The 288,358-nt window shown below is 45.1% G+C and overlaps 1 protein-coding gene across 14 annotated transcripts; it reads left to right on the forward strand.

Annotated features, from left to right (window-relative positions):
- The first annotated feature begins 108,071 nt into the window (after positions 1-108,071).
- Positions 108,072-235,776, forward strand: SLTM (SAFB like transcription modulator). 14 transcript variants are annotated; one of them, XM_069765900.1, is made up of 21 exons: positions 108,074-108,317; positions 155,842-155,929; positions 160,333-160,394; positions 167,108-167,278; positions 189,391-189,441; positions 200,597-200,627; positions 201,542-202,004; positions 202,546-202,595; positions 207,390-207,499; positions 209,491-209,640; positions 209,721-209,827; positions 209,913-210,070; positions 210,363-210,454; positions 219,889-220,052; positions 220,385-220,565; positions 223,996-224,120; positions 228,201-228,362; positions 228,445-228,753; positions 232,938-233,073; positions 234,627-234,775; positions 234,904-235,776. In XM_069765900.1, the coding sequence occupies exons 1-21, from the start codon at positions 108,183-108,185 to the stop codon at positions 235,004-235,006; spliced, it is 2,997 nt and encodes a 998-aa protein (XP_069622001.1). In that variant the 5' UTR covers positions 108,074-108,182; the 3' UTR covers positions 235,007-235,776. The 14 variants fall into 14 exon arrangements, with proteins under 14 accessions (XP_069622012.1, XP_069622008.1, XP_069622001.1 ...); XM_069765903.1 differs by lacking the exon at positions 108,074-108,317 and adding an exon at positions 150,926-151,133 and having other exon boundaries at positions 234,882-235,776; XM_069765902.1 differs by lacking the exon at positions 108,074-108,317 and adding an exon at positions 150,943-151,181 and having other exon boundaries at positions 234,882-235,776.
- Positions 235,777-288,358: the final 52,582 nt, after the last annotated feature.

The raw sequence follows: 288,358 nt of genomic DNA on the forward strand, positions 1-288,358 counted from the left end.
ACCATTATAATATGAGGGCTCTGTCCACTGCATTGGCCGGGAATAGACCAAACGAGTGTGCTTGTCCAAATCGCCATCTGTACCCTTGTTTACTGCTTCCAATATTAGACGCTCCGCTAGTGTTCTTTGGCTGTCGTCCATTTTGCCCAGTTTGTCAACAACATAGTGTCCAAACCCCTGCAACGCAGGGCTAACATTGTTTGTTAACACCTTTTTTGCAAGGCTCAACAGTTCATGTGAAACGTCTGAGGTGGCTTTCCGTTTCCTTGGACCTTGCCTCGATTGAGTCCTGGCAGGTGCCGCCTCCACTAAATCTGTTGTCGTGCAGTCCTGTGAACAGTCCAGTGTACTGTCCTGCGCACTGTCATCCTGGGGGAAAAAAAAAAAAAAAAACAAGTTACGAACCTGGCAACAAAAAGTTTGACCACCATAACCGCATCCAAACTATATATTCGTAGTAGGTAAAAAAAGGTTGTAATATATTTTAAGCTCAGTAATATTCTTTAACCTTCCCATTTACTTTTAACTACACTGTTCTGACTGCTAGGGGAACCTGATGAATATTTTATAGTCTAAATAGTCTCAACAAGAGTACATCGGCAGCTTGAAGCGATACTATTTTCTATATTGCTTAGATGGTATGGTTTAGAAATATCGCCATTTCATACATATTATGTTCCCCATATAATACTTTACTGCGACAGGGTTACTTATGTGGACATGTTTTTGTAATAACTTCAAACTGATGTGATAATCAGAAGTATAAAACATAAAATGCAGAGAAAAATTATGTAATTATAGGACACATTGGTGAACTTTCGTCCAAAGAGCTACTTACTTGTTGCCCTTGTGACTCCTGCTCGGCGTGGTTCTCCAAAACAATTTGTTCCACAGGTGCCAACAAGCGAAAACACGTGGAAGTCCGTGGCACCTCTTGGTCCCTCAGAAAATTCAGATGTTCAAAATACCAAAGCTTTGGCACATAAACATCTTCGGTGGAAGCCCCGGACTTTGTAGTGTGAAGAACCTTGTTAAGCTCCTTCCTCCACACCGTGCGGAGCGCCTGAATTTTCTTTTTATTAACCGCTTCGTTTGCTGGCTCTTCTGGTGCATGACGATTGTAAAGCTCAATGAGCTTTAAATAACCCTCCTGCCTCTTTTCCCTGTTACAATACTCTGGAGATTTGATTTTCCAGAGGCAGGGAAAAGACTGGTATATTTCGATGAATTCCCTGATGAATTCCACACGATTTGACATCTGAAAAATAATTATAAAAAAAAAAAAATTACACGGTTGACAAAGAGTCCTTTAAACAATACTTTTGCCAGTGTGCCAAACGCTTAACAACAACAGCCACACAAAGAGCTCATGCCTACCATCCATTGTTCCATCTGCCACGCCATAGGCCACCATAACCCAAAACAGTGTACCGCCTGCTTCACTACAGCAGCCACACAAATCGCTCATGGTGACCATACATTGTACCATCTGCCACGCTGTAGCTCACCAGACACAACCAGTCACAACAGCGTACCATCCGCATCGCTTCAGCGGCGGAACGAAGCGGTCATGCCGACCAAACAGCGTTCCATCTACCACGCTCTAGCCCACCAGTCACAACCAGTCACAACCAGTCATAACAGCGTAACATCCGCATCGCTTGTTTCATCTGCCACGCCATAGGCCACCATAACCCAGAACAGTGTACCGCCCGCTTCCCTACAGCAGCCACACAAAGCGCTCATGGTGACCATACATTGTACCATCTGCCACGCTGTAGCTCACCAGTCACAACCAGTCACAACAGCGTACCATCCGCATCGCTTCAGCGACGGAACGAAGCGCTCATGACGACAGTACATCGTTCCATCCACTATGCCCAAGCGGTCTAACATACCTCGAAGCTGCGGTGCAAAGCGTGGAATATTCTGTGAAATACTGAATCCGATGTCCTAGTCCAACAAGTGTCCAAGTACAAAGTGAAGAAAGGAAATTTTGAAACCGGTGAGGTGGCTTGGAAACAATAGCGCTCAGGTGACAAATTTTCCAACCAATTGTGTGCACAGAACCTGTGGCCTATCAGCACATAGCTAGCAGCTCGACACGCCCCCTAGTGAACAACGTCACGCACAGATTATGCAAAATTTGCTCTGAATCGTCTTGTGTGACACGACCGTACGACTGTCCCATACGACTTCTACATCGCAAATACGTCATGAAATTATCGCTCCAGCGCCGTACATCGTGAAGTGTGACCGCAGTGGAGCGATAATTAAGCGACGATGTAACGTCACAAATCGTGCCGTCGTAGCGATCAAAATTGCACTGTGTGACGGTACCCTAACTCCTGATGCAACAAATTCAACAGCAGCAGAGGCACAAGGAACTTTTGGCGGGAGACATCCGCAGCAGAGATATCGCCCCAACCCCAAATCCAGATGATGACTCTTATGTGAGAAAATCAGTAAGAAGAGCATTGTAAAATATGACCCTGGGTAAAGACATCGAGGTGTTCCTGGCAGTGTTTTAAAGGGTGGTGGAGCAGGAGAAATTGTCTCTGGAGTAGTGGGTGGAGGTTCTGGCGCCATATCTAGTGGGTGAACCACAGAAAGCTTACTATGACTTTGTGTTGAAGAACGCAAAAGAGTACGCCAAGTTAAAGGCTGAGATCTTGGCACACTTAGGAGTGACTCTGACTGTTAGGGTGCAATGGGTGCACAAGTGTGCATATCACAGTGACAAGCCTCCCTGATCCCAAATATTCGATCTCCTACACCTGGTCCAAAAATGGTTGAAGCCTGAATCCTTCTCCCCAGCACAGATGGTGGAGAAGGTTAATACACTCCCTACCAAGTGCAATCCTGGGTTGCCCAGGGAGATCCCCATAATGCTGATGACCTAGTGAATTGTATAGTATTAAAACACAGAAGTACCATATGATGACAAGAAATATATTATATATCTATTTATATCCTGACATAAGTCATATATCAATCCCAGGTACTCTGTGCAATTGTGTGATTACCATCACCACGTGGAATGAACAATCCCAAACACCCTGATTACAGACACACCAGAGATTAGCACCACACCAGGAATAATATTTAAAAATCTGCCTTTATTACACAATTCAAATAGCAACAAATAATTCATTAAAATATGTATCATATAAAATCACATATAAGTACGTACCACAGGACATATAAGAATGTTAAAATAACAGCACACCCAATATTACATCAATAGATCCCCACCAAAGTAAGAACTGTGCAATATAACATAAAAAATATGTCCCGACGCGTCAGGACGAAGGAATTGTCCGAAGCACACGTCGGGGTGCGTTACCACTGGACACAGCTACCCAAGGTATTTACCGACATTAATATTATTTTAGGTCCCCTCTGTGCACTTTTTGTACACTTAGTTGTCTGGGTGCATATAAGCACTCCCAGGAGCACATGTTACTCCTAGCACATAGCACTTTGTTGTTGGGCTTATGATTGCTGGCCATATGCATACCACATAGCACTTGCACACTTAGTTTTTTTGGGGCTCAGGTCCGTTGGTGCATACAAGCACTTCCTGGAGCACATGTTATTTATCATTTTTTGCACATAGCACTTTATTGTCAGGCTTATGATTGATGACCATTTGCATAGCATCTAGCACTTTTTTAAGCTCAGTATTTGTGGAACAAGTAAGCACCTTTAGGAGCATATGTACTTTATTTGTGGCACATAGCACCTTGTCATAGGGCCTATGTTTTCCAGTTATATACATGCACTTTTTATATTTATGCAATCTAATCCTAAAAATATTTTGCACCTTATATTGTGTGAATTATGAAAAATATATATATTTTTTTATGTTATATTGCGCAGTTCTTACTTTGGTGGGGATCTATTGATGTAATATTGGGTGTGCTGTTATTTTAACATTCTTATATGTCCTGTGGTACGTACTTATATGTGATTTTATATGATACATATTTTTATGAATTATTTGTTGCTATTTGAATTGTGTAATAAAGGCAGATTTTTAAATATTATTCCTGGTGTGGTGCTAATCTCTGGTGTGTCTGTAATCAGGGTGTTTGGGATTGTTCATTCCACATGATGACCTAGTGAGCTTGGTGGAGACGTACTAGGCGGTCAAGAGGTCCTTGGGGAAGAAAGGGGTTGTAGCATCCCCATTCTGGGGTTCCCAAAGCGGACTGACACCGAAAAGAGGTTTCTTGGAAGTGTCATACCCTTGGCCACCTAGCCGCCCATTGTCTTATGACCACCGAGTCAATGGACTGCAGTACAGGACAGCCCTGTTCGTATTTTGCATATCCGGCCTGCAGTGCTGTTCCCCAAGCAGGAGAGGGCCGCAGGCATGCCCCTTGACAGTAAATGGGGTGCAAGAGACTGGTCTGCTGGAATCAGGAATTTGGTAACCCTAGTGAGGGCTGCAATTCCACAACAGCTAATTCATGGAAAGAGGGTGGGTGTCCGCTGTATCCATGGTGAACCGAAGGACTACACTGTGGCCCAGGTGGTCATAAACACAAACCGTGGCATCAAGGCCCATGAAGTCGGCGTGGTCAAGGACCTAATGCACCCTATTATAATATGATGGGACTTAATGTTATTTTGGAACTTTGGGGAAAAGGGCGGACGTCTGGTTGCCCGGACGACAGCCGAGTTCCTCCCGAAGAAACCTCGTTGCAGGCTATGGATGACAAGCTTCCATTTTGTATGCTTGTTGGTGATGAGGATGAGGCCACTGAGGCCAGCATCCCTGAGCTGGAGGTGTCAAGGGAAAACTTTGGAACAGCCCAACTCAGGTATATAACTCTAAAAGTGGCATTTAATAATGTAACGGTACTTAATGGTGTAGCCCAAGAGCCGGGGGGCTGACACTCGATACCCTCGACACTCGATACCCCTGAAGCCAAGCATGCCACTCACAGCACCAGGAGACGGGGTAAGACTCATCCCACCCATTTCCCCAGGCCCAGGAATGCAAGGGGCACCCAGGAGGTGTCACCTCTGCAACCAACCCAGCTCCCCAAGGCCTCATTCTCATTCCCAAATCCGTCCCCTGTCATGAGTGGGTGGGGGTGGTGGGAGGTCCCGTGACAATTTCCAGCCCGTCACCATAAACCACGCCACTGCTACGGAACTGCAGGATACTGGCGCTGAGATGACCCTCGTGCGGCCTGGGATGGTTTCCCCCCAGGACTTGATACCCGAAAAAACCCTCGCCATCTCTGGGATTGGAGGTGTCATACCGGTACTGCACGTCGCCAAGGTGTAATTGGACTGGGACACCGGGATGGGAATGAGGGAGATGGGAGTATCGGTGAATATTCCCACGAATGTTATACTTGGGACAGATTTGGGGTAGCTAGTGTTGCAGTATGTGGCTACTTAGACCCCAAGTAAAGATCACCCAATGTGTGTTGATTTATCTACTGCAAGTAATGTTGTAAATGTGCTGCCTGTATCTCCTGCATCAAGGGAGGGAGATGGGATCTGAGAGTCACTCCTGTGCTGACAGGACACATGCAGCATGCTCAGATGAGACAAAACCAAAAGACACAGGAAGGTGTGAGAATGCTCCCAGGTGTGATGAGACAGTGTGCTCTGGAGGGAGAGGTAGGGGGCAGGTAGCAGCAAGGCCAGAACCAGAGTTGGTGGGAGGGGCTGCCACAGGAATTGTAGAGCCCCCTAGATGAGTTCAGACTGATGGGTTCTGCACAGCTGCAGGAAGGGGAATATGCCAATAGGGTTGAGGCTGACACAGGAGAGGTGGAGCTTCCAGTTAAGGCCCCAGGGCACAAGGTTCCCACACCCCTGGGATGCCAGGAAACCAGGTTGGTCCACCTGACTCGGTGACTTGTGCGGAAGCTGAGGGCAGGCAGGTACTGCACAGGGTTACAGCGGTCGTGGCCGCTCTCACCAGAAGTGGGAGTGCTGGATCACAGGTAGCCTCAAGGAGGTACATCAGCCTTCCTCCTTCCGACTAAGTGGTGGCTGAGCCAGAGGGAGACCTGGAGATGGGTCCCGGAGAACTGACACAAGACGTGACAGTTTTGTCTATTGTGGCCATGTCTAGTCAGGGGTTTCAAGTGGTGTTGGAAGCCGACAACAGCCTGAAAGCTCTTAAGGAGCAGGTGGCACAGGCTTTCACAGACTCAGACCTCGAGCGAGTAGTCTGGGACCAGAGATGGCTGTACTGGGTGTCTGTTCAGCAAGAGACGCCAGAGGCGTGGCCTAGGGACTGACAGTTAGTGGTAACCTATCTGTTCTGAGCAGAGTTGTTGCAGATCGCTTGTCAGGTTCCGATGGCTGGACACTTAGGGATCGCTAAGACCAAGGCCTGGCTAGCCCAGCATTTGTACTGGCCTAAAATGGGGGCCGATGTGGCTGCCTACTGCCGTTCATGTGACACCTGTCAGAGAGTTGGGAAGGCCCCGCTGGTGCCATTGCCTATCATTGAAGAGGCTTTCGAGAGGGTGGCTGTGGAGCTCATCGGACCACTGTTCGTTTCCAGCCACTCCGGGTAATGCGGCGCCGGCAGTGACAGTCCCGGGACCGGTGGTGGTGAGTATGGTAGTAACACTGTGTATCCACCAGACTTCTGCACAACACAACTGATGGTCCCAACACCATTTATAAGGCAAGAAATTCCACTTATTAAACCTGACAGGGCACACCTGTGAAGTGAAAAGCATTCCCAGTGACTACCTCTTGAAGCTCATCAAGAGAATGCCAAGAGTGTGCAAAGCAGTCATCAAAGCAAAAGGTGGCTACTTTGAGGAACCTAGAATATAAGACATAATTTCAGTTGTTTTGCACTTTTTGTTAAGTATATAATTCCACATGTGTTAATTCATAGTTTTGATGCCTTCAGTGTGAATTTACAATTTTCATAGTCATGAAATTACAGAAAGGTCTTAAAATGGAATGTGGGTCCAAACTTATGGTCTGTACTGTATACCTGTATCTTTCTAGTGCACCTTTCGGCGATTAAATATAAAATTAATCTTGGGCTGCTCTTTTATCTCGATTCACGAATCCCCACATCTGCATGCTTGGTTGGTTATTATACGCTACCCCGCGGTTGGTTTCTGACCGGATATAAGTTTGTTGTCGGACGTGGCTTATATCTAATGAACTGGTGGAAGCATATCATACTGTGTTAATGAGGAACTCTGACAGTGACGGCCGGGAAGTTTACATATATATCCCCAGCCTGGACTGGTGATATGTATCAACCCTCACTGGGAGCGCCTCAATAACTTGTACCTATAAGGGAAGCCTTTCCGTGACTATTTGTACGTTTGAAAACATGTCCTGGGAGGATTTGTCCCTTTAGGTATAGGGTGTTTTTTTTTACCTGGGTGGGGCTTTAGAGCTCCTCAAGTACTCTGCCCTATTTGATCCTTTGGCAGTTGAATCTATAAAAAGAGAGTGTGGCTGATTTTTTAATGTTATTTATTTTTTAACCCTTTTCTGACATATGACGTACTATCCCGTCGAGGTGGGGTGGGCCCATATGATCACCGACGGGATAGTACGTCATAGCGATCGGCCGCACTCACGGGGGAAGCACGGCCGATCGCGGCCGGGTGTCAGCTGCCTATCGCAGCTGACATCCGTCGCTATGTGCCAGGAGCGGTCACGGACCGCTCCCGGCACATTAACCCCCGGCACACTGCAATCAAACATGATTGCGGTGTGCCGGCGGTACAGGGAAGCATCGCGCAGGGAGGGGGCTCCCTGCGTGCTTCCCTGAGCCCCCCAGAACCCCTCGAAGGTCTCTTACCTCCTTCCTTGCTGCAGGCTCCGGATCCAAAATGGCCGCGGCATCCGGGTCCTGCAGGGAGGGAGGTGGCTTCACAGCGCCTGCTCAGAGCAGGCACTTGGAAGCCTGGAGCTGTGCATGTCAGATCGTAGATCTGACACAGTGTACAGCAAAGTGTGAGATCAGCGATCTTACACTATAACATGATGCCCCTGATGCCCATGATGTTCTCTGCATGTTCATTATTGCCCCATAGCTGTGCCATATAGTGCTCTGCACCGTTCATATTTCCCCATAGCTCTGCCATATAGTGCTCTGCACCGTTTATTATTGCCCCATAGCTGTGCCATATAGTGCTCTGCACCGTTCATATTTCCCCATAGCTCTGCCATATAGTGCTCTGCACCGTTCATATTTCCCCATAGCTCTGCCATATAGTGCTCTGTACCGTTCATATTGCCCCATAGCTCTGCCATATAGTGCTCTGCACCGTTCATATTTCCCCATAGCTCTGCCATATAGTGCTCTGCACCGTTCATATTTACCCATAGCTCTGCCATATAGTGCTCTGCACCGTTCATATTGCCCCATAGCACTGCCATATAGTGCTCTGCACCGTTCATATTTCCCCATAGCTGTGCCATATAGTGCTCTGCACCGTTCATATTTCCCCATAGCTCTGCCACATAGTGCTCTGTACCGTTCATATTTCCCCATAGCTCTGCCATATAGTGCTCTGCACCGTTCATATTGCCCCATAGCTGTGCCCTATAGTGCTCTGCACCGTTCATATTTCCCCATAGATGCTCCACATAAAGCTCTGCCATTGCTGCTGCTGCAATAAAAAAAATGCCATACTCACCTTTCTTGCTTGCAGCTCCCAGCGTCCGGTCCTGGCGTCTCTCTGCTCTGACTGATCAGGCAGAGGGCGCCGCGCACACTATGTGCGTCATTGCGCCCTCTGACCTGCACAGTCAGTGCAGATAGACGCCGGGAAGATGGAGCGGCGCCGGGAAGATGGAGCGGCGCCCGGCGGCTGGAACGGGGACAGGTGAATATGACATACTTACCTGGTCCCGGCGTCCGGCTCCTTCTCCCGCACAGCTGGTCTTTGGTGCCGCAGCTTCTTCCTTTATCAGCGGTCACCGTTACCGCTGATTAGAGAAATGAATATGTGGCTCCACCCCTATGGGAGGTGGAGCCGCTTATTCATTTCTCTAATGAGCGGTCCCACGTGACCGCTGAACAGTGGAAGAGCTGCAGCACCGAAGACCGTGGGATGGCAGGGGGAGTGCCAGGATCGCTGGAAGCAGGTGAGTATGCCTCAGCGCCCTCACCCGCCGACCCTGCCACCCACCTTGACTCGAGTATAAGCCGAGAGGGGCACTTTCAGCCCAAAAATTTGGGCTGAAAATCTCGGCTTATACTTGAGTATATACGCATAAGATATCGCTGTAATCGTACTGACCCGAAGAATAAAACTGCTTTATCCATTTTACCAAACGCGGAACGGTATAAATGCTTCCCCCAAAAGAAATTCATGAATAGCTGGTTTTCGGTCATTCTGCCTCACAAAAATCGGAATAAAAAGCGATCAAAAAATGTCACGTACCCGAAAATGTTACCAATAAAAACGTCAACTCGTCCCGCAAAAAACAAGACCTCACATGACTCTGTGGACCAAAATATGGAAAAATTATAGCTCTCAAAATGTGGTAACGCAAAAAATATTTTTTGCAATAAAAAGCGTCTTTCAGTGTGTGACGGCTGCCAATCATAAAAATCCGCTAAAAAAAAACGCTATAAAAGTAAATCAAACCCCCCTTCATCACCCCCTTAGTTAGGGAAAAATTAAAAAAAATTAAAAAATGTATTTATTTCCATTTTCCCAATAGGGTTAGGGTTAGGGCTAGGGTTAGGGCTAGGGTTAGAGTTAGGGCTAGGGTTAGGATTAGGTTTAGGGTTAGGGCTAGGGTTGGGGCTAGGGTTAAGGCTACAGTTAGGGTTGGGGCTAAAGTTAGGGTTAGGGTTGGGGCTAAAGTTAGGGTTAGGGTTTGAATTACATTTACTGTTGGGAATAGGGTTGGAATTAGGGTTAGGGCCAGGGTGTGTCAGGGTTAGGGGTGTGTTTAGGGTTACCGTTAAGATTAGGGTTAGGGGTGTGTTTGGATTAGGGTTTCAGTTAAATTTTGGGGGATTTCCACTGTTTAGGCACATCAGGGGCTCTCCAAACGCGACATGGCGTCCGATCTCAATTCCAGCTAATTCTGCGTTGAATAAGTAAAACACTGCTCCTTCCCTTCCGAGCTCTCCCGTGTGCCCAAACAGTGGTTTACCCAAACATATGGGGTATCAGCGTACTCAGGACACATTGGACAACAACTTTTGGGGTCCAATTTCTCCTGTTAACCTTGGGAAAATACAAAACTGGGGGCTAAAAAAAATTTTGTAGAAAAAAAAGATTTTTTATTTTCACGGCTCTGCGTTATAAACTGTAGTGAAACACTTGGGGGTTCAAAATTCTCACAACACATCTAGATAAGTTCCTTGGGGGGGTCTAGTTTCCAATATGGGGTCACTTGTGGGGGTTTTCTACTGTTTAGGTACATTAGGGGCTCTGCAAAAGCAATGTGACGCCTGCAGACCATTCCATCTAAGTCTGCTTTCCAAATGGCGCTCCTTCCCTTCCGAGCCCTCCCATGCGCCCAAACGGTGGTTCGACCCCACATATGGGGTATCAGCGTACTCAGGACAAATTAAACAACAACTTTTGGGGTCCAATTTCTCATGTTACCCTCGGGAAAATACAAAACTGGGGGCTAAAAAATAATTTTTGTTGGAAAAACTTTTGTTTTATATTTACGGCTCTGCATTATAAACTTCTGTGATGCACACCACACATCTAGATAAGTTCCTTAGGGGGTCTACTTTCCAAAATGGTGTCACTTGTGGGGGGTTTCAATGTTTAGGCACATCAGTGGCTCTCCAAGTGTAACATGGCGTCCCATCTCAATTCCAGTCAATTTTGCATTGAAAAGTGCCGTGCGGCCATGCAAACCTTTTATAGCTGCAGCAAGTACAAGACCTTCCGAGCTCTCCCATGCGCCCAAACAGTGGTTTACCCCCACATATGGGGTATCAGCGTGTTCAGAACAAATTGTACTACAACTTTTGCGGTCCAATTTCTTCTCTTACCCTTGGGAAAATAAAAAATTGGGGGCGAAAAGATAATTTTTGTGAAAAAATGATTTTTTTCTTTTTACGGTTCTAAATTCTAAACTTCTGTGAAGCACTTGGTGGGTCAAAGTGCTCACCACACCTCTAGATAAGTTCCTTAGGGGGTCTACTTTCCAAAATGGTGTCACTTGTGGGGGGTTTCAATGTTTAGGCACATCAGTGGCTCTCCAAGTGTAACATGGCGTCCCATCTCAATTTCAGTCAATTTTGCATTGAAAAGTCAAATGGCGCTCCTTCGCTTCCGAGCTCTGTCATGCGCCCAAACAGTGGTTTACCCCCACATATGGGGTATCAGTGTGTTCAGAACAAATTGTACAACAACTTTTGTGGTCCAATTTCTTCTCTTACCCTTGGGAAAATAAAAAATTGGGGGCAAAAAGATAATTTTTGTGAAAAAATATGATTTTTTTATTTTTACGGTTCTGCATTATAAACTTCTGTGAAGCACTTGGTGGGTCAAAGTGCTCACCACACCTGTTAGGGCTAGCAGAACACAGCAAATAATTAAATAGATATAATAAGGTGCGTTCGCAGCCCGGGATCCACCGTGCAGAGATGGAACCTGCTGCTAAGTAATGACTGACTATATGGCGGTATAATGAGGATACACACATGGGTTAACTTCACCCTGTATGAAGAAAGCGATCCCTGTTAAGTCACAGGGTCGCGGTACCGCACAGAGAGCGCAAGCAAGGAACCACAGAACTCTATCCCAGGACACAGGATTAGAGTTAGTGTAGACCTCTTGCGATCGACACCACAATTGGGGTATCAGAGGTAACTAATATGCACAGAAGTGCATGCTGTGCCACACTAGCGGACGCCACTAACCACCCAGACTTGGGTAAGGTAAGCGCTCTAATAGCGCACGGCGCTGCACTGGCAGTCACAGCAGTTAGACGCTGTTTCATGTGTTAAAGCTGTGAGTTCAGCCGGGCGCTAGATTGCAGCCATACACCTTACGTGAACAGTCATACACAAGGGATGGGTTTTTTAAGGAACGACTTGCACTCATCAACACACACACGATAACAATTGTATATTAGCGCATGGCCGTGCGGCCATGCAAACCTTTTATAGCTGCAGCAAGTACAAGACCTTCCGAGAAGGACCAATGGGAGTCTGCCACAGAAGAAGAACACCTTTACGACCTTCCTAGAGGACCAATGGGATTAGCTGCAGTACCTAAGCATGTGACCCCCGACCTCCAATGGGAGGTCATCCCGTGGGCATGCTCAGAAAGGTAAAATCTGGACTAAGGGTACCGTTACACTATACGATTTACCAACGATCACGACCAGCGATACGACCTGGCCGTGATCGTTGGTAAGTCGTTGTGTGGTCGCTGGAGAGCTGTCACACAGACAGCTCTCCAGCGACCAACGATGCCGAGGTCCCCGGGTAACCAGGGTAAACATCGGGTTACTAAGCGCAGGGCCGCACTTAGTAACCCGATGTTTACCCTGGTTACCAGCGTAAAAAAAAACAAACACTACATACTTACATTCCGGTGTCTGTCCCTTGCCATCTGCTTCCCGCACTGACTGACTGCCGGCCGTAAAGTGAAAGCACAGCACAGCGGTGCTTTCACTTTACGGCCGGCAGTCAGTCAGTGCGGGAAGCAGACGGCAAGGGACCTGACAGACACCGGAATGTAAGTATGTACTGGTTTTTTTTTTACATTTACGATGGTAACCAGGATAAACATCAGGGCCGCGCTTAGTAACCCGATGTTTACCCTGGTTACAAGCGACCGCATCGCTGGATCGGTGTCACACACACCGATCCAGCGATGACAGCGGGACATCCAGCGACGAAAGAAAGTTCCAAACGATCTGCTATGACGTACGATTCTCAACAGGGTCCCTGATCGCTGCTGCATGTCAGACACAGCGATATCGTATGGATATCGCTGGAACGTCACGGATCGTACCGTCGTAGCGACAAAAGTGCCACTGTGAGATGGTACCCTTAGTCCCAGAAAGACCTGCTCGCTGCTGAACAGAGCCTGGAAGGGCAGTAGTAACCAGCCGTCCAGTATTAGCCTGAGCTAGACGCTGGGACCGACGTTTCCGCTGAGCAGACTCCACTGCGGCTGGAGAAGAATGGGAGACCGCAGTGGAGATGGTTTGAGATTCCCCCTGTGCAGAGGCGGGAACTCGACACCTAGCAACACCTCTAGATAAGTTTCTTAGGGGATCTACTTTCCAAAATGGTGTCACCTGTGGGGGGTTTCAATGCTTACGCACATCAGTGGCTCTCCAAACACAACATGCCGTCCCATCTCAATTCCTGTCAATTTTGCATTGAAAAGTCAAATGGCGCTCCTTCGCTTCCGAGCTCTGTCATGCGCCCAAACAGTGGTTTACCCCCACATATGGGGTATCGGTGTACTCAAAACAAATTGTCCAACAACTTTTGGGGTCCATTTTCTCTTGTTACCCTTGGTAAAATAAAGCAAATTGGAGCTCAAATAAATTTTTTGTGAAAAAAAGTCAAATGATCATTTTTATTTAAACATTCCAAAAATTCCTGTGAAACACCTGAAGGGTTAATAAACTTCTTGAATGTGGTTTTGAGCACCTTGAGGGGTGCAGTTTTTAGAATGGTGTCACACTTGAGTATCATATAGACCCCTCAAAATGACTTCAAATGTGATGTGGTCCCTAAAAAAATGGTGTTGTAAAAATGAGAAATTGCTGGTTAACTTTTAACCCTTATAACTCCCTAACAAAAAAAAAATTTTGGTTCTAAAATTGTGCTGATGTAAAGTAGACATGTGGGAAATGTTACTTTAGTATTTTGTGTGACATATCTCTGTGATTTAATTGCATAAAAATTCAAAGTTGGAAACTTGCGAAATTTTCAAAATTTTCGCCACATTTCCGTTTTTTTCACAAATAAATGCAGGTAATATGAAATAAATTTTACCACTGTCATGAAGTACAATATGTCACGAGAAAATAATGTCAGAATCACTGGGATCCGTTGAAGCGTTCCAGAGTTATAACCTCATAAAGGGATAGTAGTCAGAATTGTATAAATTGGCCCGGTCATTAACGTGCAAACCACCCTTGGGGGTAAAGGGGTTAATGACCTGAAGAAGACTCCAGGGTGTAGGAGTCGAAATGCGTTGTCCTGTAATTTTTTATTACCTCAATAAAACAGATATTTATTTAAAGCATCTATGAGAATCTCCATACGGGAGCGCCGGCTACATACTGGGATTTTCCTTGCCGTCCTCCTCCTCTCAAAACTAAAAAGCTCAAACTGCGCTGTTTCAAATTATTGTGCACAACAGAGTTTCCAAATATTTTATTGATTGCAAATTACTAAAAATGGTAATTTGTTGTATTTGCAGAATTAAGAGATAACATTTACTGAAATGAAAAGCTCTTTCAATCAAAAACATCTTAACAGGTCAATCTGCATGTTAAAAGAGGACCCCTTCTTTGATATACTCTTCACAATTCTTACATCCATTAAACTTGTAAGTTTTTGCATAGTTTATGATTGAATTTCTTTGCAGGATGTCAGAATAGCCTCGCAGAACTGCTGTATTGATGTGAACTGTCTCACACCTCCATAGATCTTTTGTTTGAGGAAACTCCAAAGGTTGTCAATTGTATTGACGTTAGGGAAGGATGGCCATTCCTTGAGCTTTCTCCTTGTAAAGGTACCTTCACACTGAACGATATCGCTAGCGATCCGTGACGTTGCAGCGTCCTGGCTAGCGATATCGTTGAGTTTGACAGGCAGCAGCGATCAGGATCCTGCTGTGCCATCGTTGGTCGGAGCAGAAAGTCCAGAACTTTATTTTGTCGCTGGACTCCCGCAGACATCGCTGAATCGGCGTGTGTGACGCCGATTCAGCGATGTCTTCACTGGTAACCAGGGTAAACATCGGGTTACTAAGCACAGGGCCGCGCTTAGTAACCCGATGTTTACCCTGGTTACCAGCGTAAACGTAAAAAAAAAAAAAAAAAACACTACATACTTACATTCCGATGGCTGTCCTCCGGCGCTCTGCTTCTCTGCACTAGCGCCGGCCGGCCGTAAAGCAGTGCACAGCGGTGTCGTCACCGCTGTGCTTTCTGGCTGGTGCTCACAGTCAGTGCAGAGAAGCACAGCGCCGGGGGGCAGACACCGGAATGTAAGTATGTAGTGTTTGTTTTTTTTTACGTTTACGCTGGTAACCAGGGTAAACATCGGGTTACTAAGCGCGGCCCTGCGCTTAGTAACCCGATGTTTACCCTGGTTACCAAGGGAATTCGCATAGTTGGTCGCTGGAGAGCTGTCTGTGTGACAGCTCTCCAGCGACCACACAGCGACGCTGCAGCGATCGGGATCGTTGTCTAGATCGCTGCAGCGTCGCTAAATGTGACGGTACCTTTAGACCATAATAGCCAATGACTCATAGGTATTCTTTGCAGCATAAGATGGTCAGTCAGAAACTCTACTTACTTTGCTAAGGTCATTTTCACACCTTTAGGGATTGTGAGGCAGTGATTGGAGTCATATACCAAGGTTCTTAAAGTGAATCTTTTAACAGGATTGTGCACAGTAAACTACACACAGTATCAGGTTAGGGTCGTTATACTGATTAAAATGATACCTTGTTTAATCATGTATCATGCTATAGTGCATGCGCCGCCTTTCTGATGAATGTGAATTTTTTTTAAACCATATTTTATGATGCATGTAAAATAGGGGGCAGGTTAATGAAGGATCAGTGACCTGTCATAAGCCATAAGGATGAATATGTCATCAGAACACCACATAAAGACCCCCCCACATACAGGCCTACCCCAAAGTGCAAGAATCTCATTAACTGAAAACTACAAATATAAATTAAACAACAACCAAAAGACTACTTTCTTTAGTTCACTGAGCACAATCCTACTGAGAGAACCACAGATGTATGAGGAGGAAAATAGAAAAGTTCGGGACAGATTGGCAGATAGAGGGTATCCTGATTGGGCCCTAAATAGAGCAAAGGCGAGAATGGAGGGCATAGACAGACAATCCCTCCTATCAAAAATTAGGAGGAATACTAGTAGCAATAACAACGATATAAATAATATCACATTTTCAACTAAATATAGCCCGCAATTTAACAACATAACTAGAATTATCAAGAAATACATACCAATATTAAACCAGGACCCTAAATTCACACAGGCTACTTCTAACAACGCAATACGCTTTTTGTAGCAAAAAAATACCCTACTTTGGGATCCATATTATCCCCTAGTCTATTCAACAGCAACAAACAACTGGGCTATAAAAGTAGAAAAAATGATAATTACTTACTGGTAATTTGATTTTCCAGATCCATGACGGCACCTAACGTGAAAGATGGTCCCAGCCCCCCAGTAACAGGAAACCTGTATAGGAGATAAAAGATGAGGGCAGCACCTCTCTCCTCAGTTTGTTGACAGAGTATGTAAGGAAACCGCTTTATTAGTTCAGGTTCAATGTAATTCATCTCTATCGTTGCCCTAGGCGCAGTTATATTTCCCCATCGGTTTTTCATTATCTGTATATATTTTTATCTTATATCATATATACATTTTATATACATATACCCCCTTTTATATATATATATATATATATTTTATTTATTTATTTTTGTGCGACACACAACCATCACCAAGCTAGAGCGGGAATTAATACGGTGCCGTCATGGATCTGGAAAATCAAATTACCAGTAAGTAATTATCATTTTTTCCCTTCCCCATGACGGCACGGCACCTAGAGGAGAAAATAGAAGAAGACTCCTAGGGTGGGACGACAGCCGATAAGACTTTCCTTCCAAAGGCAAGACTTGAAAGCCCCAAGTTTAACCTATAGTGGCGAAAGAAGGTAGAGGGTGAAGACCATACCGCCGCATTACAAATTTGCTCTATTGACGCGTTTGCCCTCTCCACCCAGGATGTGGCGATAGCTCTTGTGGAGTGTGCTGTCACCCCTAGTGGAGGGCATTGCCCTGTAGATGAGTAAGAGAGTGCAATAGCCATGCGGAGCCAGCGTGCAATAGTAGATTTCGTGGCTTTCTTACCCCTGTTTGCTCCCTGAAAGGAAACAAAAAGGGCTGAAGATTGTCGCCATGATTTTGTCACCTCCAGGTATTGGATTAGGCAACGTCTGACATCAGGGCAATGAAAGGTTTGTTCTCCCTGTCATTTTGGATTGGAACAAAATGAGGGTAAAACTATCTCCTGGTCCCTATGGAATTTTGAATTGACCTTTGGTAAGAAGGCCGGGTCAGTTTTGACTATTACTCTGTCCTCCAGAATTGGAGTGTATGGCCCGAGCTGTACAAGTAGCGGCCACTCCTGGCTTAAATGCCCACCTTGATGCTTCCCATGCCGATTTTAAGAAGGTGTCCGCCTTTTTATCAAGAGGATCTTTAAGGGCCCCCATGTCTTTGAAGGGAAGCGCTATGCCCTTGGAAGTGCTTGCAATTGCCGAGTCCAATTTAGGTGCTTTCTCCCATTTTTCACAGATTTCTTCCTCAAACGGATATTTGCGTTTAAGGGCTTGGGGAACTGACATTTTTTTAGTTGTTTTTTTCCACTCTTTTTTAATTAAGTTTAACACATTATCGTGAAAGGGAAAAACTCTGCGTTTTTTCACCTCTAGGTTGCTAAACATAGAATCCTGGGTTGTTTTATGTTCTTTTGGTGTTTCAACCCCCAATGTTGCTCTAACTAGCTTAAGCAGTTTCCCAACATCCTCAGCTAGTACATACGGCCGACCACACTCTTCATCTGAAGAGTCTAAGTCTGAATCACCATCAGGTGGCAATTCCCCTGGTTCGCCTTCTGATTCTACGTCAGAGGTTTGGTCAGGTCTAGGAGGTAGATTCCCGGAGCTATATAGCCCATGCTGTTTCATTTGCTCCTTCACTGTGATTTTTACTTCATCCCTAACGATAGTCTTTATATTTTGGAGTAATGATGAGGACTCCTCGGCCACAGTCTTTTCTATACATAAACGACAGATCCGTTTGTCATAAGTTTTAGGGAGAGCTTTATCACAGAGTGCGCAGACTTTATTTTTCTGTTTGGCCGTAACCTTCCTCCCCTGCACAATATAATACAGAAACACTGTGTTACTGACATGTCATTTTGCCTTACAAAGGCACTCACCCACCGAACCTTTACCACGGGTGTCTGTGGAACGTCCACCGGTAACGGTGATTTCGCAGTCGGGTCCGCCATGTTGAAGAGGCTATTGGCACTGCTGCTTATGCCTTGCCTCTTAAGATAGCACAGGGGAGAGAGCGGTGTGAGCGCCCCTGACTTCCTCCCTCCCGGGAGTGTCAGCACAGCGCTCTCCTCGGCGTGTGACGCTACTTCCGTTTGAACCCGGAAGTACTTCCATTCACCCCGGCGCCAGCCTAGTGATGGGACACGCTTCTGCCCCGGCCCAGCCTCTGGCCAGGAGCGGACATCGGGGAGCCCCCCGCTGGACGGATGCCACCAACGCAGCTCCAGATCACCGTGAGTGATGCAGCCGTACACACCGCCAGCTGCTCCCGCCGTAGGCCTCAGTCTCCAGACTGGCACCTCCAGAGAGAGATCCCTCTGGGACGATGTCGCAGGTTCCCCGCAGGAACAGGAAACCAAACTGAGGAGAGAGGTGCCGCCCCCATCTTTTATCTCCTATGCAGGCTTCCTGTTCCTGGGGGGCTGGGACCATCTCTCACGTTAGGTGCCGTCATGGGGAAGGGAAAAATTTGGTTAGGTTTTAAGGGGTTCTTTAGATGTGGTGCCCAGCTTTGCCTGGCATGTCAGTTTGCGGTCAAGACAGATAAATATTAATCATGATCTAATTTTAAGGAAAATCATATTAAAGACTTAATTAATTGTAATGATGCATATGTTATATACCTGATCGAATGTACTCTGTATAAACTACAGTATGTGGGCTGTACTACCTGCTCACTAAAAACTATTATCAGATGCCATCTGTTGGATGCCAGTATTTCTGCAACTCTATCCATCTCTGTGGTATCGAAACATTTTATCAATACACATAAAGGAGATACCACAGGCTTCAGGTTTTGTGGAATAGAGAAAGTCTACAAACCACACAGAGAGGGGACCATAGAAGGAAATTGTTAACTAGGGAATCCTTCTGGATCTTTACACTTGATACATGAGTGCCGCAGGGACTGAATTACAGACAGGACCTGATATTACAATACTAATAGTTGTTGGTTTTTCCATGGGATCTTTCTTTCTTTTAATATAAAAAAGAATTGCATTGTTTTTAACTCCTTAGCGACCGCCGATATGCCTTTGAACTGCGGCCGCTAAGGGTACTTAAAACACAGCGCCGTTAATTAACGGCGCTGTGGAAAAAGTAAATAGCGCCCCCCAGAGTCGGATTTTCTCCAGGGTCTCGGCTGCCGGGGGTAGCCGAGACCCCAGAGAACATGATTCGGGTTTTTTTTACCGACCCCGCATTTGCGATCGCCGGTAATTAACCGTTTTCCGGCGATCGCAAAAAAAAAATTCCGGTGATCGCACATCAGAGGACAGAGAAAAGGGGTCCCAGATAGCCCCCCGATACTCACCTATCTCTCCGGTGCTCCTCGTGGCTCCTGGTGGGCGCCGCCATCTTCAAAATGGCGGGCGCATGCGCAGTGCGCCCGCCGGCCGGCGCCGGGAGAATCTTTGGGGTCTCGGCTGCCGAGGGTAGCCGAGACCCCAAAGAACATGATCGGGGTCGGTTTTACCGACCCCTGTTTTGCGATCGCCGGTAATTAACTGTTTACCGGCGACCGCAAAAAAAAAATAAATCAAAGTATAATTCTCTGTCCTCTGATGTGATCGCACATCAGAGGACAGAGAAATAGGGGGATTCGGGGACCCTATTATACTTACCGGTGTCCCTGGATCCTCCTGCTGCTCCTCCTGGCTGCCGGGGAAAAGAAAATGGCGGGCGCATGCGCAGTGCGCCCGCCATCTATCACCATCTGCCGGCCGACAGGAGAAGAGCAGTTAGGGCTAAAATTAGGGCTAGGGTTAGGGGTAGGGTTAGGGCTAGGGTTAGGGCTAGAGTTAGGGTTAGGGCTAGGATTAGGGCTAGAGTTAGGGCTAGGGTTAGGTTAGGGTTGGGGCTAGATTTAGGGTTAGGGTTGGGGCTAAATTCAGGGTTAGGGTTCTTTCACACTTATGTCGATACGGGGCCGTCGCAATGCGTCGGCCCGACATACCGACGGACGTTGTGAAAATTGTGCACAACGTGGGCAGCGGATGTAGTTTTTCAACGCATCCGCTGCCCAATCTATGTCCTGGGGAGGAGGGGGCGGAGTTACGGCCACGCATGCGCGGTCAGAAATGGCGGATGCAACGTTCAGAAAAACGTTACATTGAACGTTTTTTTGTGCCGACAATCCGCCAAAACACAACTGATCCAGTGCACGACGGACGCGACGTGTGGCCATCCGTCACAATCCGTCGGCAATACAAGTCTATGGGCAAAAAAACGCATCCTGCGGGCACATTTGGAGGATCCGTTTTTTGTCCAAAATGACGGATTGCGACGGATGCCAAACGACGCAAGTGTGAAAGTAGCCTTAGGGCTAGGGTTAGGGTTGGGGCTAAAGTTAGGGCTAGGGTTGGGGCTAAAGTTAGGGTTAGAGTTGGGATTAGGGTTAGGGTTTGGATTAGGGTTGGTATTAGGGTTAGGGTTGGCATTAGGGTTACGCTTGGGATTAGGGTTAGGTTTGGGATTAGGGTTAAGGTTAGGGTTGTGATTAGGGGTCTATTGGGATTAGGGTTAGGTTTGAGGTTAGGGTTGAGATTAGGATTAGGGGTGTGTTGGATTTAGGGTTTTGATTAGGGTTATGGTTGACATTAGGGTTGTTTTGGGGTAAGGGTTGTGATTATTGTTAGGGTTAGTGATTAGGATTATGGATCGGGTTGGGATTAGGATTAGGGGTGTGTTGGGGTTAGGGTTGGAGCTAGAATTGGGGGGTTTCCACTGTTTAGTTACATCAGGGGGTCTCCAAACACGACAGCCAATTTTGTGCTCAAAAAGTCAAATGGTGCTCCCTCCCTTCTGAGCTCTGCCGTGCGCCCAAACAGTGGGTTACCCCCACATATGGGGCATCAGCGTACTCGGGATAAATTGGACAACAACTTTTGGGGTCCAATTTCTCCTGTTACCTTTGTGAAAATAAAAACTTGGGGGCTACAAAATCTTTTTTGTGGAAAAAAAAATATTTTTTTATTTTCACAACTCTGCATTCTAAACTTCTGTGAAGCACTTGGGCATTCAAAGTTCTCACCACACATCTAGATAAGTTCCTTGGGGGGCAGAGGCGTAGCTAGGGGTTCAGCTCAGGGGGGGCGAAACATGTGAGTGGGCCCGTAACAGGCGGACATATCATTAGTGCAAACTATGCGGCAGCACATGGGCCCAAGAGTTAAGGGGGCCCTTTTCTACCCCTAAATAAGGTGCAATTTTGTATTTTTAGAAGTTCTTGGGCTGCAAAGGGCCCATATATTGTTCTTGCACATAGGCCCTTTTCTGTCTGTGTCCACAGACAAAATAAATCTCTATACAATAACCAGTACTGATATTACCGCCATACGGTAATACCATATAGTGGTAGAGACCAGTCCTGCATGACATAGAGAGATCACAGTACAGTTATAGATGGTGACTTACAGAGGACGTTCTTTCCGGGGAAGCCATTCACTTTTCCCATCTTTTCCACCTGGCCCAGACTGACAAACTGTGTATACTATTACTTCAACATTTTTCAGTCACCGCTCTGTGTATAGAGAGTGGCGGCTGTAACTGATGCCCCGGGACTGACTGACAGCCGGTACAGCACTATCTGCCACCCAGTAGTTAGGCTTCAATGCTTCGTAAGTGCCTACTTAATATTTAGGAGTCCCCCTATGTACAGTAATAATGGCCCCAGCATCGCTGATGAGAGCAGGAGGTCATGTGACGATTTTCTTCTATTGAGAGAAGTCAAACTTATCTAGTTGACACGTGCAAATAGCAAACGTGGTTGCATGACTGCCTGATCACACCAGTGGTCTTGGGGTCTCATGACGGCAAGTGCACCCCATCATGATTTGGCAGTCTGTAGAGTGACTGCAGACAAATATCCCAAGCCTTTAATAACTTAAAGGGAACCTGTCACCCCCCCCCCCCCCCCCAGGGCCTATTAAGGTAAAAGAGCCACCTTCAGCAGCACTAAGGCCGCATTCTGTGAAGGTGGCTCTTATGTTTTTGATCCCTAATAACGCTGAAATATTCACTTTTATGAATTGTGCGCCATACCTGTATTGAGTCTGGGGGGTACGTTTTCTCCCCCTGACTCAGCAGCCTCGCAGCCGTTCATCATCCCACCGAGCACCGCCTCCTTTCTGTCTTGTGCCATCACCGGCGCTCTGCAATTATTTCTCGGGCATGCGCAGTGCGCGCTGCCCTGGAACTTATATCAAGTGATGTAAGTAGATCGCACCTGCGCATAGCGCCAGATTCCCAGCCCTGCAGTGTGAATAAATCATAACACACTGCGGGGCGGGATCTCGGGCCTCCGCTACACGCAGGCGCAATATCAGTACATCAGCTGATGTGAGTTCCAGGGCAGCGCGCACGGCGCATGCCCAAAAAATGAGAGCCCAGGCATCGGCACCCGGTGGGATGATGGACGGCTGGGAGGCAGTTGTGTCCGGGGACAAAAGACACACCGCCCAGACTCAATACAGGTATGGGGCGCAATTTATAAAAGTGAATATTTCAGCATTATTAGGGATCAAAACCATAAGAGCCACCTTCACAGAATGCAGCCTTAGTGCTGCTGAAGGAGGCTGGCTGTATTACCTTAAAAGGCCCTGGGGGTGGGGTGGGGGGGGTGACAGGTTCCCTTTAATAATTTAATTATAAGCAATTTATTCTTATAACATAGAATGCAGCCCGTGGTTACTGTATTGTTATACTTGTTAGGGGGCAGACAGACGGACGTATTTCTCATGTGAGGATCGCATCGCAATCCTCGGACTGACCGTCGGCTCTCCTGACCTGAGGCTGACAGTTGCATAGTAATCTATCACGCTGTCAAGCTTATGTCAGGAGAGGTGTCAGGGCCAGTCCGAGGATTGCAATGCGCTTGTCGCATGAGTTATACAGTGTCTGTCTGCACCCTTATATTAATACTTATCCTTGTTATAGTAATTTTAACCTTCTTTGCTATGCTTGTTTTACTAATACTTATAAAAGACCCAGCTCGCAATAATAAAAAGCCCCTGACCTCCCCATCTCCAGCCCCCAAGACAGCAACTATTAGGGTATGTTTCCAAGGGGCGTATTTCTTGGGTTTTTGCTGGGGATTGGATGCTGTGTACATCCGCAGCGTCGAAACCGCAGCTTCCAGATGTTACAGTATAGTGGAGGGGATTTTATGAAATCCCATCTCCACTATGCGTACATAGACGCAGGTGGCAGACCTGCGTAACCGGACATGTGGCGTGTCTTTCTAGACAGCAGCATGTCTATCTTGTGGAGATGCTCCGTCTCCACAAGATAAATATAACAGGCTATGAATAGGATGCAGTGATTCCACCTGTGTTCAATGAATATATGCGGAATCACCGTGCGTACAACAGGGGGCAGCGCTTTAGGTGGAGCGGGGTATCTGCTGCGTCCAAAGCGCTGCCAATACACCTCGAGGACACATACTCTCACATATGATGAAGTGAATATCTCATAACATTAAACAGTATAATAATACTCAGCCCCCCAGTGCCCCCTCACCCACGTCAGCCCTCACAATACCCTCAAACTCTCCCATTCACCCCCACAGTGCCCTGTCTCCCTCCCACTATACCACCACCCTCTCTCATTTACCCCCACAGTGCCCTGTCCCCCTGCACACCCACAATAACCCCCATCGTTTCACATTTACCCCACGGTGCCCTGTCCCCCTGCACACCCACAATAACCCCCATCGTTTCACATTTACCCCACAGTGCCCTGTCCCCCTGCACACCCACAATAACCCCCATCGTTTCACATTTAACCCTACAGTGCCCTGTCCTATCCCACTTCAGCTGCTACAATACCACAATCCTCTCACATTCACCCCCACAGTGACCATGATATGCCTAAACCGAATTACTCTAATAAATTCCATCCCCACTTACTGATGAAGTTTTCAGGCAGTGAGGAGAACCAGGAAGTGTCCAGATAGATGCACGGAGGGCACTAGGACCCAGCGTGCCTCAGCCAAACCAAACGTGCACAGCCAGAAAGTAACTGCAGCTGCTGCTGCCAGCCACGAAGAGACTCCTCGGGTGAGACCACATCGCAGGGTCGGCGTCAGCACCCGGCGCACCTGGGCAAATGCCGGGGCCCTGGGGAGAGAGGGGGGCCCACTCACGCTGTCATAAATACAGCTGGGAGAGCAGAGCGGGAGATAAAGTGCTCTCTCTGCCCACAAAGTCACTGCTGGCTGCGTTCTCTTAACCCCTATGTGACAGCTCTGACAAAAGCATCTTCTCACTCAGTCAGTGCAGTCAGGCAGGCACACATAGGGGTTAAGAGAAGGCAGCCAGTGTGACATTGTTTGTGGGCGGAGAGAGCACGTTCTCTGCTCTGATCTCCGCCCCTGGCTGGCTGCCCTGCTGCTGAAGTTATGAGGCAGATTCAGGAGGAGCTCCTAGTCCTACCAGTGCCTGAGTGAGTGGCGCTGCTATATACTACGTGGGCTGCGCTGCTATATACTACGTGGGCTGCGCTGCTATATATAATACGTGGGCTGCGCTGCTATATACTACGTGGGCTGCGCTGCTATATACTACGTGGGCTGCGCTGCTATATACTACGTGGGCTGCTATATACTATGTGGGCTGCGCTGCTATATACTACGTGGGCTGCTATATGCTACGTGGGCTGCTATATACTACATGGGCTGCTATATACTACGTGGGCAGTGTTATATACTAGATGGCTGTGTTTATATGCGATCATGAATCGGGGTATGTGTTAAAGGGGGGGCCCACTGAGACTCTTTCGCCCGGGGCCCTCAAAAACCTGGAGCCGGCCCTGCCACATCGCACTCTGCAGGAGGGGGGCTCTGCAGCCGGCATTGTGCTGCTCTCTCCCTGACACCTCAGACTCGGCAGTGGATCTCCTGGTGGGCCCCTTCAGGTGACTGGGCCCGGGGCAATGGCCCCCTCTGTCCCCCCAGTAGCTATGCTACTGTTGGGGGGTCTAGTTTCCAAAATGCGGTCACTTGTGGGGGGTTACTACTGTTTAGGTACATCAGGGGCTCTGCAAACGCAACATAACGCCCACAGACCATTCTATCTAAGTCTGCATTCCAAAACAGCGCTCCTTCCCTTCCGAGCTCTGCCGTGTGCCCAAACAGTGGTTTACCCCCACATATGGGGCATCAGCATACTCGGGATAAATTGGACAACAACTTTTGGGGTCCAATTTCTCCTGTTACCCTTGTGAAAATAAAAACTTGGGGGCTACAAAATCTTTTTTGTGGAAAGAAAATATTTTTTTATTTTCACGACTCTGCATTCTAAACTTCTGTGAAGCACTTTGGCATTCAAAGTTCTCACCACACATCTAGATAAGTTCCTTGGGGGGTCTAGTTTCCAAAATGGGGTCACTTGTGGAGGGTTTCTACTGTTTAGGTACATCAGGGGCTCTGCAAACGCAACATAACGCCCGCAGACCATTCTATCAAAGTCTGCATTCCAAAACAGCGCTCCTTCCCTTCCGAGCTCTGCCGTGTGCCCAAACAGTGGTTTACCCCCACATATGGGGTACCAGCATACTCAGGACAAATTGGACAACAACTTTTGGGGTCCGATTTCTCTTGTTACCCTTGTGAAAATAAAAACTTGGGGGCTAAAAAATCTTTTTTGTGGAAAAAAAAAAAATTTTTATTTTCACAACTCTGCATTTTAAACTTCTGTGAAGGACTTGGGCATTCAAAGTTCTCACCACACATCTAGATAAGTTCCTTGGGGGGAGTCTAGTTTCCAAAATGGGGTCACTTGTGGGGGGTTTCCACTGTTTAGGCACATCAGGAGCTCTCCAAACGCGACATGGTGTCCGATCTTAATTCCAGACAATTCTACATTGAAAAAGTAAAACGGCACTCCTTCTCTTCCAAGCTCTGCGGTGCGCCCAAACAGTGGTTTATCCCCACATATTGGGTATCAACGTACTCAGGAGAAATGGCACTACAACTTTTGTGGTCTAATTTCTCCTGCTACCCTTGTGAAAATAAAAATTTGGGGGCAAAAATATCATTTTTGTAGAAAAAATGCGATTTTTTTTATTTTCACGGCTCAACGTTATAAACTTCTGTGAAGCACATGGGGGTTCAAAGTGCTCACCACACATCTAGATAAGTTCCTTAAGGGGTCTAGTTTCCAAAATGGTGTCACTTGTGGGGGGTTTCCACTGTTTAGGCACATCAGGGGCTCTCCAAACGCGACATGGCGTCCAATCTCAATTCCTGCCAATTCTACATTGAAAAAGTCAAACGGCGCTCCTTCACTTCCAAGTTCTGCGGTGCGCCCAAACAGTGGTTTACCCCCACATATGGGGTATAGGCGTATTCAGGAGAAATTGCATAACAAAATTTATGGTTACATTTCTGTTTTTACACTTGTGAAAATAAAAAAAATGGTTCCACATTGTTTCAGTTCCTGTGAAGTACGTAAAGGGTTAATAAACTTCTTGAATGTGGTTTTGAGAACCTTGAGGGGTGTAGTTTTTAGAATGGTGTCAAACTTCGTTATTTTCTATCATATAGACCCCTCTAAATGACTTCAAATGTGATGTGGTCCCTAAAAAAAAAAGGTGTTGTAAAAATGAGAAATTGCTGTTCAACTTTTAACCCTTATAACTTCCTAACAAAAAAAATTTTTGTTTCCAAAATTGTGCTGATGTAAAGTAGACATGTGGGAAATGTTATTTATTAACTATTTTTGTGACATATCTCTCTGATTTAAGGGCATAAAAATACAAAGTTTGAAAATTGTAAAATTTTAAAATTTTTTGCCATATTTCCGTTTTTTTTTATAAATAATCGCAAGTAATATCGAAGAAATGTTACCACTAACATGAAGTACAATATGTCACGAAAAAACAATCTCAGAATCAGCGGGATCCGTTGAAGCGTTCCAGAGTTATAACCTCATAAAATGAGAGTGGTCATTATTGCAAAAATTGGCTCGGTCATTAAGTACCAAATTGGCTCTGTCACTAAGGCCGGCGTCACACACAGCGTAAAACAATACGGTCCGTATATTACGGCCGTAATACGCTGAAAAGTTCCCAAAATAGTGGTCCGCAGGTCCTCCGTAGGCAGGGTGTGTCAGCGTTTTTTGCGCATGGCATCCTCCGTATGTAATCCGTATGGCATCCGTACTGCGTGTTTTTCTCGAAGGCTTGCAAAACCAACATACCGCTATAGAAGGGATCCATGTGTCACAAAAAAAAAAAATATATATATATATATACTGCTAATGCAACGTTGTTCGTGGCTGCAAAACCCCGGGGAATGAAGGTAAAGTAGGTCAATGACCTATATTTACTTTCATTTGCGGTGAGGCGCCCTCTGCTGGTTGTCCCTAGATCGTGGGAATTTTCCTAGAAAGCTCCCAGGCTCGAGTTCATATGAGGACAACCAGCAGAGGGCGCCTCTTATGAAGTCGAGCCTGGGAGCTTTCTAGGAAAGTTTCCACGATCTAGGGACAACTAGCAGAGGGCGCCTCACCGCAAATGATAGTAAATATAGGTCATTGACCTACTTTACCTTCATTCCCCGGGGTTTTGCAGCCACGAACAACGTTGCATTAGGAAAGCTCGTGGCTGCAAAATATTTTAACCCCTTCAAATGGATTTACATTGTTGGACTTTACAGATCTGCGGAATGTAAGGAAATTGTTGGTTTATTATGTTATTTTTGTTACAGAACGAGGGTCTTCAGTGATTGGATTGGGCGTTGAATAAAATATTACAACAACCTTTGTTTTTATTTCATTAAAATCATTTTTAACCCCTTAAGCCCCGAGGGTGGTTTGCACGTTAATGACCGGGCCAATTTTTACAATTCTGACCACTGTCCCTTTATGAGGTTATAACTCTGGAACGCTTCAACGGATCTTGGCGATTCTGACATTGTTTTCTCGCGACATATTGTACTTCATTTTAGTGGTAACATTTATTCGATATAACTTGCGTTTATTTGTGAAAAAAATGGAAATTTGGCGAAAAATTTAGAAAATTTCGCAATTTTCCAACTTTAAATTTTTATGCCCTTAAATCACAGAGATATGTCACGCAAAATACTTAATAAGTAACATTTCCCACATGTCTACTTTACATCAGCACAATTTTGGAACCAAAAAGTTTTTTTTGTTAGGGAGTTATAAGGGTTAAAAGTTGACCAGCAATTTCTCATTTTTACAACACCATTTTTTTTTAGGGACCACATCTCATTTGAAGTCATTTTGAGGGGTCTATATGATAGAAAATACCCAAGTGTGACACCATTCTAAAAACTGCACCCCTCAAGGTGCTCAAAACCACATTCAAGAAGTTTATTAACCCTTCAGGGGTTTCACAGGAATTTTTGGAATGTTTAAATAAAAATGAATATTTTACTTTTTTTCACACAAAATTTATTTCAGCTCCAATTTGTTTTATTTTACCAAGGGTAACAGGATAAAATGGATGCCAAACGTTGTTGTACAATCTGTACTGAGTACGCTGATACCCCATATGTGGGTGTAAACCACTGTTTGGGCGCATGGCAGAGCTCGGAAGGAAAGGAGCGCCATTTGACTTTTCAATGCAAAATTGACAGGAATTGAGATGGGACGCCATGTTGCGTTTGGAGAGCCCCTCATGTGCCTAAACATTGAAACCCCCCACAAGTGACACCATTTTGGAAAGTAGACACCCTAAGGAACTTATCTAGATGTGTGGTGACCACTTTGACCCACCAATTGCTTCACAGAAGTTTATAATGCAGAGCCGTAAAAATAAAAAATCATATTTTTTCACAAAAATGATCTTTTCGCCCCCAATTTTTTATTTTCCCAAGAGTAAGAGAAAAAATTGGACCTCAAAAATTGTTGTCCAATTTGTCCTGAGTACGCTGATACCCCATATATGGGTGTAAACCATTGTTTGGGCGTATGGCAGAGCTCGGAAGGGAAGGAGCACCATTTTACTTTTCAATGCAAAATTGACTGGAATTGAGATGGGATGCCATGTTGCGTTTGGAGAGCCCCTGATGTGCCTAAACATTGAAATCCCCACAAGTGACACCATTTTGGAAAGTAGACCCCTTAAGGAACTTATCTAGAGGTGTGGTGAGCACTTTGACCCAACAAGTGCTTCACAGAAGTTTATAATGCAGAGCCGTAAAAATAAAAAATCATATTTTTTCACAAAAATGATCTTTTCGCCACCAATTTTTTATTTTCCCAAGGGTAAGAGAAGAAATTAGACCACAAAAGTTGTTGTGCAATTTGTCCTGAGTGCGACGATACCCCATATGTGGGGGTAAACCACTGTTTGGGCGCATGGCAGAGCTCGGAAGGAAAGGAGCGCCATTTGACTTTTCAATGCAAAATTGACTGGAATTGAGATGAGACGCCATGTTGCGTTTGGAGAGCCCCTGATGTGCCTAAACATTGGAACCCCTCACAAGTGACACCATTTTGAAAAGTAGACCCATTAAGGAACTTATCTAGATGTGTGGTGAGCACTTTGACCCAACAAGTGCTTCACAGAAGTTTATAATGCAGAGCCGTAAAAATAAAAAATCTTATTTTTTCACAAAAATGATCTTTTCGCCCCCAATTTTTTATTTTCCCAAGGGTAAGAGAAGAAATTAGACCACAAACGTTGTTGTGCAATTTGTCCTGAGTGCGACGATACCCCATATGTGGGGGTAAACCACTTTTTGGGCGCATAGCAGAGCTCGGAAGGGAAGGAGCGCCATTTGACTTTTCAATGCAAAATTGACTGGAATTAAGATGGGACGCCATATTGGTTTGGAGAGCCCCTGATGTGCCTAAACATTAAAACCCCCCACAAGTGACACCATTTTGGAAACTAGACCTCCCAAGGAACTTATCTAGATGTGTTGTGAGAACTTTGAACCCCTAAGTGTTTCACTACAGTTTATAATACAGAGCCGTGAAAATAAAAATTCTTTTTTTTTTTTCACAAAAATGATTTTTTAGCCCCCAGCTTTGTATTTTTACAAGGGTAACAGAATAAATTGGACCCCAAAAGTTGTTGTCCCATTTGTCCTGAGTACGCTGATACCCCATATGTGGGGGGGAACCACTGTTTGGGCGCATGGCAGAGCTCGGAAGGGAAGGTGTGCCATTTGGAATGCAGACTTAGATGGATTGGTCTGCAGGTGTCACGTTGCATTTGCAGAGCCCCTGATGTACCCAAACAGTACAAACCCCCCACAAGTGACCTCATATTGGAAACTAGACCTCCCACGGAACTTATCTAGATATGTTGTGAAAACTTTGAACCCCCAAGTGTTTCACTACAGTTTACAACGCAGAGCCGTGAAAATAAAAAATCCTTTTTTTTTCCCACAAAAATGATTTTTAGCCCCCCAAATTTTTATTTTCCCAAGGATAACAAGAGAACTTGGAGCCAAAAAGTTGTTGTCCAATTTGTCTCGAGTACGATGATACCCCATATGTTGGGGTAAACCCCTGTTTGGGCGCACGGGAGAGCTCGGAAGTGAAGGAGCACTGTTTTACTTTTTCAATGCAGAATTGGCTGGAATTGAGATCGGACGCCATGTCGCGTTTGGAGAGCCCCTGATGTGCCGAAACAGTAGAAACCCCCCAATTATAAATGAAACCCTAATCCAAACGCACCCCTAACCCTAATCCCAACTGTAACCCTAACCACACACCTAACCCTGACACACCCCTAATTCTAATCCCAACCGTAAATGTAATCCAAACCCTAACCCTAGCCCTAACCCTAGCCCTAACCCTAGCCCTAACCATAACCCTAGCCCTAACCCTAGCCCTAACCCTAATGGGAAAATGGAAATAAATAAATTTTTTTTAATTTTATTATTTTTCCCTAAGGCTAGGTTCACATTGTGTTAGGGAAATCCGTTTAGCGCTAGCGGATTGCGCTAACGCAATGTCTTTTTAGGTGTCGTGTTTAGTGGTCGCGTTAACGTCCCCGCTCTGGAAGATCGGGGACCGGATCTCGGGCGCGCCGCGGACGCTGCAAGCAGCGTCCGAGGCGCGCCACAAAAGAACGGCACCTTGCTAGCGCGAGCCGAAAATGGCACGCTCTAGCGATGCGCTACACCCGAAAATCACATTGCTGTCAATGGGTGTGCTAACGGACCCGTTGCACGGCGTTAATTGTGACATTTTCGCCGTGCAACGCTGTCCGTTAGCATTAACCCATTAACGCAATGTGAACCTAGCCTAACTAAGGGGGTGATGAAGGGGGGTTTGATTTACTTTTATAGCATTTTTTTATATCGGATTTTTATGATTGGCAGCCGTCACACACTAAAAGACGCTTTTTATAGCAAAAAAGTTTTTGCGTCTCCACATTTTGAGACCTATAATTTTTCCATATTTGGTCCACAGAGTCATGTGAGGTCTTGTTTTTTGCGGGACGAGTTGACGTTTTTATCGGTTACATTTTCGGACACGTGACAGTTTTTGATCGCTTTTTATTCCGATTTTTTGTGAGGCAGAATGACCAAAAACCAGCTATTCATGAATTTCTTTTGGGGGAGGCGTTTATACCGTTCCGCGTTTGGTAAAATTGATGAAGCAGTTTTATTCTTCGGGTCAGTACGATTACAGCGACACCTCATTTATATCATTTTTTTATGTTTTGGCGCTTTTATACGATAAAAGCTGTTTTATAGAAAAAATAATTATTTTGGCATCGCTTTATTCTGAGGACTATAACTTTTTTATTTTTTTGGTTATGGTGCTATTTGGCGGCTTGTTTTTTGCGGGACAAGATGACGTTTTCAGAGGTACCATGATTATGTATATCCGTCTTTTTTATCTCGTGTTATTCCACTTTTTGTTCAGCGTTATGATAATAAAGCGTTGTTTTTTGGCTCGTTTTTTTTTTTTCTTACGGTGTTCACTGAAGGGGTTAACTAGTGGGCCAGTTTTATAGGTCGGGTCGTTACGGACGCGGAGATACTAAATATGTGTACTTTTATTGTTTTTTTGGTTTTTTTAGATAAAGAAATGTATTTATGGGAATAATATTTTTTTTTTTTCTTCTTTATTTAGGAATTTTTTTTTTTATTTTTTTTTACACATGTGGAATTTTTTTTTTTAACTTTTTCACTTTGTCCCAGGGAGGGACTGTTGTGAGTTCTGTTTTTGGGCTCCCTCTGGTGGTTACTGATGGTACTGGGTGATTTGTGTTCTGCTGTCTCTGGTGTCCACCTGTTCTATTAGGATTTGGGAGTTTCCTATTTAACCGGGCTTTCTTGTCATTTCCCCGCCGGCTATCAAGGTTATCAGAGTGTTTTGTTACCTCAGCTTCTGGCTTCAGTAATCTTCAGGACAAGCTAAGTTTTTGTTTTTCTTGTTCCACGTTTTGATTTATTTTTGTCTTGTCCAGCTTGCATATAATTGTTTCTTTGCTGCTGGTTGCTCTAGCGGGCTGTAATTGCTCCTCATGTTCCATGAGTTGGAACATGAGTTCAAGTAATTACAGGATGGTTTTTTGAAGGGTTTTTTGCTGACCGCGCAGTTTACTTTTGTATCCTCTGCTATCTAGTTTTAGCGGGCCTCATTTTGCTGAATCTGATTTCATACTGTGTATGTGCCTTCCTCTCATTTCACCGTCATTATATGTGGGGGGCTGCTATTTCTGTGGGGTATTTCTCTGGAGGCAAGAGAGGTCTGTGTTTCTTCTAATAGGGGAAGTTAGATCTTCGGTTGGTGCGAGACGTCTAGGATCAACGTAGGCACGTTCCCCGGCTATTGTTATTTGTGTGTTCAGGTTTAGGGTCGCGGTCAGCTCAGGTTCCATCACCCTAGAGCTCGTTGGTACTTGTCCTTTTGTGATTCCCTGCCATTGGAATCATGACAGTATAGCCGGCCTAAAATGTTTGGGCTGAAGTAGGAGGAAAAGTAGTCTGAGGAAGTTTTTTTTTTTCTCCTCTGAGGTTGCTGCCTAGCCCTAATTGCAGCCTGGCTAATTTTTTTTTTTTTTCCTCCTCTTAATCCTTGAATGGCTCTGACCTTAGCTGTTTATCATGGACGTCCAGAGTTTAGCTTCCAGCTTGAATAATCTTGCTGCTAAGGTTCAAAATATACAAGATTTTGTTGTACATGCTCCTATGTCTGAACCTAGAATTCCTATTCCAGAGTTCTTTGCTGGAGATAGATCTAGTTTTCTGAATTTTAGGAACAATTGCAAGCTGTTCCTTTCTTTGAAATCTCGCTCTTCTGGAGACCCTGCTCAGCAGGTTAAGATTATTATATCTTTCCTGCGGGGTGACCCTCAAAATTGGGCATTTGCATTGGCACCAGGGGATCCTGCGTTGCTTAATGTGGATGCGTTTTTTCTGGCATTGGGTTTGCTCTATGAGGAACCTAACCAAGAGATTCAGGCTGAAAAAGCTTTATTAGCTCTCTCTCTCAGGGGCAAGATGAAGCAGAAATATATTGTCAAAAATTTCGGAAATGGTCAGTGCTTACTCAGTGGAATGAGTGCGCCCTTGCTGCAAAGTTCAGAGATGGCCTTTCTGAGGTCATTAAAGATGTTATGGTGGGGTTCCCTGCGCCTACGGGTCTGAATGAGTCTATGACTATGGCTATTCAGATTGATCGGCGTTTACGGGAGCGCAAACCTGTGCACCATTTGGCGGTGTCTTCTGAACAGGCACGTGAGACAATGCAATGTGATAGAGTTCAGTCTAGAAGTGAACGGCAAAACTATAGGCGGAAAAATGGGTTGTGCTTTTATTGTGGTGATTCAGCTCATGTTATATCAGCATGCTCTAAACGCACAAAAAAGGTTGATAAGTCTGTTGCCATTAGTACGTTACATGTTGTGAATTCTGTGGCTGAGTTCACTTCTGTGGTCACAAGTGGTATTGCAGTCTCTGGGCTTCCTCCCTCAGGTGTTTTGGTGAGCTCGTTGGCTGCCTTGCTATTTAGCTCCACCTGAGTCTGTCTTCCTTGCTCCTTGTCAATGTTCCAGTGTTGGATCTGAGCTACTGCATCTTTCCTTGGGCCTGCTGCTCTGCTAGATAAGTGCTTCTAGTTTGTTTTCTGTTTTTTTCTGTCCAGCTTGCTATTGTCTTTTGCTGGAAGCTCTGAGAAGCAGAGGGGTGCACCACCGTGCTGTTAGTTCGGCACGGTGGGTCTTTTTGCCCCTTTGCGTGGTTTTCGTTTTAGGGTTTTTTGTAGACTGCATAGTTCTCTTTGCTATCCTCGCTCTGTCTAGAATATCGGGCCTCACTTTGCTGAATCTATTTCATTCCTACGTTTGTCTTTTCATCTTGCTAACAGTCATTATATGTGGGGGGCTGCCTATTCCTTTGGGGTATTTCTCTGAGGTAAGTCAGGCTTGTATTTCTATCTTCAGGCTAGTCAGCTCCTCAGGCAGTGCCGAGTTGCATAGGTAGTTGTTAGGCGCAATCCACTGCTGCTTATAGTTGTGTGAGGATAGATCAGGTACTGCAGTCTACAGAGATTCCACGTCTCAGAGCTCGTCCTATTGTTTTTGTTTTTTGCCAGATCTCTGTATGTGCGCTGATTACTGCACGCTGTGTTGCCTGATTGCCAGCCATAACAGTACAAGGAGCCCCACCAATGATTCCCAATAGAGGGAAAAAAGAAATCCTGACATCATTTTTTTTTCTTAGCTCTGTCTTCAGTCTTTTTTTTCCCCTAGACATTAGAGTGCTTCAGGACACAGCTGTGGACATGGATATTCAGGCTCTGTGCTCCTCAATGGATAATCTCGTTGTAAATGTACAAAAGATTCAAGATACTATTGATCAGAAATCGATGCTAGAACCAAGAATTCCGATTCCTGATTTGTTTTTTGGTGACAGAACTAAGTTCCTGAGCTTCAGAAATAATTGTAAGCTATTTTTGGCCTTGAAACCTCATTCTTCTGGTAATCCTATTCAACAGGTTTTGATTATTATTTCTTTTTTGCGCGGCGACCCACAGGACTGGGCGTTTTCTCTTGCACCAGGAGATTCTGCATTGAGTAATGTTGATGCATTTTTCCTGGCGCTCGGATTGCTTTACGATGAGCCTAATTCAGTGGATCAGGCTGAGAAAAATCTGCTGGCTTTATGCCAGGGTCAGGATGATGTAGAAGTATATTGTCAGAAATTTAGGAAATGGTCAGTACTCACTCTGTGGAATGAATCTGCACTAGCGGCTTTGTTCAGAAAGGGTCTCTCTGAAGCTCTTAAGGATGTAATGGTGGGATTTCCTATGCCTGCTGGTTTGAATGAGTCTATGTCCTTGGCCATTCAGATCGGTCGTCGCTTGCGCGAGCGTAAATCTGTGCACCATCTGGCGGTACTGCCTGAGAGTAAACCTGAGCCTATGCAGTGCGACAGGACTATGACTAAAGTAGAACGGCAAGAACACAGACGTCTGAACAGACTGTGTTTCTATTGTGGTGATTCTACTCATGCTATTTCTAATTGTCCTAAACGCACTAGGCGGTTCGATAGCTCTGCCGTTATTGGTACTGTACAGTCCAAATTCCTTTTGTCCATTACCTTAATGTGCTCTTTGTCATCGTATTCTGTCATGGCGTTTGTGGATTCAGGCGCTGCCCTGAATCTGATGGATTTGGATTATGCTAAACGTTGTGGATTTTTCTTGGAGCCTTTGCGGTGTCCTATTCCGTTGAGAGGAATTGATGCTACACCTTTGGCCAAGAATAAGCCTCAGTACTGGGCCCAGCTGACCATGTGCATGGCTCCTGCACATCAGGAAGTTATTCGCTTTCTGGTACTGCATAATTTGCATGATGTGGTCGTGTTGGGGTTGCCATGGCTACAAACCCATAATCCAGTATTGGATTGGAACTCTATGTCGGTAACCAGCTGGGGTTGTCAGGGAGTACATGGTGATGTTCCATTTTTGTCTATTTCGTCATCCATTCCTTCTGACATCCCAGAGTTCTTGTCGGACTTTCAGGATGTATTTGAAGAGTCCAAGTCTGATGCCCTACCTCCGCATAGGAATTGTGATTGTGCTATCGATTTGATTCCTGGTAGTAAATTCCCTAAGGGTCGTTTATTTAATTTGTCCGTACCTGAACACACCGCTATGCGCAGTTATGTGAAGGAGTCCCTGGAGAAGGGACATATTCGCCCATCGTCGTCACCATTGGGAGCAGGGTTCTTTTTTGTAGCCAAGAAGGATGGTTCGCTAAGACCGTGTATTGATTACCGCCTTCTTAATAAGATCACTGTTAAGTTTCAGTATCCCTTGCCATTGATTTCTGACTTGTTTGCTCGGATTAAGGGGGCTAGTTGGTTTACTAAGATTGATCTTCGTGGTGCGTATAATCTGGTGAGAATCAGGCAGGGAGATGAATGGAAAACGGCATTTAATACGCCCGAGGGTCATTTTGAGTATCTGGTGATGCCGTTCGGACTTGCCAATGCTCCATCTGTTTTTCAGTCTTTTATGCATGACATTTTCCGTGAGTATCTGGATAAATTCTTGATTGTTTACTTGGATGACATTTTGATCTTCTCAGATGATTGGGAGTCTCATGTGAAGCAAGTCAGAATGGTTTTCCAGGTACTGCGTGCTAATTCCTTGTTCGTGAAGGGATCAAAGTGTCTCTTCGGTGTGCAGAAAGTTTCATTTTTGGGGTTCATCTTTTCCCCTTCTACTATCGAGATGGATCCGGTTAAGGTTCAGGCCATCCAGGATTGGACTCAGCCGACATCTCTAAAAAGTCTGCAGAAATTCCTGGGCTTTGCTAATTTTTATCGTCGCTTCATCTGTAATTTTTCTAGCATTGCCAGACCATTGACCGATTTGACCAAGAAGGGTGCTGATTTGGTTAATTGGTCTTCTGCTGCCGTGGAAGCTTTTCAGGAGTTGAAGCGTCGTTTTTGCTGTGCCCCTGTGTTGTGTCAACCTGATGTTTCTCTTCCGTTCCAGGTCGAGGTTGATGCTTCTGAGATTGGTGCAGGGGCGGTTTTGTCACAGAGAGGTTCTGGTTGCTCAGTGTTCAAACCATGTGCTTTCTTTTCCAGGAAATTTTCTGCTGCTGAGCGTAATTATGATGTGGGCAACCGAGAGTTGCTGGCCATGAAGTGGGCATTCGAGGAGTGGCGTCATTGGCTTGAGGGTGCTAAGCATCGCGTGGTGGTATTGACTGATCATAAGAACTTGACTTATCTCGAGTCTGCCAAGCGCTTGAATCCTAGACAGGCCCGCTGGTCGTTATTTTTTGCTCGTTTTGATTTTGTGATTTCATACCTTCCGGGCTCTAAAAATGTGAAGGCGGATGCTCTGTCTAGGAGTTTTGTGCCCGACTCTCCGGGGTTATCTGAGCCGGCGAGTATCCTCAAGGAAGGAGTCATTGTGTCTGCCATCTCCCCTGATTTGCGGAGAGTGTTGCAGAAATTTCAGGCTAATAAACCTGATCGTTGTCCGGCCGAGAAACTGTTCGTCCCTGATAGGTGGACTAGTAAAGTTATCTCTGAACTTCATTGTTCGGAGCTGGCCGGTCATCCAGGAATCTTTGGTACCAGGGAGTTGGTTGCTAGATCCTTCTGGTGGCCATCTCTGTCACGGGATGTGCGTGCTTTTGTGCAGTCCTGTGGAATTTGTGCTAGGGCTAAGCCCTGCTGTTCACGTGCCAGTGGGTTGCTTTTGCCCTTGCCGGTCCCGAAGAGGCCTTGGACACATATTTCGATGGATTTCATTTCTGACCTTCCCGTTTCTCAAAAAATGTCGGTCATTTGGGTGGTCTGTGATCGCTTTTCTAAAATGGTCCATCTGGTGCCCTTGGTTAAATTGCCTTCCTCCTCTGATTTGGTGCCTTTGTTCTTCCAGCATGTGGTTCGTTTACATGGCATTCCTGAGAATATTGTTTCTGACAGAGGTTCCCAGTTTGTCTCGAGGTTCTGGCGAGCCTTTTGTGGTAGGATGGGCATTGACCTATCTTTCTCCTCGGCCTTCCATCCTCAGACTAATGGCCAGACCGAACGAACCAATCAGACCTTGGAAACATATCTGAGATGTTTTGTTTCCGCTGACCAGGATGATTGGGTGTCATTTTTGCCGTTGGCTGAGTTCGCCCTTAATAATCGGGCCAGCTCGGCTACCTTGGTCTCTCCATTTTTCTGCAATTCTGGGTTCCATCCTCGTTTCTCTTCAGGACAGGTTGAGTCTTCGGACTGTCCTGGTGTGGATTCTGTGGTGGACAGGTTGCAGCAGATCTGGACTCAGGTAGTGGACAATTTGACCTTGTCCCAGGAGAAGGCTCAGCTTTTCGCTAATCGCAGACGCCGTGTGGGACCCCGACTTCGTGTTGGGGATTTGGTTTGGTTATCTTCTCGTCATATTCCTATGAAGGTTTCCTCTCCTAAATTTAAACCTCGTTTTATTGGTCCGTATAGGATTTCTGAGATTCTCAATCCGGTGTCTTTTCGTCTGACCCTCCCAGACTCCTTTTCCATACATAATGTATTCCATAGGTCGTTGTTGAGGAGATACGTGGCACCTATGGTTCCATCTGTGGAGCCTCCTGCCCCTGTTTTGGTGGAGGGGGAATTGGAGTATATTGTGGAGAAGATTTTGGATTCTCGTGTCTCTAGACGGAAACTCCAGTATCTGGTCAAATGGAAGGGTTATGCTCAGGAAGATAATTCCTGGGTTTTTGCCTCTGATGTCCATGCCCCAGATCTTGTTCGTGCCTTTCATGTGGCTCATCCTGGTCGGCCTGGGGGTTCTGGTGAGGGTTCGGTGACCCCTCCTCAAGGGGGGGGTACTGTTGTGAATTCTGTGGCTGAGTTCACTTCTGTGGTCACAAGTGGTATTGCAGTCTCTGGGCTTCCTCCCTCAGGTGTTTTGGTGAGCTCGTTGGCTGCCTTGCTATTTAGCTCCACCTGAGTCTGTCTTCCTTACTCCTTGTCAATGTTCCAGTGTTGGATCTGAACTACTGCATCTTTCCTTGGGCCTGCTGCTCTGCTAGATAAGTGCTTCTAGTTTGTTTTCTGTTTTTTTCTGTCCAGCTTGCTATTGTCTTTTGCTGGAAGCTCTGAGAAGCAGAGGGGTGCACCGCCGTGCTGTTAGTTCGGCACGGTGGGTCTTTTTGCCCCTTTGCGTGGTTTTCGTTTTAGGGTTTTTTGTAGACTGCATAGTTCTCTTTGCTATCCTCGCTCTGTCTAGAATATCGGGCCTCACTTTGCTGAATCTATTTCATTCCTACGTTTGTCTTTTCATCTTGCTAACAGTCATTATATGTGGGGGGCTGCCTATTCCTTTGGGGTATTTCTCTGAGGTAAGTCAGGCTTGTATTTCTATCTTCAGGCTAGTCAGCTCCTCAGGCAGTGCCGAGTTGCATAGGTAGTTGTTAGGCGCAATCCACTGCTGCTTATAGTTGTGTGAGGATAGATCAGGTACTGCAGTCTACAGAGATTCCACGTCTCAGAGCTCGTCCTATTGTTTTTGTTTTTTGCCAGATCTCTGTATGTGCGCTGATTACTGCACGCTGTGTTGCCTGATTGCCAGCCATAACAGTTACAGTCTAAGTTCATTCTGTCTGTGACTCTGATTTGCTCATTATCATCCATTTCCGTCGATGCCTATGTAGATTCAGGCGCTGCCCTGAGTCTTATGGATTGGTCATTTGCCAAGCGATGTGGGTTTAGTCTTGAGCCTCTGGAAGTCCCTATTCCTTTGAAAGGAATTGACTCTACACCTTTAGCTATGAATAAACCTCAGTACTGGACACAAGTGACCATGCGTATGACTCCCGTTCATCAGGAGGTGATTCGCTTCCTGGTGTTGTATGATTTACATGATGTTCTAGTACTTGGTCTGCCATGGTTACAAACTCATAATCCAGTCCTTGACTGGAAAACAATGTCTGTGTTAAGCTGGGGATGTCAAGGGGTTCATGATGATGCACCTCCGATTTCTATCGCTTCATCTACTCCTTCTGAGGTTCCTGTATTTTTGTCGGATTATCGGGATGTTTTTGAGGAGCCTAAGCTCAGTTCGCTTCCTCCTCACAGGGATTGCGATTGTGCTATAGATTTAATTCCTGGTAGTAAATTTCCTAAAGGTTGTTTGTTCAATCTGTCAGTGCCAGAGCATACTGCTATGCGGGATTATGTTAAAGAGTCCTTGGAAAAGGGACATATCCGTCCATCTTCGTCCCCTTTGGGAGCAGGTTTTTTTTTCGTGGCCAAGAAAGATGGGTCCTTGAGACCTTGTATAGATTATCGTCTTTTGAATAAGATTACCGTAAAATATCAGTATCCTTTGCCTTTGTTGACTGATTTGTTTGCTCGCATTAAGGGGGCTAAATGGTTCACTAAGATTGATCTCCGGGGTGCGTATAATCTTATACGAATAAAGCAAGGTGATGAGTGGAAAACCGCATTTAATACGCCTGAGGGCCATTTTGAGTATTTGGTAATGCCTTTCGGACTTTCTAATGCTCCTTCAGTCTTCCAGTCCTTTATGCACGATATTTTCCGTGAATATCTGGATAAATTTATGATTGTGTATTTGGATGATATTTTGTTTTTTTCTGATGACTGGGAGTCTCATGTTCAGCAGGTCAGGAAGGTGTTTCAGGTCCTGCGGGCTAATTCCTTGTTTGTAAAGGGCTCAAAGTGTCTCTTTGGAGTCCAGAAGATTTCTTTCTTGGGGTATATTTTTTCCCCTTCTACTATTGAGATGGATCCCGTCAAGGTTCGGGCTATTTGTGACTGGACGCAGCCTGCATCTCTTAAGAGTTTGCAGAAGTTCTTGGGCTTTGCTAATTTCTATCGTCGTTTTATAACTAATTTTTCTAGTGTTGTTAAGCCTTTGACGGATTTGACTAAGAAGGGTGCTGATGTTGCTGATTGGTCTCCTTCGGCTGTGGAGGCCTTTCAGGAACTTAAACGCCGGTTTTCTTCTGCTCCTGTGTTGCGTCAGCCTGATGTTTTGCTTCCTTTCCAAGTTGAGGTTGATGCTTCCGGGATTGGAGCGGGGGCGGTTTTGTCACAGAGAAGTTCCGATTGCTCGGTGATGAAGCCATGTGCGTTCTTTTCTAGAAAATTTTCGCCCGCTGAGCGGAATTATGATGTGGGTAATCGGAAACTCCAATATTTGGTCAAGTGGAAGGGTTATGGTCAGGAGGATAATTCTTGGGTGGTTGCCTCTGATGTTCATGCTGATGATTTGGTCCGCGCTTTTCATAGGGCTCATCCTGGTCGCCCTGGTGGTTCTCGTGAGGGTTCGGTGACCCCTCCTCAAGGGGGGGGTACTGTTGTGAGTTCTGTTTTTGGGCTCCCTCTGGTGGTTACTGATGGTACTGGGTGATTTGTGTTCTGCTGTCTCTGGTGTCCACCTGTTCTATTAGGATTTGGGAGTTTCCTATTTAACCGGGCTTTCTTGTCATTTCCCCGCCGGCTATCAAGGTTATCAGAGTGTTTTGTTACCTCAGCTTCTGGCTTCAGTAATCTTCAGGACAAGCTAAGTTTTTGTTTTTCTTGTTCCACGTTTTGATTTATTTTTGTCTTGTCCAGCTTGCATATAATTGTTTCTTTGCTGCTGGTTGCTCTAGCGGGCTGTAATTGCTCCTCATGTTCCATGAGTTGGAACATGAGTTCAAGTAATTACAGGATGGTTTTTTGAAGGGTTTTTTGCTGACCGCGCAGTTTACTTTTGTATCCTCTGCTATCTAGTTTTAGCGGGCCTCATTTTGCTGAATCTGATTTCATACTGTGTATGTGCCTTCCTCTCATTTCACCGTCATTATATGTGGGGGGCTGCTATTTCTGTGGGGTATTTCTCTGGAGGCAAGAGAGGTCTGTGTTTCTTCTAATAGGGGAAGTTAGATCTTCGGCTGGTGCGAGACGTCTAGGATCAACGTAGGCACGTTCCCCGGCTATTGTTATTTGTGTGTTCAGGTTTAGGGTCGCGGTCAGCTCAGGTTCCATCACCCTAGAGCTCGTTGGTGCTTGTCCTTTTGTGATTCCCTGCCATTGGAATCATGACAGGGGACATCACAGATCACCGATCTGACAGTGTGCACAGCACTCTGTCAGATCGGTGATCTGACATACAGCCGGGCAGGATTAGAGCTGCAGCTGCAGCCTGATCCTGACCCGGAAGTGCTCCCTGCAGGACCCGGATGCAGCCCCGCGGCCATTTTGGATCCGGGGACTGCAGGGAGAAGACGCTCGGTACACGGTGAGTACATCACCGTGTACCGATCGTCTCAGGGAAGCCCGCAGGGAGCCCCCTCCCTGCGCGATGCTTCCCTGCACCGCCGGCACACCGCGATCATCTTTGATCGCGGTGTGCCGGGGGTTAATGTGCCGGGAGCGGTCCGTGACCGCTCCTGGCACATAGTGCCGGATGTCAGCTGCGATAGGCAGCTGACACTCGGCCGAGCTCCCCCCGTGAGCGCGGCCGATCGCATATGACGTACTATCCCGTCACTGGGAATTAAGTCCCAGGTCACCTGGACGGGATAGTACGTCATATGGGATTAAGGGGTTAATAATGTGTTTGTGTATTTTTTTAACCCTTTACTAGAATTGGATTAATAATGGATAGGTGTCATAATTGACGCCTCTCCATTATTAATTTGGCTTAATGTCACCTTACAATAGCAAGGTGGCATTAACCCTTCATTACCCCATATCCCACCGCTACACGGGAATGGGAAAAGAGTGGCCAAGTGCCAGAATAGGCGCATCTTCCAGATATGCCTTTTCTGGGGTGGCTGGGGGCAGATGTTTTTAGCCGGGGGGGGGGGCAATAACCATGCACCCTCTCCAGGCTATTAATATCTGCCCTCAGTCACTGGCTTTACTACTCTGGCGGAGAAAATTGCGCGGGAGCCCACGCCAATGTTTTCCGCCATTTAACCCTTTAATTTAGTAGATAGAACGGCCAAATTAATTAACTAACATTAGTAGTGTGGAATATGCAAAAAAAAAAAAGGGGGATATGACATGGTTTACTGTATGTAAACCATGTCTCAAATCATGTCGGCTTTAGGAAGGAGAGAGCAAAAGCCGGTAATTGAATTACCGGCTTTAAAGCTATCTAGCGCTGGAAGAAATATTAATATATATATATATGTATATTAATATAATATAATATATTAATATATATATATATGTGTCTCACTGACATATATATATACTGTATATACTGTTATATACTGCACGACCGTTGAAACGCGTATGATTTTAATGCACTTTAAGCCTGTGACTGTCACTGGTATGAATCACCCGTTTTTGTGTCTATGGATATGAAGCTGGACTTTGGATTTATGTGCTTTTAACGAATATGGAATAAAAGGTATTTTTTATGGACATCACCCGCGCTGGACTTCTGCTTTTTCCAACATATATACTGTCTCTCTCTCTCTCTCTCTATAGGTATATATATATATATATATGTCAGTGAGACACATATATGTATATATATTAATATTTCATACAGCGCTAGATAGCTTAAAAGCCGGTAATTCAATTGCCGGCTTTTGCTATCTCCTTCCTAAACCCGACATGATATGAGACATGGTTTACATACAGTAAACCATCTCATATCCCCATTTTTTTTGCATTTTCCACACTACTAATGTTAGTAGTGTGTATGTGCAAAATTTGGGCGCTCTAGCTATTAAATTAAAGGGTTAAATGGTGGAAAAAATTAACGTGGGCTCCCGCGCATTTTTCTCCGCCAGAGTAGTAAAGCCAGTGACTGAGGGCAGATATTAATAGCCTGGAGAGGGTGCATGGTTATTGCCCCCCCCCCGGCTAAAAACATCTGCCCCCAGCCACCCCAGAAAAGGCACATCTGGAAGATGCACCTATTCTGGCACGTGGCCACTCTCTTCCCATTCCCGTGTAGCGGTGGGATATGGGGTAATGAAGGGTTAATGTCACCTTGCTATTGTAAGGTGACATTAAGCCAGATTAACCCCTTTCTGAAATCAGACGTACTATTCCGTCCATGTGGGGTGGGCTTTACTTCCCAAGGACGGAATAGTACGTCATAGGCGATCGGCCGCGCTCACGGGGGGAGCGCGGCCGGGTGTCAGCTGCTTATCGCAGCTGATACCCGGCACTATGTGCCAGGAGCGGTCACGGACCGCCCCCGGCACATTAACCCCCGGCACACCGCGATCAAACATGATCGCGATGTGCCGGCGGTGCAGGGAAGCATCGCGCAGGGAGGGGGCTCCCTGCGGGCTTCCCTGAGACCCCCGCAGCAACGCGATCTGATCGCGTTGCTCCGGGGGTCTCCCACCTTCCTGCAGCAAGTCCCGGATCCAAAATGGCCGCGGATCCAGGTCCTGCAGGGAGGGAGGTGGCTTACCAAGTGCCTGCTCAGAGCAGGCACTTGGTAACGCTGCACTGCTTTCAGACAGATCGGTGATCTGTCAGAGTGCTGTGCAAACTGGGACAAAGTAAAAAAGTTAAAAAAAAAATTTACAAATGTGTAAAAAAAAAAAAAAAATCCTTAATAATGAAAAAAAAAAAAAATATTATTCCCATAAATACATTTCTTTATCTAAATAAAAAAAAAAAAAAACAATAAACGTACACATATTTAATATCGCCGCGTCCGTAACGACCCGACCTATAAAACTGTCCCACTAGTTAACCCCTTCAGTAAACACCGTAAGAAAAAAAAAAAAAAAAACGACACAAAAAACAACGCTTTATTATCATACTGCCTAACAAAAAGTGGAATAACACGCGATCAAAAAGACGGATATAAATATCCATGGTACCGCTGAAAGCGTCATCTTGTCCCGCAAAAAACGAGCCGCCATACAGCATCATCAGCGAAAAAATAAAAAAGTTATAGTCCTGAGAATAAAGCGATGCAAAAATAATTATTTTTTCTATAAAATAGTTTTTATCGGATAAAAGCGCCAAAACATTAAAAAAAATGATATAAATGAGGTATCGCTGTAATCGTACTGACCCGAAGAATAAAACTGCTTTATCAATTTTACCAAACGCGGAACGGTATTAACGCCTTCCCCAAAAGAAATTCATGAATACCTGGTTTTTGGTAATTCTGCCTCACAAAAATCGGAATAAAAAGCGATCAAAAAATGTCACGTGCTCGAAAATGTTACCAATAAAAACGTCAATTCGTCCCGCAAAAAACAAGACCTCATATGACTCTGTGGACTTAAATATGGAAAAATTATAGCTCTCAAAATGTGGTAACGCAAAAAATATTTTTTGCAATAAAAAGCGTCTTTCAGTGTGTGACGGCTGCCAATCATAAAAATCCGCTAAAAAACCCGCTATAAAAGTAAATCAAACCCCCCTTCATCACCCCCTTAGTTAGGGAAAAATAAAAAAATTAAAAAAATGTATTTATTTCCATTTTCCCATTAGGGTTAGGGCTAGGGTTAGGGCTAGCGTTAGGGTTAGGGTTAGGGCTAGGGCTAGGGTTAGGGCTAGGGTTAGGGCTAGGGTTAGGGCTAGGGCTAGGGTTAGGGCTAGGGTTAGGGTTAGGGCTAGGGTTAGGGCTAGGGTTATGGTTAGCGCTAGGGTTAGGGCTACAGTTAGGGTTAAGGCTACAGTTAGGGTTGGGGCTAAGGTTAGGGGTAGGGTTTGGATTACATTTGCGGTTGGGAATAGGGTTGGGATTAGGGTTAGGGGTGTGTCTGGGTTAGAGGTGTGGTTAGGGTTACCGTTGGGATTAGGGTTAGGGGTGTGTTTGGATTAGGGTTTCAGTTATAATTGGGAGGTTTCCACTGTTTAGACACATCAGGGGCTCTCCAAACGCGACATGGCGTCCGATCTCAATTCCAGCCAATTCTGCGTTGAAAAAGTAAAACAGTGCTCCTTCCCTTCCGAGCTCTCCCGTGTGTCCAAACAGGAGTTTACCCCAACATATGGGGTATCAGCGTACTCAGGACAAATTGGACAACAACTTTTGGGGTCCAATTTCTCCTGTTACCCTTGGGAAAATACAAAACTGGGGGCTAAAAAATAATTTTTGAGGGAAAGAAAAAGATTTTTTATTTTCACGGCTCTGCGTTATAAACTGTAGTGAAACACTTGGGGGCTCAAAGTTCTCACAACACATCCAGATAAGTTCGTGGGGGGGTCTAGTTTCCAATATGGGGTCACTTGTGGGGGGTTTCTACTGTTTAGGTACATTAGGGGCTCTGCAAACGCAATGTGACGCCTGCAGACCATTCCATCTAAGTCTGTATTCCAAATGGCGCTCCTTCCCTTCCGAGCCCTCCCATGCGCCCAAACGGTGGTTCCCCCCCACATATGGGGTATCAGCGCACTCAGGACAAATTGCACAACAACTTTTTGTTTCCAATTTCTTCTCTTACCATTGGGAAAATAAAAAATTGGGGCCAAAAAATAATTTTTGTGAAAAAAAATGATTTTTTATTTTTACGGTTCTGCATTATAAACTTCTGTGAAGCACTTGGTGGGTCAAAGTGCTCACCACACCTCTAGATAAGTTCCTTAGGGGCTCTACTTTCCAAAATGGTGTCACTTGTGGGGGGTTTCAATGTTTAGGCACATCAGTGGCTCTTCAAACGCAACATGGCGTCCCATCTCAATTCCTGTCAATTTTGCATTGAAAGGTCAAACGGCGCTCCTTTCCTTCCGAGCTCTCCCATGCGCCCAAACAGTGGTTTACCCCCACTTATGGGGTATCGGCGTACTCAGGACAAATTGTACAACAAGGTTTGGGGTCCATTTTCTCCTGTAACCCTTGGTAAAATAAAACAAATTGGAGCTGAAGTAAATTTTTTGTGAAAAAAAGTTAAATGTTAATTTTTATTTAAACATTCCAAAAATTCCTGTGAAACACCTGAAGGGTTAATAAACTTCTTGAATGTGGTTTTGAGAACCTTGAGGGGTGCAGTTTTTATAATGGTGTCACACTTGGGTATTTTCTATCATATAGACCCCTCAAAATGACTTCAAATGAGATGTGGTCCCTAAAATAAAATGGTTTTGTAAAAACGAGAAATTGCTGGTCAACTTTTAACCCTTATAACTCCCTAACACATAAAAATTTTGGTTCCAAAATTGTGCTGATGTAAAGTAGACATGTGGGAAATGTTACTTATTAAGTATTTTGTGTGACATATCTCTGTGATTTAATTGCATAAAAATTCAAAGTTGGAAAATTGCGAAATTTTCAAAATTTTCGCCATATTTCCGTTTTTTTCACAAATAAACGCAGGTAATATCAAAGAAATTTTACCACTATCATGAAGTACAATATGTCACGAGAAAACAATGTCAGAATCACCGGGATCCGTTGAAGCGTTCCAGAGTTATAACCTCATAAAAGGACAGTGGTCAGAATTGTAAAAAATGGCCCAGTCCATAACGTGCAAACCACCCTTGGGGGTAAAGGGGTTAATAATGGAGAGGCGTCAATTATGACACCTATCCATTATTAATCCAATAGTCTGAAATGGTTAAAAAAAACACAAACACATTATTAGGGTATGTTCACACGTTCCTGATTTCCATCCTTTTTTTTTCAGGACTGTTTTTTAAAACACTGCAGCTCTTGGCAGAAAACGCAGGTCCATTTTTTGGTCCTTTTTTTTGTCCTTTTTTGATGCGTTTTTTGATCCTTTTTTTTATCCTTTTTTTTATGCAGTTTTCTATGCAGTTAAAATGGCTGAAAATACCCTAACCCTACCCCTAACCGTACCCCTAACCCTAACCCTACCCCTAACCCTACCCCTAACCCTATCCCTAACCCTAACCCTATCCCTACCCCTAACCCTACCCCTAACCCTATTCTAACCTTAGTGGAAAAAAAAAAAATTCTTTTTTTTTATTGTCCCTACCTATGGGGGTGACAAAGGGGGGGGGGGGTGTCATTTACTATTTTTTTTTATTTTGATCACTGAGATGTTATATCTCAGTGATCAAAATGCACTTTGGAACGAATCTGCCGGCCGGCAGATTCGGCGGGCGCACTGCGCATGCGCCCGCCATTTTGCAAGATGGCGGCGCCCAGGGAGAAGACGGCCGGACGGACACCGGGACGCCGGGTAAGTATAAGGGGGGGAGATTAGGGCACGGGGGGGCATCGGAGCACTGGGGGGGGCATCGGAGCACGGGGCGGTGGGATTGGAGCACGGGGGGGCGGGATCGGAGCACGGGGGGGCAGCCACAAACCGCCCACACACTTCCGCCCGCTTCCCCGCACTTCCTGCTGCAGCGGTTCGGCACCACAAACCGCAGTAAAACCCGCAGATATTTTTTTCATCTGCGGGTTTTACTGCAGGTTTGACCTCACAATGGAGGTCAATGGGTGCAGAACCGCTGCGGCTCCGAAAAAAGTGACATGGTACTTCTTTTTTCCCGCAGCTATTCAGCGCGTTTTTTTTTTTTATTTTCTGCATTGTGGGCACAGCAGTTCCTGTTTTCCATAGGGTACAATGTAATGTACCCTGCATGGAAAACAGCTGCGGACCCGCAGCGGGAAAATCGCGGCAATTCCGCATGAAAAAAAGGATCGTGTGAACATGGCCTTACAAAGTCTTTTAATGAAATAAAAACACAGGTTGTTGGGATATTTTATTATCTGTTGTGAATTCTGTGGCAGAGTTCACTCCTGTGGTCACAAGTGGTACTTCGGCTGATTCTCTCTGGGATCTTCCGTTTGTGGAGGAAAGTGGTACTGCAGCTTCTGAGTTTCCTCCCTCAGGTGATCTGGTGAGCTCGTTAGCTTCTTCTCTACTTAACTCCACCTGATGCTTTGATCTATGCTTCCTGTCAATGTTTCAGTGTGGGACTTGTTTTTTCCCTGGATCATTCCTGTGGCCTGCTGCTCTGCAAAGCTAAGTTTTGCTTATGTTATTTTGTTGCTATTTTTCTGTCCAGCTTGCTTTATTGGTTTTTCTCGCCTGCTGGAAGCTCTGAGACGCAGAGGGACCACCTCCGTACCGTTAGTCGGTGCGGAGGGTCTTTTTGTCCCCTCTGCGTGGTTTTTTATAGGTTTTTGTGCTGACCGCAAAGTTATCTTCCCTATCCTCGTTCTGTTCAGCTAGTCGGGCCTCACTTTGCTAAATCTGTTTCATCTCTATGTTTGTGTTTTCATCTTACTCACAGTCATTATATGTGGGGGGCTGCCTTTTCCTTTGGGGAATTTCTCTGAGGCAAGGTAGGCTTATTTTTCTATCTTCAGGATTAGCTAGTTTCTCAGGCTGTGACGAGACGCCTAGGTTCTGGTCAGGAGCGCTCCACGGCTACCTTTAGTGTGGTTTGATAGGCTTAGGAATTGCGGTCTGCAGAGTTCCCACGTCTCAGAGCTCGTTCTATTATTTTGGGTTATTGTCAGTTCACTGTATGTGCTCTGACCTCCATGTCCATTGTGATTCTGAATTGCCTTTCATAACAATTATCCTGGTAATCCACCTGAAGACCCTCGCTCTGTAACAAAGGAAAAATAAAAAAAACAACAATATCTCATACCTTCCGATGATCTGTCATGTCCCACGATGTAAATCCATCTGAAGGGGTTAATTTTTTTTACAGGCAGGAGCTTTGCTATAATGCAGCTGTGCTCCTGCCTGTAAAACCCCGGGGAATGAATGTAAAGTAGGTCAATGACCTGTAGTTAGCTTAATTCGCGGTGATGCGCCCTCTGCTGGATGGCCCTCGAGCGTGGGAAAAAATCAGAAAAGTTCCCAGGCTCGAGTTCATATGAGGACAACCAGTAGAGGGCGCATCACCGCGAATGAAGGTAACTACAGGTCATTGACCTACTTTACATTCATTCGCTGGGGTTTTACTGGCAGGAGCACAGCTGCATTATAGCAGAGCTCCTGAATGTAAAATAATGAACCCCTTCAGATGGATTTACATCGTGGGACGTGACAGATCATCGGAAGGTATGAGATATTGTTATTTTTTTTTTTTTCCTTTGTTACAGAGCGAGGGTCTTCAGGTGGATTACCAGGATAATAAAATATTCCAACAACCTGTGTTTTTATTTCATTAAAAGACTTTGTAATAATGTGTTTGTGTTTTTTTTAACCATTTCAGACTATTGGATTAATAATAGATAGGTGTCATAATTGACGCCTCTCCATTATTAATCTGGCTTAATGTCACCTTACAATAGCAAGGTGACATTAACCCTTCATTACCCCATATCCCATTGCTACACGGGAATGGGAAGAGAGTGGCCACGTGCCAGAATAGGCGCATCTTCCAGATGTGCCTTTTCTGGGGTGGCTGGGGGCAGATGTTTTCAGAGCCAGGCGGGGGCAAATAACCATGGACCCTCTCCAGGCTATTAATATCTGCCCTCAGTCACTGGCTTTACTACTCTGGCGGAGAAAAATGCGCGGGAGCCCACGTTAATTTTTTCCACCATTTAACCCTTTAATTTAATAGCTAGAGCGCCCAAATTTTGCACATACACACTACTAACATTAGTAGTGTGGAAAATGCAAAAAAAATGGGGATATGAGATGGTTTACTGTATGTAAACCATGTCTCATATCATGTCGGGTTTAGGAAGGAGATAGCAAAAGCCGGCAATTGAATTACCGGCTTTTAAGCTATCTAGCGCTGTATGAAATATTAATATATATACATATATGTGTCTCACTGACATATATATATATATATACCTATTCTATGTATACACATTTATTCTACCTATTCTATTCTAACCTGTCAGTGTGATTTTACTGTACACCGCACTGAATTGCCGGCTTTTCTCTCTAACACCGCTGCGTATTTCTCGCAAGTCACACTGCTGGTCCGTGTATAATCCGTATTTTTCTGGCCCCCATAGACTTTCATTGGCGTATTTTTTGCGCAATACGGTGACTAACACAGCATGCTGTGATTTTCTACGGCCGTAGAAGACCGTATAATACGGATCAGTAAAATACGGCTGATAGGAGCTGGGGCATAGATAAGCATTGTACTGTATGCAATCCGTATTTTCAGCACCTCTCTTACGTCCGTAAATCACGGTAGTGTGACGCCGGCCTAAGTCAGATTTAGGAAAACCCCTTTTATTTTTGGAGAGATCTGTAGAAAGATAGTGGGGTGGATCTTTCTCCCCTGTACGGGTTTTGCAAGTGGCCCTTGGCTACGATTCACATGTATTCCTGCAGGTAAGGGTTAGGTGTGTCAGTTTTCGGTTTCATGTGCAGCAGAGATGGAGGTTCTGTGTATTCCTGTGTATCACAACACAACTCATGTATGCCAACCTGTCGAACACTACAGAACTCATGTATGCCAACCTGACAAACACTACACAACTCACGTATGCCAACCTGACGAACACTACAGAACTCATGTATGCCAACCTGACAAACACTACACAACTCACGTATGCCAACCTGACGAACACTACAGAACTAACATATGACAACCTGATAAACACTTCCCAACTCACGTGTGCCAACCTGATGCACTCTACACTACTCACGTATACCAGTGCATTATAAAATTCACATACCAGGAAACAGTAGATCAGTTAAAAAAATAGTAATTTGTGGGGCATTTCCACTGTTTAGGCGCATCAGGGACTCTGCAAATGGAACATGACGCCCGCATATGGGGTATCAGTATACTCATAAGAAATTGCACAACACATTTTGAAATCCATTTTCTCCTGTTAACCTTATGAAAATATATTTTTTTTTGCTAAAAACATTTTTGTGGAAAAAAATTGGATTTGTTTTTTCATTTTCAATGTTATAATTTTCTGTGAAGCACCTAAGGGATGAAGGTGCTCTCCACGCATCCATATAAATTCCTTGGAGGGGTCTAGTTTCCAAAATGGGAGCAGTTGTGGGGAGTTTCCACTGTTTAGGCACATCAGGGGCTCTGCAAACACGACATGATGGCCGCAGACCATTCAATCAAAGTCTGCATTCCAAAATATCACTATTTCCCTTCCGAGCCACGTCGTGCACCCAAACAGCAGCTTTCTCCCACATATCAGCTTACTCGGGAGGAATCGCACAACAACTTTAAGGGTTCAATTGGTCATAAACCAAACTTTTCGACTTCTTGAAGTCCTGGAAAGAACACCATGTGGTGTTAAGAAAATGTGCAGTCAATGTCATGTACATGCAGTCATGAAGATAATCACTTGGCTACTTTGAATGTTTCCAGATGAATGTGAGTTATCAATTTTGCTGACTTTTTTTTACTTCAGTTTGGCAAATCATTTAGCCATGGTGATATAAAAACATGTTATACTCCAATTATATGGCATATTTGCCATAGTTTTTAAAGAAAACCGGCATATGTGACTATAGCCTGTATCTGCTACAGGACTATTGCAAGAATTGTGTGGGCTTCCACTTATAGTATCTTCATCTTCGAGATTTCTGGCATAAACTATTTTAAATGTTGCCAATTTTAATTTTAAAGAGTGGGGCTTATATAATAGGAACAGACGCACATTCACATCATGATTTTCACTACAAAAGTGACGTAAATTATAATGGAAATGTACTCCATTACATTTCTTGGTGTGGCAGCCAATGCACATTTCATAAGGAATTACCACATCATACTCCAGCACACATTTCATCCAAGAGTGGTGTGCAAAACAGTATGTTTTTTAAAGGGAATCTGTCACCCCAAAATTTGTCTATAAGCTAAGGCCACCGGCATCAGGGGCTTATCTACAGCATTCTGTAATGCTGTAGATAAGCCCCCGATGTAGCCTGAAAGATAAGAAAAACAAGTTAGATTATACTCACCCAGGGGCGGTCCCGGTGCGGTTCGGTCCGATATGTGTTGCGGTCCGTGTCCGGCGCCTCCCATCTTCATGCGATGACGTCCTCTTCCTTGCTTCTGTCGTGGCTCCAGCGCAGGCGTTCTGATTTGCCCTGTTGAGGACAGAGTAAAGTACTACAGTGCCCAGGTGCCGGGCCTCTCTGACCTTTCCCGGAGCCTGCGCACTGCAGTACTTTGCTCTGCCCTCAGCAGGGCAGATAAAGAACGCCTGCGCAGGAGCCGCGGCAAGAAGCAAAGAAGAGGACGTCATTATATGAAGATGGGAGGCACCGGACCTGGACCTGCAACGCCCATCGGGCCGGACCACACTGGACCGCCCCTGGGTGAGTATAATCTAATTTGTTTTTCTTGTCGTTCAGGTTACATCAGGGGCATATCTACAACATTACAGAATGCTGTAGATAAGCCCTTGATGCCGGTGGGCCTGACCTTATAGGTAAATTTTGGGGTGACAGAGATAATTTAAATATTCCTTGGTGTTTTCCATGCACATTTTATTATTAATAGATCTCAATGAAAACACAATTGCTGGCACAAAAATAATTAAATATATGAAATATGAACAGCGTTACTGCATTTCCATTTTTTTATTATCTAGAGCAGTAATGCTGTTCATATTTCATATTTACATGCCTTAGAACTACAGAGTGAAACTTTGTTTGTTGTATACGGAGGTGGCTGCTCCTAGTTCGCACCTGTACACACCAATTTTCTGATTTGAAAGTGCCACTCAGTTTTTTTTTATTTGTATATCAGCCCTCTGACCGAGCACTCCACCCCCAAGCCTGTGGTGGTTTTAATTGCAGCAGGATCCTACTTACCCATACATTCAGGCTTTTGCCTAAAAGTACCGTTACACTAAACGACTTACCAACGATCACGACCAGCGATACGACCTGGCCGTGATCATTGGTAAGTCGTTGTGTGGTCGCTAGGGAGCTGTCACACTGACAGCGCTCTCCGGCGACCAACGATCCGGGGAAAGACTTCGGCATAGTTGAAACTGTCTTCAACGATGCCGAAGTCCCCGGGTAACCAGGGTAAACATCGTGTTACTAAGTGCAGGGCCGCGCTTAGTAACCCGATATTTACCCTGGTTACCATTGTAAAAGTAAAAAAAAACAGTACATACTTACATTCCGATGTCTGTCACGTCCCCCGGCGTCAGCTTCCCGCACTGACTGTGTCAGTGCCGGCCGTAAACCAGAGCACAGCGGTGACGTGGGAGTGGGAGATGCTGAATGTGCAGTTGGAAAGGTATGAGGTGATCCAGGATAGGGCGAGTTCTTGGATGCCAAAGGAGGAGAGGATCTGTAGTAGGAGGCAGTGGTCAACTGTGTCGAAAGCAGAGGACAGGTCTAGAAGGAGGACAGAGTATCGTCCATTAGCTTTGGCTGTAAGTAGGTCGTTAGTAATTTTGGTCAGGGCTGTCTTAGTTGAGTGATGGGGGTGGAAACCAGATTGTAAATTGTCAAAGTGCAAGTTAGAGAGGTGTGAGGAAAGTTCAGTGAGGACGTGCTGCTCCAGGAGTTTGGAAGCGAATGGGAGCAGTGATATTGTGCGATAGCTGGACATAGCAGTTGGATCAAGGGTTGGCTTTTTAAGGATACGTGTGATTGTGGTATGTTTGAAAGCAGAAGGGAAGGTGCAAGAAGTTAGTGATAGGTTGAAGAGGTGGGTTAGGGATGGGAGAAGAGTGGTGGTGAGGTTGGGGAGGAGATGGGATGAGGTTGAGCGCACAGGTGGTGAGGTGAGGTTGTGTATTAGTAGACACACATAGTCGTCTGTAGCACTGAAGAGTCTTGATACCCTATCAGACATCTTTTTTGGGCACGTGGAAGACATCACACATCTCCAGAGGTATTGTCCTGTTGGCAGATAGGGGATTCCCTACTGAGAGACACAGAAGCTGCTATGGGGCAGCACGGTGGCTCAGTGGATAGCACTACAGTCTTGCAGCGCCGTGGTCTGAGGTTCTAATCCCACCTTGGACAACATCTGCAAAGAGTTTGTATGTTCTCCCCGTGTTTGCGTGGGTTTCCTCCGGGCACTCCGGCTTCCTCCCACATTCCAAAGACATACTGATAGGGAATTTAGATTGTGAGCCCCATCGGGGACAATGATGATAATGTGTGCAAACTGTAAAGTGCTGTGGAATATGTTAGCACTATATAAAAATAAAGATTATTATTATGATTATTATGATCACCCCTCTCCTTTTCTTCTTCATCACAGTGCGTCTTTTTATTTTCAACTCAAGAGGCTTCTGATTTCCTACTGGTGTGTTCTTTGTGGGCAAAGCTTTTTTTTTTATGTACAGCTTCATAGATGTCCTGTGTGAGAGCCTTGTAGCGGTTTTTCAGTGCTTTAGTCTCTGACTGCCTACTCATCCTCCTGCTTCTTTGGGTCACATGCTTCCATTTCTCTTCTAATGCAGGTACATTTAAAGGTGCTTCTCTTCAAACATTCTGAACAGTTATTTCTGCTCTGTCATTAGCTTCTGCAGGAACACTCACACATTTTTTTATGTATGGTTGTCCTAACGAAGGAATCAGTGGACTATGAAACGTGTTGACAATAAATGTACAACTTTATTTTACCACTAATTGTGTCATATTCCAGAGAGTGAAGAAACACTTCCAATCCAGCACATTACCCATGCTCACTTTCCTCAAAAGAGAAATGGGCTACACTTTGCAAGATATATACGGTAAGCATACTCATCCCGTAGCAAATAAGTTACGTATGGATCCAAAAGTGTTGTATGAGTAAAGATAAAAAATGTATTTTATTTGAACAATATTAAAATACACACAAACAATTCTTAAAAAACAAGGTGCCTCAATCCGTAGAACACATGCACATAGGGAGATTGAGATGGAGTAGTGTGCATCAATACACACGAACACATGTCAGAGCAACCATATATATCCTGTATCTTTCTGTGGACATCACTATACACAGATTGGCAGATATGGTATGCTAACTGTAGAAACGGTGGAAAAGGCACAACAGAGAAATTAATTACTGCATTGCATTGATACTGCTCTGCTTGTCAAACATGGATCTGTACGGTAATATATTAGCAATAGCGTGACCTGCAGTTTTGCTATACACGTACAGTTAGTAAAACACTATAGAACGATATGTTTATAACATGGTGTAAAGTAACTACCCTGTGCCTAATACATATTACCTGTGTCTACGATGTCTCCACACATGAGATGCCCAATGCATGCTCAACTACCGACCCCATGTGTTTGGGCACATGGCAGGGCTCGAAAATGAAGGAGTGGCAAATTGGAAAGCATTGACTTTGATGGAATGGTCTGCAGGCATCATGTCATGTTTGGAGAGCCGCTGATGTGCCTAAACAGTGGAAACCACCCACAAGTAACCCATTTTGGAAACTAGACGTCTCAAAGGAATTTATCTAGGTGTGTGGTGAGCACCGTGAACCCACAGGTGCTTCACAGAATTTTACAACATTGAATTGTAAAAATGACACAAAATGTTGTTTTAGCCCCAATTTTTTTCATTTTCAGTGGGATAGCAGGAGAAAATGGACCCCAAATAGACCCTAACATTTGTTGTGCAATTTCTCCTGAGTATACCTATATCTCATATGTGGTCAAAAACTACTTTTGAGGCACAGTGCAAAGCTCAGAAGGGAAGAAGCATCATTTTGGAGTTCAGATTTTGCTGTAATGGTTTGAGGGTGCCATGTCACATTGGCAGAGCCCCTGAGGAGTCAGAACAGCAGAACCCCCCCCATAAGTGACCTAGTTTTACAAACTACACCCCCAATTAATTAATCTAGGGATGCAGTGAGCTTGTTGACACCATATGTACCTCAGATAATTGGGTAGTAAAAAAAGAATAATTACATTTTTACCACAAAAATGTTGTTTCAGCCCCAATTTTTAAAATTTTGAAGTGCTAATAGGAAAAAATGGACCTCACAATTTGTTGTGCAATTTTTTTCTGAGTGTGCCAATACCCTACATGTCATCGGGAACTACTTTTCAGGCACAGTACAAGGCTCAGAAGGGAAGGAGCACCATACTATAGTGCACATTTTAGGCTGCCGTCACACTAGCAGTATTTGGTCAGTATTTTCATCAGTATTTGTAAGCCAAAACCAGGAGTGGAACAAATAGAGGAAAAGTATAATAGAAACATATGCACCACTTTTGCATTTATCACCCACTCCTGGTTTTGGCTTACAAATACTGATATAAAATACTGACCAAATACTGCTAGTGTGACGGAAGCCTTACTATTATGGTTTGCGGGTGCTATGACCCACTGGAAGAGCCTCTTAGATTACATAACAGAAGAACTCTGCATAGTGACCCCATTTTACACACAAAACCTCACAATGAAGTCATTATGGGGTGTAATGATCATATTGACACCACAGGTGTGTTGCAGAATTTTATGCCATTTACTAGTGAAGAAAAAATAATTACATTTTTAACCAGAAATTTTTTTTGTTTTGTCTCAGATTTTGACGGAGAAATGGGTTCAAATGGCACCAAATTTTGTCACAATTTCTGATGAACATTCTGTAGATATACTTCATATGTGGCTGTGCAGTACTACTTAGCCACATGGTGAGACTTGGGAAGGATGGACCCTATTTGCCTCCTGGCGCACAGATTTTTAGAGAATAGTTTGCAGACTCCATATAAATGTGGTTTAGGCACACTGTGGGGCTCAGAAGGGAGAGGGAATTTGGATTTGGCTGTGCAGAATTTGCTGTGGAAGTCCCCCACATTTCTGTTAACAGATGATGGACCTGAGTGGAGACTTGTTTTTTGATGGATTGAGTTGAAGCTTTTTGTGGGAACATTTTACATACCATTTTGGATCACATTTATCTGGCGCTTTTGCAGCGCCCCAGGGTCCTGATCATTGCAGTAATGTCATTCTCCTCTAGGGGAGAGTGGTGTTACGTTTGGATGCAAAGAAGGATAACTGCATCCAGGTACCACAAACATGCAACACATTTCACACTCCAGGCCACCAGGGGGAGCTCTTGCTCCTATTTATTAGGTCACTCCCCACATTGGTAAAACTGGTCGCCTGTAGGAAAAGTTAGTGAGATGCTGGCTGAGCCTCACTCAGTTAGTTGGTCCCTGGCAGGGGTGGGATCCTGTCAGAGAACAAAGGAGCAGGACACAGAGCTGTGCATGCCCTCAGAGCTGCAGCTCCTAGAAAGAGACATCGAAGGCAGAACTGTATTGCAGCGAGTGTGCAAGGAAGTCATAGCAAAGGAGTGGATATCAGAAGGGGACCAGCCCTACACAGGCTGCCTCCTTCTGAGGAGCAGAATCCCGGTAGCCGGACCACCGAGGGAGTAACGACCTTTATGCCTTGCTCCAGAGACTGGCAGGACAGCTAATTTCACGTTACCTGTCCGCCCTACACCCAGGAGGCACGGTGGTACACCTTAGAGGCTGGGGCATGATAGAGTCCCTATAAACCGCCTCAAGTCATCAGTCATACGAGTTTGTCCTATCCTATTCGGGGGACAGAGAGAGAGACATAACATCTACAACAGTTGTGAGGACCTTATGAGAAGCTTAGCAGTAAGGAACTACAACACTGCAGCGCAAGGGAAGGCTACTAATTTCCACCTGGACAAGGGGACTCTGGACTCTGCCTGCTTTGTGATCTGGTGTCCTGGACTGTGGATGCTGAAGTCTTCAGTAAAGGTAAAGAGACTGCAACCTTGTGTCCTCGTTCTTCACTTCGCCATTCATCATTCACCATCTACACACCGGGAAGCCCTGGGGACATACTTCACCTGTGGGAAGGTATACCGTCTTGCTGCTACATCATCACTCCAGCGGACCCCGTAAAGCAGCGTCGGTCACCCTGACCGAATACCACAGGTGGCATCTTGAACACAAACTTTTTCCCTTTAAAGACCTTTCCCCTTTTACACAGATGTCCCAGGGCCACGGACCGGGTCAGCCACCGTGACATCCCCCTGCGAACCGCAAGACCCGGTACCGAGTACCCCACGGCTCCATGGGGGCGATCCACTCTACGCTGTGCACTTACATTGGGGTTTCCATCTAAATCTCCGAGTGACATGATTCAGATGAAACCACCAAGAGATCCATTCGCTATAGCAAGGCAACTGAGTTACTCTGGACTCAGTCTCTCCTCTTTTTAGCATTGTCCTTTTCAGAAGTGCACAAAACTGTGATCAACCGCACTTTTATGCGTGCTTCAAAAGACGGAAAACTCTGGATCATAGGCCAGATGTCATCCACGGTGCCCCCATCTGCCTCATTATAGGGGATCTTCCACTGGGAGATTTGTCAAAATCTGGATTTTTTTTCTGCCGTTCTGCTTGTGGTAAAATCGATAATACAGCTTTATTCTTTGGGTCAGTACGATTACAGCTATACCACATTTCTATTTTTTTGTATGTTTTGGCGCTTTTACACAAGAAAAACTATTTTATAGAAAGAATTATTATTTTTGCATCGCTTTATTCTGAGAGCTATAACTTTTAGACTTTTCCGCTGATTGATTGAGCTGTATGATGACTTTTTTTTTTGTGGGACAAGATGACATTTTCAGTGATATTTTTATTTCCATTTGTCTTTTTGATCACGTTTTATTCAACTTTTTCTTTTGCAGCATTATGAAAAAGCATTATTTTTTGCCTTTTTTTCACAGTGTTCACAGAAGAGATTAATTTTATAGGTCGTGTCTTAAAAATCCCAGAACTCAATAGTATTTGTATCTTCTGATCCTTGCTCCTGTACCACTGGGAACACGGCTCTCTTGACGCAGGTCCTTGTTGAAGTGGTCCTTCATCGAAAGCCAATGTGTTTTGACTTTGGCCACTGTAAAAAAAACCCATTATGGTCAGAAAAAGGACTTTTGGCCTTGCTCACACAACTGTGTGTGATGACAGAAACTCCTGAGAGTTTCTTTCATCACACACAGTCGAGTGAGCACGGCCAAGGTCTCTGCTGCTTCACACTGCAGTGCAATACTTACCAAATGCATTTTGGACCCGAGTCGGGGCGTTGTCCCAGCCATCCCACATTTCTTTGGCCACCTCATTCCATAGGCGCCGCATTGTGACGTTGTTTGAGTGCAGTGGATCCCGGGTGTCCCACAACGGGACTCGCTCCTGGACCAGGGAGATGAGGAGGTCATTTTCAATTAGGTCATCCTCCCGTTGTGGAACCTAAAAATTAAATAAAGTCATTAAAGTTTGGTCAATTAACATAAGGAAAAGAAAGGAAAAAAGATGCTGAGAAATGGCATGAATAGGAAAGTCAACATACAAAAGGATTCCAGAAGAAAAAAGTAAAGAAATAGGAATGGAAAGAAAGGAAGATTCAAGAATATTACACTGAGGATACAGTAAACAGTCAGCCTTGTATACGTACCCTTGTTCATTTGCAAAGAAGAAAGAGGCCGCACTCACCGATCATCCGAGACAGGTAAATTTATTCATACACAGTAAAAAATCTTCACAGCCGGGGATGCTGTTGTTGTGAATTCTGCTTTTGGGCTCCCTCCGGTGGTTGTAGGTGGTAATGCAGTTGTCCCAGGGCTGCAGTCATGGTCAGGTGTTTCTGCTGATTGCAATTCTGACTGGGGTATTTAGGTTTGCAGGATTCATTAGTCCTTGCCAGTTGTCAATGGTTCTTGGGAGGTGTTGGACCTCTGTCTGGTTTCTCCTGCTTAGCTGCCAATTCAGCAAAGATAAGTGTCTGTTTTTTTTCTATGGCACACATGCTGTGTGCTGGATTTTTGATTGTATTTCTGCTCTGTGTGTAGGATTCTCTGGAGTTGCAGATATACGTTCCACATCTTTAGTTAGATGGAGGAATTTTTTGTATAATCTGCTGTGGATATTTTTTGGAAGGGTTTTAATACTGACCGCACAGAACTCTGTCCTATACTTTCCTATTTTAGCTAGAGTGGCCTCTTTTGCTAAATCCTGTTTTCTGCCTACGTGTGTCTTTCCTCTCCTACTCACTGTCAATATTCGTGGGGGGCTGCCTATCCTTTGGGGTTCTGCTCTGAGGCAAGATAGTATTCCTTTTTCCATCTATAGGGGTATTTAGTTCTCCGGCTGTGACGAGGTGTCTAGGGTTTGTTAGGCACACCCCACGGCTACTTCTAGGTGCGGTGTCAGATCAGGATTTGCGGTCAGTACAGTTACCACCTACTCCAGTGAAAGTTATTCATGCAGCTCTAAGGTCACCGGATCATAACAATACAACTGGCCCATAATGAGTTAAATGCATCTCAGAAGAAGGGAAGAAAGGTGTTGAGCAATTTTTTTCTGCAGTCTGCTTTGTCTTCTCTTCCCTCTTTATCTCTGGGTGGCTGAGGAGCCTTGTGCAAGCATGAATGTTCAGGAATTAGCTTCTCGTGTAGACCAGCTTGCTGCTAGGATACAGGGTATTTCTGATTATATTGTTCAAACTCCTGTTTTAGAGCCGAAGATTCCTACTCCTGATTTGTTTTTTGGTGACAGGTCCAAATTTTTGAGTTTTAAAAACAACTGTAAACTGTTTTTTTGCTCTGAGACCTCGATCCTCTGGTGATTCCATTCAGCGGGTTAATATCGTCATCTCCCTGCTGCGTGGTGATCCACAGGATTGGGCATTTTCCCTGGAATCTGGGAATCCAGCTTTGCTTAATGTAGACTCCTTTTTTCAGGCTTTAGGATTATTATATGATGAACCTAATTCTGTGGATCAAGCGGAGAAGACCTTGTTGGCCCTGTCTCAGGGTCAAGAGGCGGTAGAATTGTATTGTCAGAAATTTAGAAAATGGTCTGTGTTGACTAAATGGAATGATGATGCTTTGGCGGCAATTTTCAGAAAGGGTCTTTCTGAATCCGTAAAAGATGTTATGGTGGGGTTTCCCACGCCTTTCGGTCTAAGTGATTCTATGTCTCTGACCATTCAGATTGATCGGCGCTTGCGGGAGCGCAGAACTGTGCGCGCTGTGGCGTTGTCCTCAGAGCAGATTCCTGAGCCAATGCAGTGTGATAGGATTCTGTCTAGAACGGAACGACAAGGATTCAGACGTCAGAATAGGTTGTGTTATTATTGTGGCGATGCTTCTCATGTCATTTCAGTCTGCCCTAAGCGGACAAAGAAGATCGCTATTTCATTTACCATCAGCACTGTACAACCTAAATTTCTGTTATCTGTGTCCTTGATCTGCTCATTGTCATCATTTTCTGTCATGGCGTTTGTGGATTCAGGCGCCGCCTTGAACTTAATGGACTTTGAGTTTGCCAGGCGTTGTGGTTTTCCCTTGCATCCTTTACAGAATCCTATTCCTTTAAGGGGCATTGATGCTACACCCTTGGCTAAAAAAAAGCCCCAGTTTTGGACACAGGTGACGATGCGCATGGCGCCAGCCCATCAGGAGGATTGTCGATTTCTGGTGTTGCATAATTTGCATGATGCTATCGTGCTGGGTTTTCCGTGGTTGCAGGTACATAATCCTGTGTTGGATTGGAAGTCTATGTCTGTGACTAGTTGGGGTTGTCAGGGGGTTCATAATGATGTTCCTTTGATGTCAATCTCCTCTTCCTCTTCTGAAATTCCAGACTTTTTGTCTGATTTTCAGGATGTATTTAATGAGATCAAGTCCAGTTTCCTTCCACCGCACAGGGACTGCGATTGTGCAATTGACTTGATTCCAGGCTGTAAGTTTCCTAAGGGTCGACTTTTCAACCTGTCTGTGCCTGAACATACCGCCATGTGGAGCTATATTAAGGAGTCTTTGGAGAAAGGGCATATTCGGCCATCTTCTTCACCCTTGGGAGCAGGATTTTTTTTTGTTGCTAAAAAAGATGGCTCCTTGAGACCCTGTATTGATTATCGCCTCTTGAATAAGATCACGGTCAAGTTTCAATACCCTTTACCTTTGTTTACCGATTTATTTGCTAGGATTAAGGGAGCTAGTTGGTTTACGAAGATTGACCTTCGGGGGGCATATAATCTTGTTCGTATTAAGCAGGGTAATGAATGGAAAACTGCGTTTAACACGCCCGAAGGCCATTTTGAATACCTTTTGATGCCATTCGGGCTCACTAATGCTCCATCTGTTTTTCAGTCCTTCATGCATGATATCTTCCGGACTTATATTGATAAGTTCTTGATTGTATATTTGGACGATATTTTGATTTTTTCCGATGATTGGGAGTCTCATGTGGAACAGGTCAGGATGGTATTTCAGATCCTTCGTGACAATGCCCTGTTTGTGAAAGGGTCTAAGTGTCTCTTTGGGGTGCAGAAAGTTTATTTTTTGGGCTTCATTTTTTCTCCCTCGTCTATAGAGATGGATCCGGTTAAGGTTCAGGCCATTCATGATTGGATTCAGCCCACATCCGTGAAGAGCCTTCAGAAATTTTTGGGTTTTGCAAATTTTTATCGCCGTTTCATTGCTAATTTTTCCAGCATGGTTAAACCCTTGACCGATTTGACGAAGAAAGGCGCTGATGTGGCGAATTAGTCCTCTGCGGCTGTCTCTGCCTTTCAGGAGCTTAAACGTCGTTTTACTTCTGCTCCGGTGTTGCGCCAACCAGATGTTTCTCTTCCGTTTCAGGTTGAGGTTGACGCTTCTGAGATTGGGGTAGGGGCCGTTTTGTCCCAGAGGGATCCTGTTGGTTCCTTAATGAAACCATGTGCCTTCTTTTCCCATAAGTTTTCGACTGCTGAACGCAATTATGATGTCGGCAATCGGGAGTTGTTGGCTATGAAGTGGGCGTTTGAGGAGTGGCGACATTGGCTTGAGGGAGCTAAGCATCGTATTGTGGTCTTGACCGATCATAAGAGTTTGATTTACCTCGAGTCTGCCAAACGGCTGAGTCCTAGACAGGCTCGATGGTCCTTGTTTTTTTCCCGTTTTGATTTCGTGGTCTCGTACTTTCCGGGTTCTAAGAACATTAAGGCTGATGCCCTCTCTAGGAGTTTTTTGCCTGATTCTCCTGAGGTCTTGGAACCGGTCGGTATTCTGAAAGAAGGGGTGGTCCTTTCTACCATTTCCCCTGATTTACGACGGGTTCTTCAGGAATTTCAGGCTGACAGACCTGACCGCTGTCCTGTGGGGAAACTGTTTTTTCCTGACAGATGGACTAGTAGAGTGATTTCTGAGGTTCACTGTTCCTTGTTGGCTGGTCATCCTGGAATTTTTGGTACCAGAGACTTGGTTGGTAGGTCCTTTTGGTGGCCTTCTTTGTCGCGTGATGTGCGTTCTTTTATGCAGTCCTGTGGGACTTGTGCGCGGGCCAAGCCTTGTTGTTCCCGTGATAGTGGGTTGCTTTTGCCATTGCCGGTCCCTGAGAGGCCCTGGACGCATATTTCTATGGATTTTATTTCGGATCTTCCGGTTTCCCAGAGGATGTCAGTTATCTGGGTTGTTTATGACCGGTTCTCTAAGATGGTTCATTTGGTGCCTTTGCCTAAATTGCCTTCCTCTTCGGATTTGGTTCCGTTGTTTTTTCAGCATGTGGTTCGTTTGCATGGTATTCCGGAGAATATTGTGTCCGACAGAGGTTCCCAGTTTGTTTCCAGGTTTTGGCGGGCCTTTTGTGCTCGTTTTTCTTCTGGGCAGGTTGAGCCTTCTGACTGTCCTGGTGTGGATTCTGTGGTTGGCAGGTTGCAGCAGATTTGGGCTCATGTGGTAGACAATTTGGTGTTGTCTCAGGAGGAGGCTCAACGTTTTGCTAACCGTCGTCGGTGTGTTGGTTCCCGGCTTCGGGTTGGGGATCTGGTCTGGTTGTCTTCCCGTCATGTTCCTATGAAGGTTTCTTCTCCTAAGTTTAAGCCTCGGTTTATTGGTCCTTACAGCATTTCTGAGATTATTAATCCGGTGTCTTTTCGACTGGCGCTTCCGGCCTCTTTTGCTATCCATAATGTCTTCCATGGATCTTTATTGCGGAAATATGTGGAGCCCGTTGTTCCCTCTGTTGATCCTCCGGCCCCTGTGTTGGTTGATGGGGAGTTGGAATATGTTGTTGAGAAGATTTTGGATTCCCGTTTTTCGAGGCGGAGGCTTCAGTTCCTTGTCAAATGGAAGGGTTATGGCCAAGAGGATAATTCTTGGGTTTTTGCCTCTGATGTCCATGCCGCTGATTTGGTTCGTGCCTTTCATCTGGCTCGTCCTGATCGGCCTGGGGGCTCTGGTGAGGGTTCGGTGACCCCTCCTCGAGGGGGGTACTGTTGTGAATTCTGCTTTTGGGCTCCCTCTGGTGGTTGTAGGTGGTAATGCAGTTGTCCCAGGGCTGCAGTCATGGTCTGGTGTTTCTGCTGATTGCATTTCTGACTGTGGTATTTAGGTTTGCAGGATTCATTAGTCCTTGCCAGTTGTCAATGGTTCTTGGGAGGTGTTGGACCTCTGTCTGGTTTCTCCTGCTTAGCTGCCAATTCAGCAAAGATAAGTGTCTGTTTTTTTTCTATGGCACACATGCTGTGTGCTGGATTTTTGATTGTATTTCTGCTCTGTGTGTAGGATTCTCTGGAGTTGCAGATATACGTTCCACGTCTTTAGTTAGATGGAGGAATTTTTTGTATAATCTGCTGTGGATATTTTTTGGAAGGGTTTTAATACTGACCGCACAGAACTCTGTCCTATCCTTTCCTATTTTAGCTAGAGTGGCCTCTTTTGCTAAATACTGTTTTCTGCCTACCTGTGTCTTTCCTCTCCTACTCACAGTCAATATTCGTGGGGGGCTGCCTATCCTTTGGGGTTCTACTCTGAGGCAAGATAGTATTCCTTTTTTTATCTATAGGGGTATTTAGTTCTCCGGCTGTGACGAGGTGTCTAGGGTTTGTTAGGCACACCCCACGGCTACTTCTATAGTAGTTGCGGTGTCAGATCAGGATTTGCGGTCAGTACAGTTACCACCTACTCCAGTTAAGTTATTCATGCGGCTCCAATGTCACCAGATCATAACATGCTGTACAATGAGAGCGGCAAGCCTGATGATGGCCGTTTCGCGCCTGATGGGCGCTTCTATGGGTCAGTGAGTGAATGCCAGAAACGCCGGGGGAAGTAGAAGGTCAGAGCCAGAAACCCCTCCCCCTGCCCCCACCCTTTGTAAACTGGTGCCACCCCACTGCGTGACAAAATACTAAAAACACTTTAAAAACATGGTTCACACCAAAAACACATCAATGACAGTGCTGTTAGATTTATGAAAATCACAATATGTTACTACTAATAATTCCAACAATTAACCCTTTTAAATACAACCAGACCTAACATATTGCAAAGGGACATATTAATTGAAAACCACTTACTCATAATGGGAATGCCCTGGGAGGGAAAACGCCACATTTTGTGACTTTTTAATCGCTGTATCCAGGATTGTCCTGTGTTTTTTCTTGACCAAGCACACAACCTTTTAGTGGTTAATTACACTGCTGCAAACTATCCATCTGGGTACAAGAGTAACAAATGAATACATACCTTAATTACTAGATGGACATGGAAGTTCAGTCTGTAAGAGCAGGTTTACAAGCCGGCCGGAAGGATGTCATTAACTACTTCAAAGAGTGCGAGCAAGCCAACGAAGTACAAACGCTAAGCACCAAATCACTTGAGTTCAAAATGATGAATTTAGCTGAAAGGGAGATAACTCTTTTGGATGAACAACTCCTTTAAATCCTATGCTGACAGTGGCAGGGTCCCTCGGGGCTTGAGGGTATGGAAAGAAGTTGCGCATTTTACCAATGATCCCACCTTTAAAACAGAGTGGGAGAACATTATGCTTAAATGCTCACAAGATTTGTTACAGCTAGTGTTAAAATCCAACATACAAAGCTATGAACAAGTGACTAACGAGTTGAAAAAAACCCAAGACGAATTGAAAAGCAGGCTGACAGAAAGCCAGTGGGTGCAATTAAATAAAAAACTTGATACTAAAATGATCCCAATACAAGCAGATATAAAGTTGTGTAAGAGAGACAAGTTTATTTGAGACAAGAATGACTTTGAGACGGGTAACATATTTACCTGGAATAAACAACAACAAAGAGGGGAGAATAAAGGCCCGGAGAGAACGTACCGCATGAGTACAAGAAATAAAAAACGCAAGCAGTATGGAAGAAGGGACTATCTCACCAGTGAGTCCGATTCGAGCCTTAGCGAGGGAGCAGCTGCATCCACAGGAGCAGCAGAAGTGACACCTGAAAAGGATAATATAAGATCAGGATCCCCTTTAGGAGGAGAACACGGCGAGGAGGAAGGAGGAAGCAGTTACGATCTTCGCCGCAAGAGAAAAAAGGTGTCATGGAGACAGAGACGGCAGACATAGAGAAAGACCAACATGTACTAAATCTCACTGACCACCAGCTGGGTTCCGAACACCTTTCTCTGCTGAGTAAAGGACTTTCTTATTGCATCCCGGATGACTTCAATTTGACGGACTTCAGAATTGATCTTTTCAAAGCAACCCGAAAGATGCATCTACATAAGGTTTTTGCCTCTAACAAAATTGCTCCCGTAGAAAAAGAGGGAGAGAAACCGGTCAATGTTGGGCCACTTGGTTTCCTGGCAGGAGCAGGGTTACAAACTTTAGCAGATAGTAGGGAAGATGCGGACCTATTGTTAAGTCTAACTGATGAAAGGACAGTTTCCCATAGTGATCCTTTATTTTCAGGGGGGCCGTTTATGGGAGGGGTGCCTTCCAAATATATGCCAGCCGTATCTCCAGGAAACGTAATTGATCTTTTTGAAACCCTAGTTATTAAAGATGTTGAGGCTCTAGTATATAAAAAAGCGCCACCTAATTTATCAGACCTTGAACAAAAAGCTTTGAAGGAAATGACTAGCTGGTCAGACACTGTAGTAAGACAAGCCGATAAAGGCGGAAAAATTGTGTTGATTCCTAAGACAATGTACATAAAAGAGGCAAATAGACAACTAGCAGATAGAGGCACATACATCAGGTTACCCCAAGATCCCACGTATAAATTTAAGAGAGCATTGCAATCCTTCCTGAAACAATCAGTGGAAGCAGGAGTAATCACATTAAAGAAGGCCGAAAAATTGCTGCCGGAGTTCCCCATGAAACCACATTGGTATCACGTCCCCAAAATACACAAGTCAATAGTGGACCCACGAGGACGTCCCATCGCGTTCGGGATTGGTTCACTCACAGAACCATTATCCCGGTACATAGATTGGTTATTATGCCCCATATTGATCAGCATCCCATCATACACAAAGGATACTGATGCATTTTTGAAGAATATTAAACATTTTCAGTGGCAACCAGGTTTTGCATTAGCTTTGGTAGATGTAGTTAATTTGTACACCAAAATACCCCAAGAAAAAGGAGTGGAAGCAATTAGGTATATACTCAATACCACTGACCGCACCCAGTCCTTTGTTGATTTTGTTTGCGATGCTTTAAGATTTATCTTAACACACAATGCGTTCACATTTATGGATTTGTGGTACATGCAGACAACCGGGACTGCCATGGGGACTCCGGCAGCATGCTTTTTCGCAAACTTGTTCTTTGAGGCCTCTTTGAGGAAAAATATGTCTACCATAATGTATATTTGAAACACATTACGTTTTATTGCAGATATGTGGACGACATGTTCTTTGTGTGGGATGGACCAGAGGAGACTTTTGTCCAGTTTGTAGCCTACCTAAACTGTAACACAATGAACATGTCGTTTATATCGGAATTTGGTGGTACACGGCTTAATTTTTTAGATGTAACTGTGGAAGTAAAAAATGGAATTTTGGGTACAACTTTGTATCGGAAACCAGTTGCAACTAACTCAGCACTCCATTATAAAAGCTACCACCCACCGCACACCAAACGGTCATTACCATATAGCCAGCTCCTAAGAGTACGTAGGGCGAACAACACATTGGAAGGAGCTGAGCTACAATCCACTGAATTATGCCGAAGGCTCGAAAGAAGGGGTTACCCAAAAAAATTATTACAGGAAGCCAGAGATAAAACCAACAATGGTAATGGTACCCAGAAAGAACACAACCCCATAGGGAAACGTTTCACTTTCAGTTTTCAAAATAGCCCTATGGATATGCATATTCGGTCCGCCATAAGGAAGAACTGGCACGTTTTCAAAGGAGATAGAGATCTTATAGAAACAGCTAACAGGGGTCCATTAATATCGAGTAAACGCAGTACAAACTTAAGGGATGTCTTGTGTTGTGAATTCTGTGGCAGAGCTCCCTCCTGTGGTCACAAGTGGTACTTCGACTAATTCTCTCTGTGAGCTTCCGTTGGTGGAGGAAAGTGGTACTGCGGCTTCTGAGTTTCCTTCCTCAGGTGATGTGGTGAAGTCGTTAGGTGCTGCTCTATTTAACTCCACCTAGTGCTTTGATCCTGGCCTCCAGTCAATGTTCTAGTATTGGACCTGTTTCCTCCTGGATCGTTCCTGTGGCCTGCTGCTCTGCATAGCTAAGTTCCGCTTTTGCTTTTTGTTTGCTGTTTTTTTCTGTCCAGCTTGCTTATTTGTTTTCTTGTGCTTGCTGGAAGCTCTGGGACGCAGAGGGTGTACCTCCGTGCCGTTAGTTCGGTACGGAGGGTCTTTTTGCCCCCTTTGCGTGGTTGTTTGTAGGTTTTTTTGTTGACCGCAAAGTTACCTTTCCTATCCTCGCTCTGCTCAGAAAGTCGGGCCTCACTTTGCTAAATCTATTTCATCTCTACGTTTGTCTTTTCATCTTAACTCACAGTCATTATATGTGGGGGGGTGCCTTTTCCTTTGGGGTATTTCTCTGAGGCAAGGTAGGCTTATTTTCTATCTTCAGGCTAGCTAGTTTCTCAGGCTGTGCCGAGTTGCATAGGGAGCATTAGGCGCAATCCACGGCTGCCTTTAGTGTGGTTGGAGAGGATTAGGGATTGCGGTCAGCAGAGTTTCCACGTCTCAGAGCTCGTTCTATGTTTTTGGGTTACTGTCAGGTCACTGTATGTGCTCTGACTCCTATGTCCATTGTGGTACTGAATTACCAAATCATGACAGTACTGGAGGCCAAAAGTACTAATGATTCTCAATAGAGGGAAAAAAGAAGTTCTGAGACCTTTTTTTTTTCTCTGCACTGTGTTTTGCCTTTTTTTCCCCCTAGACATTTGGGTGGTTCAGGACACAGGTGTGGACATGGACATTCAGGGTCTGTGCTCTTCAATGGATAATCTCGTTATAAATGTACAAAAGATTCAAGATTTGGTGGTTCAGAAGCCTATGTTAGAACCAAGAATTCCTATTCCTGATTTGTTTTATGGTGATAGAGCCAAGTTTGTGAATTTCAAAAATAATTGCAAACTGTTTCTGGCCTTGAAACCTCGCTCCTCTGGTGACCCAGTTCAACAAGTGAGAATTATTATTTCTTTTTTGCGTGGCGACCCTCAAGACTGGGCATTTTCCCTTGCGCCAGGAGATCCTGCATTGAGTAATGTTGATGCGTTTTTCCTGGCGCTCGGATTGCTGTACGATGAGCCTAATTCAGTGGATCAGGCAGAGAAAAATTTGCTGGCTCTGTGTCAGGGTCAGGATGAGATAGAGGTATATTGTCAGAAATTTAGAAAGTGGTCCGTACTCACTCAATGGAATGAAGGTGCGCTCGCAGCTATTTTCAGAAAAGGTCTCTCTGAAGCCCTTAAGGATGTCATGGTGGGATTTCCTTTGCCTGCTGGTCTGAATGAGTCAATGTCTTTGGCCATTCAGATCGGTCGACGCTTGCGTGAGCGTAAATCTTTGCACCATTTGGCGGTATTACCTGAGCTTAAACCTGAGCCTATGCAGTGCGATAGGACTTTGACCAGAGTTGAACGGCAAGAACACAGACGTCTGAATGGGCTGTGTTTCTACTGTGGTGATTCCTCTCATGCTATCTCTGATTGTCCTAAGCGCACTAAGCGGTTCGCTAGGTCTGCCACCATTGGTACGGTACAGTCAAAATTTCTTCTGTCCGTTACCTTGATCTGCTCCTTGTCATCGTATTCTGTCATGGCATTTGTGGATTCAGGCGCTGCCCTGAATTTGATGGACTTGGAGTATGCTAGGCGTTATGGGTTTTTCTTGGAGCCCTTGCAGTGTCCTATTCCATTGAGAGGAATTGATGCTACGCCTTTGGCCAAGAATAAGCCTCAGTACTGGACCCAGCTGACCATGTGCATGGCTCCTGCACATCAGGAGGTTATTCGCTTTCTGGTGTTGCATTATCTGCATGATGTGGTCGTGTTGGGGTTGCCATGGCTAAAAGTCCATAATCCAGTATTAGATTGGAAATCCATGTCTGTGTCCAGCTGGGGTTGTCAGGGGGTACATGGTGATGTCCCATTTCTGACTATTTCGTCATCCACCCCTTCTGAGGTTCCAGAGTTCTTGTCTGATTACCTGGATGTATTTGATGAGCCCAAGTCCGATACCCTACCTCCGCATAGGGATTGTGATTGTGCTATTGATTTGATTCCTGGTAGTAAATTCCCAAAAGGTCGACTGTTTAATTTATCTGTGCCTGAGCACGCCGCTATGCAGAGTTATGTGAAGGAGTCCTTGGAGAAGGGGCATATTCGCCCGTCATCGTCGCCATTAGGAGCAGGGTTCTTTTTTGTAGCCAAGAAGGATGGTTCACTGAGACCTTGTATAGATTACCGCCTTCTAAATAAGATCACGGTTAAATTTCAGTACCCCTTGCCGTTGTTATCTGATTTGTTTGCTCGGATTAAGGGGGCTAGGTGGTTCACCAAGATAGATCTTCGTGGTGCGAATAATCTTGTGCGTATTAAGCGAGGCGATGAATGGAAAACTGCATTTAATACGCCCGAGGGCCATTTTGAGTATCTAGTAATGCCATTCGGACTTGCCAATGCTCCATCAGTGTTTCAGTCCTTTATGCATGACATCTTCCGAGAGTACCTGGATAAATTCCTGATTGTGTACTTGGATGACATTTTGATCTTTTCGGATGATTGGGAGTCTCATGTGAAGCAGGTCAGAACGGTGTTCCAGGTCCTGCGTGCTAATTCTTTGTTTGTGAAGGGATCAAAGTGTCTCTTTGGTGTTCAGAAGGTTTCATTTTTGGGGTTCATCTTTTCCCCTACTACTATCGAGATGGACCCTTTTAAGGTCCAAGCCATCCATGATTGGACTCAGCCGACATCTCTGAAAAGTCTGCAAAAGTTTCTGGGCTTTGCTAATTTTTATCGTCGCTTCATCTGCAATTTTTCTAGTATTGCTAAACCATTGACCGATTTAACCAAGAAGGGTGCTGATGTGGTCAATTGGTCTTCTGCTGCTGTGGAAGCTTTTCAAGAGTTGAAGCGTCGTTTTTCTTCTGCCCCTGTGTTGTGTCAACCAGATGTTTCGCTTCCGTTCCAGGTCGAGGTTGATGCTTCTGAGATTGGAGCAGGGGCTGTTTTGTCGCAGAGAAGTTCTGATTGCTCGGTGATGAAACCATGCGCCTTCTTTTCCAGGAAGTTTTCGCCTGCTGAGCGAAATTATGATGTGGGAAATCGAGAGTTGCTGGCCATGAAGTGGGCATTCGAGGAGTGGCGTCATTGGCTTGAAGGAGCTAAGCATCGTGTGGTGGTCTTGACTGATCATAAGAATTTGACTTATCTCGAGTCTGCCAAGCGGTTGAATCCTAGACAGGCTCGTTGGTCGCTGTTTTTTGCCCGTTTTGACTTTGTGATTTCGTACCTTCCGGGCTCTAAAAATGTGAAGGCGGATGCTCTGTCTAGGAATTTTGTGCCCGACTCTCCGGGTTTATCTGAGCCGGCGGGTATCCTCAAAGAGGGAGTAATTGTGTCTGCCATCTCCCCTGATTTGCGGCGGGTGCTGCAAAAATTTCAGGCTAATAAACCTGATCGTTGCCCAGCTGAGAAACTGTTTGTCCCTGATAGGTGGACGAATAAAGTTATCTCTGAGGTTCATTGTTCGGTGTTGGCTGGTCATCCTGGAATCTTTGGTACCAGAGAGTTAGTGGCTAGATCCTTTTGGTGGCCATCTCTGTCACGGGATGTGCGTACTTTTGTGCAGTCCTGTGGGATTTGTGCTCGGGCTAAGCCCTGCTGTTCTCGTGCCAGTGGTTGCTTTTGCCCTTGCCGGTCCCGAAGAGGCCTTGGACACATATCTCTATGGATTTTATTTCAGATCTTCCCGTCTCTCAAAAGATGTCAGTCATTTGGGTGGTCTGTGATCACTTCTCTAAGATGGTCCATTTGGTACCCTTGTCTAAATTACCTTCCTCCTCTGATTTGGTGCCATTGTTCTTCCAGCATGTGGTTCGTTTACATGGCATTCCAGAGAATATCGTTTCTGACAGAGCTTCCCAGTTTGTTTCGAGGTTTTGGCGAGCCTTTTGTGGTAGGATGGGCATTGACTTGTCTTTTTCCTCGGCTTTCCATCCTCAGACTAATGGCCAGTGGGGACCCACACGGCGTCTGCGATTAGCGAAACGTTGAGCCTTCTCCTGGGACAAGGTCAAATTGTCCACTACATGAGTCCAAATCTGCTGCAACCTGTCCACCACAGTATCCACACCAGGACAGTCCGAAGACTCAACCTGTCCTGAAGAGAAACGAGGATGGAACCCAGAATTGCAGAAAAATGGCGAAACCAAGGTAGCCGAGCTGGCCCGATTATTAAGGGCGAACTCAGCCAAAGGCAAAAAGGACACCCAGTCATCCTGATCGGCAGAAACAAAGCATCTCAGATAGGTTTCCAAGGTCTGATTGGTTCGTTCAGGCTGGCCATTAGTCTGAGGATGAAAAACCGAGGAAAAAGACAAGTCAATGCCCATCCTACCACAAAAGGCTCGCCAAAACCTCGAAACAAACTGGGAACCTCTGTCAGAAACGATATTCTCTGGAATGCCATGCAAACGAACCACATGCTGGAAGAACAATGGCACCAAATCAGAGGAGGAAGGCAACTTGGACAAGGGTACCAGATGGACCATCTTAGAAAAGCGATCACAGACCACCCAAATGACTGACAACTTTTGAGAGACGGGAAGATCTGAAATAAAATCCATAGAGATATGTGTCCAAGGTCTCTTCGGGACCGGCAAGGGCAAAAGCAACCCACTGGCACGAGAACAGCAGGGCTTAGCCCGAGCACAAATCCCACAGGACTGCACAAAAGAACGCACATCCCGCGACAGAGACGGCCACCAAAAGGATCTAGCCACCAACTCTCTGGTACCAAAGATTCCAGGATGACCAGCCAACACCGAACAATGAACCTCAGAGATCACTTTATTTGTCCACCTATCCGGGACAAACAGTTTCTCCGCTGGACAACGATCAGGTTTATTAGCCTGAAATTTTTGCAGCACCCGCCGCAAATCAGGGGAGATGGCAGACACAATTACCCCTTCCTTGAGGATACCCGCCGGCTCAGATAAACCCGGAGAGTCGGGCACAAAACTCCTAGACAGAGCATCCGCCTTCACATTTTTAGAGCCCGGAAGGTACGAAATCACAAAGTCAAAACGGGCGAAAAACAGCGACCAACGACCCTGTCTAGGATTCAAACGCTTAGCAGACTCGAGATAAGTCAGGTGTTTATGATCAGTCAATACCACCACGCGATGCTTAGCTCCTTCAAGCCAATGGCGCCACTCCTCGAATGCCCACTTCATGGCCAGCAACTCTCGGTTGCCCACATCATAATTCCGCTCAGCAGGCGAAAACTTCCTGGAAAAAAAAGCGCATGGTTTCATCACTGAACAATCAGAACCTCTCTGCGACAAAACAGCCCCTGCTCCAATCTCAGAAGCATCAACCTCGACCTGGAACGGAAGAGAAACATCAGGTTGACACAACACAGGGGCAGAAGAAAAACGACGCTTCAAGTCTTGAAAAGCTTCCACAGCAGCAGAAGACCAATTGACCAAATCAGCACCCTTCTTGGTCAAATCGGTCAATGGTTTGGCAATACTAGAAAAATTGCAGATGAAGCGACGATAAAAATTAGCAAAGCCCAGGAACTTTTGCAGACTTTTCAGAGATGTCGGCTGAGTCCAATCATGGATGGCTTGGACCTTAACAGGGTCCATCTCGATAGTAGAAGGGGAAAAGATGAACCCCAAAAATGAAACCTTCTGCACACCAAAGAGACACTTTGATCCCTTCACAAACAAGGAGTTAGCACGCAGGACCTGAAAAACCGTTCTGACCTGTTTCACATGAGACTCCCAATCATCCGAGAAGATCAAAATGTCATCCAAGTACACAATCAGGAATTTATCCAGGTACTCTCGGAAGATGTCATGCATAAAGGACTGAAACACTGATGGAGCATTGGCAAGTCCGAATGGCATCACTAGATACTCAAAATGACCCTCGGGCGTATTAAATGCAGTTTTCCATTCATCGCCTCGCCTGATTCGCACCAGATTATACGCACCACGAAGATCAATCTTGGTGAACCAACTAGCCCCCTTAATCCGAGCAAACAAATAAGATAACAAAGGCAAGGGGTACTGAAATTTAACAGTGATCTTATTAAGAAGGCGATAATCTATACAAGGTCTCAGCGAACCATCCTTTTTGGCTACAAAAAAGAACCCTGCTCCTAATGGCGACGATGATGGGCGAATATGCCCCTTCTCCAGGGATTCCTTCACATAACTGCGCATAGCGGTATGCTCAGGCACGGATAAATTAAACAGTCGACCTTTTGGGAATTTACCACCAGGAATCAAATTGATAGCACAATCACAATCCCTATGTGGAGGTAGGGTATCGGACTTGGGCTCATCAAATACATCCCGGTAATCAGACAAGAACTCTGGAACCTCAGAAGGGGTGGATGACGAAATTGACAAAAATGGAACATCACCATGTACCCCCTGACAACCCCAGCTGGACACCGAGATGGATTTCCAATCCAATACTGGATTATGGGCTTGTAGCCATGGCAACCCCAAGACGACCACATCATGCAGATTATGCAACACCAGAAAGCGAATATCCTCCTGATGTGCAGGAGCCATGCACATGGTCAGCTGGGTCCAGTATTGAGGCTTATTCTTGGCCAAAGGCGTAGCATCAATACCTCTCAATGGAATAGGACACTGCAAGGGCACTAAGAGAAACCCACAACGCTTAGCATATTCCAAGTCCATCAAATTCAGAGCAGCACCTGAATCCACAAACGCCATGACAGAATATGATGACAAAGAGCAGATCAAGGTAACGGACAGAAGAAATTTTGACTGTACCGTACCAATGGTGGCAGACCTAGCGAACCGCTTAGTGCGCTTAGGACAATCAGAGATAGCATGAGTGGAATCACCACAGTAGAAACACAGCCCATTCAGACGTCTGTGTTCTTGCCGTTCAACTCTGGTCAAAGTCCTATCGCACTGCATAGGCTCAGGTTTAAGCTCAGGTAATACCGCCAAATGGTGCACAGATTTACGCTCACGCAAGCGTCGACCGATCTGAATAGCCAAAGACATAGACTCATTCAAACCAGCAGGCATAGGAAATCCCACCATGACATCCTTAAGGGCTTCAGAGAGACCCTTTCTGAACATAGCTGCCAGCGCAGATTCATTCCATTGAGTGAGCACTGACCATTTTCTAAATTTCTGGCAATATACCTCTATCTCATCCTGACCCTGACAAAGAGCCAGCAAACTCTTTTCTGCCTGATCCACTGAATTAGGCTCATCGTACAGCAATCCGAGCGCCAGGAAAAACGCATTGATATTACTCAATGCAGGATCTCCTGGCGCAAGAGAAAATGCCCAGTCCTGAGGGTCGCCGCGCAAAAAAGAAATAATAATCAAAACCTGTTGAACTGGATCACCAGAGGAACGAGGTTTCAAGGCCAGAAATAACTTACAATTATTTTTGAAACTCAGAAACTTAGTTCTATCTCCAAAAAACAAATCAGGAATAGGAATTCTTGGTTCTAACATAAATTTCTGATCAAAAGTGTCTTGAATCTTTTATACTTTTGCCGAGAGCTGATCCACAAATGAAGACAGACTACTAATTTCCATCGCTACACCTGTGTACTGAACCACCCAAATGTCTAGGGGAAAAAAAAGACAAAACACAAAGCCAAGAAAAAAAAATGGTCTCAGAACTTCTTTTTTCCCTCTATTGAGAATCATTAGTACTTTTGGCTTCCTGTACTGTTCTGAAAGGCAATTCAGTATCACAATGGACATGGAGGTCAGAGCACATACAGTGATCTGACAATAACCCAAAATAATTGAACGAGCTCTGAGACGTGGGAACTCTGCAGACCGCAATCCCTGATCCTCTCCAAACACAACTAGAGGCAGCCGTGGATTGCGCCTAACGCTACCTATGCAACTCGGCACAGCCTGAGAAACTAACTAGCCTGAAGATAGAAAAAATAAGCCTACCTTGCCTCAGAGAAATACCCCAAAGGAAAAGGCAGCCCCCCACATATAATGACTGTGAGTAAGATGAAAAGACAAACGTAGGGATGAAATAGATTCAGCAAAGTGAGGCCCGATATTCTAAACAGAACGAGGATAGGAAAGATAACTTTTCGGTCTACACAAAACCCTAAAGAAAACCATGCAAAGGGGCAAAAAGACCCTCCGTACCGAACTAACGGCACGGAGGTACACCCTTTGCGTCCCAGAGCTTCCAGCAAAACAAATAGACAAGCTGGACAGAAAAAATAGCAACAAATAGCAAAGAAGCACTTAGCTATGCAGAGCAGCAGGCCACAGGAATGATCCAGAGAAACACAAGTCCAACACTGGAACATTGACAGGAAGCATGAATCAAAGCATTAGGTGGGGTTAAGTAGAGAAGCACCTAACGACCTCACCAGATCACCTGAGGGAGGAAACTCAGAAACAGCAGTACCAGTTTCCTCCACAAACGGAAGCTCCCAGAGAGAATCAGCCGAAGTACCACTTGTGACCACAGGAGGGAGCTCTGCCACAGAATTCACAACATTGATCCTCCTGCCCCGGTTTTGGTGGAGGGGGAGTTGGAGTATATTGTGGAGAAGATTTTGGATTCTCGTGTTTCAAGACGGAAACTCCAGTATCTGGTTAAGTGGAAGGGTTATTCTCAGGAAGATAATTCCTGGGTCTTTGCCTCTGATGTCCATGCTCCCGATCTTGTTCGTGCCTTTCATATGGCTTATCCTGGTCGTCCTGGGGGCTCTGGTGAGGGTTCGGTGACCCCTCCTCAAGGGGGGGTACTGTTGTGAATTCTGTGGCAGAGCTCCCTCCTGTGGTCACAAGTGGTACTTTGGCTGATTCTCTCTGTGAGCTTCTGTTGGTGGAGGAAAGTGGTACTGCGGCTTCTGAGTTTCCTTCCTCAGGTGATGTGGTGAAGTCGTTAGGTGCTGCTCTATTTAACTCCACCTAGTGCTTTGATCCTGGCCTCCAGTCAATGTTCTAGTATTGGATCTGTTTCCTCCTTGATCGTTCCTGTGGCCTGCTGCTCTGCATAGCTAAGTTCCGCTTTTGCTTTTTGTTTGCTGTTTTTTTCTGTCCAGCTTGCTTATTTGTTTTCTTGTGCTTGCTGGAAGCTCTGGGACGCAGAGGGTGTACCTCCGTGCCGTTAGTTCGGTACGGAGGGTCTTTTTGCCCCCTTTGCGTGGTTGTTTGTAGGGTTTTGTGTTGACCGCAAAGTTACCTTTCCTATCCTCGCTCTGTTCAGAAAGTCGGGCCTCACTTTGCTAAATCTATTTCATCTCTACGTTTGTCTTTTCATCTTAACTCACAGTCATTATATGTGGGGGGCTGCCTTTTCCTTTGGGGTATTTCTCTGAGGCAAGGTAGGCTTATTTTTTCTATCTTCAGGCTAGCTAGTTTCTCAGGCTGTGCCGAGTTGCATAGGGAGCGTTAGGCGCAATCCACGGCTGCCTTTAGTGTGGTTGGAGAGGATTAGGGATTGCGGTCAGCAGAGTTTCCACGTCTCAGAGCTCGTTCTATGTTTTTGGGTTATTGTCAGGTCACTGTATGTGCTCTGACTCCTATGTCCATTGTGGTACTGAATTACCAAATCATGACAGTCTTGGTTCATAACCGGATATCCAACGATAAAAACAACTGGTTAGATAGTAGTGTACCAAAGGGGAATCACCGCTGTGGACACTGTTCACATTGTAAAAACCATCTAACAGGTCAGACCCTCGCTATAGGCCTGGTTAGGCACACAATGAATGCGTTTATATCATGCAAAACTAAATACGTAGTTTACGTGGTACAGTGGGGCAAAAAAGTATTTAGTCAGTCAGCAATAGTGCAAGTTCCACCACTTAAAAAGATGAGAGGCGTCTGTAATTTACATCATAGGTAGACCTCAACTATGGGAGACAAACTGAGAAAAAAAAATCCAGAAAATCACATTGCCTGTTTTTGTATCATTTTATTTGGATATTATGGTGGAAAATAAGTATTTGGTCAGAAACAAAATTTCATCTCAATACTTTGTAATATATCCTTTGTTGGCAATGACAGAGGTCAAACGTTTTCTGTAAGTCTTCACAAGGTTGCCACACACTGTTGTTGGTATGTTGGCCCATTCCTTCATGCAGATCTCCTCTAGAGCAGTGATGTTTTTGGCTTTTTGCTTGGCAACACGGACTTTCAACCCCCTCCAAAGGTTTTCTATAGGGTTGAGATCTGGAAACTGGCTAGGCCACTCCAGAACCTTGAAATGCTTCTTACAAAGCCACTCCTTCGTTGCCCTGGTGGTGTGCTTTGGATCATTGTCATGTTGAAAGACCCAGCCACGTTTCATCTTCAATTCCCTTGCTGATGGAAGGAGGTTTGCACTCAAAATCTCACGATACATGGCCCCATTCATTCTTTCATGTACCCGGATCAGTCGTCCTGGCCCATTTGCAGAGAAACAGCCCCAAAGCATGATGTTTCCACCACCATGCTTTACAGTAGCTATGGTGTTTGATGGATGCAACTCAGTATTCTTTTTTCTCCAAACACGACAAGTTGTGTTTCTACCAAACAGTTCCAGTTTGGTTTCATCAGACCATAGGACATTCTCCCAAAACTCCTCTGGATCATCCAAATGCTCTCTGGCAAACTTCAGACGGGCCCGGAGATGTACTGGCTTAAGCAGTGGGACACGTCTGGCACTGCAGGATCTGAGTCCATGGTGGCGTAGTGTGTTACTTATGGTAGGCCTTGTTACATTGGTCCCAGCTCTCTGCAGTTCATTCACTAGGTCCCCCCGCGTAGTTCTGGGATTTTTGCTCACCGTTCTTGTGATCATTCTGACCCCACGGGGTGGGATTTTGCGTGGAGCCCCAGATCGAGGGAGATTATCAGTGGTCTTGTATGTCTTCCATTTTCTAATTATTGCTCCCACTGTTGATTTCTTCACTCCAAGCTGGTTGGCTATTGCAGATTCAGTCTTCCCAGCCTGGTGCAGGGCTACAATTTTGTTTCTGGTGTCCTTTGACAGCTCTTTGGTCTTCACCATAGTGGAGTTTGGAGTCAGACTGTTTGAGGGTGTGCACAGGTGTCTTTTTATACTGATAACAAGTTTAAACAGGTGCCATTACTACAGGTAATGAGTGGAGGAAAGAGGAGACTCTTAAAGAAGAAGTTACAGGTCTGTGAGAGCCAGAAATCTTGATTGTTTGTTTCTGACCAAATACTTATTTTCCACCATAAGTTGCAAATAAAATGTTAAAAAAAACAGACAATGTGATTTTCTGGATTTTTTTTTCTCAGTTTGTCTCCCATAGTTGAGGTCTACCTATGATGTAAATTACAGACGCCTCTCATCTTTTTAGGTGGTGGAACTTGCACTATTGCTGACTGACTAAATACTTTTTTGCCCCACTGTATATTGTCCTTGTGGACGATTTTATATTGGAAAAACAATTTGTTGTCTGTATGTGCGATTTCGCGAACATTGCAGATCAGTCACCACTGGCAAAGGTGTGCCTAGACTGATCGAGCATATTCGTGAAGTACGCGGAGGGGACTCTAGCGTAATGACATTTGCAGGAATAGACAAAGTGGTCTTACCTAGGAGGGGAGGAGATTTGCACAACATGCTTTTGAGAAGGGAAGCACGACGGATCATGCAAACGAATGCCATGGGCCCCTTAGGTTTTAATGATAGGGTTGATATGTCTATCTTCTTATAAGACACAGGACACTACAGTCACTATGGACTCATTTATTTATTTTTATTTTTATATGTACCAGGTCTTGAGCCAGGGTAAGTTCAGGTGGTACCGAACCTCGATACAGCGATAAAAAAGTCACAAAATGCGGCGTTTTCCCTCCCAGGGCATTCCCATTATGAGTAAGTGGTTTTCAATTAATATGTCCCTTTGCAATATGTTAGGTCTGATTGTATTTAAAAGGGTTAATTGTTGGAATTATTAGTAGTAACATATTGTGATTTTCATAAATCTAACAGCACTGTCATTGATGTGTTTTTGGTGTGAACCATGTTTTTAAAGTGTTTTTAGTATTTTGTCACGCAGTGGGGTGGCTCTAGTTTACAAAGGGTGGGGGTAGGGGGAGGGACTTCTGGCTCCGACCTTCTACTTCCCCCGGCGTTTCTGGCATTCACTCACTGACCCGTAGAACCGCCCATCAGGCGCGAAACGGCCGTCGTTAGGCTTGCCGCTCTCATTGTACAGCACCCCCGGCCGTGAAGATTTTTACCGTGTATGAATAAATTTACCTGTCTCGGATGATCGGTGAGTGCGGCCTCTTTCTTCTTTGCAAATGAACAAGTCTACATGGATGTGTTATGGCTGGCAATCAGGCAACATAGCGTGCAGTAATCAGCGCACATACAGAGATCTGGCAATAACCAAAAACAATAGGACGAGCTCTGAGACGTGGAATCTCTGTAGACTGCAGTACCTGATCTATCCTCACACAACTATAAGCAGCAGTGGATTGCGCCTAACAACTACCTATGCAACTCGGCACTGCCTGAGGAGCTGACTAGCCTGAAGATAGAAATACAAGCCTGACTTACCTCAGAGAAATACCCCAAAGGAATAGGCAGCCCCCCACATATAATGACTGTTAGCAAGATGAAAAGACAAACGTAGGAATGAAATAGATTCAGCAAAGTGAGGCCCGATATTCTAGACAGAGCGAGGATAGCAAAGAGAACTATGCAGTCTACAAAAAACCCTAAAACGAAAACCACGCAAAGGGGCAAAAAGACCCACCGTGCCGAACTAACAGCACGGCGGTGCACCCCTTTGCTTCTCAGAGCTTCCAGCAAAAGACAATAGCAAGCTGGACAGAAAAAAAACAGAAAACAAACTAGAAGCACTTATCTAGCAGAGCAGCAGGCCCAAGGAAAGATGCAGTAGCTCAGATCCAACACTGGAACATTGACAAGGAGCAAGGAAGACAGACTCAGGTGGAGCTAAATAGCAAGGCAGCCAACGAGCTCACCAAAACACCTGAGGGAGGAAGCCCAGAGACTGCAATACCACTTGTGACCACAGAAGTGAACTCAGCCACAGAATTCACAACAGTACCCCCCCCTTGAGGAGGGGTCACCGAACCCTCACCAGAACCCCCAGGCCGACCAGGATGAGCCACATGAAAGGCACGAACAAGATCTGGGGCATGGACATCAGAGGCAAAAACCCAGGAATTATCTTCCTGAGCATAACCCTTCCATTTGACCAGATACTGGAGTTTCCGTCTAGAGACACGAGAATCCAAAATCTTCTCCACAATATACTCCAATTCCCCCTCCACCAAAACAGGGGCAGGAGGCTCCACAGATGGAACCATAGGTGCCACGTATCTCCTCAACAACGACCTATGGAATACATTATGTATGGAAAAGGAGTCTGGGAGGGTCAGACGAAAAGACACCGGATTGAGAATCTCAGAAATCCTATACGGACCAATAAAACGAGGTTTAAATTTAGGAGAGGAAACCTTCATAGGAATATGACGAGAAGATAACCAAACCAAATCCCCAACACGAAGTCGGGGTCCCACACGGCGTCTGCGATTAGCGAAAAGCTGAGCCTTCTCCTGGGACAAGGTCAAATTGTCCACTACCTGAGTCCAGATCTGCTGCAACCTGTCCACCACAGAATCCACACCAGGACAGTCCGAAGACTCAACCTGTCCTGAAGAGAAACGAGGATGGAACCCAGAATTGCAGAAAAATGGAGAGACCAAGGTAGCCGAGCTGGCCCGATTATTAAGGGCGAACTCAGCCAACGGCAAAAATGACACCCAATCATCCTGGTCAGCGGAAACAAAACATCTCAGATATGTTTCCAAGGTCTGATTGGTTCGTTCGGTCTGGCCATTAGTCTGAGGATGGAAGGCCGAGGAGAAAGATAGGTCAATGCCCATCCTACCACAAAAGGCTCGCCAGAACCTCGAGACAAACTGGGAACCTCTGTCAGAAACAATATTCTCAGGAATGCCATGTAAACGAACCACATGCTGGAAGAACAAAGGCACCAAATCAGAGGAGGAAGGCAATTTAACCAAGGGCACCAGATGGACCATTTTAGAAAAGCGATCACAGACCACCCAAATGACCGACATTTTTTGAGAAACGGGAAGGTCAGAAATGAAATCCATCGAAATATGTGTCCAAGGCCTCTTCGGGACCGGCAAGGGCAAAAGCAACCCACTGGCACGTGAACAGCAGGGCTTAGCCCTAGCACAAATTCCACAGGACTGCACAAAAGCACGCACATCCCGTGACAGAGATGGCCACCAGAAGGATCTAGCAACCAACTCCCTGGTACCAAAGATTCCTGGATGACCGGCCAGCACCGAACAATGAAGTTCAGAGATAACTTTACTAGTCCACCTATCAGGGACGAACAGTTTCTCGGCCGGACAACGATCAGGTTTATTAGCCTGAAATTTCTGCAACACTCTCCGCAAATCAGGGGAGATGGCAGACACAATGACTCCTTCCTTGAGGATACTCGCCGGCTCAGATAACCCCGGAGAGTCGGGCACAAAACTCCTAGACAGAGCATCCGCCTTCACATTTTTAGAGCCCGGAAGGTATGAAATCACAAAATCAAAACGAGCAAAAAATAACGACCAACGGGCCTGTCTAGGATTCAAGCGCTTGGCAGACTCAAGATAAGTAAGGTTCTTATGATCAGTCAATACCACCACGCGATGCTTAGCACCCTCAAGCCAATGACGCCACTCCTCGAATGCCCACTTCATGGCCAGCAACTCTCGGTTGCCCACATCATAATTACACTCAGCAGCAGAAAATTTCCTGGAAAAGAAAGCACATGGTTTGAACACTGAGCAACCAGAACCTCTCTGTGACAAAACCGCCCCTGCACCAATCTCAGAAGCATCAACCTCGACCTGGAACGGAAGAGAAACATCAGGTTGACACAACACAGGGGCACAGCAAAAACGACGCTTCAACTCCTGAAAAGCTTCCACGGCAGCAGAAGACCAATTAACCAAATCAGCACCCTTCTTGGTCAAATCGGTCAATGGTCTGGCAATGCTATAAAAATTACAGATGAAGCGACGATAAAAATTAGCAAAGCCCAGGAATTTCTGCAGACTTTTTAGAGATGTCGGCTGAGTCCAATCCTGGATGGCCTGAACCTTAACCGGATCCATCTCGATAGTAGAAGGGGAAAAGATGAACCCCAAAAATGAAACTTTCTGCACACCGAAGAGACACTTTGATCCCTTCACGAACAAGGAATTAGCACGCAGTACCTGGAAAACCATTCTGACTTGCTTCACATGAGACTCCCAATCATCTGAGAAGATCAAAATGTCATCCAAGTAAACAATCAAGAATTTATCCAGATACTCACGGAAAATGTCATGCATAAAAGACTGAAAAACAGATGGAGCATTGGCAAGTCCGAACGGCATCACCAGATACTCAAAATGACCCTCGGGCGTATTAAATGCCGTTTTCCATTCATCTCCCTGCCTGATTCTCACCAGATTATACGCACCACGAAGATCAATCTTAGTAAACCAACTAGCCCCCTTAATCCGAGCAAACAAGTCAGAAATCAATGGCAAGGGATACTGAAACTTAACAGTGATCTTATTAAGAAGGCGGTAATCAATACACGGTCTTAGCGAACCATCCTTCTTGGCTACAAAAAAGAACCCTGCTCCCAATGGTGACGACGATGGGCGAATATGTCCCTTCTCCAGGGACTCCTTCACATAACTGCGCATAGCGGTGTGTTCAGGTACGGACAAATTAAATAAACGACCCTTAGGGAATTTACTACCAGGAATCAAATCGATAGCACAATCACAATTCCTATGCGGAGGTAGGGCATCAGACTTGGACTCTTCAAATACATCCTGAAAGTCCGACAAGAACTCTGGGATGTCAGAAGGAATGGATGACGAAATAGACAAAAATGGAACATCACCATGTACTCCCTGACAACCCCAGCTGGTTACCGACATAGAGTTCCAATCCAATACTGGATTATGGGTTTGTAGCCATGGCAACCCCAACACGACCACATCATGCAAATTATGCAGTACCAGAAAGCGAATAACTTCCTGATGTGCAGGAGCCATGCACATGGTCAGCTGGGCCCAGTACTGAGGCTTATTCTTGGCCAAAGGTGTAGCATCAATTCCTCTCAACGGAATAGGACACCGCAAAGGCTCCAAGAAAAATCCACAACGTTTAGCATAATCCAAATCCATCAGATTCAGGGCAGCGCCTGAATCCACAAACGCCATGACAGAATACGATGACAAAGAGCACATTAAGGTAATGGACAAAAGGAATTTGGACTGTACAGTACCAATAACGGCAGAGCTATCGAACCGCCTAGTGCGTTTAGGACAATTAGAAATAGCATGAGTAGAATCACCACAATAGAAACACAGTCTGTTCAGACGTCTGTGTACTTGCCGTTCTACTTTAGTCATAGTCCTGTCGCACTGCATAGACTCAGGTTTACTCTCAGGCAGTACCGCCAGATGGTGCACAGATTTACGCTCGCGCAAGCGACGACCGATCTGAATGGCCAAGGACATAGACTCATTCAAACCAGCAGGCATAGGAAATCCCACCATTACATCCTTAAGAGCTTCAGAGAGACCCTTTCTGAACAAAGCCGCTAGTGCAGATTCATTCCACAGAGTGAGTACTGACCATTTCCTAAATTTCTGACAATATACTTCTATATCATCCTGACCCTGGCATAAAGCCAGCAGATTTTTCTCAGCCTGATCCACTGAATTAGGCTCATCGTAAAGCAATCCGAGCGCCAGGAAAAATGCATCAACATTACTCAATGCAGAATCTCCTGGTGCAAGAGAAAACGCCCAGTCCTGTGGGTCGCCGCGCAAAAAAGAAATAATAATCAAAACCTGTTGAATAGGATTACCAGAAGAATTAGGTTTCAAGGCCAAAAATAGCTTACAATTATTTCTGAAGCTCAGGAACTTAGTTCTGTCACCAAAAAACAAATCAGGAATCGGAATTCTTGGTTCTAGCATCGATTTCTGATCAATAGTATCTTGAATCTTTTGTACATTTACAACGAGAATATCCATTGAGGAGCACAGAGCCTGAATATCCATGTCCACAGCTGTGTCCTGAAGCACTCTAATGTCTAGGGGAAAAAAAAGACTGAAGACAGAGCTAAGAAAAAAAAATGATGTCAGGATTTCTTTTTTCCCTCTATTGGGAATCATTGGTGGGGCTCCTTGTACTGTTATGGCTGGCAATCAGGCAACACAGCGTGCAGTAATCAGCGCACATACAGAGATCTGGCAATAACCAAAAACAATAGGACGAGCTCTGAGACGTGGAATCTCTGTAGACTGCAGTACCTGATCTATCCTCACACAACTATAAGCAGCAGTGGATTGCGCCTAACAACTACCTATGCAACTCGGCACTGCCTGAGGAGCTGACTAGCCTGAAGATAGAAATACAAGCCTGACTTACCTCAGAGAAATACCCCAAAGGAATAGGCAGCCCCCCACATATAATGACTGTTAGCAAGATGAAAAGACAAACGTAGGAATGAAATAGATTCAGCAAAGTGAGGCCCGATATTCTAGACAGAGCGAGGATAGCAAAGAGAACTATGCAGTCTACAAAAAACCCTAAAACGAAAACCACGCAAAGGGGCAAAAAGACCCACCGTGCCGAACTAACAGCACGGCGGTGCACCCCTTTGCTTCTCAGAGCTTCCAGCAAAAGACAATAGCAAGCTGGACAGAAAAAAAACAGAAAACAAACTAGAAGCACTTATCTAGCAGAGCAGCAGGCCCAAGGAAAGATGCAGTAGCTCAGATCCAACACTGGAACATTGACAAGGAGCAAGGAAGACAGACTCAGGTGGAGCTAAATAGCAAGGCAGCCAACGAGCTCACCAAAACACCTGAGGGAGGAAGCCCAGAGACTGCAATACCACTTGTGACCACAGAAGTGAACTCAGCCACAGAATTCACAACATGGATGTCTGGCACTGCTCCTGCCCAGTCTCTGCCCCAGATGAAGAAGAGCTCTAAAAAAATGAAAAACAAAAATTGTCACATGTGTGGATGTGACAGTGAATACTTACCAATCTGAAGAGGCAAGTACTCACCTCACTGACATGTTCGACTTCCGACGGCCCAGGACGTTGCTCCTCATCAGAAGAAGAAGACATTCTGATGCATGTAGAAAGAAAGAAATGCAAGAAATTAGGACATGTAGAGACAGAAAATAGAAAATAAAGGCATTGGCTAGGATATACTCATATTGTTCAGTGTCTTGTTTTCCTCCAAGATGTAGCCTGTGTCTCGTCTGCTTCAGTGTGTACTGAGTAGTGACCTGCAAATGTCCACTACCTCCCTTTATCACCTACTATGTGGGGGGTGGCTTATCAGTGTCTAGACATGTTTTTCTCTTGTGAAACGCATGCGTTCATGAACGCAAGCAAACGCATGTGCTTGTGAACGCATGCGTTCATATAGACAGCAATGCGTTTTTTTGTCACAATCCTTGCGCAATAGACCGCATACGTTTCCAGGCAGCAAATTGACGCCTCTAAAAATTACTACATGTTGCATTTCTGTGCCAAGCCACAAACGACGAAACGACGCATGCGTCGTCAAACGCGGCAAAACGCGAACAATCAAAAACGCATGCGTCCCTAATGTTAAATATAGGAATACACAACGCATGCGGATATATGCGGTAGAAACGCTGCGGACACAACCGCAAATGTGAAACCAGCCTTACTGCAACACTCACTATCCTCATCTACACATCGGGAAGCCCTGGGACCCAACTTCGCCTGTGGGAAGTTATACCACCTAGCTGCCATAACATCACCCCAGAAGACCCCTTTAAGCAGCGTCGGTCCCCACTGACCGAACACCACAGGTGGTGTCACGAACACAAACTTTATTCACCAATCCCTTAAAAGAACTTTCCCTTTAATTGGGCGCCCAGGGCTATGGCCTGGGTCACAGCCACCGTGACATCCCCTTTAAGTACCGGACCCAGTACCGAGTACCCCACGGCCCTGGCAGGCGTCTCACATACATGTTGTTTAATAATTTGTTCAAAGATCTTTCCTGGTATGGAAGTCAGACTCACCAGCCTATAGTTCCCTGGGTCCACCTTCTTCCCCTTTTTGAAGATAGGAACAACATTTGCTCTTCTCCAGTCTTCTGGGACTTCCGTTCTCCAAGAATTTTCAAAGATTATGGGGAGTGGGTCAAGTTTTTTTTCTGCTATCTCCTTCAGTGCTCTGGGGTGTAATTCATCTGGACCTGGAGACTTTAATTCATTTATGTTAGCGAAGTGTTTCCTCACTATCTTTCTGTTTATAGATATCCTGGATTCTTCTATCCTTTAATAGGAGAGTGAAGATCAGTTGATGTTACATTTCCTTTCTGAGAGAAAACAGATGCAAAATAGGAATTTAAAAGTTTGGCCTTCTCAACATCCTTTCTTATCATTTCATCATTTTCATCCTGTAAAAATCCTATAGTATCTTTGACTTTTCTTTTACTTTGGCGTATCCCCAAAATCCTTTTTTATTGCTTTTGATGTCTCTTGCAAGCCTTAATTCTTTGTCAGCTTTAGAAAATCTGATTCGTGCCCTGCAGGTTCTGCATACAGCATTATATTCTTCTTTGGATATGCCTCCCTCTTTCCATTTGATAAACATTTTTCTTCCTTTTTAGCATGTGTTTAAGTTCTGTGTTCATCCATCCTGGTTTCCTTAACCCTTTCAAGTCGCGGCCCTTTTTCGTTTTTGCGTTTTCATTTTTCACTTCCTTCCTTCCCAGAGCCATAACTTTTTTATTTTTCCATCAATATGGTCATGTGAGGGCTTATTTTTTGCGGGACGAGTTGTACTTTTGAACGACACCATTGCTTTTACCATGTCTTTTACTAGAAAACGGGAAAAAAATTCCAAGTGCTGTGAAATTTCAAAAAAAGAGCAATCCCACACTTGTTTTTTGTTTGGCTTTTTTGCTAGGTTAATTAAATGCTAAAACTGACTTTCCATTGTGATTCTCTAGGTCATTACGAGTTCATAGACATCTAAGATGTCTAGGTTATTTTTTATCCAAGTGGTGAAAAAAAAATTCAAAACTTTGCTAAAAAAAAAAAAAAAAAAAAGTGCCATTTTCCGATACCCGAAGCGTCTCCATTTTTCGTGATCTGGGGTCGGGTGAGGGCTTATTTTTTGCGTGTCGAGCTGACGTTTCTAATGATACCAATTCGGTGCAGAAACGTTCTTTTGATCGCCCGTTATTGCATTTTAATGCAATGTCATGGCGACCAAAAAAATGTAATTCTGGCGTTTCGGATTTTTTTCTCCCTACGCTGTTTAGCGATCAGGTTAATGCTTTTTTTTATTGATAGATCGGTCGATTCTGAACGCGGCGATACCAAATACGTGTTGTTTTTTTTTAAATTGTTTTATTTAGGATGGGGCGAAAGGGGGGTGATTTAAACTTTTATATTTTTTATATTTTTTTCATATTTTTAAAAACATTTTTTTTTTACTTGTGCCATGCTTCAATAGCCTCCATGGGAGGCTATAAGCTGGCATAGCCTGATCGGCTCTGCTGAAATGCAGGTGTGCTGTGAGCGCCGACCACAGGGGGGCGGCATCAGTAACCATAGAGGTATCAAGGACCTCTATGGTTACCTTCCTGATGCATCGCCGACCCCCGATCATGTGACGGGGTCGGCGATGACATCATTTCCGGCCGCCCGTCCGGAATTGCCGGTTAAATGCCGCTGTCTGCGTTTGACAGCGGCATTTAACAGGTTAATAGCGGCGGGTGAATAGCGATTTCACCCGCCGCTATTGCGCGCACATGTCAGCTGTACAAAACAGCTGACATGTCGCGACTTTGATGTGGGCTCACCGCCGGAGCCCACATCAAAGGGGGTGACACGGCATGCGCATTACTAGTGAAGGGGTTAAATGCTTTGTATTCTTCCCTCTTTTTGGAATTGCTAACGTTTGTGCTCTGAAAATCTAATTTTTCAAGATTTCCCAACCTTCCTGGACATTTTTGTCCTTAAAGATATACAGCCATTGGATCCCTCCAATTCTCTTTCTGAGTCCCTTAAAATCTGCCTTTCTGAAATCTAACCTTGAAGTCTGAGTCTTCACAGGTCTTCCTCCTCTAGTTATCGAAAATTCTAAAATAGTATGGTCGCTACCTCCTAGGGTTCCAGCCACTCTTACCTCCTCAACCATTTCCTCCCTGTTTATATGGATTAGATCCAAGGTAGCAGATCCCCTTGTTTTCTCTCCTACCTTTTGAAAGATAAAGTTGTCAGCAAGAGAGGATAAGAATTTACTTGACCTTGCCTGAGAGAGATTCCCAACAAATGTCTGGATAGTTGAAATCTCCCATGACAACTATGTAATATTTTTGGAGAACTTGGCCATTTGATGCATAAAGAGTTCATCCATATCTTCAGCTTGCACAGGCGGCCTGTAGTAAATGCCTACAATGGTGTCCTTTCTGTTGTTCTCTCCTTGAATTCTTACCCAAACAGTTTCCACAGAACTCCCAGTCTCTGAAGCTTCAATCTCTGTGCAGACATACGCTTTTCTAACATACAATGCGACACCTCCTCCTCCTTTATAAAGTCTGTTTCTTGCAAATAAGTTGTATCCTTCTAGCCTTGTATTTCAATCATGTGTATCATCCCACCAAGTTTCAGTGATTCCAATAACATCATATTTCTTTTCCTGCGTTAGTAGTTCCAATTCTCTTGTTTGTTGCCCATGCTTTGTGCATTTGTATATAAACATTTTAGTTTGTGATTGGTTTCTCTTCCTCCAATATTTTTATTATTTAGATGTTTTGTCTTTGTTCTTCCTTTCCACTTCTAATTGCAGAGTTCTCAATAGCATTTGTCAGGTGTATGGCTTTTTCTGGCCTTTTGCTTCCCTTCCCACATTGTTCTAGTTTAAAGCTCTCCTGATGAGTGTAGCAAGGCGACTTTCAAATACATGTTTTCCAGTCTTCGTAAGGTGCACCCAATCTCTAGCAAGCAGTCCATTGTATAGGTAATGCACTAGTGAGGTTATGTACTGCTTCTCCAGCAATATCCTTGATTTGTAATTGCAGCGCCCCAGAGATCTGGTCGTTGCAGTATGACGCTCTGCCACTAAGGGGAGTGATGGTACGTCTGATGGCACTAAAGGAGTTCTCCTGGAAAAATGTATCACCAGAACACATTACACTTCACACTCCGGCCACTAGGGGGAGAAAAAGGCTTTATTTATTGGGCCACTCCTCACACTGGTAAAACTAGGGGTTGGGGAGGAAGTTAGTCAGAAGCTGACTGGGTTGGATTCAGGCAACATCCCGTGGCAGGGGGTGTTGCAGGGAGAAGACACAGGGGGGTCCCTGTCAGGCGTGGGAACCTGGCAGGTGCCTAGCGAACAGAACAGAACATAACGGAACCGCGCCTGCACTACCTTGCGGCGGTATCCTAAGAAAGAGACAAGAAGGGAAGGATATTGTGGAACAGTGTAAACGAGATCAAGCACAAAGGAGTACCAGTAGGAGTCATGCTGTGAGACCGAGGCAACATCCTACTGAGGCGCGTAGCCGGTGGCCGGAACACCGCGGGAGTAACTGACTCTAGGCCTTACTTCGAACTCCGCAGGACAGTTAATTATAGGTTGGCTGTCTACCTTAAATTTCCTAAGAAGACATAGGGGGCAACAGTGGGAGAGGGGCGTCTCTAGGGTCCCGGAAGACCTCCAGGCCTTCCCGTCATACGGGTGCGTCCTAGCCAAAACATACTGGGGGACGAGAAACTAGCAACATCTGGAACTAAAGAAAGAGAGAGAGCTGTAGAGAACGAACGAACGAGAACAGCAGTTGTGAGGACTATTCCAAATGCTCAGCAGGGTAGGACTACAACACACAGGCGCTAGTGGTAGGCAACGATTTCCATCTGCGAAGGAAACTGTGGAAGTGCCCATCGGACCGGCCGGTCTCTGATAGCCCTGTTAAACGTGCTCTGGATTGAGGATCCTGAAGTCTTCAGTAAAGAGGTAAAGAGACTGCAACCCTGTGTCCTCGTTATTGACTGCACCTCACACCATCACCATCCACCTTACTGGGAAGCCTTGGGGACATACTTCACCTGTGGGAAGGTATACCATCCTGCTGCCATTCCATCACCCCAGCGTACCCCACAGCAGCGTCAGTCACCCTGACCGAGCACCACAGGTGGCGCCACGAACCCCTGACAGACTGCACCACCTTCATTGGACGCCCCTTAGCAGGGTCGCGGACCGGGTCTAGCCACCGTGACAGCCTCAGAACCGAACCAGAGAAGCCCGGTACCGAGAACCCGTGGCCCTGTGCCCTGTGACTTGGCGTCACGAACAGGATCGTACTTAAGCCTGAGAAGCAGGTCATGTGTGCCTTGGAATTGTGACTGAAACGTGTTGGACTGTGATTTATTGCAAAGACTGTGTATTGCTATCTGTCGCAAGATTCCCACCAAAACTGCCGCCATTATAGCACCACGAGGAGCGGAAGAGAAGAAGAAGGGCGTGGAAGTGGGCGTGAGTAAGCTGGAGAGCGCGAAAGATAATGGCCGCCCAGTCTAAATATTTCTGTACCTTGATAACGTGTCCGTCAGCAGCCGAGATCCGCCTCCTGATCCTCAGTGGAGGGCGGAGACAAAGGAAGCGAAACCGCCCACGAAGGAGAAAGCGGGAAAAGGACAAGGAGGGAGAAGAAGTGAACCACGTGGGAGACGCCGTGGCCAGCTGACCGGGATCGGAGCGTGGGGTTGGAGCAGAGGACTCCCCCAGCTACCCAGAGAGATACCGCGGCCAGGCGTTACCTGTTGGCCCCGACTTCCTGCAGGCCGGAGTGGACGAGCTCAGCTATCAACTCCGGCGGACGCAGCTGAGCACTGAGGCCGGGTGGAAGGAGACCGTCATCAGGGGCCTCACCAGACGTCTGTCGGCAGCATCGTGTGGTCCGGAGCGAGAAAGAAGTTCCAGCGCTCCGAAGCCAGAAAGCAAGGACCTGCCGGAAGGCGAGATACTGCAGGCAGAGATGACAACGCCACAGCGCAGGGCCCCGCAGGCAGCGTTCCAGATCCCAGCGGAGACGGAGCGGGCCAGCACCGGAGGGACCGCATCTGAAGCAGGTGTGAAGAACGACCCTGCTCCAGTGACAGAAGACCTACTGATAAGCTCCGTAGCAGCGCCATCTGCTGCCATGACTAAGACTAACTCTGAACTGACAAATCCTAATACTACTACCACAGTGGGCATTATTGCCGCTACTGAACCTACTACCACAATTGACATTCGAACCCAGATGATACCTGAAAAACTGATTAGTGACATTGACACCGCATTAGATGAGAGGTCGAACACAGATCTTTCCAGGCCGGATGCCTTGCAATCTACTATAGAACTAAACCTCGAAGACCCGAATATGTACATAGTTAACTGTTTCCTGTTTGCTGCTTTAAACCCGTCCAGGGTTAACTCCTAGGGGTTTCTTTGTTTACCCGGGATCCCTATTGTTTATATTTCTTTTCCATTTTTGATCAAGTTCATCATTGTTTAAAAGACTGCCGGATCATGAACAGTGAATGATTCAAAACTGTTTTGTATATAGTTTGCACCTTCTTAAAGGTGCTCCCTACTGGTTTTACAAGCGAAAGAAGACTTTGCGAAGATAATGCTTCTGGACATGGCGCAGAAGGTCTTGCTTTCAGTGGACTTGCAGACAGAGAGAATCTGCACTACTTTCTAGAGACTTGGGTCCCTCTTAAAGGGAATGTTGACATGTTGCCTTAGACAAGATCGAAACGTTAATAATGTTGAAAGTTAATAAAGTTTGATAATGTTAATAAAGATTGAGGACAGGAAAGCTTGAAGTGAACCCGTAGGGGTTAGAGAAAGAGTGCTCCTGAGAACCGTAGAATGATGGTCGGTACAATGACAGTAGGCCCAGCCAAGGAGCTAGGCGGTCCTGCATTGGTGAAGTTAGAACGGAAAGGAAAGTTGAGTTATTTATATAGTATTTTATAGTAGGCCTTTAGTGGGTTCAGCTTATACGCCCTTAAAGGAAAAGTTAACTTATTGTTCAGAGTTTGCACTTGGTAGAATACCCGGCTGGGTACTAAGAGTTATTTATAGTCAACATGTTATGTAAAAATATTTAATTTTGTTTGTAACGTTCAAGTGTCCTCACCGCCCATAAAGGGAAGCATTGTTCTATTTACTTGTTTTAGCATTTCAAAAATTTTGTATGTCTTTTGCTGCAATGTATTGTTGTTCTTCTTCCCAGTCCAGGAGTACTGGATTTAACCGGGGGGGAGTGCAGCGCCCCAGAGATCTGGTCATTGCAGTATGACGCTCTGCCACTAAGGGGAGTGATGGTACATCTGATGGCACTAAAGGAGTTCTCCTGACCAGGTATCACCAGAAAACATTACACTTCACACTCCGGCCACTAGGGGGAGAAAAAGGCTTTATTTATTGGGCCACTCCTCACACTGGTAAAACTAGGGGTTGGGGAGGAAGTTAGTCAGAAGCTGACTGGGTTGGATTCAGGCAACTGTTGTGAATTCTGTTATCGAACTCCCTCCTGTGGTCATGAATGGTACTTCGGCGAGTTCTGTCCATGGACTCCCTCTGGTGGCTGTGAGTGGAGCTGCTGCTTCTGAGGTTCCTTCCACAGGTAACGTAGTTTATTCTTTGGCTGGCTGCTCTATTTAACTCCACTCTGATCGTTACTCCATGCCAGCTGTCAATGTTCTTGTACTGGTTCGGTTCGCTCTTGGATCTTTCTGGTGACCTGTCTACTCCAGCAGAAGCTTAGTCCCTGCTAGTTAATTATTTGTTCATTGTTTTCTTGTCCAGCTTGCTATCATGATTTTGCCTTGCTAGCTGGAAGCTCTGGGATGCAGAGTGGCAGCTCCGCACCGTGAGTCGGTCACGAGGTCTTTTTGCACACTCTGTGTGGTTTTTTGTGCTGACCGCAAAGATACCTTTCCTATCCTCAGTCTGTTTAGTAAGTCTGGCCTCCCTTTGCTGAAACCTGTTTCATTTCTGTGTTTGTGACTTTCATCTTAACTCACAGTCAATATATGTGGGGGGCTGCCTTTTCCTTTGGGGAATTTCTCTGAGGCAAGGTTGGCTTTATTTTCTATCTCTAGGGCTAGTTAGCTCTTAGGCTGTGAAGAGGCATCTAGGCAGAGTTAGGTACGCTCCACGGCTATTTCTAGTTGTGTCATAGGATTAGGGGTTGCGGTCAGCAGAGCTCCCACTTCCCAGAGCTTGTCCTGTGTGAGTTTAACCATGAGGTCGTTCCGGGTGCTCCTAACCACCAGGTCCATAACAGGCAACATCCCGTGGCAGGGGGTGTTGCAGGGAGAAGACACAGGGGGGTCCCTGTCAGGCGTGGGAACCTGGCAGGTGCCTAGCGAACAGACCAGAACGTAACGGAACCGCGCCTGCACTACCTTGCGGCGGTATCCTAAGAAAGAGACAAGAAGGGAAGGATATTGTGGAACAGTGTAAACGAGATCAAGCACAAAGGAGTACCAGTAGGAGTCGTGCCGTGAGACCGAGGCAACATCCTACTGAGGCGCGTAGCCGGTGGCCGGAACACCGCGGGAGTAACTGACTCTAGGCCTTACTTCGAACTCCGCAGGACAGTTAATTATAGGTTGGCTGTCTACCTTAAATTTCCTAAGAAGACATAGGGGGCAACAGTGGGAGAGGGGCGTCTCTAGGGTCCCGGAAGACCTCCAGGCCTTCCCGTCATACGGGTGCGTCCTAGCCAAAACATACTGGGGGACGAGAAACTAGCAACATCTGGAACTAAAGAAAGAGAGAGAGCTGTAGAGAACGAACGAACGAGAATAGCAGTTGTGAGGACTGTTTCGAATGCTCAGCAGGGTAGGACTACAACACACAGGCGCTAGTGGTAGGCAACGATTTCCATCTGCAAAGGAAACTCTGGAAGTGCCCATCTGACCGGCCGGTCTCAGATAGCCCTGTTAAACGTGCTCTGGATTGAGGATCCTGAAGTCTTCAGTAAAGAGGTAAAGAGACTGCAACCCTGTGTCCTCGTTATTGACTGCACCTCACACCATCACCATCCACCTTACTGGGAAGCCCTGGGGACATACTTCACCTGTGGGAAGGTATACCATCCAGCTGCCATTCCATCACCCCAGCGGACTCCACCGCAGCGTCGGTCACCCTGCACGAACCCCTGACAGGCTGCACCACCTTTATTGGACGCCCCTTAGCCGGGTCGCGGACCGGGTCTAGCCACCGTGACAGCCTCAGAACCGAACCAGAGAGGCCCGCTACCGAGAACCCGTGGCCCTGTGTCTGGGGGCGATCCATAATTATTTTACCACCTTTTCCTTTTTGCTTTGTGTTAGTATTTGTTGGGGCCCATCTGATCCTTTTACACAAGAATCTATCTGAATCTTATGTTTATTATTGTGTATAGCTTTCTATCCATTTATTAGGGCGCAGCAGGGATGGAATCTCTGCAGTGATGGAATCCAGGGGCTGAGAACCCTGTGTCCTCACAGGGCAAGTGCGGTTCATTATTAGTATATGCTGAGAACCCAGTGTCCTCACAGGGCGAGTGCAGTTAATTAACAGTATATGCTGGGAACCCAGTGTCCTCACAGGGCGAGTGCGGTTCATTATTAGTATATGCTGAGAACCGGGTGTCCTCACAGGGCGAGTGCGGTTCATTATTAGTATATGCTGAGAACCCAGTGTCCTCACAGGGTGAGTGCGGTTCGTTATTAGTATATGCTGAGAACCCAGTGTCCTCACAGGGCGAGTGTGGTTCATTATCAGTATACGCTGAGAACTCTGTGTCGTCACAGGGCAAGTGCTGTTCATTATTAGTATATGCTGAGAACCCAGTGTCCTCACAGGGCGAGTGCAGTTAATTATCAGTATATGCTGAGAACCCAGTGTCCTCACAGGGCGAGTGCGGTTCATTATTAGTATATGCTGAGAACCGGGTGTCCTCACAGGGCGAGTGCGGTTCATTATTAGTATATGCTGAGAACCCAGTGTCCTCACAGGGTGAGTGTGGTTCATTATCAGTATATGCTGAGACCCCGGTGTCCTCACAGGGCGAGTGCGGTTAATTATTAGTATATGCTGAGAGCCGGGTGTCCTCACAGGGCGAGTGCGGTTCATTATTAGTATATGCTGAGAACCCAGTGTCCTCACAGGGCGAGTGCGGTTCATTATTAGTATATGCTGAGAACCCAGTGTCCTCACAGGGCGAGTGCGGTTCATTATCAGTATACGCTGAGAACCCGGTGTCGTCACAGGGCGAGTGCGATTCATTATTAGTATATGCTGAGAAACCAGTGTCCTCACAGGGCGAGTGCGGTTCATTATTAGTATATGCTGAGAACCCAGTGTCCTCACAGGGCGAGTGCAGTTAATTATCAGTATATGCTGAGAACCCAGTGTCCTCACAGGGCGAGTGCGGTTCATTATTAGTATATGCTGAGAACCCAGTGTCCTCACAGGGTGAGTGCGGTTCATTATCAGTATATGCTGAGACCCCGTGGTCCTCACAGGGCGAGTGTGGTTCATTATTAGTATATGCTGAGACCCCGGTGTCCTCACAGGGCGAGTGTGGTTCATTATTAGTATATGCTGAGAACCCAGTGTCCTCACAGGGCGAGTGCGGTTCATTATTAGTATATGCTGAGAACCCAGTGTCCTCACAGGGCGAGTGCAGTTAATTATCAGTATATGCTGAGAACCCAGTGTCCTCACAGGGCGAGTGCGGTTCATTATTAGTATATGCTGAGAACCGGGTGTCCTCACAGGGCGAGTGCAGTTAATTATCAGTATATGCTGAGAACTCAGTGTCCTCACAGGGCGAGTGCGGTTCATTATTAGAATATGCTGAGAACCCAGTGTCCTCACAGGGCGAGTGCAGTTAATTATCAGTATATGCTGAGAACCCGGTGTCCTCACAGGGCGAGTGCGGTTCATTATTAGTATATGCTGAGAACCGGGTGTCCTCACAGGGCGAGTGCGGTTCATTATTAGTATATGCTGAGAACCCAGTGTCCTCACAGGGTGAGTGTGGTTCATTATCAGTATATGCTGAGAACCGGGTGTCCTCACAGGGCGAGTGCGGTTCATTACTAGTATATGCTGAGAACCCAGTGTCCTCACAGGGTGAGTGTGGTTCATTATCAGTATATGCTGAGACCCCGGTGTCCTCACAGGGCGAGTGCGGTTAATTAGTATAGGCTGAGAACCGGGTGTCCTCACAGGGCGAGTGTGGTTCATTATCAGTATACGCTGAGAACCCGGTGTCGTCACAGGGCGAGTTTGGTTCATTATTAGTATATGCTGAGAACCCAGTGTCCTCACAGGGCGAGTGTGGTTCATTATTAGTATATGCTGAGATCCCAGTGTCCTCACAGGGCGAGTGCAGTTAATTATCAGTATATGCTGAGAACCCAGTGTCCTCACAGGGCGAGTGCGGTTCATTATTAGTGTATGCTGAGAACCCAGTGTCCTCACAGGGTGAATGTGGTTCATTATTAGTATATGCTGAGACCCCGGGGTCCTCACAGGGCAAGTGTGGTTCATTATTAGTATATGCTGAGACCCCGGTGTCCTCACAGGGCGAGTGCGGTTCATTATTAGTATATGCTGAGAACCCAGTGTCCTCACAGGGCGAGTGCGGTTCATTATTAGTATATGCTGAGAACCCAGTGTCCTCACAGGGCGAGTGCAGTTAATTATCAGTATATGCTGAGAACCCAGTGTCCTCACAGGGCGAGTGCGGTTCATTATTAGTATATGCTGAGAACCCAGTGTCCTCACATGGTGAGTGTGGTTTATTATCAGTATATGCTGAGACCCCGGGGTCCTCACAGGGCGAGTGGGGTTCATTATTAGTATATGCCGAGAACCCAGTGTCCTCACAGGGTGAGTGTGGTTCATTACCAGTATATGCTGAAAACCCGGTGTCCTCACAGGGCGAGTGCGGTTCATTATTAGTATATGCTGAGACCCCGGGGTCCTCACAGGGTGAGTGTGGTTCATTATTAGTATATGCTGAGACCCCGGTGTCCTCACAGGGCGAGTGTGGTTCATTATTAGTATACTAGATGGTGGCCCGATTCTAACGCATCGGGTATTCTAGAATATGCATGTCCACATAGTATATTGCACAGCCCACGTAGTATATTGCACAGCCCACGTAGTATATTGCCCAGCCATGTAGTATATTGCCCAGCCACATAGTATATTGCCCAGCCACGTAGTATATTGCCCAGCCACGTAGTATATTGCCCAGCCACGTAGTATATTGCCCAGCCACGTAGTATATTGCCCAGTGAAGTAGTATATTGCCCAGTTACGTAGTATATTGCCCAGTTACGTAGAATGTTGCCCAGTTACGTAGTATATTGCCCAGTTACATAGTATATTGCCCAGTTACGTAGTATATTGCCCAGCCACGTAGTATATTGCCCAGTTACGTAGTATATTGCCCAGTTACGTAGAATGTTGCCCAGTTACGTAGTATATTGCCCAGTTACGTAGTAAATTGCCCATTTGCGTAGTATATTGCCCAGCTACGTAGTATATTACCCAGTGACATAGTATATCGCACAGCGACGTAATATACAGCACAGAGCCACGTAGTATATTGGCCAGTAACGTAGTATATTGCCCAACCACGTAGTATATTGCCCAGTTACGTAGTATATTGACAAGTCACGTAGTATATTGCACAGCCACATAGTATATTGCCCAGCCACTTAGTATATTGCCCAGTTACGTAGTATATTGCCCAGTTACGTAGTATATTGCCCAGTTACGTAGTATATTGCCCAGTCATGTAGTATATCGCACAGCGACGTAGTATACAGCACAGAGCTACGTAGTATATTGGCCAGTAACGTAGTATATTGCCCAGTGACATAGTATATTGCCGAGTGACGTAGTATACAGCACAGAGCCACGTAGTATATTGCACAGCGAAGTAGTATACAGCACAGAGCCACGTAGTATATTGGCCAGTCACGTAGTATATTGCCCAGCCAGGTTTGTCACAGGTGAAAAAAAAAACAAAAAACATACACTCACCTTTCCGAAGGACCGTTGTGGTCTACGGCAGCTTGCGGTCCCAGGGTTGGTATCACAGCGCAGGACCTGTGATGACGTCGCGGTCACATGACCGTGACGTCATGGCAGGTCTTTGTAGCGCAGGGCCTGTGATGATGTCGCAGTCACATGACCGTGACGTCATGGCAGGTCCTTGTCGCGCAGGCACGCAGGGCCTGTGATGACGCCGCGGTCACATAACCGTGACGTCATGGCAGGTCCTTCTGCCATACCATATTTGCCACCGGAAACTGCAGCAGAAGATGGCGGCTGGCGGGAGCGGCTCAGCGTACAACGGAAGGTGAGTATAGCAGGTTTTTTGTTTTTTTTAATTATTTTTAACATTACTTTTTTACTATTGATGCTGCCTATGCAGCAAGGTTGGGGACACACAGGGTTAATAGCGGCGGTAACGGAGCGCGTTACCCGCGGCAAAACGCGGTCCGTTACTGCCGGCATTAACCCTGTGTTAGCGGTGACCGGAGAAGAGTATGCGGGCGACAGGCACTGACTGCGGGGAGTAAGGAGCGGTCATTTTCTTCCAGACTGTGCCCGTCGCTGATTGGTCGCGGCAGCCATGACAGGCAGCTGGCGAGACCAATCAGCGAATGAATAACCGTGACAGACAGAAGGACAGACAGACAGACGGAAGTGACCCTTAGACAATTATATAGTAGATGCTGAGAACCCAGTGTCCTCACAGGGCGAGTGCAGTTTATTATTAGTATATGCTGAGAACCCAGTGTCCTCACAGGGCGAGTGCAGTTCATTATCAGTATATGCAGGGACGGCTCCAGGTTTTCATGGACCCTCGGCGAAAAATTCCCGGTTAGCCCCTTTAACACACACCACAATTCATAATGCACGGATACGACAGAGAAATATAGATATAGTACAATGCAAAGATTTCACTTACTTCTTACAATACATGAGTGATATCTATTGTGCATTCTACATTAGAAACCAGACAGCATAGTCCTCTATACAGAATAATGAGCCCCATATATTGCTCCAAACAGAATAATGAGCACCATATATTGCCTCATACAGTATAATGGCCCCATATAGTGCTCCATACAGTATAATTGGCACCACATAGTCCTCTATACAGAATAATGAACCCCATATATTGCTTCAAACAGAATAATGAGCCCAATATTATGCTCCATACAGAATAATGAGCCTCATATAATGCTCCATACAGTATAATGGGCACCACAGAGTGCTCCATACAGAATGAGCCACATATATATTGCTCCATACGGAATTGACCCCATATAATGCTCCATACAATATATTGAGCCACATATAATTCTCCATACAGTATATGATGGGCCCCATCTATTGCTCCATATATAATGGGCCTCATATAATGCTCCATACAGTATATAATCGGCCTCATACAATATACTGAGTCCCATATATTGCTCCATACAGAATGGGTCCTATATCATGCTCCTTACAGAATGGGTCCCATATAATGCTCCCAAAATAATTGGCTCCATAAGATGCTCTATGTATAATGGGCCCCATATAATACTCCATATATAATTGGCCATATAAAATGCTCCATAGATAATTAGTCCCATAAGATGCTTCATATATTATTGGCCCCATATACTGCTCCATATGTAATAGACCCCTTACACTGCTCCATATTGAATTGGCCCCATAAGATGCTCCATATTAAATTGGCCCCATAAGATGCTCCATATTAAATTTGCCCCATATAATGCTCCCTATAGAATTGGCTTCATAAGATGCTCCCTATATTATTGGCCCCATAAGATACTGCATATAGAATTAGCCCCATATATTGCTCCAAATATTAAAAAAAAAGTGAAATACTCACCTCTTGTTGCTTGACGCTGCTCTGCTCTGGACTCCTCACTGTCAGCGTCTTCCTGCTCTCTGTGCTGCGACTTTTCAGGCAGAGGGCGCGCACTGGTGACGTCATCGCGCACTCTGACCTGAACGTCACAGTCAGAGGATGGAAGACGCTGCAGCGCTGGAACCGGGAGAGGTAAGTATCTCAAGTGCTGGGGCCCGGAGCAGGCGGGGGTCCACTTGCAGGGCCGGCACTATAGCACGCCAGTGTCCCCGATGGCGAGTGGGCCCCCTGCCTGCTCAAGGCCCCGGCACTTGCCCGGGTGCGCCGGGTGCTGACGCCGCCCTGGAGTATATGCTGAGAAACCGGAGTCCTCACAGGGTGAGTGCGATTCATTATTATTATATGCTGAGAACCCGGTGTCCTCACAGGGTGACTGTGGTTCATTATTAGTATATGCTGAGAACCCAGTGTCCTCACAGGGTGAGTGCGGTTCATTATTAGTATATGTGGAGAACCCGGTGTCCTCACAGGGCGAGTGTGGTTCATTATTAGTATATGCTGAGACCCGGGTGTCCTCACAGGGCGAGTGCACTTCATTATCAGTATATGCTGAGACCCCGGTGTCCTCACAGGGCGAGTGCGGTTAATTATTAGTATATGCTGAGACCCCGGTGTCCTCACAGGGTGAGTGCGGTTCATTATCATTATACGCTGAGAAGCCGGTGTCCTCACAGGGCGAGTGCGGTTCATTATTAGTATATGTTGAGACCCCGGTGTCCTCACAGGGCGAGTGCGGTTCATTATTAGCATATGCTGAGACCCCGGGGTCCTCACAGGGCGAGTGCAGTTCATTATCAGTATATGCTGAGACCCCGGTGTCCTCACAGGGCGAGTGCGGTTCATTATCAGTATATGCTGAGAACCCAGTGTCCTCACAGGGCGAGTGCGGTTCATTATTAGTATATGCTGAGAACCCGGTGTCCTCACAGGGTGAGTGCAGTTCATTATTAGTATATGCCGAGAACCCAGTGTCCTCACAGGGCGAGTGCGGTTCAGTTTCAGTATATGCTGAGACCCCGGGGTCCTCACAGGGCGAGTGCAGTTCATTATCTACTATATAATTGTTTAAGGGTCACTTCTGTCTGTCTGTCTGTCCTTCTGTCACGGATATTCATTTGTCGCGGTCTCTGTCTGTCATGGAAATCCAAGTCGCTGATTGGTCGCGGCAAAACAGCCGCGACCAATCAGCGACGGGCACAGTCTGGAAGAAAATGGCCGCTCCTTCCTCCAGGCAGTCAGTGCCCGGCGCCCGCATACTCCCCTCCGGTCAGCGCTCACACAGGGTTAATGGCAGCGTTGACTGCAGTGTAACGCACTCGGTTAATGCTGCTATTAACCCTGTGTGACCAACTTTTTACTATTCATGCTGCATAGGCAGTAAAAAGATCTAATGTTAAAAATAATAAAAAAAAATTAAAAATAGTATACTATATATTCACCCTCCGGTGGCCCCCCAGATCGAAGCGGTTACCGACGCTCCTCGCGATGCCCCGATGACCGCTCTATGCATTGCGGTCTCGGGAGATGATGACGTACCGGTCTCGCAAGACCGCTACGTCATCATCTCGCGAGACCGCAATGCACTCTTCAGACCGGAGCGCACGAGGAGCGTCGGTAACCGCTTCGATCCGGGGGGCCACCGGAGGGTGAGTATATAACTATTTTTTATTTTAATTCTTTTTTTTTAACAGGGATATGGTGCCCACATTGCTATAGACTGCGTGGGCTGTGCAATATATTGCGCAGCCCACGTTGTATATTGCACAGCCCATGTTGTATATTGCGCAGCCTACGTAGTATATTGCCCAACCCACGTAGTACATTGCGCAGCCCACGGTGTACATTGCGCAGCCCACGTAGTATACTGCGCAGCCCTCGTTGTATATTGCGCAGCCCTCGTTGTATATTGCGCAGCCCACGTAGTATATTGCGCAGCCCACGTTGTATATATTGCGCAGCCCACGTAGTATATTGCGCAGCTCATGTAGTATATTGCCCAGCCCACGTAGTACATTGCGCAGCCCATGTTGTATATTGCGCAGCCCACATAGTATATTGCGCAGCCCACGTTGTATATTGCGCAGCCCACGTAGTATATTGCGTAGCCCACGTAGTATATTGCGCAGCCCACGTAGTATATTGCGCAGCCCACGTTGTATATTGCGCAGCCCACGTTGTGTATTGCGCAGCCCACGTTGTGTATTGCGCAGCCCACATTGTATATTGTACAGCCCACGTAGTATATTGCACAGTCCATGTAGTATATTGCCCAGCCACGTAGTATATTGCCCAGTCAGGTAGTATATTGCCCAGTCATGTAGTATATTGCCCAGCCACATAGTATATTGCCCAGGCACGAAGTACATTGCGCAGCCCACGTAGTATATTGTGCAGCCCACGTAGTACATTGCACAGCCCACTGTGTACATTGCGCAGCCCACTGTGTACATTGCGCAGCCCACGTAGTACATTGCGCAGCCCACGTTGTATATTGCGCAGCCCACGTAGTATATTGCGCAGCCAACGTTGTATATTGCACAGCCCACGTAGTATATTGCACAGTCCATGTAGTATATTGCCCAGCCACGTAGTATATTGCCCAGTCAGGTAGTATATTGCCCAGTCATGTAGTATATTGCCCAGCCACGTAGTATATTGCCCAGTCAGGTAGTATATTGCCCAGTCATGTAGTATATTGCCCAGCCACGTAGTATATTGCCCGGGCACGTAGTACATTGCGCAGCCCACGTAGTATATTGTGCAGCCCACGTAGTACATTGCACAGCCCACGGTGTACATTGCACAGCCCACGTAGTGCATTGCGCAGCCAACGTTGTATATTGCACAGCCCACGTAGTATATTGCACAGTCCATGTAGTATATTGCCCAGCCACGTAGTATATTGCCCAGTCAGGTAGTATATTGCCCAGTCATATAGTATATTGCCCAGCCACATAGTATATTGCCCAGGCACGTAGTACATTGCGCAGCCCACATAGTATATTGCGCAGCCCACATAGTACATTGCACAGCCCACGGTGTACATTGCGCAGCCCACGTAGTACATTGCGCACCCCACGTTGTATATTGCACAGCCCACGTAGTATATTGCGCAGCCCACGTAGTATATTGCGCAGCCCACGTAGTATATTGCGCAACCCACATAGTATATTGCGCAGCCCACGTTGTATATTGCGCAGCCCACGTAGTATATTGCGCAGCCCACGTAGTACATTGCGCAGCCCACGGTGTACATTGCGCAGCCCACGTTGTATATTGCGCAGCCCACGTATTATATTGCGCAGCCAACGTTGTATATTGCGCAGCCCACGTTGTATATTGCGCAGCCCACGTTGTATATTGCACAGCCCACATTGTATATATTGCGCTGCCCACGTAGTATATTGTGCAGCTCACGTAGTATATTGTCCAGCCGCGTAGTATATTGCACAGGCACGTAGTACATTGCGCAGCCCATGTTGTATATTGCGCAGCCCACATAGTATATTGTGCAGCCCACGCAGTATATTGCACAGCCCACGTAGTACATTGCACAGCCCACGTAGTATATTGCCCAGCCCACGTAGTACATTGTGCAGCCCACGTTGTATATTGCACAGCCCACGTAGTATATTGTACTATGTGGGCTGGGCAATATTCTACCTGGGCTGCGCAATATACTACGTGGGCTACGCAATATACAACGTGAGCTGCGCAATATACAACGTGGGCTGCACAATATACTACGTGGGCTGCGCAATATACTGCGTGGGCTGCGCAATATACAACATGGGCTGCGCAATGTACTACGTGGGCTGCGCAATATACAATGTGGGCTGCGCAATATACAACGTGAGCTGCGCAATATACAACGTGGGCTGCACAATATACTACGTGGGCTGCGCAATATACTGCGTGGGCTGCGCAATATACAACATGGGCTGCGCAATGTACTACGTGGGCTGCGCAATATACAATGTGGGCTGCGCAATATACAACGTGGTCTGCGCAATATACTAAGTGGGCTGTGCAATGTACTACGTGGGCTGGGCAATATACTACGTGGGCTGTGCAATGTACTACGTGGGCTGGGCAATATACTACGTGGGCTGCGCAATATACTACGTGGGCTGCGCAATATACTACGTGCCTGGGCAATATACTACGTGGGCTGCGCAATATACTACGTGGGCTGCGCAATATACTACGTGCCTGGGCAATATACTACATGTACTGCGTGGGCTGTGCTATACACTACGCATGCATATTCTAGAATACCCGATGCGGTAGAATCGGGCCACCATCTAGTCAGTGTATAATTACGGTGTGTTGCTTTGTTTTTTTCATATTGGACTCGTAGTTTGTAGCTTTAAAGGGAACCTGTCACCCCGTTCTTTGAGATTGAGCTATAAATACTGTTAAATAGGGCCTGCGCTGTGTGTTCCTATAGTGTATGTAGTGTACCCCGATTCCCCATGTATGCTGAGAAATAACTTACCAAAGTCGCCGTTTTCGCCTGTCAATCAGGCTGGTCAGGTCGGGAGGGCGTGGTGACATCGCTGGTTCTTCCTCAGCTTTACGTTGGTGGCGTAGTGGTGAAGACACAGCGCGCGATCTGCGCTGTCATCCCTTTCGTCGGTGGGGGCGGCCATCTTCCTGGGGCCGCGCGTGCGCAGATCGAGTGCTCTGCTGCACGGGGCTTCAGGAAAATGGCCGCGGGATGCCGCGCGTGCGCATTAGAGATCGCGGCGGCCATTTTCCCAAAGCCGAGATGCAAACTCGACCACCCGACCTGACCAGCCTGATTGACAGGCGAAAACGGCGACTTTGGTAAGTTATTTCTCAGCATACATGGGGAATCAGGGTACACTACATACACTATAGGAACACACAGCGCAGGCCCTATTTAACAGTATTTATAGCTCAATCTCAAAAAACGGGGTGACAGGTTCCCTTTAAAAATGGATTACTAAAGTACGGTATATATGGTTTTATACAGAGGTTTGCATACGCCTATTTTGGATACTTCTTATTGGAATACCTCAAACAGGTCCATGTTCTGTCCATGAAAACTGGACGGTGTGAATGAGACGTTACATGGAGAAATATTCCAGAGACGCACACTTTGCGCCATATTTGCCCTACAGACAATTCCCAGCTTATCACTCCTGCGGAGACCTGCACTCGAGGGGTTAATGTCCCATCTGCCCTGCAGGACAAGATTCCATGCAGCTCATGGGTGAGATTGCTGCAGTGTGCAGAAATCCTCCCAGGGTGACTCCGCCTGTACGCTAAAGAAAGCGTCATCAACATTTCTTCATTTTCATATCAAAGTAAATAACCCAGCGTGAATAAAGTCCAGCGATTGTGGCCGCTCCGCCTCCACAGAGGTACTGGCCCCGCCCAACTGTGGGGAGGTGGGCGTGGCCAGTACTCACTAGCCCTGCCTGCGCATGCCTCTGACGTCACCGGAAGTACGAGGCGTCCTGGTCAGTTGTTGGAGGCTTCCTGTGTGTGAGGCGGGAATCAGGCTTGGTCATTGCGGCTGCCGTGATTAGTGGTTTGTAGTTGTTGCCCAGTATGGCTTCATCCAGCAGCCCGTCCGAGCAGAAGAAAGTGGCAGACCTGCGCGTTATCGACCTCAAGACCGAGCTGAAGCGACGGAGCCTGGATGTGACCGGGGTGAAGACTGTGCTGGTGGCGCGCTTGAAGCAGGTAGGCGCGGTACAGAGGGAGGGTTAATCCGCGTGGAGAGAGGGGAGACGTGCAACATCTGCCGGTATTGTGCAGTGTTAGTGCTCAGCGGGGACCGCCATACTGTATATATGAGGGCTATCGTGGGGAACCCAGGCCCTGGTACTGCAGGCCATGGCCAGTGCCACGTATGGGCCAGGGACTTCTCAGCGGCCCCATGGCTAGGACCCCAATGCCTTATGTGCCGGTGACTACTCGGCGACCCCGGGCCACAATGCCTTATGTGCCGGCGACTACTCGGTGACCCCGGGCCACAATGCCTTATGTGCCGGCGACTACTCGGCGACCCCGGGCCACAATGCCTTATGTGCCGGTGACTACTCGGCGACCCCGGGCCACAATGCCTTATGTGCCGGCGACTACTCGGTGACCCCGGGCCACAATGCCTTATGTGCCGGCGACTACTCTGTGACCCCGGGCCACAATGCCTTATGTGCCGGCGACTACTCGGTGACCCCGGGCCACAATGCCTTATGTGCCGGCGACTACTCTGTGACCCCGGGCCACAATGCCTTATGTGCCGGCGACTACTCGGCGACCTCGGACCCCAATGCCTTATGTGCCGGCGACTACTCTGTGACCCCGGGCCCCAATGCCTTATGTGCCGGCGACTACTCTGTGACCCCGGGCCACAATGCCTTATGTGCCGGCGACTACTCGGCGACCCCGGGCCACAATGCCTTATGTGCCGGCGACTACTCGGCGACCCCGGGCCCCAATGCCTTATGTGCCGGCGACTACTCTGTGACCCCGGGCCACAATGCCTTATGTGCCGGTGACTACTCGGCGACCCCGGGCCACAATGCCTTATGTGCCGGCGACCCCGTGCCTCAATGCCTTATGTGCCGGCGACCCCGTGCCACAATGCCTTATGTGCCGGCGACCCCGTGCCTCAATGCCTTATGTGCCGGCGACCCCGTGCCACAATGCCTTATGTGCCGGCGACCCCGTGCCTCAATGCCTTATGTGCCGGCGACCCCGACACATCAGACTACATTGCCCACTGTTGGACAATTCCCCCTGTTATGCCAGTCACCAGCCATAACTGGTGTTATTACCGACAGCCATAGCAAAGGATAGTTTGAGCGGAGCAGCCGGCGACTTTACGTTTTGGTCCTTATCGGTCATTTCATTAATTTCATCTGTGTATTCGGTTTTCCACCCTTATATGCTGCCCGATAGGTTGAGAAAGAGAAATGGTTTAAAGTTTTGATGTGTAATATTTAAAGGGAAGGTGCCATCAATAAAAAAAATTTTTCCCAGCGATTGAAAAAATGTAAAAAATTAATGTTTAAATTTTCTTAAATATTATAATTTGTTTATAATTTAGTAAAATATGAAAAATAATTTTTAAAGGTTTGGCATTTCCACTTTTAAACACTAGGGGGAGCAGCGAATGAAATTTGACTAAAACCTAGTGTACAACTAGCTCACATTACTGCACTGCAGTAATTATGGGCGGAGTCAGCTGCCATGGCTGTGAACACAGTGAGAAGCCATTTTGTTGGTGACTGCAAAGTTAAACTGACAAGTAGACAGTCACCGAAGATGGCAGGTAGCAAGGATTCTGGGAGATATATGGTGGAGGGAGCAGGGTGACAGCAGCACAGAGTATTTCAGGAGAGCAGTGTGCTGGTGTATGGAGACACCATGTTCAGTGCGCGGAGCAGCCAGGGATTGTACGTAGAGCGCTGTCTTTTATACACATGGATGGACCATCTGCTCCACAGAAATCCAGGAAACATTTCTGAGGATTGATGGCCAGTTCTGATCCAGACTTTGCATGCAGACCCCATTCTCCTCCTCAGCTCCTGTCCTGGCATTGTGTGAAAGCGAGGCGACAGGCGCAGTCCGGGGTGATGCTGCGAAGGAAATGTAGCCATATAGTAACAATAAAAATGAGACCCCTCTCTTAAGCTACCTCACCAGCCCTCCCCTGACTGCACCTAACTGGAGGTCATGCTGCCCCCTCTATTACCCCAGACCCGTGTGCAGGTGCTCAGCCAGAACCACCCTAGAATGGGTCCGCTTTCTGAAGATAATACTGCCATAGTGTTCTCACATAATACCGCCATACAGATCACACATAATACTGTCCTATAGTTCTCACATATTACCATCATATAGATCGCAAATAACGATGCCATATAGATCTCACATAATACCGCCACCTAGTGAGGTGGTGATGGCGAACTCAGTCGAGGGGTTCAAGAGAGGCCTGGATGTCTTCCTGGAGCAGAACAATATTGTATCATACAATTATTAGGTTCTGTAGAAGGACGTAGATCTGGGGATTTATTATGATGGAATATAGGCTGAACTGGATGGACAAATCTTTTTTCGGCCTTACTATGTTACTATGTTACTTCACACATAACGACACCATATAGATCTCACATACCACCAGTGTTCGGGTCATTCCATGTCAAGTAAACCAATGATTTTTACCTTTATATTTTTTTATTCTTTTGAGATTTTATTTGGTGATAGTGTGTCAGAGAATGCAAAATGTGAAGAAGAAAAAATTCTAGATATTTTTTTTTTTTTTTGATTTTCAAAGTTCGGAAAGAGCGAATTTCGGTGTTGCCTGCCTTTACATTTCTCCTCATAACTCAGGCTACAAAAAAGAGAAACAAAATAAACATCAGTCTACTCAGAACTGTACAGGCTTTCACCAGATACGTCACAAAAGAATCTTTGATATTTTACCTATGCGAACGCAAGCGCAAAACTTTAAAACGCATTTCCGAGAAAACGTTTTTAAAAATGTCAAAAACTTCCCATGCGCCTGCTATGCTCCTATCCACATCTGTACAAAAACACAAGCTGGGATCATGATGGGATCATATTTTAAAAAATAAAACTTTTACAGTGTCAACTCGAAAATCTCACATTCAGATCTGTTCAGCCTGTGGCCTAACAGTGTGGGGTCTATATTTCCCAAATAATCCATGATTTTTAGATATTACTGTATTTTGTTACAGCTTAGAAGCAGGAGAGGACAGAGGAGGAAGCTTTGTTAGGGCTGAGAATGACCAGGGGTAGACTGTGACTGCAGAGCAGATGACCGGCTGGCAGCTCGCGCCTCCACAGACCGTATTCACACCAAATCTTACCACCCAGGAAACTCCTCAAATGGAGGGAGAAAAATATTAACATCCAGTTCATGTATTGTACAAACCAGGACTACGGAGAGGAGGAGGAGGAGAGTTTGTGAAAACCTCGGTTAGGTAACATTCACACTAGCGTTATGCTAGTGTGCGTCGGGCGACGCAGCGGCGACGCACGCGTCATGCGCCCCTATATTTAACATGGGGGACGCATGCGTTTTTGTTTGTTGCGTTGTGCGACGCATGCATCTTTTTTGCCGCAAGCGTCGGACCAAGAAAACGCAACAAGTTGCATTTTTCTTGCGTCCGATTTTCGGCAAGAAACGACGCATGCGTCGCAAAACGCAGCGTTTTTGCGTGCGTTTTGCCGCGTTTTTGCGTGCGTTGCGTCGCACAACGCTAGTGTGAACGTAGCCTAACAGGAAGCAGAAAGGGGACTCGGCAATACCGCACTGTCATCCCATGTAGTGAAACAGAAATAAACAGAGTGAAGTCCATGAAGTGGTAGAAGCCGGCACAAGATCAGCAATGGATGACAACTGGTGATGTGACCTGTGAATATGATCGGCGCTGGAGGCTACTGGACTCTCCATAGATTGTGAAAATGAAGACGTAGAAAGGACTTTTCTGCATCTTCTGGTCCAGCGCCGTCCTTTGTGTATCCAAGAAAACCAGACATTGTAAAAGTTACAAAAATCAGATATTGACACGGGTGGAGCCGAGCACCATGACCGACCGTACATACTGACACAAAAGGAAACGGCCACTGCTAGTAAGCGCTTATGGATAAGATGACTTTTCACCCACTAAAAGGGACACATTGATGATAAAAGGCCAGTGTAAAAACCTACTATTGTTTGATTAGTTCATATTTTATAAAACGAGGATTTAACTACTGTACTATTCTTCTTAAACACTTCATAAATTACATGTTTAGTTGTACCCGCTCGAGCCGGGGGCCGGCGGTGACGTGGGGAGCAGGGGCGGCCAATGAGCTGTTGAGCTGGGCGCATTGCGGGGTTAACACGGCGAGTTAACCCCATGAGCGCTGGACCCGCCCAGCTGCACCTGAGGACACCTCTGGAGCCTGGGGACCCAATGGGGGACAGCGGCGGCCCAAAGGTAAGGGCCTTACATTTCACAGCGGCCCCCCCCAACCCTGCCTTACATTCGGGGGAGGCCTTACATTGGAGGACCCCCCCCCCCCGAAACCCCCACCCTGTCTTACTTTCGGGGGGGTCCTACTTTCGGGGAAACAGGGTAGAAAAAAAATTGTTGCATGTATAAATAGGTGGTAAAAATATTGGTTCTTTTAATCTTGTTTGTAACATATAATTAGGATGAGACTGTATTTGGAAAATCACACTTGAGGATACGATCACCTTTTTTCTCTTGGCTTGTTCAATGAATTCAGGTTGAAAATGCTGAGCAAGTTGTGTTATAAGATGTATTCTGGCACTTCGGTATTTGTTTTTTGTTTCTTTATTGTTGCATATAAATTTTGAAGTCAATAAGTTGAAATTTGAAAAGAAAAAGGGAGGAAACTCACACAAACATAAAATCAGATGATTCAAGGCTTAAAAAAATAAAATAAAAATTGACAGGTCCCAAGTTGAATCCCTGTACAAATGTAAACAATGACAAGTAACACACATGCATGTTTTCACAATTTTAAAACATGTTTTTTGTTTTTTTTTTCACAATTGCGCATCAAAATTTTGAATTTGATTTCTCCAAAACAAAATATCAAGAAACAGTCTTGTGACATACCAAATGAAAGCCGGTACTGCTGAGAACAATGATGCCTCTCCCACCTCTTTATCTTAATTCTAGCCCGAGATATGATAAAAAATGTAAAACCATACCAGGCCAAAATCTGCACTTTTTCAAAACTTTAAAAATCTGTAAAAAATTAACTGATTAAGAAAAAAACTCTAAACTTTCATTTTGTAATTAACTAAATTTGTACTTCATACAACGAGGGGTGCTATTTCATCTTTATATAAGGATCTGCTTCACACTCACCTATTAGAATATCTGATTGGTGCAAGGGCTAAATGGGAAAGAGAGCTGGGTCGTTTAGAGGATGAAACGTGGGAGTCTGTATTAGAATGAATACCGAAACTATCACTGAATGAGCCGTATAGGCTCTCCCAGCTTTATATTGTACACAGAGTGTATAGATCCCCGAATGTCCTGTATAGAGCTGGGCTGAGATCTGACTCGGAATGATAGTGCTGGAATGTTTCATATGTTAGGCTAGGTTCACACTGCATTAGTGCAATCCCTTTAGCGCATACGCTAACGGAATGCGCTAACGCAATGTCCAAAAAGGGATTGCGTTTAGCGATCTCGCTAGCGCAGATGTTCGATCTGTGCTAGCGAGAACGGACCAATAAAAGCTGCAAGCAGTGTTCGAGGTCCGTCAGAAAATAGCGGGACATCGCTAACGCATGCCAAAAATACGTTAGCGCTGCGTTAGATATATTGCGGTCAATGGGTGCGCTAACGGATCCGTTACATTGGGTTAGTGGCGCTATGTAACGGATCCCGTTAGCGGACTGTCACTAATGCAATGTGAACCCAGCCTTATGGTCGTGTCCGAGTGACTGCTTTTTGGTTGGTGGTTGTAAGCCGGATAGAAGGGGCATACAGATGTGTAATTCCAAGAGAACCTTTTGGTGTGCGTGCTGGGGTACGTGGAAGAGATAACTGTGGATAACAAGCTGAAAATGGCAATCGCTAGACTACTATACATGGCTCGAAAGGTCATAGCCAAAAATTGGATCAAAGAGGAACCTCCCTCGAGGGGAGAATATCTTAAATATGTGAAGCAGGTCATTACCCTGGAAAAGGGTGTATATCAGAAAAGAGTGAAGATGTGCCTGTTTGATAAATTGTGGATGCCCTGGCTGGATCTAGGTTAGGGGAGGCTAAGAGAAGTTAGGCCTGAGGAGGGTTCGCCTATATATTTATGGTGTACTCGTGTACAAATTAGTTATTGTATATGGATAACGTATATAATACTACAGGATGTGTTAAGAGGAAGGTGTGAGCTGTCTAAAAGGGAAGGAGGGGGCGGGATGGGTAAGGGAGAGTTAAGAGTGGGAAAAATGGAAATGTATACCTTAATGTGAAATGTTTTATTGTACTCTTATATTTAATAAACTTGAGTTAAAAAGTTGTACTTCATTAAAACAAAAAATAAAAAAAATCTTAAGACATCAGGTTAAAAAAATATTAATATTTGGATCACTTGATATGGAATGACTCCTTCTCACAATACCGCCATATAGATCACACACAACGGGGGAGAGGAGTGCATAGGAGATGATTAGATACATGGCCCAGCAGTCAGGATCACACAGGGGAGGATTAGATACAAGTCTCAGCACAGTATCACACAGGGTAGGATTAGATACATGGCTCAGTAGACAGCATCACACAGGGTAGGATTAGATAGTCAGCACAGTAACACATGGGAGGAGATCCACCGCTCAGTCAGCATCACAAAGGATAGGATTAGATAACCTCTCACCCGCTGATATTACTTCACTGCTGCTGACCCTGCTCCTTTCTCCCTCCTGTGCAGTCCTTGGTCTCCTCCTCCTATAACAGCAAGGAGCTCACAGAACACAGATGCACTGTGAGCTCCAGAAAGATGGCGCCGGTCTCCTGCCTCTGCTGTGATGTGTGGACGGCTCGGGGGGCGTGGCCAGATCACAGCAGGGAGCAGCTCAATGCAAAGTATAGGGTCGGATGCTGACCGCAGTCTCCTATGCCCAGGGCAGCCGTATTTGCAGAGTGTAAGTGTCATGCAGCTACACTTAAACTCCTGCAAAGCAAAATGGTGGCGCCCAGTGGCTGAAAAATAATTAATTAAAAAAAATGTTAAAGTTAAAAAAATGTAAATTTGTATTAAAGAATTTTCTATAAACAATAATTTTTAATAAAAAAAATAAAATGCGGCACCTTCCCTTTAAGCATTAGGCGGAGCAGCTGCTGTCATTTCACATGAAAACTAAGTGTACTTAAAGCTCACATTATGACTGCCGTTAAAGTGGGCAGGATCTTTTCCCATGTGTGATGTCTCTCCTCCCCTCCTTGGCGTCTGTGCTAAGAAGCGGAAGGATGAAATGTAGGCTCGCAGAGTCATTTTGTTGGTGATACTGATATGTGCACAGTGTCACTGAGGACGGACGGCATGGCCTATTGTAGCTTTTCTGATAACTAACACCGCTCCCTGCAGTGCAATTAAAAACTTGCAGCGAATAAGGCCGGGTTCACATTAGCGTTTGAGTCCTCAGCGTGGTGCTGCGGACTTCTTTCCTTAAACCCCTCCTACTTCCGCACGTGTCCTGTGTACCTAACTTTAACATTGTGTATGCAGGGACAATCGTTATGTGGACGCATGCAGGGACAATCGTTATGTGGACGCATGCACATACAACATATGTTCCTGTGTACCCAAGTTAAAGGGAATCTGTCACCCCCCAATATGGAAGATGAGCTAAGCCCACCGGCATCGGGCTTATCTACAGCATTCTGGAATGCTGTAGATAAGCCCCCGATGTATCCTGAAAAATGAGAAAAAGGTTAGATTATTCTCACCCAGGGGCGGTCCAGCTGCAGTCTGGTCTGATGGGCGTCGCAGTCCGGGGCCTCCCATCTTCTTACTTACGGTGACGTCCTCTTCTTGTATTCACGCTGTGGCGCAGGCGTACTTTGTCTGTCCTATTGAGGGCAGAGCAAAGTACTGCAGTACGCAGGTGCTGGGCCTCTCTGACCTTTCCCGGCATTTGTGCACTGCAGTACTTTGCTCTGCCCTCAACATGACAGACAAAGTACGCCTGGGCCGGAGCCGCAGCGTGAAGACAAGAAGCCTACGTCATAAGAAGATGGAAGGCCCCAGATTATACCGTTCCGCGTTTGGTAAAATGGATAATGCAGTTTTATTCTTCGGGTCAGTACGTTTATAGCGATACCTCACTTATATAATTTTTTTATGTTTTGGAGCTGCTTATACGATAAAAACTAGTTAATAGAAAATAATTATTTCTCTTACCCCATGACGGCACTAACGAGAGAGAGAGAGGGATCCGCCCTCAGGGACAGGAAACCCACAGGTTAAAAAGGCGGGACCTCTCCTCCACCTCAGTTCGGTTTCCTGTCCCCGACGGGGACCCACAGCTTACCATCCAGGAGTCCAGGGACCATCGGGCCGAGTTCAGGCAGCGGGGGGCCCTGCCACGGTCACGGGTGGATTCCTCCCTGAAGGCGCGTTCCGGGGTCGGCGGGCCTCGTGGATATGCGCGGAGGGGAGGCAGTGAAGAGGACCGAGCCTGCCTCTTCTCGTTTCAATGGAGTGGTCGGTAATAGGTAGCGGCGGCTACCTGGAGGTTTCCTCCGCCGGTCCATGAGGCGCACAGGGGGTGGTGACGCCGGTCACCGACAAGCGGCAGGACGCAGGGTGCAGCAGCGGCTGCAGAAGCTCCGTCCCTCCTGTGAGCCGGCAAGTAGTGAGCGCGCGCGAGGTCCGGCGACTTACTGCGCAGGCGCGGGGGTCACTTCCGGGGCGGCGCAGGGCACCTCTGGGTAAACCGGAAGTTGCCTGGCGCCGCTCCATCGGTATATATCCGGAAGGAGAGGGGCATACCGCTGCTCAGAGATTACCACCATGAGTGGAATAGAGCAGTCGGTGGAAGAAATTTCACAGGCCCCTGTGACAAAGAACCCGAAGGAGCGCCATTCTTCAAGAAAACCCACGCAGCGCAGCAGCTCAGGATCCCAGCGTAGCAGAGGCTCTGGTGGATCCAGGAGGGAGACGGTGGTTCAACTGGAGGAGGCATCCTCAAAGCCACAACCGGTATCTTCCTCACATTAGGAGGGTAAGTGACCTCCGTGAAAGTGGAAATTCTAATAGGGGTTTATTGTTTCCTAGGGAAAGAAATGCCAGGGGAAAAGTAAAAATAGAGTATGCCCACTTCAGCTGATTTGCCGGATTCATGGGTTAAAAAACTCTGTGCGCCATGTATTAAGAACACCATTGATGAGGAGACACCAAGTTTCACATCTGAATTAAAAGATTTAATTAAAACCCAAGTAGCGGACGCATTAAAAAGCGTAAAAAACCGTAAAAGAAAACAAAGAAAAATCTCCAGATTACAGCTCCAGCGAGGGAGATAGCTCGAGTGAGGATTCTGATAGCTCTACAGCTTCATCATCCTCCTCCGCATCTTCAGAAAGCGGTCGCAACTGTTTCCCAATAGATGAAACGGATGCGCTGGTAAAAATGGTTAGGGCGACAATGGGTCTGGCAGACACTCGTTCCAAAAAATCTGTACAAGATCTTATGTTTAGTGGCCTGGAACAAAAGAAGTACAGAGTGTTCCCATTAAACGAAAAAATTCAAGCCCTTATAAAAAAGGAGTGGAAAAGACCAGACAAAAAAGTACTATTAACACCCAAAAGGAAATACCCATTTGATGACCCAGCCTGCGCCTCATGGGGAAAAGCGCCAAAATTAGACGTCGCCATCGCGAAAGCCTCTAAAAAGTTCGCTCTGCCTTTTGAAGATATGGGGACCCTCAAGGATCCTATGGATAAAAAGGCCGATGTCTTCCTAAAAGGGTCCTGGGAGGCCGCCAGCGGGGGGCTAAAACCCGGGATAGCTGCTACGTGTACAGCTAGAGCACTAATGGTCTGGCTGGATCATTTAGAGACTCAATTAAAAAATAAAACCCCGAGAGAGTCTATACTGGACTCTGTGTCAGCGATGAGAGGTGCCGCTGCGTATTTAGCAGATGCCTCAATAGACTCAGTTAGACTGACGGCAAGATCGGCTTCCTTCTCAAATGCGGCTAGGAGAGCACTATGGCTAAAGTGCTGGCCGGGGGACCTGCAAACTAAAGCTAAGTTGTGTTCCATTCCGTGTGAAGGTGAATATTTGTTCGGTCCCACCCTAGACGATGTCCTCGAAAAAGCGGTTGATAAAAAGAAAGCCTTTCCGGGATTCCTAAATCAATCTTATAGACGGCCCTTTCGAGGAAGGAGGTTCACACAAAGACGCCCCCCAAAAAACCAAAAGGAGGGGTGGGAAGACAGAAAATTCAAAAGAGGAGGTTTCATGTTCAACAAGCCGGATAATAAAAAACAGCCACAATGAGGGTGTGCCCCAGGTAGGAGGGAGACTGACCCACTTTCTTCCAACCTGGGAAAAAATTTCTGGAAGTGCCTGGACCCTAAACATCATAAAGACGGGCCTAAGACTAATCTTTCACTCAATGCCACACAATCAGTTTGTGGTCACACCACGAAGAAAGTCAGAGATCGAGCAGCTGAGTATCCAGAGAGAAGTTCTCAGTCTTCTGGAGAAGAAAGTCTTACAGGAAGTTCCGCAACAGGAAGAGACAAAGGGGTTTTATTCTCCGCTCTTTCTTCGAACAAAGCCGGACGAAACTTTCAGAGTAATTATAAATTTGAAACAACTAAACAGATACCTGGTAATAGAAAAATTCAAAATGGAGACAATAAAATCATGTGTCAGATCCCTTATCCCGTCTTGTTTCATGACTGTTATAGACTTAAAGGACGCATACTATCATATGCCAATCCATCCGGATTTCCGGAAATATCTCACGGTTGCAGTAATGATACAAGGGGAACTGAAACATTACCAATACAGGGCTCTTCCGTTTGGTCTAGCCATTGCCCCGAGAGTATTCACAAAATTAATGGCGGAAGTAATGGCCCATATAAGGGAACAAAACATATTGATTGTGCCTTATCTGGACGACCTCCTGGTGATGGGCAGTTCCTCGCTACATTGCAGCCAGCAACTAAACAGAGTGATGGTAGCCCTATCAAATCTAGGATGGTTTTTGAACCTGGGGAAAATCCAGGCTTATCCCATCTCAAGTACAGTTGTACTTGGGGATAGTAATAGACTCAACAAAGCAAGAGTGTCGTCTGCCGGAAGAAAAAGTATCCAACATGATACATCTAGTGAATCAGTTGAGTGTTTCTCCTCTGATCACTCTAAGGAGAGCCATGTCCATACTGGGGTCGATGACATCCTGTATCCCAGCGGTACAGTGGGCTCAGAGCCACACGAGAGATCTCCAGTGGGAAATACTAGAGGCAGTATCCCACGCAGGAGGAAATTTAGAAAAGCAATTAAAAATATCCTCTCGGACAAAAACTTCCTTAGCTTGGTGGACAGACCCGTCCAATCTCAGGAGGGGGGTTCCATGGGTGTGGCCGGTCTCGATAATCCTGACCACAGACGCAAGTCCTTGGGGGTGGGGGGCCCACCTAAACAGGCAAATTGCCCAAGGTCCTTGGTCAGTAGAAGAAAAAGACCTCACTTCAAACATGAAGGAGCTTTTAGCAGTTCAGTACGCCATCAATCATTTTTTAACTTCCCTCCGTTCCCACCACGTGAGAGTACTGATGGACAACAGGGTGGTAGTAGCATATTTAAACCATCAGGGAGGGACGAGGTCTCAATCCCTAATGAAAGTGACAAATTTCATCATGTCACAAGCAGAAGCCAACTTGTCCTCCCTGACAGCCCTTCACCTAAAAGGGTCAGAAAATCAAACTGCGGATTTTCTAAGCAGAACCCAATTAAAACAGGGGGAATGGGAGTTAAATACAAGAATATTCAAACGCATAGTGGATCTTTGGGGGGCCCCGGATATAGATCTATTTGCAAACAATCAAAATCGGAAAACGGAGGCCTTCTGCTCGATAGATCCTCGGGGGAGTCCAGTGGCTATAGACGCGTTAATTCCATGGAAATTCCATCTAGCTTATGTGTTTCCTCCGATAGCTCTAATTCCCTTAGTCTTGAAAAAAATCAGGGAGGACAGAGCCAAAGTGATATTGATAGCCCCGTTCTGGCCGAAAAGAGTATGGTTCCCATGGCTACGCCTAATGTCCATAGCGGATCCATGGGTACTCCCAGATATCCCAGACCTCCTGCATCAAGGACCAGTGAATCACCCACAAATAAAAAGTTTACATATGACGGCCTGGCTTTTGAAAGGGAACTATTAACAAAAAGGGGTTTTTCTTCAAATCTAATTTCTACCCTGCTGGCTAGTAGAAAACCTGTAACTACCAAAGCATACGGCAAGGTATGGAAAAAGTTCCTATCCACATCAGCAGTTACTCTATCAGATCAGATGCCAATCCAGGAAATTCTAGAATTTCTGCAAAAAGGATTAGAGAAAGGCCTGGCAACAAACACCCTGAAAGTTCAGATTGCAGCATTGGGTGCCCTTTATAATCAGGATTTGACGGGGAATCACTGGGTAAAAAGATTTATTAGAGCATCTACTAGGTCCAGACCAGTTATACATCTCACCGCTCCTCCCTGGGACCTGAACTTAGTCCTTTCAGCACTAACTAAGGCGCCGTTCGAACCTTTATCTCAGGCTTCACTAAAAATATCTTGGAAAACCTGTTTATTGGTGGCCCTAACCTCAGCTCGCAGGATTAGTGATCTGCAGGCCTTATCAGCCTACCCACCTCTAACACAAATATTAGATGACAGAGTAGTCCTCAAAACTGACCCTTCTTACCTTCCCAAAGTGGCGTCAAAATTCCACAGGTCTCAAGAGATAGCGTTACCATCTTTTTGCCCCAATCCAAAAAACAAAAAAGAGGAGGCTCTACACACTCTAGATGTAAAGAGATGTCTAACACACTATCAGCCACAAGGGAGTGTAGAAAAGGGAGGGCTCTGTTTGTCTGCTTTCAGGGACCAAATAAGGGTCACAAGGCATCGAAAGCCACGTTGGCGAGGTGGGTAAGAGATGCCATCAAGATGTCATATACCTCTTCCGGAGAACAAGCTCTGGACACAATTAAGGCTCATTCAACCAGGTCAGTGGCAACCTCTTGGGCTGAACGTGGTGGAGCATCAATAGATCAAATATGTAGAGCAGCCACTTGGTCTTCCCCCTCTACATTCTTCAAGCACTATCAGCTTAATCTATCTTCTCCCTCAGACTTAACTTTTGGTAGGAGAGTTCTTGAGGCAGTAGTCCCACCCTAAAATTTTCATTCTTTGAAATTCTCTCGTTAGTGCCGTCATGGGGTAAGAGAATATCGTAGTTACTTACCGATAACGGTGTTTCTCTGATCCCATGACGGCACCTGTATATTCCCTCCCTTCACGTATGGGTGTCCACACTACTTATAAATTAAGTCACGAGGTGTGCATAAAAAAAAAAAAAAATTTGTGTGTGTGTATATATATATATATATATATATATATATATATATATATATATATATATATATATATATATATATATATATATATATATATATATATATATATATATATATATATATATATATAGAAAAGCTTATATAAGTTATACAGTTATATTTTGTTGTGTAAAAATAACCAATTAAGTTACAGCAGAAATTCCCTGCAAGGCTCTGTAAACCAACTGAGGTGGAGGAGAGGTCCCGCCTTTTTAACCTGTGGGTTTCCTGTCCCTGAGGGCGGATCTCTCTCTCGTTAGTGCCGTCATGGGATCAGAGAAATACCGTTATCGGTAAGTAACTACGATGTTTTGCATCACTTTATTCTGAGGATTAACTTTTTTATTTTTTCGCTGATGATGCTGTATTCTCGTTTTTTGAGGGACGATGTTTTCAGCGGTACCATGGTTATTTATATCCGTCTTTTTGATCGCGTGTTATTCCACTTTTTGTTCGGCGGTATGATAATAAAGTGTTTTTTGCCTCATTTTTTTTTTTTTTTTTTTTTTTAACAGTGTTCACTGAAGGGGTTAACTAGTGGGACAGTTTTAAAGGTCGGGTCGTTAAGGACGCGGCGGTATTAAACGTGTACTTTTTTATGTAGATAAAGAAATGTATTTATGGGAAATATATATAATATTATTATTATTAAATTTTTTTTTTTACTTTGTCCCAGGGGGGACATCACTGTATAGTGACAGACCGCTGATCTGACACTTTGCAGAGCACTGTCAGATCAGCGATCTGGTGTGCCCTGCTGCTTGGTTACCAGAGCCTGCTCTGGACCTGGAAGTACTCCCTGCAGGACCCGGAAGTAGCCCCGTGGCCATTTTGGATCCAGGGCCTACATGGAGGAGACGCTCGGTACAAGGTGAGCACATCGCCTTGTACCGATCGTCTCAGAGCGATGCTGCGGGTCCAGTGCTGGCGGTGAGGCAGAGCGCGGTGCGTGGAGCAGGGTCCCTTCAGGAAGCCGACGGCAGAATTATGGCGATGATACGGCCCGTGTCCATGGTGAGCAGAGTGCTTCATTGGTTTCTCGGCTGCCATTTTCCTGAAGCCGAGGGCCACCGAGATCTCAATCCGTGCATGCACTGCCTCCAGCAGCCTTTCGCAGCAGGGAAACTAATGATGCACACCGCAGTGCTCACCGCCAACACCGAGCTTCAGTATCGCCACACTTCTGCCTGTTTCCCCAGGAAGGGACGCTGCTACATCACTGCCACAAACCCCCGGTAAGTCTGCGTTCAGACTAGAAGATGCACCCCCCCCCCCCCCCCTATTTTTTTGGGGGGGAAAAATGCATCTTACAGTATGAACAATATGGTATTCTAAATACTTTAAAAAGTTCCTACCATTCAATCACTACACTAACTGCTTTCCTTTTTTTAACACTTTCTTTTTGCCTCGTTTAAGCATCCCAGTGCATGCTTGAGTACTCAGTCATCAGGATGCAGAGGCTGCGGTCACTGTCGCAGTTTCTGCCTCCTCCCTGGGCTACTCCCTGCTCCACTGCGCATACGACGGATGTCCATTCTGACGTATGATCAGTAGATCTGTCGTTGTGCAATATGCACAGTGACAGTGTTCGCTCACTGGCTCAGATCAGAAGTAACAAGCCAGCAAGAGTGCAGAGACCAGTGTCGTTCCTGACGGCTTCTCCCTGCCTGCTGCTTTGGAGTTACAGGTCTCTCTCCTTGTGTGTTTGTAGGGAGAGACCAGTGAATCTAGGGGAGAAGCCACCAGGGATCTGCCTATCCCGACTTGTCTCCCGTGCAGTTCTTTCCCCAATGGCTATTAAACTGCATACCGTATTTTCCCGACTATAAGACGCACCCCCCCACCCCAAAAAAGGGGGGAAAACGGGGGGTGCGTCTTATAGTCGTAATGGAGGCTTACCGGAAGTGGTGTAGCGGCGGCAGAGGTGTGGGGATGAGGAGGCGGTATGGCGTGAGCGGGGTCCCTTCCGCAGGTGAGGTGATACAGCAGCCCGGTAAGCAGCAGCAGAGCCGTGTTAATTACCGGTTTATCGGTGGCGGTGGCCATCTTCCTGAGGCTGCGCGTGCGCAGATGGAGTGCTCTGCTTCCCGGGGCTTCATGAAAATGGCCGCTGGAGGCCGCGCGTGCACAGATGGAGATCGTGGCGGCCATTTTCCTGAAGCCGAGTACGCAGATTTAGATCTCGGCTTCAGGAAAATGGCCGCCGCGATCTCCATCTGCACACGCGTGGCCTCCCACGGCCATTTTCCTGAAGCGAAGCACTGGGAAGCAGAGCACTCCATCTGCGCACGCGCGGCCTCAGGAAGATGGCCGCCGCCACCGATAAACCGGTAATTAACCCGACTCTGCTGCTGCTTACCGGGCTGCTGCATCACCTCACGTGTGGAAGGGAGCCTGCTCATGCCATACCGCTCATTATCCCTGCACCTCTGCCGTCGCGACACCACTGCTGCAACCCTTCCATGGACACCAGGCCGTGGCGTCGCCCACCTAAGCAGGAAGGGGACCCTGCTCAGGTGCACGCCGTACCGCATCACCCCACCTCTGCTGACACCATGCCTCCTGTGACCCTGCTCTGCCACCGCCAGCCCTCAGGTAGGATACTGTAAATTCGGACAATAAGACGGACCCCCATCTTATAAAAAAATCTTTTTTTCTGCAATTTTCACCCCAAATTTGGGGTGCGTCTAATGGTCCGGTGCGTTTTATAGTCCGAAAAATATGGTATATGCCTGAAATCAAACACTATTTTCTGATACATTCTGGCTTTTCTAGGTGTTGCTCATCACAGGCAATGGATTTGACCATGTTATTTTTGGCACACCGCTCCTATTTGTTTTTGCACATTACCATCTTATTTAAAGAAAAAAAAAAGAGCATGAACCGCACATCCCAAAATCATACGTTGATCTAAAGCCACTAGGCAAAACTTTATATAACGGAATATGAGGTTTTCAGTTTAACATTCTGATCAGACTGTATGAAGCCCACTGCCACTTCACGGCAAACCTCGTAGTGGGTCCTATCGCCCTAACGGAGCGGAGCCGTGCGGCGCCCACCCATTTGACCGGACCGCAGCGGGACCGCCCCTGGGTGAGTATAATCTAACCTCGTTTTCTCCTCTTTCAGATAACATCGGCAGCTTATCTACAGCATTACAGAATGCTGCAGATAAGCCCCTGATGACGGTGAGCTTACCTCACCATCGATTTTGGGGGTGACAGGTTCCCTTTAAGGTCCATGATGCTGAAGAAAGTGAGGAGTGCACTTGGCCAATCCTATGCATGATGTGTCTGGGCTTGTTGGCGGGCTCCATAGAATTGAACATAAAACCAAACATGTAGTTACATAATTAAATTAGTTGCTGATTTTCCCCTATAATTGGCCTACACTCAATGTGGTTTTGCAGGATCATGTGCAATATTAAAAATACCTATAAAATCCTCTCTAGCTTTAGTGTCTCCCATCAGCTGGCCCTGGTTGTCCCGGCAGCACTCGCTTCATATTTGCTGAGGTCAATGACCGTCTGCTGTGGTTATGTGAATGAAGTAACCACTGCAGGACTGGCAGAGACTACCGATGGGGTGGCCCTCAGACAAAACGGCAGAGTATTGTGTTTTTTTTTTTTTTTTTTTTTTTTTTTTTAACCCCTTCCCGACCTGTGACACAGCGTATGCGTCATGAAAGTCGGTGCCAATCCGACCTGTGACGCATATGCTGTGTCACAGAAAGATCGCGTCCCTGCAGATCGGGTGAAAGGGTTAACTCCCATTTCACCCGATCTGCAGGGACAGGGGGAGTGGTAGTTTAGCCCAGGGGGGGTGGCTTCACCCCCTCGTGGCTACGATCGCTCTGATTGGCTGTTGAAAGTGAAACTGCCAATCAGAGCGATTTGTAATATTTCACCTAAAAAAATGGTGAAATATTACAATCCAGCCATGGCCGATGCTGCAATATCATCGGCCATGGCTGGAAATACTAATGTGCCCCCACCCCACCCCTCCGATCGCCCCCCCAGCCCCCCGATCTGTGGCCCGCTCCCCTCCGTCCTGTGCTCCGCTCCCCCGTCCTCCTGTCCGCTCCCCCGTGCTCCAATCACACCCCCCCGTGCTCCAATCAAACCCCCCCGCACTCCGATCCCCCCCCGTGCTCCGAACCACCCCCCCTGCACACCGATCCCCCCCCCCTGCACACCGATCCACCCGCCCGCACACCGATCACTCTCCCCCATGCTCCGATCCCTCCCCCCCCGTGCTCCGACGCCCCCCCGTGCCCTGATCTCCCCCCCCTGTGCCCTGATCTCCCCCCCTTATACTTACCGATCCTGGCGGGGTCCGTCAGTCTTCTTCCCCGAGCGCCGCCATGTTCCAAAATGGCGGGCGCATGCGCAGTGCGCCCGCCGAATCTGCCGGCCGGCAGATTCGTTCCAATGTGAATTTTGATCACTGTGATATAATCTATCACAGTGGTCAAAATAAAAAAACAGTAAATGACCCCCCCCCCATTTGTCCCCCATAGATAGGGACAATAATAAAATAAAGAATTTTTTTTTTTTTTCACTAAGGTTGGAGTTAGAACTAGGGTTAGGGTTAGGGTTAGGGGTAGGGTTAGGGTTAGGGTTAGGGTTAGGGTTAGGGTTAGGGGTAGGGTTAGGGGTAGGGGTAGGGGTAGGGTTAGGGGTAGGGTTAGGGGTAGGGGTAGGGTTAGGGGTAGGGTTAGGGTTAGGGTTAGGGTTTCGGTATGTGCACACGTATTCTGGTCCTCTGCGGATTTTTCTGCAGCGGATTTGATAAATCCGCAGTGCTAAACCGCTGCGGATTTATGGCAGATTTACCGCGGTTTTTCTGCGCATTTCACTGCGGTTTTACAACTGCGATTTTCTATTGGAGCAGTTGTAAAACCGCTGTGGAATCCGCAGAAAGAAGTGACATGCTGCAGAATGTAAACCGCTGCGTTTCCGTGCAGTTTTTCCGCAGCATGTGTACAGCGATTTTTGTTTCCCATAGGTTTACATTGAAATGTAAACTCATGGGAAACTGCTGCGGATCCGCAGCGTTTTCCAAAGCGTGTGCACATACCTTTAGAATTAGGCTATGTGCACACGGTGCGGATTTGGCTGCGGATCCGCAGCGGATTGGCCGCTGCGGATCCGCAGCAGTGTTCCATCAGGTTTACAGTACCATGTAAACCTATGGAAAACCAAATCCGCTGTGCCCATGGTGCGGAAAATACCGCACGGAAACGCTGCGTTGTATTTTCCGCAGCATGTCAATTCTTTGTGCGGATTCCGCAGCGTTTTACACCTATTCCTCAATAGGAATCCGCAGGTGAAATCCGCAGGTAAAACGCAGTGCCTTTTACCCGCGGATTTTTCAAAAATGGTGCGGAAAAATCTCACACGAATCCGCAACGTGGGTACATAGCCTTAGGGTTAGGGTTGGGTTGGAATTAGGGTTGTGGTTAGGGTTAGGGGTGTGTTGGGGTTAGGGTTGTGGTTAGGGGTGTGTTGCGGTTAGGGTTGTGGTTAGGGTTACGGCTACAGTTGGGATAAGGGTTAGGGGTGTGTTGGCGTAAGAATTGAGGGGTTTCCACTGTTTAGGCACATCAGGGGGTCTCCAAACGCAACATGGCGCCACCATTGATTCCAGCCAATCTTTTATTCAAAAAGTCAAATGGTGCTCCTTCCCTTCCGAGCCCCGACGTGTGCCCAAACAGTGGTTTACCCCCACATATGGGGTATCAGTGTACTCAGGACAAACTGGGCAACAATTACTGGGGTCCAATTTCTCCTGTTACCCTTGAGAAAATAAAAAATTGCTTGCTAAAACATCATTTTTGAGGAAAGTAAAATGATTTTTTATTTTCACGGCTCTGCGTTGTAAACGTCTGTGAAGCACTTGGGGGTTCAAAGTGCTCACCACATATCTAGATAAGTTCCTTGGGGGGTCTAGTTTCCAAAATGGGGTCACTTGTGGGGGGTTTCTACTGTTTAGGCACACCAGGGGCTCTGCAAACGCAACGTGACGCCCGCAGACCATTCCATCAAAGTCTGCATTTCAAAACGTCACTACTTGACTTCCGAGCCCCGACATGTGCCCAAACAGTGGTTTACCCCCACATATGGGGTATCAGCGTACTCAGGACAAACTGGGCAACAATTACTGGGGTCCAATTTCTCCTGTTACCCTTGAGAAAATAAAAAATTGCTTGCTAAAACATCATTTTTGAGGAAAGTAAAATGATTTTTTATTTTCACGGCTCTGCGTTGTAAACGTCTGTGAAGCACTTGGGGGTTCAAAGTGCTCACCACATATCTAGATAAGTTCCTTGGGGGGTCTAGTTTCCAAAATGGGGTCACTTGTGGGGGGTTTCTACTGTTTAGGCACACCAGGGGCTCTGCAAACGCAACGTGACGCCCGCAGACCATTCCATCAAAGTCTGCATTTCAAAACGTCACTACTTGACTTCCGAGCCCCGACATGTGCCCAAACAGTGGTTTACCCCCACATATGGGGTATCAGCGTACTCAGGACAAACTGGGCAACAATTACTGGGGTCCAATTTCTCCTGTTACCCTTGAGAAAATAAAAAATTGCTTGCTAAAACATCATTTTTGAGGAAAGTAAAATGATTTTTTATTTTCACGGCTCTGCGTTGTAAACGTCTGTGAAGCACTTGGGGGTTCAAAGTGCTCACCACATATCTAGATAAGTTCCTTGGGGGGTCTAGTTTCCAAAATGGGGTCACTTGTGGGGGGTTTCTACTGTTTAGGCACACCAGGGGCTCTGCAAACGCAACGTGACGCCCGCAGACCATTCCATCAAAGTCTGCATTTCAAAACGTCACTACTTGACTTCCGAGCCCCGACATGTGCCCAAACAGTGGTTTACCCCCATATATGGGGTATCAGCGTACTCAGGACAAACTGGGCAACAATTACTGGGGTCCAATTTCTCCTGTTACCCTTGAGAAAATAAAAAATTGCTTGCTAAAACATCATTTTTGAGGAAAGAAAAATGATTTTTTATTTTCACGGCTCTGCGTTGTAAACGTCTGTGAAGCACTTGGGGGTTCAAAGTGCTCACCACATATCTAGATAAGTTCCTTTCGGGGTCTAGTTTCTAAAATGGGGTCACTTGTGGGGGGTTTCTACTGTTTAGCCACATCAGGGGCTCTGCAAACGCAACGTAACGCCCGCAGAGCATTCCATCAAAGTCTGCATTTCAAAATGTCACTACTTGACTTTCGAGCCCCGACATGTGCCCAAACTGTGGTTTACCCCCACATATGGGGTATCAGCGTACTCAGGAGAAACTGTACAACAACTTTTGGGGTCAAATTTCTCCTGTTACCCTTGGGAAAATAATAAATTGCAGGCTAAAAGATCATTTTAGAGAAAATAAAATTTTTATTTTATTTTCATGGCTCTGCGTTATAAACTTCTGTGAAGCACTTGGAAGTTCAAAGTCCTCACCACACATCTAGATTAGTTCCTTTGGGGGTCTAGTTTCCAAAATGGGGTCATATGTGGGGGATCTCCAATGTTTAGGCACACAGGGGCTCTCCAAACGTGACATGGTGTCCGCTAATGATTGGAGCTAATTTTCCATTTAAAAAGCCAATTGGCGTGCCTTCCCTTCCGAGCCCTGCCGTGCGCCCAAACAGTGGTTTACCCCCACATATGGGGTATCAGCGTACTCAGGACAAACTGGACAACAACATTTGCGGTCCAATTTCTCCTATTACCCTTGGCAAAATAGGAAATTCCAGGCTAAAAATCATTTTTGAGGAAAGAAAAATTATTTTTTATTTTCATGGCTCTGCATTATAAACTTCTGTGAAGCACCTGGGGGTTTAAAGTGCTCAATATGCATCTAGATAAGTTCCTTGGGGGGTCTAGTTTCCAAAATGGGGTCACTTGTGGGGGAGCTCCAATGCATAGGCACACAGGGGCTCTCTAAACGCGACATGGTGTCCGCTAACAATTGGAGCTAATTTTCCATTCAAAAAGTCAAATGGCGCGCCTTCCCTTCCGAGCCCTGCCGTGTGCCCAAACAGTGGTTTACCCCCACATATGAGGTATCGGCGTACTCGGGAGAAATTGCCCAACAAATTTTAGGATTCATTTTATCCTATTGCCCATGTGAAAATGAAAAACTGAGGCGAAAAGAATTTTTTTGTGAAAAAAAAAAAGTACTTTTTCATTTTTACAGATCAATTTGTGAAGCACCTGAGGGTTTAAAGTGCTCAATATGCATCTAGATAAGTTCCTTGGGGGGTCTAGTTTCCAAAATGGGGTCATTTGTGGGGGAGCTCCAATGTTTAGGCACACGGGGGCTCTCCAAACACGACATGGTGTCCGCTAACGATGGAGATAATTTTTCATTCAAAGAGTCAAATGGCGCTCCTTCCCTTCCGAACCTTACCATGTGCCCAAACAGTGGTTTACCTCCACATGTGAGGTATCGGTGTACTCATGAGAAATTGCCCAACAAATTTTAGGATCCATTTTATCCTGTTGCCCATGTGAAAATGAAAAAAAATTGAGGCTAAAAGAATTTTTTTGTGAAAAAAAAGTACTTTTTCATTTTTACGGATCAATTTGTGAAGCCCCCGGGGGTTCAAAGTTCTCACTATGCATCTAGATAAGTTCCTTGGGGCGTCTAGTTTCCAAAATGGGGTCACGTGTGGGGGAGCTCCAATTTTTAGGCACACGGGGGCTCTCCAAACGTGACATGGTGTCCGCTAAAGAGTGGAGCCAATTTTTCATTCAAAAAGTCAAATGGCGCTCCTTCCCTTCCAAGCCCTGCCGTGCGCCCAAACATTGGTTTACCCCCACATATGAGGTATCAGCGTACTCAGGACAAATTGGACAACAACTTTCGTGGTTCAGTTTCTCCTTGTACCATTGGGAAAATAAAAAAAATGTTGCTAAAAGATAATTTTTGTGACTAAAAAGTTAAATGTTCATTTTTTCCTTCCATGTTGCTTCTGCTGCTGTGAAGCACCTGAAGGGTTAAAAAACTTCTGGAATGTGGGTTTGAGTACCTTGAGGGGTGCATTTTTTAGAATGGTGTCACTTTTGGGTATTTTCATCCATATAGACCCCTCAAACTGACTTCAAATGTGAGGTGGTCCCTAAAAAAAATGGTTTTGTAAATTTCGTTGTAAAAATGAGAAATCGCTGGTCAAATTTTAACTCTTATAACTTCCTAGCAAAAAAAAATGTTGTTTCCAAAATTGTGCTGGTGTAAAGTATACATGTGGGAAATGTTATTTATTAACTATTTTGTGTCACATAACTCTCTGGTTTAACAGAATAAAAATTCAAAATGTGAAAATTGCGAAATTTTCAAAATTTTCGCCAAATTTCCGTTTTTATCACAAATAAACGCAGAATTTATTGACCTAAATTTACCACTAACATGAAGCCCAATATGTCACGAAAAAACAATCTCAGAACCGCTAGGATCCGTTGAAGCGTTCCTGAGTTATTACCTCATAAAGGGACACTGGTCAGAATTGCAAAAAACGGCCAGGTCTTTAAGGTCAAAATAGGCTGGGTCATGAAGGGGTTAATACATTTCGTATCCTGGGTAAGTGGAAAATAGTCCTTAATACTCTGCCATTTAATATATTAGTGAATCTCAATCTAAAGGTCCTCACCCATTATTCAGCTCTTCATTCAGACTTGGTTTATAGTGGTGTCTGGGTGACATTTGTTGAATCCATAGTCTGCTTATAATATTCACATCACTGCTTTCTGCTACACATATGCCTTAGGGCCCGATTCATGTTATATCTGTGCGTGATCTATATATTAATTTTTCCCATAGCCTTTGTCTTTACACACTCAACAGACATCTGATTTTTGGATTAATGGTAATCTCATCAGGCTTTTGTAATGTATTTGATTCCAGATATGTCACTTTCTTGGCATTTGCTGTAGTTTTGTTAAAATCACTTTTATCAGCAGATTAGCACTAGAGGACTAAACCTGGTGTCATGAAGTCCTTCAGATTTCCAAGGTCTGTATAATCCTGCTGCCAGTTGGTAATGTGTCGGGTTATGCAGGGCTCAGCATTCAGAGAAGTGCAAGATCTGCGGCCAATTAAAACAGTGAATTTATAAACCTGCAGTCTACTAATTTCACATATTTCAGGACTCAGTCACACCTATGGCCAGTATTTTGGTGACATATACAGTACAGAGCAAAAGTTTGGACACACCTTCTCATTTAAAGATTTTTTTTTTTCCTGTATTTTCATGGCCATGAAAATTGTACTTCACACTGAAGGCATCAAAACTATGAATTAACACATGCGGAATTACATACATAACAAAAAAGTGTGAAACTGAAATTGTTTTATATTCTAGGTTCTTCAAAGTAGCCACCTTTTGCTTTGACTGCTTTGCATGCTCTTGGCATTCTCTTGATGAGCTTCGAGAGGTAGTCACTGGAAATGGTTTTCACTTCACAGGTGAGCCCTGTCAGGTTTAATAAGTGGGATTTCTTGCTTTATAAATGGGGTTGGGACCATTAATTGTGTTGTGCAGAAGTCTGGTGGATACACAGCTGATAGTCCTACTGAATAGACTGTTAGCTGCTTTTTTCTTGCCATAATACAAATTCTAAGTAAAGAAAAACAAGTGGCCATCATTACTTTAAGAAATGAAGGTCAGTCAGTCCAAAAAATTGGGAAAACTTTGAAAGTGTCCCCAAGTGCAGTGGCAAAAACCATCAAGTGTTACAAAGAAACTGGCTCACATGAGGACCGCCCCAGGAAAGGAAGACCAAGAGTCACCACTGCTTCTGAGGATAAGTTTATCTGAGTCACCAGCCTTAGAAATTGCAGGTTAACAGCAGCTCAGATTAGAGACCAGGTCAATGCCACACAAAGTTCTAGCAGCAGACACATCTCTACAACAACTGTTAAGAGGAGACTTTGTGCAGCAGGCCTTCATGGTAAAATAGCTGCTAGGAAACCACTGCTAAGGACAGGCAACAAGAAGAGACTTGTTTGGGCTAATGAACACAAGGAATGGACATTAGACCAGTGGAAATCTGTGCTTTGGTCTGATGATTCCAAATTTGAGATCTTTGGTTCCAACCACCGTGTCTTTGTGCGATGCAGAAAAGGTGAACGGATGGACTCTACATGCCTGGTTCCCACTGTGAAGCATGGAGGAGGTGTGATGGTGTGGGGGTGCTTTCTGGTGACACTGTTGGGGATTTATTCAAAATTAAAGGCATACTGAACCAGAATGGCTACCACAGCATCTTGCAGCGGCATGCTTTTTCAACAGGATAATGACTCCAAACACACCTCCAGGCTGTGTAAGGCCATGTGCACACGTACAGTATTTTTTGTTTTTTTTTCGCTATAAAAACAGGAAAAAAACGCTTACATATGCCTCCTATTATTTACAATGTGTTCCGCATTTCTTGTGCAAATGTTGCCTTTTTTTCCGCGAAAAAATCGCATCGCGGAGAAAAAAAAAGCAACATGTTCATTAAATTTGCGGAATTGCATTGACTCCGCACACCTAGGAATGCATTGATCTGCTTACTTTCCGCATGGGGCTGTGCACACCATGCGGGAAGTAAGCAGATTGTGCGGTTGGTACCCAGGGTGGAGGAGAGGAGACTCTCCTCCACGGACTGGGCACCATATAATTGGTTAAAAAAAAGAATTAAAATAAATAACAGTGATATACTCACCTTCGATCTTCCTGCCTCTCAGCGGTGCACGCTGCTGCTTCCATTCCTATAGATGCTCTGTGAGAAGGACCTGCGATGACGTCGCTGTCTTGTGATTGGTCACGTGACCACTCACGTGACCGCGACGTCATGGAAGGTCCTGCACACACACCATCTATAGGAACGGACGCCGCTGACATCGGCTGTCTGCGGGTGAGTATAACCATTTTTTTTATTTTATTACTTTTAAACATTCTATCCTTTACTTGCTTTCTGTTATACAAACCCCCAAATATAACAGAAAGCATGGAAAGTCTACTTCTAAAGCAGATAGATGAAGCTGCAACCCATAATGAGGTCCTGGTTATGGGGGACTTTAACTACCCGGATATTAACTGGGAAACAGAAACCTGTGAAACCCATAAAGGCAACAGGTTTCTGCTAATAACCAAGAAAAATAATCTTTCACAATTGGTGCAGAATCCAACCAGAGGAGCAGCACTTTTAGACCTAATACTATCTAATAGACCTGACAGAATAACAAATCTGCAGGTGGTTGGGCATTTAGGAAATAGCGACCACAATATTGTGCAGTTTCACCTGTCTTTCACTAGGGGGACTTGTCAGGGAGTCACAAAAACACTGAACTTTAGGAAGGCAAAGTTTGACCAGCTTAGAGATGCCCTTAATCTGGTAGACTGGGACAATATCCTCAGAAATGAGAATACAGATAATAAATGGGAAATGTTTAAGAACATCCTAAATAGGCAGTGTAAGCGGTTTATACCTTGTGGGAATAAAAGGACTAGAAATAGGAAAAACCCAATGTGGCTAAACAAAGAAGTAAGACAGGCAATTAACAGTAAAAAGAAAGCATTTGCACTACTAAAGCAGGATGGCACCATTGAAGCTCTAAAAAACTATAGGGAGAAAAATACTTTATCTAAAAAACTAATTAAAGCTGCCAAAAAGGAAACAGAGAAGCACATTGCTAAGGAGAGTAAAACTAATCCCAAACTGTTCTTCAACTATATCAATAGTAAAAGAATAAAAACTGAAAATGTAGGCCCCTTAAAAAATAGTGAGGAAAGAATGGTTGTAGATGACGAGGAAAAAGCTAACATATTAAACACCTTCTTCTCCACGGTATTCACGGTGGAAAATGAAATGCTAGGTGAAATCCCAAGAAACAATGAAAACCCTATATTAAGGGTCACCAATCTAACCCAAGAAGAGGTGCGAAACCGGCTAAATAAGATTAAAATAGATAAATCTCCGGGTCCGGATGGCATACACCCACGAGTACTAAGAGAACTAAGTAATGTAATAGATAAACCATTATTTCTTATTTTTAGTGACTCTATAGCGACAGGGTCTGTTCCGCAGGACTGGCGCATAGCAAATGTGGTGCCAATATTCAAAAAGGGCTCTAAAAGTGAACCTGGAAATTATAGGCCAGTAAGTCTAACCTCTATTGTTGGTAAAATATTTGAAGGGTTTCTGAGGGATGTTATTCTGGATTATCTCAATGAGAATAACTGTTTAACTCCATATCAGCATGGGTTTATGAGAAATCGCTCCTGTCAAACCAATCTAATCAGTTTTTATGAAGAGGTAAGCTATAGGCTGGACCACGGTGAGTCATTGGACGTGGTATATCTCGATTTTTCCAAAGCGTTTGATACCGTGCCGCACAAGAGGTTGGTACACAAAATGAGAATGCTTGGTCTGGGGGAAAATGTGTGTAAATGGGTTAGTAACTGGCTTAGTGATAGAAAGCAGAGGGTGGTTATAAATGGTATAGTCTCTAACTGGGTCGCTGTGACCAGTGGGGTACCGCAGGGGTCAGTATTGGGACCTGTTCTCTTCAACATATTCATTAATGATCTGGTAGAAGGTTTACACAGTAAAATATCGATATTTGCAGATGATACAAAACTATGTAAAGCAGTTAATACAAGAGAAGATAGTATTCTGCTACAGATGGATCTGGATAAGTTGGAAACTTGGGCTGAAAGGTGGCAGATGAGGTTTAACAATGATAAATGTAAGGTTATACACATGGGAAGAGGGAATCAATATCACCATTACACACTGAACGGGAAACCACTGGGTAAATCTGACAGGGAGAAGGACTTGGGGATCCTAGTTAATGATAAACTTACCTGGAGCAGCCAGTGCCAGGCAGCAGCTGCCAAGGCAAACAGGATCATGGGGTGCATTAAAAGAGGTCTGGATACACATGATGAGAGCATTATACTGCCTCTGTACAAATCCCTAGTTAGACCGCACATGGAGTACTGTGTCCAGTTTTGGGCACCGGTGCTCAGGAAGGATATAATGGAACTAGAGAGAGTACAAAGGAGGGCAACAAAATTAATAAAGGGGATGGGAGAACTACAATACCCAGATAGATTAGCGAAATTAGGATTATTTAGTCTAGAAAAAAGACGACTGAGGGGCGATCTAATAACCATGTATAAGTATATAAGGGGACAATACAAATATCTCGCTGAGGATCTGTTTATACCAAGGAAGGTGACGGGCACAAGGGGGCATTCTTTGCGTCTGGAGGAGAGAAGGTTTTTCCACCAACATAGAAGAGGATTCTTTACTGTTAGGGCAGTGAGAATCTGGAATTGCTTGCCTGAGGAGGTGGTGATGGCGAACTCAGTCGAGGGGTTCAAGAGAGGCCTGGATGTCTTTCTGGAGCAGAACAATATTGTATCATACAATTATTAGGTTCTGTAGAAGGACGTAGATCTGGGTATTTATTATGATGGAATATAGGCTGAACTGGATGGACAAATGTCTTTTTTCGGCCTTACTAACTGTTACTATGTTACTATTGATGCTGCATAGGCAGCATCTATAGTAAAAAGTTGGTCACACTTGTCAAACACTATGTTTGACAAGTGTGACCAACCTGTCAGTTTTCCAAGCGATGCTACAGATCGCTTGGAAAACTTTAGCATTCTGTAAGCTAATTACGCTTGCAAAATGCTAAGAAAACCGGGAAAAAAAAACAAAAAAAAAATATGCGGATTTCTTGCAGAAAATTTCCGGTTTTCTTCAGGAAATTTCTGCAAGAAATCCTGACGTGTGCACATACCCTAAGGGCTATTTGACCAAGGAGAGTGACCTGGCCTCCACAGTCGCCAGACTTGAACACAATCGAGATGGTTTGGGGTGAGCTGGACCGCGTTAGCGCAGAGAAGCTCATCAAGAGAATGCCAAGAGTGTGCAAAGCAGTCATCAAAGCAAAAGGTGGCTACTTTGAAGAACCTAGAATATAAGACATATTTTCAGGTTTCACACTTTGTTGTTAAGTATATAATTCCACATGTGTTAATTCATAGTTTTGATGCCTTGAGTGTGAATTTACAATTTTCATAGGCATGAAAATACAGAAAAATCTTTAAATGAGGTGTGTCCAAACTTTTGGTCTGTACTGTACGTACTTTTCCTATCGCCACGACCGCACCCACAACGAGAGAGGGGATCCGCCCACCTTCCGGACAGGAACCTACAGGTTAAAAAGGGGCGGTCCCCCTCGCCCTCCAGTTTGGGTTCCTGTCCGGACGGCGGGAGCCTACAGGTTTTGTTCGCTTACCCGGGTCCGCCAAGCCTCTGTGCGGTGTCCAGGTGAGAGCGGCAGAGTCGGGGGCCCGGAAGCAGCGTCGGGGGAAGTCCTGTGTCCAGCTTCCCCCCTCGTCTGACAAGGATCGGTGGCGTTCCCGGGGGAAGGCATGCCGCCCTGGGTCGTTCACGCGCGCGCGCGATACTGCAGGAGCAGGTCGGCGCTTATGACCCGGAAGTGAACTAACGACTTCCGGAGGAGGCCAGGAGGAGGAGCGCGGGACCTTAGAAATGAAGGCAGCGCTTGGTGAGTGGTGTGCGGCAACATGTCTTCCACAGGAGACGCCGAACACCGACAGCTAGGAGAGCAGAGGAGCAGCAGCAGATCTCATAGTGGAGATGTGGCACGCGGGCAGCAGGACCCTGGCAACCCGACGTCACGTCGCACCTCACCCTCTCAGAAACCGGTACTCTAATTTTATCAGCAGTGGTGAGTGTTATATCTGAGCCATTGGCTGATACAACTGTCTTCTGTACTATGCTTTGTTGTAGGGGAAGAAAGTCTCTAAATCTAAGCATAAGCAGTGTGTGTTATGCACAGAGCCACTACCTGACAGCTATTTAAAGAAATTATGTCAAACGTGTATATGCCGTACGTTAGAGGAAGAGGCCCCCCTCCGTGTATCGGATTTGAGGGAAGTAATTAGGGAAGAAATAAAATCGTCCCTTAAATCTAGACGGCATGAAAAGAGCAGTATGGAGATGGTATCCGATTCTAGCCCTTCGTTACAAGAGGGCGAGTGCTCGGAAAGTTCTTCACCATCCTCCTCGGATGAGGAGGGAAGGCCTTGCTTTTCTGCTGACAATATGGAGACTTTAAGGCAGTCCATGCAACTATGGGGGTTGCGGAGAGTAAAGAACCGAAAACAACCCAGGAGATCATGTTCGCAGGGCTCAGCCAGAGAAGTCGCAAAGCTTTCCCGGTGGTAGATTCCATTAAAGATCTGGTCAAACGGGAGTGGGACAAGCTGGATAAAGGGTTCATACCTTCGGCCGCAAAAAGAAGGTACCCCTTTGAGGATGACACCTTATCCCAGTGGATGAAGATCCCAAAAGTAGATGCGGCAGTAGCCTCTACCTCGAAAACAGCCTCGCTACCATTAGAGGATGTAGGACTCCTTAAGGATCCTTCAGACAGGAAGGCTGACATGCTCCTTAAGAAGTTGTGGGAAGCATCATCTGGAGCCTTTAAGCCCGCAATCGCAGGCACCTGTACGGCTAGATCAATTATGGTCTGGGTAACTCAGCTGGAAGAACAGCTTAAAGCTAAAGTACCCAGGGATAAATTGTTAAATTCCCTGTCTCGGGTCAGAGAAGGAGCGGCTTATCTAGCGGACGCCTCGATTGATTCCCTGAAATTGGCTGCAAGATCGGCGGGTCTTTCAAATGCAGCTCGACGGGCACTATGGCTAAAGACCTGGAAGGGGGATGCTAAGGCCAAATTGTGCTCCATTCCGTGTAGGGGTGAGTACCTATTCGGCCCGGTGCTGGATGACATCCTTGCAAAGGCAGAAGACAGAAGGGATTTCCTAAAACGTTTAATCCCATTTTTAGGAATGCCTTCCGGAGACGCATGCCCTTCAGAAAATTCCAGTCAGACCAGCAGGGATATAATCGTGACTGGGAAACATCGGATCAAAAGAAGAAAGGTGGATACTATAAGAACCCTTCATCTTTCTCAAGACGTAGATGTAACTACAGATAGAACAGATCTACCAGAAGGGGGAAGACTAAGGTTCTTCTCAGAGGAATGGAAAAAGATAACTTCTAGTGCCTGGATAATGGGGGTAGTCGAGTCAGGGTTAAAATTAGAATTTTTGAGAACTCCCCCAAATCATTTTGTAATAACATCGCTGGACACTCCGGCCCAACAACAGGCCTTAGAATCGGAGATTCAACAATTGCTTACAAAGCGAGTTATTGAAGTTCCAAAACATCAGGAGAACACGGGCTTTTATTCTCCACTATTCTTAATCTCTAAACCTGATGGGTCCTTTAGGACTATCATAAATTTACGTAAATTGAATAAATATCTTCAGTACCACGCTTTTAAGATGGAATCCATTAAATCAACAACTAAGCTTTTGTTTCCTAGGTGCTACATGTCGGTCTTGGATCTAAAAGATGCGTACTACCATCTTCCAGTTCACAGAAATCACCAGCAATTCCTCAGGATGGCAGTATGGGTAAACCATCAGATTAAACATTTCCAGTTTCGGGCAATGCCCTTTGGCCTATCTATGGCACCTAGAGTTTTTACAAAGGTTGTTTCGGAAGTAATGGCCCAGCCCATATCAGGGAAAGGGAAACCCTTGTAGTGCCCTATCTAGACGATTTTTTTAATAGTTGGGAATTCAATTGCTCAGTGTACGGCTAGGGTAAATGCCATAATATCATCCCTACAGGAACTCGGATGGATAATCAACTGGGAAAAGTCAAAACTGGAACCTACAAGACGTCAAATGTTCCTAGGAGTTCTTCTAGACTCAGAAGATCAGTCATCCTTCCTACCAGAAGAGAAGAAGCAGAAGATCATTCAAAGGATCACGGCCGTAAGGAAAGCTCCAAACTTAAGTTTAAGAGACGCAATGTCTCTACTGGGATCATTGACTGCATGTATATCGGCGGTGAGATGGGCTCAGGCCCATACTCGAATGCTTCAGTACGAAGTTCTTCAAGCAGAGAAAGATCTTCACGGTTCTCTAAGCAGAAAGTTCAATTTATCACCCGCCACTCTTCACGATCTGAGATGGTGGCTCAATCTAGCACATTTATCAAAGGGAGTTCTCTGGACCATCACTCCGGACAACGTAGTCACAACAGATGCCAGTCCGTTCGGTTGGGGAGCCCATATGGGAGACATTCTAACCCAAGGGCGATGGTCGATTCAAGAGTCCCAGAATTCCTCAAATCTAAGAGAGCTTGCTGCGGTCAATCAGGCTCTTCTTTGCTTACTACCATCCCTGAGGGATTCACATGTACAGATACAAACTGACAATACGACTGTGGTGGCCTACATCAATCATCAGGGGGGGACAAGGTCACGATCCCTAATGACCACTACAGCACAGATATTGTCTCTGGCTGAGAATCACTTACAATCCCTGTCGGCAGTTCATATAAAAGGGGAACTCAATATAGAGGCGGACTATCTCAGTCGCCATTCCCTTCGTCAGGGAGAGTGGTCCCTAAACCAACAGATATTCGATCAGATTGTCAATCTGTGGGGGTTGCCGATAATAGATCTATTTGCTACGAGGAAGAACCGGAAGGTCAGGAGGTTCTCATCTTTACACATAGCAGACCAACCATTCATAGTGGATTCCCTTCGTGTCCGTTGGGACTTCCAGCTGGCATATGCCTTTCCCCCAATGTGTCTGATTCCGATAGTTCTAAGAAAAATCAGGGAGGAAAGAGCAAGAGTGATCTTAATCGCCCCCTTCTGGCCCAGGAGGCCTTGGTTCTCTCTCCTCAGGACAATGTCTGTGACCGATCCCTGGGTGTTGCCAGTGGTTCCGGAACTCCTGTCTCAAGGTCCATTTCGTCATCCAAATTTGGAGACTCTTCACTTAACGGCTTGGAACTTGAGAGGGGGTTCTCTAATGCTTTAATAGCCACCTTATTGAAAAGCAGAAAGGAGGTCACTACAAAAATCTATACAAAAATTTGGAAAAAGTTCCTTATGTTTTTTCAGCAACCATTAGGAGATAAGGCTCCGATTTCAGCTATTTTAGAATTCCTTCAGAAAGGCTGGGAATTGGGTTTTGCAGTCAACACTCTAAGAGTTCATGTTTCAGCCTTGGGGGCGCTGTATAACAGTGATATAGCTGGTAATAGATGGGTTGCTAGGTTTATTAAGGCATGTCAGCGTTCTAACCCAATCCATATTGTAAGAATACCCCCTTGGGATCTAAATTTGGTGCTTGAGGCGTTGACTGAACCTCCTTTCGAGCCATTAGATTCCATTTCGATAAAAAATTTAACCTTAAAAACAGCTCTACTTTTAGCATTAACGTCTGCCAGGAGGGTCAGTAATATACATGCGTTGTCAGTAGATCCTCCCTATCTAATAATTCTCCAGGATAAGTGTCTTAAAACCTGATCCTGCATACTTGCCAAAAGTAGCAACTAAATTTCATAGAAGTCAGGAGATTTATTTACCATCTTTCTATGAAAATCCAGGTTCAGAAGAGGAGAAAAAATATCATACCCTAGATGTAAAGAGGGCGATATTAGAATACTTGAATAGGACACAAAGCTGGAGACAGAGTAGGGCTCTGTTTGTTTCTTTCCAGAATCTGAAAAAGGTTCTGGTGTCACGAAGAACTCTATCGCTAGATGGATTAGAGAAGCGATATGTCTTGCTTACTCTGCCAGGGGAGTAGCACCACCAGAAGGCATCAAAGCGCACTCTACTCGGGCTATGGCATCATCCTGGGCGGAGAAGGCAGATGTCCCTATTGAAATGATATGTAAGGCGGCAACTTGGTCATCACCTTCCACCTTTTATAAGCACTATCGCCTTGGTCTACCTGCTAATTCCAGCTTAGTTTGGCCGTTCAGTACTTAGTGCTGTGGTCCCTCCCAGTTAAATAGTCTTTGAAAGTCTCTCGTTGTGGGTGCTGTCGTGGCGATAGGAAAACCGGTTTTTACGTACCGGTAATAGGATTTTACAGAGTCCACGACAGCACCCATACATTCCCCCCCGTATTTAGTTACTTATTCTTGCACTCTGTTGGAAGGTGTGCCTTAGAGATCACTCTATAGAGGTGGTGGTATTTAGTAGTGTTTAAGATAATATTGTCATGTACTGATTCATTGGCGGTATCCCTTGTACTCTGGAACACAAACTGGAGGGCGAGGGGGACCGCCCCTTTTTAACCTGTAGGTTCCTGTCCGGAAGGTGGGCGGATCCCCTCTCTCGTTGTGGGTGCTGTCGTGGACTCTGTAAAATCCTATTACCGGTACGTAAAAACCGGTTTTGGGTGAGTCTATAGGGTTTGCCCATGCTGCCACTCCACAAGGAGACCTTTAAAAGGTCAAATCTACAACTGACTACAAGGTCTGAGGTGTTAGACCAGCTCCCCATTTTTTTCTCTTGGGACATAGCCCTTGATGAACCCCCATTTATCAAGGTAAAAAGGATAAAGTGCAGGAAATGCATCCACATCGTTCAGTGGTTTTCTTGGGTTCAGCTATCTTGCAGTGTGAGGCATGGATCCAATTGGGCTTTCGTTGAGCTTTTACGGCTGTGGGTTGTTAGCAGAATTTAGAAGGTCCCACCAAGTTGAGGCTAAAGAGCTCTTCTGACATGCCTTTTGATCCCACTCAAGGTACCTTCACACTAAGCGAGATCGCTGCTGAGTCACAAGTTTTGTGACGCAACAGCGACCTCAGTAGCGATCTCGCTATGTTTGACACGTAGCAGCGACCAGGCCCCTGCTGTGAGATCGCTGGTCGTGTCGGAATGGCCTGGACCTTTTTTTGATCGTTGAGGTCCCGCTGGGTAGCACACATCGCTGTGTTTGACACCTTACCAACGACCTCGTTGACGACTCAGACACCGACACATAGGCGTGCATTTGCTTTGCCTTTTCCGCACCCCTCCGCTCCGATTGGTGGTTGCTACTGCGTTCTGATTGGCGGTCATGCCTTCAACAGAAGGCAACATAGTAGCGCTTCCATCCTTTGTTCCTGACCGCGTGGTGGTTTGCAGATCGTTGTAGAGTTCTCCGGCCTGCGACTCCTCTTCGATTTATCTATTCTTCAACGGTTCTTCTGACACCTTTTGTGCACGGTAGGTATCGTTTGGGGTCTCAAATGCGTTCCCACCGAAGGGCTATTGTGTCGCCTCATAAGGCAAGGCCGCCACCAATCAGAACGCAGTAGCGACCACCAATCGGAACTGAATGGGCGCGGAAAAGGCAACGCAAATGCACGCCTGTGTGACTACAACGTCACACAGGACGTCCCTCATCGAGGTCTGAATCGTCATAATAGCTGCGATGTGACAGGGTCACAACGACATCGTTGTACAGGTCGCTACAGGTCGCCGCATCGCTGCTGCGTCGTTGGGAAGATCTCACTGTTTGACATCTCACCAGCGACCACATAGCGACGCAGCAACGATCCCTGACAGGTCGTATCGTTGTCGGGATCGCTTTAGCGTCGCTAAGTGTGACGGGGCCTTCAGTCTCCAGAGTGCAGGGGGTGGCTCCCTTCCATAGAATCATGATCGGGAAGAGAAATGTAAACGTTAGAGTATGTCAGACAAGCGTTTTGTGAGTGCAATAACATAAGAGCCTATCGTGTTGCATCTGGAGCTGCTCTGGGAAACACAACCCTAACCTAATAATCTCATATAGGCTGAGGCCTGTCTTTTGTTCGGCATATACTTGTTTAAGAAGAGTGCAAGGGGCAAGCATTCTGTCCATGGTCTACGCGTTCCAGCCATGGCTTTCTGGATTTTCCGTTTCAGAATCCCGTTCAATCGCAATACTCTACTGCTATTTTGTGGATAGAAAACGGAGTATGAAAGGTCTGTTCCACTCCCAGCGTGGACATTACTTCCTGCATTAATTATCTGGTAAAATGGGTGGCTTTGTCACTGTCTATGGTCTTAAGCACCATGTATCTCAGACAACTTCTGCGATTATTTTTTACGCTGTAGGCTTGGTGGTGGCTTTACACATTGGGTCCACTTCTAGCCAACTTATCAAGATGCGTACAAGTACATATTCGTAGGTTTGCACCGTTGCAAGTTGAATGCAATCTCTTTGAAGACGTTAAACCGGGTACAGGAGCATCGGTGTCTCATTGGTGGTACGTCCCACATTGAGTGCACAGATCAGACAAGCTTGAACGTGTTTGGTTGCAGTGGACTCAGGAACATACCAATGGCGGTGTATGAGGTCTGTCGTAGCAGTCTTAGATTGGTGTCTATTGCCGTGGGTGGTTTAAGCCATCTTGGAATACAGAAACTAGGGAAGGCAAACTTCGTCCCCCATTTGCCCTGTTTATTTTGGTGGCTGCACAGCTCCCTTCTCTTACAATCCTGGCAAATTCTTCAACACCAGCCTGTTGTAGCTTCTGGAGAAAGTGGGTCTGTGGTGGAGACAACCCGTGCAGCTGCCACCCCGGCAGGGTTGTATCTTGGTTGGTAAGCTGCAGGTTTTGCAGTCTGGTTGGCCAGGTGGTTGCCTTTAGCTGTGGTTGAGTAATCCTTGCCTTTGGCTTTCACTATGGCAACTTTCTTGGGTAAAAGTAGGGCCTCAACAAGGCATTGGACGCATTTATAATTCTTAATAGGCTTGCCTGCTGCTGTGAGGAAAGATTATACTCTCCATATAGGTCCATAGTTGTGAGCAATGGCAAAAGTATATTGGCTGTCTGTATAAATGGTGGCAGCCATGCTAAAGACCAGACTGCAGGCTTCTGTGCGGACATATGTGGGGGCAGCGTTATTGCTTTTATGATTTCATGGAGTGAAACGGCAGCATATCCAGTGTAGAACCTGCCAACCACGGCCATACTGCGGTCCATCCACAAAAAGCTCGTGGTCTGGTTTATCTAGTGGGATATTGGTAACATTACTGAAACCTGTTCCCTGGGACATTAGTTGTACAGTCATGTTCCTTTTCTGGCTCAACTAGCAGTTCACCCAGGTTACCACTAAATCCCCCCCCCCTGCCTCCCCAGAGGCAACAAGGAGGCTGTATTCAGAGTAGTGCAACGGTGAATGGCAATGTTATCGGGCATGAGGAGATCACATTAAAGCCTAAGATGGTGAGCAGCACGGAGATGTTTTGGTTGTACTTGAGAAAGAATGGCAGTAGCATCACGAGGGATGTAAACAGTGAGTGAGAAAGTCAAGACTGTTTCATCACACTTGTCCAGGAGGAACTGCAAAGCATTTATGGCTTAGTGGAGTCTGCAATTTGTGTCCAGGTTTTCCACAATACTAACGTCACATTTCTTCATCCGCTTGCTGGGTCTTGGTGTACATAAGAGGGGCTTGGGACCAGATTTTTGCCTTATTGTTCAGGGCATTGGTTGCTTCCATACCCGTGGCTACTTGAAGTATCACAGTCAGGGACATAGTCTGGTACTCTTGGCTGAACACTATTAGTGGTTCTTTAATCACTGGCTTTTAAACCTTCAGTAAAGGCACAAGACCATAAACGAGTGTGGTCGTCGGACCTAAGTCCTGCCATCTTTGCCAGAGTTGAGTATAATATTTTTCTACAGCGTCTGTAACATCCTGTTGGATATCATGATATCGAACAGCTGACATGCCCGCAATAGCAGCGGGTGGAATAGCGATTCACCCGCCACTATTAACTAGTTAAATGCCGTTAACAGCAGCATTTAACTACCGCTTCCGGCCATCGGGTCGGAAATGAGCGCATCACTGATCCACGTGACGGGGGTCAGCGATGCGTCGACATACCAACCAGAGGTCTCCTTGAGACCTCTATGGTTGTTGATGCCGGATCGCTATGAGCGCCACCCTGTTAATTACTATTTATTTATATAGCACCATTGATTCCATGGTGCTATACACGAGAAGGGGTTACTTAACAAATTACAGAGATCACTTACAGTAAGCAAACTAACAATTCCAGACTGATAGAGGGTTGATGACCCTGCCCTTATGGTTTACGTTCTACAGGATGCTGGGGATAGAGACAATAGGTTGGGGGTTGTAGGAGCTCCGGTGTTGGTGAGACCGTAGCTTCAGTAGTGGTCAGGAGGCAGCAGCGGGGTCAGTGCAGGCTGTAGGCTTTCCTGAAGAGGTGGGTTTTAAGGTTCCGTCTGAAGGATCCGAATGTGGTTGATAGTCGGATGTGTTGGGGCAAAGAATTCCAGAGGATGGGGAACATTCTGGAGAAGTCTTGGAGGCAGTTGGGTGAGGTGTGGAGGAGAGAAGGCGGTCTTGGGAGGATCGGAGATTATGTGAGGGAAGATATCGGGAGATTAGTTCAGAGATATGGAGTAGACAGGTTATGGATGGTTTTGCAGGTCAGTATTGGTAATTTGAACTGGATACACTGAGGGAATGGGCATAGGGAAGCATCACGCAGGGAGGGGGCTCCCTGCGGGGGCTTCCCTGAGACCCTCGGAGCAACGTGTTGTGATTGCGTTGCTCCGAGGGTCTCCTACCTTCTCCCTGCAGGCCCAAGATCCAAAATGCCCGAGGGGCTGCATCCGGGTTCTGCAGGGAGGTGGCTTACCAGCGCCTGCTCAGAACAAGCGCTGGTAAGCCTGCAGCCCTGCATGTCAGATCGCTGATCTGACACAGTGCTGTGCAAAGTGTCAGATCAGCGATCTTACCCTATAACATAACCCCCATCCCCCCGGACAATGTTTTAAAGTTAAAAAAAAAAAAAAAAAAAGTTCCCATAAATACATTTCTTTATCTAAATAATTAAAAAAACTATAAAAGTACACATTTAGTATCGCCGCGTCGTAAAGACTCCACCTATAAAACAGTCCTGCTAGTTAACCCCTTCAGTGAACGCGGTAAAAAAGGCAAAAAACGCTTTATTTTCATACCGCCAAACAAAAAGTGGAATAACGCGATCAAAAGAACGGATATAAATAACCATGGTACTGCTGAAAACGTCATCTTGTCCCGCAAAAAAAAAAGCCGCCATACAGCATCAGCAAAAAAATAAAAAAGTTAGTCCTCAGAATAAAGCGATGCAAAAATAATTTTTTCTATAAAATAGTTATTGTATAAAAGCGCCAAAATTAAAAAAATGATATAAATAAGGTGTCTCTGTAATCGTACTGACCCGAACAATAAGACTGCTTTATCAATTTTACCAAACGTGGAACGGTATAAACGCCCCCCAAAAAAGAAATTCATGAATAGCTGGTTTTTGGTCATTCTGGCTCACAAAAATCGGAATAAAAAGCGATCAAAAAATGACACGTGCCCGAAAATGTTACCAATAAAAACGTCAACTCGTCCCGCAAAAAACAAGACCTCACATGACTGTGTGAACCCAAATATGGAAAAATTATAGCTCTCAAAATGTGGAGACGCAAAACCTATTTTTTGCAATTAAAAGCTTCTTTTAGTCTGCCAATCATATAAAAATCCGCTAAAAGAACCCGCTATAAATAGTAAATCAAACCCCCTTCATCACCCCCTTAGGGAAAAATAAAAAAGGTTTAAAAAATGTATTTCCATTTTCCCATTAGGGTTGGGGTTTCAGTTATAATTGGGGTGTTTCCACTGTTTAGGCACATCAGGGGCTCTCCACACGCGACATGGCGTCCAATCTCAATTCCAGCCAATTCTGCGTTGAAAAAGTAAAACAGTGCTCCTTCCCTTCCGAGCTCTCCCGTGTGCCCAAACAAGGGTTTACCCCAACATATGGGGTATCAGCGTACTCAGGACAAATTGGACAATAACTTTTGGGGTCCAGTTTCTTCTCTTACCCTTGGGAAAATAAAAAATTGAGGGCGAAAAGATCATTTTTGTGAAAATGATTTTCTTATTTTTACGGCTCTGCATTATAAACTTCTGTGAATCACTTGGTGGGTCAAACTGCTCACCACACCTCTAGATAAGTTCCTTAGGGGGTGTACTTCTCAAAATGGTGTCACTTGTAGGGGGTTTCAATGTTTAGGCACATCAGGGGCTCTCCAAATGCAACATGGCGTCCCATCTCAATTCCAGTCAATTTTGCATTGAAAAGTCAAATGGTGCTCCTTCCCTTACGAGCTCTGCCATGCGCCCAAACAGTGGTTTACCCCCACATATGGGGTATCCGGGTACTCAGGACAAATTGTACAACAACGTTTGGGGTCCAATTTCTCGTGTTACCTTTGGGAAAATAAATCAAATTAAAGTAAATTTTGTGTGAAAAAAAGTTAAATGTTCATTTTTATTTAGCAGGTTTACCCAGAATCCTTTGCAGTAGGCAGAGCTATGCAAATCATCTCTTTCCACCCCTGTCTAATCCACAGCGCTTGGAACCGCCAAGCGTGCAATGCTGCGGATTAGTTTCTAAATTTACACAGCCAACCAATTCCTACCTGTGGACACGTGTTTCGGGCTTTAGGCCCTCATCAGCACAGGGCTGGAATTGGTTGGCTGTATGGAGTGGGGCTCGGTGAGCAAGCGATACATACGGTACATGCTAGCCACCTTAGGGAGAGACCCAAGTTGAGCTAAATGTAGCGGGACGAAAGAGACCGAAAAGCCCTCTACTTAAAGGAAATACATAGTGGATGCTTTCCTGAAACGGAAAGTACTTGCAAGCAGCATAATACAAAGAATAGCAGGTTTACCCAGAATCCTTTGCAGTAGGCAGAGCTATGCAAATAATCTCTTTCCACCCCTGTCTAATCCACAGCGCTTGGAACCGCCAAGCGTGCAATGCTGCGGATTAGTGTAAATTTAGAAACTAATCCGCAGCATTGCACGCTTGGCGGTTCCAAGCGCTGTGGATTAGACAGGGGTGGAAAGAGATGATTTGCATAGCTCTGGCTACTGCAAAGGATTCTGGGTAAACCTGCTATTCTTTGTATTATGCTGCTTGCAAGTACTTTCCGTTTCAGGAAAGCATCCACTATGTATTTCCTTTAAGTAGAGGGCTTTTCGGTCTCTTTCGTCCCGCTACATTTAGCCCAACTTGGGTCTCTCCCTAAGGTGGCTAGCATGTATGTATCATTTTTATTTAAACGTTCCAAAAATTCCTGTGAAACACCTGAAGGGTTAATAAACCTATTGAATGTGCTTTTGTGCACCTTGAGGGGTGCAGTTTTTAGAATGGTCACACTTGGGTATTTTCTATCATATAGACCCCTCAAAGTGACTTCAAATGTGATGTGTTCCCTAAAACAAAATGGTGTTGTGAAAATGAGAAATTGCTGGTCAACTTTTAACCCTTATAAATCCCTAACAAAAAAAATTCTTTCCAAAATTGTGCTGATTGTAAAGTAGACATGTGGGAAATGAATTCAAAGTTGGATAATTGCAAAATTTTCGCCAAATTTCCATTTTTTTTCACAAACGCAAGTCTAATCAAAGAAATGTTACCACTATCATGAAGTACAATATGTCACGAGAAAACAGTGTCAGAATCACCGGGATCCGTTGAAGCGTTCCAGAGTTATAACCTCATAAAGGGACAGTGGTCAATAGTAAAAATTGCAAACCACCCTTGGGGCTTTAAGGGGTGAAAGCATGTAAAAAGTGGATTTTTTTTTTTAAAAGTTCAAATTGCCCCCGTTTTTTGCCACATTCAAAATGAGAATAAAAAGTCAAAACTAACCATTTGGTATCGCTGCGTTCAGAATTGCCCAATCTATCAAAATAGAATTAATGCGTTTGGTAAACTGCGTAACGAGAAAGAAATGAAACGCCAGAATTCCGTTCTTTTGTTTGTCACAAAATTGCATTAAAATTCATTAACGGACGATCAAAACATTGTATCTATCCCGCAAATGGTATCAATAAGGCTAAGTTCTCACTGCGTTAGTGCAATCCGTTCAACACATCCGTTAAGTGGACTGCAGTAATGCAAGTGCCGACGTTTGCACAGCACTAGCGCAGATGGAGCATCTGCTAGCTCCATCTGCGCTAGCAGTGACGGACCTGGAAACGCTGAGTTCACACTGCGTTAGTGTGACCCATTTAACGGACTACGTTACACCGTGGCATAACGTAGTCCGTTAACGCCGACATTACTTTCAATGGCGGATGCATCGCTAGTGCACACCCACAATGGGCGTGCGCTAGCGATGTGCCGTCATTGAGTGACGGACCCGAGACGCGGGCTGCAGGGTTTCCGGGTCTGTCACTGCTAGCGCAAATGGAGCTAGCAGATACTCTATCTGCGCTAGGCAGACATCAGCACTTGTGCTAGTGCAGTTCGTTTAACAGATGTGTTGAACGGACCGCACAATGCAAGTGTGAACTTACCCAAACGCTGCAGCCCGCGTCTCGGTCACTCAATGACGGCACATCGCTAGCGCACGCCCATTGTGGGCGGGCACTAGCAATGCGTCCGCCATTGAAAGTAATGGCGGCGTTAATGGACTACGTTACACCGCGTTATACTGCGGTGTAACTTAGTCCGTTAAACGGGTCACACTAAACCTACGTTCACATTAGCGTTTTGCGTGTTTGCATCGGGCGGCGCAGCGGCGACGCATGCGTCATGCTCCCCTATATTTAACATAAGGGACGCATGGACATGCGTTGTGCTGCGTTGTGCGACGCATGCGTTTTTTTTCCCCGCGTCGGGCGCAGAAAACGCAACAAGTTGCATTTTTCTTGCGTCCAAATTTCGGAAAAAAACTACGCATGCATCGCAAAACGCAGCGTTTTTGCGTGCGTTTTTATTTGCGTTGTGCGTTGCGTCGCCGGCGCACAACGCAAATGTGACCGTAGTCAGCTCGATGTGCAAAAAAATAAGCCTTCACCCAGTCCCAGACCAAGAAAAAAACTCAGAAAATAGCGCTGATTTATTTTAGAACAAACTCTTGGACTTTTTTTTCTCGTGGACTAAAAAAGAAAGTCTGTGCTCTGGAGAAGAAGGGGAGCGACACACCGAATCGGCTGGTGTCCGGGGTGCAGGGTTGTGTCCATTTCCTCCGTCACTGTCCCTTCACAGCATCTGATACCGGCCCCTGTGGTAGAACTAGATTGGGCTGAGCTCTGGGCGGCCCTCACTGACTGCCGGGTGCCCCCAGGCCGGATGGCTTGCGGCCATGGCACGGCCAGTGTGTGACTGACTGTGGGTGCGGCTGGGCCGTTATTTGCAGCGCCTGTTGGGGGAGGGACAGAGCAGCTCCACAGACAACGTGACGCGCACATCCGGGGCTTGATTCTTCGGAGCTGTCACGTGACGCGGCGACATGATCTCAGTGCCCGGATCGAGCCCGAGTAAAATGGCCTCACCTGGCGGAGCCGTCGAGAAGATGAAGGTGTCTGAGCTGCGCGTCATCGACCTGAAGTCCGAGCTGAAGCGGCGCAATCTGGACGTGAGCGGCGTCAAGAACGTGCTGGTGTCTCGGCTGAAGCAGGTGGGGGCGGGGCGGGCCGCCATGAATCCTCCGGCCGCACGTTGTTTGGTGCGTGGCCTGTGCTCGCGGCCGCCATTTCCGCGGGAGCATAAGAGCAGTGTTCCTCTGGTGCGGCCGTGTAGCGGTGATGGCGGGGCCTGCTGCTGCCTCATGAGGTGCACAAATGCGGCCCGACACTCACTGAAGCCGTTGGTAACGTGTGTGCTGTTCCGCGCGGCTCCGGCCTAAGTTCACACGTTGCAGGTCCCATTCTCGGCCTCTGCTAATCTGCGCTGACGCCATGTTGTGGCTCTTGGTGCAGACATTGCACAGCATTGGTGCAGACATTGCACAGCATTGGTGCAGACATTGCACAGCATTGGTGCATTATTAGAAGGCTGCAGACCCGCACTCGCCAGCTCCAGGGTTTCTTTTCTCCCTGCAGTGTGGCTGAGATGTTAGTTGCTGCAATTTGCACTTCTCAGAACAACGGGCACAGTGACCCCTGGTAATCACATGACCTGCCAAAACCAAAAATTGCAGCAGACGATTCCATTTTTAAAGATGCAGTGGTGGAAGCTAAGGGAGATATACTCCAGTAGCAGCCTCCGAAATGCCCGTGTGTGTGCATTTAACTATTGACTTCCTGAAAATCTGTGTGCAAAGATAAGAAATCATCTCTAAATCATTCTAGACACAGAGGGGACTTGTGTTTGTTTTCTGCTACAAATGACAAGTCGTGAGATAAAATTGCAGATGCCACCAAAAGGAGCCTACCCCACCCGTGAGCGCACACTGTGTATGTGCCCACGTTGCGGATTTGCCTCAAATATTCTGTGCAGATTCTGCATCTCTTGGATTTGATGCGGTTTTTTTAATGCGAATTTACTGCTGATTTTGTGTGGATTTATTGCGTTATTACCCCTGTGGATTTCTATAATATAATGGGTACAAAAAACGCTGCAGATCCGCACAAAAGAAGTGACATGCTACTTTTAAGACTACTTTCACACTTGTGTCGGTACGGGTCGGTCGCTATGCGTCGGGCCGACGGATGTTGTAAAATAACTGCGCGACGTGGTTAGCGGATTCAGTTTTTCAACGCATCTGCTGCCCATTTTGCAGTCCGGGGAGGAGGGGGCGGCGTTTCGGCCGCGCATGCACAGTTGAAAATGGCGAACGCGACACACAAAAAAAAGTTACATGGAATTTTTTTGTGCCGACGGTCCGCCAAAACAGCGCGTCGCACGACTGATGCAACGTGTGGCGATCCATCGCTAATACAAGTGTATTGGGAGAAAACGCATCCTGTGGGCACATTTGCAGGATCCGTTTTTTTCCCAAACCGACGGATTGCGACGGAGCTCTAAAGCCGGAAGTGTGAAAGTAGCCTAATCCGCAGCTTTTCCGCGTGGAATCTTCCGCACCATTAGCACAGCATTTTTTTTTTTTTCATTGATTTACATTGTACTGTAAATCACTTGCTGATCTGCAGTATTTCTGCACGGAAAAAAACGCTGCGGAGCCGTCAATTTGGCCATGTGAGGGCTTATTTTTTGCGGGACGAGTTGTACTTTTGAACGACATCATTGGTTTTAGCATGTCGTGTACTAGAAAACGGGGAAAAAATTCCAAGTGCGGTGAAATTGCAAAAAAAGTGCAATCCCACACTTGCTTTTTGTTTGGCTTTTTTGCTAGGTTCACTAAATGCTAAAACTGACCTGCAATTATGATTCTCCAGGTCAGTACGAGTTCATAGACACCTAACATGACTAGGTTATTTTTTATCTAAGTGGTGAAAACAAATTCTAAACTTTGCTAAAATTAAAAAAAAAAAAAAAATTGCGCCATTTTCCGATACCCGTAGCGTCTCCATTTTTCGTGATCTTGGGTCGGTTGAGGGCTTATTTTTTTGCGTGCCGAGATGACGTTTTTAGTGATAGCATTTCGGTGCAGATACGTTCTTTTGATCGCCCGTTATTGCATTTTAATGCAATGTCGCGGCGACCAAAAAATGTAATTCTGGCGTTTTGAATTTTTTTCCCGCTAGGCTGTTTAGCGATCAGGTTAATGCTTTTTTTTAGTTGATAGATCGGGCGATTCTGAGCGCGGCGATACCAAATATGCGTAGATTTTTTTTATTGATTTATTTTGATTGGGGCGAAAGGGGGGTGATTTAAACTTTTATATTTTTTTTTATTTTTTTTAACATTTTTTTCCACTTTTTTTTTTTAACTTTTGCCATGCTTCAATAGCCTCCATGGGAGGCTAGAAGCAGGCACAGCACGATCGCCTCTGCTACATAGCAGCGATCTGATGTTCGCTGCTATGTAGCAGAAATGGAGGTGGTCGGCGCTCACAGCCACCGGCGATCAGTAACCATAGAGGTCTCAAGGACCTCTATGGTTACAATGGAGACGCATCGCCGACCTCCGACCATGTGACGGGGGTCGGCGATGACGTCATTTCCGGCCGGATGCGGTAGTTAAATGCCGCTGTCTGCGTTTGACAGCGGCATTTAACTAGTTAAAAGGTGCGGGCAGATCGCAATTCTGCCCGCGCCTATTACGGGCACATGTCAGCTGTTCAAAACAGCTGACATGTCCCGGCTTTGGTGCGGGCTCACCGCGGAGCCCTGCATCAAGGCAGGGGATCTGACCTCGGACGTACTATCCCGTCCGAGGTCAGATAGGGGTTAAAGAAAAACCAAAACTGTCAAATAGCCGGCAGGTCATGTAAAACACTTATTGAGTCTCGGCAATGTGCTACCAACAGCATAGATCCAACATATATAGGTACACGTATGACTGTGGCAGTAGGTCACGTGATACAGTAGGAAATCATTAGATGCCATTTCGCATTCCAAGGCCGTCATGCAATGTCGCTATAGTATACCCCAGCACACAATAGTGGTAAGTTGGGCTGCATGTTGGAGATGGTGAAGTGGAACCTCGCTTTTTGGGTACTGTTTTATAGACCTAAATGCACACAAGCGAAATAGAAGTTTTGCCACAACTTCTTTCCTATGTCACATCTCACTAGTAGTTAAGCGAATTTTTGGGTTCGGTATCTGAATCTGAATTTGCCATATTGGTACCTGTATTCATGCCTAATTTATGTTTGACGATCGGTTCCGAACATATTTAGTAATTTCTACTTCCATTGACTCTAATGATGTTCGGCTATGTTTGACGAATATTGCAACAACAATATTCACTACCGAAAGTATTCGGAACTCAATCTGAACAAATTTGCTCAGCTCTACTCACTAGTCACTCAACTTTTCCTAGTGGCATGCCATCAATGTACATGGTTAATGGAGATGGCCAAACACATGAAACAAATGTTACCTGGACTAGCTGTACCCTCTCTCCCTCTCCAATCTCAGATTAGGAGAAAGAATTGATCAAACCTAACACTCTGTTGGTGAAGCATCCAGGTCTGTTGGAAGGAATGGCTTTCAATAACCTTAAAAGAATGTCACCAGAATTTTGCTATTCCAGGTGCAAAGCATGATGTAGTCAGACCCTGATTCCAGTGATGTCACTAAGGCTTGGTTCCCATTGCGTTAATGGGAAAGCGCTAACGGACAGCGTTGCACGGCGAAATTAACGCCGTGCAACGCGTCCGTTAGCGCGCCCATTCACGGCAATGGGAACGCGCAGCACTAGCGCGTGCCATGTTCAGCACGCGCTAGCGACGCGCCGGTGTTTCCTGGTGCGCCACGGACGCTGCTTGCAGCGTCCGAGGCGCGCCTGCGGTCCATTCCCCGCTCTCGCAGATCGGGGATCTGCGAGAGCGGGGACGTTACCACGACCCCGGGACGCGGCCCCATTAAAAACATTGCGTTAGTGCAATCCTTTTAGCGCTAGCGGGTTGCGCTAACGCAATGTGACCCTAGCCTTAGGCTACTTTCACACTAGCGTTGGTCGACGCACGTCACAATGCGTCGTTTTGAAGGAAAAAACGCATCCTGCTAAGTTGCCTGCAGGATGCTGTTTTTTTTCCTTAGACTTTAATTAGCGACGCATTGCAACGGATTGCCACATGTTGCATCCGTCGTGTGACGGATGCAACGTGTTTTTGCAGTCCGTCGGGACAAAAAAACGTTGCTTGCAACGTTTTTGGTCCGTAGGGTCCGCTTTTTCCAACTGCGCATGTGCGGCCGGAACTCCGCCCCCTCCTCCCCGGACCTTAAAATGGGGCAGTGGATGCGTTGTAAAACTGCATCCGCTGCCCCGTTGTGATTTTACTTCACAGCGTGTGTCGGCCCTACGCACTGCGACGGGCCCGTACCGACGATAGTGTGAAAGTAGCCTTACTGGGCTGCATGGTGCAGTTTCTCAGTTGCTGATTTCAGTTCTCTGCTGAGCTCGGTCACCCTGCCCGCAACACTGATTGGCAGCTTTCTGTGTACACTGTTCATAGGCAGAAAGCTGCCAATCTTTGGGGGTGGGTTACACGGCAGGAGGACTGCATGGCTTGGCATAACTAGGCCACTAATAAGGATATCCTTCTGATTAAACAGTTATTTTACTGAGATGCCAAGCAAACTAGTAAATGCCAAATCCCTGCAATAAGGGTCTCTGTCCCTACATTACGCTGCTCCTATTAAGTAGCAAAACCTGGTGACTACTTTCCATAAAGTTTTCAGTGTAATGTTTTGTCCTACAGCTTTATGTATGCATTATATTTACTTACCAGGTTTTTATTTTTTATTATTATACAGGCAATTGAAGACGAAGGCGGAGATCCTGAAAATATTGAGCTAAATTCTGGTGGTGATACTCCTTCGAGGAAGCATTTGAAGAGCAAAGGTGTGTACCACTGTTAAACTTATTTTTCCCTGCCAGTCATTGTATTCCTGGCCTACTCCAATTTATTAAACTGGCCTCGAGATAGACTATGCAGAGCTCCAAATTGACTTTTAATTTTAATAAATCATGTTCACACTTTTCTCTGATCCCACCACCATTTTTACTCGTATTGACCAGAGATGAGGCAAACAAGTCTATACACTTCACACCGCTTGTGATAAATGCTCGTAATGCTGCTAGAGGCCATTCGGGCAGTGTACTTGATCATTTCTGCTCCGTGGATGTTTTCCCATAATTGAGTGCTAGCTGCAGCTGCTCTTATTTACTGCCCAAGGGTATTTCACACACCCAATGTATAAAAATGCCATAAATTTCAACTGTGCTTCATAACGTATTTTGCTAGCGTCTGTATGAGCATGGTAATTTTGCATAGTTTTGTTGACTTTCGAAAATGATCTGTTTCAAAATCCTTGTTAAGATCACAAAAAGTGCTTTGTTTGTCAGGTTCACATTTGCTTTGAACGCTCAAGACACTTGTTCTTTTTTTTTTTTTGTAGAACGAAAGAGCTTGTATGCAATTTACATACCCTTAAAGGGCCACTGTCACCCCCTCCAGCCGTTATAAACTAAAAGAGCCACCTTATGCAGCAGTAATGCTGCATTCTAACAAGGTGGCTCTTTAAGTTTTTGGTGCATGTATTCCCAAAATAGAGTTGTATTACTTCTGCAAAATACCTGTCTTTATCCAGGGAGGCAGGTCCTCACCCCCTGCTTGAAACGCCACACTGACGTCACTCAAATATTCAGGGGGCTCCGGGCACCGGCCCCTCCGCTGTTTTCGCTTGAAAGCCAGCGCCTGCACTGTGTAGTACTGTGTGGGGCAGGCGCAGTGAGCTCTGGCCGTCTGACGTCACAGCCAGGCTTGCAGACTGCGCCTGTACGGCCGCCCTGCCTATGAATCCCAGCCCCGCACTGTGCATAATGCATAACACACTGTGGGAATTCCCAAGGTGGGTGGCCGCACTGTCCGCACAGGCGCAGTCTGCAAGCCTGGCTGTGACGTCAGACGGCCAGAGCTCACTGCGCCTGCACCAGACAGTACTACACAGCGCAGGCGCCGGATTTCAAGTGAAAACAGCGCGGAGGGGGCCGTGCCCGGAGCCCCCTGAATATTTGAGTGACGGCAGTGTGGCGTTTCAAGCAGGGGGTGAGGACCTGCCTCCCTGGATAAAGACAGGTATTTTGGAGAAGTAATAAAACTCTTTATTTTGGGACTACATGCACCAATACCTAAAAGAGCCACCTTGTGCAGCAGTAATGCTGCAGTCTAACAAGGTGGCTCTTTTAGTTTATAACGGCTGGAGGGGGTGACAGTGGCCCTTTAAGTGCTTTCCCCTTTTGAATTAATATGGTCATACAGGTTGTGTATAACTGAAATTAGTCATATCTGTATACCTCCTGGATGATGGCTTGTTCAATAAGTCTTCTTTTTATAGCTTCGAATGCTGTAGATAAGCCCCTGATGGTGGTGGCCGCAGTTTATAGGGCCAAAATGAGGTGACAGATTCCCTTTAAATAACTTTGTATTAAGAATACCAAAATGGATCTAATAATAATAAATCAGGACAGCCGAGGGTCATAAACATGCAGTCAAGTATAATCAAGTTTTTACTCAAAAATAGAAAACATTTTTTAAGGGAATATAAAGTGTCTTGTACTTTATTCACCCTTTCTGATAGCGGAGGTTTGCACCCTAGGGATTAGACATGGCGGCTCTGCTCAAGGTCGGCTGTCCCTACCTGACCTCCCTACACAAGCCAACACACTAAAGGTACCTTCACACATAACGATATTGTTAACGATATCGTTGCTATTTGTGACGTAGCAACGATATCGTTAATGAAATCGTTCTGTGTGACAGCGACCAACGATCAGGCCCCTGCTGGGAGATCGTTGGTCGCTGAATAAAGTCCAGAACTTTATTTGGTCGCTGGACTCCTGCTGACATCGCTGGATCGGCGTGTGTGACACCGATCCAGCGATGTCTTCACTGGTAACCAGGGTAAACATCGGGTAACTAAGCGCAGGGCCGCGCTTAGTAACCCAATGTTTACCCTGGTTACCATGCTAAAAGTAAAAAAAAACAAACACTAGATACTTACCTACCGCTGTCTGTCCTCCAGCGCTGTGCTCTGCTCTCCTCCTGTACTGGCTGTGAGCCGGAAAGCAGAGCGGTGACGTCACCGCTCTGCTTTCCGGCTCACAGCCAGTACAGGAGGAGAGCAGAGAAGCAGAGCGCAGCGCTGGAGGACAGACAGCGGTAGGTAAGTATGTAGTGTTTGTTTTTTTTTACTTTTAGCATGGTAACCAGGGTAAACATCGGGTTACTAAGCGCGGCCCTGCGCTTAGTTACCCGATGTTTACCCTGGTTACCGGCATCGTTGGTCGCTGGAGAGCGGTCTGTGTGACAGCTCTCCAGCGACCAAACAGCGACGCTGCAGCGATCCGGATCGTTGTCGGTATCGCTGCAGCGTCGCTAAATGTGAAGGGGCCTTAAGTGCTTAAGTTCTGTAGATTGTAAATATTGTCTAACGTAATTGATTCAGTAAATCTATTGAACATAGGATTCCACAAAGGAGATTAATCTAACGTTAATATCCCTGATGTCTGTGATTATATGTAAGAGGTCTGATATGTCGGAGGCACGGTGAAGTAGTCCAGACTAGTATATTTATCTCTAACCAAATGAAGTGCAAATGCATAGAGACAAAATACAAATGGGTAGACAAAGGCTATCAACCTTAATCTGCAGAGTTTTTGACCATAGATGATATCCCTCCCAGTAGTATCTATTGCATATATTGTGCATTACCGGTATCCTAAAGGCATATCCACAGGAGGATTCATTCATGCAAATAGTGCAAGTCACCACTGGTAATATCAGTTACTTGTTACAGACGAGCAAAAAATGCCAATCTGCATATACTAGATATTAATAGTATCACAAAGGTATATCCAAATAAAATGCACAATAGATGGATGCAAATAGTGCCATGCTATATCATATGTCCGTCATATGCAACTGATGTGGATACGCCTTTAGGATTCCGGTAATGCACGATATATGCAATAGATAGTACTGGGAGGGATATCCTCTATGGTCAAAAACTTTGTAGGTTAAGGTTGATGGCTTTTGTCTACCCGTTTGTGTTTTGTGTCTATGCATTTGCACTTCATCTGGTTACAGATAAATATACCAGTCTGGACTACTTCACAGTGCCTCAAACATATCAGACCTATTACATGTAATCACAGACCTCAGGGATATTAACATTAGATAAATCTCCTTTATGGAATCCTATGTTCAATAGATTTATTGAACCAATGAAGCCAGATGTTACTTACAATCTATGACACTTAAGCACTTTATTTGGGCGTTGGCTTGTGTAGGGACCGCCTACGTTAAGCAGGGGCGCCATATCGAATTCTTGGGGTGCCAACCTCCGCAGTCAAAAAGCGTGACAAAAACAAGACACCTTCTATTCCCTTAGAAAAGTTGTTCGTTTTTTTACTAAAAAAACCAAAAACTAAATTATACTTACCAGACTTCATATGTTTTTTTATTGACCCTTGGCTGTCCTGATTTAATAAATTCTTTATTGGTATTTTTACAAAAAAAAAATTTGGGGGGCAATTTGTGTTTTCATAGCTTTGATTTCCACGCTTTGGGGCGTACGCTGTCTGGAAAATCAGATTGCTTCCAATTTTTCGTTATACAAGATTTCTCCTCCCCTTCTCTTCATTTTCCCTTTGACATGTACGCGACCAAAAATCCCGCTCCTGCACTTTCTGCCTGCCGTCAGTCCTCTGCACTGGGGAATTCACCTTTACTGTGTGCCGGAGATCATTGGAACCGGAAGTGACAGCAACTCTCCGGCACTTGCGCATCAAAATTCAAGACCGTTTCCACAGAAGGGCGGAACAGTGCAGAGGAGCGACAGCAGTTAGAATACGCAGGCGTGAGATTTATGGTCGTGTACATGACTTCAATGGGACACTGATGTGAAGGGGAAGAGAAATTTTGTATAATGAAAATTGGAGGCAGTCAGATCTTCAGGGCAACGTACACCCCATAGCCTGGAAGATCAAAGCTATAAAAGAGAATTTTAACTGAACAAGTCATTATTAGGAGGCATGCAGGTAGGACTAATTTCTTCTGCATGCAACCTGTATGCCCATATTAACTAAAAAAGCTCAAAAGGGTAACAGATTCCCTTTAGTTCTATCATCCATTAACACTGCTAGTATCTTATCGTGTACTGAGCCGTTAATAATTGGTTATGTTTATTTTACAACCACTGAAGATTTATCAACCAGTTACAATTTGTGATTGTCCATTTCAGGTAAAAAGCTGGAAGCTGATGAGTCTGGATGTGAAGCGTCCATGGAGGAAGATGCATATAAGGTAAAATGGTGCTGCTGTTAATCCCATAATGTAGGTTGAAGGGTGAGCACCCTGTCTGCTGATCACCCATAGTTCTTTCCCCATTGCAACAGTAAGTCCAGGTGTAAACTTGTTGTTAGCGCATTTAGTCGTCTTCTACCTATGCGACAGCAGGAACAGCCGGCCTCCCATTGGGCCATGTCTGCTATTAGAAAGGTATTTATATTTTAATAATCATAATTATATTAGTAGAAAGGCTTAGTATCAGACTGTAAGACAGAGCAAGCATAGATTGGCAGGTAAGGCCATGATAACCCCTGAAAATGCTACATTTTTATTCTAGCCACGCATCAAAATTTTTCTGCTTCAGATCTCTCTGCAAGTTCACAGCAAAATATACGTGTCTCTTAAAGGTTTGGGTTCACTGTGATTTTGTCCCTATACACTGGATATGTAAACCTGTAGCATAATGAGAGATCTTGTCAAGCTCAGAAACACCTTTTACCTGTAGGTAAAGGTGTATGAATAGAGAAAAACCCTTCATTTTCCCCCTTTTAGCTGCTGCTTAGTAATCCAGCATTTTAATGCTTTTTTTTTGACCTGCAGTTTACCCCTATTTCTGCAGATAACGCGTTTCGGGACATGATCGGTTTCTCTTTAACATGGTTCAGATTCAGAAATCCCCAGTATGCTCTTGTCCGTGCAGACTTTAACCAGCACATGATTTTGAATATTAATTCACATGTATTGCACTGTAGTTTGTGAATTCTTATTAAATCTGCACCACAAACTTGGAAGTGTAACTTTTTCCCCCTCCCAGGTGCACAAGTGATTGTCACCTAGCACCCCTCCCCTTCCTTTCCCCTTTTTAAAGGGAATATGTCAGCCACATTTTACTATTCTGAGTGCAGTGTAATGAAGAGCAAAGAGCCTGATTGTAGGATGTCACTTTATTCAGCTGTATTATAGTTTTATTACAATCAGTGTTTTATCAGCAGGAGATTCACTAAAGGACTGCGTCTCGCATGCAGTCCAGCTATTGTGTAACCCCCACACCTACCACATGGCAGCTTGCTGACAATATACAGTGTACGCGGGGAGGGGCTGTGGAGGGGGAATATACACAGCGCTGCTTTCTGCCTCTGCTACATCTGCAGCTGAGAAAATAGAGATTCTATCAAAGCTGCACCGAGCCACCCAGAAAGTTATACACCCTTGGAATCAGGCTCTCTAACCCTACATTATACAGCTTTCCATATACATAGCAAAAACCTGATGAGATTCCCTTTAACCCCTTCCTGACACTGGCAGTGCCATGATCAGGAAGGACTTTCCAACCAATGCAGTATGTATACATGATGTCATTTATGCGATCACCATGACTCAGCGCATGGTGATCACATGAAGGTGTCAGCTGTTTCTCACAGCAGGGAACACGGAGTTAGTCACAGAAAGCAGCGACACCCCCCACCTCGCAGCTACTATCGCTGTGATTGGCTGTTCTATTCTGAGCAGCCAATCACAGCTTTTTCTGTGTTTCAGGCAATGAAACTGCCTGAAATACTAATGTCGAGCCTACAGTTGTTGCTGTAACAGCACCGATCATAGGCTGTTGCCTAGCAACGCCTGTGTCCCCAGTGCCAGGTGTGATTGGTGCAATCGATACCGTCGATCGCTCTAATCAGAGTGCACAGACTCTTTGACCCCACAGTGATCACCCAGTACTTTAGCATTCTAGCTATGGACATGTACACCGCAGTCACTGTATTGTTCTGTGTGCAGTGCTGGGCCTTGAGGTTCCGCTGACTTTATAAATCCGGTGCTGCCCTGCTGCTGAAGAGGAAGGAAGACTTCTTTGATCCTTCCCTGATCTTTCCTAATCCACGCCAATCCCCCTCTCCCCTGCTGCCGAGCACTGATCAGTATTTGATCGCTCTTTTTGGGCAGTTTTTTTCTTTTGTGCGTCCTGCAGCCACTGAGCATTGATCAGTCCTGTCTGTGCTCGCTGTTTTCCACAACTTTTTTTTTTTTCATCCTTGTCTATTTTTTTTCTGTCTCTCCCTCTCCCCGTGCATCTTACAGCCGCTGATCATACACACACCACTGATTGTCAAGGACTTTTCCTGTTTTTTTTTTTTAATCTTCTTTGCACCACATCTATGCCTGCTTCCTACAGTCTTCGAGGTCTGATCACTGACGTACGTCAGTGATTGCTTCTGGTGGTTTTGAGGTTTTTTTTGTGTGTGAAAGAATTGAATAAAAAAAATTTGGATTACTTAATAGGACTAGATGAGGTACAGTAAAAATATACTGTAGTTATTGTCATCTACTACAGTATATTTTACTGAATTGAGTCAGGGTAAGTGTCAGTGCATTAGTTAGTCACATTTGTGTGTACGTCCTAGAACAGTCGATCGCTGACATAAACGTGGTCGGCATCTGGTTGGTGTTCTTAAAGAAAAAAAAATTAGGGACAATTAAAATTATACTGCAGTAATGGGCAACTACTACAGTATTTTTAACTGAATGAAGTCAGGTTTAGTGTCAGTTGTGGGCCCTGAGTAATTTTTTTTTTTTTTTTAACTGATATCCTGTTAGTATTTATTTAATTTTATTTTTTTTTTTTACGTTTTTCTTTCTATATTTTCCCCCCTTCCTCCTCTTCGTCCCACTCATCCCAAACCCCGGTATTCATCGGTGGCGGTGTTTGCTTTCCCTTCCTCCGAGACTGACAGGCTGGGTGCACATGATGCGGTGTTTGACGCTGTGTAAATACGCAGCGTCAAACCCGCAGCAATTACTGGTCCTGTGCACATATCCTGAGTGAGAGGGTCCCACCTTCCTTTAATTTTTCATCCTCGTCCTCCTCCTCCTCTAGTGATCCTGAACCACCACGCAGTCACCTCAGGACAGAAATTCGGCGCCCTCTTACGGACCTTGCCCCATCCCGTACCCCCACCCCAAAACTTGAGCCACAGATTCCTGATTTTGTGGAGCAATCGGGAAACCAAATTTGACACCACTGGCCTCACCGAAATTGACTTTTTCAAAGTAGTCTTCAATGAGAATTGTGTAAATCGCATTGTGGCGCAGACAAATTTTTTTTGTACGCCAAGCAATTTTTATCACACTTCATTCGCCAACTGGACCCTTGTATACACCGTAGAAATGAAGTTTTGTGACCTTGTGCTTCATATGGGGTTGGTGAAGAAACCAGAAATTTGGCAATATTGGAGTGTTGACGTTTTGTCTAACACTCCACCGTCCCGCATGGCTATGCCCCGAACAGACTTTGATGCCATCTTCAAATCAGTGGGAACCGTTGGAGTTCCTGATGAGCTATTAGCTCATAAAGTGAACACTCTTCAGAATTGTAAAATTTGTCCTGGTCATGAAGGTGTTAACTGAGAACTGGAACTAAATCTTTTTTTTTTTTTCTCAACTAAAACCAGACGTTTTTTGAGAATTATTTTTTTTTCCTGATATAAGTAAGATCTTAATTATATTTGTCCTTGCTTATCGGTCAAAGGAGTACTACGCTGCTTATAAATGTCTGTTTTCTTTTGAAGCTTGTTTCGCTTATTACACCACAAGGAACGTTTGGTATTTTAGGCTGGGGCTGCACGGCAACGTATATTGAGTGACACTGAAATCCCAGCGAAACGTTGCAAGATTGGAGCTAATGGCTCCCTATGATGTCGCTTTGTGACTGACATTGCATATGTTACCCAAAGTGTTGTGTTTTCAGTCACTACTTGTAAGGCCTCTTTCACACTTTCTTTTTTTGTCACAATGCGTCGATTTGTGGAAAAAAAAAAACGGATCCAGCAAATGTTTCTGCTGGATCTGTTTTTTTCTCATAGACTTGTATTAGTGACGGATGGCCTCACATTTCATCCGTCGTGCGCTGGATCCGTCGTAAAATTGCTGTCCGTCGGGCGGAGACAACGCACATAGAAACGTTTTTTGTGTACGTCGTAAAATCGCTCAGCGACGTTGCGGACAGTCAAAAGCAGGAATCCAGCGACGGATGCTGTCTTTTGAAACTGAGCATGCGCGGAATAATTTCCCGTGACGGCAAATTGCACAGGTGTTTTTTACGCGGGCACAAGTCACCGGGTCGTTCCATTCTTACTGTTGACCTTGATTTTGATTCTCTGGTGCAACGTAAACTGAGAACATGTCATGAACTAATGAAATCGGCTAATAAAGATAGGTATTTTTGTGGACCTCTGTGGTTCTGTTTCCTATTTGTATCTTTTCACTCTGATTATTTTTTTTTGGGTCCTGTGCTACAGTTAGATTCCATCATGCTTCTAACTAGAATATGACTCCTTGTTTTCCTGTAAGGCAATTCATTTTTTGTGTGATGGGCATAAAGATTATTGGTGATTTCTTTGTTGGCCTAATGATGAATAAAGCCTTTTTAGGAGATAATTTACAGTGGGTACAGAAATTATTCAGACACCTTTTAAGTTTTTCACTTTGTTTCATTGCAGCCATTTGGTAAATTCAAAAAAGTTCATTTTTTTTCACAATAATGTACACTCTGCACCATATCTTGACTAAAAAAAAAAAAGAAATGTAGAAATTTGCAAATTTAATAAAGAAAAACTGAAATATCACATGGTCAGAAGTAATCAGACCCTTTGCTCATACTCTATTTGAGTCACATGCTGTCCATTTCCTTGTGATCCTCCTTGAGATGGTTCTACTCCTTCATTGGAGTTTCCAGCTGTTTAATTAAACTGATAGGACTTGATTTGAAAAGGCATACACCTGTCTATATAAGAGCTCACAGTGCATGTCAGACCAAATGTGAATCATGAGGTCAAAGGAACTGGCCAAGGAGCTCAGAGACAGAATTGTGGCAAGGCACAGATCTGGCCATGGTTACAACAGAATTTCTGCAGTACTCAAGGTTCCTAAGAGCACAGTGGCCTCAAGAATCCTTAAATGGAAGAAGTTTGGGACCACTAGAAGTCTTCCTAGACCTAGCCATCCAGCCAAACTGAGCAATCGTGGGAGAAGAGCCTTGGTGAGAGAGGTAAAGAAGAACCCCAAGATCACTGTGGCTGAGCACCAGAGATTCAGTAGGGAGATGGGAGAAAGTTCCACAAAGTCAGCTATCACTGCAGCCCTCCACCAGTCGGGCCTTTATGGCAGTCGCCCAACGGAACCCTCTCCTCCGTGCAAGATATATGGAAAAAACCGCATAGTTTGCTAAAAAAAAAACACATGAAGGACTCCCAGACTATTTGAGAAATAAGATTCTCTGTTCTGATGAGATGAAGATAGACCTTTTTTGTGATAATTCTAAGTAGTATGGGTGGAGAGAACCAGGCACTGCTCATCACCTGCCCAATATAATCCCAACAGTGAAACATGGTGGTGGCAGCATCATGCTATGGGGTGTTTATCAGCTGTATGGACAGGACAATTGGTTGTCATTGAAGGAAACATGAATGCGGCCAAGTACAGAGATATCCTGGATGAAAACCTCTTCCAGAGTGCTCTGGACCTCAGACTTGGCCAAAGGTTCACCTTCAAACAAGACAATGACCCTAAGCACACAGCTAAAATAACAAAGGAGAGGCTTCAGAACAACTGTGACCATTGTTCACTGGCCCAGTCAGAGCCCTGACCTAAACCCAATTGAGCATCTCTGGAGAGACCTGAAAATGTCTGTCCACCAACGTTCACTGTCCAACCTGGCGGAACTGAAGAGGATCTGCAAGGAAGAATGGCAGAAGATCCCCAAATCCAGGTGAGAAACTTGCTGCATCATTCCCAAGAAGATTCATGGCTGTACTAGCTCAAGGTGCTTCTACTCAATACTGAATCAAAGGGTCTGAATACTTATGGCCATGTGATATTTCAGTTTTTCTTTTTTAATAAATTAGCAAAAATTGCTTCATTTCTGGGGGGGGGGGGGGGGGGGGGGGGTTCAGTCAAGATCCAGTGCAGAGTGTACATTAATGTGGAAAAAAATGAACTTTTTTTGAATTTTCCAAATAGCTGCCATGAATCCGAGTGAAAAATGTAAAGGGGTCTGAATTCTTTCCGTACCCACTGTATAATACAAACACTTCAGCATTCTCATTCAGAGGCGAGTGTTTCTCAGCGTTGGAGGACATTGTGTGCCCGTTTTCCTTGCACACATCTGCAAGATACTGGTTTGTATGGGAGGACTTGTTAATACGTATTTAATTCATTGGTGAAGTTGGACGAAAGCTAAATTCACATAGAATACACTGATGACGTTGCTTCTTGAAATCCAAGACTAAAGATTATCCCTTTAATGAAGTTAATAGCATGACTGCTTAAGACTGTTATTTGAATTTATAAGGAAAATCATCAGTTTATTGCCTGATAAATCCTTTTAAAACTTGACTCAAATACGTAGTGTGGTGTTGCAGAGATTCTCCTAATCTTGACCGTACAGAGCTAATGGTCAGGGGTACAATGGCTAGATCACTGTCTAAGTAGACCAGGGGCTCCTAACTGATGCAGCCACGATAAAGATGGTAGTGTCCCTCCTTATTCCAGCTGTGTTACTGGCTAAAATGGTATGGTGCACTTACTGTAAATTATACCTCTGTATCTGCCAAGTGAGCCTTTCCATAGGATACAAACCATATACGCTGGCAAACAGATTGCATACCCATTCACTGAATGGGCGTTCCTGTCTTGGAGCATTACAAGATTCATATTGTTTGCCTTTTTCAAAAAAGGATTTTGAGCTGGAATCTCAAGATTTAAGTGATCAAGATGCTAATGATGAAGAAAAGGATTCTGAGGAAAAAGAACAAAGTGTGAAGGATGACTCTGTGCTACCTACCGAAGACAAGCAGAACACTGATACGCATCCAGACTGGGAAACTGAGCAAGAACCTCAAAACCAAGTATGACGAGTGGTTACCTTCCAATCACAATGTAGAATTTTGTATTAGCTGCAAATTGGTTTTCAGATTAGCTGTTGGACTCTGATGGGCCTTCCTTATTACCTGCTCCTATCAGGAGATGGAAGGATTAACTCTCTTCTGCTGGGATTGGCTCTGTGGCTCCTGCTTTCACTTATTGTGCTCTGCTTCTACATGCGTCGTTGATCTTTTAATTGGAATAATTTCATACTTTCATTTAAAGTGACTTTAAAAGTTTGATACTAATGAAATTCTACAAATTATTTAAATCCATTTTAACTGAATAGAATTTTTACAGGAAATGTATTTGCATCATGGTGCTTTTTTGCTAGTGTACCTCCAGTGTGCTAAATATCTACCATTTAATCAGAGTAGTGCATGAGCTTTATTCACTGACAGACTGCTTACATAATATATTTCAATAAAGGATGGTGTAAGAATGGGAGATAAACGCTGCTAAATTTAATTTAACCCCTTTCTGACATTGGACGTACTATTCCGTCCTTGTGGGGTGGGCTCTAATGCCCAAGGATGGAATAGTACATCCAGCGCGATCGGCCGCGCTCCCCCGTGAGCGTGGCCGGGTGTCAGCTGCCTATCGCAGCTGACATCCGGCACTATGTGCCATCAGCGGTCACGGACCGCCCCCGGCACATTAACCCCTGGCACACCGTGATCAAACATGATCGCGGTGTGCCGGCCGTATAGGGAAGCATCGCGCAGGGAGGGGGCTCCCTGCGGGCTTCACTGAGACCCCCGGAGCAACGCGATGTGATAGCGTTGCTGCGAGGGTCTCTTACCTCTCCTCCCTGCAGCAGGCCCGGATCCAAAATGGCCGCGGCATCCGGGTCCTGCAGGGAGGGAGGTGGCTACCAAGTGCCTGCGCTAACTGTCAAATAAGCGATCTGTGATGTCTCCCAGCCCCCCACCCCGTGCGCACAAAGTAAAAAACTTAAACAAAAAAAAAAAAAATTTCCACATGTGTAAAGAAAAAAAAAATATTCCTAAATAAAGAAAAAATATATATTATTCCCATATATACTTCTTTATCTAAATAAAAAAAACAAACAAAAGTACACACGTTTAGTATCGTTGCGTCCGTAACGACCCAACCTATAAAACTGTCCCACTAGTTAACCCCTTCAGTAAACACCTTAAGAAAGAGGCAAAAAACAACGCTTTATCATACAAACAAAAAGTGGAATAATGCGATCAAAAAGACAGATAAAAATAACCATGGTACCGCTGAAAACGTCATCTTGTCCCGCAAAAAACGAGCCGCCATACAGCATCATCAGCAAAAAATAAAAAAGTTATAGTCCTGAGAATAAAGCGATGCCAAAATAATTATTTTTTCTATCGTATAAAAGCGCCAAAACATTAAAAAAAATGATATAAATGGGGTATCGCTGTAATCGTACTGACCCGAAGAATAAAACTGCTTTATCAATTTTACCAAATGCGGAATGGTATAAACGCCTCCCTCAAAAGAAATTCATGAATAGCTCGTTTTTGGTCATTCTGCCTCACAAAAATCGGAATAAAAAGCGATAAAAAAAATCTCACGTGCCCGAACATGTTACCAATGAAAACGTCAACTCGTCCCGCAAAAAACAAGACCTCACATGACTCTGTGGACTCAAATAGGTAAAAATTATAGCTCTCAAAATGTGGTAACGCAAAAAATATTTTTTGCAATAAAAAGCGTCTTTCAGTGTGTGACGGCTGCCAATCATAAAAATCCGCTAAAAAACCCGCTATAAAAGTAAATCAAACCCCCCCCTTCATCACCCCATTAGTTAGGGAAAAATAAAAAAAAAATGTATTTCCATTTTCCCGTTAGGGTTAGGGCTAGGGTTGGGGCTAGCGTTAAGGCTACATTTAGGGTTAGGGTTTGGATAACATTAACATTTGGGAATAAGGTTGGGATTAGGGTTAGAGGTGTTTGGATTGGGGTTTCAGTTATAATTGGGGGGGTTTCCACTGTTTAGGCACATCAGGGGCTCTCCAAATGCGACATGGCGTCCCATCTCCATTTCTGTCAATTTTGCATTGAAAATTCAAATGGCGCTCCTTCGCTTCCGAGCTCTGCCATGCGCCCAAACAGGGATTTACCCCCACATATGGGGTATCGGTGTACTCAGGACAAATTGTACAACAACTTTTGGGGTCCATTTTCTTCTGTTACCCTTGGGGAAAATAAAACATATTGGAGCTGAAGTAAATTTCTCTATCGCCTTTCATTGGGGGACACAGGAACCATGGGTGTATGCTGCTGCCACTAGGAGGCTGACACTATGCAAATAAAAAAGTTAGCTCCTCCTCTGCAGTGTACACCCTACCGACAGGAAGTAGGATATTCAGTTTAGCTTGGTGTCAGTAGGAGGTGGACACGGGTCTTTCATTAGACCCTTATCTACCTCAATGTGCGTCGTTTCTTTTCAGGTTTTCCGTAAGGGATACAGGGTGAGCAGTCACACCTGTAGCCCCACAATACGGACTATGAGTACGGCTAGTGCTGCCACCCCGTATCCTCATAGATCCTTCCCCAGGACCAAGATCCTAGCACACAAGCGTGCTCAGAAGTCCGGTACTGGCTCCGTCCCCCACCCACTCGCCCACCAGAGCCTGTCGGTTGGAGGAGACGAGGGCGTCCATCAGCTCCCTGGACGTCTGATATCTCCCCCGGATTGAGGTTAGTCAGAACGGCGTGGGATATTTTAGGTGAGTATTCCACATACCCCCTTCCCCCCCTCCCCCCCCCCATGCTGTTCCGCCTGAGAGCCTCCACTAATCCGGGGTGGTCACTGGAGCAGTCCTAGTTCAGTGCTGCGCAGTTTTTCCCCAGGCTGCCTTGGCCTGGTTGGCGCCTTATTGGCCCCACGCGTGGCAGCCGTGCTACTTTGGTGGCCGCATCTCTGAGCCTGGCTTATAGGTAACCACGCTGCCTTTTTCCCTGCCGCACTGTGTTCTGATGCGGCGCCGCAGCCAGCCGTGCCGTTTCCTCCCCCGGCGCTGCCCCCTTTCTGGCAGCCGCACCGGCTTCCTCCTGCAGCCGCACTTATTTTCTATCAGTGTGGCAGGCAGCCGCGCCGCTTTCTTGTGGCCGCACTTTCTCTCCCGCTGCGGCGGCCTTGCAAACAACCGCGCCGCTTTCTCCTGCGGCCGCGCTGCGCCTGTTTTTGCAAGGTCACCGCACCGTTTTTCCCGACGACCGCGTCCCTCCCCGGCGGCCGCCGGCCCCAAATTTAGGCCCCGGCTTCTTCTGGGGCCTACTTCCGGTGCTGTCTCCTCACTTCCTTTACCTCAGGCGGGCTTTTCTCCCGCCCGGCTTTCATCGACGAGCTCCGCCCCCCCCGGCGCCATCTTGGTGCTCCTGGCCTGGCGGTTAGCCCCACCCACTTTTTCCTGCGCCCCTGAAGTGTTTTTTTCGGCATCAGGACCGCCTTGCGCTGGCTCCTCAAAGCGCATAGCCTGGCGTTCTCATCCCTTGTGGCTAAGCATTGCAGCCGGTCTCGGACAGAAGAGTGTCCCAGAAGTCTGCTCTGTCTGCCTGCACCCCTGCGTTAAGGACCATCGACATCATGAAGTGCAGCTTTCCAACCATCACCTGTCGTGAGTAGCTCTGCTGCAGACTGACACTCTCCTCTGCTTTCCTGTCCCCTAACCTTCTGGCTTCTTCAGGGGTTCTCTTCTGCCTTAGTCTAACACTTTGCGTCTTCGCCTTATGCCCACCACAGCGTCTGCCGTGAGTAGTTCTGCACCGCAGACTGATACTCTCCCCTTCTGTTTTTTTCCTCGGACCCGTTCGGTCTAATTTTAAGGGAGGTCGCTTCCGGCATCCTACCTTTTCTCAGGCAGGCCTGCAGCAACCCACATTATGCTCACCGCCCACTCTGTCTCTATCAGTAGCGGATCTCACACGGGTGTCCCAGACCCTTGTGTCCGTGCCTGATCGGTTGCCCCTGCAGACTTCCGTAGTAGCCAGCGGGTCACAAGAAGCTCCGTCCGAGTCTTCTAATACAGGCCGCGAAAGATCCAGACAGGAACGCCGGTCTGAGTTCTCTTCTCGGTCCGTTTCGCCCCACGGTCCTTCTCTGTGGTCGACTTCCCCCTGGTCTTTCCCCCCGGAGTCAGGCAAGGCTTTCTCTGATGCGCCTTCAGAATATAATTTGGGGCCGGATTCGAACCAAATCGCTAACATGAGGGATATGGTTCAAAGCCTCATTGGAGCGACCAATCAGACCTGTGGCATCAAAGATTCCTCTACGAAACCCGCAGATCAGGCGGTTTCGTTTAGACGGTCTAAACTATCTCCTAAGGTATTTGCTCCTCATCCTGAATTCGAGGAGCGTCTGGCCAGAGAAAGAGCGAATTCGACCAGACGTTCTCAAAGAGACAAGCGTCTTGGAGTCTCATATCTCTTTCCTCCGGATCTCATTGCCAACCGGAATGAGAGGCGTTAGAGAACGACCTCTCCCCCTGTGGATCCGTCGGCTGCTAGACTTGCCACCAACACAGTCCTTACGCTGTCCGGTGGGGCGACTCTGAAAGATTCCATCGATAGGATCATGGAATCCTTCGTGAAGTCGGCTTTCGAAACTGCTGCATCATCCCAATGCCCGGCTTTGGCTTCCTCTTGGGTTTCGAAGTCTGTATCCGAGGGGCTAAACAACTCCGTTGGGGCATTCAAGCTGGAGCTCCATCAGGCCGGCTGGCGGAACTTGCCACCCAGATTCCTCACGCTGGGGAATAATTTTTTCCCTGGACATCGCGTCTTCTGCCGCACAGGCGCCCAGTAATGTTGTTGCCAGCCGTCGCACTGTTTGGCTCTAGAGTCATCAAAGAAGTCACTTACGAGCCTGCCTTTTCAAGGTTCACGTCCTTTCGGTTCCAAGCTGGACCAAATTATTAAAAACGCCACTGGTAGCACCAGTCCCCTTCTCCAGACCTCGCCTACTTCCCCTTAGGCGGCTACTTCGGTCTTTTCGACCTTTTTCGTAGTTTCGTGGCATCAGATTCCTCTTCGCAACAGAGGCCACAGGCACGTTAAGAGAAGGTATTCTTCGACTCACTCTTTCCTGGCGTGCCCGCTACTCCTAAGGTGGATTCTCCAGGTCCTGGACTGGAAATTCCACCTAGGCATGACCCATGACTAGACCCCAGCCCGTTTCTCAGGCTGGGCAACCGTCTCCTGTTCCTCAGGGACGTCTGGGTCTCCTCAGTAGAGGACGCATGGGCCAGGGCACTTGTATCCTCTAGATACAAAATCTTCATTTCACGGTCCTGGGATCGTTTTCTTCGAATCCCAACCTCCAAGAGACCCCGCTCTGGTCCCGGGTTTCTTTACAGCCATTGTTTCCCTCCTTAAATCCGGGGTAATAGTTCCCGTCCCAGAACAGGAACGGTCCAACAGTTCACAGGCTTCTCTTCGAATCTTTTTCTACTGACAGAGGACGACAAGGTTCGTCTCAGTCTGGATCTCAATTTGCTGAACAGGAAGTTTCGTCTGAGACACTTCAGGATATTACCTCGTTCAGTAATCGCTTCCATGGAGGCTCAGGAATTTCGGTTTCAGGCTCCCGAAAGTCTAGCCATCTTTCCCGACATTCTAGCCGTTGCGGGTGGCTCGTCAACTGGAAGAAGTTCCGTCTAGTTAAGCGCCTCGCATCTTCGGGCATGTTCTTCGACACTTGTCGGACCAGAGTCTTCCTTCCCGAAGACAGGATATCCCTCCTTTGTCAGGAAGTTCGCTTGCTCCAGGGTTTTCGGCTCTCCTCCTTTCCGATGGGCCTTAAAGGCCCTAAGAAGGTTAGTTGCAACATCGGAAGCAATTTTCCCTTCGCCCGTTTCATTCAAGACTTCTTCAGCAGGCTATTCTATCACAGGGGACAGGTCTGTCTTCTCCCTGCATCGTCCGATCCGGCTTTCTCCTGGGTCAAACGGTTCCTCGACTGGTGGCCGAGGTCACTTCTCTTATCCTAGAGTAGATCCTTCACAGCATATCCTTCCATTTCCCTGGCAGGTGGTGACGACGGACGCCAGCCCGCTCGGCGGAGGCGCGGGGCTTTGTCTCCTGTTCTTTCAGGGTTGTTGTCGGCGCAGGAGTCCTCTGTGCCGATCAATGTCCTCGAGTTCCGGATCATCTTTCTGTCTTTCCTTCACTGGGTAAGGATTCTCAGCAGCCTGCCAATTCGAATCCAGACAGACAATGACACAGCAGTGGCATATGTCTACCACCAGGGGTGGACTTGGCGTTCTCTGGCCTCGGCCGAGATTCCAGGATCCTCCTTTGGACAGAGGCAACGGTCCTGGTGAGCTCGGCCTGGTGAGGGCCTTGCGACAGGGGAATGGTACTTCAGGAGGTTTCCTATTGGATTGCTCTTCCATGGGGGACTCCAGAGGTGGACCTCATGGCGTCCCGATTGAACAGGAAGGCCCCTCGGGTCGGCCCAGGGTCCCGTGATCCTCTCACAGTGGTGTTGACACTCTGGCCATTCCTTGGTCGCAGTTTGTGCTCCCCTATCGGTTCCCACGCCTTCCCTTGCTTTCCAAGCTGTCGAAAAAGATCAAGGCTGGATGGGTGCCGGTCATTCTGATCGTCCCGGATTGGCCCAGGAGGTCTTGGTTTGCAGACATCGTCAATCTTCTCGCGGACACCCCGGGTGCCTTCCCAACGGACCCGATCTGCTGTCTCGGGGTCCGATCTGCCACCCGAATTATCGGTCGCTCAGTTTAACGGCGTGGCTGTGGACTCCACAGTTCTAAGAGCGTCCGGCCTTTCGGCCCAGATGAGTCACTCTATAATTCAGGCTGGGAAGCCTTCATCTTCTTCCAGTATCTACTATCGTACCTGGAAGGCTTACTTTCGTTGATGCGAGTCCAACCGCTTTTCACCTATGTCCTTTTTCCCTGCCTACCATTTGGTTTTCCTTCAGGCAGGACTGGATTCGGGCTTCGCTCTCAGTTCCCTAAAAGGCCAGGTTCCTGCGCTCTTCTTCCCTTTAAGAAGACGTTATCTTCTCAGCCACAGGTTAAGACCTTCCTTCAAGGATTAGCCCACGCGGTCCCTCCGTACAGGGCCTCTGGATTCATGGGAATTTAAAGGTTGTGTTGGTTGTTCTTAGGGGTTCCCCCCTTTGAGCCTTTCAGGGAGTTTTCCCGGTCAGTTCTATCTCGGAAGGTGGCTTTTCTCAGGTCCATCTCTTCGATCTGCTGCGTTTTTGAGTTGGCGGCCATTTCTTGCCGACCTCCTTTCTTGATTTTCCACCAGGACAAGGTGGTCCCAGGCCTCCGCCTTCCTTCCTTTTTTTCGAGGTGGTTTTCATCTTTCCACCTCAACGAGGACATCGTTCTACCTTTCCTTTTGTCCAGCTCCGACTCATCCTCTGGAGCGATCGTTGAACAGGCTGGGCCTCGTCAGGGCAGTGAGGATCTCCCTGGCTAGCACGGCCGCTTTCCGAGAGATGGATTCTCTTTTCGCTTTCCCTGATGGCGTGCGTAGAGGCCTGCTGGCTTCCAAGGCGACTATTGCTCGCTCTATCAGAACGGCAATTTTGGAAGCTTAATGGGTCAAGAACAAGAGTGCCCCCTCCTGAGATAAAGGCTCACTCTACCCGGGCAGTCGGCGCTTCCAGTGCGGTACGTCACGGGGCTTTCGCCGACGGCTTTGCAAAGCGGCAACCTGGTCTTACATCCACACGTTGCGCCGAACTACGGCGGACTCCAGCCTGGGCAGAAGGATCCTGCAGGCGGCAGTGGTGAGTCCTCGGACCTGATGGAAGTCTGTTTTTCCCACCCCAGGGACTGCTTTGGGACGTCCCATGGTTCCTGTGTCCCTCAATGAAAGGCGATAGAGAAAACAGGATTTTTGGTTGCTTACCGTAAAATCTGTTTCTCGGAGCCTTCATTGGGGGACACAGCACCCTCCCAAGTTGAACAGCTCTGTTTACTGTATACGTTTGACTTGTTTGAACACTCTTTGAGTGTTTGAAACTGTTAATCTATGAGATATGGTCCCCCAAAAAAATAATGGTGTAAAAATGAGAAATTGCTCGTCAACTTTTAACCCTTATAACTCCCTAACAAAAAAAAATTTTGGTTCCAAAATTGTGCTGATATAAAGTAGACATGTGGGAAAGGTTACTTATTAAGTATTTTGCGTGACATCTCTGTGATTTAATTGCATAAAAATTCAAAGTTGGAAAATTGTGAAATTTTCGCCAAATTTCCGTTTTTTTTATACAAATAAACGCAGGTAATATCAAATAAATTTTACCACTATCATGAAGTACAATATGTCACGAGAAAACATTGTCAGAATCACTAGGATCCGTTGAAGTGTTCCAGAGTTATAACCTCATAAAGGGACAGTGGTCAGAATTGTAAAAATTGGCCTGGTCATTAACGTGCAAATCACCCTTGGGGGTAAAGGGGTTAATACCTTGTTTGAGTAAAATATTTAGCAGGATCTTCTTAAACCTAAACGTTTACACCTAATTATCTCTGCAGCAGAGTAATTAAAAAATAACAAACTACATTTTATTCAGCGCTGCAGCCACCATCCTATGTTTTGGCCAGTTGACCATGCCCAAACTGGTGAAAGGTCCTTTTTAAAAGATGTATGCCTTTCAAACGTGCTACCTAAAACACATGGCCTCTAGAAGGCAACCAGTTAGGCCTCTTTCACACTTCCGTTTTTTTTTTTACAATCTGCACAGGATCCGTCAAATTGTTGAAAAGACGGATCCTGTGCAGATTGTAAAAAAGGGTGCACTGGGTCTGTTTTTTTTTTTTTTTTTTTTTTTTTTTTTTTTTTTTTGACAGACCCGGCGAGGCTATGTGCACCTGTTATGTATGCGTCTTCGCAGTGGTTTTCCGCTGGGAAAACGCATATACAACACAACCCATGTTTAAAAAAATCTTGATAGTCTCACCTTCCGGCGTCCCTCGCAGCCTTCCTGATGCTCGTGACACTCGCGATGCTCCCGTTCCCAGTAATGCCTTGCGAAATGACCCTATGATGTAGCGGTGGGCTCAAAATTTCCGTATTAATTTTAATCCACATATAATTTCAAATTAACGATGCAACCCTAAATTAGCCCTTATTGCTCCAGTGCTCCCTGCTAGTCTGCATGCTTTTGCAGCATTGTATTGATGTAGTCTTGTAATCCCTTCAGCCAGTCGCTGACCTTAATGCTCCCATGCAATCCACCTTGACAGTTATGCTGCGACTGGTGTTCCTGCTAATCAGGTCTACTAATTACTAAAGATTCATGAGGTAATCTAGGGTGTTTACTGCATGTAGATACATTTGTGTTTTTAACCAGAAGAAAAAACCCATTTCTGACATCGGATGGGATAGTACGTCTGACGTCAGAATTCCTGCTTTCAAGTGGGCTCCGGCGTTTTCAACTGCTGACATGTGCCCACAATAGGCGTGGGTGGAAACGCTAGTTAAATGCCGCTGTCAAACTCTGACAGCGGCATTTAACATGTGTTTCCACACACGGGCCAGAAATAAGCGAACCACTGACCCCCGTCACGTGATTGGCAGTCAGCTGTGCGTCCGCATGACAACCACCTCTATGGTTATTGATGTTGGATTACTATAGCAATGCAGTAATTTGGCTACTTAACCCTTATCCGGCTGAATAGGTACAATTGTAACTATTCCGTTTTAAAATTGCAATAACTTTTTTTTTGAAAAGACGTAGAGGGCTGAAATTTCGTGACATCTCTACATTTTTGGTCCAGAATATATTGGCCAAATTTCAATAAAATATCTCCACCCGCTTCCGAGATAAGGGGTCGAGATCTTTTTGCATCCATAACAAGCTGCATAGGTACAAATGTACCTCATATATTTTGAATGAAGATAATGCAAGGGAAAAAGCATAATTTTTTTTTTAATGATAATGCTATTTAACTATTATAAACAAGTAAAAAACTGTTCATTTACATTATAAAAGAAAATGTAAGAAACTTTTTTTTATTGATTTTCTTTGCAAGTAATGCATGTTGGCTTTGCTACAGAGTGTTCATCGCAAATGGGTTTCACACAAACCACACAAGACTTTCTAGTCTTGCGTTGTTTTCGCCTCAGGTCTCTGCAGACATAGCAACTACCAACAACAGGGGAGGGTCCACGACTACCATGAGGTATTTTGGGGCCAGCTGCTGGCTGCGATGCTACCACAATGCATCGTCCAAGCACCATTTCTACTGCACCTCGAAGAAAATGGTTTCTCATTATCATTTTGTTTGTACTACGATCTTCAATTGCAATCATACACAGCTGATTTGCGAGATCTTTCAGGAACTTTCTTCGTTGATCCTTTGCCCTGAAGCTTGGATTGTGTTCTCTGTAGATGATGTAGGATGCTAACCCACTGACATCAATCATATTGTAGAAAAATGCCAAAGTCCAACGTGATGTTCGTCGTTTCACAGTGTACTCTCCCAACATTTTATCCATAACATCAACGCCACCTTTTGTTATGTTGTAGTATTTTATTATCTCTGGCTTGGCTGCTAGTGTCTCTTCAACTTCTCCCGTCATGTGCATAGATGATAGAAGCACGACTGATTTGTTCTTCTTTGGTACATATGAACAGACTGTTGCATCATGATTGTAGGCAAAATTTGTCGAGTATACAGGCCTTTCTTTGGCAGGCTGCATGTTGTTAGGTAGGAACCTTTTGTTTTTTCTCACTGTACCAACTAGTGTCATGTTCCAGGAGTTCAATACCTTAGCTAGTTCCATGGTTGTAAAGAAGTTATCGGTGGTGACATTTCTTCCAGAGCCTTTATACGAGCTCACTAGGTCCAATACTGTTCGTTCTCCAATGTTTACTTGTCGAGGACCATCAGTTGGTTTCCCAGTGTAGAGCTGACCTTGTAAAGGGTAGGCATTTGATGAGTCACAAGCCCAGAAAATCTTTATGCCATATTTAGCTGGTTTTGAAGGTATATACTGGGTAAATTTAGTATGACCTCTAAATGGAAATAATTGCTCGTCGACGGTGATACAATGATATGGCTTGTAGGCTCTCTCCAGATTACTGTTCAGCATTGTCCAGATGTCCCGTATTGGTGCAGCTTTATCTGTTTGCACACGTTCTGCACGTGTATTTTCGTTGTCAAACCTGATAAATCTGAGTATCATCTTGAAGCGGTCACGAGACATGGCTGCACGTATAAGAGGCAGAGCAGCAACATTCCACATTTCCTCCAGATTCTCTTTGTTGGCTCTGTGCACACCAGCAGCAATCAGTATGCCCAAAAATGCATGAAGTTCAGTTTCAGTAAATTGCTTGAATGTTTTTTGTGGTGGCCGTTTGGAAGAATCAGGAAAACGTTGTACCAGTTCGTTGTTGTAAGCATCACAAACTCTCTTGGCCTTTCGATTCGTTTCCCGTAATATGATGTCACACATCTCGGGAGTCATGATGGACTTGAATAGCTCTTTTGCTGTATATAGGTTGCTGATTGCTGCAGGGCCACCTCTTTGTCGTAGGACATTACGAGATTTTGTTTGTGCATTTGGCAGTGGATTACTGCACCATTGAGTTTCATCCTTAGCAGTCCAAATGTCGCCTGCACTTTGAGGCACAGAATCATCCTCAACACTTTCGTCTGATTCGTATTCATTTTCATGCTCTATGACCATTTCTTGTTCAATGTCTGAATCTTCTTCAGTAACATCCACTTGTGGTACATAGTTTTCATCATCAGATGGAACATATGGTTCATCCTCATGCTCAGAATCAGATTCTTCTAGCATTCGCATTATTTCGTCAGACGTAAATCTGTAAATATGAAAAAATGTAAAATAAATAATTTTCCGAAATACTACATTATTGGCTTTTCACAAAATTATACTAACCTGCAAACACGTTTTCTTGGATTATGGCGGAAACTAGATCCAGCATTACTATCACTCATGATGACTTGCTAGATGAATTTTGGCTTCGTATTTTGTGCTGAATATAAATAAAACATCGTAAAACAATATGTAGATACTAATTATTATCCATTTTTCGTATAAAAATTATACCTATAGTGATAAGTTTCATACAAAATATATGTAAGCCAAGTCCAGGCTGAAAGACAATTTGACTGTTCTGTCCCCACATAATGAGAATAAAGGTATAACTGGCTGTTAGATGCTGTGAGACTTTCCTACCTTCGTTTCCAAGAAATTGAAGACTTCACAAGCCTAGAAATGTGTGCTCACAGCAATGAGATGAACAGCAAAATGGCTAATGAGAGGAGGGAGGCAGGAAGACAAGTAGAAGCCACTCCCAGTTTGAATTAACTTAATTGACAGCAACATAAGTGACCAGTAACAACACTGAACAATAGATATCAGCATAACATTTGTAGCTGAATGAACTTTAGTTTCTGAAACCAAGTAAAGTCTTCCCACAGTGGAGGTATATGTGAAGGTTCAATTGTACCTATGCAGCCTGTTAAGGTTGTAAAATTATGCAGCCTGACAAGGGTTAAAGGCGTTCTGAGCATCGCCTTTATGTTGCAGAGCTGATCAAGTTATGGCAGGTTCTAGCCTCTCATGGAGACTATTGAAGCATGCCAAAAGTGGGGGAAAAAAGTGATTTTAAAAATATGGAAAAAATTTTATTAAAAAAAAAAATATATATATATCTAAAAGTTCAAAACTCCCCCCTGTTTGCCCCATTCAAAATAAAACAATAATAATAAAAAAAAATCGAACCTACACATATTTGATATCGCTGCGTTCAGAATCGCCCGATATATAACCTGATCGCTAAACAGCAAAGCAAGAAAAAATATAAAAAAGCCAGAATTCCATTTTTTTTGGTCGCTGTGACAGTGCATTAAAATGCAATAACAATCAAAAGATTGTATCTGCACTAAAATGGCATTATTAAAAACGTCAGCTCAGCGTGCAAAAAAATAAGCCCTCACCCAACCCGAGATCACGAAAAATGGAGACGCTACGGGTCTTGGAAAATGGCACATTTTTTTTTTTTTTTTTAAAGCATACTTTGGCATTTTTTTTCCACCACTTAAATAAGAGAGCCTAGACTTGTTTGGTGTCTATGAACTCGTAATGAACCTTGGGCAACACGGTGGCTCAGTGGTTAGCACTGCAGCCTTGCAGAGCTGGAGTCTTGAGTTCAAATGCCACCAAGGACAACATCTGCAAAGAGTTTGTATGTTCTCCCTGTGTTCGCGTGGGTTTACTCCTGGCACTCTGGCTTCCTCCCACTTTGCAAAGACATAGTGACAGTGAATTTAGATTGTGAGCCCCATTGGGGACAGCGATGATGTCTGTAAAGCGCTGCGGAATATGTTAGTGCTATATAAAAAGAAAGATGATTATTAACCTAGCAAAAAAGACAAACAAAAAAACAAGTGTGGGATTGCTAACAGGGTAATAATGCAGAGCAGTCTAAAAAAAAAAAAAAAAAAATTCGTGCCATACCCCCTTGTTAAAACCATAAATTGTTTAGAAATAGTCAATATCGACCCTTTAAATTACCTTGTCGCATGACTCAAGATAAAAACAAAAAAATTCCATTTGCAGACAGATGTGTGCCGGGCTGTTTGCCTCTCATCAGTGCAGAGTAGGATACATGATTACATGTAACTAATAAGTCATGTTAGACTAACTTAATTTCTCTTGACTTCAGCAAAGCATTTGACAAAGTATCTCACACCATCCTTATTGAAAAAACAACTAAGTATGGAATGGACAAGGCAACTGTTAACTGGATTCATAACATTAGTGATCGGACCCAAAGAGCGGTCTTAAGTGGCTGCACATCCAGTTGGAAAAATGTCTCAAGTGGGGGTACCACAGGGTTCTGTCCTGGGCCCTGTATTGTTCAACATCTTTATCAATGATTTAGATAAAGAAATTGAGGGTACACTAATTAAATTTGCTGATGACACAAAGCTAAGAGGGATATATAAGCTAAGAAAGAGAGAGTATTCTAAAAGATATAAATAAACTGGAGCAGTGGGCAGCAACTAGCAGAATGCTTTTTAACAGGGAAAAAGGCAAAGTACTACATCTGGTCAATAAAAATGAAAATAGAATATACAGAATGGGAGGAATAGGCCTAAGCAACATCACATGTGAAAAAGACTTGGGTATACGAATAGATAACAGACTGAACATGAGTCAACAGTGTGAAGCAGCAGCAAATAAGGCAAATACAATTCTGGGATGTATTAACAGTAGCAAAGTCATTATTGCCTTCTACTCCCCTTTGGTCACACCTCATCTGGAATACTGAGTCTCGCTTTGGGCACCACATTTTAAAAAAGACATCAACAAACTGGAGCAAGTTCAGAGAAGAGCGACCAGAATGGTGACCGGTCTGCAAACCATGTCCTATGAGGAACGGTAACAGGATTTGGCAATGTTTAGCTTGCAAAAAAGACTGAGGAGACTTAATAAGGTTCTACAAATATCTCAAGGGCTGTCACATTCTAGAAGGATCATCTTTATTCTTATTTGCACAAGGAAAGACTAGAAGCAATGGGATGAAACTGAATAGGAGATATTAATACTTTTTGACAGGTTGATCAATGAGTGGAACAGGCTGCCACGAGAGGTGGTGAGTTCTCCTTCAATGGAAGTCTTCAAACAGAGGCTGGACAGACACCTGTCTAGAGTGACTTGGTGAATCCTGCTTTGAGCAGGGGGTTGGACCAAATGACCCAGGAGGTCCCTTCCAACTCTTAACATTCTATGATTCTATGGCCTAAGTCTCTTCCCTGACTTGGTACTTTCCACAATGAGAAACTTTATTCTTGCCAGATCCTGTTGCCCAGTCAAATTCAGTTTTCGCGTCTTGCACTGAGAAAGCGCAAACAGTCTGAAATTCATGTCTGCAAATAGTGTTCCTGGTTTGGCTTATCACAAGTCATGCAGCAAGGAGGCTCTTTAAAAGGTCAATATTGATTCTTAGGATTGCCATATACAATAGGTGGTACTAGAGTTCATCCTCTTTCTCTCTGAAGGGGATAGTTGTATCTTTTAAGTGTAATTGTTATATTTATTTAAAAATCAGTAGTACACATGACAATATGAAACTTTCTATGCAAGAATTGATTTATAAGGTAAAAGTCTATTCAGAGAAGACGGACCTCCCTCATTACTGAGAGAAGAAATGGCAGCTGCTACTAATAGACTTCCCAATTATGGAGATTGTCATCACTGAATACAGATATTACCTAATAGAAAAATATTTGTATATGAGAGTCCTCAGTGGTTATCACCTTTTTAATTTCTAACAGCTATTAAATGTATCAACCACTGACCACTCTCAAATCTACCGTAAATATTTTTGTCTACTGGCTAACACGGTACAAAGATCTTTGTCCCTAAGGCCCCTTTCACACATCAGTTTTTGCCGTCAGTCACAATCCATGGATCGATGAATCCGTCCCAGATTGTGAAAAATTGATGCAGCTGGTCTTTTTTTTTCCAACGGATTTGACTGGAGGGGCTGGCTAAAGGATCCTAAAAAAAAATCTGAGCATGCTCAGTTAAAAAAAACAAAATCCGTCATTTGCCTGATTAGGCGCCCTTAGGCTTCCATTCTAACAAACGACGGACGGCAACGGAGAAAAAAAAAAAAGTTTGTTCGTCTCCTTCTGCCGGATTAACCATTTTCGACGGATGTGGCGAACAACGGATGACACATGAGGCCATCCGTCGCTAGTACAACTCTATGAGAAAAAACGGACCCAGCGGCATTAGTCGCTGGATCCGTTTTTTTTCAAAATTCGACGAATTGCGACTGATAGCGAAAAAACTGCGTGAAAGGGGCCCAAGAATTGAGAATTTTTAATAATGATAAATTGTCAAAGAAGCAGATTACTCTTAAGATATCACAATGTTGCTTATGTGCAATTGTTTTACAATACAATGTAAATCAATGAGAAAATGCTGTGTACACTTTGCGGAAAATCCGCTGCGGTTTAAAAGAAGTAGCATGTCACTACTTTTTAGTGAATCTGCAGCGTTTTTGTACCCATTCCATTATAGAATACCGCAGGGGTAAAAAAAGCAGCAAATCCACAAGAAAACCGCAGCAAAAACGCACAAAAAATGTTGCGGAACCGCGCACAAAAAGCGACAAATCCGCAGGTGCGTTTTCTGCCAGGAGAGGCAGAATCCGCACCAGAAATTCCTAAGCCTATTCCGCAACGTGTGCACATAGCCTAAGGCAAGAAATCCCACTTATTAAACCTGACAGGGCACACCTGTTAACCATTCCCGGTGACTACCTCTTGAAGCTCCTCAAGAGAATGCCAAGAGTGTTCAAAGCAGTCATCAAAGCAAAAGGTGGCTACTTTGAAGAACCTAGAATACAGGGTGGATAAAAATCAATGTTTTTTTTTTTTTTTTTTTTTAAAAATCGGATTTTTTTCAATAAACTGCTTTTTGAGGAAAATATTTTACCATCCAAAGGTTCTTCCATTATGAGATAAAGCCGAGTTGTTTAACTCAGTAGAATAAAGGCTGTATATGTGTAACATTCACAATGCCATGCTCTTCCAGAGGTTTCTGTAGGATTAGTGGGCAGTTTCTCTCCTATATTATCACAGACGCTCGCTTTACTTACGCAGTTCTCAAAACTGCAAAATCTTCATCACCGCACTTCTCATGATGTTGCCTCATTCGCGCCACCAGGCCTTGCATCTCTTTGTTGCATCGTTTGCATTTTGCACGCATGCCTGCCTTACCGATAGACAAAGGAGCTTCATTAAAATATTCCCAAACTGGGTCTCTTTTACGGCCTGCTGCCATTATAAGGAAAGAATGTAATAAACCTCAGATCGTACACACAAACAGATCCAGACTTGTCTGTCTGTGGCTATGCTGCAGTATTGTGCTCAAAGTTTCACTTTCATTTTCTTGTCTGCTTGCCCTTCCTCCTCCTCACACGTAAGGTACCGTCACACTAAGCGACGCTGCAGCGATACTGACAACGATCCGGATCGCTGCAGCGTCGCTGTTTGGTCGCTGGAGAGCTGTCACACAGACCGCTCTCCAGCGACCAACGATCCCGAGGTCCCCGGTAACCAGGGTAAACATCGGGTTACTAAGCGCAGGGCCGCGCTTAGTAACCCGATGTTTACCCTGGTTACCAGCGTAAAAGTAAAAAAAAACAAACTACATACTTACCTTCTGCTGTCTGTCCCCGGCGCTGTGCTTTCCTGCACTGACTGTGAGCACAGCGGCCGGAAAGCAGAGCGGTGACGTCACCGCTCTGCTTTCCGGCAGCTGTGCTTACACAGGGCAGAGAAGCAGAGCGCCGAGGGATAGACAGCGGAAGGTAAGTATGTAGTGTTTGTTTGTTTTTTTTTACTTTTACGCTGGTAACCAGGGTAAACATCGGGTTACTAAGCGCGGCCCTGCGCTTAGTAACCCGATGTTTACCCTGGTTACCAGCGAAGACATCGCTGAATCGGCGTCACACACGCTGATTCAGCGATGTCAGCAGGAAGTCCAGCGACGAAATATAGTTCTGGACTTTCTGCAGCGACCAACGACATCACAGCAGGATTCTGATCGCTGCTGTGTGTCAAATTGAACGATATCGCTAGCCAGGACGCTGCAACGTCACGGATCGCTAGCGATATCGTTTAGTGTGACGGTACCTTTAGATTCACATTCTTCTTGTGTTGTGCAGATCTATTCCACTCCAAACAATCAAAAACATATTGTCTAACTTCTTGGACTTGGCACTGAAGGGGTTGATTCTGTATTCATAGGTTTGTAGAACAATAGGATTAAGGTCTTTTTCTCAACTCTGTTCATGTTGTAACATTTTTGCCGTGAAGAAGAGGCTGGGACCTCTGCGGAGTCAAATTCAGTTAGGCAGAAACTTTGATTTAAATCACTGATTTAAATCAAGCCTTACTGACTAGTGATTTAAATCGTGATTTAAATCAGTTAGATTTAAATCAAATCCACCCTGCTAGAATATAAGACATATTTTCAGTTTCACACTTTTTTGTTAAGTATATAATTCCACATGTGTTAATTCATAGTTTTGATGCCTTCAGTGTGAATATACAATTTTTATAGTCATGAAAATACAGAAAAATCTTTAAATGAGGTGTGTCCAATCTTTTGGTCTGTACTGTGTTTGTGTGTGTGTATGTATATGTATATGTGTGTATATATATATATATGTATGTATGTATGTGTATATATATATATATGTATGTATGTGTGTGTGTGTGTGTGTGTGTGTATACACACACACACACACACACACACATATATACATACATATATATACATATATACATATATATATATATGTATATATGTATGTATATATGTGTGTGTGTGTGTATATATATATATATATATATATATATATATATATATATATATATATATATATATATATATGTATATATGTATATGTGTGTGTATATATATATATGTATATTGTATATGTATATATATGTATATTGTATATATATGTGTGTAATGTATATGTATATATATATGTATGTGTATATACAGGTCCTTCTCAAAAAATTAGCATATAGTGTTAAATTTCATTATTTACCATAATGTAATGATTACAATTAAACTTTCATATATTATAGATTCATTATCCACCAACTGAAATTTGTCAGGTCTTTTATTGTTTTAATACTGATGATTTTGGCATACAACTCCTGATAACCCAAAAAACCTGTCTCAATAAATTAGCATATCAAGAAAAGGTTCTCTAAACGACCTATTACCCTAATCTTCTGAATCAACTAATTAACTCTAAACACATGCAAAAGATACCTGAGGCTTTTATAAACTCCCTGCCTGGTTCATTACTCAAAACCCCCATCATGGGTAAGACTAGCGACCTGACAGATGTCAAGAAGGCCATCATTGACACCCTCAAGCAAGAGGGTAAGACCCAGAAATAAATTTCTCAACAAATAGGCTGTTCCCAGAGTGCTGTATCAAGGCACCTCAATGGTAAGTCTGTTGGAAGGAAACAATGTGGCAGAAAACGCTGTACAACGAGAAGAGGAGACCGGACCCTGAGGAAGATTGTGGAGAAGGACCGATTCCAGACCTTGGGGAACCTGAGGAAGCAGTGGACTGAGTCTGGTGTGGAAACATCCAGAGCCACCGTGCACAGGCGTGTGCAGGAAATGGGCTACAGGTGCCGCATTCCCCAGGTAAAGCCACTTTTGAGCTACAGAGAAGCAGCACTGGACTGTTGCTAAGTGGTCCCAAGTACTTTTTTCTGATGAAAGCAAATTTTGCATGTCATTCGGAAATCAAGGTGCCAGAGTCTGGAGGAAGACTGGGGAGAAGGAAATGCCAAAATGCCTGAAGTCCAGTGTCAAGTACCCACAGTCAGTGATGGTGTGGGGTGCCATGTCAGCTGCTGGTGTTGGTCCACTGTGTTTCATCAAGGGCAGGGTCAATGCAGCTAGCTATCAGGAGATTTTGGAGCACTTCATGCTTCCATCGGCTGAAATGCTTTATGGAGATGAAGATTTCATTTTTCAGCACGACCTGGCACCTGCTCACAGTGCCAAAACCACTGGTAAATGGTTTACTGACCATGGTATTACTGTGCTCAATTGGCCTGCCAACTCTCCTGACCTGAACCCTATAGAGAATCTGTGGGATATTGTGAAGAGAAAGTTGAGAGACGCAAGACCCAACACTCTGGATGAGCTTAAGGCCGCTATTGAAGCATCCTGGGCCTCCATAACATCTCAGCAGTGTCACAGGCTGATTGCCTCCATGCCACGCCGCATTGAAGCAGTCATTTCTGCCAAAGGATTCCCGACCAAGTATTGAGTGCATAACTGAACATTATTATTTGTTGGTTTTTTTGTTTGTTATTAAAAAACACTTTTATTTGATTGGATGGGTGAAATATGCTAATTTATTGACAGGTTTTTTGGGTTATCAGGAGTTGTATGCCAAAATCATCAGTATTAAAACAATAAAAGACCTGACAAATTTCAGTTGGTGGATAATGAATCTATAATATATGAAAGTTTAATTGTAATCATTACATTATGGTAAATAATGAAATTTAACACTATATGCTAATTTTTTGAGAAGGACCTGTATATATATATATATATATATAATGTATATGTATATATATATATAATGTATGTGTATGTATATATATAATGTATATGTATATATGTGTGTATATATATAATGTATGTGTATATATAATGTATGTGTATATATAATGTATGTGTATATATAATGTATGTGTATATATAATGTATGTGTATATATAATGTATGTGTATATATAATGTATGTGTATATATAATGTATGTGTATATATAATGTATATGTGTATATATATGTATATATATGTGTATATATATATATATATATATATATATATATATATATATATATATATATAAATTAGTGTATGTATAATATATATTCTCTCAATAAACAAAAAGGAAACTGCACACAAAGATGTAAAAAAGAGGACTTTAATGCCCTGTGGCGTGGCAACGTTTTGGTTAAAACAAATCCTTGTGATTTATTTTGAAACCTACCCCCCCAACCCAAGTCACTTCAAAGCTGAATAGGTCCCTAAAAAAATAAACCTTTTGTAAATTTCCTTGAAAAAGTAAACCATTACTGTTACATTTTTCGAACCTTCTAACATCCTATCAAAATAAATGGACTTTTGACAAATGGTGCTGTTGTAAGGTAGCCATAAGGTAAATATTAACTATTTTGTGAGGTATTTCTGGATTAAAGGGATATTCATTCAAAGATTTAAAATTTCAATGTGTTTAGATAATTTGTGAAATTTCTGATAGATTTGTAAGTAAGTGCAAAACATATTGACCTAAATTTACCGTTCACATAAAATGTCACGAAAAGAGTCTCAAAATAACTGGGATATGTTGAAACATTCCAGCATTATTGCCACATGACATGTCAGATTTGAAACATTTAGTTTGGTCACTCAGTGGTTAAAATGAGCTCTAAGGGCAGTTTCTCCTGCACACGATTGACCTCCGTTCATCTGATTCTAGTTCCCAGATCTTCCATAGCAGAGCCAGAATCCCAATAGGAGACTACATCCCCTACAGAGATGAGCTTACAGGAGCAGGGCTGGCAATAGGAGTATATCAGAAAATGCACTTTTGGAAAGCGTTGAGACACATGAAAGGGGGTGAAATTAGTAGTGAAACCCCCTTTTAACAGCTCATTAACATATTAACAACGTGAGTTTCTGGGAAATAAGACATTGGATTAAAGACCGAAGTGCCTATATAGATGGTCTACTGATAGGATGGAACACTGAAGTACAATGCCTGGCTTCCATGTTTCATCTGTTCAGATCCTCTTAAATTTTAACAATCTGATCTACAAGACAGAAAAGAAAAATACATGCATTGTCTCGTGGACCTGAGACTGGGATGTGTGTGGATCAATGAAACAAAGGGTGCTTGTCTGAGGCAAAAACTGATAGCACATGGGTGTGTGCACACAGCCTTATGAATGGACTTTAAAGGAAGTTAGTACAGCCTGTAAACATGATTAACCACAGTGGAGATGGTTTACTTGCATACATAATTGTATTACACGTGTTGCAATTTTGTATGATGTCAGTTCTTCAAAAATTTTTACTGAATAGACAGTGGCTGCTACTGTTTCTGCACTTTTCGCTAAGTAGTGTAGAATGGTATGCCTCAGACAATGCATTGTAGTGTTTATTAGTGTGATGAGTTCTTACATTGAACTCAGATATATACAGTGTTTTCTCTGTAAAATTTGATTGTAAAAGCCAACTTATGATGCATTTTATATTGTCAACCACCAATGTATGAATCTCAACATATCAATTATATTCCAGTGCTTCAGTATTTGACCTTACCTGTATGTTCAGCATTACCATGACCAAGGTTTATTCTCTACTTAAGATGTGCGAAGTTACATGAGATCAATGAAATAAATGTTTGTAGTTTCTGTGCTGTTGGGTCCATACATGGAATATGTATTTTTCATTTCCCTTTAGATAACTAATTTAATAACCCATTTTTTCTTGTTTCAAGGATGAAAATCAAGATATGCTGACTCTCTCTGATCAAGATGTTGTTCCTGATGTAAGTTTATTTAAATGTTTAGTTCCATATCAGTTCTGCCAGGCATAACTGGCTCTTCATATTGGGAGGTAAAGGGGTCTCTCCAAAATTGCCACATTCAGTCAAAGTGTATGGATGGTACAAATGGAAGCCACATTAATAATTTAAATATGTAGTTAAAACTAGAAAGTGCCTTCTTCCAAAAGCTCTGCATTTGCCCAACTGTTGCGTTAATTGCATGCATGTTGGTTGTATTAAAGTTAAGCTGTCAGTAGGATCAACCCTCCTAAACCTTCAATATGGGCATGTAGGTCATAGTAAATAAAATAATGCTGTGATAATTGCAATACAATGCTGTATTCCAAAGAAATAAATGTTCTTGTCTCACACTGGTAATACCCCTTTTGATTTAAAATAAGCTCTGGCAGCAGATTCTCAGGGAGAACAGTGTTTGACACACAGATCTTAACAGCTTATTTACTTATTACTGAAAAATCTGTTTTTCTTATAAGACATCGAATCGCAGATTCAACTACCGGTAAACTACATGCCTATATAGATGGCCCAAGAGGATTGATCCTGCTGATAGTGCCTTTTAAATTATCTGAATTTTCAGTACGTTTGTGTTATACACCTTTCAAGAATGCACATTTTAGTTAAAATTCAATAATTTGAGACGGATTTTAATCTGAACGACTTTACAGATTGCAAAAATTCTCAATTGGTCCTGGTTTTCTGTGCGTCCTACAATCTGGCTCTTATTGCAGACACCTTTAGTCTATCGGTAGTTGTGGCTGATTTTTCTGCTCTCCTTTCTTTTAAAATGGACGCCACTTAGATTGGCAGATGGCTAACCATGTGCAAATGACAATCAATGAATATTACCCACCAAAGAGACTAGGTCAGCACAGCAGTTAGGATGTGGTTAATGGGTTTTACACCTATTTTTCCCTCTAGTGCTGCAGTGTGTTGTATGGTCCACAGCCTTGCTCCCATTGCTGTGTTATATAAAATCTGCAGCATATTCTATGGTAGTGGCATTAGTATCTCTATGGGAGTTGTTTTCTCCATACAAACCCGAGCCAAAATATGATTAAGCAAAAAGGTATCTCTGATCTGGCACAAAGTTGGTTGACCTGAAGTTGACAGTTAGGCAAACAAACCATTATTTCTCATTTAACTGGGCACTGTCTAGTTCTGGGTAGGAATATATAGGATTAACATTTATTTTCTTAAGTGCCTTGTATTGAAATTTAAGGGGTAAGGTTTCTGCTTCTGCAGAGTGACAGGCCAGGTCTTAAGTCTTGGTCTGTGATAAAAGCGGTTTATCTGAAGTCATGTGTCAAGGATTGTTATTGACTTGTAGGATTGCTACTTAATCCCTTCCCGACCTTTGACGCCACGTAGGCGTCATGAAAGTCTATGCCAATCCGACCTGTGACGCCTATGTGGCGTCATGGAGGGATTGCGTCCCTGCAGATTGGGTGAAAGGGTTAACTCCAATTTCACCCAATCTGCAGGGACAGGGGGAGTGGTACTTCAAATATAAACCAAACCGTGGCTACGATCGCTCTGATTGGCTGTTGAAAGTGAAACTGCCAATCAAAGCAATTTGTAATATTTCACCTATGAAAACTGGTGAAATATTACAATCCAGCCATGGCCGATGCTGCAGTATCATCGGCCATGGCTGGAAGCACTGATCTGCCCCCGCCACCGATCTCCTCCCCAGTTCTCCGTCCTGTGCTCCGCTCCCCTTCGTCGTCCTGTCTGCTCCCCCGTCCTCCTGCCCGCTCCCCCCATGCTCCGATCTACCCCCCACCCCCCCCACCCCTCATACTTACCGAGCCTCTCGGTGTCCGTCTCCTTCATTGGCGCCGCCATCTTCCAAAATGGCAGGCGCATGCGCAGTGCGCCCGCCGAATCGACCGGCAGATTCGTTCCAGGTATATTTTGATCACTTTGATAAGTTTTATCACAGTGATGAAAATAAAAAAAATAGTAAATGAAACCGCTGCGTATTCATTCGTAGCAGTTTTCCATCAGGTTTACAGGACCATGTAAACCTATGGAAAACCAAATCCGCTGTGCCCATGGTGTGGAAAAAACCACTGCGTTGTATTTTCCATAGCATGTCAATTCTTTGTGCGGATTTCGCAGCATTTTACACCTGTTCCTCAATAGGAATCCGCAGGTGACATTCGCACAAAAAAACACTGGAAATCCGCTGTAAATCCGCAGGTAAAACACTGCCTTTTTACCTGCGGATTTTTCAAAAATCGTGCGGAAAAATCTCACACGAATCCGCAACATGGGCACATAGCCTTAGGGTTAGGGTTGGAATTAAAGCTAGGGTTGGAAATAGGGTTAAGATTAGGCTTATGGCTAGGGTTAGGGGTGTGTTGTGGTTAAACTTGTGGTTAGGGTTGGGGTTAGGGTTGTGATTGGGTTTACGGGTGTGTTGGGGTTAGGGTTGTGATTAGGGTTATGGCTACATTTGGGATTAGGGTTAGAGGTGTGTTGGGGTTAGTGTTGGAGTTAGAATTGAGGGGTTTCCACTGTTTAGGCACATCAGGGGTCTCCAAACGCAACATGGCGCCACCATTGATTCCAGTCAATCTTGCATTCAAAAAGTCAAATGGTGCTCCCTCCCTTCCGAGCCCCGACGTGCGCCCAAACAGTGGTTTACCCCCACATATGGGGTACCGGCGTACTCAGGACAAACTGGGCAACAACTATTGGGGTCCAATTTCTCCTTTTACCCTTGCAAAAATAAAACATTGCTTGCTAAAACATAATTTGTGAGGAAAGAAAACTTATTTTTTATTTTCACGGCTCTGCGTTATAAACTTCTGTGAAGCACTTGGGGGTTGAAAGTTCTCACCACACATCTAGATAAGTTCCTTGGGGGGGTCTAGTTTCCAAAATGGGGTCACTTGTGGGGAGTTTCTACTGTTTAGACACATCAGGGGCTCTGCAAACGCAACGTGACGCCCGCAGACCATTCCATCAAAGTCTGCATTTCAAAAGTCACTACTTCCGAGCCCCGACGTGTGCCCAACCAGTGGTTTACCCCCACATATGGGGTATCATTGTACTCAGGACAAACTGGGCAACAACTACTGGGGTCTAATTTCTTTTGTTACCATTGTAAAAATAAAAATTGCTTGCTAAAACATCATTTTTGAGGAAAGAAAAATGATTTTTTATTTTCACGGCTCTGCGTTGTAAACGTCTGTGAAGCATTTGGGGGGTTTAAAGTGGTCACCGCACATCTAGATTTGTTCCATGGGAGGTCTAGTTTCCAAAATAGGGTCACATGTGGGGGAGCTCCAATGTTTAGGCACACAGGGGCTCTCCAAACGCAACATGGTGTCCACTAACGATTTTTCATTCAAAAAGTCAAATGGCGCTCCTTCCCTTCTGAGCCCTGCCGTGTGCCCTAACAGTGGTTTACCCCCACACGTGAGGTATCGGTGTACTAAGGAGAAATTGCCCAATAAATTTTAGGATCCATTTTATCCTGTTGCCCATGTGAAAATGATAAAATTGAGACTAAAAATTTTTGTGAAAAAAGTATTTTCATTTTTAAGGATCAATTTATGAAGCACTTGAGGGTTCAAAGTGCTCACTATGTATCACATATGGGGTATCGGCGTACTTGTGACAAATTGTACAATAACGTTTGGGGTCCAGTTTCTGTTTTTACCCTTGGGAAAATAAAAAAATTGTTGCTAAAACATCATTTTTGTGACTAAAAAGTTAAAGGTTCATTTTTTCCTTCCATGTTGCTTCTGCTGCTGTGAAGTAATTGAAAGGCTAATAAATTTCTTGAATGTGGTTTTGAGTACCTTGAGGGGTGCATTTTTTTAGAATGGTGTCACTTTTGGGTATTTTCAGCCATATAGACCCCTCAAACTGACTTCAAATGTAAGGTGGTCCCTAAAAAAAAAATGGTTTTGTAAATTTCGTTGTAAAAATGAGAAATCGCTGGTCAAATTTTAACCCTTATAACCTCCTAGCAAAAAAAGTTTCCAAAATTGTGCTGATGTAAAGTAGACATGTGGGAAATGTTATTTATTAACTATTTTTTGTCACATAACTCTCTGGTTTAACAGAATAAAAATTCAAAATTTTAAAATTGAGAAATTTTAAAAAGTTTAGCGAAATTTCCATTTTTTTTCACAAACGCAAAAATTATTGACCTAAATTTACCACTAACATAAAGCCCAATATGTCACGAAAAAACAATCTCAGAACCGTTGGGATCCGTTGAAGCGTTCCCAAGTTATTACCTCATAAAGGGACACTAATCAGAATTGCAAAAAACGGCCAGGTCATTAAGGCCAAAATGGGCTGGGTCATGAAGGGGTTAAATAGGTTGCATTATGTACTTTTCCTCTCTGAAGAGACAGTTTGCATGTTGTCTTGAAATTGTCAGTGGAAACCTGGGGGCATGTGCTCCTCTTATGAAATTGCTTGTCGCCTCGCTGCAGTCATTACACATAGGTAACATGGTTATTAAAAGGAACCTGATGGATGATACCTGCCTGTGGATCGGGCAGCATGCATCAGATACTGGCTGCGTGATTTCATCCACATTAAGTATAACTCTGAAATGAGACCAAAAGTAACCTTGAAGGAGCTGCAGAATTCCCAAGCAGAGACTGGAGTATCTGTCTATATATCCACAATAAGTTGTACACTCCGTAGATGTGGCCAGAAGAAAGCCTCTACTTACACACACAAATTTTAAGGCTCATTTTGAGTTTGTCAAGATGTGGGAGACTCCCCAAATGTATGGAGGAAAGTGCTGTGGTCAGATGAGACAAAAATTTTAACTTTGGCCTCCAAGGTAAACTCTCTGGCGCCAAACCAACACAGCTCGTTACCACAAGAACACCATCCCCACAGTGAAACATGGTGGTGCAGCATCATGTGGGGGTATTTTTGGGTTGCAAGGACTAGGGAAAAACAACTTGTACATTATCGTGCTATAGAGTCTATAGCAAAGAGCTTGGACAAAGTCTTGGGCCAACCTTGATATGTATAATAAAAAGTCAACAATTGAAGTTTTTCCTTACCAAAAATAACTATTTTAAATTTTGGAATTATAGTGGAATAGTATAAGGTTATTGTTAGAGCAGTAAAAGGCATATGGTCCAATGGCCTAATTTATATAGCAACAAAGGATAAAAAATAAAACATAACTTATGATGCAAACAAAAGTGCTTCCAAACACCGTATGATACTCCTAGTTAATTTATTATTATAGTACCATTTATTTTGCAGCGATTTACATGTGAAAAGGGGTATATGTAAAGAGTATAGTAAGCGGTACAAGTCACTGACTGGTACAGGAGAGGTCCCTGCCCGTGAGGGCTCACAATCTACATCTCCTCCACACGCAGAGTATGATGACCCTACTTACACCCCCCCCAATCCCCTTCTCCGTATGATTCCAACTGTATTCCATACACCGCTCTTCATAAAGTTTAATGGCTCCACATAGAGCTCCATACAGTATGAGCCCCACATATAGTGTATGGAGCACTAACTAGGCCTTGCAATGTCTTCCATACAGTATACTGGTGCCCCCTACAGTATAATGGCACCCCATAAAAAAACACAAAAATTGAGCTTAGTTTAAGTTGGTATACATGCAGCTCATAAACGCATGTTCACATTGGCAATGAAGCATAAAAACACTAAAATAATCCAAATAAACCTAAACCCTGCTGTAACTAAAATAACCCCTTAGTGACAGAGCCAATTTGGTACTTAATGACCGAGCTAATTTTTACAATTCTGACCACTGTCACTTTGAGGTTATAACTCTGGAATGCTTTAACGGATCCCACTGATTCTGAGTTTTTTTCGTGACATATTGTACTTCATGTTAGTAGTAACATTTCTTCGATATTACTTGAGATTATTTATGAAAAAAACGGAAATATGGCGAAATTTTTAACATTTTGCAATTTTCAAACTTTGTATTTTTATGCCCTTAAATCAGAGAAAATAGTTAATAAGTAACATTTCCCACATGTCTACTTTACATCAGCACAATTTTGGAAACAAAATCTTTTTGTTAGGGAGTTTAAAGGGTTAAAAATTGACCAGCAATTTCTCATTTTTACCACACCATATTTTTTTTTAGGGACCACATCACATTTGAAGTCATTTTGAGGGGTCAATATGATAGAAAATTCCCAAGTGTGGCACCATTCTAAAAACTGCACCCCTCAAGATGCTCAAAACCAAATTCAAGAAGTTTATTAACCCTTTATGTGCTTCACAGGAACTGAAACAATGTGGGGGAAAAAAATGACCATTTAACTTTTTTTTTGCAAACATTTTACTTCAGAACCATTTTTTTTTTTAAATTTTCACAAGTGTAAAAACAGAAATTTAACCATAAATTTTGTTGTGCAATTTCTCCTGGATACGCCGATACCCCATATGTGGGGGTAAACCACTGTTTGGGTGCACTGCAGAGCTTGGAACGTCAAAGCCTTAAGTTCCGCTTCTTGTGCAGACATATGCGGTGGTAGGGATCCAGCTGAGATGACCTGGTCATGTGTAACCACGGCATATCCCGTATGGAACCTTCCTGTTTTCATCTGCAAATCTGGAACCATCAGTGAAGAGCGTCAGGTCAGCATGTGGGAATGGGTCTTCAGACACTTTTTTCTGGGAGGCTACTTCTTCCTGCATTTGTTCAAGACAGTCATGATCCTCCTCTGAGTGTGTAGAAACATCTTCACAAAGAGCATCAGCATAATCATCCACATCCCCCCTGGAAAGAGGAAGCGGCATGGAAGGGTTGAGGATGGTGCAGCGGACAAGAGTGACATTATCCGGAACCAAGAGCGAACATTGTAGTCTCGTATGACGCTGCAGTGACAGACGTTTAGGTTTCAAAAATAGCTTTTATGTTGTGTGGAGCCATTAAGAGAACCGGATGTCTTAAGATGATATCAGAATTTGGGATTCCAAAAGCTGGTGCAGACTGTATGGCCTGTTTAAGAGTTTAAAAAGCTTCCACGGATTTGGTACATAGTGAAAACGCTGATGTCTTTAGGTCATCGTACAATGGCTGCATCAGCTTGGAGGCATCTGGAATCCATTGGCGACAGTGATATGTCAGCCAACTCATCCGAAGCACATGTCTTAAGTTGTTGGCAGAACTCAACACCAGAGTTCCATGTACTGTTACTGGCAAGTGAGGCATCATTGAACGCGATTTCCATAACAGGCCAATATGCATCCCCTGCTTTAAGATTTGCCAGGGAAATGAGATCTTGCCACGTGGCTGAGTAATTCCTTTGGATTTGAAGCATGCTTCTGTAGAAAGGCATCGGCTGTTTTTCTGGAGCTGGAAGTTGGTTCAACAGAGTAGCAGCTTGCTGGGGTGTAAACTTGACGTAGAGGGTGGGCTCCTCAGACATGAGCATTGGCACTGTTGGTGGTGACACCTGAGGTGGGAGTAGAGATGGCACCGTGAGTACAGATGTAATCCCTTGTGTATGAGGTGCAGGAGGAGGTAACAGTCCTGGAATGAGGGGCTCTATTTGGGCAGCTCCAGTATCGTGGTGTGGGGTCCAGGTGACGCAGGCAGTCTTAAAAGCTTTAACAGTCCTGTTCTCATTACTCATTAACCTGATTTCAGAGAGGCAGCAAATGATTTGGGGGGGGCTACACTTGTTTGTTATAATTCCAACGATTTCCCTTGTACATGCATGAACAGGGAGACCGAAAATGCCAACACCAATGGCGGGATTTGTCAAGGTCTCAATTTGCTTACTAATATTCGCATACTCCAAAATGCGAGTTATTGCTGCACAAAGTTGTTGAGCACTAACGTCTGGATGAATAGGGTCATAAGTAGGGGTTACAGCGTGTATGATGATTATACACGGAATATTGCCAGATTTAGTCACCGCTATGTCCCCAACAGCTATCAGAACACCTGACTCAACAATGATTCGACTGTCAGCTTGAATAGTCACCCCTCCTGCTTCCACTCCATCTCTAGCTACACCTCCCATTGTGCTCTAACCGAGAATTGGCAGCATTAACAATAGCGTCTGTTTCCATTGTCATTAGGTCACCCTTTCCCACCACTAACAAGGGTCCCTCAGGAAGTTCTTTGTCAAAAATAGCTTGCCAACATTCCCTCCCCTTTATGCTTCCTGTGCTATTGGCATTTCCCTCCCAGATTGAGCCCCCCCTTGTTAGTTGCCACTGTCCCATACAGGTGTGCACTTGGCTGTGAGAGTCTGTGAGGTACCCGGTATAGGGTTAGGTAGACTGCGTGAGAGTGCTGTTGTAGTGGAAGCATTGGGAGGAGAGGCCGTTGCTTGGAGCATCTTGTGTGGGTGTGCGTCTAAATTGGCAGTGGAAGTGACAGTAGAAAGGGCCGGGGACAATCCAGGTGGGATGATTGCTGGATTCACGACAGGAGTGATGGGGGAAAGGGTCAGTGCCCCACTGGAAACCACTGAGACAGGAAACATGGGTAAAGCCTGTTCACTTCCCAAAGGAATATAGTATTGGCCATTAGTGGTCATTACTGGGTAGCAAGGATTTGGTGATGTGGTGTGTAGCCTTAGAGTAAGATGTTCACCACCAGGAGCAGCACATTTGCCATCCACAAAATGGTCGCCGCCAAAATTACATTTGCCATCCACAAAATGGCTGCTGCCAGCATTAACACAGTTGCCATCCACAAAAATGGCTGCCATCAGAGTAAGCACATGGCCCATCCACAAAAATGGCTGCCATCAGAGTAAGCACATGGCCCATCCACAAAATGGCTGCTGCCAGCATTAACACATTTGCCATCCACAAAATGGCTACTGCCAGCATTATATTTGCCATCCACAAAATGGCTACTGCCAGCATTATATTTGCCATCCACAAAATGGCTACTGCCAGTATTAACACATTTGCCATCCTCAAAATGGCTGCCATCAAAGTAAGCACATGGCCCATCCACAAAATGGCTGCCATCAGAGTAAGCACATGGCCCATCCACAAAATGGCTGCTACCAGAGTTAGCACATGGCCCATCCACAAAATGGCTGCTTCCAGAGTTAGCACATGGCTCTGGGCCACCATTGTATGGTGGTGGCCACTCACAGGATACATTTTTGTAATGCACATAACTCAACTGTCCTTTTTATTCCTTTCCTCTTCTATCCAATTTTCTCTATACAGACTCACTCTTTCCCGTGCCCTAGCAATAGACAACAATCCATTATCTTGTAGGATACCTTTTTTTTTTCCTTTTCTTTTTTTCCCCAAGACAATCTTCCACTTCAGGGGCTGTAACCTCCCCCGTTCTGACATTCCACACAACTTCCACTAATGTACATATAACATGCAATCTGAATTTTGCTTAGTGCCAATGCAGCAGATCTGCATTAATTTCTCCATCTTTCTATAGATATACATCTATCAAGAAAACAAACACCAAACAATAAGACGGGGGAGTTGACTCAAACCTGAGTTTCTAAAGAGAACTGAGTCTGCAGCACAAACCAATTATTCCCTACTTAATCAAATTACTCCTAAATTACCAGGCCCCGTGCTGAGTCAATTCACTCGAAGTCACAAGACAAAACTAAATTTAATTGGCTCGAACTGAGTCATCTCACTCGAAGTTAACGGGCTACTACACAATTTATTAGGCGGCATCATGTTATAGGGTCAGATCGCTGATCTCACACTTTGCAGAGCACTGTGTCAGATCAGCGATCTGACATGCAGGGCTGCAGGCGTTGGTAAGGGGGATAATGTGCCGGGGGCGGTCCGTGACCGCTCCAGCACATAGTGCCGGATGTCAATCGCTCGCCAAACCTGGTCGGTGTATTGATAAATTATTTGCTTATTTAAATCATGGGACACACCATCATGGCACCATTGACCCTGAGGAAGACGCTTTAAGCGTCGATACGCGTGGGTCTGTACACGGTCACAGCAAACCATATCTACCATGTCTATCAGGCCAGGACTTGAGGGGTTACCTTTATATTAGGTTAGGTAAGACTATAGGGTTTGAGGGTGAAAACCCTGTGGGAAAAACAGGGGTTGTTATATCTCCTTGACCAATATTTAGGTCGGGCACCCTCCTCTAATTTACACACCGAATTTTTGGCATTTGTACCAATGTTATTTATCATGGGGACGGTTATTGTCATTATATTCCTTTGAAATAACAGCATGTGTATATCTAAAAAGTGCTGGCATCTGTGATCTGATTCTGTTCATATATACTTCATTGTAAATTGGCTGTGGAGTGTTTCTTTTGGCATTTACCTGTAATTGTTGTTGACCCACAACCTCAACCTATGTTGTAGGGCTTTTTAATTGTTTTTAAATGCTTGTTGAGAGGTGTTCTCAATAAAAACTATATATATTTTTTGTACTTTATGATTGATGTGGTGATCCTAATTGTTATGCATACACTTTTCTCTATATGGTTGTACTTACATGTAGTATGCAGAAAGTGATCCCCTTATTTATTATAAGTGGATGGTGCCCGCTCTGAATAGTGTTTTTGGATTTTAGTGCCGGATGTCAGCTGACACTCGGCCGCGTCCAATCCCCCCCCTCCCCCCCGTGAGCGCTGTCGATCTGACGTACAATCCCATCCCTGGAAATTAAGTCCTAGGTCACCTTGACGGGATAGTACGTCATATGGGATTAAGGGGTTAAGTGTGTACTTTTAATCACCGCACAACAATCACGATCTGATGACTTCATGGACCCGCTGGGCAGAGACTCTCATGTGTTGTGTTCACTGGCATCTGTCCTGAGGATGCAGGTACTAATGAAACCGAGACACTGGGCTAGGGGTGGCCAAATGAGGCAGGACAGCACTGTAGCCAGCCTATTTGGCTGTCCTGGTCCATGAGCCAGACCGGAACAGGCAACAGGGCCATTTGTAGCCTGGGTGCGGCCCTTTGCTCATGACTCCTGTAGGGTGACAGCAGATCTCAAGCGGGATTTACGAACTGGAGCAAAGCTATAAATATCTATAACAGAAGGTACTAGAGCTGGGATTAGATGTATCTTAAGAATCCAGAATAATTTTAACAGTAAATGTAAACCTGGTTTTTTTTTTTTTTCCTTGTTTTTTTTTTTTTTAAACCTCCCCCTTTTACCTTAGGAAGGAGATGAGGACGACAATGAAAATAAAGGTTAGTTTGTGCATTCACTTTTTGATGTTTTTACTATAAAAACATAGCTTAGATTTTCAGACTCTGAAACAATTACAAATATCTCAAGAAAAATCAGCACTACATACCTGTATGCACTCAGGACTCCAGCACATGTTGCAATTCTTGGGTTTTTATGTAAGGTAAGTTTCTGGCTGCACCTCCCATACAGAAACCTATAGTGATTTTACCCATTTGGACCACTCTCCCTGTGGAGGACTACTTGTACTTGCTACCTACTACTATCTGGATTGTATGAACGATTTGTGATAATGGGAGGATTTTCTAGAAGATCAGTAACTTTTCATATAGGTGTCTAGGACCTTTGGTTGTGCTCGAATAGTGGACAGGAGATACTTTTGAGTGTTGTTCTTGCCTTGTGTAACATTAAAGTACTCTATGAGCTCCAGCACCATGAAATGGGTATTGGATGTCAAGCCATTGGCATGTACGCTGGGACACTTGAGTAAACTGCTTGGAAAGATTGGACTAGTGTTGTCTTGGACATGAAGATCCGTATTTGTGTCTGGTGTGCCAGTAATCGGTGAAAAATTCTGTGATTGGACTATATCTTCTGGACGTCATCGTGTTGTCTAATCTACTGATGGATGAAGATACTGACTTGTTTTGAGAGGCATGATCATTCAAGTACACTTCTCTGGGAGGCGTCTGTCTTTCATGAAGATTTCCTGTGGATTTGGAGCACAGTCCCAAGACAGGATCCAAGGAGCCCTATCATGTCTATAATGCTGTCTTACCATGAAGAATGTCAGCTTGTTTGTCAAAAAGTTTTTAGCAATGCTTTCTGTTAACCAGATGTGTTTTCTTTAGGTCCTGCGCTTACATTTGTTTAAACTTCTTATTTTGCCATGTTTATTCCTGTTAAATCCTCTTAGATATAACAGGTTCTGGAGATGGTACACAAGAAGTAGCTAAACCTGTTCATTCAGAAGAAAATGGATCAGCGCTTGCTGTTAAAGAAGACATGAAAGCTAGCACATCTCTGAAAGAAGTGGAGTACGATAATGTATCTGTCACACTCCAGGCTGAAGATGCCATCACTATCGATTGTGATGGAGATGACCTCCTAGAAACAGGTAAAAATGTGAAACTTGCAGATTCGGAGGCATGCAAACCAAAGGATGAAGATGAGGAAGCTGCGACTGATCCCAAGGATGGCCTGGAGGAACAAAAAGATGACATGTCGGGGAACCAGAAAAATGACAAAGGGGAGAGTGCTAAAGGAGATGGTGCTAAGAAGGAATCCAGAGAAGGTTCAAAGAAAGCTGAATCTGGAGATAAAGAAAAGGATTCTCAGAAGAAAGGTCCATCTACAGGGACCTCTGGTCAAGGAAAGAGGTTTGTTTTTCTATGTCAGTTCATTAAGATGCTGATTACCAGCCTTCACTAAGAGCACTCTACATTAAGGGGTAGCTGCAAGAATATATTTATCACCTTCCCTTTGTGTATAATGATTTTTGAGCCTCATAAGTTCCTTTTTTTTATTTTTATTTTTTTTGTTTATATTTTTAAACCAAGATTTTCCCAGTTGTTCTACTGCCAGCAGTTTTATTTTTATTTTTTCCAAATTGACAAGTTTCTAAAAGCTCCTTGTGGTGATGGTAAGAAACAACTGCCCGAACACTAAATGAAGCCAAGTCCAATCCTTGAATTTGGGAGAAGATTTTTCCATATTTCCACACTGAATATATTTGTCAGAAAATCTAGATCTTCGGGCTTCCTGGGGAGAATGAGATCAAGAAGCTTTGAGGGAAACCTTTTGATCCTCTAAGATTCAATTTGAACTATTGCAAGGTGTTTTATGTGTTTTTTTTTGTTTCTCATAGGAATTCCTGATCTCCTTTTTCATTTTATTTTCTTAATCATTTACCTCTTGCAGCTCATCCAAGGATTCAAAGGATAATAAAAACACATCTAAAGATGATAAAGGTATGCCTTCATCCCTATTTGCACATTTAATGAGTTGTTGTGGTTAAATTCTCGGCTGAAATATTAAGTTTCCAGTCACAGCTCTGCGCCAGTGAATCTTTGCTCTGGGATCCTTGCTAGCACAGACACAGCAGTGCTATTAGTGGTCTGCAGCTGCTCATTTAATCCCTTACATGCTTGTCAAGTGACCGTGGCATGTGAAGAGAGTGAGATCTGGGGTTCTATAGAGCAGTGGCCTGCCTTTCACTACAAGACAGGATTCTGACATTCGTGCGTTGCAGTCAGAGTACAGACCACAATGTATGAGCTGGAATTGGTTACACAAACATGACAGCCTTATGTGTGAATGGAGCATAGCATTGCCATGCTTGGTAAAGCACTACACTACACAAGTAATGCTTTACCAATTCGTTGTGCCGATTGTTTCCATGGTGACCCCCGGCTGTAAGATGGCCGCGGGGTCCTTCATGGTCCTGGCTTGTGAACGCACTCTTAAGAGTAGGAGCTGACATGTCTCCTCTCCTGCCTCTCAGAAGCTGCTCCAAAGCCCTACAATGTAGGAGTATTAGATCAGCGACCTGTCAGTACAAGGCTGATGTCCCATAGTGGGACAATGTAAAGTGAAGTATAAAAATATTTTTAAAAATCCCCAAATAAAAAACAAGGAGAAAATATTATTCTAATTTATTTAAAAGGAAAAAAAAGTACACATTTGGTATCGCCGCGTCTGACCCGCTCTATAAAACTGTACCACTAGATAACCCCTTCAGTGAACACCATAAGAGGCAAAAACTGTTTTATCATACTGCCAAACAAAATGTTCAATAAAACACAATCAAAAAGACTAATGCATATAAAAATGGTACCGCTGAAAATGTCATCCTGTCCCGCAAAAAAATCAAGCCGCCATAGTGTTCTGTCATCTGTAAAATAAAAATGTTTTAGCTCTCAGAATAAAGTGATGCACAACATTTTCTTCAAAAGTTTGTGTAAAAGCGCCAAAACCTAAAAAAAATTGGGTTATTGCTGTAATCGTGCTGACCTGGAGAATAAAGCTCCCTTACTAATTTTACCATACGTGGAACAGTATATATATTAAAAAAAATTTGATAAAATGCTGGTATTTATTCTACCTCCCTAAAATTCGGAATAGAAAGTGATCAAAAAATGTCATGTGCCCGAAAACTGTACCAATAAAAACATAAACTCGTCCTGCAAAAAAAAAAAAAAAAGCCCTCACATGACTGTTGGTCGAAATATGGAAATATTATAGCGGTGTAAATATGGCGATGCAAAAATTAGTTTTTTAGGGTGTGATAGCAGCCAAACATAAAAACCACATGTAAGTCTGGTATCTCTGTAATCACACCGACCCAGAGTAAGGTCGTATAATCCCTTATACCGCATAAGGCCATTAGTGATGAGAGCCCGCCAATTTATGGGGGTGTGTCTCCAGAAGCATGGGCTGGCATAATGCTGGTCACTCCAGCGTACTGGTCACTCCAGCGGCAATTTGTAATTTTCACTCAGTAACATCCACTTCTACTTGTTTCTGGAAAACATCCACAAAGTCAAAATCGTCACTATTCGACTATCGTCGATAAATTCCCAAAGAGGTATAATTTGTAAAATGGGGTCACTATTCTAAAAAACTCAGCGCTCCAGGAGGCAAATGGTGCTCCATCCCTCCAGAGTCTCATCGTGTGACTAAGTAGTAGAAATTAGGGAGTTTGTTCTGCTCCCTCCTTATTTGGCAAGCTATAGCGCTTACCGAATAAGCTGCAGAGGGAACCTGGCTTCCTGGATCGCTCCTGCTTTTCAGCTGTCTGATGGAGAGCCCAACAAACAGGCTCTACCTGCATGTGTTGGGACTGTTAACGGTTTACTTTTTTTTTTTTTTTTTTTTTTTTTTTGATCACCATGATAGACCTTATCACAGTGATCAAAATGAACCAAAAGGAAAAAATGTATTATTGTTGCCTGGTGCTGGCCAGCAGATCTTGGCGGGAATATGTTGGAATTGACAAGACTTATTTCTCAGAGGGCCCAACCTCTGAATGAAGGTTGCTGATGACTGTTTCAGGGTGGTGACATCGGCTGCATTAAGGACAACAAACAGCCTCTGCCCTTTATGATGTCTCTTTGGATTATCCCACTATTTACTGGGAATGTTCAAACTAAACCTACTGAAAGACTATAATAAATATATACAGAAAGATGGGGACACTTTAAAGTTTGTTAGAAAAGCTGTTTATTACATTAGACATTTATTTTTACAATAATCTTCGTTTCGGATCATCCCTTAACCCATTTCCGACATCAGGCGTAAATGTACACAGATTTTGGACTCCCATCTTTTCCGGCACACATCAGCTATTTTGAACAGCTGAGAAGTGCAGCTAACAGCCGTGGAACGAATCTCCAGCCATCCTTGGCTGTTAACTAGTTAAGTGCCACTGTCCAACTCTGATACGGCATTTAACGCATGCTTCCGGCAAGCGCGCTGGAGATCCCACCCATTGGGAATGTCACGTGATCGCGGGTCACCGATGGGTGTTTTTCTTTTTTTCCCACCACTTTAAATAAAAAAGAACATAGACATGTGTGGTGTCTATGAACTTGTAATGACCTGGAGAATCGTAATGACAGGTCAATTTTAGCATTTAGTGAACATAGTAAAAACAAACTGTAGGATTGCACTTTTTTTATTGCAATTTCACTGCACTTAGAATTTTTTTTCCCGTTTTCCAGTACACGATATGTTAAAACCAATGGTGGTGTTCAAAAGTACAACTCGTCCCGCCAAAAAAAAAACAAGCCCTCACATGGCCAAATTGACCAATGTGGCTCTGGGAAGGAGGGGAGCAAAAAATGAAAATGCAGAACCAAAAATACCTCTGGTCATTAAGGGCTTAAAGGTAACTGCATACTTACAGAAAACCTGCACCTAATGAAAAACCTGAGGAGCTTTAACGCAACGTGTCACTTCAGATAACGCTATTAACCGGAAAATATAGTGTTACTCTGCAGGATAATAGCATTGAAAAGATGCCTGGCCACTGTACTGAAATTGCAGCACCTGGGTGAAAGTAAGGTTTTTGTTTTGTTCTCCCCCTCCCCTAGGAGCCACCAGCTTTCGCATATGGGTGTACACACGTCCTGGCACTTTGACAGCCCTCTCATTGGCGCAGAATCGCTTGTCGAGGTGCCAGAGCGTGCCAACCGCCGCCGCTCTTATTCGGCATGCTTATTACTGAAAACCATTGGCTACCGGAAGGAATAGTTAATTTTCTCTGAGTGCCCCAATTTTAGTTGGTCAGCACCTTGTAGATTACTGACGTTATACGCATGACCCATCATTTTGTCACATCTGTTGTATAGATTACATAAAATAAGCACATTTAGTAACTTAAATTCCAGTTAAAAAAATAAAACTATCCTGTAAAAAAATGGTTTGTTTTTTTTAAAGTAAAGGTGTCGCCTGGCGTTCATAGGGTCTGGCAATGGTCAATGTAATGAGCTTCATGCTGCTCGTCACTAAGGCTAGGTTCACATTTGTGGTTGAGTCCGCAGCCTTTCCTATGCAGCCGCATGGCAAAACGCAACATTTTTTTTCCCGCATCAACTTACGCATTACTGATAAAAAAAAAAAAATAAATAAATAAAAAAAATTGTTTGCATGCGTTAACGTTGTTTATGCGCATGCGTTTGTTATGAAAGTTTTTCAAGAACTTAATTGACACAATGGGCGTGGCTCATGGGATTTCTGTATATAGACCCTTGTGCAAACGCAATCGAACGCATGTCCTTGCGTTCCCATAGACTGTACTGCGTTGTTTTGATGTGCTCCTTCTGCAAGCGTACACATGCGTACGGCGGCGGAAATCATGGTGCGTCAGCCGCACACCGCGAAAATACGCATGCGTAAGCAAATGTTGGCGAACACATGCACCTGCGTATACAATGTCAAAGATAGGAATTCAAGACGCATGCGGATGTATGCATCAGAAATTCTGCGGACACAACCGCAAATGTGAAACAAGCCTTAGGCTATGTTCACACTTTGCGGATTCCACTGCGGATTTTTCCGCAGCAGAATTCCAAAATCCGCAGTGAAAACCCGTTGCGGTTTTTACTGCGGATTTATCGCGGTTTTTACTGCGTTTTCTTCTGCGGATTTTCATCTGCAGTTTTCTATTGGAGCAGGTGAAAATCCGCAGAAAAGAAGTGACATGCTGCGGAATGTAATCCGCAGCGTTTCCGCGCGGATTTTTCTGCAGCATGTGCACAGCGTTTTTTGTTTCCCATAGGTTTACATTGGAATGTAAACTCATGGGAAACTGCTGCGGATCCGCAGCAGTCAAATCCGCTGCGGATCCGCAGCAAAATCCGCAAAGTGTGAACATAGCCTTACAGAGCCAGAGCTCTGCCTAGTGTGACCTCTGATCTGCATCATTATATTTATTGGGGACTCCTCGGCATAGTGATTCAGTTTGCTGTAAACTGCGCATGTGACCTGCGCTCAGCAGTATGGAGGTCTCACTAATAAGCCGAGTGCTGCTGGTTACATTTGCTCACTTATTCCCCACTTGAACACATGGTTGGGGCCATACTATGCAAGAAAATGTGCACACTACACAATGGATCTATTGTGTGCAAACCTTTCTACACAGAGCTATAAGCCTTTCACCAGCCTTAAAGTTGTGTAAAGACTCCATACCGCACAACCTTGTATAGCTTGTCTATTTTGGAAATGCTGCCTTCCATTTATAATTCTGAAATCCTGTTTTAAAGGAAGTGTTAGTGGCACAAGTGGAAGCTCAGTAAGGAATCTCTGGGTCAGTGGACTTTCATCTAATACAAAGGCTGCAGATTTGAAGAATCTTTTTGGGAAATATGGAAAGGTATGTGAAGGGTCTGCTAATTATGGCAGAATGTAATTTTGTTCTTGTGGGCATTTATTTACTCAGGTTAATGGCAATATGTAGATTTTTAGTATTGGTATTTACTGCAGAGTCTTTTTGGGCTTCCTAAGGGTATGTGCAGACTATCAGTAAATGCTCCTGGTTGGACGCTACGTACTTGCGAGCATCCAACCCGCAGCTTCCAAATGTTACAGCGTAGTGGATATTTCAAGAAATCCCATGTCCACTATGCGTGCAGTGACTCCTTTGTATCACCTGTGGAGACGGACATGCGGCACATCTTTCCAGACCACAGCATGTCTGTCTTGCGGAGACGCAAGTCCCCACACAATAAATGTCAACCATACAATGTATTGGACTTAATGAATCTGCACGGATCAATGAATGCATGTGGATTCATCTGCGTTCAATAGACGGCAGCGCTTTAGACTCGGCGGACATGTGCTGCTTCCAAACTGGTGACAATTCCTGAAAGTGTGCACATACCCTTACAAATGAGCCATATTGAAAAAAAAAGATAGTTTTGTGTTTGTTTGTTTTTTTATTTTATGTGACACGTACGTATACTCGTTAATAGTGATGAGCGAGAATACTCGTTGCTGGGTTTTCCTGAGCACGCTCGGCTGGTCTCCGAGTAATTTGTAACTGCTTGGTGATTTAGTTTTTTGTTGATGCAGCTGCATGATTTACTTCTCCAAGCCAGCCTGAGTAGATCAGAGACCACCCGAGCATGCTCGGGAAAACCCGAGCAACGAGTACCGTATTTTCTGGTGTATAAGACAACTGGGCGTATAAGACGACCCCCAACTTTTCCATATAAAATATGGAATTTGGGATATACCTGCCGTATAAGACGGGGGTCATCTTATACACCCAGTCATCGTATATGGCGTGTGGTTTCCAGGGTCTGGAGGAGAGGAGACTCTCCTTCAGGCCCTGGGATCCATATTCATGTAAAAAATAAAGAATAAAAATAAAAAACATGGATATACTCACCCTCGGACGGCCCCTGGCTCACAGCGCTTCTAGCGTCTGCCTCCGTTCCTGAGAATGCAGAGAGTGAAGGACCTTCGATGACGCCGCGGTCAGGTGATCGGTCACCTGACTGTGACGCCATCGAAGGTCCTTCACTCACTGCATTCTTAAAAACTGAGGCAGACGCTTGCAGCGCTGAGAGCCAGGGGCCGTCCGAGGGTGAGTATATCCATGTTTTTTATTATAATTTTTTTACATGAATATGGATCCCAGGGTCTGAAAAAGAGACCCTGGGAACCACACGCCAACATCCAGGATCGCTCCCTGCACATGCCGTGCCCGGCGTATAAGACGACCCCCGACTTTTGGGACAATTTTTAGGGGTCAAAGAGTCGTCTTATACGCCGGAAAATACGGTATACTCTCTCATCACTACTCGTTAACAATCAAACCAGATTTGTCCGAACATTAGAAGACATTCATATTGAGAAACCGACCCAAAAAATGACATTGAATATAATTACACCACTTTTCTTCTTTACCACCTCAGCACTTACAAATCAGATTATTTTTATTACAAAGACAGGTTTTGTTTAAGCAGTGTAACCTCCCAATTACAGGGTTATGGAGAGTTCAGAGACTATATAGCTCCTCCGTTCATCCTAATGTTGGTGATTTGTCAGTGAATACGTTTCCTGCATACATCAGGTGGATGGTTCCTTGATCATTTATTCTCCATGGGAGGTGTTTAGCAGCTGCCTGTTCATCGGTCCCCATTCAAAAACCCATGCTCTACTGGTCCAAGGGAGTTTGTATATGGCTGAGTCAGGAAGACTATTGTTGGCGTGAACTCATGTTCGACGGCTATCTTATCTATGGCCATCTGAACTTTCACATTTAGTAAAACTATAGAAAAATCACAAATGCAAGTTGATATCAATATTTCATGAGTGTTTCCATCTTTTTTTTCATATATTACATTTTTATCCCTCCAGGTTCTGAGTGCCAAAGTAGTTACCAATGCAAGGAGTCCAGGGGCAAAATGCTATGGGATTGTTACGATGTCATGTAGTTCTGACGTTTCCAGATGTATCTCTCACCTACATCGCACAGAATTGCATGGCCAGCAGATATCGGTGGAAAAGGTGCCCTTTTTTCTAGTTGTACTTTGAGTAGCTCTCCCTAAACTATAAGACTTGCATTAATCATTTTTATTCCACTCCAGTGGAAGAGTGATCCTTCAAGAAGAGATCAGAAAGAAGGCGATGAGAAAACTGGGTCTGGCAGAACTTCTGGTGACAGGAAATCATCTGGTGGAGACAAGAGTAGCAGGTAAAAATCCCACTTGTGATTTTAGTATGAACTATATTGGTTTCACCAATTTGGGATTTAAAGTGATTATTTTCTTTCTGCGAAGGCCCAGAAGTTCTTCTAAGAGAGATGACAACAAATCTGACAAAACTTCTGATAAGAAGGATGGTAAAGATTCCAAGAAGGATAGTAAAGATAGTGGTGATAAAGCTGGAAGTTCTGCCCACGATCATGGAGACAAAAATGAAGAAAGGAAACGGCCAGGTAAGAAAAGTTTAAATTGTGCTTCACCCAGCAGGTTGCCCAGTTTTCCCACTACGGGCAGCTTACTCAAACTCAGTGGTGGCATGCAGTAAGCCTCTTAGCGGCCTTTGCTTTTTGCAGTAGGCAGAATTTAATCATAATATTTGGGTGGGGAAGAAGCAGCTCAGACCTCTGCATATTACAGATTTCTATGACGCTATGCAATTATTACCATAGAATGGTAGACCCTAAAACAATGAAGGGGTGACTTATTATTTTTATAGTAATGCAATGTTTTTTAAAATACTTGTAGGCAAAAGCCCAGGTCAGATGGTGGTAATAGACCAGACAAAAGGCGATCAGAGTAACATGCGGCCACAGATGAGAAGAGGAAGATTTGACAAGGTAAGCTTTACCATCAGGGGTTTTTCATGTTTATTTATAATGTACATGTGGGGATTCCCTAGCAACCAGGCAACCCCCACATGTACTTATGCTGGCTATCAGATGTAAAACATAATGTTGCAGAAAAAAAAAACTAAAACTCTGAGCACTAAAAAATACACTGAGGACACCCGAACGTGCTCTAGAAATCTCGAGTAACGAATATTTCTCCTACGCTTCATTGGGGGGACACTGGACCATGGGTGTTATGCTGCTGCCACTAGGAGGACACTAAGTTAACAAATAAAGAATACCTCCTCCCCTGCAGTATACACCCTCCTGCTGGCTCTAAGGCCTGTTTCACATTAGCGTTTCCCTGATCTGCGGTGGGCTGCGGACTTCCTCCGTGAAGTTCCGCCTACTTCTGCATGCAGTTCGCATGCGGCCTGCGTACCTATCTTTAACATTAGGTACGCAGGTCGTGCGGCTGTTTTCGGATGCTGCCGCATGCATCGTTTTGACGATGCGGCGACCAGCGTAGACGCAGCCTGTAGTTTTTTTTTTTTTTCTGCATCGTCAAAACAGCGCATGCGGCACCATCCGCATACTGCCGCACGACCTGCATACCTAATGTTAAAGATAAGTACGCGGGCCGCATGCAGAAGTAGGCGGAGCTAGCGGTGGAGGGCGGGGATTCACGCAGATCAGCCCGCCGCAGATCAGGTAAACGCTAGTGTGAAACTAGCCTAAGTGAACCTGTTCTTGCTTAGTGTCTGTAAAAGGCATTTTCAGACGCCACCGTTTTTTATTTTAATTTTTATTCTATTTTTTTCTTAACGGAGCGAATGGGGGCGACAAACCCTTTCTAGGTTCCGATCTCCCCAGAATCATCAACAGGTAAGTACGTGGAGCGTCCCTCCCGTATCCTTTCCTGCAACGTTGGATGCCAGCCCTGAGCTCACCTTACGTGCGACGGTTCCTTCGCATTCCGATCACATGGAGTAACCCTCCATCTACCTCTCCTGGAGCCAGGTGCATAGCTGGACATAATATGTATGGCGTCCGTGCAGCCCCCCACTGCATCACCACTGATAGAGTGGATGACGCAAGGCGGCAGAAGCTCTCCACCCCCTCCCTGACTATGGCGACGGTGGATTGAGCATCTGCCCACCGCATCTACCGTGAGTACACTGTGGGTCCTGGTCCCTGGGGCATGGAAGGTCCGCACCTCTACAGGGCTATAGCCCGGGTCCGTGGGTAGTCCGCAGCGCTGATTTTAAATAAAGGAGTGCGGCTGAGGAATGCAACTAATAGCGGTCGCGACCTGCAACTGCAAGTTTTTAAATTTAGCCTCCGGCTTCTACCCTTCATACAGGCCGGAGTTTTTGGCCACGCCCACCGGCAATTACCGCAGCCCATCTTTCCTGGCGCTTCTCGTTCCCTGAGAAGCGCTCACAGATCTTGGCGGCCATCTTGGGACACCCACAGGGCTGATGCTGCAGCGCTGCTCCATCTTTTCCAATCACAGCCTTCAGGACCATACACTGCGGACCTCCCCTGGGGACTCGAGACACAGGACCTGGGTAAGCTGCAGAAACATGGCTTAACCCTTCCCCTGCTAGTAAGCACTCTCCTCAAGGCTACTATGTATCAATCAAGGACTCACAAAGTGTCTGGGAAAACCCACACTGTGTTCTTCGCTGCATGTACCTCTTGTAAGGTCTCATTATCCCGGGGTCACAATACTGCATTGTGCACAGCTTGTGAACCGGTGACTGTTCAGGACCCACCTGTTACTGATACCGAACTCGGTGAGCCTGGTCCCCCTTAGCGGGCTACCTCCCTTACCCGGTCTATGGCATCCCTGGCAAAAGTTAGACTCCTTCCGAGACCCTCCCTCTAACCAGGGCACTCTTACGGACGACGCTTCCGATCGTCAGAACCCCTCGTACTCTAGGGGTCATACCTTGCCAAGGAGCTCTCGCTCTTCCAGGAAAAGGACTCATGCCATATCCCCAGACCATTACCGGGAATCGGGTTCTGAGAGCTCCATTTCTCGCGCCCCTTCCATTGGGGCTAGTAGAGAACCTGTTTCAGAGGACAATTCTGACATGTTCCTAGATCAGGAATTTCATCACGATCAGGAGACTCTGAGTCAGTGAATAAGACCTTAAAGTTTGAGGAGGAACCTTAATTTAAAACGGATCATGTCGTGTCCTTTAAGAGGACCAAACGAGCTCAGTGTTCGCCACTCATCCCGAACTTAAGGAAATCGTTGAATCTCACAGGATCCGTCCAGATAAACGATTCATAGGGCAGAAGCCCATGGAATCAAAATATTCCTTTGCCCAGGATCTAAGAAAAGATTGGTTGCAATCTCCCTTGCTACTAAATCTGTCTTACCCTCTTCGGAGAGTGCCTCGATTAAAAATCCAACCGATCGACAATATGGCGCGCTCAGCTTTTGAAGCCTCAGCAGCCGCACTCTTCCCATCCTTTGCCGCTACGTGGGTGGCTAAGGTTATGACCCACTAGGCTGAAGTTTTGTCTGCAGCGGTACTGGATACCAATCTTACTCCCCCCACCCCACGAGATAGCAGACCTCGCTACTCAGATAGCCAGAGCTGGAGATTTTGTAGTGACCACGTCTCTGGATGCTGTTAACTGTGCTTCGCAAGCAGCAGCAAACAACATCCCCATCTGGAGGTCTTTATGGCTCAGGGACTGGCGTGCAGATTCTGCTTCCAAAAAGTCATTGACTTCTCTTCCATATCAGAGCAGTCGCCTCTTTGTTGAAAAGCTCGACCAATTAATTTCCGATGCCACTGGAGGGAAGAGTAAGTTTCTTCCACAACAGAGACCTTTTCGGCCCTTTCGGAACCAGCAGCTGCAGACTCGGTCTCGATTCTCCCCCCCCCTTGCTGCAACTCAAATTGGACCTCTTACAAACCCTCCCCTTCTTGGAGAGGCAGGCCTAGGCAGTCAGGATCCAGGGGGTCCAGACCGGGCAGGTCTCCCACACAGACTCCCTGCGGTATCCAGAGGGCACCCTCAAAGTAGGCGGCCGCCTGCTTTCCTTCTCCGACGCGTGGCTCTCGGTCATTCACGAATGGGTCCGCGATCTAGTGTCCTTCGGATACAAGATAAAATTCTCCTCTCTTCCACCAAATCGTTGTTCCTGTCTTCTCCTTCCAGAGCTAAGGCATCATTTCTTCCAAGCTATAAGCTCTGAGAAAGGACGGAGTTATTATTCCGGTCCCTCAAAGCGAAAGGTTTTAAGGTTTTTATTCAAACCTCTTCATTGTTCCAAAGAAGGACGGTACAGTAAGGCCCATACTAAACCTAACACTGCTGAACAAGTTCGTCAGGGTGTGACTTCCCCAGTACCGGCTCAGCGAATTTCCTTTCTAGGAATGATATTGGACTCGTCCCAGGGGTTGGTACTTCCTCCCCCCGAAAAGATCTGTCTTACAGCGGGAAGCTCAGCAGCTCTCCCAACCTCACACTCACTCTCTGCGTTTCAGTATGAGAGTCCTCGGCAGGATGGTAGCAGTCATGGAGGCGGTCCCATTCGCTCAGTTACACCTCCGCCCCTTACAACATGTCCTCCTGGCTGTGTGGGACAGGAACCTGTTCTCTCTCGATCGTCGTTTCCTCCTTCCCCAGTGAGTCAGTCAGTCTTTCAGGTGGTGGACGTTAAGGTACTCCCTGAATCAAGGGAGGTCCTTTCTCCCAGTACATTGGCTAGTTGTGACAACAGTTGCCAGTCTTCTAGGCTGGGGAGCGGTGTTCCACCATCACACTGCTAAGGGCCGCTGTTTCTCCAGGAAGCACGCCTGCCGATCAACATCCTGGAAATACAGTCAATCAGGTTGGCACTTCTCCAATTTCATCCCTTCCTAGCGGGTCGTCCCATCAGGATTCAGTCCGACAATGCCACGGCAGTGGCATACATCAACCGGCAGGGAGGAACACGCAGCAAGGCAGCCATGACACAGGTAGGCCACATTCTCCGTTGGGCCGAGGAAAGCCCAATGATCTCAGCAGTTCACATCCCGGGAGTGGAAAATTGGGAGGCGGATTTTCTCAGCCATCAAGGTCTCGACTCCAGGGAGTGGTCTCTCCATCTGGAGATCTTCACCCAGATCTGCTGTCGTTGGGGAACCGCGGACGTGGATCTGATGGCCTCACAGCTAAATACCAAGGTTCCCGATTTTCATAGGTCGGTCCCACGATCCGGCAGACATCGGGGCAGACGCACTCGTTCACTCGTGGCAGCAGTTCCGACTTCCGTACATATTTCCACCGCTTCCCTTACTACCGAGAGTCACCAAGAAGATCCGAGCGGAGGGGATACTAGTAATCCTGATTGCGCTAGACTGGCCGTGCAGGGCCTGGTGCGCCGAACTAGTTCAACTAGTCGCCGATGTCCCTTGGCGGTTACTGAATCGCGCAGACTTGTTGTCCTAGGGCCCCATTTACCACCAGAACTCCGAGGCCCTGTGTTTGACGGCATGGCCGTTGAGTCCTGGCTGCTAACAGGCAGGCTTCTCTCAGGAAGTCATTTCTACTATGATCAGCGCTAGAAAGCCTACATCTATGCGTGTTTATCATTGCATTTGGAAGACCTTCTCATTGTGCAAAGACCGGGGACGCTCTTCTCTTGAATTTTCCATTCCTTCCATCCTCTAATTTCTTCAACTGGGTTTGGACTTGGGTCTTGCCCTTAGTTCTCTCAAGGGTCAGATTTCAGCCTTGTCAGTCCTGTTACAACATAGAATTGCCAACAGATTACAGGTAAAGACGTTCATTCAGGGAGTCTCCCATGTGCCGCCATATAAGATGCCGTTGGAACCATGGGACCTTAATTTGGTCCTCGAAGTCTTGCAGGAGGCCCCTTTTGAACCTCTGCCAGAAGTTTCCCTGTCTTTTCTGTCATGGAAAGTTTCTCTTCTGGTTGCGGTTGCGTCCATTCGACGAGTCTCAGAACTGGCGGCTTTGTCTTGTCAAGTTCCTTTCCTCATTTTTCATCAAGATAAGGTGGTTCTGAGAACATCCCAGTCTTTTCTACCAAGAGTTGTCTCATCTTTCCACCTCAATGAGGAAATTGTCTTGCCTTCACTTTGCCCGGCACCAGTACATCGCACCGAAAAGGCTCTTCACACACTGGATTTAGTGAGAGCTCTTAGGAGATACGTCTCGAGGACGGCGTTGTTCCGCAGGTCAGATGCCCTTTTTGTGCTCCCGGAAGGGCCAAGGAAAAGTCTAAGGCTAGGGTCACATTGCGTTAGTGCAACCCGTTTAGAGCTAGCGGGTTGCGCTAACGCAATGTTTTTATCGGGGCAGCGTCCCGGGGTCGCGATAACGTCCCCGCTCTCGCAGATCTGCGAGAGCGGGGAACGGACCGCGGGCGCGCCTCAGACGCTGCGAGCAGCGTCCGCGGCGCGCCAGGAAACACCGGCGTGTCGCTAGCGCGTTCCCATTGCCGTGAATGGGCACGCTAACGGACAGCGTTGCACGACGTTAATTTCGCCGTGCAACGCTGTCCGTTAGCGCTTTCCCATTAATGCAATGGGAACCAAGCCTAACCGCTTCCAAGGCTACGATAGCCAAGTGGATTCGTTCAGCTATCCAGGAGTCGTACCGAGTTAGAGGTCACCCCGTCCCAGCAGGGATTAAGGCTCATTCTACTCGGTCAGTGGGTGCGTCTTGGGCCATCCGGCACCAGGCATCGGCAGCACAAGTTTGCAGAGCTGAGACTTGGTCCAGCATGCATACATTTACAAAACATTACCATGTCCATTCTCAGGCCTTGGCAGATGCGTCCGTCGGCAGACAAATGTTGCAGGCGGCAGTGCCGCATCTGTAACTTGTTGGTACAAGGAACAACTCCAGTTGGTTGTTCCCCACCCAGGGACTGCTTTAGGACGTCCCATGGTCCTGTGTCCCCCAATGAGGGGTAGGAGAAATAGGGATTTTTGTGTACTCACTGTAAAATCCTTTTCTCCGAGCCAATCATTAAGGAGACAGCACCCACCCTGTTAGCCTATGGCTTTGGTTTTCTGTGTTGACTTGGTCTTGACATAGTTCATCCTTGATAAATGTTAAGCTACTACTGCTTTGTTACCGAACTGGTTTACTTAGAGCCAGCAGGAGGGCGTATACTGCAGGGGAGGAGGTATTCTTTTTTTTAACTTAGTGTCGTCGTAGTGGCAGCAGCATAAAACCTATGGTCCTGTGTCCCCCAATAATTGGCTCGTAGACAAGGATTTTACGGTGAGTACACACAAATCCCTATATTTGCTCATCGCTATTTATTAACCCTTGTGCTTCACATGAACTGAAGCAGTGTGGAAGGAAAAAATAAACATTTTAACTTCCCCCCCCACACAAAATTTTACTTCAAAGGCATTTTTTTTTTCTTAAAAGAGGGGGTATCAGGAGAAAATGAGCCACAATATTTGTTGTGCAATTTTGTAGATTCTCTGATGTGCCTAAACAGTGGAAACCCCCTACAAGTGACCCCATTTTGGAAACTAGACCCGTCAAGAGACTTTTCTAGATGTTTGATGAGCACCTTAAACACCCAGGTGCTAAACATAAGTTTATAACGTAGAGCTGTTAAAATTAAAAATTACATTTTCACACAAGTGGGTAAAATGGTCACCAGAATTTCTCACAATTTCTACTAAATATAGAAATACCCCATACGTGGCTGTACAGCACTTCTTAAGCCATACTCAGTCTCGGCAGGGATAGAGTGCAGATTTTTCTAGAATAGTTTGCAGACTCCATATACAGAGCCCCTAAATGCTAGAGAGCATTCTTTTCCTCAAGTGACCCCATTATGGAAATTATACCCCTGCCAAATGTGAACGCTAAAGGTGGTTTATGCACACTGGGGCTCAGATTTAGATTTGAGCGTGCATAATTCGCTGAATTTCTTTGGGGGTCAAGGGGCCGTTTTGCTTTTCCAGAGCTTTTGTACTACCAGTAACATGGAAGCCCCCTATATTTCTATTAACAGATGACGGACCTGAGTGGGGACTTGCTTTTTTTTTGTGGATTGAGTGGAAGCTTTTATTGGGAACATTTTGCATAATGTTTGGGAACAAGTTTATACAGCGCTGTATGCTGAGAACTTACTTTGGCGTCTCCATCTAAATCTCCCGAGTGACACGACAGCTGAAACCCCCGAGGGATTCAATCATTGAGTTAGCAGAGTTACTCTGGACTCCGTCTGGCCTCTGTTCAGCGTTGTCCTTTCAGAGGTGCACAAACTATGGTGGAACACATTTTTATGCATGCCTAAAAAGAGGGACACCGCTGGATCGCAGGTTCTATGGCGTCTACAGTGCCTCCATCTGCCTCATTCTAGGGAATCCTCTGCAGTCGATTCTGTCTGAATCGCATATTTCAGAGATTTAGGCTATGTGCACACATTCAGGATTTCTTGCAGAAAATTCCTGAGAATTCCGGACATTTTCTGCAAGAAATCCGCAAGAAAACCGCATGCGTTTTTGATGCGGTTTTGACGCGGTTTTTTCCGGACACTTCCCAATGCATTTTGGAGTGGGAAATCCGCAAAAAAAAACAAAAAACGGAAAATTAATGAACATGCTGCGTTTTTTTTTTTTTCGCGGAAAAAAACGCATCATGTGCACAAAACATGCGGAATTCATTCTAAATGATGGGATGCTTATTGTATGCGGTTTTTATCGGGAAAAACCGCGAAAAAACAGCAACGTGTGAACACAGCCTTACACATTGAAACCACGGTGTGAGTGCACGGTAAATTCGCAGATTTTGAGGCAGAATTAACAAATCCACAGCAGATGATGAATGTTTTATTTTTCGCCATTCATTGTGCGGTATAATTGATTAGATTACTTTATTCTTTGGGTCTGTGCGATTACAGCGATGCCAGACTTATATCGGGTTTCTATGATTGGCTGCTGTCACTCACTTGAAAAAACGCTTTTTATTGGAAGAAGTTTATTCATCACCATATTTTGAGCAATAATTTTTTACAAATTTCCATTGATAGTTATGTGAGGGTTTATTTTTTGCGAGACAAGTTGACAAAAAACATTTTCAGTCACAATGTTTTTGGATTACTTTCTATTCCGATTTTTGTGGAGGACAAACACCAGCAATTGAGGTGTGAGTCTAAAATTGATAAGGCCGGTGTCACATTTGCGGTTGTGTCCGCAGCGTTTGACGCATACATCCACATGCGTCTTGATTTCCTATCTTTAATATTGTAGACGCAGGTGCATGCGTTCGCCTGCGTTTGCTTACGCATGCGTTTTTTCGCTGTGTGCGGTTGACACACCATGTTAGAATTTTTTGGGCATCATATTTCCGCCGCCATACACATGCAGAAGGAGTGCGTCAAAACAACTCATTAGTCTATGGGAACGCAAGGACATGGGTTCGCTTACGTTTGCACAAGGGTCTACACACAGAAATCCCATGAGCCACGCCAATTGGGCGTAGCTTGTCAAGGAAATTCTCCTTGAAAAATGTTTTCATAACAAACGCATGTGCATAAACAGCGCAAACTCATGCAACAATGCGTGCAAACTTTGCTGTTTTGATGTATATGAATAATAGTGTGTAAAATCCAGATCCAGGTCCCCACCCCCCTCGCGAACCCTTCCCCCTTCCTGCTGTGATTAAAATACTCACCCAGCTCCCGGCTGCTTCCTGTCCTGGTCGCACCTTGTACTGTATGAGCGGTAACGTGGGGCCGCTCATTTACAGTAATGAATATGTGGCTCCACCTCCCATAGGGGTGGAGCCGCATATTCATTACTGTAAATGAGCGGCCCCACGTGACCGCTCATACAGTACAAGGTGCGGCCTTGACAGGAAGCAGCGAGGGAGCCGGGAGCTGGGTGAGTATTTTAATCACAGCGAGAGGGGGGGGGGGGGGGGGACCTGGATCTGGATTTTACACACTATTATTCATATCTTCTCTACAGCAAACGCTGCTGCAGGGAAGATATCAATGTGGCTTCAGCACGATGCAGGGGACAGCGCTAAACTTTAGCGCTGTCTCTGGCACAGTACGTGTGGTACCCAGTGGGCACAAACGCAGCGGTACACGGACACAGATAATTCCGGTACCGATTTTTACGGTACCGGAATTATCTGGACGTGTGAGACTGCCCTTATTCTACTTTTTGTTCGGCGGTTTGATGATGAAGCATTTTTTTTTGCTTTGTGTGTTTCAGCATCTAGCGCCCCAAGGCGGTTACTTCTTGGCCTGACATAGCCCGTCCTGGTGCCGGAACTGACACCCAGCCAGGACGGGCTATCTCCTTCATTGCACGTTAAGGGGTTAAACAGTGAATCTCATCTAATTATCTGGTTGTGTGGAAAACAAATATTTACAATTGTCATGTAAGATATTTTGAAGACTGATTCAGTTTACTTAATTTGCATTTTAGATGAGACCAAGAGAGAGATTTATCCCAAATAAGCCAAAATTCCATGAATTCCGGGATAAAAAGGATATTATATCATTTCAAACAATGAAAGCCCAGAAACTAAGAGAAAATGTTGAACGTCTGGAGAGGTTACATCGATATCACAGGGCAGTGGAGCTGCGGAGGTAACGTGTATATACACAACTAACCATTTGTTTTCGGTTTGGAACACTGATCGCAGTGACTCAGATATTTTGCGTTGTAATGACCAAACACATTTTTGTGATTTGAAGGTCCAGTTTTTACACTATATGAACATGGCCATGTTGTGTTAGAAACTGAACTCGTTATCCCTAGAACAAAGGTTACATAAACACAGTTCATGTGACAGTGAGGCTTCAAGAGTCTTAATTCTGTATTTAATAAATTTAATTTGCTCTATTCTAGCCCAATTATTTTATTGTGTTTACTAATTGTTTGTAAAATGTATAACAATGGGTATATATATGCAATTTAGGCGCCGAGAAATGGCTGAGAGGGAGCGCCGTGACAGAGAGAGGGATCGCATAATGCGTGAACGTGAAGAACTTGACCGCTTGCAAAGAGAGCGAGAAAGATTAGAAATAGAAAGGCAGAAGTTGGAGCGGGAAAGAATGGAGCGAGAACGTCTCGAGAAAGAGCGTATTCGTATTGAGCAGGTGAGCATTTGATTCTGCCTAGTCTGTTACATATGCGCTCCAGTGTAAAACGTATGTAGTCATTTTTAACTTTAATTCATGTGGAGAGGGTTAACATACAATATAACACATTTATAAATTACAGTAAACTAACTTGTAGTGACAGACTGATATAGAGGAGGAGAGGTCCCTGCCCTCAAGGATTTACAATCTACTTGGCATTGAGAAAGTAGTCATTAGGTCAGGGGTTGGAGCAGCTCTGGTGGTACTGAGTTGCCAGTAAGGTTGTTGCAGGGTGTAGGCTTTCTTAAAGAGATTTTCTCCCACGTTTGGATCCTTTAGATGCAACCTGAAGACTAATCAGATTGAGGCTCAAATTCTGGAGGATGGGTGGATGCAAAGGGAAAAATCTGTGCGGTGAGAAGAGGTTTTGCGAATTGACTTTTACGTATGTGGCATAGGATGAGGGAGACAGAATATGGATGGCCTTGTAAGTTAATGTTAGAATTTTAAACTGGATTCGCTGGAGAATTAAGTTAGTGAATGGATTGGCAGGAGTAGCGATGGGTGGCTTAATCAGGCAGCATAGTTAAGGTTAGACTGTAGAGGTTGTTTATCATCCACTTTTGCCCTCAGTGCAGTGTCTGTGATTGAGGATTTGCCTAGAGATGTAATTTCCTGCTATTAGAGGCAGTCTTATATATACCCAAGACCATGCATTGGCCTCCCAGACGGCCATACATAAGTCATTTCTGTTTTGGAGAATATTAGATAGCTAAATATTCAGCAGGCATAATCTACTAAAAATGTATAACCACACATACAATATATTAAATATAGTGTGAATAAATATTACGTAAACCTCTATTAAAGGGAATCTGCCAGAAGAATAAACCCTCTTAAGCAGTCTAAATTGGCCTGAGGGTCATAAGGTATCATTTTATTAATTTTTCTGACAAAACCAGATTGCACGGTCAAAAAAAATGTAAAAGTTCCGGGGACCTTGTGGCACTCAACTTAGATGAAGTATGTGCAATGTTTTTGTCCATTGTCGTGTAGCGTGGCACTTGCCATCCATAAAAAAAATACTTTTATTTAATTATCGTTCAAAAAACATTGGTAGTGGACTTCTGGGAATGTGTGGTTGATGTTTTTTTTTCATGTGTAGAAACGCTTCTACGGGACTCTCTATTTTACTATCTACAGGTCCTTCTCAAAAAATTAGCATATAGTGTTAAATTTCATTATTTACCATAATGTAATGATTACAATTAAACTTTCATATATTATAGATTCATTATCCACCAACTGAAATTTGTCAGGTCTTTTATTGTTTTAATACTGATGATTTTGGCATACAACTCCTGATAACCCAAAAAACCTGTCTCAATAAATTAGCATATCAAGAAAAGGTTCTCTAAACGACCTATTACCCTAATCTTCTGAATCAACTAATCAACTCTAAACACATGCAAAAGATACCTGAGGCTTTTATAAACTCCCTGCCTGGTTCATTACTCAAAACCCCCATCATGGGTAAGACTAGCGACCTGACAGATGTCAAGAAGGCCATCATTGACACCCTCAAGCAAGAGGGTAAGACCCAGAAAGAAATTTCTCAACAAATAGGCTGTTCCCAGAGTGCTGTATCAAGGCACCTCAATGGTAAGTCTGTTGGAAGGAAACAATGTGGCAGAAAACGCTGTACAACGAGAAGAGGAGACCGGACCCTGAGGAAGATTGTGGAGAAGGACCGATTCCAGACCTTGGGGAACCTGAGGAAGCAGTGGACTGAGTCTGGTGTGGAAACATCCAGAGCCACCGTGCACAGGCGTGTGCAGGAAATGGGCTACAGGTGCCGCATTCCCCAGGTAAAGCCACTTTTGAGCTACAGAGAAGCAGCACTGGACTGTTGCTAAGTGGTCCCAAGTACTTTTTTCTGATGAAAGCAAATTTTGCATGTCATTCGGAAATCAAGGTGCCAGAGTCTGGAGGAAGACTGGGGAGAAGGAAATGCCAAAATGCCTGAAGTCCAGTGTCAAGTACCCACAGTCAGTGATGGTGTGGGGTGCCATGTCAGCTGCTGGTGTTGGTCCACTGTGTTTCATCAAGGGCAGGGTCAATGCAGCTAGCTATCAGGAGATTTTGGAGCACTTCATGCTTCCATCGGCTGAAATGCTTTATGGAGATGAAGATTTCATTTTTCAGCACGACCTGGCACCTGCTCACAGTGCCAAAACCACTGGTAAATGGTTTACTGACCATGGTATTACTGTGCTCAATTGGCCTGCCAACTCTCCTGACCTGAACCCCATAGAGAATCTGTGGGATATTGTGAAGAGAAAGTTGAGAGACGCAAGACCCAACACTCTGGATGAGCTTAAGGCCGCTATTGAAGCATCCTGGGCCTCCATAACATCTCAGCAGTGTCACAGGCTGATTGCCTCCATGCCACGCCGCATTGAAGCAGTCATTTCTGCCAAAGGATTCCCGACCAAGTATTGAGTGCATAACTGAACATTATTATTTGATGGTTTTTTTGTTTGTTATTAAAAAACACTTTTATTTGATTGGATGGGTGAAATATGCTAATTTATTGAGACAGGATTTTTGGGTTATCAGGAGTTGTATGCCAAAATCATCAGTATTAAAACAATAAAAGACCTGACAAATTTCAGTTGGTGGATAATGAATCTATAATATATGAAAGTTTAATTGTAATCATTACATTATGGTAAATAATGAAATTTAACACTATATGCTAATTTTTTGAGAAGGACCTGTATATTGTGACCCGTAGAATCGTTTGTACACCGGAAACTGCCATTGTCCACAAGCATCCCTCTAGCAATGTTTTTTGATAATTGAATAAGTGTTTTTACAAATGACTGCCACTTATCTGTATTAAACGAATTAAATGGTATTTTTGTGAGCGGATAACGACATTTCCACATAACAATGCTGTCAGCTCAGCTAATCTGCTCCCCCACTTCCACACTGGCCGTTTGTGAGATGAAACTTGGAAGCACTGAGAGGACAACTGCAGCTGCAAATGTGTTTGTAATGAGAGAAAGCTCAGCACTGTTGTACTGTTATAATTGCATATCTCTACCGTGACATCTGGAGAGCAGACTGTCTGTCACTACATGTCTCACACTGGTAATGGCGCCTTTAATTTAATCTGTGGAGGCAGATTCTTTTGAGATCTGTGTCCTGCCCATATATCTTAACAGCTTATTTTCTGATTAAAATAAAGTTAAATTTCTCTGAAGTAATGTCAAATTATGAAGGTATCACTTTCATAAACTTCCTGTGACCTCCATGCCCATATAGACTGCTTAGTAGGGTTGAGCCTGCCGATAGATTCCTTTTTTTTAACAGTTTTTCTGTTTTAAAATTTAAAAATGTACTAATTAAGTCAGACATAACACCTCGCTAAATCCCTCCACAGGAGCGGTACAAGGAAGCTGAGCGCATTGCACGAGAGAGAGAAGCGCTGCGACGTCAGCAGGATCGGCTTCGATTTGAGCAAGAGAAAAGATTTTCTTTAAAGCGTCCACGTGATGTCGATCATAGGTATTTAACCAAGTTTTAAGAAAGTTCCTTTTTGTTATGTAATGAAGGATGAGCTGCAAAATAGCTTTTTAAATAAGTTTTAGACATGTGTGTGGGGATGCTGTAAATTAAGAATTTTATCAAAAATAGATGTAGGATAGGTTTATTAGTTAAAGAAATGCAAATTGAACGAAACAATCAAATTAATATTTGCTGTGACTGTTCTTTTGCATTCAAAACTGCATCAATTCTTCTAGGCATAAAGTGTTAAGTTTTGTAAGATTATAGCCAGGTGTATGAGTAACCAGTTATACCCAACAGGTGATAATCCTTTTCAAATGTACGTTGAAACCCAGTAATTAACAAACAACTGTGTAGGAGGCTTAAATGGGCAACCGAACTCTGCCATAAAAATGTGGTTGTGAAATACCATTTCATGTTACTGGTAATCCACCGTCTAGTCTGAGCACAGCAAGTAGACACAAGGTAGTTATACTGCATCAGCAATGTCTCTCCCAGGTAAAGATTTCAAAGCACATGTGGTTTCAAGCTCTTCTTAAAGATACATCAAGAAATGTGCACATAAGACACATGCATCCAATTGGAAAATGTCCACCAGTGCCTTAAAGGGAAGGTGCCGCAATTTTGTATTAAAAATAATTGTTTATATAAACAATTATTTTTAATAAAAAAAAATTTTTTTTTATCTTTAATATATTTTTTATTATTAATTATTTTTGCAGCCACTGGGCGCCGCCATTTTGCTTTGCAGCAGTGTAAGAGTCCCAGCACGACACTTTCACTGTGCAAATATGGCAGCCCTGGACATAAAAGGCTGCGGTCGGGAGGCGACCCCATAGCTACTATTATAAGCTCAGCTGCTCTCTGCTCTGATGTGGCCACACCCCCTGGGCTGTCTCCACATCACAGCAGAGGCAGGAGATCAGCGCCATCTTGCTTCAGCCTACAGTGGAGTGTACCTGTGAGCTCCACTGTGACTGAGAGCTGTGCTGTTGGAGGGGCAGCTCCATCTGTCTCCCCTCACACTGCCAGCGGCCGTTCCCTGTCCTCTGCTGCCTGGTGTGTGGCTGTAATCCCTAGAGAGGGTGAAGGAGTAGTGCCGTCTGATGTCCTCTATCAGGAGCTGCAGAGAGGTAACAGAGGGGGATGGGGAGGCTCTGTGCTGCTCCGACCTCACTGCAGCTCCTCACAGGACATCAGACCGTGCATCTATCACTATACTATGCTGAGCCATGTATCTAACCTCTCCTGTGTAATACTGTCTGCTGGCCCCTGTATCTAATCCTCTCGTGTGATACTATGCTGAGCCATGCATCTAATCCTCTCCTGTGTGATACTATGCTGAGCCATGCATCTAATCCTATACTGTGTGATATTATGCTGAGCCGTGTATCTAATCCTATACTGTGTGATATTATGCTGAGCCGTGTATCTAATCCTATACTGTGTGATATTATGCTGAGCCGTGTATCTAATCCTATCCTGTGTGATACTGTCTGCTGAGCCGTGTATCTAATCCTATAGTGTGTGATATTATGCGGAGCCGTGTATCTAATCCTCTCTTGTGTGATACTGTCTGGTGAACCGTGTATCTAATCCTCTCCTATGCCCTCCTCTCCCCCTGCATATCTTTCCCCATTGCACACACACCTCAATGCGTGCGATAACAGGAGCTGCGGGCGTCATGCTGTATTAAGGCATTATGTGAGATCTATATGACGGTATTATGTGATCTGTATGGTGGTATTATGCTTGATCAGTATTGTGAGAATTATATGGTGGTAATGTGTGTGATCTATATGGCGGTATTATGTGAAAACACTGGTGGTATTGTGTGATCTATATGGCGGTATTATGTGAGAACACTATGGCAGTATTATCTTCAGAAAGCGGACCCATTCTATGGTGGTTCTGGCTGAGCACCTGCACGCGGGTCTGGGGTAATAGAGGGGGCAGCATGACCTCCAGTTAGGTGTAGTCAGGGGAAGGCTGGTAAGGTAGCTGAAGAGGGGTCTCATTTTTATCGTTACTATATGGCTACATTTCCTTCCCAGCGTCACCCCGACTGCGCCTGTCGCCTCGCTTTCACACATTGCCAGGACAGGATGGAGAAGACAGGATCTGAGGAGGGGAATGGGGTCTTTGCATGCAAAGTCTGGATCAGACCAGGCCATCAATCCGCAGAAATGTTTCCTGGATTTCTGTGGAGCAGATGGTCCATCCATGTGTATAAAAGACAGCGCCCTATGTACAATCTCTGGCTGCTCCGCGCACCAAACAGGGGGCCCCTATAGACCAGCACACTGCTCTCCTGAAATACTCTGTGCTTCTGTCACCCTGCTCCCTCCACCACATATCTCCCAGAATCCTTGCTGCCTGCCATCCTCGGTGACTGTCTACCTGTCAGTATAAGGCTGCTTTCACATTTGCGTCGGGCCGACGTACCGACGCATGCTGTGAAAGAAATGTCCGACGTGGGCAGCGGAAGCAGTCTTATGACGCTTCCGCTGCCCCATTGTAAAGTCTGGGGAGAATGGGGCGAAGTTTCTGCCGTGCATGCGCGGTCGATAATGGAGGACTCGACGCACAAACAAACGTTACATGTAACTTTTTTTGTGGCAGCGGTCCACCAAAACATGACGCAACCTTCGCACGACAGTTACGACGTGTGGCAATACATCGCAATGCGTCGGTAATGTTAGTCTATGGGGAAAAAATCCTGCAGACAACTTTGTAGGATGTGTTTTTTCTCCTGAACGACGCATTGCAACGTACAGCCAACAATGCTAGTGTGAAAGCAGCCTAAGGCTGCCGTCCACGCTCAGTATTTGGTCAGTATTTTACCTCAGTATTTGTAGCTAAAACCAGGAGTGGGTGATAAATGCAGAAGTGGTGCATATGTTTCTATTATACTTTTCCTCTAATTGTTCCTCTCCTGGTTTTGGCTTACAAATACTGAGGTAAAATACTGACCAAATACTGCTAGTGTGACGGCAGCCATACTCTGCAGTCACCAACAAAATGTCTGCTCATTTGGTTCCTGAATATCATCCTCTTATTCCTTAGCAAATGCCCAGAAGGAGAGGAGACATCACACACGTCAGCAGACTCCGCCCATAATTACTGCAGTGCAGTAATGTGAGCTAGTTGTACACTAGGTTTTTCTGAAACTTCAGCAGCTGCTCCCCCTAGTGTTTAAAAGTATTTTTCATATTTTGCTAAATTATAAACAAATGATAATATTTTTTAAGAAAATGTAATCATTAATTCTTTACATTTTTACAATTTCTGAAAAAAAAATTTTTTGATGGCACCTTCCCTTTAAGCTCAGAACTAGCAGCAACCAGTGGGACACAGCTACAACTCGTTTATAGTTTGGAGAATTCTGAACCCTATTTGATCTTCATGGAGTAATTATGGTGAAAAAGGCCATGAAATTCAACTCTGCACAAAACCATAGAATCTTGGGTGCAGAAAATGAATGGCAGCAAGTGCTTCAGACTGATCAGTCAAGCCAGTCGACCTCTGCATCCGATAAGAATTCTGTTCCCTGTCAGGCACCACTGGAAGAATTCGCTTCCCGGCTAGTGTTCAGTGACGACTCAACCTACCACCTAAGTGGAAAGGTGAACAGTCATAATGTCCAAATATGGGGAACAGAAAATCCCAATGTCACTGTGGAAATCGAAAGATATTTTCCCAAAGTATTTTTCAGATTAAAATAGCCTCTCCCCCCAATTTGGGGAGGGAATGGGGGTTTGTCTTGTAATCTGAATATAGATTACCGGCTGCAGGGTTCTAGGGTCGCTGCTGCATGAAGCTGGTCCCAGGCTAGTAGGAGCGGATGTTCGGCGGTGCGGGTGCTGCAGCGACATTTTGTGAATTCCCAGAGCCCCTTTCTTTCCCAGAGCTCCTGTATTTCCCAGAGTTTTGAATGCGATTGACTTTGTGCATGGCCTCCAGCGGCCATTTTACCCAAATTGAGATCTCTGCTCCTGGGGGAGGGAGAGGTGGGTCGGCAGGAGAAAATAAAAAATTCCTTTCCCCCTTTCTCTTTTTACACCCTTTTTCTTCCCACAGGAAAGATCACTTCTGGGGTGAGAACAAGAAAATGACTATGGATACAGATTCCCGCTTCAATCAAGGGTCTCAATTCAATCGACAGCAGCCCAGATTCACTGACTTTGATCTTCGAGAACGGGGTCGGTTTTCAGAGGGTTCTGCTGCCTCATCTTTTGAAAGGTAAGTATGCAGATAATTGTTTGCCTTTTTTGTTTACTATGATGTGTTTACAGTTTTTTTTTTTTTCTTTTCCGTCCGGTAGACGTGACCGTTTTTCAAACCAAGGGGATAACAAAAAGAACTTTAACAAGAATTTTAATGATTCAAGAAGAAGTGATCCAACACAAGTCCGAAATGAGCCACGCGATACAGATCGGAGAGATCGAGATGACCGGAGGCCTGTAGGTATTGACAGACCAGGAGCAAACAGACCTGAGGGCCAAGGCCCTGATAGAAGACTCAGTAATCCTGAGATGCAGCATGGCCATCATCCAAGAGATACTCCAGGAAAACCAGCACGGCCGACTAACTGGAAAGAAGGAGGAATGGCAGCTGATAAACGGGATACAAGGTACTTGGTCTCAATTTGTAAGCTTGTAACTTATCGTTTTCAACTAAAGTTTAGTTTTCCTAGGGGAGGAGGGTTCTAAAAAGCTTGGTAGGGGAATTATTAATTTGTTTTAACCCTTTTAATGACCAGTTCAAATTTTTTAAATCTGACGTGTCTGTGTCAATAATGCTAAAATGTTTCAATATATCCCAATTATTTTGAGACTTGTTTTTTTTTTTTTTTTTTTCATGACACATTTTATGGTGGTAAATTTAACCCCTTCATGACCCAGCCTATTTTGACCTTAAAGACCTTGCCGTTTTTTGCAATTCTGACCAGTGTCCCTTTATGAGGTAATAACTCAGGAACGCTTCAACGGATCCTAGCGGTTCTGAGATTGTTTTTTTCGTGACATATTGGGCTTCATGTTAGTGGTAAATTTAGGTCAACAAATTCTGCGTTTATTTGTGATAAAAACGGAAATTTGGCGAAAATTTTGAAAATTTCGCAATTTTCACATTTTGAATTGTTATTCTGTTAAACCAGAGAGATATGTGACACAAAATAGTTAATAAATAACATTTCCCACATGTTTACTTTACATCAGCACAATTTTGGAAACAAAATTTTTTTTTGTTAAAAAGTTATAAGGGTTAAAATTTGACCAGCGATTTGTCATTTTTACAACGAAATTTACAAAACCATTTTTTTTAGGGACCACCTCACATTTGAAGTCAGTTTGAGGGGTCTATATGGCTGAAAATACCCAAAAGTGACACCATTCTAAAAACTGCACCCCTCAAGGTACATGGTCACCATGTCACGTTTGGAGAGCCCCTGTGTGCCTAAACATTGGAGATCCCCCAGAAATGACCCAATTTTGGAAACTAGACCCCCAAAGGAACTAATCTAGATGTGTGGTGAGGACTTTGAACCCCCAAGTGCTTCACAGAAGTTTATAACGCAGAGCCATGAAAATAGAAAAAAAAAATTATTTTCTCAAAAATGATCTTTTAGCCTGCAATTTTTTATTTTCCCAAGGGTAACAGGAGAAATTTGACCCCAAAAGTTGTTGTCCAGTTTCTCCTGAGTACGCTGATACCCCATATGTGGGGGTAAATCACTGTTTGGGCACATGCCGGGGCTCGGAAGTGAAGTAGTGACGTTTTGAAATGCAGACTTTGATGGAATGCTCTGTGGGCGTCACGTTGCGTTTGCAGAGCCCCTGATGTGGCTTAACAGTAGAAACCCCCCACAAGTGACCCCATTTTGGAAACTAGACCCCCAAAGGAACTTATCTAGATGTGTGGTGAGCACTTTGAACCCCCAAGTGCTTCATAGAAGTTTATAATGCAGAGCCGTGAAAATAATAAATACGTTTTCTTTCCTCAAAAATAATTATTTAGCCCAGAATTTTTTATTTTCCCAAGGGTAACAGGAGAAATTGGACCCCAATAGTTGTTGTCCAGTTTCTCCTGAGTACGCTGATACCCCATGTGTGGGGGTAAACCACTGTTTGGGCACACGTCGGGGCTCAGAAGGGAAGTAGTGACTTTTTAAATGCAGACTTTGATGGAATGGTCTGCGGGCGTCACATTGCGTTTGCAGAGCCCCTGGTGTGCCTAAACAGTAGAAACCCCCCACAAGTGACCCCATTTTAGAAACTAGACCCCCCAAGGAACTTATCTAGATATGTGGTGAGCACTTTGAACCCCCAAGTGCTTCACAGACGTTTACAACGCAGAGCCGTGAAAATAAAAAAATCATTTTTCTTTCCTCAAAAATGATGTTTTAGCAAGCATTTTTTTAGATTCACAAGGGTAACAGGAGAAATTAAACCCCAGTAATTGTTGCGCAGTTTATCCTGAGTACACTGATACCCCATATGTGGGGGTAAACCACTGTTTGGGCACACTTCAGGGCTCGGAAGTGAGGGAGCACCATTTGACTTTTTGAATACGAGATTGGCTGGAATCAATGGTGGCGCCATGTTGCGTTTGGAGACCCCCTGATGTGCCTAAACAGTGGTAACCCCTCAATTCTACCTCCAACACTAACCCCCCCACACCCCTAACCCTAATCCCAACTGTAGCCATAACCCTAACCACAACCCTAATTCCAACCCTAACCCTAAGGCTATGTGCCCACGTTGCGGATTCGTGTGAGATATTTCCGCACCATTTTTGAAAAATCCGCGGGTAAAAGGCACTGCGTTTTACCTGCGGATTTTCCGCGGATTTCCAGTGTTTTTTGTGCGGATTTCACCTGCGGATTCCTATTGAGGAACAGGTGTAAAAAGCCGCGGAATCCGCACAAAGAATTGACATGCTGCGGAAAATACAACGCAGCGTTTCCGCGCGGTACTTTCTGCACCATGGGCACAGCGGCCACGGGGGGGGGGGGGGGGGGGGAGATTCGGAGCGCGGCAGGCGTGGAACGGATCACGGGGGGGCTGGAACGGAGCATGGGGGGTGGAACGGAGCACGGGGGGGGGGGGTGGATCTGAATGCAGGGGGGGGGTGATTGGAGCACGGGGGGGTGATTGGAGCACGGGGGGAGCGGACAAGAGCACGGGGGGGAGCGGAGCACTGGATGGAGGGGAGCCGGAGCAGTGTACCGGCCAGATCGGGGGGCTGGGGGGGCGATGGGTGGGGTAGGGGCACACTAGTATTTCCAGCCATGGCCGATGATATTGCAGCATCGGCCATGGCTGGATTGTAATATTTCACCCGTTATAATGGGTGAAATATTACAAATCGCTCTGATTGGCAGTTTCACTTTCAGCAGCCAATCAGAGCGATCGTAGCCACGAGGGGGTGAAGCCACCCCCCCTGGGCTAAACTACCACTCCCCCTGTCCCTGCAGATCGGGTGAAATGGTAGTTAACCCTTTCACCCGATCTGCAGGGATGCGATCTTTCTGTGACACAGCATATGCGTCACAGGTCGGATTGGCACCGACTTTCATGACGCATACGCTGTCACAGGTCGGGAAGGGATTAAATCAATGTCTTGTTTTCTTATAAAATATCAGAAATTTGACTTTTCAAACTTTTAGGCTAAGTTCACACTTGCGTTGGGCAGAGCTGCGGAGGGCTGCGTACTTCCTCTAAGCCCCACCCACTACCGCACCTCTTCCATTCAACTCTGCCTACGTCTGCATGGTCCTGCGTACCTATCTTAAACATTGGCTACGCAGGCCATGCGGATGCGTCCACATGCGTTGTTTTGATGCTGTGCCGACCGCAACAAAATGCAACATGTTGCGTTCGGTGCACTGTTAAAACGCATGCTGCCACATCCGCGTGGCCTGCGTACCCAATGTTAAAGATAAATACGCAGGACGCATGCAGGCGTAGGCAGAGCTGAATGGAAGAGGTGAGGCAGTGGGCGGGGCTTAACGGGAAGTACGCAGCTTTGCCCAATGCAAATGTGACTTCGCCTTAATGATGTTCCCTTTTATACAGTCACACAATAATTAATAAATAACATTTCCCTCATGACTGCTGTACATCAGCACCATCTGTAAAAAAAATTTTGTTGGAATGTTTACTTGAAAACTGTATTGTCAAGGAAATTTTACAAACCTTTTTTTTTTTTTTGAGACCTATTCAGTTTTGCAGTGACCTTGGGGACCGATATATACCTATATATTCAAAACTCCCAACAGTAATATAATCTTAAAAATGGCGCTCCTCAACATGTTTGAGACTGCGGTCAGGTAGTTTATTAACCCTTAAGGGGCTTTTCAGGAATTAATGCAAAGTGGCATGGCAGGAAAGAATGTTATTTTTACCACCAAAATGTTGCTAACATGTAAACTGTTCACTAGAGTCAAGGCCATTATTTGGCCATGAATTGCCATGACACATCAGGACCACACAGTCATAATCTTAAGGTGCCGATAAGGCTAAAAAGATGCAATCTAGATGATGTAGTCACTATTGACAGCAGCATCTAAGGGGTTAAATGGCCATGGTCGGTGCCAACATCAATCATAGCTGATGCAGCAGGGTGTAAGCTATGATCACCTGGTGATAAAACATTCATTGTAAATAAACTGCACAGTCTGATTAGTGACAGACACAACCCTGAATTCTGTATTTTAACCCCTACATTGTCCTGCCTTCAGATTACATAACAAAAACCTGCTGACAAATTCCCTTTAAGTGGTTAAGAAAAAAAAAAATCTTTTTCTTTCAACAGAACTGACAGATCTGGACGAGATGCACCTGGTCTTTCTGCCAGAGGTGGGCATAGCAATCGTGGTGGTAAATCTGGCTTTAGTGGCAGAGATGGTGATCGTGGAATAATGGTGGGAGACCGTGGTAGTGGTGGACAAGTAAGTATTTAATGCTTTAACCTTTATTATATAGGTTAACAAAGATGAGCAATTAGAATTCACAGCATCCTGGTCCAGCGGCCATGTCTGTACTTTGTCGTCCACACAGGAACCTTGCAAAATGCCTTCTACTTGCTGCCATCCCCAGCAGCTCTTTTGATTAGTAGGCCTGGTGGGTCATCATGTGTCACATCATAACAATGACTCGGCAGTTACATAGACGAGCCAATGGGGGTTCCTTTAGGTGCTGTGCAGGGCTCCCGCCTGTCCATGGCCGCTGGACCAGGATCCAACTAATCTGTGCTCTCATCTCTAGCAGTTAATGAATTGTATTTTATCCCAAAGTAGTGCCATTGAAAAATGAGATTCACAGTTACACTGACTGGGAAATAATGTTGTGGCACTTTAGAGTACAGCAATGAATAGAGAACTCATAAAAGCTGAAAATAGGCAAATCTTTACTGAGAATCGGCTTGTAAAACTCAATAAATGTAGTCATTCCTGGAGACTACTGTATTTTTCAGACTATAAGACGCACCCCAAATTTGGGGTGAAAATTGCAGAAAAAAATATTTTTTTATAAGATGGGGGTCCGTCTTATTGTCCAAATTTACAGTATCTTACCTGAGGGCTGGCGGTGGAAGAGCAGGGACACAGGAGGCATGATGTTGGCAGAGCTGGGGTGATAAGGTATGGCGTGCACCTGAGCAGGGTTCCTTCCTACTTATGTGGCGACGCCACGGCCTGGTGTCCATGGGGGTTGCAGCAGTGGTGTGGCGACGGCAGAGGTGCGGGGATAATGAGCGGTATAGCGTGAGTAGGGTCCCTTCCACAAATGAGGTGACGCAGCAGCCCGGTATCCATTCCAATGTGAGCAGCAGATCCGGGTTAATTACCGGTTTATCGGTGGCTGTGGCCATCTTCTTGAGGCCACGCGTGTGCAGATGGAGTGCTCTGCTTCCCGGGGCTTCAGGAAAATGGCCGCGTGAGGCCGCGCGTGCGCAGATGGAGCTCGCGGCGGCCATTTTTCCTGAAGCCGAGATCTAAATCTGTGAACTCGGCTTCAGGAAAATGGCCGCCGCTCTCCATCTTCGCACATGCTGCCATTTTCCTGAAGCCCCGGGAAGCAGAGCACGCCATCTGCGCATGCGCGGCCTCAGGAAGATGGCCGCCACCACCGATAACGCCATGATTCACCCATCTCTGCTGCTTACCGGGCTGCTGCATCTCCTCGCCTGTGGAAGGGACCCCGCTCACGCCATACCGCCTCCTCATCCCCGCACCTCTGCCGCCCCCACACCACTGCCGGTAAGCCTGTATTCGAACTATAAGACGCACCCCACACTTTCCTCCCTTTTTTGGGGGGCAAAAAGTGCGTCTTATAGATGGGAAAATATGGTAATTCTTAACCTCTTTTCTAACCGGGTGGCCCTGGCTGGGAATGATTTCAAAGGGAAAACGTGTCCTGCAACATTTCCACCAATAGTATGTCTCCGAACGTTTAAACAGAAGACATTTATGCTCCTCTATCAAGTATCTGTTGCCTTTTATAGCACTTTAATGAAGGAAGACATATTGGCCCTGGACGTGACACTGCTGGTCCGAGAAAAGAATGGCACGGTCCCAATGCACAAGGTGGCGGATATGATGGCAGAAGGATGCCAGATGGTCGAAGTGGAGACATGATGCCATCTTATTCTGGGTATGTTGAAGGAGCAATGGAAGATGAACATGTCTATGTAGCTGTAAAGACATTTGTAAATTTTGCTTATGGTCTCAATATGGTGTATTTTTTTTTTTTTTTTAAGTTTTCCCTTTTGACCTTTCTAGTAATTCTGCAATCAACAGAGTTGTTCATATGCCAGGATCTATGCCCCAAGGAAGTGGTCCTGGATTCAAGTCCTTTAAGGGAGCACCTCCACGGAGATATTAAATCGTCTGTTACCGGTGTTTAGAGATAACTTATTCGTTTGTTAAAACCTTCAATTGAACAAGGCTTAAATACAGTGAATTGTCCTGCTTTTGTGTTTTTTAGTTTTAAGAATTTTTTTTATCACTGGGGATTTTATTGGTGGATTTGACTTGTAAGCGCGCAATCTGTTAATTCCTCCAGAATCGTGTAAAAATAATGCAAACTTCAAGGGGAAGATTGTTCCTTCACAATGAAATACAGACTAGAATGGTTGAGTGTCTCAGTTTTGTAATCGTATACTTCCTGTCCTATGTTGAGGCTATACTTTTGCTCAATAAACATTACATACATTATAAAGCCATGTCTACACAGTTGGTTCAGCTTCTTTGAGTAAATGGACTAATGCGTATGACTTAGGCCTGATTTATATGACCAAATTATCTTGAAATGAGAATAAAAGCGCAACTTACCTTCCAACTATTTGTGGTGGATATATTTAAACATTACTATTTAAGCAATATTCAAAGAGAGGTTGGTACTATGGCCCCCTTTCTTGTTGACTTTTGGTTTCCCTTTCCCAAATTATAGTATGTTTTGGGGTTTTTTTTATACACTCTTTGGAGCCTGAAAGTAAAGTTCCCAAACATTGTATAGTATATTTTTTTTTTGTTTTTTCTTCTTCTCTGGATAGTGTTGTGCTTGTGAATTTGGCCAGTTTTTTCCCCCTCCTTCCTTAACGTCTTGTTAACTTTTAGGTGGCACAAATAAACTGGTTCGATTTTTGTTTTAAATGTGTTTGTTTTTCTTTTCCTCTCCCTTTTTAATGTACTTCTGATTATATAGCTTTGGACTTACCTGCTCACAAGTTTAGATTATTGTAGCTATACTAGCCATCTACGGGTTTAATCAATTGGCTAAAGTTCAACTCTATTAAAACACCACTCCAGCGTTTGTTTATTTCAGCACTGGAGTGGCACTTTGAATTCAAGCCCCCATCATATACCGTATATAATAGAGTATGAGCTGAGATTTTCAGCCCATTTTGGGGGGGGGGGCTGAAAGTCCCCCTCGGCTTATACTCGAGTCATACCCAGAGGTCGGCAGGGGAGAGGAGTCTAATAATACTCACCTGGTCCCGGCGCGGTCCCTGCAGGTCCCTGGTTCTCCCGACGCCACAGCTTCTTCCTGTATTGAATCGTCACATGGTACCACTCATTACAGTAATGAATATTGACCCAACTCCACTCCCATAGGGGTGGAGCCGCATATTCATTACTGTAATGAGCGGTAACGGTGACCGCTCACTACAGGAAGAAGCTGAGGCGCTGTAGAACCAGGGACCGCGCCAGGAACAAATGAGTATAATGGGGAGGGGGAGCACTGCGCGATATTCACCTCTCCTCTTTCCGGACACCGCTCCGTCTTCAGCAGTGATGCTCAGGTCACAGGGCGAGATGACGTGGTTAGTGCGCGCCCTTTGTCTGAACGTCCGTGCAGAAGATGCTGAAGACGGAGCGGCACCCGGAACGAGGAGAGGTGAATATTGAAAGTGCCAGGGGCCTGAGCGACGAGAGGAGAGTATGTGATTTTTTTTTTTTATTATTTTTTTTTTTTTTTGTATCGCCACAACAGCATATGGGGCAAATATCTCCATGGAGCATCTTATGGGGCCATAATCAACGTTTGTACAGCACTATATGGGGCAAATGTGTCTGCATGGAGCATTTTATGGGGCCATAATCAACGTTTCTGCAGCACTGTATGGGGCAACTATCTTTATGGAGCATTTTATGGGGCAATAATTAACGTTTGCAGCACTATGTGGGGTAAATATCTCTGGAGCATCTTATGGGGCCATAATCAACATTTGTGCAGCATTATATGGGGCAAATGTGTCTATGGAGCATCTTATGGGGCCATTATTAACTTTTATGCAAGATTATATGGGGCATATTTTGATATAGAGCATCCTATGGGGCCCGTCATAAACTGTATGGAGCATCTTATGGGGTCCATCATGAACTCGTATGGAGCATTACATGGGGCCCCTGATTCTACATGGATATCCAAAAACACTTAACCTACTGACGTCTCAATTAATTTTACTTTTATTGGTATCTATTTTTACTTTTGAAATTTACCAGTAGCTGCTGCATTTCCCACCCTAGGCTTATACTAGTCATTAAGTGTTCCAGGAAGTCCCTCCTGAAAGCACCCTGGAGGACATCCTCCTCCCCTTGCTGGGACAAAAAACACGAGAGTTCAAAAGGTCATGTCCCACCCCCAATCCTCAGTGTTTTTCCTGTCCCTGCAAGGGACGCACGAGAGAAGCTGCGCAGCTTACCGGAGCTCAGGGGGATCGTGCGGCTTGCCAATACCCTTCCCCCTGTCAAGAGGCTCAGGGCAGAAACCCTCCAGAGGGGGGTCCCTCTGCTCCAAAGACCAGGAGTGGCGAAGCTCCTTGTGGCAGCCGCTCCTCCCGGTGGGAGGCTCTCTGCTGCAGACGTGGTTCCAGGCGGCAGGATTTCGCGGCATCCAGAGCAGTACTGCGTCCTGCACGGCGTCTTCAGACGGAAAGTCCCAGGGAACCGCGTCACTTCCAGTATCGCGGCATCTGCTACCATCACTTCCGGTGACGCTGTAAGGCTACGTTCACATTAGCGTTTTGCGCGGTTGCGACGGGCGCAGCCGCGGCGATGCATGCGTCGTGCGCCCCTATATTTAACATGTGGGCGCATGGACATGCGTTGTACTGCGTTTTGCGACGCATGCGGTTTTTTTTGCCGCAAGCGTGGGGCGCTGAAAACGCAGCAAGTTGCATTTTTTTTTTTGCGTCAAAATTTCGGCAAAAAGACGCATGCGTCACAAAACGCTGCGTTTTAGCGTGCGTTTTGTTGCGTTTTTGTTTGCGTTGTGCGTTGCGTCTCCGACGCAACATCGCACAACGCAAATGTGAACGTAGCCTTAGAGCGGGGGAAGTGTGTGCGCTCCAAGCGTGGAACGCGCAGCAGCTGAAGCGCTTCTGTCCAGCGTGGAGAGCTGCGGGGACCTGCTACATCGGACCATGGAAGGAAACATGCCAGCCGAGGAAGGGGTGAGTGCGCATAGCGCAGACCGCCCTATCTGCACGCAGGTACAAGCTTACCCCATTACTTACTCCCTATCTTATGTCATTTAGGCCTCCGGGAAATCCAGTAGATGCCCTATATGTAGTGTGAAACTTCCGGACACTCATGTCAAAACCTTGTGTGCATATTGCACATCTAAGGTTATGAGGGATGAACAGCTGGCACTCTTGTCAGAGATGAGGTCCCTAATACGAGAAGTTCAGGCTTCTTTGTCCAGTATTGTGGAGAAATCCAGCCCCGTTCCCAGCCGCAAGAGAGCCGGTGTATAGTTCTGAGGATAAGTCTGACTCTGAAGACTTTGTCTCAGTAGAAGAAAGGGAACTTCCTTCAAGGAGTCAGGACCACCATTGGAAATACCTCTTCCAGGCGGAGGAGACGAATGATCTTGTGCAGGCTGTGCGGAGCACAATGCAGATAGAAGAGACATCTAAACCTCAATCCAGGCTGGACCTGATGTTTGGGGGTCTTATGTCACATAGGCAGACGGTATTCCCAGTTAGTGAGCATATCAAGGCCATGATACTGGTGGAGTGGAAAGAAGCAGAACGTCGGCTGGTATTGTCTAAAGACTTCAAATCTCGTCTACCTTTCGAGCCGGAAGAAGTCAAACTATGGGAAGAGATACCCAAAGTAGATGTTCCGATGGCAAAGGTTGCCAAAAAGACAGCCATACCATTCGAGGACTCATCAAATCTGCGCGATCCCATGGATCGGAAAGCTGACATACTGCTAAAGAGGGCCTGGGAATCATCCGCAGCCCTAATTAAGACTAACATAGCAGCTACCTCGGTAGCTCGGTCTATGTACCTATGGATGGGTAAATTGGAAGAGCATCTGTCCAATAAAACCCCAAGGTCTGGTATTCTAAACTCTCTCCCCATCATGAGATCTGCCATGGCTTTTCTGTCTGACATGACAGCTGAATTGGTCAGGTTTTCAGCTAGAAGTGGTTAATTATCCAACGCGGCTAGAAGGGCGGTCTGGCTAAGATCCTGGTCAGGGGATAATGCCTCTAAGACCAAATTATGTTCAATTCTTTTCTCAGGAGCAAGGGTATTTGGTCCTTCCCTAGATACTATTCTAGAGTCGGCCTCTGATAAGAAGGGTTTTCCGGAGGACAAGCCTAAGAGGTCTCAGTCCTTTCGGAGAGGTTTTCCCTTCAGGAGACAGCCCGATTACAGAGGGGGTAGATCCAATAGGGGATTCAATAGAGGTTCCCGTAGCCAGGGCAATAAGAACAGGAGTTTCTTCTTCAGCCCCTCCTCTAAATCTAAGACACAATGACGCCTCTCTTATCGTGGGAAGGCTTCGTCACTTTGCGGAGAATTGGGCCCGGGTCACTCAAAATCAGTGGGTCATTCGGACTGTCAGAAGGTTACAAGATCGAACTTTACTCCCCTCCACCAGACATATTCATCGTACCCACGATGGTTATGCGAGACTCTCCCATGATGATACTTACAGGATATGCTTTCCTCAGAAGTCTTAATCCCAGTGCCACCACTAGAAGTAGGCCAGGGATACTACTCTTCCCTTTTTTCCATAACAAAACCATCCGGCGACTCTCGCACAATAATAAATCTGAAACCTCTAAATGCCTGGGTCAGGTACAAGAGGTTCCGTATGGAGTCCATACGTTCAGCAATCCTCATAGATCGGCATGCTGTGATGTGCACTCTCGACCTGAAGAGTGCCTATTATCAGGTCCCTGTCCACCCCTCATCTCAGAGGCTTCTGAGGTTTGCGGTGGTGCTGCCGTCCGGGACCTGTCACTACTAGTTTCAATGCCTTCCGTTCGGGCTTGCCTCAGCACCTCGTGTGTTAACAAAGCTGGTGTCAGATTGTTGCTTTCCTGAGAAACCAGGGGATCATAATAGTCCCATATCTCGACGACTTTCTCCTGGTCGCAAGAACGCCAGAGATTGTCAGACCACAGGAACTGAACTGTATCGGTGATGGAACAGTTAGGATGGGTCATAAACTGGCAGAAATCTGACCTGACTCCGGAACACAAAAAGATCTTCCTGGGAGTGTGTCTGGACTCGAGAAACAAAATATCCTGGCTACCCGAGACCAAGCTGGAGGCAATCAAGATCCAGATCAGGCTCCTATTAGAACGCAGAGCATCAATAGGGACGGCCATGAGTACTAGGCCTAATGACGGCTTGCATACCGTGTGTAAGATGGGCACAGTTCCATTCAAGACAAAGATCTCTGCAAAGACTAATCCTTGCCAAATGGGACCGTCGTCAGTCTTTTCTGGACAGTATTTTAAGGCTGACGTATCCAGTACGAAGATCTCTCCTCTGGACACAGCCAGAGAAGCTAAGAATCGGGGTGTTATGGTCTACCGATCCCTATGTAGTAGCAACTACAGACGCCAGGGGCTGGGGAGCCCATCTAAAAGGCAGGATCCTACAAGGGAGGTGGCCAGCAGATGTTGTTCACAGCTCCTCCAACTTCAAAGAGCTGTATGCTGTCTGGGAGGCATTAAGAAGGAACCGACACACCCTTGTAAATTGCCATGTCCGGATACTGTCCGACAACGTAACAACTGTTTCTTTCCTGAAGCATCAGGGAGGATCAAGACGCCATCCGCTTCAGGAGCTGGCGGGAAGAATATTTCGTTGGGCAGAAAATTCGGTCCGATCCATTTCGGCAATTCACTTATAAGGCTCCCAGAATGTCATAGCAGACTATCTGAGCAGGAGACGGGTGTTTGCAACAGAGTGGGAACTCAACCAGGAAATCTTCCAGGATCTATGTCTGCGCTGGGGAACTCCCAGTATAGACCTATTTGCAAACAGGAGAAATTCAAAGGTCTCAAGATTCAGATTCTTCTCGCTGAACCCTCAAGATCTCCCGGAAGGGATGGATGGTCTGAGCCAGGAATGGACGGAACCCCACTCATATGCATTCCCGTCTCTAGCACTGATTCCAGCCGTTCTCAGGAAAATCAAAGAGGATCAAGCTCGAGTTATATTGATTGTCCCATTTTGGCCGAGGGGGAGCTGGTTCTCTCTCCTAGTAGACCTGGCAATCGAGAGCCCAGTAGAGCTTCCTCTCAGGGCAGATGTAATCCACCAGGGTCCAGTGTACCACCCGAACCCAGAGAAACTCCATCTCTCCGCATGGATCCTGAAGGGAACATCCTGAAGGCAAGAGGGCTATCGGACCAAGTGATAGTCACTATTAAATCCAGTAGGAAGCCAGTCACCTCAGCAATTTATTTGAAAATCTGGAAGCGTTTGGTGGGTGGCAGGTCTGAGGTTATGGCAGGCACTCCCGACTTACCCAGAATTCTAGATTTCCTGCAGGCTGGGTTTGACAAGGGTCTCAAACCAAGCACCGTGAAAGTGCAGATCTCGGCACTTAGCTCTTTTTTCGACTATCCCCTAGCATCCCACCCGTGAATAGTTAGATTTATCAAAGCCACCCAGAGGTTGCGCCCCACCATTAGACAATTGTCGCCTTCCTGGGACCTTAATCTGGTCCTCAGATACCTTTGTAAAAACGACTACGCCTCGGCCTATAATATGCCCATTCCATTTCTCACTCGTAAAACAGCATTCTTAGTAGCGATTACCACGGCTAAGAGGGTGGGGGAAATTCAAGCCCTGTGCACTAGGGACCCGTACCTTCAGATTAGAGAGGATAGCTTAATCCTTAGATTGGATCCCTCTTTTATCCCAAAGGTGGGAATGGTTAAAAATAGAAATCAGGAAATCGTGTTACCGTCTTTTTGTAATAACCCGGCTAATGCAAAAGAAAAAAACACTCCATTCACTCAATGTCAGACAGGCAGTCTTAGACTACCTGGCAGCCACCAACTCGTGGCACTTTGACCCAAATTTGTTCCTTTTATTTGGAGGAAAGAATAAAGAAAAGAAGGCCTCTATCGCTTGTTGGATCACCGCCGTGATCTCTGAGGCTTACCAGTCAGAAGGGCTCCCACCTCCAAAGGGTCTCCATGCACATTTTACTCGAGGGATAGCTACTTCTTGGGCTGAGAGGGCAGGCGCCTCTCTAGAGCAGATCTGTAAGGCAGTAACATGGGCTAGCGCCAACACCTTTTGTAAACATTATAAGCTTGATGTTTTGTCTGGTCAACATACTGCATTTGGGAGAAAGGTTCTCCAAGCGGTAATCCCACCCTGAGGAGGTGCTTTGGTACTCTCCAGGGTGCGGTCAGGAGGGACGTCCTGGAAAATAGGTATTAAGCTTACTGTTAATTATGTTTCCAGGAGTCCATACTGACAGCACTGGTAGTTCCATCCCTGGTTATGTTTATATGCATGATGTAATGTAACCCTGGCATATGATGTATTACGTTTCTGGCATATGATGTGATATGTTCCTGACATATGATGTAATATGTTCTATTTACCATTAAAGAAAATTTTTTTCTGCATTTCTATGAGGCTTTTCTTGTTACAGCACTGAGGATTGGGGGTGGGACATGACCTTTTGAACTCTCGTGTGTTTAATGTTCCAGCAAGGGGAGGAGGTCGTCCTCCAGGGTGCTGTCAGTATGGACTCCTGGAAACATAATTAACGGTAAGCTTAATACCTATTACTCTGTCGCCTCATTGGGGGACACAGGACCATGGGTGTTATGCTGCTGTCCACTAGGAGGCGACACTATGCATAATCTGAAAAAGATTAACTGTGGCTCCTCCTCTGCAGTATACACCCCTGGACGGTGTCAGCCTTCTCCAGTTTTTGCTTAGTGTCGCATAGGAGGCACACCTAAGATTTTTTTTTTTTAACTTTTTTTTTCCTACGGATTACAGATAAAGCGGGTCTCCTGTGAGACTCCCGGCATGGCTCCTTCCTCGGCCCCCTATTACGGGGTGCCCAGTTGAAGTAGAGATGGATATTCCCCATGTTGCTCCTTCCCCAGTCCCTCGGGTGCTGGTTCGAAGTCGAGACCCCCCCTCCTTCCCCAATTCCTCTTGGTTTCTGGGTTGAGGTCGAGATGAGGATAAAGGTCCCTGAAGGTGTGACAACAGCACCCTCCCTAATCCCCCTCTGGGGGTAATAGGTTGAGACACCTCAGGTAGGGCCTGTACAGGCAGCACTCTACAGCTCACAGCAATGGGCCAGCACACTGCGCCTGCATCCAGGGACCCCAGCCCAGCTGCGGGCTCCTGTTGGGGCTGGGGGGAGTGCAGGCAGGCATGGCACAGACAGACACAGGGCTCCTTTCACCCCGTCTCTGTGGCAGCATCAGCTCTAAACTGCCTCAGGGAGACCCCAACCAGGCTCCCCCTTCCGCTTATAGCCCCACCGCCATCCTGCCTTTAAATCCGGGGGGGGGGGGGGGGGGGGTTTCGGTTCTGATCCGACCCCCTCACGGACTTTCGCGCCGGCCTGGAGCCCTTCTGGGCCTCAGGCATCTAATTTAGGCCCCGGCTTTGGCCTAGCTGAAGCCCTGCCTCCTCTCCGCCCCCCAGCCCGCCCCCCGGATGACAAATATGACACACTACAGTGTCAGATGGAGTGGATCGAGACAAAGGGTGCGTTTTTACACAGCCTTGCCGCCTTTTTCCAGCTCTCCGCCCCCTTCTCCCCCTCCTCTCCTCAGCAGCCATTTTCTGCTGTAGATTAACCCTGCATCTCCCGGTCTGTAGACCAGGACCAGGCAGCCAATCTCCGGGGGGCACAGGACTGTGGATCTTCGGCGCTTGACCTAGGAGCATACTGGTGGGTTAAGATCACAGCTTTACTCAGCTGTGAATCCATATTACCTATAAGGCTCCCCTATAGGTTTCTCTAACCCTGTAAGGCTCTCTGCCGGCAGCCCTTCTGCACTATGCCGGGCTCAAGGTCCAAGAGAACCAGGCAGAACTGCTATTATGCATTCTGCACAGCCTGCGGGACCGCTCTCCCCAGCGGTAGCACGTACCCGCATTGCCAGAACTGCATACAAACTAATGTCAGAGCCCCAAGAAGCCCCTGCCAATGCCTCGGTGTCGAATGTCACGCCGGACTAGGTCACTCAGATCGCAATCTGACGCAGTCTATAGATAACAAACCTCCACATTGCTTCAGGCTCTGCAGCGTCATGCCTTTGCTATGACCGTTACCAAGCAAAGGGAGAGCTTGACTCAGGAACAGAACGACCTGGCACATCCACGTCTAGGTCAGGATGCAAAGGACCCATAGGTCAAGTCCATCTGCGTCATCCTATAGCACGGTCATCCCCTTATAGGGAGACACCGTAGTTCCAGGTCATCTAGACCGTCCCCTTCCAGGGGCAGACAATGCAGATCTCCGTAATCCCCAACCAGTGAAGGCTTCCTTTCCAGCTCACCAGCAGGAGACGCCTCAGCGATACACAGGATTCGGAAGGCATCTGTGACTCCGACTCAGACAGGGAAACGGAGGGGTCTCTGATCCCAATCCCCCCCCTAACAATACAGCGCTAGTCAAGGATATAACCTCTTCCATCCATCGGGTGCTGGACATTTCTAATCTGCTACCAGAGGCCCCAAGATCTCCTTTGAAGGACCTCTGAGGCTGCCTAAGGTTTTCTCTAACAACCCAGAGTTTAAAGCGATCCTTAAAAGGCAGCTCACAGCCTGACAAAGAATTCGCTAATCGCAAATATCTGGAGGCAAAGTACCTTTTCCCACACCAAGGAATGGACAGATCCACCCGAAGTGGACCCCCAGTCTCTAGACTAGCAGCACAGACCCTCTCTTCACTGTCAGATAGCTCAACCCTCAGGGACGCAGCAGACCGGCAGGTAGAACGTATGGCTCGTTCAATTTTTCGAGGCGTCAGGGGCCTCCCTGGCTCCCGCGTTCGCTTCAGTTTGGGCCGCCAAGGCCATCCTGGCTTGGGCCAAAAATTTACAAGCTGGCCTCCAAGCATCTGCCCCTGAGCTGTCGGACCAAGCGGTTTAAATAGCAGTTGTAGCAGATTACATGCTTCATGCAGCTCTGGATTCAGCAAGGGGCGTAACGAGGATAGCATCAAACGCCATCACGACTCTGTGTATCCTCTGGCTGTGGAATGGAAAGCGGACGCAGCCTCAAAAAAGTCCCTCACACACTTCCCGTATCTCAGTGGGTGACCTTTTTTGGTGAAAGGTTGGACACAATGATATCCAACGCCACCGGGGGTAGGAGTATTTCTCTCCCTCAACTGAAACCTATCCGCACTGACAAAAAGTGTAACAAACCCGATTCCGATTCTTTCGGAATTCCTCGGGCTGGTCCGTCTTGCGTCCAGCACGCAACCGTTCCCCAGACAGGGACAAATCACGGTCGACGCAAAGGTCGGACAAGACCTGGCAGTTAAAAGCAGGCCAGTCAAAGACCAAAGGAGGAAAACCTCAGACTTTTTTTCCTCCTCATGACTCAGGGACCCCGGCAGACATCCCACCCGTAGGCGACTTTGCTCCTTTCAGCAAGTCTGTATGCCTACTACTGAAGACAGGTGGATCGGGGAACTAGTGTCTTCCGGATACAAGATAGTGTATATCTTCCAACCACGAACCGATTCTTCCTCTCACCCCCCCCCCCCCCCCCCCCCCGAAACAGTCAGCCATGGCTTGTGCCTTCCACCAAGCGGTTTCCTCGCTTCTTCAAGCAGGAGTCATAGTACCGGTCCCCACGGCCGAGCGCTTCCGAGGGTTCTACTCCAATCTATTCGTAGTACCCAAGAAAGGAGGCAGTGTGTGGCCCATACTGGACCTAAGACATCTCAACAAATATGTACGGGTCCGTCCCTTCCACACGGAGTCTATTCGGTCCATCATTGCGTCCATGGAGAAGGGAGAATATCTCGCCTCCATGGACATACGAGACACATACCTGCATATACCGATTGCACCGGCCCATCAGAGGTTTCTCAGGTTCGCAATCGACCAGGACCACTACCAGTTCGTGGTTTTCCCATTCGGACTTGCCACTGCTCCCAGAGTGTTTACCAAGGTCATGGCAGCCACCATGGACGTCCTGCACTCCAGAGGCAGCCACCATGGACGTCCTACACTCCAGAGGCAGCCACCATGGACGTCCTACACTCCAGAGGCATAGTAGTCGTTTCATACCCAGACGAGGCAGCCACCATGGACGTCCTGCACTCCAGAGGCATAGTACTCGTTCCATACCCGGACGATCTCATCAAGGCTCCTGCCTTCAATGACTGCGAGCTCAGCGTCTCAATCACAAACGACACTGAGTCGCATGGGCTGGTTAGTCAACCTACAAAGGTCATCACCAACCCTGAGTCAGTCTCTGACCTTCCTGGGAATGCTAGACAACACCTTCAGGGGTCTAGTGCCCTTTCCCAGGGACAAGGCACTGGCTCTCCGCCTAGAAGTTCGCATCCTCCTCTGCAAACCCCTCCGATCTCTCCGGTTTGCTATGAGAGTCCCTGGCAGGATGGGGGCAGCAATAAAGCGGTCCCATTTGGCCCAGTTTCACCTCAGGCCTCTCCAACTAGCCATTCTCAAGTCCTGGGACAGGAATCCTGTTTCCTCTCGACAGGGAATTCCAGCTAATGTCAACCAGGAGGTCCCTGCACTTGCTGCTCAAGCCAACCTTGCTAGCAAAGAGAAATCCTTTCTCACAGGTCAATGGAAAGTTCTGACCACCGACACAAGCCTGACGGGTTGGGGTGCAGTGCACCTACAACACAGGGCAAGTGGTCCCCAGTGGAAGCGTCCATGCCCATCAACAAAATACGTGCCATCCTCCTGGCAATGAGGGCCTTCCATCACACTGGCAGCCTCTCACATCAGAATACAATCGCACAATGCCACAACTGTGGCATAGGTGAATCACCAAGGGGAGACCCGCAGTACCCAGGCGATGCGAGAAGTGTCGCACATCCTCCACTAGGTGGAGGACACAGGCTCGGTTCTCTCGGCGGTCCACATTCCGGATGTGGACAACTGGGAAGCAGTCTTCCTCAGACGACAAAGAATAGATTCGGGACAGTAGTCTCTCCATCCTGAAATTTTTCGCCAGATGTGACATCGCTAGGGGACCCCAGATGTGGACCTAATAGCATCCCACTTCAATGCCAAGGTCTCCAACTTCATGGCTAGAACACACGATCCGTGGTCGCTCGGAACAGATGCTCTGGTTTAGGACTGGACCCAGTTCCAGCTTCTGTACTTTTTTTCCACCTCTCCCCGTTATCCAGCATGGTGAGGAAAATCAAGCAAGATGGAGTTCCAACCATCTTAATCGCACTGGTCTGGCCCAGACGTACATGGTACGCTGACATTGTACAACTTACAGCAGACGCCACCTGGCGCCTCCCCGAACGCCCGGATCTTGGATCACAAGGCCCGTTCTACCACCAGAACTCAGGGGCTCTCAATTTGACGGCGTGGCCCTTGAAACCTAGGTTCTAACCCAGTCAGGGCTCTCGACGGACGTCATTGGAACCATGATCAGGGCATGGACGCCAGCCTCTGCCAAGATCTATTACCGTACCTGGAAAGCTTTCTTTACCTGGTATGAATCTCGTGGCCAGATTCCACTCCCTTATTCCTTACCCAAAGTACTTGGTTTTCTCCAATCGGGTCTGGAGGCCAGGCTGTCCCTGGGCTCGCTTTAAGAGCCAGGTGTCGGCCCTCTCAGTGCTTTTTTTCAAAGGCGCATTGCTACCAAGCCGCAAGTAAGGACTTTTCTTCAGGGGGTTTCCCGATTGGTTCCTCCCTACAGACGACCACTGGAAACGTGGGACCTCAACCTGGTCCTGACAGCATTGCAGGAACCACCCTTCAAACCCCTTAAGGAGGTCCCGCTCTGCCTTCTATTCCAGAAGGTGTTTTTTCCTGGTGGCAATCGCCTCGCTACGCATGGTGTCTGAACTGACAGCACTCTCCTGCAGATGGCCCTTCAAGGTTTTTCACCAGGACAAGGTAGTTTTTTTTCTGTACGGTCCCATCCTTCCTTCCGAAGGTTGTGTCCCACTTCCACCTTAATGAAGAAAATTCAATGCCACCCTTTTGTTCGGTCGGTTCATAGGGTGGAGAAGGTTCTGCATACGCTTGACCTTGTCAGGGCATTGCGTATATATGTGTCTAGGACTACGTTCTTCCGGAGGTCTGATTCTCTTCCTTCTTCCGGAAGGCGGCCGCAAGGGTCTGCCAGCTTCCAAAGCTACCCTTGCCAGGTGGATCAGATCCACCATACAAGACGCCTACCGCCTTAAGAATTCTCCTCTTCCAGCCGGTATTACGGCACACTCTACATGCACGGTAGGGGCCTCCTGGGCCATTCGGCACCAGGCTTCGGCACAACAAGTGTGTAAGGTGGCCACTTGGACTAGCCTATACACGTTTACTAAACACTACAGGGTTCATACCCAGTCCTCAGCAGACGCGAGCTTGGGTAGATGTGTTCTGCAGGTGGCGGTGCCCCAAGTGTAGCGGCCTGTCTGCCCAATATTCGTCCATTGCTTCCCACCCAGGGACTGCCATGGTCCTGTGTCCCCCAATGAGGCGACGGAGTAAAGGAGATTTTTGTGTACTCACCGTAAAATCTTTCTCTTAGCCTCTAATTGGGGGACACAGCTCCCACCCTGTTGAGTTCTCATATTGTTCTTTGAGCTCGTACATAGTGGCCTTCTTATAAGCATGCCTGTGTTATTCATGTTACATTCCTCCTACTGCTTTTGCACAAAACTGGAGAAGGCTGACGCCGTCCAGGGGTGTATACTGCAGAGGAGGAGCCACAGTTAATCTTTTTCAGATTATGCATAGTGTCGCCTCCTAGTGGACAGCAGCATAACACCCATGGTCCTGTGTCCCCCAATTAGAGGCTAAGAGAAAGAGATTTTATGGTGAGTACACAAAAATCTTTTTCCCAGTTTTTTGTGGCAGTTAGGGGTGTCTGCTTATACTCGGGACGTCTTATACTCAAGTATATACGGTACTCACCCTCTAGCGTCTTCACTGGTTTTTAGCACAGCTCTCGTCCAGCGACATCATCTTGTGTCAGTAAGTTCTGACTGGTCGAAAGTCTGAAGTTAAGTTTATAAGAGCACAATGCAAGTCTGAGAGTCAGAACGAGTCTCTCGTAGAGATGTATTGAAGAGTGACCTTTTGGCGTGCTCCATCAAACACTGGAGCTGCAAGCAGGTCGCTTTTTGCCGGAGACGGACTGGATCCATGCTGGAAAAGTATGAAGGCGGCGACAGGTGACTATTAGATAGGGCAGGGGAATTGCATTTGAAGCACCAATGGTGCAAAGAAGAAAAAAAAAAACCTGCTGGAGTGGTACTTAAACTTATGTTTTCTAGCACACCATAATGGTTGGTATGGGTAAGCTGTTCTCAGATAAAAATTTACCAGAATTCCCATAATTTATTAGTCCTGATAGGTAGGTTATATTGTATGACCGGCTAACCCTTTTGATACTCCATTGTTATGATACACATTCATTTGCTAAAGAATGATTAGCAGTATTAAAGGCAACCTGTCATTAGACATGCTGCCTGAGCCTCGGACAGCTTGAATCAGTGCTTGGCTCAACCAGTGCAATAAGCTTTGTTTGTTTTATAAACCCTCTGAAATGCTGTGATGTCTCAGCAGGAACAGTTTAAAAATCCAGCTGGGGACTTGGGTGGGGAAAAGCCAACCTGGGACATTATTGGAATAGTCATATCTCCCTGTAGCTTCTTATAGGTCGGCTTTTCAAACTTTTTTTTAGAACACTTTTGAGTTCTTTTTCTGTTGTGCTCACAAATATTACATTTTTTATTTATATCAATTGGGCAGTTTCATTTATTTGTCATGGTATTTATCTCCTCTTACCTTCATATAGAGACTGAATTGAGCAGCTTCAGTGGAGTTAATGATCATTCACTGAGATTAAAGGGCCACTGTCACCCCCTCCAGCCGTTATAAACTAAAAGAGCCACCTTGTGCAGCAGTAATGCTGCATTCTAACAAGGTGGCTCTTTTAGTTTTTGGTGCATGTATTCCCAAAATAAAGCGTTTTATAACTTCTCCAAAATACCTGTCTTTCGCCAGGGAGGCAGGTCCTCACCCCCTGCTTGAAACGCCACACTGCTGTCACTCAAATCATCAGGGGCTCTGGGTGCTGCCCCCTCCACGCTGTTTTCGCATGAAATCCAGCGCCTGCGCTGTTTAGTACTGTCTCGTGCAGGCGCAGTAAGCTTTGGCCATCTGACGTCCCAGCCAGGCTTGCAGACTGCGCGGCCACCCACCTTGGTAATCCCAGCTCCGCAGTGTGTTATGCATTATGCGCAGGGCTGGGATTCCTGGGCATGCGCACTGCGTGTGTCAGCCACTCACCCAGGTCCCCCGCTGACACACGCAGTGCGCATGCCCAGGAATCCCAGCCCCGCACTGCATAATGCATAACACACTGCGGGGCTGGGATTACCAAGGTGGGTGGCCGCACAGGCGCAGTCTGCAAGACTGCATCTAAGGTCAGATGGCCAGAGCTTACTGCGCCTGCATGATGGAGTACTACACAGCGCAGGCGCCGGATTTTATGCGAAAACAGCGCGGAGGGGGCGGTGCCCGGAGCCCCGGAAGATTTGAGTGACGGCAGTGTGGTGGTTCAAGCAGGGGGGGGGGGGGGTGAGCACCTGCCTCCCTGGCGAAAGACAGGTATTTTGGAGAAGTTATAAAACGCTTTATTTTGGGACTACATGCACCAATACCTAAAAGAGCCACCTTGTTAGAATGCAGCATTACTGCTGCACAAGGTGGCTCTTTTAGTTTATAACGGCTGGAGGGGGTGACAGTGGCCCTTTAAGTAAAACAGCTTTAGTTTTCAACAATGATATCCCGAATATTGCTATGGGGGAGGACAAACTAAAGGATCTCTTGTCTCAGAATTGTCTTAAAGAATAAAATGACAAGAGTTAAAACATGGTGGGATCTTACTACATTAAAAACTTGTGAATTGAAGAATATGATCCTGAGAGGTTTACGTTTGAAAAAGACTGCTACTTCTATTTTCAATGAGGTATTCAAAACTGAATGGAATACCATTCTCAGTCATTGCTCACTGAAGCTCATAGCACTGAAAATTAAATGAGGTCTTGTAAATCTTTGATATCTCTAATGTAATCAATTCCAACAGTCATTAGAGGAGTATAACACATTGAAAGAGTGTAAAGTTTTAAATGACAATGGAAAATATGTCCAAACTGGAGAATCATATAATGGAAATGAGAAACCGTTTTCTAGACACCTAGGACTATACCATGAATAGAGTTTACAATTGGGATATCAAACCACAATCAATTCTCAAAAGGTTCCAAATGTGCAAACAACGCAGGAAGGGTTAGCTTCAACGACATGAAGGATTCTTCAGATGTTTCTACCTTTTTAATGATTCATCAGGTGCTTCTGTTGGCAGTTCTATCTCAGTCAAAGAGGAACAACTTCTTTAGCTCCAAATCTACTCCAAAAAACGGAGAAGACATGTGGGGCGAAAACATAGGATGCAGGTATCGGACATGTTACTGGAATCACCGCCACCAGAAACACCAGTAGTGAATCTCTAGTTTCATTATCTCGGAACAGATGTATTTATTGAGTAAAGGACTTGCGTTTGCACCTTCCTTGATATTTTTTCGACTATTTTGGACGTTAACAAGTTGACCCAAAACATGACCATCAAGTGCCATTTTTTTTTTTCCATAAAAAGACTCTCTAAATTATGAACACTTTCATGAAGATCCACCTTTAGATTTCCTCAAAAATTTAGAGGAACAAAGAGCCTTGCTGCATGTAAGTTCTCTTAAAAGAGAATCATGTGTTGATACGGTCTCCCCTAATGACAGCTTTCCAACAAGTAACAAATTATTTTATCCGTTACAATCAAGACCTTCTGTACTGGACAATTTCCAAGATCTAATCGAGAAGGAACTGATAGAATTAAAGAAAGCGGAGGATATTAATTATAAAAAAAAAAAAGCTTAATTTATAAGGAGAGACAAGCTTATCAACATGAACTAAAAAATAACAAGGACCTTGTTATGGAATCAGAAATCAGTGGTACAGTGGTTTCGTTGGATGCAAATTTATATAAAAAATTGATTCTTATGGATTTAGAAATTAATTATATAGGACGAGATTTTCTCTGATCCAACAGATAACTATAATTCAATTCTTGGTAATTTACTACAAGAGGGTCTACATATGAAAGTGTTGAGCAAAAAAAGTAATGGATTTTTTTGTATAATGATCATCCCATTGTGCCTATATACCAGGCGCTTCCCAAAATCCATAAACAGATGTTTCATCCACCTGTGAGACCCATTGTGGCAGGAATTGGATCTTTGGGGGAGCGCCTGGGTTCTTGGGTGGATTACCATCTTCAACCTTTGGTGCAAGCCACCCCTAGTTATGTCAGAGATGATAAATTTATTACAACTGTATTCAATTAATTCAAATGGCATAAGAATTTTTCATGGCTTTGTTGTAATCTCATTGGATTGTATCCATCTATTCCCCACGATGTCGCCCTTAATAGTCTGTCCTATCATTTGGATACATGTAGCATGTATGACATTGATACTAAGGAATTTCTTCTCTTGGCAGTTGATTTTGTGTTGAAGCACAACTACTTTTGTTTTGACAATAGGTTTTTTTTTTTTTTTTTTTGCAAAAAAAGGCGTGAGCATGGGAGCCAAATTCTCCCCTTTGGCTAACATTGTCACATTGGGAGGAACTTTTTTTGTTTAATAAAGACAACCTTTTCGGTAAACAAATTATGTGGTACGGATGCTATATAGATGACCTCCTCCTGGTGTGGGGGCACACGGGAGGAGGCCATCATGTTCACGAAAAATATCAACCAGAGCCAGTTTAACCTAAAATTTACATATTGTTACGATTAGCAAACCATCCATTTTTTGGATTTAACACTCTGGTGATCACATTAACCGTTCAGTAATTATTTCTCCTTATCAGAAACTTGATGCCAGCAACTCCATTTTAATGGCAAATTCTTGCAATCCCAATCATGTTGTTAAAAATATTCCATATGGAGAGTTGATTAGGTTAAAAAGAAATTGCAGCAACAACCACATTTTTTTTTTTTTTTTTTAGAGGAATCTAACATCACTTGTTCCAAATTGGCACACTGTACTTATTCCAGGGAGTGTCTACATAAAGCTACGAACAGAATTGCCAAAATTAGTCGTAACAATCTGTTAATTAATAAACGTAAAACAAAATCCTGCAATAATACTTATACAACTGGTGTTACTTTTACCACTAGTTATAGTTCCCAATGCAATCAAATAGTTTCCATCAAAAAATATTTACCCATGTAAAATCAGGATTAAAATATTAAGAGACTTTAAAAATTCTGTCTGTTTTGTACCAAGAAGAGCACCTACTTTAGGTTCGATGTTGTCCCCAAGCACTTTGCCAGACAATTTTAAAACCCCTTTCTGACCTCGGACGGGATAGTACGTCCGAGGTCAGATCCCCTGCTTTGATGCAGGGCTCCGCGGTGAGCCCGCATCAAAGCCGGGACGTGTCAGCTGTTTTGAACAGCTGACATGTGCCCGTAATAGGTGCGGGCAGAATCGCGATCTGCCCGCACCTATTAACTAGTTAAATGCCGCAGTCAAACGCAGACAGCGGCATTTAACTACCGCTTCCGGCCGGGCGGCCGGAAATGACGTCATCGCCGACCCCCGTCACATGATCGGGGGTCGGCGATGCGTCAGGATGGTAACCATAGAGGTCCTAGAGACCTCTATGGTTACTGATCACCGGTGGCTGTGAGCGCCACCCTGTGGTCGGCGCTCACAGCACACCTCCATTTCTGCTACATAGCAGCGATCAGCAGATTGCTGCTATGTAGCAGAGGCGATCGAGTTGTGCCTGCTTCTAGCCTCCCATGGAGGCTATTGAAGCATGGCAAAAGTAAAAAAAAAAAAAAAAGTGAAAAAAATAAAAAAAATATAAAAGTTTAAATTACCCCCCTTTCGCCCCAATCAAAATAAATCAATAAAAAAAATCAAATCTACACATATTTGGTATCGCCGTGCTCAGAATCGCCCGATCTATCAATTAAAAAAAAGCATTAACCTGATCGCTAAACGGCGTAGCGAGAAAAAAATTCAAAATGCCAGAATTACGTTTTTTAGGTCGCCGCGACATTGCATCAAAATGCAATAACGGGCGATCAAAAGAACGTATCTGCATCAAAATGCTATCATTAAAAACGTCATCTCGGCACGCAAAAAATAAGCCCTCAACCGACCCCAGATCACGAAAAATGGAGACGCTACGAGTATCGGAAAATGGCGCAATTTTTTTTTTATAGCAAAGTTTGGAATTTTTTTTCACCACTTAGATAAAAAATAACCTAGTCATGTTAGATGTCTATGAATTCGTACTGACCTGGAGAATCCTAATGGCAGGTCAGTTTTAGCATTTAGTGAACCTAGCAAAAAAGCCAAACAAAAAACAAGTGTGGGATTGCACTTTTTTTGCAATTTCACCGCACTTGGAATTTTTTTCCCGTTTTCTAGTACACGACATGCTAAAACCAATGATGTTGTTCAAAAGTACAACTCGTCCCGCAAAACATAAGCCCTCACATGGCCAAATTGACGGAAAAATAAAAAAGTTATGGCTCTGGGAAGGAGGGGAGTGAAAAACGAACATGGAAAAACGAAAAATCCCAAGGTCATGAAGGGGTTAATAAGCAATCCAAAAAATTGGCTTAATGTTACAGGTTTTTTCAAATGTGGATCCAATAGGTGTAAAGCATGTCATTATGCACGTAAAATGGGCAAATTTTGTTCCATGCATAACTGATAATTTTCCCATTAGGCATTATACACTGCTCAAAAAAAATAAAGGGAACACTTAAATAACAGAATATAACTCCAAGTGAATCAAACTTCTGTGAAATCAAACTGTCCACTTAGGCCGGTTTCACACGTCAGTGGCTCCGGTACGTGAGGTGACAGTTTCCTCACATACCGGAGACACTGACACACGTAGACGCATTAAAATCAATATGTCTCTGCACATGTCAGCATGTTTTCACGGACCGTGTGTCCGTTTGGAGAAAACAGACATGTCAGTGTTCGTGGGAGCGCACGTATTACACGGACCCATTAAAGTCAATGGGTCCGTGTAAAACATGTACAGCACACGGATGTTGTCCATGTGCCATGCAGGAGACAGCGCTACAGTAAGCGCTGTCCCCCCAGCGTGGTGCTGAAGCCGCTATTCATTTCTTCTCTCCAGCATCGCCCTCCCCCCCCCCAATAAAAAAAAAAAAAAGTTTTTCATATCTTCTCTCCAGCGAATGATGCTGGAGAGAAGAAATGAATAGCGGCTTCAGCACCAGATGCAGGGGATAGCGCTTGACTGTGGCGCTGTCTCCTGCATGGTGTGTGTGGTCCTCAGTCGGCACGGATGCCGCGCGTGTGCCACACTGATGTGCCACATAAACGCACGGACCTGGATAATTCCGGTACCGGAATTATCTGGACGTGTGAGACTGGCCTTAGGAAGCAACACTGTTTGACAATCAATTTCACATTCTGTTGTGCAAATGGAATAGACAACAGATGGAAATTATTGGCAATTATCAAGACACACTCTATAAAGGAGTGGTTCTGCAGGTTCAGACTACAGACCACATCTCGGCACCAATGCCTTATGGCTGATGTTTTGTTCACTTGAATGTTGGTCGTGCTTTCACACTCGTAGCAGGAGACGGACTCTACAACCCACACAAGTGACTCAGGTAGTGCAGCTCATCCAGGATGGCACATCAATGCGAGCTGTGGCAAGGTTTGCTATGTCTGTCAGTGTAATGGCTGGAGGCGCTACCAGGAGATGTGGAGGGGGCCATAGGAGGGCAACAACTCAGCAGCAGGATCGCTACCTCAGCCAGCGTTTGTGCAATGAGCACTACCAGAGCCCTGCATCATTCCAACTCCAGACCTCCGTGAGATATTAGTTGTGACTTACATTGATAATTTTTAGGTTTTATTGTTTTCAACACGTTCCACTATGTAATAAATAAAGAATTACAACTGGAATATTTCATCCGGTGATATCTAGGGTGTGGGATTTTAGTATTCCCTTTATTTTTATTTTTTTGAGCAGTTTATTAATTGCAATACATCCTATGTAATCTATTTAATTGAATATTTCTTGTAAATTACAGTCGAAATGCGTTGATCAGTCCTATAATGCGTTTCATACCTGACAATATGTGCTTATCTCCATGTTTTATTTGAAATGGATTAAAAGTTAATTTTTAGTTGTTATTGAGATCACTGGATTGTTCCTTCCTGCTTCATTTTTTGAAACACTGCATCATTTCATAGCAAAAGTTGATGATAGCCTTTGAGATAGATGTATCAGAATTGTGTGAGCACTTTGAAAGTTTTATATTCAGTCTCCAGGACTTGTGCCTCTTGCCTGAACCATTGGAGTTCATTTCATCATGTCCCCCTGAGCCTACGGAGGCCAAGAATGGCAGAGATGTTACAGGAAACCTCCCTTAACCGCCATCTTGTCTTATTACCTACTACACCAAGAAGGATGAGAAACATTTATATAAGAAAATAATTAAACTTCAGAATATAACATTTGGTAAATAAATGTGCCATTAAGATGTCTTTCTGGAAAGCTAAATTACTAGTAGGATGAAAGCTTACTTTCATATATTACTTCAATAGAAAAAAAGGCAGTGTCAACAATACACAAACTTAAAGGCGCTATGTCCCTGGAAATAATTATGAACAAAAGGGAAAATACAATACATTTATCATGCATACTTATAGAAATTGGTCTTGGACAGCAAATCCGCACTCCATGATTAAAACCCAATTAGCAATATAACTTTTGGGCTTGGCTGGGCATGTGAACAGTTGCAGCAGGAGATCTCTGGGAATAGAGGCCTGCATAAGACTCGTCTGGGTCCATGCTATCCTGTACTTTGGCTATAAGAACCACGGAATATCCTCTTGATACGTTTACAGTGTGAGTATGGCCAGAGCTCCAGGAAATGGCTATGACCGTGGACAAAGATGGTGCCAACGTGCTTTTGACAGTTACCTGGGTGTGACAAGTCGTGTCAAAGAAGATATCCAGCTTTGCTAGGACCTCAGGCAAAATTGTTCCTGCCCCTTAAAGGCACATTTATCACTTGAGGGGAATAATAGACAGCCTGCAATGCCCGTAGGGTATAAACAAAATATGAACAGGAGCCTGAGATTCTCTCAGCTTCACATCCCCAAGCAGGAACTGCCTCTTTTGCTAACAGCCAAGAACAGCGGGAGACTGAGCCTTCATTAAAAGATGCATTTGTCGCTGTAACTTCAGCTGTTCTATATCCTCTATTAACACCCAGATACAGTAAATTTGCTGAAGGAAGAATTTTCCTATATGTGGCAAGGTCTGTAAACAGTTTCTGAATGTACTACAGCAGCAGAGGGGAGAATCAGTGACCTGGAGGATAAAATACCTCAAATAGAACAGAACTTGTACAGACATGATCAAGAAATCTCAGATTTATGGTCCAAAGTGGATGATTTGGGAGAACAAGCTCAGGAAAAATAATGTAAGGTTAGGTTCACATTGCGTTAATGAGTTAAGGACAGCGTTCCACGGCGAAAATGTCACAACGCCGTGCAACGGGTCCGTTAACGCACCCATTGACAGCAATGTTATTTCTGCCTGTAGCGTATTGCTAGCGCGTGCCATTTTCGGCATGCGCTACCGATGTGCCGTTCTTTTGTGACGGACCTCGGACGCTGCTTGCAGCATCCGAGGTCCGTCCCTCGCTAGCGCAGATCAGGGATCTGCGCTAGCGGGGACGACGAACGCGGCCCGAAAATAAACATTGCGTTAGCGCAATCCGCTAGCTCTATGCGCTTAACGGATTTCCCTAACGCAATGTGAACCTAGCCTTAGGGTAGTGGGCATTCTTGAGAAAACTGAAGGAAATAACCACCACAGAGCACTATGAAAGGTGGCTTTGCTCGTTATTTTGTGCCGACTCCTTGTCTCCACTTTACGATGTGGAAAGGCAGCAATAATAGTTATACCTAAACCAGGTAAGGACCCACTTCTCTCTGACTCTTATCGCCCTATATCAGTTGAGGAGAGCCAAAAGATCAAATACTTAATTAACCTCAAGACGTAAGAGATTGAGAGAAGCAACCCATAACATGTATTGTTTAACCTTACAAGCTTTCTCAGATCAAAAGTGAGACCCTAAAGATGGCTGCCATTTCCTGTCTCAGCATACCATGTGGCTGGTATCCAAGATGACGCCCACCCTGATGACCTCATGGATCCACCCACAGTGACGCCCACCCTGATGACCTCATGAACCAACCCACCCTGATGACCTCATGGATCCTCCCATGGACTTGCTCATTGCCCAACCCACTAACCAATGGAATGCATCCGATCACTCCCATTTTAAAGCAAACCAAGCCCCCCTTACAGGGGATATATAACCATGTGTCCTGATTGAATAAAGTCCCTTTTTTCCCTTGGAGCTGAGCCATAGATTGATCATGGAGAGTTTACATATGACTGTGTGTTATATGTTTATTTCTTTAGTGCACACTTGATCAATATCCATTAGGCCAGGAGTAGGCAACTAAGTGAACATTTATTAATTGTTCAACCTAACATATTTGGCCGCCCAACCTGGGGCCAGCAGAGGAAGAGCTCTGAACCCTGAGGACCGGCGAGTGGAACAGCAGGACGCTCTGAATACCCCGAACCTGGAAACTGATCACCTCCTTATCAGAACACGGTAAGTCTGCTGATTTTTATAATTGTAGTCTTTACCTGTGTCCTTCGGGGTATCCTGTGCAGATTGCCTGACCGTGTCCGGTTTTCGTGGTATCTGTAAGACGGCAGAAGGGTCTCTCCGCTGCTGGTCATTTAATTTCAAGAACCGTCACATGTTTTAGTTGCCTACTGCCTGTTACGTGTTGTGAGGAGGGGAGATGACCGTTGGAAAAGAAAAGCAAGCGTTAGAAAAGAAAAGCAAGCGTTCGAAAAGAAAAGCAAGCGTTAGAAAAGAAAATCAAGTGTTTGGAAAAGAAAAAAAAAGAAAAATTTTTTCTGTGGTGCAGTCCACGGTTGTCGCCTGTGATACGATTTTCAGTTCTGTATAGGAGAGACTAGGACCTGGAGTGAAATGACTAGGCCTAGGAGGGGTCCGTTACCTTGAAGTGAGATGACTCTGTTCGGCGCCTAATCAATTGTGTAGCGGCTCGGTAAACTTGGAGTTAGATGACTCCGTTCGAGCCAAATAAATAAATTTAGTTTTTCCCTGTGACATCGAGTGAGTTGACTGCACGGGGACTGGTAATTTAGGAATAATTTCATTAAGTAGGGAATAATTGGTTTGCAAAGTACGGAACACGGAAGTCAGACAGGGACCACGTGACAAGAAGGAATAGGAACTGAGTGCTGCAGACTCAGTTCTCTTTAGAATCTCAGGCTTGAGTCCTCTCCCCCGTCTTATTGTTTGTTTGGTGTTTGTTATCTTGATAGAGATATTGATATCTATAGAAAGATGGAGAAATTAATGCAGTTCTGCCGTATTGGCACTAAGCCAAATTCAGATGGCAAGATAGACCCGTGTACATTAGTGGCGACTCGTGAAGGGAAGAGTCATGTTAAACAATGTAAAAAGCTTATGAAGTTGTGTGGAATGCCAGAAGCGGGGAGGTTACAGCCCCTGGAGTGGAAGATTGTCTTGAAAGAAAAAAAAAGAAAGGTATCCTAGAAGATAATGGATTGTTGTTTATTGCTAGGGCAGGGAAAAGAGTCTCTGAATGTCTGTATAGAGAAAATTGGGTAGAGAAGGAAAGGAATAAAAAGAAAAGAGTTTTGAGTTATGTATTACAAAAATATATCCTGTGAGTGGCCACCACCATATAATGGTGGCCCAGAGCCAAGTGCTAATTCTAATAGCAGCCGTTTTGTGGATGGGCAATGTGCTAATTCTAACAGCAGCCATTTTGTGGATGGTAAATTTGTTAATGCTGGTAGCAGCCATTTTGTGGATGGCAAATGTGTTAATGCTGGTGGTAGCCATTTTGTGGATGACAAAAGTGTAATTCTAATAGTAGCCATTTTGTGAATGACAAAAGTGTCATTCTAATAGCGGCCATTTTGTAGATGAAAATGTGTTAATTCTAACCGGCCATTTTGTGGATGGCAAAAGTAATTCTAATGGCAGCCATTTTGTGGATGGCAAATGTAATTCTGACGGCGGCCATTTTGTGGATGGCAAAAGTGTTAATTCTAATGGTGGCCATTTTGTGGATGACAAATGTAATTCTGGCGGTAGCCATTTTGTGGATGGCAAATGTGCTGCTCCTGGTGGTGAACATTTTAGACTAAGGCTACACACCACATCACTAAATCCTTGTTACCCAGTAATGACCACTAACGGCCAATACTATATTCCTTCGGAAAGTGAACAGGCTTTACCCATGTTTCCTGTCTCAGTGGTTTCCAATGGGGCACCGACCCTTTCCCCTATCACTCCTGTTGTGAATCCAGCAATCCTCCTACCTGGATCGTCCCTGACACCGATACTTTCTACTGTCACTTCCACTGCCAATTTAGTCGCACACCCACATGAGATGCTCCAAGCAACGACCTCTCCTCCCAATGCTTCCACTACAACAGCACTCTCACGCAGTCTACCTAACCCTATACCCGGTACCTCACAGGCTCTTTCGCAGTAAAGCGCACACCTGTATGGGACGGTGGCAACTGTATCAAGGTGGGTGCCAATAGCACAGGAAGCACAAAGGGGAGGGAATGTTGGCAACCTTTTTTTGAACAAGAACTTCCTGAGGGACCCTTGTTAGTGGTGGGAAAGGGTGACATAACAACAATGGAGACAGACGCTATTGTTAATGCTGTCAATTCTCGGTTAGAGCACAATGGAGGTGTAGCTAGAGCTATAGTGGAAGCAGGAGGGGTGACTATTCAAGCTGACAGTCAAATCATTGTTGAGTCACGTGGTCAGATAGCTGTTGGGGACATTTTCTGACTCTCCAAAATCAGGTTAATTTGTAATGAGGACAGGACTGTTAAAGCTTTTAAGACTGCCTGCGTCACCTGGATCCCACACCATGATACTGGATCTGCCCAAATAGAGCCCCTCATTCCAGGACTGTTACCCCCTCCTGCTCCTCATACACAAGAGATTACATCTGTACTCCCGGTGCCATCTCTACTCCCACCTCAGGGGCCACCACCAATAGTGCCAATGCTCATGTCTGAGGAGCCCACCCTCTACGTCAAGTTTACACCCCAGCAAGCTGCTACTCGGTTGAACCAAGCTCCAGATCCAGAAAAACAGCTGATGCCTTTCTACAGAAGCATGCTTCAAATCCAAAGTACTTACCCAGCAACGTGGCAAGATTTAATTTCCCTGGCAAATCTTAAAGCAGGCGATGCATATTGGCCTGTTATGGAAATCGCATTCAACGATGCCTCACTTGCCAGTGACACTACATGGGACTCTGGTGTTGAGTTCTGCCAACAACTTAAGACATGTGCCTCGGATGAGTTGGCTGACCTATCACTCGCCAAAGGATACTAGATGCCTCCAAGCTGATGCAGCCATTGTACGATGACCTCAAGACGTCAGCGTGTCCACTATGTACCAAATCCGTGGAAGCTTTCTAAACTCTTAAACAGGCCATACAGTCTGCACCAGATTTTGGAATCCCAAATTCTGATATCTTAAGACATCCGGTTCTCTTAATGGCTCCACACAACATAATAGCTATTTTTGAAACCTAAACGTCATATGAGACTCCAAAGTTTGCTCTTGGTTCCGGATAATGTCACTCTTGTCCGTTGCACCATCCTCAACCCGTCCATGCTGCTTCCTCTTTCCAGGGGGGATGTGGATGATGATGCTGATGCTTTCGGTGAAGATGCTTCTACACACTCAGAGGATGATCATGACTGCCTTGAACAAATGCAGGAAGAAGTAGCCTCCCAGAAGATCATGACTCTTGGAAAAATGCAGGAAGAAGTAGCCTCCAAGAAAAACGTGTCTGAAGACCCATTCCCACATGCTGACCTGACGTTCTTCACTGATGGTTCCAGATTTGCAGATGAAACAGGAAGGTTCCATAAGGGATATGCCGTGGTTACACATGACCAGGTCATCTCAGCTGGATCCCTACCACCGCACATGTCTGCAGAAGAACTTAAGGCTTTGACGTTGGCTTGTCAGGAAGCAACGGAGAAGGTGGTCAACATCTACACGGATTCAAGATATGCTTTCAGAGAGGCTCATGACTTCGGCAGTATCTGGGCAACAAGAGGATGCCTAACGTCCAGTGGAACTCCTGTAAAACATGCTGCTACCATACAAGAACATGTGGTCGCTTTAGATCTACCTTCGGAGGTTGCAGTGATCAAGATCAAAGCTCATGGGAGATTGGATTCTCCAGAAGCAAGGAGGAACTTCTTTGCTGACAAAACAGCAAAAACCTATGCTGCGGATCCATTTGGGAAAGAGAAAGCAGCGGTGTACGTGTCACAAGACACTGAAGAAGGGACTAAAGGCTCTCTTATGAGGATTACTTCCATCTACATCAAGACCAGACATCGGATCATGAAAAGAAGCCATGGCAAGAAGGAGGAGCTAAAAAAGGATGAAGATGGAGTCTGGAAGGTGAACAAAAAGCTCTGTCTACCCCATAATCTGTACCCCTCAGTGACAGAATGGGCACACGGTATCACTCAGAGGCAAGAATCAGATGATTGACCTGATTTGGAAGACGTACATGGCACTTGGGATCTCTACTGTCACCCAAAAGTATTGCAATTCCTGCCTTGTGTGTGCAACATGCAATCTAGCACTGCCCCAGAAAGTTACTCAGAAACATTGGCTAAACCACTCTATGCCTTTCAGAGGATTCAGATTGATCACATTCAAATGCCAAAAGTAGGGAAGCATGAGTATGTACTGGTAGTGACTGACATGTTCTCAGAATGGCCCGAAGCCTATCCAGTAACAAACATGACTGCCACAGTGACTGTTAAGAGACTGATGACTGAAGTAGTATGCAGATATGGGGTGCCAGAGGTAATTGAGAGTGACCAAGTATCCGCATTCATTGCAGCACTGTCTAATGAACTATGGACATTGGTGGGAGCTGATTTGGGTTTACATACTCCATATCACCCACAGAACAGTGGGAAAGTAGAAAGATTGAATGGCACCTTGAAAAATAAAATACTGAAAGCCAGTTAGGAGGTCAGACTTGGACAGACATTTTGCCCATTGCCTTATACTCAGTCAGAAACACTCCAAGGGGTCCCACTAAACTCACACCACACAAGATTCTTTTTGGGGGGCCTCCAAGGTTGGGTCATTATTTTCCACAACAGCTAGCCTTAGGAAGTGATACTCTTGTAAATTATGTAATTGTCCTTACTAAAAGAACTGTCAGTAACACATGTACAAGTTTTTATCATCCATTCCAGTGAAGGTACCCATGCTTTCCAACCTGGTGACTACGTGCTGGTAAAGAAGTTCATCAGAAAGACATCCCTGGCGTAGAGATTTGAGGGTTCCTGCCAAGTGCTCCTGACTACTCCTACTTCGGTCAGGATTGCTGAGCGCTTCCTGGATCCATCTTATTATTTATTGTTATAGCGCCATTTAATCCATCTCTCACATTGTAAACTTGTTAGACAGTTAGGGACAGAGTAGGATCTGACCTGCTTGTCAAAGTCCAGCTACAGAGGGAGGTTTTCCACAAGGGAAAACTTGTCTCAAACTGATGAAAACTCCTATTCCCCCTCCCGGGCGAGACGGTCAGATCTAGGATGTGTTACATCAGAGTGAGCACATGTGTATTTTAAGAAACCATGGAGATTGGAGAGTAATAGATCCAGCAGGTAGAAAAGTCCCGAGGACACGGGTAGCGTGCTCCGATATACCTCCTGATATATCCATAATTGGGCACACATTTTCTGGTGTCTATAGCATCAGTATTGTCATGAAGCCTCTGATGTCATAGTGACACTTAACACTGGTGGGTTAGGGAACCACGGTGGGATCAAGATACAAAAAAAGGTTAATAAAGTATTTAGGGGGACTGTTGAGGAGAGCCAAAAGATCAAATACTTAATTAACCTCAAGACATAAGAGATTGAGAGAAGCAACCCATAACATGTATTGTTTAACCTTACAAGCTTTCTCAGATCAAAAGTGAGACCCTAAAGATGGCTGCCATTTCCTGTCTCAGCATACCATGTGGCTGGTATCCAAGATGATGCCCACCCTGATGACCTCATGGATCCACCCACAGAGACGCCCACCTTGATGACCTCATGAACCAACCCACCCTGATGACCTCATGGATCCTCCCATGGACTTGCTCATTGCCCAACCCACTAACCAATGGAATGCATCCGATCACTCCCATTTTAAAGCAAACCAAGCCCCCCTTACAGGGGATATATAACCATGTGTCCTGATTGAATAAAGTCCCTTTTTTCCCTTGGAGCTGAGCCATAGATTGATCATGGAGAGTTTACATATGACTGTGTGTTGTTATATGTTTATTTCTTTAGTGCGCACCTGATCAATATCCATTAGGCCAGGAGTAGGCAACTAAGTGAACATTTATTAATTGTTCAACCTAACATTCTTATTGACCGCAAACATAAAGATTATAGAGCAAGTACTAGCCATCAGACTCAACAAGGTTATTTCTAGTATCGTGCATACTGACCAGTCAGCTGTTAAAATTTCCTGATTACACCTTAGGCCTCTTTCACACTTCCATTTTTACAATCTGAACAGGATCCGTCAAAATGTTGAAATCTCGAGAGACCGAGACGTCATCGGGTCATTGTAACGCAAGGCATTACTTGGAACGGCAGCTGCCAAGAGCATCGGTAACTCTGCGCGGGATGCTAGGAGGTGAGAATATTATATCTTTTTACTATTGATGCTGCATAGGCAGCATCAATGGTAAAAAAGAGAGAGCGAGTGAGAGAGAATTTCCCTGACTGGAAATTCTTCCACGCATGCTCAGTTTCAAAAGATGGACCCGTCGCTGGATTCCTGCTTTTGACAGTCAGCGACGAATCCTGCGTCCATAGGCTTCCATTATAGCCAACGACGGGCAGCGCAGGATCCATCACTGAGCGATTTTCCGATGTATAGAAAAAAACTTTCCTCTGTGCGTTGTCCCCGCCCGACGGACAGCAATTTTCCGACGCATCCAGTGCACGACGGATGAAACGGATGGCCATCCCTCGCTAATACAAGTCTATGGGAAAAACAGGATACAGCAGAAAAATTTGCTAAATTTTTTTCAAAAATCAACGGATTTTGACAGGAGCTAAAAGTCGGACGTGTGAAAGAGGCCTTAATCTTCAACTACTGGTGGAGAATGCAGGGGATAAGGTCATATGCTCATTGGATGCGGCCAAGGCATTTGAATATTGAATGTGAGTTCCGGTGGACATTGCTAGAAAAATCGTGTGGCCTCATTTTCATCTCTTGGATAGAGTTGCTGTACAGGAGGCCGGTAGCTAGATTACGGGTTAACGGGCAGCTTTCTTCCTCTTTTGGACTAGGTCAGGACACCAGATAGGATTGCCCACTGTCTCCCTTGCACTTCACACTAGCCATGGAACTCGGTATCAAGGGTTTTCGTAGAGGAACTGTAGAGCAGAAAGTGGCGCTTTATGCTGATGATGCATTATTGTTTTTAGCAGAGGCCTCCACGACCTTACCAGTAGTGATGGAGACTATTGAGATATTTGGGTTCAGTGATTTAATTGGGAGTAAATTAGTCCTGCTTCCATTGGATTATGGTGACAGTTTTTCTTTTTAAGATAATTCTGGAGTGTGAGTAGTCCTGAGTTTAAATATTTGGGTATTAATATTACAACGCAAATAAATGACTGGGAGATTAAATCTAGCCAATTCTTACAAATTGCAAACAAAATGGATGCTTGGTCTAAATTACCATTGTCAGTGGTGGGTCGCACTGATTTAGTTAAAATGATATGGATGCTTTAACTGATTGTTCAAAATGTATATTTCTCTATTTGGATACCACAGAGAAACTTCTTTTTTTAAATTGCATGTTGGATGTAATAATCTGTGGCAAGTAGTGATGAGCGTGTATCCTCATTACTCGAAGATCACCCGAGCATGCTCAGGGAAATCCGAGTAACGAGTATACCCGCTCATCACTAGTGGCAAGCGAACTCCAAGAATTAGACTGGAGACATAGCAAAGAGACAAAAGCCATGGTGGCCTGCCAGCTCCAAATCTACAGTAGCCAAACTATGTCCTCTAGGTTACATGAAACATTAAAGGCTCGTAGGTATAGGGTTTATTTCAAACAATATTTCTAATCCATCGGCTATGGTGGAGGTCAGAGAATTGTAGGGTCTACAAGGAGTCAATCAGTTTACATCACTTTGGGAAACCTTGTCTTTCTAATATTTATCATTTAAAAGGTTTTAGGAAATGTAATTTGAGGGGGATTTACAGACTATCCCATGTTTTGGTAGGTGGTTTGATTAAAGAATTTTCTCAACTACAAGCTGAGTTTGGGATGCTTACTTAGGAAATATATATATACTGCTCAAAAAAATAAAGGGAATACTAAAATCCCACATCCTAGATATCACTGAATGAAATATCCCAGTTGTAAATCTTTATTCATTATATAGTGGAATGCGTTGAGAACAGTAAAACCTAAAAATGATCAATGTAAATCACAACTAATATCTCAGGGAGGTGTGGAGTTGGAATGATGCTCAAAATCAAAGTGGAAAATCATATTGCAGGCTGATCCAACTTCAGTGTAAATGCCTCAAGACAAGGAAATGATGCTCAGTAGTGTGTGTGTGGGGCCTCCACATGCCTGCATGACCTCCGTACAATCTCTGGGCATTCTCCTGAGGGATCTCCTCCCAGACCTGGACTAAAGCATCCGCCAACTTCTGTACAGTCTGTGGTGCAACGTGATGTTGGTGTATGGTGCGAGATCCAAAAAAAGAGAAATATCCAGCTTCACCGAGTCCATAAAAAGGCGATTTCTTTATTAAACTTTAAACATGGAGGATACAGACTTCAGCACAACCATATGGGTAAGAATCTCAACGTGTCTCCAGAAACGCGTTGAGATTCTTACCCATATGGTTGTGCTGAAGTCTGTATCCTCCATGTTTAAAGTTTAATAAAGAAATCGCCTTTTTACGGACTCGGTGAAGGTGGACATTTCTCTTTTTTTGGATCTTGCATGCCTGGACACAGCGGGTCCGTGCTCCCGAGGTTTGGTTGCTGAATCATGGGTGAGCTGGTTTATGTTCCTTCTTACTATGTATGGTGCGAGACATGATGTCCCAGATGTGTTCAATCGGATTCAGGTCTGGGGAATGGGGAGGCCACTCCATAGCTTCAATGCCGTCATCTTGCAAGAACTGCTGACACACTCCAGTCACATGAGGTCTGGCACTGTCCTGCATTAGGAGGAACCCAGGGCCAACCCACCAGCATATGGTCGCACAAGGGGCCTGAGGATCTCATCTCGGTACCTAATGGCAGTCAGGCTACCTGTGGCGAGCATATGGAGGGCTGTGCGGCCCTCCAAAGAAATGCCACACCATTACTGACACACTGCCAAACTGGTCATGCTGAAGGATGTTGCAGGCAGATCACTCTCCATGACGTCTCCAGACTGTCACGTCTTTCACATGTTCTCAGTGTGAACCTGCAGTCATCTGTGAAGAGCACAGGGCGACAGTGGCGAATTTGCCAATCCTGGTGTTCTGTGGCAAATGCCAAGCGTCCTGAATGGTGTTGGGCTGTGAGCAAAACCCCCATCTGTGGACGTCGGGCACTCAGACCATCCTGATTGAGTCAGTTTCTAACTGTTTGTGCAGACACATGCACATTTGTGGCCTGCTGGAGGTCATTTTGCAGGGCTCTCACAGTGCTCTTGTTCCTCCCTGCACAAAGGCTGAGGTAGCGGTCATGCTGCTGGGTTGTTGTCTTCCGACGGCCCCCTCCATATCTTCTGGTGTACTGGCCTGTCACCTGGTAGCGCCTCCAGCCTCTGGGCACTATGCTGACAGACAGCAAACCTTCTTGCCACCGCTCACATTGATGTGCCATCCTGGATGAGCTGCACTACCTGAGCCACTTGTGGGGTTGTAGAGTCCATCTCATGCTACCACGAGTGTGAAAGCGCAACCAACATTTAAAAGTGACCAAAACATCAGCTATAAAGCATTGGTACTGAGATGTGGTCTGTGGTCCCCACCGGCAGAACCACTCCTTTATTGTGTGTGTCTTAATAATTGCCAATAATTTCCATCGGTTGTCAATTCCGTTTGCACAACAGAATATGAAATTGATTGTCAAACAGTGTCACTGTTGACACAAATTAAATGAAGATAATAATACTAAATAATTTGTGTTTGCAATCATTTTCAGGCAGAAAATGAGTATTATCTGGCAGAATTGCAGGGGTGTCAATACTTTTGGCCATGACTGTATACATATACACACATATACAGTGGGGCAAAAAAGTATTTAGTCAGTCAGCAATAGTGCAAGTTCCACCACTTAAAAAGATGAGAGGAATCTGTAATTTACATCATAGGTAGACCTCAACTATGGGAGACAAACTGAGAAAAAAAAATCCAGAAAATCACATTGTCTGTTTTTTTAACAATTTATTTGCATATTATGGTGGAAAATAAGTATTTGGTCAGAAACAAACAATCAAGATTTCTGGCTCTCACAGACCTGTAACTTCTTCTTTAAGAGTCTCCTCTTTCCTCCACTCATTACCTGTAGTAATGGCACCTGTTTAAAGTTGTTATCAGTATAAAAAGACACCTGTGCACACCCTCAAACAGTCTGACTCCAAACTCCACTATGGTGAAGACCAAAGAGCTGTCAAAGGACACCAGAAACAAAATTGTAGCCCTGCACCAGGCTGGGAAGACTGAATCTGCAATAGCCAACCAGCTTGGAGTGAAGAAATCAACAGTGGGAGCAATAATTAGAAAATGGAAGACATACAAGACCACTGATAATCTCCCTCGATCTGGGGCTCCACGCAAAATCCCACCCCGTGGGGTCAGAATGATCACAAGAACGGTGAGCAAAAATCCCAGAACCACGCGGGGGGACCTAGTGAATGAACTGCAGAGAGCTGGGACCAATGTAACAAGGCCTACCATAAGTAACACACTACGCCACCATGGACTCAGATCCTGCAGTGCCAGACGTGTCCCACTGCTTAAGCCAGTACATGTCCGGGTCCGTCTGAAGTTTGCTAGAGAGCATTTGGATGATCCAGAGGAGTTTTGGGAGAATGTCCTATGGTCTGATGAAACCATACTGGAACTGTTTGGTAGAAACACAACTTGTCTTGTTTGGAGGAAAAAGAATACTGAGTTGCATCCATCAAACACCATACCTACTGTAAAGCATGGTGGTGGAAACATCATGCTTTGGGGCTGTTTCTCTGCAAAGGGGCCAGGAAGACTGATCCGGGTACATGAAAGAATGAATGGGGCCATGTATCGTGAGATTTTGAGTGCAAACCTCCTTCCATCAGCAAGGGCATTGAAGATGAAACGTGGCTGGGTCTTTCAACATGACAATGATCCAAAGCACACCGCCAGGGCAACGAAGGAGTGGCTTCGTAAGAAGCATTTCAAGGTCCTGGAGTGGCCTAGCCAGTCTCCAGATCTCAACCCTATAGAAAACCTTTGGAGGGAGTTGAAAGTCCGTGTTGCCAAGCGAAAAGCCAAAAACATCACTGCTCTAGAGGAGATCTGCATGGAGGAATGGGCCAACATACCAACAACAGTGTGTGGCAACCTTGTGAAGACTTACAGAAAACGTTTGACCTCTGTCATTGCCAACAAAGGATATATTACAAAGTATTGAGATGAAATTTTGTTTCTGACCAAATACTTATTTTCCACCATAATATGCAAATAAATTGTTAAAAAAAAACAGACAACGTGATTTTCTGGATTTTTTTTTCTCAGTTTGTCTCCCATAGTTGAGGTCTACCTATGATGTAAATTACAGACGCCTCTCATCTTTTTAAGTGGTGGAACTTGCACTATTGCTGACTGACTAAATACTTTTTTGCCCCACTGTATATATATGTATATATATATACACACACATATATATATCTATACACATATATACATACACTAGATGGTGGCCCGATTCTAACGCATCGGGTATTCTAGAATATGCATGTCCACGTAGTATATTGCACAGCCCACGTACTATATTGCCCAGCCACGTAATATATTGCACAGCGACGTAGTATACAGCACAGAGCCACGTAGTATGCAGCACAGACACGTAGTATATTGTCCAGCCACGTATGTAACAGGTTAAAAAAAGACTTAAAATAAAAAATAAACATATACTCACCTTCCGAGGGGCCCCTTGTAGTCCTGGCACCTGTGTGCGGTGCACGCGGCAGCTTCCGGACCCAGGGTTGGTATGAGCACAGGACCTGTGATGACATCGCGGTCACATAACCTTGACGTCATGGAAGGTCCTTCTGCATACATAGTTACATAGTTATTAAGGTTGAAGGAAGACTATAAGTCCATCTAGTTCAACCCATAGCCTAACCTAACATGCCCTAACATGTTGATCCAGATGAAGGCAAAAAAAAACATGTGGCAAAGAGTAAGCTCCACCATGGGGAAAAAAATTCCTTCCCGACTCCACATACGGCAATCAGACTAGTTCCCTGGATCAACGCCCTATCAAGGAATCTAGTGTATATACCCTGTAACAATATACTTTTCCAGAAATGTATCCAGTCCCCCCTTTAATTTAAGTAATGAATCACTCATTACAACATCATATGGCAGAGAGTTTCATAGTCTCTCTGCTCTTACAGTAAAGAATCCGCGTCTGTTATTATGCTTAAACCTTTTTTCCTCCAAGCGTAGAGGATGCCCCCCTGTCCCTGTTTCAGGTCTATGATTAAAAAGATCATCAGAAAGGTCTTTGTACTGTCCCCTCATATATTTATACATTAAAATAAGATCACCCCTTAGTCTTCGTTTTTCCAAACTAAATAGCCTCAAGTATAATAACCTATCTTGGTATTGCAGACCCCCCCAGTCCTCTAATAACCTTGGTTGCTCTTCTCTGCACCCGATCCAGTTCTGCTATGTCTTTCTTATACACGGAGACCAGAACCGTGCACAGTATTCTAAGTGTGGTCAAACTAGTGACTTGTATAGAGGTAAAATTATGTTCTCCTCATGAACATCTATGCCTCTTAATGCATCCCATTATTTTATTTGCCTTTGTAGCAGCTGCCTGACACTGGCCACTGAATATGAGTTTGTCATCCACCCATACACCCAGGTCTTTTTCATTGACGGTTTTGCCCAGAGTTTTAGAATTAAGCGCATAGTTATACATCTTATTACTTCTACCCAAGTGCATGACCTTACATTTATCCGCATGAAAGCTTATTTGCCATTTATCAGCCCAAGCTTCTAGTTTACATAAATCATCCTGTAATATAAAATTGTCCTCCTCTGTATTGATTACCCTGCCGAGTTTAGTGTCATCTACAAATATTGAAATTCTACTCTGAATGCCCCCTGCAAGGTCATTAATAAATATGTTAAAAAGAAGAGGGCCCAATACTGACCCCTGTGGTACCCCACTGCTAACCGCTACCCAGTCCGAGTGTGCTCCATTAATAACCACCCTTTGTTTCCTATCCCTGAGCCAGCTCTCAACCCACTTCCACATATTTTCCCCTATCCCCATTATTCTCATTTTATGTATCAACCTTTTGTGTGGCACCGTATCAAAAGCTTTTGAAAAGTCCATATACATTACATCCACTGGGTTCCCTTGGTCCAGTCCGGAACTTGCCTCTTCATAGAAACTGATCAAATTAGTCTGACATGAACGGTCCCTAGTAAACCCGTGCTGATACTGGGTCATGAGGTTATTCCTCTTCAGATACTCCAGTATAGCATCCCTTAGAATGCCCTCCAGGATTTTACCCACAGTAGAGGTTAAGCTTACTGGCCTATAATTTCCGAGTTCAGTTTTTGTCCCCTTTCTGAATATTGGCACCACATTTGCTATACGCCAGTCCTGTGGTACTGACCCTTTTATTATGGAGTCTTTAAAGATTAAAAATAATGGTCTATCAATGACTGTACTTAATTCCTGCAGTACTCGAGGGTGTATCCCATCCAGGCCCGGAGATTTGTCAATTTTAGTGATTTTTAGACACCGCCGCACTTCATGCTGGGTTAAGCAGGTGACATTTAATGGGGAATTTTTATCACTAGTCATTTTGTCTGCCATGGGATTTTCTTGTGTAAATACTGATGAAAAAAAGTCATTTAGCATATTGGCTTTTTCCTCATCCTCATCCACCATTTCACCCAGACTATTTTTACGGGGGCCAACACTATCATTTTTTAGTTTCTTACTATTTATGTAGTTAAATAATATTTTGGGATTATTTTTACTCTCTCTGGCAATGAGTCTCTCTGTCTCAATCTTTGCTGCCTTGATTTGATGATACGCATCATCAATAGTAAAAAGTTGGTCACACAGGGTTAATAGCTGCGTTAATGGAGTGCGTTACACCTCGGCATAACACGGTCCATTAACGCTGCCATTAACCCTGTGTGAGGGCTGACTGGAGGGGAGTATGGAGCGGGCACTGACTGCAGGGAGGAAGGAGCGGCCATTTTGCCGCCGGACTGTGCCAGTCGCTGATTGGTCGTGGCAATGGTCGTGGGCATTTTGCCACGACCAGTCAGCGACTTGGATTTCCTTGACAGACAGAGGCCTCGACCAATGAATATCCGGGACAGACAGACGGAAGTGACCCTTAGACAATTATATATATATATATATATATATATATATATATATATATATAGTTAAGTCCATATATATTTGGACAGAGAAAACATTTTTCAAATTTTGGTTATAGACATTACCACAATTAATTTTAAACAAAACAATTCAGATGCAGTTGAAGATCAGACTTTCAGCTTTCATTTGAGGGTATCCACATTAAAATTGGATGAAGGGTTTAGGAGTTTCAGTTCCTTAACATGTGCCACCCTGTTTTTAAATGGACCAAAAGTAATTGGACAGATTAAATCATTTTAAATAAAATGTTAATTTCTAGTACTTGGCTGTAATCCCTTTGTTGGCAATGACTGCCTAAAGTCTTGAACTCATGGACATCACCAGACACTGTTTCCTCCTTTTTGATGCTCTGCAAGGCCTTCACTGCGGTGGTTTTCAGTTGCTGTTTGTTTGTGGGCCTTTCTGTCTGATGTTTAGTCTTTAATAAGTGAAATGCATGCTCAATTGGGTTGAGATCAGGTGACTGACTTGGCCATTCAAGAATAGTCCTCTTCTTTGCTTTAAGAAACTCCTTAGTTGCTTTGGCTTTATGTTTTGGGTCATTGTCCATCTGTCGTATGAAACGACGACCATCAGTTTGGCTGCATTTGGCTGGATCTGAGCACACAGTATGGCTCTGAATACCTCAGAATTCATTCGGCTGCTTCTGTGCTGTGTCACATCATCAATAAATACTAGTGACCCAGTGCCACTGGCAGCCATGCATGCCCAAGCCATCACACTGCCTCCGCCGTGTTTTACAGATGATTTGATATGCTTTGGATCATGAGCTGTGCCACACCTTCGCCATACTTTTCTCTTTCCATCATTCTGGTAGAGGTTGATCTTGGTTTCATCTGTCCAAAGAATGTTCTTCCAGAACTGTGCTGGCTTTTTTTAGATTTTTTGTTAGCAAAGTCCAGTCTAGCCTTTTTATTCTTGATGCTTATGAGTGGCTTGCACCGTGCAGTGAACCTTCTGCATTTACTTTCATGCAGTCTTCTCTTTATGGTAGATTTGGATATTGATACGCCGACCTCCTGGAGAGTGTTGTTCACTTGGATGATCGTTGAATAGTCTCCATGGTGAAGAGAAACCCCTTCACAACAGCCAACCACCACTGTTGTCTTCCGTGGGCGCCCTGGTCTTTTTGCATTGATGAGTTCACCAGCACTTTCTTTCTTTCTCAGGATGTACCAAACTGTAGATTTTGCCACTCCTAATATTGTAGCAATTTCTCAGATGGGTTTTTTCTGTTTTCGCAGCTTAAGGATGGCTTGTTTCACCTGCATGGAGAGCTCTTTGACCGCATGTTTACTTCACAGCAAAACCTTCCAAATGCAAGCACCACACCTCAAATCAACTCCAGGCCTTTTATCTGCTTAATTGAGAATGACATAACGAAGGGATTGCCCACACCTGTCCATGAAATAGCCTTGGAGTCAATTGTCCAATTACTTTTGGTACCTTTAAAAACAGGGTGGCACATGTTAAGGAGCTGAAACTCCTAAACCCTTCATCCAATTTTATTGTGGACACCCACAAATGGAAGCTGAAAGTCTGAACTTCAACTGCATCTGAATTGTTTTATTTAAAATTCATTTTGGTAATGTCTATAACCAAAATTAGAAAAATGTCTCTGTCCAAATATATATGGACTTAACTGTATATATATATATATATATATATATATATATAATCTTCCTTTGAGACATGCATATCAGGCAGAGGGAGTTATCATGCAGGGTCATATACACAAAATCAATACTTCTCATAACTCCAGTGGTCTTATCTCGGTATTATTAGATCTGGTGCTGGCAAAGTATCCATCACATTTCAAATTAAAATGGGAACGTGTAATGGGCCCTATAGAAGAAGGGCAATGGCAAGACATTTCGGAAAGGATGCTGTAACTGACCTTAAGTGAATCTAATATATTATTCCAGCTATATGTATTACATCAAGTATAGAGAACGCCTCAATTCCTATTTGGCACAGGACTCTGAACAAATTCTATTTACACTAGATGTAAAAAAAAAAAAAATTAAAAAAATCCTACAAACTTACTACACATGATGAGGTCCTGTCCTAATCTGGAACCTCTCTGGAAAAGGGTGTTGGAAAACATACCATAAGTAGGGTTTATTCAATTCATGTAGTTCCTACTCCTTTTGTGTGTAGACTGGGGTATCTTGAAGATTTGACTACTGATGAATATGGTAAGACAGCTGTGTCCTGTCTTTCATGGCTAGGAAATTAATAGCTCAATATTGGATTACGGATTAGGTCCCAACAATTACGGAGAATATAAATAAAATCAACTGGCTATTGAATTTGAACACTAGACCGATGCAGTATGTGATTTCCAGATACATTACATTTCTTGGCGATACTTCTGTATTATTGTTATAACAAGGTAACCAACCAAGCATGGTATTCTCTACTTAAGCAAAATGTGGTTCATATTTTTGCATGTTGACGTGACTTGTTATAACTGTGTTGGGGTTTATTATATTTTTGTCTGTAATTGTCCTTAAATGTGAACATTTCCAATAAACTGATAAAAAAAGACATATTATATTAATAAATAAATATACTCTACAAAGATTTGTTTTTATTCCACAAGATAAGGACACCAGTACGGTGTTGAAACGCTTTGTGAATAAAAAAAAAAAAATATTGTTTAGGAATCTGTTTACTCCGGCATCACAGTCCACCTAGCAGGATTTATGCAACTGTATCCAATATTTACTGGAGGATTTATCCACCAGCCACAGGGCAGCAGCAGCTGTTTTTCTTCATGCCCACGGAGTTGTGCCTTCCACAACTCCACCAGGTGCCGTGTTAGCCAGTCACTTACCCACTCTAACTCCATAGGGTATCACCATATTGTATGCACTGTTCTCCACATCTAAATTTCTTAAAAGTATGCTCTCCAACATAAAATAAGGATATTTGTAATAATAGTGATAGAATATATCAGATACAGTATACACATTATTTTTCAATTTATAAGTCTTTTCCTCCAAATTTGGGAGGAAAATGGGGATGTCTTAGAATCAAGCAAAAACATAGAAAAACACCAAGGTTACATACTGGTAGCCAGTTTTTCCAGAACCCATGACAGCACACCTGAGAGAGGGATCTACCCAGACAGGACAGGAATCCTTCTGATAATAAAAGGGCGGTACCTCTCTCTTGCTTCAGTTGGTTTACAGAGCATGAGAGGTCCCCCCGCTTAGTTCCACAAGGCAAACTAAAACCACATTATATCAACAAAAAAAGCACCCAACTATAGTGAACACCAAAAGAGTGAAAAGGGGGGGGGGGAATATATGGGTGCTGTCATGGGTTCTGGAAAAAAAACAGCTGCCAGTATTAAACCTTGGTGTTTTCCCTTCACCCATGACCGCACGCCTGAGAGAATTTTGGAGAATGAAGGCACCTTATGGAGGGACCACTGCTTGCAGCACCCTTCTACCAAAGGTTAGATCAGTCAAGGAGGACAGATTCAGTCGAAAGTGTTTAACCCCTTTCTGCCAGCTGACGGAATAGTTTGTCAGCTGGCAGTATCCCCCGCTTTGAGGTGGACTCCCGACGGTGAGCCCACCTCAAAGCCACAACATGTCAGCTGTTTTCAACAGCTGATATGGGTGCGAGCGGAATCCCGATCTGTCCGCACCCATTAACTAGTTAAATGCCGCTGTCAAACTCTGACAACGGCATTTAACAAGCGCGGCCCGGAAGTTTGCGCACCGCTGACCCCCGGCACGTGATCGGGGGTCATCGGTGTTTAGCCATCACAACCAGAGGTCTCCTGAAGACCTCTATAGTTGTTGATGACGGATTGCTACGACCCTGTGGTCGGCGCTCATAGCAATGCTGTAATTCAGCTACATAGAGGTGATCTGTGCATCACCTCTATGTAGTAGAGGCGATTGAGTAGTGGATGCGTCTAGCCTCCCATGGAGGCTATTGAAGCATGCCAAAATAAAAAAAAAATGTTTAAAAAAATGTAAAAGCTCAAATCACCGCTCTTTCGCCCCAATCAAAATAAAAAAAAATCAAACCAACACATCGCCGTGTTCAGAATCGCCCGATCTATCAATAAAAAAAGGATTAACCAGATCGCTAAACAGCATAGCGAGAAAAAAAATCAAAACGCCAAAATTACGTTTTTTTGGTCGCCGCGACATTGCATTAAAATGCAATAACGGGCGATCAAAAGAACGTATCTGCTCAAAAGTGGTATAATTAAAAACGTCAGCTCGGCACGCAAAAAATATGCCCTCATCCGACCCGAAAAAAGGAGACACTACCGGTATCGCAAAAAATTTTTTTTACCAAATTGTGGAATTTTTTTCCGCTTGGATAAAAGAGAACCTAGATATGTTTGGTGTCTATGAACTCGTAATGACCTGGAGAATCATAATGGCATGTCAGTTTTAGCATTTTGTGAACCTAGCAAAAAAGCCAAACAAAAAACAAGTGTAAGACTGCATTTTTTCTTGCAATTTCATCGCACTTGCAATTTTTTTCCCATTTTCTGTTACACGACATGGTAAAACCAATGGTATCATTCAAAAGTACAACTCGTCCCGTAAAAAATAAGCCCTCACATGGCCATATTGACGGAAAAATAAAAAGTTATGGTTCTGGAAAGAAGGGGAGCGAAAACCGGAAAGAAGGGGAGCGAAAACCGGAAAAGGCTCCGGGGGTTAAGGGGTTAAAGAAGGTGAGGACCAGGTAGTGGCCTTGCATATCTGATCAATTGACACCTCTGCCTTTTCTGCCCATGAAGTAGCCACGGCTCTGGTGGAGTGAGCCTTGATGCCTTCAGGAACCGGAGCACCACACGCAGCATAGAACAAGTTAATGGCCTCCCTGATCCATCTGGCAATGGTACTTTTAGATACCCCTTTCTGCTACCCTGGAAGGCTACAAATAGGGACCTTGTTTCCTCTTGGTGGTTGATATAAGCTACCACTGCACTGCACTGTTAAAAGATGCCTGTTTTTTTTTTTTTGTGAACACACAATTTTAATCTTTGCTTCTTGCACCTTGGATAATAAAATCCACTTTTTTGGATTTCACGTGTGAGCTGGATTTTTCTGCTTTCTCTACATCCCAGTCTAGTTCCTTTAAGGCCACAGTCACTTCACTTGATTTACACAGTGACCTTCGATTTCCCAACTATAAGGAAGTCGTCCAGGTACTGGATGATAACTACATCCCGAGAATGAAGGAAGGACATCACCTCCGACATTACCTTGGTAAACACCCTTGGAGCTATAGACTGACCAAATGGGAGGGCTGCGTACTGGTAATGCCTGACCTGTCCCTGGACAAATAAAGCTACTCTTAGGAACTTTTTATTATAAAGATACCAGTGGAGTGTAAATATCCATTATTCTGGAACCACTCATATTACAGATATATAAAAAAGGAGGACATAGAGTATACCAAACATACAAACTTTATTTTAATCAAACAAGATTTACATAAGTAAAAATGGATATCATAAGTCAAGTACTTGTGAACCATACCCAGGTGTGATGATTAGACCAGTGACTCCCACTCTAAACCGGAACACTAGGTATTTGTTCCATACAAAAGGTTGCACTGCATGTGGGTGTAATCAATATTACTGAATGTCGTCCCTCAGAACACTGTTCCCAGAGTTTCAGCCACCAACTGCTCTTATACTATTAGCATCAAGAAACAAATAGCCTATAAGTATGACATAAATAAGGATTAGTAATTACCCATATCCAGTGAAGATGAGAGCCTCGGTCACCCCAACGCGCGTTTCGCGTGCTTTTGATAGCCTCGCTTCCTCAGGGGGCGTGGCTTAATCCCGATCTTAGTGCCCTCTAAATACTATGCCGTTCCGGTCACTTGACCATACGGCATCCAATCAATATAAAGTGAAAGTGCCCCTGCGTTCTAGTAGCGTGTCTTTGTCATGGTAACGCTGCTTAGTGCGTAAGCATGGGATCTCCCAATGTCTGCGTGCTGTATTGATCGCCGGTGAGTACCATATGCCTCACAGTGATCCCGACCGCGCAGAGGAGTCCCCGCCCACCTCGGTCACATGAGCGGGCCGGCGCCTGGCCCGCATCACGCTCCCAAGGAAAGCAGGAGCCACCGCTACACAGAGGGAGACACCGCAAGACACACAGCACCCATCCACACACTGCACCTATAACTATGACTGTGCACATACAAAGATTAATAATCTGTGATTGTGAGAAAAAAGTGCCAAGTGCTTATAGTTACCGTGATAATTGGATTGATATGTCCATCTCTAAAAGCTATACAAACTACAATGAACAATTACACTAACGTGCTCATAAATGAATAAATACCTTGAACAATATTAATCCATACATGATTAAAATAGTACATGATTGAAACACATACAAATGGATAGATAAGACTATAGAAATTTTGCCCATTTGGCACATGTAGTCTTTCAGGAACATATTCACCATGTGGCTCTTTTTTATCACATTGTCCAATTGGGAATCACGCATGTTTTCCAATATGTCCAAATTATTTAGATCAATCTTTTATAAAAAAGGGGGTCCATCTTCTTTCTTTTTCTTTCTTGGAATGACGATGAGGAATTATTCTCTCATATCTTCATTACATTTGCAGTGTGTCAATCATAAACTAGTAGACAAAATAGCAAAGACATAATTAAAAATCTTAAACTAAGAACAGGAATTAAAATAACTAAAATCTGGATGGAGTGTATTAAAGTGGAACGGGCTTGGAAATGGTTTAAGGGTTTGTACACTATAAATGATGTCATAAATAGGAAGAAAAGCCATGTGATTCATTTAACCCATTGGGTGCTAGCGTCCCCAGGACGGTAATCCACCTACATTCTCTTTGTGCCAGTAGGCGTTGGATATCTCCTCCTCTAATCCCACTCTGAATGTGTTCAATTCCTCTAACTGAGAGAAGATCAGGGTTACATTTATGATGCTCTTTAAAATGGCGTGGGATGGTTTTTAATTTCGAGATGTCTTCCTCTCTCTCTGCCGCCATGATGTCCCTGACATGTTCTCTCGTGCGGGTGCCTAGTCGTCTTGACGTTAGGCCAATGTAAATTTTGGGGCAATTGCATACTGCATAATATATGACCTGAGTTGTGTTACAGGTGATATGTTGTTTTATGGGAAATGTTTTTCCTCCCACTGATTTAAACTCTGACGTCCGACTAATGTTTTTACACAAGATACAGTTTCCACATGGGAAACATCCCATGGATGGACCTCTTGAGCCAAATTGATTTTTTGGAGGGGAGGGGACATAGTGGCTAGATACTAAGATATCCTTAAGATTCCTGCTTCTTCTTGATGTCATCATGGGATGCTCTGTCAAGAGCTTGGAGAGCGTTGGATCAGTCATGTTTTTGGAGACAATTCCTCATTGTGGTCCATTCCCCGTTATATGTAGATATAAACCGAACTACATTTTCCTGTTTAGGCTTCTCCCTTTTCTGGGGGTATAACAAGGCCTCCCGTTTTTGAAACTTAGCCCTTTGATACCCCTTTTTGATACATCTGTTGCTGTAACCCCTTGCTTGAAACCTCTCTCGGAGATCCTTGGCCTGCATTTCAAACTTGGACTCAGAGGAACAGATCCTCCTCACCCTGAGGTGCTGCCCAACCGGGATGGCCCTAATAGTACTATAGGGATGACTCGAACCCGCATGCAGTAGAGAGTTGACAGAGGTGGACTTCCTGTATACATCCGTTTGTAGATATCGGTGCTCATCCACCTCAATCTTCACATCCAGAAAGTCCACCGCTGCCCTACTCATTTGATATGTCAATTTGATGTTAAATCTGTTGCAATTCAAATCCTGCATGAACTTCTCCAGCTCATGTTCCGACCCCTGCCAGATAATAAACAGGTCATCGATATAACGCAACCAGCACTGCACATGGTCCGCGGCCCGGGCGCCCCCCCCCCCCCCCACCAAAAATCTCCCTCTCCCAAAATCCCAGGAAGAGGTTGGCGAAAGAGGGCGCACAGGCCGCGCCCATGGCAGTGCCGCGTTGCTGCAGATAAAAGACATCCCTAAAGACAAAAAAGTTCTTGGTGAGAATAAAGGTAAGTAATTCCAAAATGAAATCACACATAGGGCCATCCCGGCTGCCAGACCCCAGGAAGAAGCGGACCGCTATTTTGGCTACTAGTTTATGATTGACACACTGCAAATGTAATGAAGATATGAGAGAATAATTCCTCATCGTTATTCCAGGAAAGAAAAAGAAAGAAGATGGACCCCCTTTTTTTATAAAAGATTAATCTAAATAATTTGGACATATTGGAAAACATGCGTGATTCCCAATTGGACAATGTGATAAAAAAGAGCCACATGGTGAATATGTTCCTGAAAGACTACATGTGCCAAATGGGCAAAATTTCTATAGTCTTATCTATCCATTTGTATGTGTTTCAATCATGTACTATTTTAATCATGTATGGATTAATATTGTTCAAGGTATTTATTCATTTATGAGCACGTTAGTGTAATTGTTCATTGTAATTTGTATAGCTTTTAGAGATGGACATATCAATCCAATTATCACGGTAACTATAAGCACTTGCCACTTTTTTCTCACAATCGCAGATTATTAATCTTTGTATGCGCACAGTCATAGTTATAGGTGCAGTGTGTGGATGGGCGCTGTGTGTCTTGCGGTGTCTCCCTCCGTGTAGCGGTGGCTCCCGCTTTCCTTGGGAGTGTGATGCGGGCCAGGCGCCGGCCCGCTCATGTGACCGAGGTGGGCGGGGACTCCTCTGCGCGGTCGGGATCACTGTGAGGCATATGGTACTCACCGGCGATCAATACAGCACGCAGACATTGGGAGATCCCATGCTTACGCACTAAGCAGCGTTACCATGACAAAGACACGCTACTAGAACGCAGGCGCACTTTCACTTTATATTGATTGGATGCCGTATGGTCAAGTGACCGGAACGGCATAGTATTTAGAGGGCACTAAGATCGGGATTAAGCCACGCCCCCTGAGGAAGCGAGGCTATCAAAAGCACGCGAAACGCGCGTTGGGTTGACTGAGGCTCTCATCGTCACTGGATAAGGGTAATTACTAATCCTTATTTATGTCATACTTATAGGCTATTTCAGACCTGGGCAAGATGCGGCCCGCGGGCCGTATCCGGCCCGCCTGATGATTTTAAACGGCCCGCCAGCTAGCTGTCACTTCTGACAGCCGCCCCCGGCACCGCTCGGCCAGCCGCTTCTGAAGACCACTGGCGGCTGGAGTGAAGGTGACACGCTGTCGGAACTGCGCTTGCAGAGCTGAGGGTGATGAGGAGCCATGTTCCCCTGTGCTGTGTGAGCAGAGCTGCGGGTGATGAGAAGCCATGTTCCCTTGTGCAGGAGGATGCAGCAGCAGCGCCGCCAGGTTCCTGTTTCCTTCTCAATCTTCTGCCCTCCCCCCGCATCCCAGAAGTCAACATGTCGAGTCTGCACACAAGAGCAAGTAAGAGCTGCAGAAGAGGGGAGTCCTGGGCCGGTCATGGGGGCTGCAGGTGGGAGAGGAGGGGTGCATGCAAGGCTCGGGGCAGCCTGCCAGCAGGGGTGACTGGGGGGCAGTTGCTGTCTCTGTGTGGGGGGATAGGAGGGCTCCATGCCTGTGCACCTGTATAGAAAGCTCCTGCTTTGTATCATGCATTGTGTGTTCTATATAACAGATACAAACTCTGTACATCTAGTGCTGCGTGTGATCTCGGGGGGTGCAGAGACCCCATTTCAGTGTTTGGGTGGTCCCCCAGGACACTATGAGGCTGTTACAGATACCTCAGCACTTGGGGCTCCTGTCAGCCCCATAGCCATTGCACATACAGTATGTATTCCACCACTTGGGCGCAGGATCTTGTGAGCAGACGATCCCTCCTGTGATCAGACAGACAGCTCTTTTCCTGTAGAGGGGTCATAATTGCTCTTCACGGGCCAACCCCTTTAAAAGGGAACTTCCTGGATGTTTTTTCTTTTAAATACGGAAGCAGTGGTGTAAATGTGTCAGTGCTTGTCCCCCCATAAAAAATGAGACTTTTTTTGTAATGATCCAATGTGCTAATCTTGAGAAATCTTGCATAGAAACCATATGCAAATCATGCAAAAAGTGCACTGTGGAATGTCAATGCACTTAAAAGACAATACTGCTGCAGTGACACGCCCCCAGTGCACGTCCAGCCTGATTTGCATGTGACGTCTATACTAGATTTCTCAATATTGGTCCGTTGGATTGCTATACAAAAGGTGTATTGTTATTGGGGACAAAAAGCTCCTCCACAGCAATATTCCTACTGCCAGCTGTAAAGACGCGCTGACGGGCCCCTTTAACCCCTTAGCGACCGCCGATACGCCTTTTAACGGCGGCCGCTAAGGGTACTTAAACCACAGCGCCGTTAATTAACGGCGCTGTGGAAAAAGTGTATAGCGCCCCCCACAGGCCGATTTTCTCCGGGGTCTCGGCTGCCGAGGGTAGCCGAGACCCCAGAGAACATGATTCGGGGGGTTTTTAACCCTCCCCGCATTTGCGATCGCCGGTAATTAACCGTTTACCGGCGATCGCAAAAAAAAAAAAAAAAGCGATCTCTTTTTAATTTCTCTGTCCTCCGATGTGATCGCACATCGGAGGACAGAGAAAAGGGGTCCCAGGTGGCCCCCCAATACTCACCTAGCTCCCCCGATGCTCCTCGTGTCTCCCGGTGGGCGCCGCCATCTTCAAAATGGCGGGCGCATGCGCAGTGCGCCCGCCGGCCGGCACCGGGAGAATCTTTGGGGTCTCGGCTGCCTGGGGTAGCCGAGACCCCAAAGAGCATGATCGGGGGTCGGTTTTAGCGACCCCTGTTTTGCGATCGCCGGTAATTAACTGTTTACCGGCGACCGCAAAAAAAAAAAAAAAAAAGTAAAGTGTAATTCTCTGTCCTCTGATGTGATCGCACATCAGAGGACAGAGAAATAGGGGGATTCGGGGACCCTAGCATACTCACCTAGGTCCCTGGATCCTCTTGCTGCTCCTCCTGGCCGCCGGCAGAAGAACATGGCGGACTCATGCCCAGTGCGCCCGCCATCTGTCTCCATCTGCCGGCCGGCAGGAGAACAGCGGTTAGGGCTAAAATTAGGGTTAGGGGTAGGGTTAGGGGTAGGGTTAGGGTTAGGGGTAGGGTTAGGGGTAGGGGTAGGGGTAGGGTTAGGGCTAGGGTTAGGTTAGGGGTAGGGTTAGGGTAGGGGTAGGGTTAGGGCTAGGGTTAGGTTAGGGGTAGGGTTACGGCTAGGGTTAGGTTAGGGGTAGGGTTAGGTTAGGGTTAGGGGTAGGGTTACGGCTAGGGTTAGGTTAGGGGTAGGGTTAGGTTAGGGTTAGGGGTAGGGTTAGGGTTAGGGGTAGGGTTAGGTTAGGGGTAGGGTTAGGTTAGGGTTAGGGGTAGGGCTAGGGTTAGGGTTAGGGCTAGGGTTAGGGCTAGGGTTGGGGCTAAATTTAGGGTTAGGGTTGGGGCTAAATTTAGGGTTAGGGTTGGGGCTAAATTTAGGGTTAGGCTTCTTTCACACTTACGTCGGTACGGGGCCGTCGCAATGCGTCGGCCCGACATACCGACGCACGTTGTGAAAATTGTGCACAACGTGGGCAGCAGCTGTAGTTTTTCAACGCATCCGCTGCCCAATCTATGTCCTGGGGAGGAGGGGGCGGAGTTACGGCCACGCATGCGCGGTCAGAAATGGCGGATGCGACGTACAAAAAAACGTTTCATTGAACTTTTTTTGTGCCGACGCTCCGCCAAAACACAACTGATCCAGTGCACGACGGACGCGACGTGTGGCCATCCGTCACGATCCGTCGGCAATACTATGGGCAAAAAACGCATCTTGCGGGCACATTTGCAGGATCCGTTTCTTGTCCAAAACGACGGATTGCGACGGAATGCCAAACAACGCAAGTGTGAAAGTAGCCTTAGGGCTAGGGCTAGGGTTGGGGCTAAAGTTAGGGTTAGAGCTGGGATTAGGTTTAGGGTTTGGATTAGGGTTGGTATTAGGGTTAGGGTTGGCATTAGGGTTACGCTTGGGATTAGGGTTAGGTTTGGGATTAGGGTTAAGGTTAGGGTTGTGATTAGGGGTGTATTGGGATTAGGGTTAGGTTTGAGGTTAGGGTTGAGATTAGGATTAGGGGTGTGTTGGATTTAGGGTTTTGATTAGGGTTATGGTTAGGGTTGACATTAGGGTTGTTTTGGGGTAAGGGTTGTGATTATGGTTAGGGTTAGTGATTAGGATTATGGATCAGGTTGGGATTAGGGTTAGGGGTTGGAGCTAGAATTGGGGGGTTTCCACTGTTTAGGTACATCAGGGGGTCTCCAAACACGACAGCCAATTTTGCGCTCAAAAAGTCAAATGGTGCTCCCTCCCTTCTGAGCTCTGCCGTGCGCCCAAACAGTGGGTTACCCCCACATATGGGGCATCAGCGTACTCGGGATAAATTGGACAACAACTTCTGGGGTTCAATTTCTCTTGTTACCCTTGTGAAAATAAAAACTTGGGGGCTACAAAATCTTTTTTGTGAAAAAAAAAATATTTTTTATTTTCACGACTCTGCATTCTAAACTTCTGTGAAGCACTTGGGCATTCAAAGTTCTCACCACACATCTAGATAAGTTCCTTGGGGGGTCTAGTTTCCAAAATGGGGTCACTTGTGGGGGGTTACTACAGTTTAGGTATATCAGGGGCTCTGCAATCGCAACATAATGCCCACAGACCATTCTATCAAAGTCTGCATTCCAAAAAGGCGCTCCTTCCCTTCCGAGCTCTGCCGTGCGCCCAAACAGTGGTTTACCCCCACATATGGGGTACCAGCATACTCAAGACAAATTGGACAACAACTTTTGGGGTCCAATTTCTCTTGTTACCCTTGTAAAAATAAAAACTTGGGGGCTACAATATCTTTTTTGTGGAAAAAAAAATATTTTTTATTTTCACGGCTCTGCATTATAAACTTCTGTGAAGCACTTGGGCATTCAAGGTTCTCACCACACATCTAGATAAGTTCCATGGGGGGTCTAGTTTCCAAAATGGGGTCACTTGTGGGGGATTTCTACTGTTTAGGCACATCAGGGGCTCTCCAAACGCGACATGGCGTCCGATCTCAATTCCAGCCAATTCTACATTGAAAAAGTAAAACGGCACTCCTTCTCTTCCAAGCTCTGCGGTGCGCCCTAACAGTGGTTTACCCCCACATATTGGGTATCAGCGTACTCAGGAGAAATTGCACAACAACTTTTGTGGTTTAATTTCTCCTGTTACCCTTGTGAAAATAAAAATTTGTGGGCAAAAAGATCATTTTTGTAGAAAAAATGCTATTTTTTTTTTCACGGCTCTACGTTATAAACTTCTGTGAAGCACATGGGGGTTCAAAGTGCTCGCCACACATCTAGATAAGTTCCTTAAGGGGTCTAGTTTCCAAAATGGTGTCACTTGTGGGGGGTTTCCACTGTTTAGGCACATCAGGGGCTCTCCAAACGCGACATGGCGTCCAATCTCAATTCCAGCCAATTCTACATTGAAAAAGTAAAACGGCGCTCCTTCACTTCCAAGCTCTGCGGTGCGCCCAAACAGTGGTTTACCCTCACATATGGGGTATTGGCGTATTCAGGAGAAATTGCATAACAAAATTTATGGTTACATTTCTGTTTTTACACTTGTGAAAATAAAAAAAATGGTTCTGAATTAAGATGTTTGCAAAAAAAAGTTAAATGTTCATTTTTTCCTTCCACATTGTTTCAGTTCCTGTGAAGCAAGTAAAGGGTTAATAAACTTCTTGAATGTGGTTTTGAGAACCTTGAGGGGTGTAGTTTTTAGAATGGTGTCACACTTCATTATTTTCTATCATATAGACCCCTCAAAATGACTTCAAATGTGATGTGGTCCCTAAAAAAAAATGGTGTTGTAAAAATGAGAAATTGCTGGTCAACTTTTAACCCTTATAACTCCCTAACAAAAAAAAATTTTGTTTCCAAAATTGTGCTGATGTAAAGTAGACATGTGGGAAATGTTATTTATTAACTATTTTTCGTGACATATCTCTCTGATTTAAGGGCATAAAAATACAAAGTTTGAAAATTGCAAAATTTTAAAAATTTTCGCCATATTTCCGTTTTTTTCATAAATAATCGCAAGTAATATCGAAGAAATGTTACCACTAACATGAAGTACAATATGTCACGAAAAAACAATCTCAGAATCAGCGGGATCCGTTGAAGCGTTCCAGAGTTATAACCTCATAAAGTGACAGTGGTCAGAATTGCAAAAATTGGCTCGGTCATTAAGTACCAAATTGGCTCTGTCACTAAGGGGTTAAGCATTTTACCTTGTCATCCAGTCACTGGGGGTAGGTTTCCCTTTTTTAAGCAGTGATCAGACCCCAACTGGAAAATCCATAGTGCTTTTATGTTACAGTGGGTGGATTTGCTGTTTTAGTACAGTCTTAAAGGGGTTGTCCAAGATTAGGAAAACATGGCTGCATTACTCCAAAAACAGAGCCATCCCTGTCTGTTTGTTTATGAAAAGATAGCATATGTATACTACAGTATGGGTGAAAATGAGTTAATTATATTAGTCCGGCCCTCTAAAACCATCCCAATTTCTCATGCGGCCCCATGGCAAAATTAATTGCCCACCCCTGGGCTATTTGTTTCTTGATGCTAATAGTATAAGAGCAGTGGGTGGCTGAAACTCTGGGAACAGTGTTCTGAGGGACGACATTCAGTAATATTGATTACACCCACATGCAGTGCAACCTTTTGTATGGAACAAATACCTAGTGTTCCGGTTTAGAGCGGGAGTCACTGGTCTAATCATCACACCTGGGTATGGTTAACAAGTACTTGACTTATGATATCCATTTTTACTTATGTAAATCTTGTTTGATTAAAATAAAGTTTGTATGTTTGGTATACTCTATGTCCTCCTTTTTTATATATCTTAGGAACTTTTGATGGTCTCGATGGATTGGGATGTGGTAATAGGCATCTTTCAAGTCTATCCCTGGCGGATTATTGTACCGCCTTTTTTCACTTTATTATTATTTTTATTTATAATGTTACAATTTATATTTCACTTTTGCAACCTCTTCATTTTTTTTCACACCTTTAATCAGAATTTAATATGATGTCACACTTGTATGCAGCAATTGTTTTTTCCTGCATGCAGAATTATGACACGGTTAATCTTATTTAGATTAATTTATATCCCCACACTTAATTTATTG

Source organism: Ranitomeya imitator, chromosome 4 (genome assembly GCF_032444005.1).
Source record: "Ranitomeya imitator isolate aRanImi1 chromosome 4, aRanImi1.pri, whole genome shotgun sequence".
Taxonomy (NCBI): Eukaryota; Metazoa; Chordata; class Amphibia; order Anura; family Dendrobatidae; genus Ranitomeya; species Ranitomeya imitator.

Bases quoted from the DNA above. Each gene is read 5' to 3' on its own strand.
- SLTM (XM_069765898.1), top strand. From the start codon at position 150,966: ATGATCTCAGTGCCCGGATCGAGCCCGAGTAAAATGGCCTCACCTGGC. The intron at 202,596-207,389 runs GTATGCCTTCAT...CCTGTTTTAAAG, and splicing joins CACATCTAAAGATGATAAAG to GAAGTGTTAGTGGCACAAGT. The intron at 207,500-209,490 runs GTATGTGAAGGG...TTATCCCTCCAG, and splicing joins TTTTTGGGAAATATGGAAAG to GTTCTGAGTGCCAAAGTAGT.